Source organism: Rutidosis leptorrhynchoides, chromosome 5 (assembly GCF_046630445.1).
Source record: "Rutidosis leptorrhynchoides isolate AG116_Rl617_1_P2 chromosome 5, CSIRO_AGI_Rlap_v1, whole genome shotgun sequence".
Taxonomy (NCBI): domain Eukaryota; kingdom Viridiplantae; phylum Streptophyta; class Magnoliopsida; order Asterales; family Asteraceae; genus Rutidosis; species Rutidosis leptorrhynchoides.
In genome coordinates this window covers 84,471,142-84,759,499 of record NC_092337.1, presented here as the reverse complement: position 1 = coordinate 84,759,499, position 288,358 = coordinate 84,471,142, and the positions used below count along the sequence as shown (strand labels likewise).

Here is a 288,358-nt window from a genome sequence, read left to right as displayed (position 1 = left end):
GTTAAATGTTGTTGTTCTTTTATGTTGAAGTGTATTGACTATTTTTGGTTGAACTGATTGGTGTATTGTTGTTGTTGGTTAAACTGATTGGTGTATTGTTGTTGTTGGTTGAACTCATTGTTGTAATGTTGTGGTTGGTTGAACTGATTGGTGTATTGTAGTTGTTGGTTGAACTCATTGTTGTATTGTTGTGGTTGGTTGAACTGATTGGTGTATTGTTGTTGTTGGTAAAACTGACTGGTGTATTGTGGTTGGTTAAACTGATTTTTGTATTGTTGTGGTTGGTTGAACTGATTGGTGTAATGTTGTTATTGGTAGAACTGACTGGTGTATTGTGGTTCATTGAAGTGATTGTTGTATTATTGTTGTTGGTTGAACTGATTGGTGTATTGTTGTTGTTCGTTGACGTTATTGGTAGATTGATGTTGATGGTTTAATTGATTGGTAGGATTAGTAAGGTTTTTACCAAAACATGCATCGAATTCGTAACATCTTCCAAATATATGTCAATTGGTTGATTTGAGATTGCGTAGGTCAAAAAATCACTAAGATCGTCTTCATCATCAGTGATATCCAACACACAATTATCCATTACATATTTCATGCAAAACTTTGATTCTTTTGCTACCTCGATCTTATTTAAAACATTTTTTTAACAAAATCCTACAATTAATTGGTTTGTTTGGTGCGATTGAAAGTTTCAAGGGTACCCGAGGACAGTTAAGAGGCATATAAACAGTATTATTGTTGATATTTTCAAACTGACCTCCAGAACAAATGTAAATCTTAAACTTACTCATTACAAAAAATTTAAAGATATAGAAGAATATGACTTACCAGAAAGTGTGTGATTTTCATTGGCTGATTTGTCATGAATATGGAAGTGGAGTGCTTATTTAAATGGAGTGCTTATTTGAAATGAATATGGTAAGACAATAATTTATATTGTAGTTATGGATAAGAATTGATATCCAAAAGAATCTATAAAGTTACATTTCTATCTGTATGCAATAAGGATAAGATAGGACAAAAGATAAGGCAGTCGACACCAATAATACATATCAGTCGATACCTACAACAAGGTAGTAGACAGTAACAACAAGGCAGTAGACAGTCGACTACCTTGTAATTGTCTGTCTACTGCTTTGTTCTCACTGTCTACTGCACCTGCATAAATTGGTACCAATTTTGTTCCAAAGTAACAATTTACAACTCACCTTCTGACCCAAAAGTACAACCCATTGCAACCTTGGCCACAATTTCAATACAATTACCAAAACTAACAATTACATGTTCTAAACATGGTTCAAAAAACAAGTACCAAAATACCATAATTTTCATGTTCAAAATACAATTAAAATCAGAACAACTTACTAGAATCTTGAACCTATTTCGGTCGCACGTTGAATCTTGATCTAAAAAAGGTCTTTCCCATCCTGTCTCTATAATCCCTTGCAACCTTAGCCGAATCAGGCTCAAATGGATATGTTAGTTCACATGTTATCCGCTCCATGTGTATGCAAACCCATACACCACAGTCGACCGTTCCACTCTGCTGGGGTGCATCCTCGATATAATCGAATGAAGATGGCGTTTGGACCTCGGGGGTAGGACTATAGTTAATAGCTCTCATGAACTCAAGAAGAAACTTACCCAACTCTTTAACCCAATAATCGGGGGCCCAACGATAGTTATGCTTTATGAAACTATCATAAACAACGACTTTGAAGTCGTTCAGATCAAGAACAATAAGCACCCAGTGTGTGGCATCTTGTAATAGTGTTAGGAATAGTACCTAGCATCAAAAAGTCCAAAGTATTATAAAACAAAAATAGTAGACAGTAAAAATAAGGAAGTAGACACTAACAAGGCAGTAGACAGCAATAACAAGGCAGTATACAGTAACAACAAGGCAATAGACAGTCGACTACTTTGTAAATGTCTGTCTAATACTTTGTTCTCACTGTCTACTATACCTGCAGAAACTGCTGATGTTAAAGCGAAGGGGTACAAAATAGTAGTATTTTTGCTACGAAATACTATTAAATACGATACAATTTTACACAAGTTATTTATTTATTTATAAAGTGGATATACCTAAACCTTGCTACAACACTTATAGGCAGTGTACCTAATCGTACAGTAGTGTAGTTTTTAGTAAGTCCGGTTCGTTCCACAGAGAGCTAGCCAAGTTTAACGCTATATTTTTAAAACTATATTTGTATAAATATATAAATATATAAATATATATATATAAGTAGTATTATTATTATAAAAGGGGTTTTTTACCGTTTAATGACCGGTTTGTCGATTTTAAAACTTAAGTAGCAGTTAAAACCTAATGTAAAATATTAAATATATAAAAGACTTAATTTAAAGTGTAAAGTAAATGACAATAATTAAAATGCGATAAATTAAAATGCGATAAATAAAATAACAATAAATAAAATTGCGATAATTAGAAAGTACGATAATTAAAATGACAATAAATTAAAGTGCGATAATTAAAAGTGCAATTAAATATGAAATAAAGGAATTATGCTTATTTAAACTTCCGTAATCATGATGTTTGACGTGTTGATTTTAGTTTTTTACCATGGGTTAATTGTCCTTTGTCCTGGATTATTCAATATATCCGTCTGGTTTTTGTCTACAACAGTCCATCAGTTATAAATATAAAGTGCGAGTGTCCTCGTCAAATTATTCTTATATCCGAAGTCAAATATTCCAACTAATTGGGGACTTAAACTATAATTACACCAATTTTCCTTGTATATAATTCACCCCTGTTTTAACAAGTCCATAGACTATTAATCCATTCCCGTGTCCGGTTAAATGAACGATTATTAGTACTTATAAATATCCTGCCCATCGTGTTCGATCGAGTGTATATGGTTATTTATAGGTACGTCCAATTGTAAATCTTTATATTAAATTAACAAACTATCATTTAATTAAACAAATATAAAGCCCATTAATAGCCCATAGTCTAATTTCCACAAGTGTCGTTCTTTTGTCCAAACCCCAATTATGGTACAAAGCCCAATTACCCAATTTTAATATTTAGCCCAACATCACGATTACTTCGGCTTAAATAAGCATAATAATAACTTAGCTACGAGACATTAATTTAAAAAGGTTGAACATAACTTACAATGATTAATAATAGCGTAGCATTACACGGACAGAATTTCGACTTACACACTTACAACATTCGCTAACATACCCTTATTATTAAAATTAAAATTAAAATTAAAATTAAAATTAAAATTAAAATTAAAATTATAATATATATATTTATTTTTACGTAAGAGGAAAGAAGAGAAAAAGATGTCTTTTTGTTCGACCAAAACTGCGAAATTTATAGGACTTGACCCTCAATTTGGGGCCATGCGATCGCATGGATTTTCTTCTTCCTGGCCATGCGATCGCATGGCCAGCTGGGATAGATCACATGTTGTTGTTTTCTTCTTGCCGACGGTTTTATTAAATATATATAATATATAAATAATTTTAAGAATTATTTATATATTATATTATATTTATGTGCATAGTTGACTTGTAATTTTCGCTCCGTTGCGTCGCGCGTTGAAAGTTGACTTTGGTCCCGGTTCCGAATTTTCGAACGTCCTTGCGTACAATTTAATATCTTGTATTTTGCGTATCACGTATTGTACTCTTGTAATTTTGAGACGTTTCTCATCAATATTTTGAGCCACTTTGATTGTACTTTGTACTTTTGAGCTTTTTGGTCGTTTGCGTCTTCAATTCATCGAATCTGTCTTTTATCTTCACCTTTTATTATTTAAACGAATATCACTTGTAAATAGAACAATTGCAACTAAAAGCTTATCTTTCTTGAGGGATAATGCTATGAAATATATGTTCGTTTTTAGCATTATCAAATATTCCCACACTTGCGCGTTGCTTGTCCTCAAGCAATATAGTCTTGAAATAAAAACATACTAGAATCACTTCTTTATTCTTCACACTTTGTACATCAGTGATTTCTATACGGTGGTATGAACAATGGTAGTAACGATGTGGTTTACAGTCCCACGTGACTACGAAAATTTAGATCCTTTTAGGAAATTGGATTTTTATGAAAACATTTGATATTTTGAAAATTCAATCTAGCTTTTACCCTAGATAAGTTTTCCGGAATAACCCTTCACCGGTGTTTGCAAATTGTTTTTGTGGGTTTGGTGGGTTTCAGATTTGAAAATTTTAGCTCAAAATTTGCGATTTTGTGTCACCCACTTGCTAACCTTGTATTAGGAAAGCAACACGTCCAGTATACTTGCTCCGTATATTACCTTTCGGTAAACTACCGTCCGGTTGTAAAGGAAAGCGTTGAACAAGCAACTGTTAAGGCAATGTCCCGTGACATGCTTTTAATTATGGTCCACATCGTGTCGGATGCAATTACTATCCTTTGTAGGAGAAATAGTAAAGATCACCCTATAATTTTTTGGTCTGGCACAAGGTCCTGTCTTCGACCATGCTATGCAACCACCGTTCTTACGGTTGACACCCGATTTGGTTCAGGTGACCTAATGAATTCTTAGGATTTTACGTTCAATGGTAATGAACGCATTAAAAATGGGTTTTCAGAAAATAAATCGGTTTGTAATTTGATCAAAATATTTTCTCGTTCAAGCTCGAGTTTAGATATCATCGAATTCCATGAGTTTGTAATTCTCAATCTTCAAAAATCAATCTCAAGGATTGAGTAATATCAGTCTTAAAAGCTGATTTTTGATCTTTAAGGAGATTATCCTTTCTGGGGATCTGATTCATCAGTCTTATCAAGCTAATTTGCACGGCGCCCTCCCCATTTTATGAGACAGATCCTCTCATGGTTAGGATAAGTCTGACCACTTGGCGACCCTGTTTGATGCTGAGGTCTGTGGATTTCCAGCTGATTTTCGAGAAAACTTTTCAAGGTTTTTCGTAGACTCTACAACTGGTCTGGACGACAACTTCCTGACCTAAATCAAGAAGCGCGTGTCTTTTTCTCGGAAGACTTTACTTTCCTTTTTAAATTCTATTACAATAAACTGAGTAAAACTTGATTAAAATCGTTCAAAACAAAAGTATCTTCAATTATTTGTACAAAAATATGTGACATATGTTCTAAATAACTTGGTAAATTTTTCCCACACTTGGCTTTTATTTTCCTTTCTTTGCTTTTTTATTTTCCTCTATTCCATTTTAAATGAATTCTAACATTTTAGGTTATTTCTCAATTTATGTCCTTTCTGAGGTAACAATAATTTCGGTGTTAACACCTAGTTTTATCGTTCATAAATTTGTATAAACATGATTTTGAGTTCATTTAATTGAAAATTTTGAAAATTTTTACTAGAATTGGGTAGTCAGTATATAAGACTAGGGCTGTTCTTTATTATCAGAGAGCACTAGATTCTAATACAACTACTGCGTTACTAGTATTTTTAATGGTAACCAAGTGTATAAGTCAAAAATTTTAAAAATCCGAAAGAATTTAACCCCTTCCCACACTTAAGATCTTGCAATGCCTTCATTTGCAAGAAATCAGTAACAATTTAAATTATTGAGGGAGATTAGTGTAGAAAAATGATTAAATTTTACCAAAGTTTCCAAACATATTAGCGTTTGTTTTAAAACCAAAGATTTTTGGGTTTTTTAAATGTTTTTGGCATACTTTAAATCAATAAAATTAAAAATAATGATAATAAAATTTCTCGTCCCGCCCTCTGGTAAAGCAATTTCGGTTCAACGACCTAGTTTTCAACTCACGACGAATTTTAAATATCAAATTTTTTCAACTTAATGAAATAAAGTAAATTTTTGTTTTTAAATTGACACCAAACTTGAATTTAAAATGTATAAAATTAAAAATTCAAATAAATATCATTAATATTTTTATACATTAATTTTACAAACTTATATTAAAAATATTAATTTTTAAAATATTTAAAAACTTAAATATATTGATTTTAAAAATTTACATTAATAATTTGATATTTATATATTAATTTTAAAAACAAGGTAAAAATTAAAATGAAAAATCTTTTTGGTCTTTTATCCCACTTTAATCAATCAAATATTATCAAAAATATACGCTTCTCTTTTGGGTAAAGTAATTTCGGCTTTATTACCTAGTTTTACTCCTGAAGAATTTCTGAAATATTTTTGGATTGATTGATTAAAGATATTTATACCTTAAGAATAAACGGTAAATTTTGCAGTGATGTAATAAATTTTTGTATGATATTAATAATTTCGGTTTCGCATACCTAATTTTATTGAATACCAATTTAATAATTATAGCAAACGATTCAGCGTTTATTATCAAAAGGTTAAAAGTAATAAAAATAAAAATAAAAACTGTACATACTTACATGTGAGATAGAATTCTCAGAGACCTGCTTTAACTGACTCATAAGAGAGTCGTGTAATTTAGTTCTCCATAACTACATAAGCGTAACCTCGATTCTTCAATATCTTTTCTTCTAAACATATGAACGGTCCTTCTCTGCATAGAGTAACAAATTTGGTATTTGAATATGTTTGATTGTTTGAACATTTACCTTCGTGTGACCATTTTCCGCATTTGTAACATCTTTCAAGATGTCGTGCTCTTCTTTTTGTTGCGGATTTTGATTTTCCTTTACCAAAATGTATCTTATGATGATCTTTTCTGAGTTCTTTTCTTACTCCGTCCATTTTGCCTCTTATGAATGATACCAGTTCACTCGGAAGTGTGTCATTATTACGTTTAGTAATCATAGCATGTAGCATTAGACCATAGTTCAGATCAAAGGAATTCTTCATCTCGTAAAACCTAAAAAAAATAAAAATTCAGAATGGGGGGGAGAAGACTAGTTCTTTAGGGTCTGCTAGGGAAAGACCATTCGGATTCCATTCTCGGAAACTACACGAAAACAGAATATCTAACTCTAACAGAAATACATATTACCCTAAAAAGATTCGATTCTCCCCACACTTAGTTAGCTGTGGTGCCGAAATTGTGATTAACTTCGTTGTCAACTTCCATTGGACCATGTATGTAATGTTTAACTCTGTGACCATTAACTTTAAATTCAATCCTATTTGAATTTATCAACTCTATTGTTCTATATGGGAAAACACTTTTGACTATGAATGGTCCAGACCATCTTGATTTCAATTTTCCAAGAAACAGCTTGAATCGTGAATTGAAAAGAAGAACTCTGTCTATTCTTTAAATTCTTTTGAACTTTTGATTCTTTTATCATGTCATTTCTTCGTTCTTTCTTTATAGATTAACGAATTTTCATATGCTTCATGTCTTAATTCTTCTAATTCGTTTAGTTGACTTAATCGTAAACGTCCGACTTCATGTAAATCAAGATTACATGTCTTCAAAGCCCAAAATGCTTTGTGCTCAATTTCTACTGAAAGATGACATGCTTTTTCGTAAACGAGTTTAAAAGGTGTGGTTCCAATTGGAGTTTTGTAGGCTGTTCTAAAAGCCCAGAGTGCATCCTCTAATTTCATGGACCATTCCTTCGGATTTGATCCTACGGGTTTCTCTAGAATACGTTTTAAATCTCGGTTGGTATTTTCAACTTGTCCACTTGTTTGTGGATGATAAGCGGTGGAGATTCTATGAGTTACTCCATATCTTTTAAGAATTTTCTCAAGTTGATTATTACAAAAATGAGTACCCCGATCACTTATTAAAGCTTTCGGTGTTCCGAACCTTGAAAAAAGACTTTTTAAAAAGTTGACTACAACTCATGCATCGTTAGTTGGAAGAGCTTGTGCTTCCGCCCATTTAGATACATAATCAATGGCAACGAGAATGTAGAGATTATTATGAGATTTTGAAAATGGACCCATAAAGTCAATACCCCAAATGTCAAATACTTCACATACTTGAATGACATTTTGTGGCATTTCATCACGTTGACTTATTTTTTCGGCCCTTTGACATGCATCACAGGATTTGCAAAGAAGGTGTGCGTCTTTGAAAATTGTAGGCCAATAGAACCCAGCATCGTAAACTTTTCTTGCTGTGAGTTGAGGCCCATAATGCCCTCCTGTTAGTCCTGTGTGACAATGGTTTAAGATTTGACTGGCTTCATCCCCGAATACACATCGGCGTATTATTCCATCGGGACAACTTTTAAACAAATGTGGATCTTTTCAGAAATAGTGTTTTATATCATTAAAGAATTTCTTTCGTTTTTGGTACGACAACCCTTTTTCAAGGAATCCACATACTAAGTAGTTTGCATAGTCTGCAAACCATGGAATTTCATTATAATCTATCTTCAATAGATATTCATCAGGAAAGTTATCTTGTATGGCCGATTCATTTAGAACTTCTAATTCGGGATTTTCAAGACGAGAAAGATGATCAGCGGCGAGATTTTCTGCTCCCTTTTTGTCTCGGATTTCAATATCAAACTCTTGTAAGAGTGAGATCCAACGGATTAATCTTGGTTTGGCATCTTGTTTCGAAAATAGGTATCTAAGAGCAGATTGGTCGGTATAGACCACCGTTTTAGCTAGAACGAGATATGAACGAAATTTGTCAAAAGCAAGGAGTTCTTTTTCAGTAGTTGTGTAATTTGTTTGTGCTCCTTGTAACGTCTTACTAGCATAATAAATAGGTTGAAATCATTTTTTAATCCTTTGTCCTAAAACGGCTCCCATTGCAAAATCACTTGCATCGCACATAAGTTCAAATGGTAGATTCCAATTTGGAGTTATCATGATCGGCGCATTAGTGAGTTTTTCTTTAAGAATATTAAAAGATTTGATACATTCATCTGAAAAGATGAATGGAGCATCCTTTTCTAGGAGTTTATTCATAGGAGTGGCAATTTTAGAAAAATCTTTTATGAAACGTCGGTAAAAATCGGCATGCCCTAAAAAACTCCTAACTCCTCTAACATTGGTGGGATGTGGAAGTTTAGCAATTACATCTACTTTAGCTCTATCTACTTCAATTCCTTCCTTCGAAATTTTATGACCAAGAACGATGCCTTCTTTAACCATGAAATGGCATTTCTCCCAATTAAGAACTAGATTTGATTGTTCGCATCTAATAAGCATTTGTTCAAGATTAACTAGACATGTTTCAAAAGTATCACCGAAGACTGAAAAGTCATCCATGGAAACTTCCATGCATTCTTCTATCATGTCGTGAAAAATCGCCATCATGCACCTTTGAAAGGTTGCAGGGGCGTTGCAAAGTCCAAATGGCATGCGTTTGTAAGCAAAAGTACCATAAGGGCACGTGAATGTGGCTTTCTATTGATTCTCAGGTGCTATTGGAATTTGAAAGTATCCGGAAAAACCATCAATAAAACAATAGTAACTATTTCCGGCTAATCTTTCCAACATTTGATCAATGAAAGGTAAGGGAAAGTGATCTTTTCTGGTGGCGTCATTTAATTTTCTATAATCAATACAAACACGCCATTCTGTTACAGTCCTTGTAGGAATAAGATCATTTTTCTTATTTGTGATGACAGTCATGCCACCCTTCTTAGGTACGCATTGAACTGGGCTTACCCATGGACTATCAGAGATTGGATAAATTAAACCTGCATCTAGCAGTTTAATAATTTCTTTCTTAACAACATCTTGCATATTAGGATTTAGTCTTCGTTGGCGTTGCACATACGTTTTATGACATTCTTCCATAAGGATTTTATGTGTGCAATACGAAGGACTTATGCCTTTAATATCATGAATCTTCCATGCAATAGCTGGTTTATGAGTTTTTAGCACAGAAATGAGTCGAGATTTTTCATTTTTCATAAGAGAAGACGATATTATTACAGGTAATTCAGATTCACCATGTAAATAAGCGTATTCCAAATGGTTTGGAAGTGGCTTTAACTCTAATGTCGGTGGTTCTTCTATCGATGATTTGTATCGATATCTGTCTTCTTCTTTTAGCATTTGAATTTCTTCTGTTGTTGGTTCATATCCATTAGCCATAAGTGTAGCTAACATTTCAGTTTCATCAATTGGTTCAGTTCCTTCTCCTAACGAACATTCTCCTGTTCCTTGTATTTCTGGAAATTCTTCTAACAATTCTGCATGTGAATCTATAGTTTGAATATAATAACATGTATCATTTGCAGATTGCGGTTGTTGCATGGCTCTATCAACAGAAAAGGTAACACTCTCGTCCTCTATACTTAGGGTCAGTTTCTTACCAAACACGTCTATTATTGCTTTAGCTGTGTTTAAGAATGGTCTTCCTAATATGAGAGGAACTCGAGAATCTTCGTCCATGTCCAGAATAACAAAATCTACTGAAAATACTAAAGTACCAACTTTAACTAGCATGTTCTCCATTATCCCTCTAGGATATTTTACTGATCGATCGGCTAGTTGTATGCTTATTCGTGTTGGTTTCAATTCTCCAAGGTCTAGTTTAGCGTATAATGAATACGACATTAAATTTATACAAGCACCTAAGTCTGCCAATGCTTCTATTGAACTAAGACTACCCAGAAAACATGGAATTGTGAAACTTCCTGGATCAGATAATTTTTCTGGTATCTTATTCAACAGCACTGCAGAATAATTTACATTCATAGTAACAGCCGAGAGTTCTTCCATTTTCTTTCTATTTGTGATTAGATCTTTCAGAAATTTAGCATATCTAGGCATTCCTGAAATCACATCAATGAAAGGAAGGTTGACATTTATTTGTTTAAACATATCCAAGAATTTGGATTGCTCGGCTTCAAGTCTTTCTTTTCTCATTTTACTTGGGTAAGGAAGTGGTGGTTGGTATGGTTTAACATAAGGTTTAACCTTAATTGTGTTATCTTCATTAACCTTTTCAACTACCGGTTCTGTTTCCTTATCTTGCTCAGGTTGTTGTTCTTGTGTAATAGGAATAGAGTCATCAGAAATTACAGGTATTTCAGGTGGTTTAAGTGTAATACCACTTTTTGTGGTAATGGCTTTAGCTGTTTCATTTCGGAGGTTAGCATTTGTATCGCTAGGTAGACTTCCCGGTTTTCTTTCACCTATTAACCTTGCTAGGTTGCTTACTTCTTGTTCCAGATTTTGAATAGAAGCTTGTTGATTTCTAAATGCTTGAGCATTTTGTTCATTGGTTTGTTTCTGAGATGTGAAAAACTGCGTTTGAGATTCAACTAGCTTCGAGATCATATCTTCTAAATTTGGCTTTTTATCATCGGTTTGTGGTGGTTTATTTTGAAAAATAGGTCTTTGCTGATTGTAAGTATTATTGGATACTTGTTGATTACTAGGACCTTGTTGGTTGTTGTATGGAACATTTCGGTTATAATTCTGGTTTTGATTGTAGATCGGTCTTGGCGGTTGATAATTGTTCTGATAATTATTTCCAGGCCTTTGGTTCATGTATGAAACATTCTCTCTTTGTTCCATTGTTTGTTCAATACCGAGACAATCTTTTGTCAAATGTGATCCTCCACACTGCTCACAACTAATTCGTATTGAGTGAATATCTTTAGTCATCTTTTCCATTCGTCTCTCGACAGCATCTATCTTTGCGAAAATGGAATCAAAGTCATGGCTAGAATCGGCTCTAGATGATTTAGATGATCTAACGATATCTTTTTCTTGGTGCCACTCATGTGAGTGGGAAGCAGTGTTATCAATAATTTTGTAAGCGTCAGTTGCGATTTTCTTCATAATGGAACCACCAGCTGCTATACCGATGTCTTTTCTTGTAGTGATGTCACATCCTTGGTAGAATATTTATACTATTTGATAAGTGTCTAAACCATGTTGCGGACATCCTCTTAACAACTTTCTAAATCTTGTCCACGCCTCATATAGAGTTTCATTTGGCTTTTGCGTGCACGTAACAATTTCTCCTTGAAGTCTCACGGCTTTAGATGCCGGAAAGAATTGTTTAAGAAATTTTTCAACTAAAACGTCCCATGTATCAATCGCCCCTTCAGGAAACGATTCTAACCAATCTTTGGCTTCTCCCTTTAAAGTCCAGGAAAATAACATGAGATATATCTGTTCATCCTCCACTTCTCTTATTTTAAATAGAGTACAGATCCTATTAAAGGTACGAAGATGTTCATTTGGATCTTCCTTTGGCGCACCACTAAATTGGCATTGATTAGTCACCATGTGTAGGATTTGTCCTTTGATTTCATAATCTGGCTCATTAATGTCTGGTTGAGTAATTGCGTGACCTTGGCCAGTGATTTTAGCTCTCATTCGGTCTTCCATACTTAGAGGTTCCAGATTCTCCATTATTGAATTTGTTGAATCTGAATCACTAGAGGATTCTGATTTAATGGTTTGTTCCTCGACAATCTCTGTTTGAATGATTGGTGGTTCCGGAGGAAAGATTAATGGTTCAGGATCTCTGAATTGTCCCTGAATATCCTCCGGATTCTCAATTGTGAGGTCTGGTTCAAAAAATGGATTATCAGAAATTTGAATTGGAGTACTTGGTTGACTGAATGACGATTCTAAAAAAAAAAAATCAACGGCGACAATATTGGCTAGATGTCTTGATCTGGTTACTGGTGGTGAATGTATAAAAGGTGGTGAACGTTTTGCTCGGTGCATTCACTGAATATTCTATTAGTTATAAAAGATAAAAATTATATAAGTTATCAAATTAATAGACTTTTCTGCTTTTGCCCACGTTTCGAATAGCCAAAAGATGTAGCAGGGAGCCAGAACCCTTTAAATCGGAAGCTCACAACTCAGCCACTAATAAATCCAACTATTACTACGAAGCAGAAAATTTTGATGCCTATCAATTTAACCACTTAAAATAATTTTTCGTTGAAATTTAAAGAAATTTTAGAGAAGAAATAGAAAATTCTATGTCCTAAAAAAAACTTGAGCGTCGAGAAATAAGAAAGAAAAAGAGCGCGTCGGAAAAACGTCGAAAAATAAATGGTCGAAAAATAATAAAAAGAACGTAGCGCGTCGAAACTTAAAAGTCTAAAAACTAAGAATTAAAAGTTGCGTCTAAAAGTATTAAAACTTAAAAGAAATTCTATATCCAAAACGGTAATAACTTAAAAAGTACTAAAAGCTAAAAACGGCGTCGCAAAATTCTAAAGCACCTAAATCTTAGTCTAAAGGAAAAGCACTTAAGGAATTTTACGGCAAAGCCTAAAAATCTAGAAATAAAAATAACTATGGCAAAAACTATGACTTAAAACTAAATACGAACGAAAAATACAAATATTACGCTAAAACAAATAAAAAGAAACAAAATATAAAAATAAACTTAAAGTTGTAAAAAGTACAATTTTTATAAAAATATTATTTTTATATTATTTATTTATAAAAGTATTAATTTTATATATTTAATAAAACTAATTTTAACTTAAAATACAAATTAATTAAAAAACTAAAACTAAATAATTAAATAAGTAACCCTAATTAGGGTTTTAATTAATAATAATAATAATTAATACTCTGTGATTAATGCAGAAGTGGGTCAACTCTGGCGTGTCAGATCCCTTCATGCGGTCGCATGAATTTTGGTCTACGGATCCATGCGGTCGCATGAATTAAAAAATCGGGCCAGATTATGGGCTGCAACAGTGTCGGGCCGAGTATAATTTTAATTTTTTTTTGTTTTTTGTTTTAATATTTATATAAAATATTTATATAAACTAAATAAAAACTTATATTTTTACAAACTAAAAATAGAAATAGAAATATTTTATAATTTATATATTTTGAATAATTTTTAAAAATATATATTTTTTGTTTTTCTTTTTTATATTTTTGTATCTTTAAAACGTATTTTTACAAAAGTAATTTTTTTTATTTTTATATATAGCGTTGCGCTTTCGGCGATGTTATGTCCCCGGCAGCGGCGCCAAAAATACTTGATGTTAAAGCGAAGGGGTAAAAAATAGTAGTATTTTTGCTACGAAATACTATTAAATACGATACAATTTTACACAAGTTATTTATTTATTTATAGAGTGGATATACCTAAACCTTGCTACAACACTTATATGTAGTGTACCTAATCGTACAGTAGTGTAGTTTTTAGTAAGTCCGGTTCGTTCCACAGGGAGCTAGCCAAGTTTAACGCTATATTTTTAAAACTATATTTGTATAAATATATAAATATATATATAAGTAGTATTATTATTATAAAAGGGAGTTTTTACCGTTTAATGACCGGTTTATCGATTTTAAAACTTAAGTCACAGTTAAAACCTAATGTAAAATATTAAATATATAAAAGACTTAATTTAAAGTGTAAAGTAAATGACAATAATTAAAATGCGATAAATTAAAATGCGTAAATAAAATGATAATAAATAAAATTGCGATAATTAGAAAGTACGATAATTAAAATGACAATAAATTAAAGTGCGATAATTAAAAGTGCAATTAAATATGAAATAAAGGAATTATGCTTATTTAAACTTCCGTAATCATGATATTTGACGTGTTGATTTTAGTTTATTACCATGGGTTAATTGTCATTTGTCCTGAATTATTCAATATGTCCGTCTGGTTTTTGTCCATAACAGTCCATCAGTCATAAATATAAAGTGCGAGTGTCCTCGTCAAATTATTCTTATATCCGAAGTCAAATATTCCAACTAATTGGGGACTTAAACTATAATTACACCAATTTTCCTTGTATATAATTCACCCCTATTTTAATAAGTCCATAGACTATTAATCCATTCCCGTGTCCGGTTAAATGAACGATTATTAGTACTTATAAATATCCCGCCCATCGTGTTCGATCGAGTGTATATGGTTATTTATAGGTACGTCCAATTGTAAATCTTTATATTAAATTAACAAACTATCATTTAATTAAACAAATATAAAGCCCATTAATAGCCCATAGTCTAATTTACACAAGTGTCGTTCTTTTATCCAAACCCCAATTATGGTACAAAGCCCAATTACCCAATTTTAATATTTAGCCCAACATCACGATTACTTCGGCTTAAATAAGCATAATAATAACTTAGCTACGAGACATTAATTTAAAAAGGTTGAACATAACTTACAATGATTAATAATAGCGTAGCGTTACACGTACAGAATTTCGACTTACACACTTACAACATTCGCTAACATACCCTTATTATTAAAATTAAAATTAAAATTAAAATTATAATATATATATTTATTTTTACGTAAGAGGAAAGAAGAGAAAAAGATGTCTTTTTGTTCGACCAAAACTGCGAAATTTATAGGACCTGACCCTCAATTTGGGGCCATGCGATCGCATGGATTTTCTTCTTCCTGGCCATGCGATCGCATGGCCAGCTGAGATAGCTCACATGTTGTTTTCTTCTTGCCGACGGTTTTATTAAATATATATAATATATAAATAATTTTAAGAATTATTTATATATTATATTATATTTATGTGCATAGTTGACTTGTAATTTTCGCTCCGTTGCGTCGCGCGTTGAAAGTTGACTTTGGTCCCGGTTCCAGATTTTCGAACGTCCTTGCGTACAATTTAATATCTTGTATTTTGCGTTTCACGTATTGTACTCTTGTAATTTTGAGACGTTTCTCATCAATATTTTGAACCACTTTGATTGTACTTTGTACTTTTGAGCTTTTTGGTCTTTTGCGTCTTCAATTCGTCGAATCTGTCTTTTGTCTTCACTTTTTATTATTTAAACGAATATCACTTGTAACTAAAACAATTGCAACTAAAAGCTTGTCTTTCTTGAGGGATAATGCTATGAAATATATGTTCGTTTTTAGCATTATCAACAGCCAATTTATAAATTTTGTACCAATTTTGTACCAAAGTAACAATTTACAACTCACCTTTTCACACTGAGACCAAGCTAGGAAAGGGACGTTTGTACCGTCAGCATAACATGTGATTCTTTTGTTGGTTTGATTTGGGTGCAGTACTAGTCGACACCAACAACAAGGTAGTAGACTGAAATTTACAAGGCAGTCTACAGTCGACTAACTAGCAAATGACAGTCGTGGGTGTCGACTGTTAGTGCAGATTCTGTTCAAACTTCTTTTAACAAAAACACTTACCGGGAGTCGCATCAACTCAACGTACTCAGGCCATGTCATACACTTCTTCTTCCTTCTCCAGTGGATGCCACGTGGGATGCCATCACTCTCCGGCTTGTAAGCGTGTGATTCTATCCGCCTATTGTATGCCTCCCATATCCACTTCTTCAAAAAAAAATGTCTATATATTTTAACCAATACTTATTAGTTTATATAATTTAAATTTTATATAAATAACTTGAAACTTTCTACCTTAAACGCCCAACAGAATCCGCTCAAATGGTATGTCATAATGCTCTTCCGGTTCTTGTCTTCTATACGGTCTTTATGATTTAATAATACGTGATGCAAGGAATTATAAGTTATGCTCCATATGTAGGAACCCCACGGATACTGCTTCATCAAATCAAAGTCCTCTAACAAGAGAAGAAAATTGTCATCGTCTACATTTTCCCGCATCATTTTACCCCGAAAAAATAAGCAGACCATCAATAAAATCGCGACTATGACCGTATCCTTGTCACTTCCTTTCAATTCTTTGTTTATAAACCCGTTGTAATAACCTGAAAGAGGTCTGGGACCAATATAACGTTTAGAAAATACACGATTTGAAACTGAATGATCAAAATATGACTTGTCGCTACAAATCCAATCTCTAAACGGTTTAACCGGTCCAAACCGCATTCCAATAACCAAACAAAACTCACGTCTACCAAATCTAATCGGGTGATCTCTAGTAGCTTGAAACCATAGCTCTTCTGGCTCCTCAATCAATTCGCGACCATCACAAATGGGGTGGTCGGGACGGTTAATTTGATTCATTAAAAGGCAATGGATGTATCCAGGGTCATTTTTATCACACAAAATATCTAACCAATGACCAAAACACGTTTGTCTGAATATCTTTTTCTGAGCCGGAGTGAGCGTTTTGTTAATTTCACTAGTAATACCCATCCTGCCCCGAATAGTTACCTTGGCCTCGAACCAAACCTGTCAACATACAATAAAAAGGATAAAACACTTTGTTTGTTTAACAAGCTAACCATACAAAACGATACATACATTCACATTGACCAGAATAAAAGAAAGTTAAAAACTTATCACAAAACAACATAAAATTAATTTTTGGATCATACTACTTTGATTTCTTCCCCACATTAAAACAACATGATTGTAGAACTACAAAACTGAATAAGCATACCAAATATAGATATACATATTACTTTTAGACTTCACAAATAATTCAAAATGTTCAAAGATGCAACATGTAGTAATCATTTTTCAATTTTTCCTTCTGTGTTTACACATATAGTTATAGTTTTCTTGCAACAAGAAACAAAGACTAATCAATTCTTAGTTCTGCAATTATTTACATCTACAAATACACCAACAATGGTGTATATAGATTACTAGTACAAACTACAAAGCATCAACATATTGAAGTTGGCCTTTAAACAAAAACCAAATTCATACTGTTCTTCTTACATCAAGATTACAAACTAAGAATTGAAGGTTACCTCAACATCTGTCATCTTTATGAAATTACAAACAAAGAATTGAAGGATCTTCTTTTTTATACAATAACAGATCGGAGGTGAGAATCAGTGAGTTCGGAGCGGAGGTAGGAGGTGAGAATCACGAGGTGAAGATGGAGCATCGAATTAGGGTTATTCAGATAGTGCTGTTTCAGATAGTGAGGTCTAGGGTTTATCAGAGAAAAGGGTAAAGTTTGAAGTGAGGAGGGAATGAAGTCGGTTTCCAGTGTATCAGATACGGTCGACGGGTTTTAGGTCGTCCGTGCCTCTTTTCGGTCGACTACCTTGTTAAAACTAGAAGTCGACGACAGATAATGGTGGTAGACAAAATTCCCGTCTACTGAATGGTGTAAAAAGACAATTTTTTTAAAAAAGTGTATTTTGTTTAAAGGCATTAAAAAGTGTATTTTGATCAATTTTCCTTTAAAGATGTTGGTATAGATTTTAGGTCCAATAAGGTTTCCGTGGGCCCATGACTGTGAATGGAGTTCCTCTAGATAGATCTAACTCGGTGGTTCATTGTCGAAAGTATAATTTAGACCATCAATTAAACATGACTTTATAAATTTGGTACAAGGGAAAAATATTTAAAGAGTAAAACTTGTGGTGATGAACGTATTAGAATTAAAAGGTTTATTCTCGATGATCTAATTAAGAACTCGGATGAGGTCGATGAGGATGTCGGTGATTATTCATTCTCGGACTCGGACTCATAGTAGTCATTGATTTGGTTTTCGTCTCACCTGGTTGGCGTTGCGGGAGTCATAATTTCCCTAGTCGTGTTTGTTATTTTGTGGTTGTTTGTTATAGTTATTCGGTCGTGTTTTTGCCTTAAATTTCGTGGTCTTTAGATTAGGTTGAATAGTCTCGTATGTGAAACTTTTCGTTGATTCGTTCATTTTTTTCTCGTAATTTGTTTCTTTTAGTTAATAAAAATCTTGTCTATATGAATTAATATAAGCATGTTGCCAAATGCCATTTGATTTACGTTTATCTTGTGTTCATTGTTAATCTATACTAAAATTATATTTTTATATTTCTTATTAATACACATATAATACATAGCTTTCCAATATAGAAAATTCTCCATAGTTTTACAACACTGAAGTTCTTGATTATCACAGTTCAAAGATACAAAATTGATCATTAAAAAGATAGGATAAAAATATATGCCAAGAACGGCACAAACACAAAAATTATAGAAATTGAAAACTTGTTTGAGTTGCTTCCATATGATTGAATGTGCTCAGCAACATTGAAATCACCTACAAACCACCATAAAAAACCAAACCAAGTTAAAAGATTACACATAAACAATATTTACTTAAGTAAAAACCGCTTTTAACAAACTCATTACAAGGATGGATTAGTATTAATCACGTTATCTTAATTACCTCTTGTAGGTCCATAACTACATCCACCCTTGATTGTGTTCTTCACATCTCTTACAGTTGCGCGATTATAAAAGGCGAAATTTGACATCACATCACTTATGCAATTAAGTACAAGATTAGTCTCTTTGAGACACGCGCCATTGCAGAATTGATCTGTATAGTCAGGCGGCACGGTAAGATCACCACTTTGTGTCAATCTATATGACTCACCACATTCGTTGTAAATCTGTCGTTAACAAAGACATTTAGTATAAGGTCTTAGCGCGATAATTTATAGGTTAATGTCACTTGTAAAGGCATATTGTACCTTGTCACTGAGACACACAAGTGCTCTTGAAATAGTTCCACCACCAATTCCGCCAAACCCACCACCACTCCCGAATCCTGTTCCACTACCAAATTCACCACCACTAACGCCACTACCTGGTTGAGGTAGATATCCTGTCCCACTTCCTACAATTCCTGTTTGCGCACTTCCTATAAAAAAATCACACATTACTTCATTTCGTAACCTATAATGTAACTAAAAGAGTCAAATATGGTGTAACTTTGGTCATATATCCTCACATGAGGTCTCAGGCCAAATCTCATTAGCAGCATATCTTGAGGTGTCAAGGAAAAGGGTTGGATGGGATAAGCCAGTTAAGCCGCGTATACTTGAGTAAAAATAATCCCCTTTCCGTGTAGTCCGAACAACAAAACCTTTAGGTGACATTTGGTTCGAGCATTTGAGATCCCATGATTTGTAATCCTATCATGTGTTTGGTTCATGGATTTGAAATCTCGGAATTTGTAAAGCGTAAATGCAAAACTTAAAATGTTTAAATATAGTTATTTAGGACATGGTTTAAATGTAAAAGATGCTCAATCCTTTTATAGTGACCTATTTACATTCAAAAGGTGAAGTACAACGATTTAAAACATAAATCAAATTTTCCTTGAGAAAAAATTAAAATCAAAACATACCTAGCCCGAATCCATAAAGAGAGATATAAAGCAGCATTACTGGTAAGAGCAGGTGCTCCTTGAAGATTAAGAAAGCCATATTGATCAGTCTAATAAGTATAACTTGCTGTATAAACTTGATACTGGAGTTTTAGCTCTCCATTTACTAATATCTGAATGAATGCTGGACGAATAATGCATGTACGCTTAGTTTACACACGTTTATAAAGAACAACACGTATGAATATAGTTGGTCTAAGTACATGCATATATACACATAGGCAAATTAGAAAGGGATGTTATAGTTATACAAATGGAATAATGTGGGCAGTTGGTTGGGAAAAGGAAGACTAAAAAACAGGACAGCTGAAGGGAGCCACCAACTGTTTAAATCTTGTTAAATTTCTTCTAAATCAAACCTAATTAATACTTTTTAGTTTTTACCACTTACATTATACTTAAATGTATGCTTAGGGACACAAGTGTTAGATAAATATGGAGTTGGTAAAACAGAATTGACTGATTAGGAGAACAAAAAAAAATAAAAAAAAAAATACTCATGTTCTTTTATTTAGATAATCACAAAAAGTAAATCGACTGTTAAGATTGAAGTAAATTACATCAAGAAGTACATACAGAATAGTTACACTATTAAGTTTTTTATGTTATAATTTAGGAGTTTATGACTACCTTGAGTGGCTATTAACTACTTAAATGTGTAACAATACATAAGAACAAAGAGAGAAGAACTATTGATATTGATATTTCAAGAGAAATGGTACACCATTAAATGCCTACCATACATGCCTATTTATAGTGTAAAATATTACTATACAAGCTATACAAAGTTGACTATAAAATTTATCATCCATATCTCCATATGACTTTTTGTACGTTCATATTATAACACTCCCCCTTGGATGATCAATTTTGTTTCACTAGAGATCAACTACAAGTTACTGTCTCGTTAAAAACCTTGCTAAAGAAAAATCCAGTGGGATAAAAACTTTAGCCAAGGGAAAAAGAGTGCAGCATAGAGTTGACTCCCCCTCAAGTAGACATCGCTGAGTCGTCACATCTTTTGATCTTGCCTCATGCCAATATTGTGAACATGTGTTCTGAAAACAGTAGCTGACAGTGTTTTGGTATAAAGATCTGCATAGTTGTTGATTGAACGTATCTTATTTTAATCTGGTTGTCTTTTATAAGATCTTGAGTATATAAGAAGAATCTAGGAGGTATGTGTTTTGTTCAGTCACTTTTGATATATCCTTCTTTCGTCTGTGCTATGCAAGCTGTATTATCTTCATAGATAGTTGTTGAACTTTTATCGCGTTCTAGTTCACAAGAATCAATAATGAGTTGTGTCATTGATCTTAACCAAAAACATTCTCGAGTGGCTTCATGTAATGTAATCACTTCGGCATAATTTGATGATGTTGCAACAAGTGTTTGTTTTTGAGAACGCCATGATTTTGTGGTACCTCTATTTAGGAATACATATCGAGTTTGAGATTTATCTTTATGAGGATTTGATGAATGACCTACATATATATAATCAACCAAATCTTGTTTTGAAGCGTTAGAATAAAATAATTTTAAATCGGTAGTTTCTCAAGGGTATCAAAATATGTGTTTGATCCCGTTCCATTGTCATTTGGTAGAAGTTGAGCTGAATCTTGCCAACAAATTAACTGCAAGAGAAATGTCAGGTCTTGTACAATTTATAAGATACATAAGAACCTCAATTGCACTAAAATATGAAACTTCCGATCTGTTAAGATTTTCATGATCTTCGCAGGGATGAAATAGATCAGTGTCAATATTGAGTGATCTAACAACAATGAGTTTGTCTTTAAAAAAAAATGTTTTAAAATCTTTTCGGTATAAGTTGTTTGATGTACAAGTAAACCATTAGGCATATGCTCAATTTGCAATCCAAGGTAATACTTGGTTTTTTCAAGATCTTTCATTTCAAAATAATTCTTTAGAAGTTGAATGATTTCATAGATCTTTTTATTTGTTCATATGATGTTAAGAACATTGACATAAATAACTACGATATATATCCGATCATTGTTTTTCATAATAAAAACACATGTGCAAATAAGTTTATATGTATACACTTTTCTTATCAAGTAATCACTTAATCAGTTATACCACATACGTCCCGATTGTATAGACCCATATAAAAATCTTTGTGATTTAATAGAATACATTTCCTTGGATTTTGCATTAGATGCTTATGATACCTTAAACCCTTTAGGTATATTCATGTATGTCACTATCAAGTGATCCATACAGATAAGTAGTTACAACATCCATGAGATACATTTAAGTAACTACAAGGTTGATTAAGTATCTAATAAGTAATTGTATCCATTACAGAAGGATAAATTTTCCTCATAATTCATTTCCGGTCTTTGTGGGAAATCTTGAGTTACAAGTCTAGTTTTGCCTTGTAACTTCATTTGCACATTTCTTTTTCGGATAAAAATTCATTTGTATCTCATACGTTTCACATCTTTAAAAGTGATAACGATTGATCCGAAAACTTTTCTTTTATTTAGCGATTCTAATTCAGCTCGTATTGCTCCTTTCCATTGAGCTCAATCATGTCTATTTTGATATTCAATGACAGATTTTGATTCTAGATCATCATCTTTATTCATGATGTCATTGTAATATTATATGAAAATATCTTATCAAGATTTTTCATTTCATTTCGGTTCCATAATATTGCATAATTTATCGCAATTTATGTATTTACATTTATCAATATCCTCTGCAGAAGGAATATTGATTTATGGTTCTTCTTGAACACTTTCTTTTACCTCATTATCAGCTGATTTTCCTTTTCGAGGATTTTTATCTTTGGAACCAATTGGTCTTCCACGTTTCAGACGTGGCAAATACTCATGAGTGACATTATTGCCAGCTTTTGGAATTTCAATTCGAGCTGGTGCATTTCCTGCTATTATATATTATTTAGTCACTCTTTTTGTATCTTTAAATGCATAAAGTAATTAATTTGCAAGTTCTTGCATATGCATTATTTTTAACTTTCGTTTCGCATTCTTTTGTGCGAGTTCTATATAGCTTAATTGATGTTCACATCATGAAGCATCTTTTTCTTTATTTTTCATTTCTCCCTCTAATATAGGGAATAATTTTTAAAATAACAATCAGCAAAACGTGCTGTAAAAACATCACCCGTCATGAGTTCAATATATCTTATAATTGAAGATGTTTCATATTCAATATATATATCCTCATCCTCATTTGAGGACCCATTTTAGTGCGTTGTGGTTGTGCAACTAGAACATATATTATACAAACAAATGTTCTAATGGAAAATATTTGGCTCTCGGCCAAAATCAAGTTGTAGGGGAGAATATTTATGATTTGCATTTTATCTAATATGAAATAATGTCGCAGCATGCAAATTTGCATGTCCCTATATAAATTCTGAGAGTTGTGTACTCATTATCAATGGTATAGCTATTAGTTGCAATCGTTTAATTAATGATTCAGCTAAACCAATTTTTGTATGCACATGAGCAACAAGATGTTCAACAACAATCCCTATAGGCACATGCCACATTTCGACTTGATAACACACAAACATGAGACCATCCGCTAGATGCGTATATTAGAACCATGAAATATCAAAATGGTCCACATGATGGATGAATTGGTCCATATATATAACCTTGAATTCTTTCAAGAAACATTGGTGATTGTTTCTCAAAATTTTTTTCATTAATCACCATATGTGCTTTTTCATTAATCACCATATGTGCTTTTCATTAATCACCATATGTGCTTTTTCATTAATCACCATATGTGCTTTTCATTAATCACCATATGTGCTTTTTCATTATATGTATTTCTCATTTCCGGTTATCATTGACTGATAATCATATCCATTATGACTACCTTGAGTGGCTATTAACTACTTAAATGTGTAACAATACATAAGAACAAAGAGAGAAGAACTATTGATACTGATATTTCAAGAGAAATGGTACACCATTAAATGGCTACCATACATGTCTATTTATAGTGTAAAATATTACTATACAAGCTATACAAAGTTGACTATAAAATTTATCATCCATATCTACATATGAATTTTGTACGTTCATATTATAACATTTTAATCATAATAAACATTTTTTTAGCAATAATTGTATAGCTCCTTAAATGAATTATGTCATCAAAACATTATTCCATAGTTCCATACATATAACAGAACTTTGAACATTACGGAGTATTAGTTTGTACAATGATTTCAAGAACAGAAAATTATCTAAATGATGGAACAGTGAATTATAACAGAAGATACTTATTTTTTATCTCAGTTCTCAAATGTTACTCACAATTTTAGCGCCAAACAACATGCTTAATTTGTGAACATAAACAACTATGGACAACAAATGCTTTTGTAGTCTCCTCTTTCGCGTTTCAACATATCTTTAATCTGCCTGAATATCAATAAACTGATGAATCAGTTTGAGCAGTAACAAGAATAAAGACAGACTAGAAAATGAAATAAGAAAGAAAATATTCATAAGATTTAGAAACTTACATAACTATCTTGCCTTGAAACACACGCAGGTTGCCTAGGTGGCAAACGTTCACGAGGGGTTTTCTGTAATTCAGGTTAAACCGCTTAACATGTACGACAATGTGCATATTTTTGAAATAAACTAACGAAAAAATCATGTCATTATGTAACTAATTAACCAAAACTAGACCGGGCAATTGTGACCCATACATTCAAATTCGGGTCAAATGGGTCAAGCTTTCAGGTCAATTGGGTCTTGAGAAAAATCAAGCTTAACAATGTAAATCAAAATTTAAAAAAAGATCCAAATGGATTTCTCTCCGACCTATTGAGTCCTATAAAAAAAATGAACGGGTCTAATGGGTATCAATACTCAAAGATCAATAAATAGAAATGGGTCAAATGAGTTTTGTGAATGGGCCAAGCACAAAAAGTCTCATCTATCAAAAAATTATGAAAGCATTCATGGTTATATCATTTATTATGTATATTAATAGTTCTTATGTATATATAATAAATAAATATATCTAAAATAATGTAATAAATGTAAAATAAGCGACATAACTCATTTGACCCATTTGACCCAACTGACCTGTGACCCGTTTCGACCCGTTACCCAAACCAACCCAACTTGACCCATTTTGACCCATTTAAAAAATTGACCCGTTTGACCTATGACCCATTTCAACCCAAAACTATTTTGACCCGTTACCCAAACCGACCCAACCTTACCTGTTTGCTAGGCATAGCCAAAACATATGACACTACTACAAATATCTCTCATTAATACAATTTATTTTATTTGCATTATTTTACCTGCAATTTTGGCTGCAGGGTCTCAATGACTCTAGCTGATTTCTCATTCACTCCTGCACCTTGCTGTTTATTTGAACATTGAAAATATAATATATAATATAATATATAATATATATAATATACTACTAATTAGAAGGCCATATATTTGGGTACATGTATTTAAGCCTTCTGAACCCCATTAATTTGGGTCTAATAAGCCCAATAGTGAAAAGATGGTCCAAAACTAAAGTTAAGCCCATATTTATATCAAAAACTATACTAGAGTTATGAGCTAAACCTTGCACAAAGCCCAATCTGCTGAATCGAAGAAAGCACGTTCGTGATCCTGGTGGTACAATCGCATAAAATTAATTTTTCAAAATCTCATGAGCAATAAATAATATATTCGTTGATAAATATTTTTTTTGACCTTTGTATTTTTTATTCCTAACAATTTTTAGACTAGCTATCTTTTTAAGGTAGAGCCCACATGAATTGGCATCTTTTGAAGAAAAGTATATTTCATAACTATAACATGTATGTATTTCAAATTCAAAGTTTTAGCCAAAATGTAGGTTTAATGGGAAAACTTAATTGCATTAGATACGTATGTATGTATTTTTGACATGCCTTTGAGATCAAAGGTTTCTTCTTTGGTGCTAATCCTCCATACTTTTGGCATGGTATAGTTCCCTAGTAAAAAGATGCATAAACACGAATTAAATTAAATCATAAGAATATTATTGTACACAACCAATTTTGTAAAAAAAAAAAAATCGAGTGTATATTCCAATAAAAAGGTTTACCGACAATTAAGTTATAAAAAATAAATATAAACACGTGTTTGTTCTCATGAATAAGTCGTTTTCTTTGAAAGGGGCATTTTCACATGACTCTTACCATTCCAACTAACTCTACAAATCTCTATCATTCATCAAATATCTATGTTATTCATTGAACTTCAATCAATCTATTCTATAAATAAAAAATAAATAAAGTACATATAAAAAGACCTTAATAATAATTGGTTAACCAACATGGCACATGTCCGTAGACTACAATACATAGTTTCATATTTCACCCTGCCAAACTCCAAAAATATCATATTTCTCAAAAAAAACACATTAACCTCGTGTAGTATAGACATTTCATTAAGATAGTGTTTAGCATTGCGGTTCGAACAGATTATTATTTGATTATTGCATTAGTAAAACGTAAATTAGCAAAAAGTGTGAGAGGAAACACAATTTTGAAAAAGTAAGTTGTTATCAATATTATCCTTTTCAAAACACCATTTTGAGTGTTCAAAAGCTACTTTGAAAATGCATAGTAAAAAACCCTCTACATCTCTAACTCGAGCATATAGAGGTGATCATTCGGAGTTCCACTGTTGATTGTTATTTGCCTTATACCATTTATGTGTGTGCAGTAATACGCAAATCATCATAAGCAACATTGTAATTCTATTATTATTGGACGTATATAACATATATATCATGTTGCTCGTATACCATTTTCATGTAACATAATACTCGATACATTGTAATAAATATGCGAAAAATGAAAAGCAACATTAATTAAAAACCGGTGGTAATACCTCATTGCCATGATCATTGCTAGAGTTTATTCCCTCGTACTCTGCCATTACACCTGTTCCACAAAAACATTACTATAATTCTAACTCAAAAGTGTAAGAAACAAACAAATATATACATGAAAAATACTCTTGTTTCACAACAATTAAAGAAGTCATAATTTGAATTCGAGTATCACCAAAAAGTAATTGTTGACTGAAAAAGAACAAGAAACGTGTGAAAACTTGGATGGTTAGGAAGAAATAAGGAGACCAAACTCTAAGACCTTATTTATAGACATACTATACATACATGGCAAAAAAAAAAAAAAAAAAAAAAAAGAAAAAAAAAAAAAGAAAAAGAAAAAAAGTTGATGTTGTTTAATATTAAAATACAATAGCTTATACTTTAATAAACAAATATTGCTTAAAGGGGGAATATATGTGGACGTAAACGGATGAGGTTTTTGTAACCTTTTTTAGGTTACAAGGATATGAGAGTGTATATTTACTTTTTACGCATTAATAAGCTCGTGATGTGTTGCTAGTGAAATTTGAAACTGACTTTTTTACGAGGATATCAAGACGTTAATCACTAAATCATCTTCTATGTATGTATATGCTGTAGAGAGAGAGAGAGAGAGAGAGAGAGAGAGAGAGAGAGAGAGAGAGAGAGAGGTTACCTTGAAACAGAGGAATGAAGGGAAGCAAGCAAAGTAAAAGAAGAAAGAAGAGATAAAAAGAGATGGGAAATGAATGTTAAAAGGAGGGTGGTGATGGTGGGGTTAGGAGGTAGGAGGTAGGGAAGTTATGAGTTAAATAGTTGGACATGAATATATGCAAAACCAATTCTTTTTAAAATATTTTTTAATATGTTTGTATGTGTGATAAGCAGTGTTTTAAAAAAACTCGATTACTCGCCGATTAATCTTCGATTAATCATTTTTAAGGGCAATTCGTTCCGATTTTCAAAAATTCGTTTAATTAAATGGTTAACATCAATTAATTGGTCAAAATCGAATTTGGTAATCAAATTCGGTCAAAGTCATAAATGATTAACATTTAAAAATGAATTTACACTGGAACTTTATAGTTTTTGAGTAAAATGAATATTTTTAGACAATTATGTTAAAGTTTATTTTTATATTTATGATTTTTTTTCCATATTTATACATATAATTTTTGAAATTTAATATTTAAATGTATACAGTACAATTCGATTAATCCCCGATTAATCTCCGAATTACCGATTAATCCTTTTAAAGTTCCGGCCGATTAATCTCCAAATAGCGAATTTTGCAACCTTGGTGATAAGTCCTTAATATATTTATATTAAATTAAAATTTATATAATGAATATATAAACATAGTTGGCGTGTGGAAAAATGGCAGCTACCAAAACAAGAGTGTTTGGTGTGGTATTAAGTGGATCAGAATAGAGTCTTCTAGCTCACAATGATTCAATAACAACACCAACCGATAGATATAAACATTTGTGTAACTGCAATTAACATGTGTGCAAGTGTATATATAGATAGGGGAAAATGAATATGGTGCTGTTGTACATATAAGCCTATATGACAAACACCTTCAAATCACTTAATTTTGATGTTTTTCGTGTAAAATATTATTCATTTCGACTCTTGTGTAACATTTTGCAAGACTAAACTTTGATTTGAAACAACAAAATTCAAGTTTATCCATGTTGTACATCATTTTTTCGCGAACCTTATTAGTAAATAATGTTTCACTATAAATAAGATGTCATTCTTAGGTGTAAGCTTTACGAATCAAACTTCAAAAGAAGATTGGTTTTGCTTTGTTTATGATTCACTAACGTATTACAAAACTTATTTTACACAAAAAACATCAAAACAAAGTGATTTGAAAGTGTTTGTCATATAAGCTTATATGTATAACAGCACCATATTCACTTTCTCCATATAGATATTATCCATTAAATTATCCTCATTTTCCCATTGCAACAATTTATACGTACTCCATATATATAGACATACAGTCGTTCCTCTAATATCGAGGTCTCGGGTTAAAAAATTCAGTATCAATATATCTTAAGAATCAAAGTAAATTACCCACCTTCCAGATAGTCTAAAACATGATAAACATTATCTATTGATATAGATGACAAATCGTTATCCTTCTATTGACCTCCGTCCATATTAATAGTAAAAAGTAAGTACTGTATTTAGATATGTTTTACTAACCAACTTCTCTAATTGGTTTTTACCAACTTGTAGGACTTGTTGATTGTCAAATTCTCGTGGAGTTGGCCAAACATGTAATGTAAGCATAAGATTGATAAGATGTGAAATTCCTCATCTCACACATTATCGCCATTACAATATTAATTTGATAAAATGCGAAAATAAAAGGAATTTGCATAAGATTGATGAGCTTCAACATGCAAGTGGTAAAGGACTTTTTTGACGAGCTAAGACACATGTTTATTGGCTTGATGAATGAACATACAAGTGAACTCATTTTCATAATTAAGGAGGCCGCTAGGTGAGCTGGATTGATTTTGTGATAAATCTAGATCAAAATTCAAAAAATCAAAATTTGAAACATATTTAGTGCCAAAAATCCCGATTTATACATATTTAGTGCAAAAAAACCGGATTTATACTTATTATATGGGATCGCATGACCCCACTAAAACCCCCTAGAACCGCCAGGGGGCAGTGGACTGATCTTTCATGCGTCTAAGGCGGTCCGGCATGAGTCGGTTGAGGTTATAGATGCACAAACCGGATAAAAAACCGGATTCGGACAAAAAAAAAACCGGATTTTTTTGTCCGGATTTTTCGGAACCGGTTCCGGATCCGGTTCCGGTTCTCGGCGTCGGATATTTTTCGGATTTTTTTCCGGAACCGGTTCTTTTTCGGATCTCGATAGGATTTTTTCGGATTTTTCTTGGACTAGGATTCGATTTTGCGAATTATATTTTTACCAGTTCTATTTTTTTTTAACGTTTGACAACAATAATATAATCGGTATAAAGAAAAGTTATAATGCTCAACAAAATAGATAATATAAATAACAATATTCGAACAATACAATTATAAAAATAACACTTTTATTCGAACGATACAATAATAAAAATAACACTTTTATTCGAACAATACAATTATAATTAATACATTTCGAGCTTCGGCATGACCATCACCCAATAATGTATTAAGACTGAAGTATATCGAGCTTCGGCATTGCCATCACCCGTTATACTTTAGTCATCAAATGACCCAAATGTGTTATCTTGTTGAGCGCGTTGAGGACGGTGCCTTCGATCGTAGTCTTCAAAAGCGGGGTCATCAACTAGAGAAAGGTAAGCTTGTTGGTAAACCGATACATTCATTTCGGTTTGGTCCATATCAAACGCTTCATAGTCACCTTCATCCACTTCGTTTAGTTCATTGTCAGAATTCTCTTCGGTTGTTGTAGGTGATAATCCCGCTAAATTTTCTTCATACTCTATACATTCTTCAATGTCGTTATATAACGGACCTTCTAATGAAGTTTGATCTTGTATCCTATCTACCCCATCCAAATAATCTTTCAAACATACACATATTTTCACGGCTTGGGGGGTAAGTCTTGACCTTCTTTCCGATATAATTCGACCACTCAAAGAAAAGGCCGATTCGGAAGCTACGGTTGAAGCTTGAACGGCAAATAAGTCACGAGCCATAATGCTTGTGTCTTGTTTTGTTTTCCACCATTTTAAAATGTCAAGGTTGTTAAATTGTTCTTCACTCATGTTTAGTGCAAAGTTTGCCATCTTATAATTTTCCAACTCGCTTGTGGGTGCCGATGTTCGTGCACGTTTGGAAGCGTCTTCACGTACCAAGTATTTTAAAATCGATAACACGTTTCATTAAAAGCCAAGAATCGGGATTAAACCAATGAGCGGTAACGGCTAAATAAGAATTTGTCGTTCCATGTGGTGCGCTCCAAACATCACAAGTTATAGAAACCCTATGTTTATATGTTCGAAAACCTTCAATTATTTCAGTTTTAGCTTTTTTCCATAATTTAAAGGCGTCACGTCTTAAGGTAGAACGACTTACATTGCTATATCGCGGTTGTAGTCGATTCCGAATTAGCTCCGTAAGCCTTAGATTGTCGAAGTGGTTGAAAGGAAGCGCTTGTTGAATGACAAACCTTGACAAATCTTGCAGAAGAGCTTCGGCATCGTATTCAAAAATCGAACCATCGGCCCGCATTGTTTGTTGTCTCGGGTCTTGCCTTGCACTATAACTTTTGTCAAGATGTTTTCTTAACGTTGTATTACCCGAAACACCCATGAACTTCATACATTGTGTACAACGAGCTTTTTCCGCACCATCCTTCATTACACACAACTCGAATTTGGACCAAACGTCCCCTTTTCGCTTGGTTTCTTTTTTGTAATCAATATCGGCCGAAGTGTAGCCTTGTGAAGATGTTCCAACGGAAGCGGAAGCTTGTGAATTATCCATATGGGATAAGTAAGTAGATATTAGAGAATAATTAGTGATTTAGAAAAAAAAATATGAGAATGTTTGTTGGTGCATTTTCAACCAAGGCATTACCATGTATTTATAATGAACTTTGTGGGGTTAAAATGGTCAAAAAAAACTCAAAAAACGGCAAAAAAAAAGGCTGAAACTGCAAAAAAAAAAAAAAAAAAACGGCTATTTTTTTGAAAAACCGGATCTGATCCGAATCCGGATCCAAACCGGATCGGATAAAATCCGATTTATATCCGGAAAAAATCCGGTGGTCTTGAAAATCTGGATCCGGTTGGAACCGGATCGGATCTCGGATCCGGATCCGGATTTCTGCGTGTCCGGTTCTGGTTCTGTCCGGTTCCGGATCGGGTCACCGGATCGGATCTGGATCCAGTTTTTTTGCCCATCTCTAGTTGAGGTTGTTAATATTTTTCAATAGTTCTTTGAGCGATTGAGTATAGCTTAAATCTGCTTAAATATAGTAAACAAGTCATTCTAAACCACTATTACTATTTTAATATCTTTTGTCATTTTATCTTGCATAATAGATAGAAATCTCAAAATCTACAGCTCTTGATATTCAACTGAGAATAAGAAATTCAATCACTTTATATCATCATCCAAAAGCAATGGTTCGAGTATCACAAATTAACATACAAATTGGATTGTAAATTTGGTTTGATCTTAAAGTGTGAAGTTCGTTTCAATTTACAAAAATATCAAACCAAAATGCTTTCATTTAAGGGATGAGCATTAAAAGGTTCGTGGCACTCGAGCTTGGCTGGTCATATTTGAGCTTGATTATACTGCTACTGGCTTGCGGTTATCTAAATTGACCTGATATTCAAGTGGCACACAGTTTAAAACTATTTGTTTATCCAAATGATTCTTTTGGTTGTGTTTAGAAACTTAATGAGAGTTTGGTTACATATCAGTAACAGTGTAAAAATAGTGCTTTAAAGGTTCGTTTTCTTGGGTGGTCTTACACATAAAGAGCATATTTGGATGAAGTTTTTAAATCTACATGGAATATAGCATATTTCATATTGTTAAAAATTTGTTGCAAATTTGTGACATGCGGAAGAAATGTATCAAAAATGAGATGCTCACCTGGGCTGACTTAAAAAGTTCATCTAGGACTTCAGATAGGGTGGGATGTGCATGAACAGCAAACTTTATGTCCTGCAAATATAATAGAGGTTGCATTCTCGACCAATTTACTTTTGGATAGATGGATATGGATTATGCTTTATTTCTAATGGGTCATATAAGTAATATAAGTCAGCTATAAGGAAACTAGCTAAACATGTCAAGAGTTGCCTGAGGCGTATTTTTAATGAATTCAAGCCAATTGGGACCTGTAATAAAGGTTCCTAGTCTGGACCCAGTGACACATTAATCAACCCATTCATTTTATAACCTTAAAAATAAATATATATAAAACATAACAGTAACTTTACTCATTACAAATGACAAGTAATATACCAAAGAAATGAAGTCGAAAAGTGCACCTGAATCTTAATTCCTAATGCCATGGCATTTGAAGCTTCATGGATAAGATCAGCAGCATGTAGGCCCAAGATATGCACGCCAAGAATCTCCCCGGTATCGGGCCTATATATCAACTGCACAAGACAAAAGCAAAATGGGCAGGCTGAGTAGCAGATCAAGTTGGGTTCAAGTCAAACAGAACATGGTATGTTTAACTAGTAATTTAGATTTTATAAAAACCTTTTGACCCATTTGACCCGTTTGCTTCTAAACTATCGCTCCACCAGTTTGACCCATAAAATTTCAAACATGCAACCCGTTCTTAAGTAAATGGGTTGGCATTTCCACCTCTAATCCCTAAGTGTTGTGATTATTAACAAATAACGAAGTTGTGGAAGAAGACCTTGGCAACACCCTCTCCTTCATTTTCTGCCAACGCTTTTGTGTTGGCCTTGAAACTTGTCTTTGCAATACTTATCTTGAATTTCTTCTTTTTAGCTTTCTCCTTAGCTTGAGGCTGCAAAAATCAGTTGTCTTAAATATCCTTAACTAAATTATAATAAAGGTTATCGTTTGTGCTTAGATCAACATCATCAATCTTGTGCAACGCTTATAACAGGAAAATAGGTAATATAATAAAAACTCATTTAACCATTAACTATTAATAAATGCTCACATAGTTTCATCTCTTTAATATGAAAATTTGTGTACTTTAGTCATGATTTTGTAAGTGGACAACTAAGATTGCAATTTTTACCTCTGTCAATCCAACCATGCTGATTTCAGGATGGGTGAAGCAAGCTGCCGGGACACTTAAATGGTTGAGAACATGATCTTTTCCACTGACTTGTTCCACAACTATTTCAAACAACTCATATTAACATATTTGGATTAGTTGGTATACTGAATGTAAACCACATAAGGATGGTACTATAGAGAGGTGGCAAAATGGACTGGTTAGGAGCGTTGGGTCATGAAGATAAATAATAATTATCTAGCGTGGGTCAAAATGAGTAGGTTCAGGTCGGGCCAACCCACAAACAATTTGTTTCCCATTTTTAAAGATTTTAGAACAGTTAATGTGCTAAAGATGATTAAGAATGCGACGTTACATAATATAGTCTAATCTTATTAAATGAGCAATAATAATGGAGGTTTTATATATTACGGATAATTTTCAACCCATTTGAAACGTTTCCTTTTAAGTTTCCTTTTAAGTTTATACCTTCACCTTGACCCATTCAAGTCAAACAAAACCTAAATTGACTCATTTTAGGGTAGATCAGTCAACAATTGCCACCTCCAGAAGTACTATCACTTACCAGAAATTCCTTGTGCACTAGCAGCATGAGCAAGCATCAATTTGCCATTTGCATCACCAATGCAATATAAGTGAGGAACCTAATTAATAATATAAATTCATCACTAGATATTAATCAATGAGATAACTTTTGCATATAAACTCAGAATGGCACTTGCAACCAACCGTTTTTCCTTTCGCATCAATTACTCGCATACGCTCATCAACAGGAACAAAACCTCGTTGAGTCTCGACACCAATCTGAATCCATTATACAAGCAGAATCATACATTTAATGATAATGATATATTATTTCCATTGTTACTAATTCAATTCTTATTAACATACATTTTCCAACCCAAGACCTTTTGTAAATGGAGCTCTTCCAGTGGCAATTAATGCTGCATCTACCTACAGAAGTAGCCAAAAAAAACATATGAAAGATGAGTATTTGCCTATTTTAGTGCTAGTACATAATAGTTTTTAGAACCTTTTATAGTCCTCTAAATACTCAAATTATTATTGAGACTAAATTGTGAGTATCGTGCATGTTTCCTAAACAGTCATACTATTCGATATCAATTGTATTACCTCTAGCATCTCTTTTAGTTCTTTTGTCTTAGCATTGATGAGTTCAATCATAACTGGCTTCCCATCCTTCGCTGGAGTAATCTGTTAAAATAGTCAGACAAAACCGATGCGACTTTACCTTACTCGAATTTCAAATTTAAGTAAGCTACATAAATATAGAATATATTACCTTGCTAGCAAATACTCCAGTATGATAGTCGATTTTTCTTGGATTTATAAGAACCCTTTGAGCTAACTTGCTAATCTCGGGATCAAATCCAGGCATAAGTTGATCAAGAGCTTCAATAAATGTGACCTGTACATGTATTCATCATCATTTGGTGACTAACAGAAAACTTTGTGTTCCCAACATATCAGGGAAAATTAAAATATTGACAAGCAGAAATGATAAACAATCAGTCAATCACTATAATGCTGCCTTACATGAATAATAATATGATGATAGTATGATACCGAAGTATAATGCATCCTTGAGTCTCAAGTCTTATTATACTAGGATATGAATTAAAAGCTTAGTAATGACACAGAGATAATTTTTATTACTATTTTTTGAAGTTATAACAAGCAACCGTTTGGTTGTAAACAAAGTATTTTACCTTTATGGGCTTCTTCCAGGCAATATTTCAGCTTCTGAGGGAACATTAGATGCATGTACATAAACTATGCCTTAATGCATGTATTGTTAGATAATAGTTCGATATGACAATTTTGACCCACTTAGGGAACAGGTTGATTTGGGCTTAATATTATATCTTAAATGAATCAGATGAGTAAAACTCAAAGATCGGATAAAATAAAAACGAGTCAACTTGAAAGTACCCGACCTATTTTAATGCACCCACATATACTTGTTTTTTATGCAATTTCCCTGATCCGCCCATTTTTCCATCTATAAAAATACGGTTTTATTGCATATATATTTGAACAACCATATTTTCTTATAAGGAGATGAATGTGAAACACTGGTTCTTCAAATCCAGACAACATAAAATTTAGTAAAGTAATGGATCTTGCTAAAAAAAAACACATGCAAGATCTAAATTTAGGTTTACATTACTTAATTTACTGATACTGAAGCTTGCAGACTGGAAGCCCCACCTCACTACCCAGTGCTGTGTACACATCACTGAATTCAAGGCCAATATAACCACTCCCTACAATGGCTATCCAATCAGGAACAAACTCCAGTTTTAAAGCATGATCACTAGTAACAACAGTCTTCCCTGCAAAAAGATTAATTGCATTTTGAAATTATAAAGCCATAGAAAAAAAAAAATGCAAATTCACATGATAAATGATGCAGATCATTGGAATAACAATACAACCTTATAATAGATAAAATCATCTTAAAAATTTATATACCGTCAACTTCAATGCCTTTAGGGACGAAAGGGACTGATCCAGTAGCAATTATTATATCCTTTGCGGTAATCACGTTATCCAGTCCATATTTCACCTTTTGAGGACCCTGATACATACAATCTCTTAAACAATAATATATGAGAATTTAAAAGGAGAAACGATAATAATGTTAAAGCTATCTATGGCTAATTAGAAATGATCATTGCTTGGTATGCATCAGTTGAATCCAAAAACAAAAATGGCATACCAGTATCGACCCAAAACCGGTTAATATGTCCACACCAAGTGCAGTCAATGAATTTGTCAAATTGTTACGAATTTTTGTAGCAAGATTACTTGCATGATCAGCTACCGCCTGTCTGTCATAACCGGCTCCTGAAACCTATTAAACTTGAAAAGTGCCAAAACATAAGTTCAAATGTGTTCATCATACAAACAAATTTCTTAAAAATATTAGCTTACGACTAATAATTTAAATTTATGTATAATGACTAATGAGAGAGTTATATCACTTGTATGCCTAAAGCCTTCATGTGATGATCATTTTGAAGTTCCCTCATGCGACCACTAACAGCAAGAAGAGCTTTAGAAGGAACACAACCTCTATTTACGCACGTTCCCCCAATCACATCACCTTCAATAATGGCTGTTTTTAGACCCTATTATAACATAAACTTTACTTAACAAAATTGACAAGCAAAAAGACAATCACAACAATAAAGAGGCATGATAATATTACTCGAGATCGTATATTTAGAATCGCATAACAATTTCTACATTTATGTAACTAGATAACGCTACACTGGTGTTACATTCATTATTTAATCAACAAAATAACAAAATCATTATGCAATAAGCAGTATGTACAAATTTAAAAGGTGAAAATAAAGAGGTAAACAGATTTATATAATAAATGTAAAATTAGGTCAAATTTATATGTACCTAATTATATTATAAATTGATAACAATTACTGCAATTACTTATAGTTTGACGTTACAACCTTTTCAACAGCATGCAATGCAGCACCATGACCACCAACACCAGCTCCAATTATCACCAAATCATAATCAAATTTATTAGGAGGACTTCCGTTGCTATTCGTTGCAGCTGCAGATACAATATTGTATTTCTTATTTGATGTATTACAACTGATGACTAGTTTATGTTTGAGGCTAGATAACTGTAAAACCTCTCGTTTGAGACCGCAAAAATAGAGATTGAACGGCAACCGAGAAGATCGATGGACCGTGATTCGATGATTTGATGGGAAAATTGGTGATGTGGAGATTAGGGAATCCATTTTTATGGAATGGAATGAAATGGAATGGTGGAAGTTTGGAAAAAAGGGGATTGATTGTATGAGTGAGGGAGAGTGGTGGTAGTCACTTACCCACTACCCTTGAACTTCACTGGGGCAAGTCACCCTATGTCAGTTGCCATGCCACGAGGTTTTCTTTTTTTTTTTACTTTTCTTTTTGAAAGGAATAATGTATTAAATATAATAATTATAATTATTATTTTAACACACTAACTGACATATTATGTTACCACTCCCTACTTTTTTTGATTCTGCAAGTCACGCCTGACATGTCAAGTGACCTCAGTCATCACAATTGGATAGAGTGAGTGACTGTGTGGGGATATATCATATCATATCAGATGCTGATTTGTCTCCAATTATTGGATTCAACAATTTAAACCTTTTACCGTAAGATATTTTATAGAGTAGAATATTTCAGGTTTATCCACCATCCAATTTATTCGTTCCACCATAAACTGTATAATAATTAGTTGTATTGTACAACGAAATAATGCATATGTTTAGCGGAAGAAATAATTTGGATGGTGGAAATATCATTTTCCATTTGTTACAGTGTATAAACTAGTGTAGTGGTCACGTTGCGGCGGCATTTTGCAACAAATGTTAGTTTTCGTAGGTAGTGTGTTGCTAATATTCGACATGCGATTTCAAGGCGCGTTTTTCGATGCGCATTTTTCGAAGCGCGTTTTCGACTCCCGTTTTCAGCGCGTGTATTCGGCGCGCATATTCAGTTTGACGCCCGGTTTCGAGGCGCTTTTTCGACGCCCTGTTACGACTGGCCGTTTAGACCCGCTTTTCGACAGATGTTTTCGATGTGCGTTTCAGCGCCCGGTATCGACCCGCGGTTTCGGCGCGCGTTTTCGGGCACGGTTTCGCGCGCGTGTTTTAGGTGTCTGTTTTCGACGCGCGTTTTCGACCCTGGTTTCGAGGCGCGTTTTCGACGCCCGTTTTCGACGAGCATTTTCGATGCCCGGTTACGACCGTCTGTTCGACCCGCTTTTTCGACGCGCGTTTCGCACCCGGTTTTGACCCGCGTTTTCGACGCGCGTTTTTGGCGCCCGTGATTGGCGTCCGGTTTCGGTGCGCGTTTTCGGCGCCCGGTTTCGACCCCCGTTTTCTGCGCCCTTTTTTGGCGTTCATTTTCGACGCGCGTTTTCGGCACCCACTTTCGGTGCCAGTTTTCGACGTCCGTTTTCGGTGTCTGGTTTCGGCGCGCGTTTTCAACGCCCGGTTTAAAGGCGCGTTTTTGAAGCCCGTTTTCGAGGCGCATTTTCGACGCCCGTTTTCGACTAGCCGTTTCGAACCGCTTTTTCGACACGCTTTTTCAGCACGCGTTTTCAGCGGGCGTTTCTGATTTGCGTTTTTAGCGTCCGGTTTCAGCGCGTGCTTTCGACCCCTGGTTTTCGACGCGCGTTTTCCGACGCCTGGTTTTTTCTCCCGGTCTCGACGCACGTTTTTGATGCACGGTTTCAACGCCCAGTTTTGGCGTGCGTTTTCGGTCCCTTTTTTCATGTCGCGTTTTCGGCGCCCGTTTTCTGCTCCTGGTTTCGAGGCACGTTTTCGGCGCCCGATTTCGACGCGCTTTTTCGACATGCGTTTTTGTTTAATGTTTTTACGCGCGTTTTCGACCCGCATATTTCTACGCGCCTTTTTTGAGGCGCGTGTTCAGAAGAGATACATCAAAAAATACAAATAAGAAAAATGTTACTACTCGACCCAGGTCTCGACCCAATCCGTTCGATCCGTTTTAATTTCAACCCATTTTGACCCATGACACGTTTCAACCCAAACGCATTTTATCTTTGACCCAGTCCGACCCATATCGACCCGTTTGCCAGGTATAGATGCTATATTTTGTTGTACATATTGAATGACTTGATGTTTGCTACTGAGACCACCATTAACCCTGCTTATGACGTCACATGTAAATGGTGTACTTTTTGGTCAAAAAGTGAAATCTGTCTTTGACATGGCAATGTCAAAATTTGACCCCCTTAACCCTTGTGTCAAATTTTTGTGTCAAATTTAAGTAGGGTCCACCAGTTTTTTTATTTTTACATTTTATTATATAAAATTAATACATTATTTAATAAAAATTAGTAATTTAAAATAATAGTTTTGTAAATTTAAATAATTATTAAATTAAAGTTTCTTATATTATTAACCTCTATTGTAAAAGACCCCGTCTCGAGCCGTTGCGACGCCCGTTGCGACGGTTTGGTGGCTAGCTCGTCCCGTCTCGAAGAAAACCGTCTAATATAACAGTTAACGGTCAAAATTCGGGTAAAAGTTAAAAAAAAATTGGGTCAAAGTCTGTCAAAATTCGAAAAAGCCAGAAAGTCGGTAAAATCGGTCAAATTTGTCGTATTTTAGTTTGAATTTTTTGTTTAAAATTAACGGTGTTAGCGATTATGGGTATAATTTAGCCAATTAAAGATTTTGACTTTAAAATATGCATACATATATACATTTATATACTTATATATATTTAAAAGTCAACTTTGATCAACGTCCGTCTCGACCTTTTTTAGGACCCGACCGTCTCTCTCACGTCTTTTGCAACCTTATTATTAAATTAAAATAATGTGGGGAAAAAATTGAGCCAATACGTATTATCCAAAGTGGAGAAAAAAATTTGGGCCATTGTAGAGAAAATATTGGGCCAATATGTTTCTCCTTTTTAAAACTAAAAATATATTTAGAGTGGCCCCATCTTGCTGCTTCTTCTTCTTCATTAGTTAGAGCATCCACCATTTTTAGGAGAAGCAACAATAGCAACAAAAAAAAGAATAAGGGTAATGATACGCATAACGATCTGTCTTGGAAAGGCACAATACTAATAATACTCTGACTAGAGTATAGCCGGCATGAACCACCCCGGGCAAGGAACATCTCCCCGTTCCACTTTAGTAGCCTGATCATAAGATTACTCACGGGGGCATCCGGGCACAAACGCACCGAATAAAGGGCTAGCCGGGACACAGCATAAAACTTATCTTACTCGGACATGTGTGCAGGCTACCGGCATCACCCAGTCGGGTGTAAAAGCATTGAGAAGCCAAGAACCATATCACATGAAGAAGGCAGGCTGGACCATGAACGTCGGGCACCCGACAACTTTTACAAAGTTACCCACAAACCGATCACAATCTTACCCGGTCACAACACTACCATGAAGAAACACTTGAAATAAACATCAAATGAAACCCCTTTTGTCTGGGCGAGAGGAAGACATTCATCCGTTGCACTCTAGCTGGATCTACCACACTCTCGGGATTACCACGTCTTTCCAACCCAGGTGTCTAGTCCTGGGACAAGCACTTTGTCCCGGGATAAGCATACAGTCCCGGAACAAGCACATAATCCCGGAACAAGCACATGATCCTGGAACAAAGATACAAATGGGCCGCACGCCACGTCAGTCACAAATCTAGGAAAGTTTGATAGGATCTGTTTGTTATTCCTATGAAAGGGACAGGCGCCACGTCAACCCTCGGGATTAGCGAAGTTTGTTATAACCATGAAAGAGACATGTGCCACGTCACCATCCCCTCATAACACCTATAAATACACAAGCAAGATCATTCATTCAGGAGGCTGGATGCATTAACGTTACTCTGCCCGGATCTACTGCGATAACGTTTCTCCAGTTGCTTAAACTCTACTTCGATAAAGATTTCGATCGATATCGAGGTTCATCATCATTCTAAGATATTAACTTATTCGATCTCAGTCGAATAAGCTTAATTACATTGATTGTTTTATACCCTTGAAATCCAGATTTCAAATCGGGGTTTGCACAGTTATTGGAGTTAAAACATTCGATTCACTATTTTCCACTTATTTAGCACTCAAATCCGAAATCTAGACTACACTAAACGATTTTGGTTTGATCAAATGGTGCTATCTAAAGGTACGAAATTAATCACTTCTCACCCTCACGAGCTAAACGATAAAAAATTAAGCCTAAGCAACACAACGAAGGCTGACGTATGCATGATCCACTCATGGGTTGCTGGGCAGCGACGGAAAGCTGGAGTATTAGATAAGTAGAAGCATGAACCCATCATCTTCCCATCATTATTTAACATTAAACCTTCTTCTGAACCGGTTATCATTCGGGCGCACATCTCCAATCGTCAAATTGGGCGAATATACACTGACACCGGCGCAGGAGCAGAGGTCATGTTCGAACACTGCTTTTTGTAGCTACCAGAAAGCATTCGCCGACCAAAGAAAGTTGCAGCTTCACAACTGGCGGGATTCAATAGTGCTGCAACCTGGCCGGTAGGCTCCATCACGTTGGAAGTTGTTCTAGAAACATTACCCTTCCAAAGCACTGCCGACATCGAATTCTCTATTGTCAAAACAGACTCACGATACAACGTTATCCTAGGACGTCATGCCATGCAGAAATTCGAAGCAATTACATCAACGGTGCATGGTATGTTGAAGTTTCCGACTCCAGCCGAAATAGCAACAATCCGGACGCAGGAGTTGGAACCGATTGAGTGTTTACAAATGATCAAAGGCACTAATAATGTAGTGACCCGAACTTTTCCATGTTTATATATATATTAAATGAAATTGTTATTTACATGATTAAGTGTTTCCAACATGTTAAGCAATCAAACTTGTTAAGACTTGATTAATTGAAATAGGTTTCATATAGACAATTGACCACCCAAGTTGACCGGTGATTCACGAACGTTAAAACTTGTAAAAACTATATGATGACATATATATGGATATATATATATATATATATATATATATATATATATATATATATATATATATATATATATATATATATATATATATATATATATATATATATATATATATAGTTAACATGATATTATGATAAGTAAACATATCATTAAGTATATTAACAATGAACTACATATGTAAAAGCAAGACTACTAACTTAATGATTTTGAAACGAGACATATATGTAACGATTATTGTTGTAACGACATTTAATGTATATATATCATATTAAGAGATATTCATACATCATATTATCATGATAATATAATAATTTAAAATCTCATTTGATATTATAAACATTGGGTTAACAACATTTAACAAGATCGTTAACCTAAAGGTTTCAAAACAACACTTACATGTAACGACTAACGATGACTTAACGACTCAGTTAAAATGTATATACATGTAGTGTTTTAATATGTATTTATACACTTTTGAAAGACTTTAAGACACTTATCAAAATACTTCTACTTAACAAAAATGCTTACAATTACATCCTCGTTCAGTTTCATCAACAATTCTACTCGTATGCACTCGTATGCTTAAAAGTTAAAATAAGCAAAAGTAGTTTGTATTTTTATTAAAAGTAAATCTTAAAAGTTAAAATAAGAAAAAGTAGTTTGTATTTTTATTAAAAGTAAAATCTTAAAAGTTAAAATAAGAAAAAGTATTTTGTATTTTTATTAAAATTAAATCTTAAAAGTTAAAATAGGAAAAAGTAGTTTGTATTTTTATTAAAAGTAAATCTTAAAAGTTAAAATAAGAAAAAGTAGTTTGTATTTTTATTAAAAGTAAATCTTAAAAGTTAAAATAAGAAAAAGTAGTTTGTATTTTTATTAAAAGTAAATCTTAAAAGAAAAGTAGTTTGTATTTTTATTAAAAGTAAATCTTAAAAGAAAAAGTAGTTTGTATTTTTGTATTTATTTATTAAAAGTAGATATAGTTTTGATTTTTTTTTTTGTATAAAATTCTAAAAAAACAAAAATTTGTTTAATATATTTCTAAGAACATTTAACATTTTATTTCTATATTTGTTTAATTATTAAATACGAATTTTATATAAAAATTATTATTATATTTAGTTTTTATAAAAATTAAAATTTATGATTATTAATTTATAGTTTTTATTAGTTTTATAAATGTTATAATATTATGTATTATTTAGTTAATTATATATTCTATTAACTAAATAACAAAAGTAATATAAATATTATATATATATTCATTGATGTAATTATGTTATATTATATATCATAATCTTATTTATAATATTTATAATTATATTATTTATTTTAAGCGTACGTTTATTCGGTCAACGTTAAATTTATTCGTATATAACAACTCTAGGTATTTTAGTAAAATCGGAAGTCGAAAAGTGAGGGTTGTTATAGTACCTACCCGTTAAAAGAAATTTCGTCCCGAAATTTAGTTTTTGCCATCAATCGACGTTGTTCGTACCTAGACGAGGATATTTACATTTTATCTGGTCTTCACGTTCCCAGGTAGGTTCGGGGCCTTTCGTGAATTCCAACGGATAGAATATTGTTCTGTTTCATGCATTTAAATTATACGAACCCTAATTTCTTACAGGTTCTTCTATAAAGTGCATTTTATCATTAATGCGGAGGTTATCTAAAGGATTAATAAGCGTGTCATTTGACTAGGTTATCCTCAAAAGGGATGATGGTGTTATACGAGCATTTTAGTAAACTGAACACATGAAATGTGTTATGAATAGTATTGAGCTTATTTAAAACTTTGAGTGTTTATGTCACAATATTAGGGTAGACAAAACAGAGAGTAGTTCATGAAAATTATAGTCATGAAGTTTGATAGAGATCATCATTGTTTACAACAAGAATATTGTAATGATGAATATAAGTTGAAAAAATAAAGTTTTATCACTACTGAATAATATGGATAAAACAATTTGATTATAGGAAGCGTATAAACGAAGCTATTGTAAAAGAGTGAATGAGAAATTAAATGTTCGCCTTAACTTTTGACGTAGTCACGATTGATTTTCGGAATTCAAGGGATTAAAGGAAATCTTCGTAATCCATAAGATTTGATTCTCCGGTAATTAAGGAATTTGAAATTTTCTTTGATTAAATGAGGTGAATTGCTTCAATTGCTGTGTTTGGAATTTTGCTATAAATTAGCTTCTTCCATTTCATTATCTTCACCACTTCTATACTTTCTTCCTCAATTCATACTTCCAAAGATTGTGAGAATGCTCCATCCAGTTCTTATCCTGGATATTTTTCTGACTATCATTTCAGTCATTCTTCTTTTTCATTTACCACTAGAGGAATTTGTTTTCTTCTACTATTACCTTGGGGTTATATTGTTTTTAATTCTCCCATGTATTTACGTTGCAATACGTATTGATATACACGGTTTGTAATTTCGGTATCGTTATCGGGCTACATATTTTCCCTTATATGTCGGAGCTCTTTGCCTTTTTATTCTCCTCTCGACTCTAAGTAAAGCGAGTAATGGTCCAGAATTTGTAGGTATGAAGTTTCGAATGGACCTACTGTTCTAAGCGTAATATCACGATTTGATTTGGTAAATTACCAGAATTACTGAGGATAGAACTATCAAGAATATATTTTCTTGATATGTTCAGAGATTAAGTAGAATGTAAGAGTCGTGTAACATGGCAAATGATGATTATAAAGTCTATGAATCATCATCTTCCATTAAAAATTTAGCATGACTTACTGTAATATAATCACGTTGGCCTGACGTCATTATATTATACTAACTCATGCTTCAATTCTCAACACTACTTCAAATCATTCAAAATTTGAATTTAAATTTTACGGAATATAGAAACTTAAACAGTTTTCCTTTATGATGTAATAAAGATATTGCAAAGAGATAATTAATTGCGGACAAGAATCGTTATGAAGATATCTTTAGAAATATCGAGGATATTTATAACGAAAGATACGATGATATTTTAGAATTTCTAAAATCGATGGATAATGAAGAAATTCTTCTGTAAGGATTTAGAATGCGTAAAAAGATCTTCTGTGATTTCCTTCAGAAATCGAATCATCTAGATTCTTTGGTTATAGGTTTAGTCCTTGGGATTTGTCCTTGGTCTCCTTCATGTTTTGCTCAATCCGTCTTTCAATACCATATATTCTTTTGAGCTTTTCCAACACACAATTCTTTATTATCAAGCTTCTGGTCATTAAGGCCATCTACAGCTTTTGCTGCTTCATCAGCATTCTCAAGGTTAACTGATCTGAATCATTGATTATCAATCCGATATGTTTTCAAGGATTTTGAAGAATGTACAATGTAATATATTAATGTGAATGTTAGATATTTCTTGGGTATTACCTACCCGTTAAAATATTTTCACAATCAACAGTTTGTACAAAAGAATTTTTAAATACAATCTTTATGAAAATATACATACATATATATTTTCTTCAGATGTAATTATGGATTTAATAAGTTAATATAATATTAAACTCATTTGATTTACGGTTGAAATGAGAATAAATAATCTCCAAAACTTTAGAGATTACATAATCGTCGCTTATGTCGCGGAATATTTCTTTAATGAAGTTATGAATCAATACTTCATCGTTCATTGTTATTAATATACCTCAGTAAATGATGTTGATGCTCGTGGATTTCTTGTGAAATTCATAAGGCACAAATGATGTTTTCGAGAAATTTTCGAGTACATCGAAAAATAGGAGTGTAAAATCACACATGCATTTGAATAATACACTTAGTTTATTATGAAATGGAGTTTATTGTACTGAAGCAGTGATTAATGATTGTTAAGTCATTAATGAAGGATGTACATCATAGCGTATTAGTGATATGAATTAACCAAGTAGTACATACTAGTTAAGATTCACACGTAATAGTTTAGTACGAAAAGATTTATTATTGTTCCAAACCATATATATATAAAGTATACATATATAATTCTTCAGGAAGAATGAGTCAATACATCTTAACTCATTATTACTAATATTCCTTAGTATCTATGGGCGTATGATGTCGATGTTTGAGGTACCGATTATGATGTTGAGACGTGGGATGCTGATGTTGTTGTTGGTGAAGCTGATGCTGTTGGTGGTGATGCTGATAGTACTGGTGGTGCTGGTGCTGGTGCTGGTGCTGCTGTTGGTGCTGCTTGTGGTACTTGGTTAGTAAGTGTGAGCCTAGCTACCAAATCGCGCACTATTTCCTCCAGGGTTTCTACTTTACGCTCGAGTCTATGGATTTGTTCTACCCATTCCTCTGTAAGGTTTGTCAATTCTTGATATTTAGTTCGAAGTCTTCTAACTTCTTCTAATAACCCTTTCTGGTTAGAATTCGAGAGTAGAGGACGAATATTGTCGTTGGTTACATCGAGTCGACCTTCGAGGCGGAAAATCCTTGCGAAAAGAGTGAAAACGGTATTGCGAACAGGATCGCCAGTAAGAGGATCGAGTACTCCGACGTTTGGTGGTAAGTTTGGCTCGTGATAAGGAGTACCTTCTTCATTTCTCCATAGGGTGAGTATTTCGCGAACCCATCCCCATTTTCTAAAGAAATCACGGTAATTGATCGGTGGGTGTGCTCCTGTCACGCTATCTTTGGAGCTAGAAGAACTTGAGGAATTAGGTGAGAAATCCATATTATGTGTTTGGAATAGGGTTTGATATGAAATGGGTGTTGAATATTGAATGATATATTCATCTCCTTGAATACGTATATATAGCAGAAAGATTTCTGTAATTTACGGAGGAAATTTAGGAAAAGTGTTAGACAAGGTCTATTGGGAATAGATATGCTAAGATATGATTTGTCTATACTCTAATAATGGCAGTATGACGTGTCGAGATTATAAAATGATAAGTATGTAATCTAATAATCTTTCGATTAAAGACTTTCAATTCGTATAATGTGATAACCCAATGACATTTCCCGGTTCGCAAACCGATGCATAAAGGCATAAGGCATATAGGTTCGTGATATAACAGGGAGTTATATACGTTTGAGTATGAATTATAGGAGTTTCAAAAATCTTGGATAATATTTCATGTAATACATATGTAATACACAAAACCAGGATAGATGACTAGGTGAGTTGTTCTTAATAAGTTCACCACTTATTAAGTGCGTAAGTGAATAAGTGTTGTATGATCACTATAGTCAGGTTTGATATTGTGCACCATACCCAAACATCTATGCCACCGCCGAGTCACTTGAATGATCAATTGTTACCGGTTGGCCCAGGAATTCTCGACCAAAATCTAAGTTTGGCATTCGAAATCCACAAGCGTCCCATAGTGGTACCAAGGATCACCCTAGGCCTTAAGTAGCGTTGACGTTCGAGTAATTTCACATTATCGTGTATGTTATAATCTTAAGATTTAAGTATAGTTTCTAAGGTATAGTGTAGCATTTATCAATTAAAGGCAACAATTAAAGGCACTATGGTCAAGGAAAGTTGTAGTCCTACATTGCTAAGGTACCTAATTGTATAAGGCACACATAAAATGCAATCCTGGTTCTCTACAACAACCTACTCTGATACCAATCTGTCACACCCCCAAATTAGGGCCTAGGGTATTTGTGACTAATTATATCAAATCACAGTTGTATAAATGAGAACGACTCTATATGAGACGTTTTGAATAAAACATTTATTAATAAAACAGCGGAAGCATTAAAAGTTTTACATCAAATTTAAACTGAAATAATAATAATAGTCTTAATGAAAAGTAAATGTAATGAAATGAAGACTCCATGTAGCAGCATTCAATTCATCAGGTAGCAATCATGGCAATCATCTTATTCGTCACCTGAGACAAAACATGCTTAAAGTGTCAACCAAAAAGGTTGGTGAGTTCATTAGTTTATCAAGCTAAGGGTATATTTCTGGTTTAAACCCACATAGAATTAGTTTTAGTACTTGTGCCTATTTCGTAAAACATTTATAAATCAGCGCATGTATTCTCAGCCCAAAAATATATATAAAAAGGGAGCAGATGAAACTCACCTTAAATAGCAGTTGAAGTATTCCACGCAAGAAAGGAAAGTAAAACAAGTAAGTGACCGAGATATCAACTAGAAGTAGTTCTTTAAGAGAAAAATGAGAGATTAAGGTGTAAGTTTGAAATGAGAAATGTATGTGGTATTTATAGTTGAAAATGTTAGGTAAAAAAAAATTAAAATAAAATAAGTAAATCTTAAAAGTTAAAATAAGAAAAATTATTTTGTATTTTTATTAAAAGTAAATCTTAAAAGTTAAAATAAGAAAAAGTAGTTTGTATTTTTATTAAAAGTAAAATCTTAAAAGTTAAAATAAGAAAAAGTAGTTTGTATTTTTATTAAAAGTAAAATCTTAAAAGTTAAAATAAGAAAAAGTATTTTGTATTTTTATTAAAAGTAAATCTTAAAAGTTAAAATAAGAAAAAGTAGTTTGTATTTTTATTAAAAGTAAAATCTTAAAAGTTAAAATAAGAAAAAGTAGTTTGTATTTTTATTAAAAGTAAAATCTTAAAAGTTAAAATAAGAAAAAGTATTTTGTATTTTTATTAAAAGTAAATCTTAAAAGTTAAAATAAGAAAAAGTAGTTTGTATTTTTATTAAAAGTAAAATCTTAAAAGTTAAAATAAGAAAAAGTATTTTGTATTTTTATTAAAATTAAATCTTAAAAGTTAAAATAGGAAAAAGTAGTTTGTATTTTTATTAAAAGTAAATCTTAAAAGTTAAAATAAGAAAAAGTAGTTTGTATTTTTATTAAAAGTAAATCTTAAAAGTTAAAATAAGAAAAAGTAGTTTGTATATTTATTAAAAGTAAATCTTAAAAGAAAAGTAGTTTGTATTTTTATTAAAAGTAAATCTTAAAAGAAAAAGTAGTTTGTATTTTTGTATTTATTTATTAAAAGTAGATATAGTTTTGATTTTTTTTTTGTATAAAATTCTAAAAAAAAAAAATTTATTTAATATATTTCTAAGAACATTTAACATTTTATTTCTATATTTGTTTAATTATTAAATACGAATTTTATATAAAAATTATTATTATATTTAGTTTTTATAAAAATTAAAATTTATGATTATTAATTTATAGTTTTTATTAGTTTTATAAATGTTATAATATTATGTATTATTTAGTTAATTATATATTCTATTAACTAAATAACAAAAGTAATATAAATATTATATATATATATTCATTGATGTAATTATGTTATATTATATATCATAATCTTATTTATAATATTTATAATTATATTATTTATTTTAAGCGTACGTTTATTCGGTCAACGTTAAATTTATTTGTATATAACAACTCTAGGTATTTTAGTAAAATCGAAAGTTGAAAAGTGAGGGTTGTTATATATATACACTCCAATGATCAGCTCTTAGCAGCCCATGTGAGTCACCTAACATATGTGGGAACCATCATTTGGTAACTAGCATGAAATATCTCATAAAATTACAAAAATATGAGTAATCATTCATGACTTATTTACATGAAAACAAAATTACATATCCTTTATATCTAATCCATACACCAACGACCAAAAACACCTACAAACAATTTCATTCTTCAATTTTCTTCATCTAATTGATCTCTCTCAAGTTATATCTTCAAGTTCTAAGTGTTCTTCATAAATTCTACAAGTTCTAGTTTCATAAAATCAAGAATACTTCCAAGTTTGCTAGCTTACTTCCAATCTTGTAGAGTGATCATCCAACCTTAAGAAATCTTTCTTATTTACAGTAAGATATCTTTCTAATACAAGGTAATACTCATATTCAAACTTTGATTCAATTTCTATAACTATAACAATCTTATTTCGAGTGGAAATCTCACTTGAACTTGTTTTTCGTGTCATGATTCTGCTTCAAGAACTTTCGAGCCATCCAAGGATCCTTTGAAGCTAGATCCATTTTTATCATTTCCAGTAGCTTTTTCCAGAAAACTTGAGGTAGTAATGATGTTCATAACATCATTCAATTCATACATATAAAGCTATCTTATTCGAAGGTTTAAACTTGTAATCACTAGAACATAGTTTAGTTAATTCTAAACTTGTTCGCAAACAAAAGTTAATCCTTCTAACTTGACTTTTAAAATCAACTAAACACATGTTCTATATCTATATTATATGCTAACTTAATGATTTAAAACCTGGAAACACGAAGAACACTGTAAAACCGGACATACGCCGTCGTAGTAACACCGCAGGCTGTTTTGGGTTAGTTAATTAAAAACTATGATAAACTTTGATTTAAAAGTTATTCTTCTAGAAAAATGATTTTTCTTATGAACATGAAACTATATCCAAAAATCATGGTTAAACTCAAAGTGGAAGTATGTTTTCTAAAATGGTCATCTAGACGTCGTTCTTTCGACTGAAATGACTACCTTTAAAAAAATGACTTGTAACTTATATTTTTGACTATAAACCTATACTTTTTCTGTTTAGATTCATAAAATAGAGTTCAATATAAAACCATAGCAATTTGATTCACTCAAAACGGATTTAAAATGAAGAAGTTATGGGTAAAACAAGATTGGATAATTTTTCTTGTTGTAGCAACGTGAAAATTGGTAACAAATCTATATTAATCATATCCTAGCTAACTTATATTGTATTATATATGTATTCTAATATATTATGTAATCTTGGGATACCATAGACACGTATACAAATTTTTTGATATATCATATCGACCCATGTGTATATATTATTTGGAACAACCATAGACACTCTATATGCAGTAATGAGGGAGTTAGCTATACATGGTTGAGGTTGATTCCAAAAATATATATACTTTGAGTTGTGATCTAGCCTGAGACGTGTATACACTGGGTCGTGGATTGATTCAAGATAATATATATCAATTTTTTTTTCTGTACATCTAACGTTGGACAACTAGTTGTAGGTTACTAACGAGGACAGCTGACTTAATAAACTTAAAACATCAAAATATATTAAAAGTGTTGTAAATATATTTTGAATATACTTTGATATATATGTACATATTTGTTATAGGTTCGTGAATCGACCAGTGGCCAAGTCTTACTTCCCGACGAAGTAAAAATCTGTGAAAGTGAGTTATAGTCCCACTTTTAAAATCTAATATTTTTGGGATGAGAATACATGCAGGTTTTATAAATTATTTACAAAATAGACACAAGTACGTGAAACTACATTCTATGGTTGAATTATCGAAATCGAATATGCCCCCTTTTTATTAAGTCTGGTAATCTAAGAATTAGGGAACAGACACCCTAATTGACGCGAATCCTAAAGATAGATCTATTGGGCCTAACAAACCCCATCCAAAGTACCAGATGCTTTATTACTTCGAAATTTATATCATATCCGAAGGGTGTCCCGGAATGATGGGGATATTCTTATATATGCATCTTGTTAATGTCGGTTACCAGGTGTTCACCATATGAATGATTTTTATCTCTGTGTATGGGATGCGTATTGAAATATGAAATCTTGTGGTCTATTGTTACGATTTGATATATATATAGGTTAAACCTATAACTCACCAATATTTTTGTTGACGTTTAAAGCATGTTTATTCTCAGGTGAATACTAAGAGCTTCTGCTGTTGCATACTAAAATAAGGACAAGATTTGGAGTCCATGTTTGTATGATATTGTGTAAAAACTGCATTCAAGAAACATATGTCAATGTAATATATTTCTATTGTAAACCATTATGTAATGGTCGTGTGTAAACAGTATATTTTAGATTATCATTATTTGATAATCTACGTAATGCTCTTGAAACCTTTATTGATAAAATAAAGGTTATGGTTGTTTTAAAAATGAATGCAGTCTTTGAAAAACGTCTCATATAGAGGTCAAAACCTCGCAACGAAGTCAATTAATATGGAACGTTTATAATCAATATGAACGGGACATTTCAAATAACACCATAATGCATAACTATGGCTATGTATCACCAAATCCTACTGGAACAACGAATCCAGACTGGAGCTACTCTGAGAACTAGCGCACAAGAAACGCTATGTAAACTGCTAGCAGCAAGTATCGACGTTTTCGCTTGGGAGCCATCCGACATGACTGGCGTCCCCCGAGAGACGGCACAACACCGACTAAATGTGAACCCAAACATCACGCCTGTTGTTCAAAAGAAACGAGCAATGGCGTTAGAACGAAGCAAATTTCTAGACGGCAAGGTGCACCAACTTGTTGATGCCGGAATAATGAAGGAAGTAAAATACCAAACATGGGTAGCTAACCATGTAATGGTAAGAAAGGCAGACGGCTCTTGGCGCATGTGCGTCGACTACAAAGACATCAATAAAGCTTGCCCAAAAGACAACTACCCCTTGTCGGAGATCGACTGGAAAGTCGAATCCCTCGTGGGTTACAGGTTTAAAAGCTTCCTGGATGCGTACAGAGGCTACCAACAAATACCAATGGCAGAAATTGATGAAGAAAAAACCGCGTTCTTCACAAAAAAGGCATCTTTTGCTATACCAAGATGCCATTTCGTTTAAAAAATGCAGGAGCAACATACCTAAAAGTAATCGACAAGGCATTCTAGAATCAGATTGGACGAAACATTGAAGCATACGTGGACGACATCGTCATCAAAAGTGACTTAGAAGAACAGGTGATTTTAGATGTCATCGAAACATTTGAGTCAGTACAAAAAATCAATATGAAGCTAAACCCGTCAAAATGTTGTGGCGACCCGACAAAATCGTCATTTGACGGCGCCGTCCACTTAGGTCCCGTTACGTGGTCATAAGTCTTTAAAACTATGTTTGACCAAAATATGTCGCATCCATTTCAAATGTAAAGATGTTTTAGAGTTTACAAAGTAGATCAACAACTAGCTACGTTACAACATTTTAAAGTACAAATGAAACCTATGCGACAAAATTTAAGATAAAGTCAAAAGATGCTCCGTGTATGCATGTATACTCGACATCTAAGCAAGTATCAAAAATAGAGTGCGGAAGCATGTATCACTTAGCGTTCAAGGACCTGAGAAAACATATAGAAAACTGTCAATGAAAAATGTTGGTGAAATCATAGGCGTATTAGTAAACGCTGTTTTTGAACCACAAGATTTTGTATAAGTTGATTATCCAAATCGTTTGAATTCCAAAGATGTTGTTTGTTTGTGGAGCACCCAATTATCAAGACTTAACCGTAAACGAACCCCGTTATCATAGTGTTAGAACCTATACTATACACGAAAATATATTTCATCCGCTAACGGTAGCGAACCGTCCGAATGAGGGCTCGTCAAGCCCGTATGGATCCACACAACATGAGTTCACGTTTACACCCTGCAAGTGTAACTAATGATAATTGAATTGAGGCTTTTTATTCTAACTCGCACGTGGAATGTTCATTTTCGTACTTGTGTTCAAAGCATAAAAGTATGAAACGTATATGTTTCTCATCCCATGATTTAAAGCGTAAAAGTTGTTGAAAAGGTGGGACTATGATCTCACCTCGAGTGCACGAGTATAAAGGTACTTTACAAAGTAAATGTGTGCAAGAACGAATGCTAGTCTTGACCTAAACAATAGGTTGTATTAATACCGGTAAAATACAAGGTCGGTCAAAGTTATTCAATTAGTCCTATGGCTCGTTACGACTCGATTATATAGTATGTGAATCAAGTTGTCACGTTTCATGCAAGATATAAGTACAAGAGAGAGGTTATAACGATTAAACAAAGTATTGGTTAAGTTTGAATAAAAGTCAACTTTGGTCAAGTCAAAGTCAACGAAAAAGTCAACACATTCGGGTCGGGTCTCGGACAATTTTTCTGAGTTATATATTCATATATGAGCATGTTAGAATAAGTTACATGTTAATTGGAGGTGCGTAGCATAGTTAGAATTAAACGTGAAAATGCAAAGTTGAATAACCCTTTTTCCAGGCAAACGCCGCGCCGCACCAAGGGTTGGCCGCGCCGCGGCAATGCACGTGATCTGATCCCTGGGCTGTTTCAAGTGTTCAAGTCTCGAACCAAACTTCATTTTAACGCAACTAATGAACCGTAAACACTCAAAACACATACCATACATCGTTGGAAAGGTATTTTAACGAGGAATACAACTAAATACATTTCATCAATCAAATCCAACATTTACATTAACCAAATCCTCATCAAATGATCATTAAAAGTTCATCATTAAAGTTTCAAGTTCATAAAATGCATTTCATGATTCGGGAACTTACCACACACATATAATATGCCGTTTCATAGGTAATTACACATACATTACAACTAAACACTCACCAATAACATCTCATAGCGTTCAATGCATCGAAAGTTCGTATTTAAGTCTATCAAACCCTAACCAAAAATCACAAAATCCTTAATCATGTTAATGAGGCTTTTCCAAGTCAACCTACATACCAAAATGTAGCTAATGATGCTAGTAACACATTTAGTAAATGAACTTTAACATAACAACAACATTTAATCAACCAAAACTCAAGATTAAACACACCCATTTTCAAATTCATGCTAGTTACTCAAAATAACAAGGTCGAGCAAATAAATCACATATTCATGTTAGACTTGAGCCATAGACACTAATTAACACACTTTTAAGTCAAAAACACTAAGAACAAGAAATCTAGAGTTTTAGAAAAGCTTACCCCAAGTTATGAAATTGGTATCAAAATAAAGGCTCTTGATTAGTAGATCACAAATATGCAATTTGTTTTGATGAAAGCTTGCTAGATCGAATTTAGATGATGATTTATGTTGAGTGGGTTTGAGAGAAGAAAATGGAAGTACCAAAAGTGGAGGTGAATGAATGAGTGGAGGAGGAGGGTTTGACTAGTTGACCTAGTTAACTAGTTTAATCCATTGGCAAGTTTAGTCCCTCGAGTTTAAAAGCGGGTGCATGAATTAACTAAACGAATTATTTTAAATACGCAAATTTAACGGGAGATGTTATAATTAAAAAATGGACTTTAAAATAAATAAATGGAAAGTAAACGGAAAAAGACGGGTTGTTACATTACCTACTCCTTAAAAGAAATTTTGTCCTGAAATTTAAGTAGACGTGGTGGTTGTTGTTTCTTCCTCGGGACCTTGCGTTGCCAATTCTACGAATAAGTGAGGGTACTTTCTTTTCATTTGATCTTGTCTTTCCCATGTAAACTCGGGCCCTCTTTTGGCATTCCAACGGACTTTGACAATCTGGATTTTACTTTGTTTTAGCGTCTTGACGGAGAGGTCCACAATTTCAACTGGTTCTTCCGCGAAATGAAGTTTGTCATCAATAGTAAGCTCCTCGATAGGGATGAAGAGTTCTGGTTCGGCAAGGCACTTCTTCAAGTTTGATACATGGAAAGTAGGATGAACAGAGCTCAATTGGGTCGGAAGATCTAAACGGTAAGCAACGGGTCCAGTACGCTCCAAGATTTCAAAAGGACCAATATATCACGGATTTAGTTTTCCACGTTTTCCGGAACGGATTACACCTTTCCAAGGTGCGACTTTTAACATTACGCAGTCACCCATTTGGAATTCGAGATCTTTATGTCTAACGTCGGTATAGCTCTTTTGACAACTACGGGCCATCTTGAGCCTTTCTTGGATTTGGACGATCTTCTCTGTTGTTTCGTGGATGAGTTCGGGTCCGGTGTTTTGCTTGTCACCTACTTCGGCCCAACAAATAGGAGAACAACATTTACGGCCATATAACACTTTGAAAGGTGCGGCGTTAATATTCGCGTGATAACTATTGTTGTAAGAGAATTCGGCTAGAGGCAAGTGCTTTTCCTAAGCTTTTTCGAAATTGATAACACAAGCTCGTAACATGTATTCCAAGGTTTGAATTGTGCGTTCGCTTTGTCTGTCGGTTTGCGGATGGTATGCGAAACTCATGTCTAAACATGTTCCCAACGCTTCTTGTAAGGCACCCCAAAATCTAGAAATAAAACGACCATCTCGGTCAGAAATAATCGATAAGGGTACACCGTGACGGGATACAATCTCCTTTATGAATAGTTGTGCAAGTTTTTCCATTTTGTCGGTTTCCTTCATGGATAGGAAGTGAGCGGATTTGGTGAGACGGTCAACAATAACCCAAATGGTATCATAACCGCCCACCGTTTTTGGTAGTTTTGTGATAAAATCCATCGTTATTCTTTCTCACTTCCATTGTGGGATTTCGGGTTGTTGAAGTAACCCGGATGGCCTTTGACGTTCGGCTTTGACTTTGGAGCAAGTTAAACACCTTCCGACATAAGTAGCAACGTCCCTTTTAATGTTCGGCCACCAATATTATTCTTTGAGATCGTGGTACATCTTACCGGCTTTGGGATGAATCGAATACCTTGACTTATGGGCTTCATCTAGAATAAGGCTTCGTAATTCCCCATAACTAGGCACCCAAATTCTTTCAGCAAAATATCAGAGTTCGGTCTCCTTAACTTCGAATCGAGAGGCGAGAACGTTCAAGCGTTTGAGAGAAATATTTTCATCTTTGAGAGCCTCATATTGGGCTACACGGATTTGGCTATTGAGATTGGTGTGGATGGTGATGTTTAAAGCTCGAACACGAAGAGGCACCATTCTTTCCTTTCGACTTAAGGCATCGGCTACTACATTTGCCTTCCCGGGATGGGAACGAAGCTCATAATCATAATCGTTCAAAGTTTCAATTCACTGTCATTGTCTCATGTTTAGTTGTTTTTGATCGAAGATGTGTTGGAGGCTTTTGTGATCGGTGAAGATAGTACTTTTGGTTCCATAAAGATAGTGTCTCCACATTTTGAGTGCAAAGACAACGGCTCCAAGTTCAAGATCATGTGTCGTGTAGTTTCGTTCGTGGATTTTCAATTGATGGGAGGCATAAGCAATAACTTTATTTCGTTGCATCAATACACACCCAAAATCATGTTTCGAGGCATTGCAATATACAACAAAATCATCATTGCCTTCGGGAAGAGATAAGATAGGAGCGGTGATTAACTTTTTCTTCAAGATTTGAAATGCGGACACTTGTTCGGTTGCCCAAACGAATTTCTTTCCCTTGTTAGTTAACGCGGTTAAAGGAAGAGCAATCAAGGATAAATCTTCGATGAATCTACGATAATATCCGGCGAGGCCCAAGAATTGACGAATGTGAGTAGGAGTAGTAGGGGTTTCCCATTTACTAATAGCTTCGATTTTCGCGGGATCAACTTTAATAACTTGAACGCTTACAACATGACCAAGAAATTGAACTTCCTTTAACCAAAATTCACACTTGGAGAATTTAGCATAGAGTCGTGTGACGACCCGAAAATTTCCGACCAAATTTAAACTTTAATCTTTATATGTTCCGATATGATAAGCAAAGTTTGTTAAGTTAAATCTCAAGAATTTTAAACTGTGTTCATACATTCATTTAAACCTCGACCAAATTCCAACGATTCACAAACCATTATATGAACGGATATGATTGTATATGTATATGTGTATATATTATAACTTGGAAACGTTAACAAAGTATTAGACGTATAATACTTGACATGAACGTATTTTTTTTCAATATGGTTATCGATGGAATTAGACGATAATATCAAATGATTGATTTATCAGATACATTGTATAATTACGAGTCTCTGTTGAGAGGTCCACTTTGATTTAGGAAAGCTTTCTTTTTAACGGTATTCGGAAAATGGTAAAGCAATTTGCATATAAGAACAACGTATCACTTAACGAGAGATAGTCAAAAGTTGTGGAGATTCCCGTTTAATTTTCAAAAGCATGCTTTACAATGATTGACTCGTGTCCCTTGGTAAATTAATTATTTAGTTTTCATATGATTAAAAACATTAATTGATATAACAACTTCTATTATTTAAATAATTTTGAAATATATAAAAACAACTTTAAGATATAGATAGTTGGAAAAACTAAATATTATATTAAATACATATTCCAATTATATATATAAGTTATATTTCTAAATGAAGATATATATATATATATATATATATATATATATATATATATATTTGGCAAAGTAATATTAATATAGCTATAAACGTTTTGATTTAAAAATACTATTTTATATATATATATATCGAAATGACGATTTACAGAAGCAAATGACCAAAACACTCAAATGATTAAATTACATTTGAGTAATATAGTTTATTGATAATCTAAATCTATATTTTTGACAAAGGTACGAGTAAACAAACGTTTTGTGCTAGTTTTCTAAGCATACGAAAATGTGTTCGAGAAACCGAAACCGGATCATAAGTCGAGTGATAACGTACGAGTCATCGGAACGAAAATTACATTTTTATCATGCACATAAATATAATATAATATATAATTAATTATATAAATTAAATATATTATATATATATATTGAAAGGACCCGTCCTAATCCATCCGGACAAAGTCCTCATCGACTATAAATGATTCACAACAGTTGATTACATCGCGAGGTACTTGACCTCTATATGATACATTTTACAAACATTGCATTCATTTTTGAAAAGACAATCTTTCATTACATCTACGGTTGACGTCATGTATACCATTTCATAATATATCTTACTATAATTGACTTAATAATAATCTTAATGAACTCAATGACTCGAATGCAACGTCTTTTGAAATATGTCATGAATGACTCCAATTAATATCTCTAAGATGAGCAAAAGCACAGCGGAAGATTTCTTTCATACCTGAGAATAAACATGCTTTAAAGTGTCAACCAAAAGGTTGGTGAGTTCATTAGTTTAACATAAATAATTATTTCATAATTTTAATAGACCACAAGATTTTCATTTCCAGTTCTCATAAATATACGTCCCATGCATAGAGACAAAAATATCATTCATATGGATTGAACACCTGGTAACCGACATTAACAATATGCATATTAGAATATCCCCATCATTCCGGGATCCTCCTTCGGACATGATATAAATTTTGAAGTACTAAAGCATCCGGTACTTTGGATGGGGTTTGTTGGGCCCGATAGATCTATCTTTAGAGTTCGCGTCAATTAGGGTGTCTGTTCCCTAATTCTTAGATTACCAGACTTAATAAAAAGGGGCATATTCGGTTTAATAAGCCAACCATAGAATGAAGTTTCATTTACTCGTGTCTATTTCGTAAAATAGTTATAAAAATTTTGCATGTATTCTCAGCCCAAAAATATAAAGAGTAAAAGGGATCATATGAAACTCACGCATATAATTATTGTAAAACAGTTAATAAAACATTTGCATGTATTCTCAGCCCTAAAAATGTAAAGAGTAAAAGGGGAATCAAATGAAACTCACCTAATGTATTTTGTAGTAAAAATACATAGAACGACCTTGAACAAGTATATGGTTGGCCTCGGATTCATGAACCTATATCATTTGTATATATATTATCACACATAATTGAAATCAAGTAACTTTATATATTATTATTAGTGATGTACTTGTTATATTTAATAATTTATAAATTCTATATATTTCCATTTTATATATAGCATTATTAAATTAGTTAGGTTATGTAATATAAATATATTTTTATATCTAATCTTTATTTTAATACTTATAATCTTAACAACGTCGTTTGAAGCCTTTACTTTCATAAACACTACTGTCTTAATACTAATGATATAGGTAATACTTGATAGTAATGATAATAATAATAATAATAATAATAATAATAATAATAATAATAATAATAATAATAATAATAATAATAATAATAATAATAGTTGTAATCATATTAATAATAATAATAGTTACATTAGTAGAAAAGTGTTAAAGCTATATTTTAAATGGTATTAATAAATACATTAACAATAATGATATTCAAATTTGTATCTATAAATGGATTTCCATCATAGTACATGTATGTGTAATAATACTAATCTTAATAATTGTAATACTAATAAGTATAATAATGATAATAAAAATAATAATCATTTTATTCATAATACTTAAAAAAAATATTAACAATTACAATACTTATTAATATCAATAATAATAATAATAATAATAATAATAATAATAATAATAATAATAATAATAATAATAATAATAATAATAATAATAATAATAATAATAGAAATGGAAATGGAATTAAAAGAAAATATACCCTTTCAAAACTTTCTCTAAAAAAGAAAAGCCCAAGACGTGGTTTGAACCCACGACCTCCCGCTCCCGCACTAACACCCATAACCAATACTCTGCTATTGTTTCTCTGTATTAAACCCGAAATAAAATCATATATCGATGCTTATTCTGGCCCAACAACAACCTTAATCTAGCCTTTGGCCCAACTGCAAAACAAACACAGTCCAACATACTCCTCAGCCCAACAGCATCATTTAATACTTCGCTGGTAATCAGAAAAATTCGAGTATGCTATACAGTACACGATAGAACTACTTTGTTCACCCAAAACATGAAAGTAGAAACAGAAACAATATCATAAAGCAAAGATTCGATGAGTGGGTGGGGATACTCGTCGGTTTAAACAGAAAGAAAACAATACAGCAGCATCGAAAACTTCTTCTTCTTTTGGGTTTGATTTCTGTTGGTCATCACATCGACAAGCAAGGTTATAGCAGCGAACCACAACTTCGTTATCATCATGTATCTTCACAGAAACGTTGTTATTATCACCATCATTAAGGTCATCATCTTCATCTACCCTAATTATTATATCAAAATCATTATTCGAGTCACGTTCATCATCACTTCGATCTTCATCATCCTAATTATCAACATACACCGTATATTATCATCATCGAGCTATTAATATCGACATATATCATCATCACCATACTATCATAATAACCGTCATCGTATGTACATCATCATCAATAACACGATCTTCAAATCATCTCACCATTCATCGTCATCATCTACTTATTATCTTAATCATCATCATGACCTCGTCCTCCCGTCATTATACTCTTCACGTATCATTAGCTTTATCATTCACTATAGCTTACATCATCAACGTATGTGGGTGTGTGTGCGTGGATTAGACTGAACAGAAAAACAAAGCGTTACAGCGGTGGTGTTTTAAAGGTGGTGGTTCTTGGACGGAAAGAGAAGAGGGAGAGATAGAGGATGAGAGAGAAAACGATGGTGGGGTTGAAGAGGGTGATCCCGGTGGTGTTTGGGTGTTTATAAGGAAGAACAAGAAAGAAAAAAAAAATGGTTGTTTGTTCTTGATGAGTGATGATTGAAAGTGGTTGTTATGGTGATGGTGGCTGTGGTGGCCGACTGTGGTGGTGGCGGCGGTGGACAGTAGCAGCCGGTGTAGGCTATAGGTTGTAATGGTGAATATGGAGAAGAAGCTAGTGTTTTGATGTTGAATATCTAAGGCTATGTGTACATATAATATTACATGGGTTTCATGAACTACCAATTATAATAAAACGTGTTTACAGCTAATAAATATGGATAACTGACTGCCAACACTCACCACTGATATTATAACGTGTCCCTTGCTAAACAGTTACGGATAAATTTAATTCAGAAAAATACCAAATTTTTAAATTAAGTTCGTTTAATTATTTCAGTCATTAACTGTTTGAAACCTAATCAAAATTTTTCGATGAATATTTATTTTCTGTTCTAATTAATATATACGGAGTACTAATATTTAAATTAAAAAGGTAAAAATATTTTTATCAAACCTAAAATCTTCGTAATCCATTTACAGTTCAATTTTTATATTCAAACTTATTAAACACGTATTAGAACTATATGAACACTGACGAAATGCCAACTGAGTTTTACTGACATTTACTATTTAAGCTCGAAATCATATTCTCAATATACTATATGTGTATATATATATATGTAAATACATTTTAGTAACATGTTTTACATAAATAAATATATTGAATATATGTATATATTTAAATAAATAAATTTAAAACATAATCTTATATATTTACAAGTAATATTCATATATATATATATATATATATATATATATATATATATATATATATATATATATATATATATATATATATATATATATATATATATATATATACGTATTTAAATAAATATGTATCTTTTTACAAATAATTGTTCGTGAATCATCGAGAACGGTAGAAAGTCAAATGCATATATGAAACAGTTCGAAATTTTTGAGATTCAACATTACAGACTTTGCTTATCGTGTCAAAATTATATAAAGATTGAGTTTAAATTTGGTCGGAAATTCCCGGGTCGTCAAATATATATAATAATATTATACGAGTGTCGGCAAGGAAAAACAAACGAACCAGGCTGGTGACCGTTGGCCATGCAATCGCATGGCCATATGCCCTCCAAACCATGCGATCGCATGGCAAGAGGGGGAGGGTCAAGTGCTATAAAGCTCGATCTCGTTCAGTTCTTCCTCATTTCATTTTACTCCGTATCATTTAAATTATTTATATTATTATTATTATTATTATTATTATTATTATTATTATTATTATTATTATTATTATTATTATTATTATTATTATTATTATTATTATTGTTATTATTATTATTATTATTATTATTATTATTATTATTATTATTATTATTATTATTATTATTATTATATTATCATTATTATTAAGATTAATGTTATTATTAATCTTATTAATAAAAATGGTATTATTACCATTTATACATAGAATACTACGACGGAGTGTTGTCCGAGTTATTTTCAAAACTAGTTTTCGAGTAGGACATGGTTAAGGAAATTACGGGTTATAGCTATGGAGGTGATGGATAATGTTCGGGGGTATGCTCGTAAGGTCAATCTAGTGTTTATCATCTCCGTTGCGTTTACGTACCTTTCCTGCAATATTAAATCTCAATATTGATACGTGATCACTCATAACTTAACTTTTATATATTAATAGTGTATCCCTGACTAGTGCTCGTGTATATTTAATTGTGCATGCTTGTATATTTAATTTTGTCGTTAGATAGCTTATGATAACTTATGAATTTATTACATATGCGACTGAGATAAGGTATATGATATGCATGTCGTTGAAAAGCTATCGAAAAATTATTAACTTTTCATTTAGAAAGTATATGATTTCGATGAACGGATTAAAAGATATCGTCAATTGAATTATCTATAATTTTAAAGTATTATTGTTAAAATGATTATCGTTATCGTTATCGGTATCGTTATCTTTATCGTCGTTATTATCGTTATTATTATTATCTATTATTATTATTATTATTATTATTATTATTATTATTATTATTATTATTATTATTATTATTATTATTATTATTATTATTATTATTATTATTATTATTATTATGATTATTATTATTATTATTATTAATATTTTTAAAATAATTAATATTTTTATCAAAACTATCATTTTATTATTTTTATCGTCGTTATTATTGTTATTAAAAGTATCATTAATATTAAAACCATCATTTTTATTAAAATTATCATTTTTAATAGACATATCATTATTATTATAAAATATCATTATTATTATTATTTTAGTATTATCATTATCAAAAAAATTTATCATTTTTAAATAGAATTATTACTTTTATAAAATATTATTATTATTACAGTTAATAGTAAAAAGTATCGTTATTATTATTAAGATTATCATGATTAGAATTACCATTTTATCATAATTAATATCATCATTAGTAAATATAAATATTGTTATTATTATTATTATTATTTTATTATTATTAAAAATAATTAATATTATTATTATAAAATAATGCAACTTTACTTATTATTATCATCAATATTATTTTATCAAATAAATATGTGATACAAAGATTTTTTACTACATGTAATATAGTTACATTTATAATGCCTATCATTATATTTTTATGATATTAAATGAACTTTATAAATTTTATTACTTAAGATATATAAAAGTATACTTTTATTATATAAATTTTAATATATATAATTTTATTTATTAATAAATGAATTATATTATTTACTTTAATAAAACATGTTAAAAATATTTAAATATATAAAAGGACTATATTTAAGTTATATAATAATCGTGTATAAATTTTGGAAGTCATTTTGGTCAAGTTGACTTTTGTTGACTTTTACATATTAGTCTCGAGCATTAGGATTGTGATACACTATGACTTGACCTAATTTGTTAGACAGTTATTGACCAACATATAAATATATATAATTAATATAGGTTCATGAATCTGAGGCCAATCTTGCACTTGTTCAATGCTATCATATGCATAATTACTACGAAATACAGTATTGTGAGTTCATTTGATTCCCTATACTCTTTACATTTTTGAGACTGAGAATACATGCGCTGTTTTTATAAATGTTTTATTAAATGCTTTTGAGATATATTTTGAACTGAGAATACATGAACTGTTTTTATAAATGATTGACGAAATAGACACAAGTATTCACAACTACATTCTATGATAGAATTATTTAGAATCAGAGGTTCGATTTCTATAAAGATTGTATTATCGACTATCGGTGAGATGATTTTGTCATTGCACGCACGCATTAGCTCCCGAAATGGTTCGATTTTGTAGTTAGTAACGGAGAGATGATTTTGTCATTGCACGCACGCATTAGCTCTCATTTTAGCTACCATCGGCGAGATGATTTTGCATTGCACGCACGCATTAGCTCTCGATGTATTGTATTGTATTGTATTCGATTTTGTAGTTAGTAACGGAGAGATGATTTTGTCATTGCACGCACGCATTAGCTCCCGATTTAGCTACCCTCGGAGAGATGATTTTGCATTGCACGCACGCATTAGCTCTCGTTGTAAAATTATATTAACTACCACGGTTTGATGATTTTGGATTGCATGCACGCATTAGCTACCATTGGCGAGTTGTTTTGAAAGGTTCCGGTGTTCTTCATATGAATGATTTTACAACAGGAGTAGACCTGCACAGATTGTTTTCTAAATATGAGTACCTTGTGGTCTATTATACTATTAGAAATGATTATTTATGATAAACTAATAAACTCACTAACCTTTTGGTTGACACTTTAAAGCATGTTTATTCTCAGGTATTGAGGAAATCTTCCGCTGTGCATTTGCTCAATTTAAAAATATTACTTGGAGTCATTCATGACATATTTCAAAATACGTTGCATTCGAGTCATTAAGTTCATTAAGATTGATAAGAAGTCATTGATAGATTGATATATTAGGAAATGGTATGCATGCCTGCTTAACTTTCGATGAAATGAAAGTTTGTCTTTTAAAAACGAATGCAATGTTTGTAAAATGTATCATTTAGAGGTCAAATACCTCGCGATGTAATCAACTATTGTGAATCGTTTATAATGTATATGAACGGGTTCTTTCAGTTGGTATCAGAACGGTGGTCTTAGCGAACCAGTTGGTATCAAAAGTTTTGCTTATCATTTCTAGTCGAAAATTATCTGCTTATCATCCTTAGAAAATTACATGCTTATCATTCTTAGTCTAGACATATCTTATTGCATTGATTGCATGAATAGTGTATAGACAAAATTCATATCTTAGCGTATCTGCTAATTCATATCTTATCGTATCAGTTACTGTAAACTTTGCCTGACATATCCCGTAAATTCCTCCGTAATCTACGAAATCTTTTGCTCTATATATATAGATATTCTATGTAATTAGAATACCACTCGATAGCCGGAAAATCATTTCATATCGAAAAATCCTTTATTTAATTGTACGAAATGGAATTCGTCATTAGTTCAAGTCCCTCGGATTCCGAAATGGAATCCCACTCAAGATTCGAAAGCAGTGTGACTGGAATGGATCAACCAGTCAGCCATCATCTATTCTGGATGAATTAGGGATGGGTTCGTAGCCTCCTCAATCATTGGAGACAAGAAGAAGGTGATCCTTTCCATCCACCACATTGCCCTCTTGGTGAAGAACCTGAATCACTTACCGGCGAACCTGTCCGAGACACCATTTTCTCTCTCATTTCTAGAGTATCTCGTCACGATTATATACTACATCAAATTATAGATTTTATTTACCCGCTCGTCCGAACCGACAATCACCCCGGTGTAATAGAAGAAGTGAATGAGCTTCGCGCTCGGGTAGTGGCTTTGGAGAATATGGTGCAAAGGTTACAAACACCAGCAGCAGCACCAGCAGCATAACCAGTACCACCATCATCAACGCCAACAGTACCATTACCAACCCCAACCACAACCGCGTCGTAAACCTCAACTTTACAATCTATCCCACGAACACCAATGTCATACGCTCTGTAGATACCGAAGAATACCAAGAACAACAAACGATGAAGTGTTGATTCAAAACTTCATTGGAGAAACATTCTGCGACAATTATGTAGTCTCTAAAGTCTTAGAGATTATCTATTCTAGCCCTAACCATAAATCAGTTGAGTGAATCAAAATGATAGAAGGAAGAGTAGAAACCCTGACAAGAATGGTGTGTGATTTACAAGCTAGGCTTGTTTTACCAACATCATCAACAGTACCGTAGCATCACCATCACAGTCAGTGCCGTCAGTATCATCAGAATCAGCAGCACCTATAACATTACAAACTCCGCAAGTTCAAGAATCACCGTGGACATCATTACAAATCAACAACAAGTATGTCATATCAACGAGTTATGAAGTATTAACTCATTTCCACTGAAGGATTATATGTATATCTTATATATATAAATTTTTAAACCATAATAAAACTTTCCGTACTAAGCTATTATGTGTGAATCTTAACTACTCAGTTAATTCATATTACTAATATGCAATGAGGTACATCCTTCGTCCGCAACTTAACCATCGTTAGCTACAATTTCTGTCTAAATTCAATAAATTCCAACTCATAATAAACCAAGTGTATTATTCAAATATATGTTTGATTTTACACTTTCATCATCGATGTACTCGAAACTTTTCAAATAACATCATTCGTACCTTGCGAAGTTCACAAGAATTCCACGAACACCAACATCATGCATCAACAAATAACAAAGTATTGATTCATAATTTCAATATCATTGAAGAAATACTTATGTGATTTCTAAAGTTTTAGAGATTACTCAATTCTAGTTTCAACCATAAATTAAATGAATTTAATTTGATATTAACTCATTAAATCTATGTTACATCTGAAGAAAATATGCACATATATATTTTCATAAAGACTGTAATAAAATTCTTTTGTACAAAATATTAATTGTGAATTTTTTTTTAACGGGTAGGTAATACCCGAGAGATATATAAATTCACAATTAATATATTACATTCTTCGAATTTGATTCAGCAATCATCAACTATACTCATCCAAATTTGTTTACATATTCTGATTTTGACAAATCAAAATCCACGCCAAGATTTAACAGAAAACATCACTTTTAGATTCTTACATCTTTCAAGCTATACTTTGACTTTAAAACTGTATTAGAACATCATTCTATTCATAGAACCCAGAAAAGTATTTGTATCATTCAAAATCCTAGAACATCATATGAATATTAACGATTACAATCTATGTTCAAATCCCTCGAAATTCCTGAAGATACTTCAAATAATGAACAATCGAGATGATGATCCAACCACATGTTACCCACAGTTATGCATCTGAAAAACTCTCGAAACCTAAGTAAAAGTTTAACACGTAGCCGCGTCAGATCCTTTGGCATTTATTAGCAAAAATAACTTTGCGACCCCTTTTCAAAGTAGCCAATTTTGTCACAGCTTCAGCAAGTCAACTTTGACTTTTCATTCGAAGTAGCCTTACTATAATCCTGATATATACGATTACCCTTTTATTACCGGAGAACCTTTTATATTCCCCGACATTATCAACATATGTACCAGCAACTTCGTTACCCTTTGGCGTAAGTCTCTCCGAAAAATCATTATATTTACTCATTGAAACCCCAGCATCTACTCATCTACATCCTGTAACCATAATGGTCATATCAACTATCGGAAATCATCAGTCATAAATCTCGAATCTCGCAGCGTTTTTGCTTCAACAGTCATATATATACATATAACGTCTATCTCCTAAACTTACATACGTCGAATGTGAAGTTTCTGAAAAACACCCTGAACTGCGAACTAGTTCTCAAAATGCTGATGAAGTAGCAAAAACTATAAACGACCTTAACAGTAAAAACTTTGATGATAAAGAATAGTGTGTTGGCAAAGCTCAGAAAAAAGAAAAGATTTGGTACTGAAAAACGGATTGAGCAAACCATGAAGGAGGCTGTGGACAAATCACAAAGACTAAATCTGCCTTCAAAGAATCCAAATGATTCAGTGTCTGCTGAAGTCATTAACAAATACCTTGCTCCTGACTCTAAACCCTTGCGGACAATATTCTTCATCATCCTCTGATATTAGAAATTCTAAAATATCATCATATCTTTCATTATAAATATCCTCGATATTTCTGAAGATATTTTCATAACTATTCCTATCTGAAATCATTTACCTCTTCGCGCTATCTGTGTTACATCATAAAAGAAACTATTTTAGTTTCTAAATTCTGAAACCTTCGAGTTTAAAATATGAATGTTTTGAAGTAGTGTTGGGAACTGAAGCACGAGTTAGTATAATATAATGACACTTGATCAACGTGATTATATTACAGTAAGTCATGCTAAGTTTTTAAATGGAACATGATGATTCACAGATCATAACGTCATCATGTGCCATGATACACGACTCTTGTATTCTATTTAATCTATAAAAATATCAAGAAAATATTTTCATGATGATTCGATTTTTTTTCCTGAGGTATTCTGGTAATTTGACAAATCAAGATCATTCCATTACAATTTTCTTCTTAGAACATTAACTATGTTCATTTCAAAATCCATACCTACAAATTCTGGACCATTATTCGCTTGACTTGAAGTTGGGAAGAGGAGACAAAAGTATGGAACTCTTGAATATAATAGAAAATATAAAGCTCGACAACAACACATAAATTACAAACCGTACATATCAATACGTACTACTACGTAAAGGTACGGGAGAATTAAAATTACTATAACCCCAAGGTAATAGTAGAAATAAATAAAATCCTCAGGTGGTAGATGAAAAAGAAGAATGACAGAGATGAAAGTTAAGAGTATATCCAGGATCAGTACTGGATGGAGCATACTGATGAATGCTTTAAATTATGAGTTGAGGGAGAAAGAATAGAAAGTATGAATTGTGGAAATAAGGAAGCGAAGGGGGTGGATTTATAGTGAAATATCTGACAGAGTAATCGAAGCAAATTATCGCATTTAATCGAAGGAGATTCTAATTTCCTTAATTACCGATGAATCAAATCTTATCATAAAGATTTTCTCTAAATTCGTTGAACTCCGGAAACCAATCCTATCTATGTCAAAAGATATGACGAATCTACATTTATTCATTTCACTCTTTTGTGATAACTTCACTCGTACTCTTCACAAAATCGAATTATTTTATCTATATTACTCAATGATGATAAAACTCAAATTTTCAGCTCGTATGCATCATAAAAACATAATTATTGTCTGCCATGACCATCCTGATCAAATTTCGGAGATGAAATTTCTTTAACGGGTAGGTACTGTGACGACCCGGAAATTTTCGACCAAATTCAAACTTTAATCTTTATATGTTCCGATACGATAAGCAAAGTTTGTTAAGTTAAATCTCAAGAATTTTAAACTGTGTTCATACATTCATTTAAACCTCGACCAAATTTCAACGATTCACGAACCATTATATGAACGGATATGATTATATATGTATATGTGTATATATTATAACTTGGAAACATTAATAAAGTATTAGACGTATAATACTTGACATGAATGTATTTGTTTCAATATAGTTATCGATGGAATTAGAAGATAATATCAAATGATTGATTTATCAGATACATTGTATAATTACGAGTCTCTGTTGAGAGGTCCACTTTGATTTAGGAAACCTTTCTTTTTAACGGTATTCGGAAAATGGTAAAGCAGTTTGCATATAAGAACAACGTATCACTTAACGAGATATAGTCAAAAGTTGTGGAGATTCCCGTTTAATTTTCAAAAGCATGCTTTACAATGATTGACTCGTGTCCCTTGGTAAATTGATTATTTAGTTTTCATACGATTAAAAACATTAATTGATATAACAGCTTCTATTATTTAAATAATTTTGAAATATATAAAAACAACTTTAAGATATAGATAGTTAGAAAAACTAAATATTATATTAAATACATATTCCAATTATATATATAAGTTATATTTCTAAATGAAGATATATATATATATATATATATATATATATATATATATATATATTTGGCAAAGTAATATTAATATAGCTATAAACGTTTTGATTTAAAAATACTATTATATATATATATATATATATATATATATATATATATATATATATATATATATATATATATATATATATATATATATATATATCAAAATGACGATTTACAGAAGCAAATGACCAAAACACTCAAATGATTAATTTACATTTGAGTAATATAATTTATTGATAATCTAAATCTATATTTTTGACAAAGGTACGAGTCATGAAACGTATTGTGCTAGTTTTTCTAAGCGTACGAAAATGTGTTCGAGAAACCGAAACCGGATCATAAGTCGAGTGACAACGTATGAGTCATCAGAATGAAAATTACATTTTTATCATGCACATAAATATAATATAATATATAATTAATTATATAAATTAAATATATTATATATATAATAATATTATACGAGTGTCGGCAAGGAAAAACAAATGAACCAGGCTGGTGACAGTTGGCCTTGCGATCGCATGGCCATATGCCCTCCAAACCATGTGATCGCATGGCAAGAGGGGGAGGGTCAAGTGCTATAAAGCTCGACCTCGTTCAGTTCTTCCTCATTTCATTTTACTCCGTATCATTTAAATTATTTATATTATTATTATTATTATTATTATTATTATTATTATTATCATTATTATTAAGATTAACGTTATTATTAATCTTATTAATAAAAATGGTATTATTACCATTTATACATAGAATACTACGACAGAGTGTTGTCCGAGTTATTTTCAAAACTGGTTTTCGAGTAGGATAGGGTTAAGGAAATTATAGGTTATAGCTATGGAGGTGATGGATAATGTTCGGGGGTATACTCGTAAGGTCAATCTAGTGTTTATCATCTCCGTTGTGTTTACGTACTTTCCTGCAATATTGAATCTCAATATTGATACGTGAGCACTCATAACTTAACTTTTATATATTAATAGTGTATCCCTGACTAGTGCTCGAGTATATTTGATTGTGCATGCTTGTATATTTAATTTTGTCGTTATATAGCTTATGATAACTTATGAATTTATTACATATGCGACTGAGATAAGGTATATGATATGCATGTCGTTGAAAAGCTGTCGAAAAATTATTAACTTTTCATTTAGAAAGTGTATGATTTCGATGAACGGATTAAAAGATATCGTCAATTGAATTATCTATAATTTTAAAGTATTATTGTTAAAATGATTATCGTTATCGTTATCGTTATCATCGTTATTATCGTTATTATTATTATCTAATAATCAATAATAATAATATTATTATTATTATTATGATTATGATTATTATTATTATTATTATTATTATTATTATTATTATTATTTTTAAAATAATTAATATTTTTCTCAAAACTATCATTTTATTATTTTTATCGTCATTATTATTGTTATTAAAAGTATCATTAATATTAAAACTATGATTTTTATTAAAATTATCATTTTAATAGAAATATCATTATTATTATAAAATATCATTATTATTATTATCATTTTAGTATTATCATTATTAAAAAAATTATCATTTTTAAATAGAATGATTACTTTTATAAAATATTATTATTATTATTACAGTTAATAGTAAAAAGTATCATTATTATTATTAAGATTATCATGATTAGAATTACCATTTTATCATAATTAATATCATCATTAGTAAATATAAATATTGTTATTATTATTATTATTATTATTATTATTATTATTATTATTATTATTAAAAATAATTAATATTATTATTATAAAATAATGCAACTTTACTTATTATTATTATTAATATTATTTTATCAAATAAATATGTGATACAAAGATATTTTACTACATGTAATATAGTTACATTTATAATGCCTATCATTATATTTTTATGATATTAAATAAACTTTATAAATTTTATTACTTAAGATATATAAAAGTATATTTTTATTATATAAATTTTAATATAAAATTTTATTTATTAATAAATGAATTATATTATTTACTTTAATAAAATCTGTTAAAAATATTTAAATATATAAAACGACTATATTTAAGTTATATAATAATCGTGTATAAATTTTGGAAGTCATTTTGATCAAGTTGACTTTTGTTGACTTTTACATATTAGTCTCGAGCTCTGTTGCAAAACACCCCGTCTCGAGCCGTTGCGACGCCCGTCTCGATAGTTTGGTGACTAGTCCGTCCCGTCTCGTAGAAAACCGTCTAATATGACAGTCAACGGTCAAAATTCAGGTCAAAGTTGAAAAAAATCGGGTCAAAGTCGGTCAAAATTCAGAAAAGTCAGAAAATCGGTAAAATCGGTGAAATATATCGTATTTTAGTTTGAATATTTTGTATTAAATTAATGATGATAGCAATTATGGGTACAAATTAATCAATTAAAGTTTTTAGTTGTAAAATATATGTACATATATGCATTTTTATACTTATATATTTAAAAGTCAACTTTGGTCAACGTCCGTCTCGACCCCCGTCTCGACCCCCGTCTCGACCCCGTCTTGAACGTCTCGACCTTTTTAGGACCGGACCGTCTCGACCCCGTCTCACGTCTTTTGCAACCTTGGTCTCGAGCATTAGGATACTTGACCTAATTTGTTAGACAGTTATTGACCAACATATAAATATATATAATTAATATAAGTTCACGAATCCGAGGCCAACCTTGCACTTGTTCAATGCTATCATATGCATAATTACTACGAAATAAAGTATTGTGAGTTCATTTGATTCTCTTTTACTCTTTACATTTTTGGAACTGAGAATACATGCGCTGTTTTTATAAATGTTTTATTAAATGCTTTTGAGATATATTTTGAACTGAGAATACATGAACTGTTTTTATAAATGATTGACGAAATAGACACGAGTATTCACAACTACATTCTATGATAGAATTATTTAGATTCAGAGGTTCAATTTCTATAAAGATTGTATTATCGACTATCGGTGAGATGATTTTGTCATTGCACGCACGCATTAGCTCTCGAAATGGTTCGATTTTGTAGTTAGTAACGGAGAGATGATTTTGTCATTGTACGCATGCATTAGCTCTCGTTTTAGCTACCATCGGCGAGATGATTTTGCATTGCACGCACGCATTAGCTCCCGATGTATTGTATTGTATTCGATTTTGTAGTTAGTAACGGAGAGATGATTTTGTCATTGCACGCACGCATTAGCTCCCGTTTTAGCTACCCATGGAGAGATGATTTTGCATTGCACGCACGCTGATGTGCTGAAACGTAACCTTTATTTATGAACGGATTTGAGTTATTTTGTTACACGAATTGCTTTATTGTATATGTGATATTTTAATGAATTCAGGTTGATTTCACACATATATAGGCAACTAGTCCTATCCGCGTAGTTTAGTTTTATAGGTAAATCCGATTCGTTCCACAGGGAGATGGAGTGTTTAATGATTTTTAATAGTCTTTGAAGTTAAACTTATTTAAAGGGGGTTTTGGATTAGGAATTTATATTTAGCATAATAATAATAAAATATAACTTAATCTTAATTTAATTTAACAACTTATTAATTAAAATTACAAGATTACATGATTTATAATTATTAACTTAAAAGTGAACTAATTGAAACTATATTATTTGTGATAGAAATATTTTATTAAATGGTAATAAGTATAACAATAATTTTTTTTAAAAAACTAAATGATTAAGAATTTATTTTAAACAATAAAATAAAATACAATTTAACTTAAATTAACTAAATAATAAGTTTTAATTAAATTAAAGGTGGATTAAAGATAATTATAATAATCAAACTAATTGTAATTTAATTACTTTAAAATAATAATAAAAGATTTAATTTAAACTTTGGAATATAATTAAAATTCGTAACAGTGTTATTTCTATACTTATGTGTTTCGCGTATTTATATACGTGTTCCGCGTATATTTTTGAAGCTACGCATTTCGTGTGGAAATGTACACGATCCACGTATGCTTTATACGATGTGACAAACTGGTACTGGTTCAACTGAAGTATTTTGATTTATATTTTAAGTTTTTGCTGTATAATAATACGTAAATAATAATAATAATAATAATTATTTTTACAATATATAAATGGGAGTGTTCACTTAAATGTTTCACCTCTAGATCCATGGATTGTTTTAAGTTTAAGCTCTATTAAAATGTTTAGTATAAAAATTTATATTTTTCTTTCGAATAAATAAAGTTTCAACTAGCTAAATTAAGTCTAATTTTCATTTGATCTTATTTAGATAGTTACTATTCCTCAAGTATTTAAATTGGGACCTAATCCAGTTTTGACTTTCGCCAATACCCAAATCATAACGGTTTCTCTTTTTACAATTTCACTATTATATACCTAATGATATCACCCAAACCACCGAACTTTATTTCTAAATTAGTGTTAATAACTTATTCATAAGTTCATCTAAATCACTTTTAATGTTGAAGCTTAATTTATATAAATAAAAATAACTTTCGTTATTTGAATCTAATAAATTAAGTGACAAGGGTTAAATATCCAAATACATAATAATGGTTCTTTTAATTAGGCTCAATGTTAAAAATACTTAAGTTACATTTTAATTTTTACAAATGATAACAATCCATTTCACTAGAGGCTCTACATCTAAGCAAACACTAGGGAAATTTAGCTACTCATTATACTAGGGTAAACATAAAAATATAAATATACAAACATAATAATAACGATAAAATTGATAACGATAATTTTAATAGGATAAACTTACGAAAATCTTCACTTTCATTAACTTCAAACGGTAGAAAAATTACAATAACAATACCCTTGCACTCGCACAATAATACCCTTAATCACGAATAATACACCCTTAATATTGAAACTATCCTAAAAATAGAACCTTGGAAATTAATATGGAACAATAAAATGGTACGAATACTTGAAGGAAATAAAATAAATTCTCTCTGCTCTACTCTCTCTATATTTTTCTGTATGTGTGTTGTTGGATGTTGTGTACTCTGTATCGTATATCCCTTGCACTAGTACTCCGTATTATATTTATCTGAGAGTTGAAGAGTTGATCAAAAGTGCCCTTGAACTGTAATATTCTTGTGTATCTGTAAAGCTGAAAAGGTAGTAATACTATACTCAAAAAGCAACCGTCCCATGTGAAATTGAATCTGAATCTGGTCTCGACATTACGCGTTTTGCGTAAGGCTTCACGCGATCCGCGTAAGAGTAAGAACTGTACGCGTTCCGCGTACTTCTGTACGCGATCCGCGTAAGAGTAAACGTCATTTTTTTTATTTTTAATTTTATGTTTGATCTTTGTTCACCCAGTGTTGACGTATATTGACTTGGAACTTTCATTTGAACTCTTTTTCTTCGATCATCTTGGACTTTGTTTCGGATAAACGTTATCTCGATATATATTTGGTTACAACCCGTCGTTTATTATCATTTCTTCAAACTTCAAGCTCGCGTTTACTTTTGCCCTTTTTTCTCATGAATTATGCATTTAAATGTCTTCGTTTCGGTAAAAGCCGATGAAATATAAATGATATTGCGTCGAAATATATGTATGTTTAAAGCAATATCACACGCATTAGCTCCCATTGTAAAATTATATTAACTACCATGGTTTGATGATTTTGCATTGCACGCGCGCATTAGCTACCGTTGGTGAGTTGTTTTGAAAGGTTCCGGTATTCTTCATATGAATGATTTTACAGCAGGAGTAGACCTGCACAGATTGTTTTCTAAATATGAGTACCTTATGGTCTATTATACTATTGGAAATGATTATTTATGATAAACTAATGAACTCACCAACCTTTTGGTTGACACTTTAAAGCATGTTTATTCTCAGGTATTAAAGAAATCTTCCGCTGTGCATTTGCTCAATTTAAAGATATTACTTGGAGTCATTCATGACATATTTCAAAAGACGTTACATTCGAGTCATTAAGTTCATCAAGATTGATAAGAAGTCATTGATAGATTGATATATTAGGAAATGGTATGCATGCCTTCTTAACTTTCGATGAAATGAAAGTTTGTCTTTTAAAAACGAATGCAATGTTTGTAAAATGTATCATTTAGAGGTCAAATACCTCGCGATGTAATCAACTATTGTGAATCGTTTATAATGTATATGAACGGGCTCTTTCAAGTCGTTCTTGTCTCAAGAGTTCAAGCACGAGTCGGAGGTGTTGTTCGTGTTCTTCTTCGCTTTTAGAATAGACCAAGATATCATCTATGAATACGATAACGAATTTGTCAAGATACGGTTTGCACACGCGGTTCATAAGGTCCATGAACACTGCCGGTGCATTAGTTAACCCGAATGGCATTACAAGAAACTCATAACTACCATAACGAGTCCGGAAAGCGGTTTTGGAGACATATTCCCCCTTAACCCTTATTTGATGATAACCCGAGCGGAGATCAATTTTTGAATATACACAAGACCCTTGTAGTTGATCAAAGAGGTCATCGATGCGAGGAAGAGGATATCAGTTCTTAACCGTCAATTTATTTAATTCACGATAATCGATGCACATTCGTAGGGATCCATCTTTCTTCTTAACGAATAAAATCGGAGCGCCCCATGGTGAATGACTAGGTTGGATAAAACCACGGTCAAGTAGTTCTTGAATTTGACTTTGTAATTATTGCATCTCGGATGGAACAAGTCTATATGGTGAGCGTGCTACGGGTGCGGCTCCCGGGATAAGATCGATTGGGAATTCAACCGGTCGATGAGGTGGAAGACCCGGCAATTCTTCGGGAAATACATCAGAAAAGTCACTAACAATTGGCACATCATTGATATTATTCTCATCGGTCTCGACTTTCTTAACGTTGGCTAGGATCGCAAAACAACCTTTACGGAGATATTTTTCAACTTTAAGGCACGAAACGAGGTTGATTCCGGTGCAACTCTTATCGCCATAGACAATCAAGGGTTCACCATTCTCGATAGGAATTTGAATCGCTTTAAGATCACAAAGGATGTGAGATTTTGTTTTGGCTAACCAATCCATACCGATTATTACATCGAAGCTCCCTAGTTCTATAGGTATCAAGTCAATTTCAAACTCTTTACCCAATAAGTTTAACATACACCCCCGATAAAATTTGTCGGCACTCAATAGTTTCCCGTTGGCCACTTCAATGGCGTAAGTAGTATCTAGTGGAAGTGGTGGAGTGCAAAAAGATTGAGTCAAGGTCTTGGATACAAAACTCTTATCGGCACCCGAGTTGAATAAGCAAGAAACATAAGAGTTGTTGAGAAGAAACGTACCCATGACTAGTTCATTGTCATCTCGGGCCTCCTTAGTGTTAATGTTGAAAGCTCGGCTGCGTGCATTGGGTTTAGCTTTATTCTTTGGGCATGCATTTCTAAATTGACCCGGTTGGCCACATTCGTAACAAACACCCGGTTTTGGTGCATTGGGCCCCTTTTGAGCGACGAGGGCGGTACTTCTACAATCGTTGGCCACATGACCACTTATTTGACACCTGTGGCAAAATGACTTGCCACATTCACCAAAGTGATGCTTGTGGCATTTGTTGCAAAAAGGTTGATTTCTGGCATAACTCTTCTTGTCATTGGAGGTGAATGACTTCTTGGTGAAGTTGTTGTTGTTGTAGTTGCTTGATAGGGAGGCTTCCTATTTTCTTTTGTTGCCACCCGATTTATCCTCGGCCTTTGGTGCCGGCACTTCAATTTCATCCATCGTTTCTATCAATTGACGGGCCATCTTTAAAGCCTCTTGTAGGTTAGCGGGTTTGAATGACATTACCCCGAGTTTAATGCTTTTAGGGAGGCCATCCATGTAAAGTTCAACTCTTAGGGACTCGGGAGTCACGAGGGCAAGACACATTAAGGCTAGCTCGGCAAACCGTTGATTATAAGCTTTGAGGTCATTTCAGATTGCTTTTAAACTTCTTAGCTCGTTTTCGAGCCTTCGAGTCTCTTCACGTGGGAAGTATTCGGTGATCATATTTTCCCTTAAATCGGCCTAAGAGAGTGTGTGGGCTTCATCGGTACCCATCGATTGCACATACGTGTTTCACCATGTGAGAGCGATACCGGCGAACGTGTGGGTGGAATACTTGACCTTGTCTTGGTCCCGGCAACCGCTTATGCTAAAAACGGCTTCCGTTGGCTCAAACCAAAGGGTGAGAGTAACTGGTCCCCCGGTTCCATCGAAAGTATGAGGTTTGCACCCCATGAAAGTTTTGTAGGAGCACCCCTCATTGGAATTATTGGCTCCGTGGTTGTTGTCATCGTTATTGTTGTTAGAGGAGTGACCGGCCAAGGCCGCATCCATGGCGGTGGCTATCATTCGTTGAAGAGCTTGTTCGGGAGTTTCGGGAGGAGTATTACGTTGACCTCGGCGAGCCATGGTTCCTTGAAAACACAAGAATATCGTTGATTAGTATCCTCAATAATACTAATCGTGATATGGAATAAAGATAGAGAGAAAATTTTCCTTGACCCGCCCTCAATTCTTTATGTTATAATGTCGGAATGTTCATGTTAGTGAGTCACCGTAATATAATCCCGGCAATTATATTACCCTAATTCACATGTGCATTTAACAATACCTCATAAGGTCAAGATGGCTTGTCAATCAAATTAGACAACGTGAGATTAAGATGAAATAAGAGTTAGATACGAATAAAAGAGTTCAAGTATAAATGTACAAGTAGTCAAACAAGTCCTACTTCAAGTCTATATGCCGGTTGTAGTCTAGACTCACTAATGCACCCTATGACTCGGGGTTGACACCAATGAACTCTAAATCCCTATAACCAACGCTCTGATACCATCTGTGGCGACCCTACAAAATCTTCATTTGATGGCGCCGTCCACTTAGGTCCCGTTACATGGTCATAAGTCTTTAAAACTACGTTTGACCAAAATATGTCGCATCCATTTCAAATGTAAATATGTTTCAGAGTTTATAAAGTAGATCAACAACTAGCTACGTTACAACATTTTAAAGTACAAATGAAACCTATGCGACACAATTTAAGATAAAGTCAAAAGACGTTCCATGTATGCATGTATACTCGACATCCAAGCAAGTATCAAAAATAGAGTTCGGAAGTGTTGGGAAGTTATCCCACATCGGTCATGGACAAAAACAAATGTATGCATATAAGTCAAAGGGGAAGTCCCTCTATCACCAATTGGTTTTAGAAAAGGATGGACTCTTGGAGTTACGTGTTGTGCATGTTATTAGACTATACGATTTATTAATTCTGTCATGGTATCAGAGCTCAGGTAAATGGTTTTACAAAGCGAGTTCGAGTCTGGCCCCCATGTGTGTGCCGCCGTTGCTACAAGGAGATTGAGTCAGGCCTTCTTCTTGCCTCCATCTCTACAGCCGTTGTACGCCTCGATGTGAGGGGGCGTGTTGGGAAGTTATCCCACATCGGTCATGGACAAAAACAAATGTATGCATATAAGTCAAAGGGAAAGTCCCTCTATCACCAATTGGTTTAGAAAAGGATGGACTCTTGGACTTATGTGTCGTGTAAGTTGTTAGACTATACGATTTATTAATTCGGTCAGGATGCATGTATCACTTAGCGTTCAAGGACCTGAGAAAACATATAGAAAACTGTCAACGAAAAACGTTGGTGAAATCATAGGTGTATTAGTAAACGTTGTTTTTAAACCACAAGATTTTGTATAAGTTGATTATCCAAATCGTTTGCATTCCAAAGATGTTGTTTGTTTGTGGAGCACCCAATTATCAAGACTTAACTGTATACAAACCCCGTTATCATAGTGTTAGAACCTACACTATAACCGAAAATATATTTCTTCCGATAACGGTAGCGAACCGTCCGAATGAGGGCTCGTTAAGCCCGTATGGATCCACACAACATCAGTTCACATTTACACACTGCAAGTGTAACTAATGATAATTGAATTGAGGCTTTTTGTTCTAACTCGCACGTGGAATGTTCATTTTCGTACTTGTGTTCAAAGCATAAAAGTATGATACGTATATGTTTCTCATCCCATGATTTAAAGCGTAAAAGTTGTTGAAAAGGTGGGACTATGATCTCACCTTGAGTGCACGAGTATAAAGGTACTTCACAAAGTAAATGTGTGCAAGAACGATGATATAGCCAAAATGGACGGTTTTATTTGTGTGGTGTCTTTAGGTCGCAACACGTCAGTTTTAACTACCAAGAGAGAGTAATGGTTTTATTATTTATATTTAGCTGGGGTTTCCTAGCTATAACTCACCTACTTCTCTTCCTTTTAACGAGTAAGTGGTAAATATAACTTAGGTTCGTATTTTTGTATGTTTGCTCAGTAATGTGGGACAAAAGTGCCCGAATAGTTAACCCTAGTGACAAGTGGTGATAGATTAAGATTAACTACGAATATATTAGTATAACTATAAAGATAAAGATAGATAGGTGTGAAGGATAGAACTCTGATGAGGAATCTTCACGATAGTCTAACTTCCTAGAATAAACACTAAACCTTAATCAACCGGGCTTTGAACCTCACTGATTTGTCACTACGAGTTTAGGCCTAGAAGATTCTGGCTAAGACGGATATCCCTACTCCCAACGTTAACCTGGAGGGTTTAAACGAACTTATGGATAGAATCCTAGGTACATGAACAAAGTGGTATATCCCTAAAGGAAAGTCTCAGCTTTTCTTAATCCTAGTTGGTCTAACTAAAGTAATATTCCACCATTTAATACTATGCTATGCCTTAACATTAACAGACGTGCAATCTTAGATATTCTAAGGTACTGCTAATTGGATTAGAGGTCTCTCCTTTGCGATCACTTATTCAACCCCGGATCATCTTACAACATCTCAAGAACGTTGCTTCTGACGCGAATCATGCTTCTAAGCAGACCAGTGTTCTCTAAACTATATATTGTCTACTCTAATCACAACCTAAATGGGCAGCTCTTCTTTGACGAATAAATGATTATTCGTACGTAGGTACTATATCCCTATTGTGACGTTAAGCACACATAACTACTTACCCGTATCCTAGGGTTGATCAAGTCCTAATACTAGGTTATAACCACGTGAATAAGCGGAAAGGGTGATCCGTAAATTAAACTTCTAAACCGTCAAGGTTTCAGCATAACAATAGCATAAGTTTCAGATATATTATTCAATCATATAATAAAAATTTACAATGGATAGATAAGCATGCAAGATGAAAGCAACTTAAGATAATTTCATTAAGGAAAGCGTTCACCGTTTACAGACGAGATCCGGACCATTACAAGTGCTGACATCCTCTAGATCGCTCCTATTACAATCTTCAGCGTTCGCCTCTGGGTACTTAATTTCCCACGCAGAGGTTAGAAGGCCTTGAAAGCTCTAGTGAGAGAAAGTGTATTGTAGTGAAAGAGTGAGGAGAGGTGTGTTGAATTTGGATGACAAAAAGCCTTTAAATAGAATTGAATTTTGCCTGCAAATGGCTGGCAGGCCGTTTGCCAAGGCCGTTTGCCAGGCCAGCCCGTTTGCAGAGCCCGTTTGCTGAGGCCGTTTGGCATGCCATTTTTGAACCAGGCAAGCCATTTGGCAGGCCATTTGGCTTGCCTGGTCAGCTGATTTTCCTGGTTCGTAACTTGATTTCTTGTCTTTCACCATTTTCGCTCTAGAATCTTCGTTTTAGCTCCGATTTTCTCGATTCTTCTTGCATCGTCTTTGTAATTACTTTACCTACAAATCTAACCGAAAAAGCGATTATTTTGCTAACAAAGCTTTGAAATTTATGCTTTCGGGACTCAATATCGGGGGTAAAAACATGACTTTTTAGCCGATATCAAACGAATGCTAGTCTTGACCTAAACAATAGGTTTTATCAATACCGGTAAAATACGAGGTCGGACAAAGTTGTTCAATTAGTCCTATGGCTCGTTACGACTCGATTATATAGCATGTGAATTAAGTTGTCACGTTTCATGCAAGGTATAAGTACAAGAGAGAGGTTATAACGATTAAACAAAGTATTGGTTAAGTTTAAATAAAAGTCAACTTCGGTCAAGTCAAAGTCAACAAAAAAGTCAACACATTCAGGTCGGGTCTCGAACAATTTTTCTGAGTTATATATTCATATATGAGCATGTTAGAACAAGTTATATGTTAATTGGAGGTGCGTAGCATAGTTAGAATTAAACGTGAAAATGCAAAGTTGAACATCCATTTTTCCAGACAAACGCCGCGCCGCGCCAAGGGTTGGCCGCACCGCGGCAATGCACGTGAGCTGATCCCTGGGCTGTTTCAAGTGCTCAAGTCTCGAACCAAACTTCATTTTAACGCAACTAATGAACCGTAAACACTCAAAACGCATACCATACATTGTTGGAAAGGCATTTTAACGAGGAATACAACTAAATACATTTCATCAATCAAATCCAACATTTACATTAACCAAATCCTCGTCGAATGATCGTTAAAAGTTCATCATTAATGTTTCAAGTTCATAAAATGCATTTCATGATTCGGGAACTTATCACATACATATAATATGACGTTTTGTAGGTAATTACACATACATTGCAACTAAACACTCACCAATAACATCTCATAGCGTTCAATGCATCAAAAGTTCGTATTTAAGTCTATCAAACCTTAACCAAAAATCACAAAATCCTTAATCATGTTAATGAGGCTTTTCCAAGTCAACCTACATACCAAAATGTAGCTAATGATGCTAGTAACACATTTAGTACATGAACTTTAACATAACAACAACATTTAATCAACCAAAACTCAAGATTAAACACACCCATTTTCAAGTTCATGCTAGTTACTTAAAATAACAAGGTCGAGCAAATAAATCACATATTCATGTTAGACTTGAGCCATAGACACTAATTAACACACTTTTAAGTCAAAAACACTAAGAACAAGAAATCTAGAGTTTTAGAAAAGCTTACCCAAAGTTATGAAATTAGTACCAAAATAAAGCTCTTGATTAGTAGATCACAAATATGCAATTTGTTTTGATGAAAGCTTGCTAGATCAAATTTAGATGATGAATTTATGTTGAGTGGGTTTGAGAGAAGAAAATGGAAGTATCAAAAGTGGAGGTGAATGAATGAGTGGTGGAGGAGGGGTTGACTAGTTGACCTAGTTAACTAGTTTGATCCCTTGGCAAGTTTAGTCCCTCGAGTTTAAAAGCGGGTGCGTGAATTAACTAAACGAATTATTTTAAATACGCAAATTTAACAAGAGATGTTATAATTAAACAACGGACTTTTAAATAAATAAACAAAAAGTAAACGGAAAAAGACGGGTTGTTACAAATGTTCCTTTGGAATGGAAGAGGGCCGATTCTTGGGGTTTATGGTTACCCCGAGAAGAATTTAAGGCGAAACCCAAAGAAAATTCAAGCAATCGAAGACATGCAATCACCTAAAAGTAAAAAAGACGTACAAAGTCTAAACGGGAAGTTAGTGGCACTAACGAGATTCTTGTCAAGGGCTGCAGACAGATCTCTACCCTTCTTCCACACATTAAAGGGGTGTCTGAACAAAAAAGACTTCGTTTGGAAAAAAGACGCCGAGAAGGCCTTCCAGGATGTGAAAGCATTTCTAAAAGAGTTACCCACTCTAATGGCACCAATTCCGGGAGAAACCCTAATGGTATACCTTGCCACTTCCTCCGAAGCAATTAGCTCAGTACTAATCGCTGACAGGGTTAAAGTCCAAATGCCGGTATACTTCGTAAGAAAAGTATTACAAAATGGAGAGGTGAATTACCCGGCAATGGAAAAACTGATTTATGCCCTTGTGCACGTCAAGACAATTACGACGATACTTCCAAGCTCACCCGATACAGGTCCTCACGGACCAACCAATCAAACACACTTGACAAGGCCGGAGATATCCGGGAGGATGGTCAAATGGGCAATCGAACTCGGCGAGCATGAAATTAATTTTCTCCCAAGAAATTCAGTCAAAGGCCAAGTGATATCAGACTTCCTGGTAGAGCTCCCTTCCGACATGATTAAACAAGGTGAAACTCCTATTGCAAGAAGGGATGAAGATGAAGTCTGGGAACTTTATACAGATGGGGCATCAAGTGAGGAAGGATCCTGCATAGGTTTGCTCCTACTATCCCCAAATGGAGAAGAAAAAACTTACACCATCCGGCTAAAATTCACCGCCTCAAACAATGAGGCTGAGTACGAAGCCCTGTTAGCTGGATTACGCTTGGCAAAAAGCATCGATGTGCAACGATTCACAGCTTACATCGACTCACAGCTGGTGGCAAGTCAACTAAACGGTAGTTTTAAAGCACGCGACATATCGATGCAAAAATATCTAAAGCTGGCAAAAGTGCTAGTCATAAAATTTGCGGCATTTGAGATTAAGAAAATACCCCACAACCGTAACAAGAAAGCAGACGCCTTAAGCAAGCTTGCCTCCCTGCTATACGATCATCACTAAAAAGATCATGGTGGAGGTATTAGAAAGAAAATCCACCGAAGAAGATACCCTCATGTCAACAATAACAGAAGAGGAAGATTGCTGGATGACACCTTTCATACAATACCTCAATGAAGGTACCCTCCCGGATGACAAGTTAGAGGCTCGAAGGATACGAATGCGAGCACCAATATACCACTTCCAAGATGGAATCCTGTATAGGAAATTGTTCACAGAACCGTATTTGAGATGCGTCGGACCAACACAAGCTAAAGAAATCATACAAGAAATGCACGAAGGAGCCTGCTCGACGCACTCCGGATGCCGAACGATAGTTAGCAGAAACAAAAGAATGGGTTATTTATGGCCACACATGTACCGGGACACATATGACTTGATCTTAAACTGCGAGGCGTGTCAGATACACGCTCCCGTTAACAGATCTCCCCGGCGTAACATGATCTCAATACACGCTACTTGGCCATTCTGCAAGTGGGGAATCGATATTGTCGGTCCATTCTCAAGAGGTGTCAGAAACGTTAAGTTCCTAGTCGTTGCAATTGATTAATTTACAAAATGGGTTGAGGCAAGACCGTTAAGCACGATCACTGAAAGAAAAATCTTAACCTTCGTATGGGAGGATATCATTTGTCATTTCAGATTACCACGCGAAATAGTTAGCGATAATGGAACACAATTCGCACATAATCCATTTAAAAACTGGTGCATAAACATGAACATTCAACAATCATTTACCTCTGTGGCATACCCACAGGCCAACGGGCAGGTCGAGGTCACTAACAGGGATATTATTGCCGGAATAGATGCCAGACTAGGTAAACATCGACAAGGATGGGTAGATGAAATCTAACACGTGCTATGGGCACACCGGACAACACCAAAAGATAGTACCAATGAAACCCCATTCAGCCTGGTATATGGCACTGAAGCGGTCATCCCGGCTGACGTGCTTGTCCAAACAAAACGTATTGCAGCATTCGATGAACAACGAAACGAGGCACCATCTCAATACTAGAATGATAACTGTTGTTGTAGGAAAATTCTGCTAATGGTAGGTGTCAATCCCAACTATTTTCGAAATCAATAACACATGCTCGTAGCATGTCTTCAAGCGTTTGTATCGTCCTTTTGCTCTGTCCATCAGTTTGTGGATGATAGGCAGTACTCATGTCTAGACGAGTCCCCAATGCTTGTTGCAACGTCTGCCAGAACCGTGAAACAAATCTACCATCCCTATCAGAGATAATAGAGACGGGTATTCCATGTCTGGAGACAACCTCCTTCAAATACAATCGCGACAACTTCTCCATTTTGTCATCTTCTCTCATTGGCAGGAAGTGTACTGACTTGGTGAGACGATCAACTATTAACCAAATAGTATCATAACCACTTGCAGTCCTTGGAAATTTAGTATTGAAATCCATGGTAATGTTTTCCCATTTCCATTCCGGGATTTCAGGTTGTTGTAGTAGACCTGATAGTTTCTGATGTTTAGCTTTGACCTTAGAACAAATCAAACATTCTCCTACATATTTAGCAATATCGGCTTTCATACCCGGCCACCAAAAGTGTTTCTTGAGATCTTTATACATCTTTCCCGCTCCGGGATGTATTGAATATCTGGTTTTATGTGCTTCTTTAAGTACCATTTCTCTCACATCTCCAAACCTTGGTACCCAAATTCTATCAGCCCTATATCGGGTTCCATCTTCCCGAATATTAAGATGTTTCTCTGATCCTTTGGGTATCTCATTCTTCAACTTTCCTTCTTTTACAACCCCCTGTTTCGCCTCCTTTATTTGGGTAGTAAGGTTAGTACAAATAATTATATTCATAGTGAAATGTCCCGTTCTTATTGATTAAAAACGTTCCATATTAATTGATTTCGTTGTGAGGTTTTGACCTCTATATGAGACATTTTTCAAAGACTGCATTCATTTTAAAACAAACCATAACCTTTATTTCATCAATAAAGGTTTAAAAAGCTTTACGTAGATTATCAAATAATGATAATCTAAAATATCCTGTTTACACACGACCATTACATAATGGTTTACAATACAAATATGTTACAAACAAATAAGTTTCTTGAATGCAGTTTTTACACAATATCATACAAGCATGGACTCCAAATCTCGTCCTTATTTAAGTATGCGATAGCGGAAGCTCTTAATAATCACCTGAGAATAAACATGCTTAAAACGTCAACAAAAATGTTGGTGAGTTATAGGTTTAACCTATATATATATATATTAAATCATAATAATAGACCACAAGATTTCATATTTCAATACACATCCCATACATAGAGATAAAAATCATTCATATGGTGAACACCTGGTAACCGACATTAACAAGATGCATATATAAGAATATCCCCATCATTCCGGGACACCCTTCGGATATGATATAAATTTCGAAGTACTAAAGCATCCGGTACTTTGGATGGGGTTTGTTAGGCCCAATAGATCTATCTTTAGGATTCGCGTCAATTAGGGTGTCTGTTCCCTAATTCTTAGATTACCAGACTTAATAAAAAGGGGCATATTCGATTTCAATAATTCAACCATAGAATGTAGTTTCACGTACTTGTGTCTATTTTGTAAATCATTTATAAAACCTGCATGTATTCTCATCCCAAAAATATTAGATTTTAAAAGTGGGACTATAACTCACTTTCACAGATTTTTACTTCGTCGGGAAGTAAGACTTGGCCACTGGTTGATTCACGAACCTATAACAATATATACATATATATCAAAGTATGTTCAAAATATGTTTACAACACTTTTAATATATTTTGATGTTTTAAGTTTATTAAGTCAGCTGTCCTCGTTAGTAACCTACAACTAGTTGTCCACAGTTAGATGTACAGAAATAAAGAAATAAATATTATCTTGAATCAATCCACGACCCAGTGTATACGTATCTCAGTATTGATCACAACTCAAACTATATATATTTTGGAATCAACCTCAACCCTGTATAGCTAACTCCAACATTCACATATAGAGTGTCTATGGTTGTTCCGAAATATATATAGATGTGTCGACATGATAGGTCGAAACATTGTATACGTGTCTATGGTATCTCAAGATTACATAATATACAATACAAGTTGATTAAGTTATGGTTGGAATAGATTTGTTACCAATTTTCACGTAGCTAAAATGAGAAAAATTATCCAATCTTGTTTTACCCATAACTTCTTCATTTTAAATCCGTTTTGAGTGAATCAAATTGCTATGGTTTCATATTGAACTCTATATTATGAATCTAAACAGAAAATATATAGGTTTATAGTCGGAAAATTAAGTTACAAGTCGTTTTCGTAAAGGTAGTCATTTCAGTCGAAAGAACGACGTCTAGATGACCATTTTAGAAAACATACTTCCACTTTGAGTTTAACCATAATTTTTGGATATAGTTTCATGTTCATAATAAAAATCATTTTCTCAGAATAACAACTTTTAAATCAAAGTTTATCATAGTTTTTAATTAACTAACCCAAAACAGCCCGCGGTGTTACTACGACGGCGTAAATCCGGTTTTACGGTGTTTTTCGTGTTTCCAGGTTTTAAATCATTAAGTTAGCATATGATATAGATATAGAACATGTGTTTAGTTGATTTTAAAAGTCAAGTTAGAAGGATTAACTTTTGTTTGCGAACAAGTTTAGAATTAACTAAACTATGTTCTAGTGATTGCAAGTTTAAACCTTCGAATAAGATAGCTTTATATGTATGAATCGAATGATGTTATGAACATCATTACTACCTTAAGTTCCTTGGATAAACCTACTAGAAAAGAGAAAAATAGATCTAGCTTCAACGGATCCTTGGATGGCTCGAAGTTCTTGAAGCAGAATCATGACACGAAAACAAGTTCAAGTAAGATCATCACTTGAAATAAGATTGTTATAGTTATAGAAATTGAAACAAAGTTTGAATATGATTATTACCTTGTATTAGAATGATAACCTACTGTAAGAAAAAAAGATTTCTTGAGGTTGGATGATCACCTTACAAGATTGGAAGTGAGCTAGCAAACTTGAAAGTATTCTTGATTTTATGTAACTAGAACTTGTAGAATATATGAAGAACACTTAGAACTTGAAGATAGAACTTGAGAGAGATCAATTAGATGAAGAAAATTGAAGAATTAAAGTGATTGTAGGTGTTTTTGGTCGTTGGTGTATGGATTAGATATAAAGGATATGTAATTTTGTTTTCATGTAAATAAGTCATGAATGATTACTCATATTTTTGTAATTTTATGAGATATTTCATGCTAGTTGCCAAATGATGGTTCCCACATGTGTTAGGTGACTCACATGGGCTGCTAAGAGCTAATCATTGGAGTGTATATACCAATATTACATACATCTAAAAGCTGTGTATTGTACGAGTACGAAATACGGGTGCATACTAGTAGAATTGTTGATGAAACTGAACGAGGATGTAATTGTAAGCATTTTTGTTAAGTAGAAGTATTTTGATAAGTGTATTGAAGTCTTTCAAAAGTGTATAAATACATATTAAAACACTACATTGTGAAGACCCATCCTAATCCATCCGGACGAAGTCCATATCGATTATAAACGATTCACAACAGTTGATTACATCGCGAGGTACTTGACCTCTATATGATACATTTTACAAACATTGCATTCGTTTTTGAAAAGACAAACTTTCATTACATCGAAAGTTGACAGGCATGCATACCATTTCATAATATATCCAACTATAATTGACTTGATAATAATCTTGATGAACTCGACGACTCGAATGCAACGTCTTTTGAAATATGCCATGAATGACTCCAAGTAATATCTATAAAATGAGCAAATACACAGCGGAAGATTTCTTTCGTACCTGAGAATAAACATGCTTTAAAGTGTCAACCAAAAGGTTGGTGAGTTCATTAGTTTAACTTAAACAATCGTTTCCATCATTTTAATAGACCACAAGATTTCAGATTTCCATTTCTCATAAACATACGTCCCATGCATAGAGACAAAAATATCATTCATATGGATTGAACACCTGGTAACCGACATTAACAATATGCATATATAAGAATATCCCCATCATTCCGGGATCCTCCTTCGGACATGATATAAATTTCGAAGTACTAAAACATCCGGTACTTTGGATGGGGCTTGTTGGGCCCGATAGATCTATCTTTAGGATTCGCGTCAATTAGGGTGTCTGTTCCCTAATTCTTAGATTACCAGACTTAATAAAAAGGGGCATATTCGACTTCGATAATCCAACCATAGAATGTAGTTTCACGTACTTGTGTCAATTTCGTAAAACAGTTATAAAAGTTGCGCATGTATTCTCAGCCCAAAAATATAAAGGGTAAAAAGGCAAATGAAACTCACGATACTGTATTTTGTAGTAAAAATACATATGACGTCATTGAACAATGCAGGGTTGGCCTCGGATTCACGAACCTATATCAATTGTGTATATATTAATACGTATAATGTAAGTTACAAAATTTCATTTATTAATATGTATTATTTATATATTATAGTTTTGTAGAATTTATTCTAACCTTTATTTTAAAACGTATACTTATATTATATTTTAAGTTATATTTTATATATATATTTCGATTTTATGTATATATCTATAATGATTTACGTTTATATAAATAGTGACATTAATATATTTATATACATATATTTGTGGTTAGTATTGTATTTATGAAATTTTATTAGTTTGTTATGTGAATTATTAATACAATCCTAGTATATACCATAAGTATATATATAGTGTACAAAAGATTTATTTGTTAAAATAATAATTTAGATAATAATGATTTACTAATAATAATAATAATTTTATTAATAATGATAATACTAATAGCAAAAAAAATGAAAATGATAACTGTTAATGATACTAATAATAATAACTCTAAAATAATATTAATACTAATACCATACTTATGTTAATAATAAGGGTTCTAATATTTATAAAATGATAAATGATAATCATAATAATACTAGTAAATATTAATGATGATACTGATAAATATGATATTATTAATTGTAAATGTACTGATGATACTATTATTTATAAACCGGTACAAATTCTAATATTGATGATAATAATATATTTTTATTTCCTTCATAATAATAATAATGATAATCATAATCATAATCCTAATGATGATAAAATACTAAAATGATAAGTTTATTACTAATAATAATATTATTAATACCTATCATAATAATAATAGTAATGTCTATAATACTTTCAAATATGATAACAAGTATGATACTAATAATAACAATAACAATAACAATCAAAACAATCACAATAATAATAATAATACTAATAATAATTAATATATAATAACAATAAAAAAATTAGAATAGAAAACTACCTCACATGAAAAGAGTTTCAAAAAAAAAAAAGAAACTACCGTCCTCTGGACTCGATCTCGTGACCACATGCTCACACGCAAACACTCTCGACCATCCCACCAATTCTGATTCTCTGTACTAATATCGAATTTAAATTTTATATATAAACTGTTTTTCTTTTATTCCTCTTCTTCTCCACAAGTCTCATGGATTCAACAAAACATCAATAACCAAAAAAAAATAAAAAATCGGGGTTCCCTTTAAAGCTTCAAAACATTACAGAAAAAAAAATAATTTGGGTTCTAAAATAAAAAAAAAAAAAACACTAAGGCCTACTGCAGCGTCGGTTCTTGGAACAAAACAAAAAAAATTGATTTCGTAATAGATAACATTATAGATAATGTTTATAACACGAAATAGTTTTCTAAACATGTATAAAAACTACTGGAATCGTCAATTTGATCAGAAACATATACACGAACGCGAATTTGTCTCAAGAACAATTGTTGACTTTTTTTAAACTAAACTTTGACTTCAAAATTCAAGATCGATATAAAGATTTGAGAGTTGAGATTTTGCAGATAGATTCAAAGAAAGATTTCTAACCTTTCTGCATTTTTAGATTTTGAAACTTTATTCGAAATTGAATTAAGAGAAAAAAAAATTGGAGCGTGCAGAGAAGAAGAAAACAAAAATATCGCTGTGCTCTTTAATCCCATTGGATTTCCTTTTTATTTGATTTGCAATTATACATAATCATGTTGTAATAATAGAGATCGGTTGATAAAAAATGGAGAAAATGTCAACACAGGTTCACGAGTTGGGAGCAGGAAAGAAACAAAAAAAAAAATAATAATAGAGATAAAGGATACAGAGGTCAAGCGTATAATATAGATCCCTACTGCTTTTTTTTAATTAATAATAATAATATATAATAACAATACTATTAATATCTAATAATATTAATAAAATTAATAATAATGATAAATATAATATTAATGATAATAATAATTGTAAAAATGATAATAATAATAATAATAATAATACCATACTAATTATGATAATATTAATATTTTATCGATAATAATAATATTAGTAATAATAATCTAATTTATACATCCAATTTCATCTTTATATGATATAAAGTGATATTATGAATACAAATATTGATATTTGACGATACAAATAACATTACTACAACAACTATATTTGTATTTAAATTTAATTTATTAATATCATCTATTATTATGTAATATTTAATAATTATGTAATATGTATTGTAACATATACTGAATATTATATATTTATGCATTTTAATATAAATATATTATAATATTTATTTACATACTAATTATATTATACTTATGTATGTAATTATGAAAAATATAAATGTTTTATATATGTAAGTATTATATATATTTATTAAAATAGTACATTATTTCATCATAGATATATTATAAATTTCTACATATACATAATATAATAATTATGTATAAAATCATATATATATATATATATATATATATATATATATATATATATATATATATATATATATATATATATATAGTTATATTTATGTATATATGTATACTACCATATATATAAAATCATGTTTTAAATGTTGAGTAGATGATTAATTATGTATATTAAACAATTAACTACAAAGTATAACATTGTACATTTAATATTTTGATAACGTTGGTAAAATATGTTTGAATCATTTATATACAATATACTATATATATTCAAAATGAAAATCTTTAGTTATTAAATGTTATCTTTTATAATAACAAAATTACTTAATAGTTCATTAATACTAATATAATTAGTTTTATATATAATTATTTATATTTACATTCTTAGTTACAATTAAAGGTTCGTGAATCGTCGGAAATAGTTAAAGGTCAAATGTTATCATGAAATAGTTCAAACATAATGAGACTCGGTTTAATAGACTTTGCTTATCGAGTCGAATCATATAAGATTATGTTTAAATTTGGTCGGAAATTCCCGGGTCATCACAGTACCTACCCGTTAAAGAAATTTCGTCCCGAAATTTGAGTGAGGTCGTCATAGCTAACAATAAATATGTTTTCCTGACGAATATGAGTTGATAACTTGAGTTTTATCATCATTGAGTAATATGGATAAAAATAATTCGATTATTCGAAGAGTGCGAATGAAGCTATTCACAAAAGGATGAAATGAGAAACAAAGATTTGTTTTTAACTTTTGACGTAGTCAGGTTTGAATTTAGAAAATAAGGCGCGTCTTAACTTTTGACATTGCCTTGGTTGAATTCCGGAATTTAAGGAATTTAAAGAAAATCTTGAAGATCTATAAAATCTGATTCTTCGGGATTTATGGAAATTAAGATCTCTTTAATTAAATACGGTGATCTGCCCCGATTACTACGTCTGATATTTCCAGTATAAATTAAGCTCTTCCTTTCCATTATTCTCACCATTCTTATACTTTCTTTCTTAGTTCATACATCCAAAAGATTCTGAAAATGATTAATCCAGTTTTGATCCTTGTCCTCATCCTTACTATCGCAACAATCATTCTCCTTTTCCAACTTCCACCAGAGGAATCTGCTTTCTTCTACTTCGCCCTCGGGATTATAATGTTTTTAATTCTCCCGTGTCTTTATGTTGCGATAAACATTGATATACACGGTTTGTAATTTATGTGTTGTTATCGGACTTTATATTCTCCCTTATATTTCAAAGCTCTATGCTTTTGTTTTCTCTTCCCGACTTCAAGTCAAGCGAATAATGGTCCAGAATTTATAGATATAGAGTTTCGAATGATTATAATGTTCTAAGCATGAAGGAACGTGATAGCACGATTTGATTTTCAAATTTATCAACATCACGGAAGATAGAACCATCAAGAATACATTTTCTTGATTTGTTACGGAGTTAAGTAGGATGAAAGAGTTATGTAACATGGCACATGATGACGTTATGATCTGTGAATCATCACGTTTCATTTAGAAACTCAGCATGACTTACTGTAATATAATCACGTTGATCAAGTGTCATTATATTATACTAACTCATGCATTAGTTCCCATCATTACTACAATAACATTCATATTTTAAGCTTGAAAATTTACAGAATATAGAAACTAACAGTTTCTATATGATGTAATACTGATAGCACGAAAAGATTAATGATTTCAGATAAGAATAGTTATAAAAATATCTCCAGAAATATGGAGGATATTTATAATGAAAGGTACGATAATATCTCAGAATATCTAAGATCATAGGATGATAGAAACTATTGTCTGCAAGGGTTTAGAGTAAGGAGCAAGTTATTCACTATAGACTTTAGCAGACATTGAATTATTTGGATTCTTTGAAGTCAAACTTATTCTTTGTGATTTATCCACGGCTTTCTTCATAGTTTCGCATAATCTGCTTTTCGGCACTATATTTTCTATTGAATGTTTCCAATATATTGATACACAGGAAGCACGAAGAGGTATATAATTTCGGACGAGAATATTTATGAAAATATCCTCAGAAATATCAAAGATATTGATGATGATATTTTGGAATTTCTAAGTTCGACGGTTGATGGAGAAAGATTTTCCGCAAGATTTTAACATGACTTCGGAGCAAGATATTCTCTAAAGATTTCAACGGATCCAGAATTACCTGAATCCTTTGAATATAGGATTTGGTCCTTGTATTTGTCCTTGGTCTCCTTCATGGGTAACTCAATCTGTTTTTCAATACCCAATTTTCTATCGAGCGTTCCTAACACTCCTTTCTTTATCATCAAACTTTTGTCCGTTTAGACCATCTACCATTTTTCTGTTTCCTCTGCATTTAATGCTATGATATCTGAATCATCGGTTATTAATCCGAGGTGGTTTCAGGAGAATTGTGTTTTTAGATGATTAAACGCTGATGGTAATATGATGGAATATGAAAGGTTACCTGGTAACAATAAAAGAGCACGCGTATATATAAACGTTATAATAAGGTTGTTTCGTACGAAAAGTCGAAGTTGACTTGTTGGAGCTGTGACAAAATTGGCTAATTTTGAAAAGGGATCGCAAAGTTGTTTTTGTTAATAAATGCCAAAGGATCTGACGCGGCTACGTGTTGAACTTTTACACAATTGCCGAGAGTTTCTCAGGTGCATAACTATATGCATAAATCTTTCCTTCCGTAGATAAAGTGCGGTTGATTCATCCTATCGATTGAGGTGTTTTCAAGAATCATGAAAGGTTTGAACGCAGAATGTAATCGTGAAGATACAAATGAGGTTTAAGACGAAATCAAGTGGCAAACTTGAAGAATTGTTTAGTTTCATATGTTATATTCAATATTTTAATTCATTTTAATTGTCCAATGTTATTAGTCCACAGTCGATAGTCCACAGTTGACAGTGCAATCATTCATATATAGTTTAATATATAATATTTGAATTAATTAATACGTATCGTGACCCGTGTACATGTCTCAGACTCGATCACAACTCAAAGTATATATATTATTATAGAATCAACCTCAACCCTGTATAGAGAACTCGATCATTACTGCATATAGAGTGTCTATGGTGATTCCAAATAATATATATAGATGTGTCGATATGATATGTCAAAACCTTGTATACGTGTCCCGATATTTAAAGTGCGTAAAATAAATAACAGAAATTAAATGACGATAAATAAAGTGCGTAAAGTAAATAACAGAAATTAAATGACAATAAATAAAATTGCGAGAATATAAATTGCGATAAAATAAATTGCGATAAATAAATTGCGATAAATAAATTGCGATAAATAAAATGTAATACGGAATTAATAGTTAGCTAGGAACAGTTAGCTAGGATTTTGTTAGCGTGGTTTCTTAATAAAATTCAATATTGTTAATTAGTCTGTTTCTAATCAATTTTTATTGTGTCCATTATTTCTTCATTATGCCACTTGTTGGATTCTGATAGGTCAAAATTCAAATATGAAATTGAATTTGAATAAAAATAGTTATTCTTTGGTGAACGGATAAGTATCCCGGTGGTTGTAAATAGGATAGTGAATAACTGTTGAATCAGATTCGAAGAATATACAGTGTAACTTATTAATGTGAAATTTAAATATTCCTCGGGTATTACCTACCCGTTAAAATATTTTTATTATTAACAGTTTGTACAAAAGAATTTTTAATTACAATCTTTATGAAAACATATATACATATATATTTTCTTCAGATGTAATCATGAATTTAATGAGTTAACATGATATTAAACTCATTTAGTTTTCAGTTGGAACTAGAATAAATAATCTCTAAAACATTAGAGATTACATAATCACCATGTCGAACGAAGATAACTGATGTAGAATGTCATGTAGAATGATGATTATACTCGAGGTATAGATTGAGATGTTGAGGCATGTGATATTGAAATTTGGGTTGTTGGTGGTACTGTTGGTGCCGGTGATTTGGATGAAGCTGGTACGTTTTGCACCATATTTTCCAAGACTACAACTTATGCGCGAAGTTCGTTAACTTCTTCTATTACACCGGGATGATTGTCGGTTCGGACGAGCGGATGAATGAGGTTTAGAATCTGAGATAGTATATGATCGTGATGAGATACTTTGGAAATGAGAGAGAAAATGGTGTCTCGAACAGGTTCGCCGGTAAACGTTTTAGGTTCATTGTCAAGAGGTGAATTTGGTTAGTGGAAATGATCGCCTTCTTCGCGTTTCCATTGATTAAGTCGACTACGAACCCATCTCCAATTCATTCAGAATAGATGATGGCTAATTGATCGATTCATTCCGGTTACTCTGCTTTCGGAGCTCGAGTGGAAATCCATATCGAAATAGCTGTCGGAATAACTATCGAAATAGCTATCGAAATCTGATGGACTCGAACTGGTTGAGGGATTCATCTCGTACGATCAGATGAAGGATTTTCGATAAGAAATAGATTATAGGATGTAGATTAGTACCCTGCAATACATAATTTACATAAGCATATATAATACTAAAATCCCATAAGCTATGGAGGAATCTACGGAAGCTGTCAGGCAAAGGTAACAATAACAGATACGCTAAGATATGAATTTAACTATACACTGTCTATGCAATAAAGGCAGTAAGACGTGTCTTAGACTTTAAGGATGATAAGCAAATAATTTTTTGACACTAAATGATAAGCAAAACTTTTGACATGCAAACACGGTCGAAGTCCAGACTCATTAATGCATTCTAACGACTATCAGTTAGACTCACTAATGCAAGACCTGGTTCGCTAAGACCACCGCTCTGATACCAACTGTGAAGACCCATCCTAATCCATCCGGACGAAGTCCATATCGATTATAAACGATTCACAACAGTTGATTACATCGCGAGGTACTTGACCTCTATATGATACATTTTACAAACATTGCATTCGTTTTTGAAAAGACAAACTTTCATTACATCGAAAGTTGACAGGCATGCATACCATTTCATAATATATCCAACTATAATTGACTTGATAATAATCTTGATGAACTCGACGACTCGAATGCAACGTCTTTTGAAATATGCCATGAATGACTCCAAGTAATATCTATAAAATGAGCAAATACACAGCGGAAGATTTCTTTCGTACCTGAGAATAAACATGCTTTAAAGTGTCAACCAAAAGGTTGGTGAGTTCATTAGTTTAACTTAAACAATCGTTTCCATCATTTTAATAGACCACAAGATTTCAGATTTCCATTTCTCATAAACATACGTCCCATGCATAGAGACAAAAATATCATTCATATGGATTGAACACCTGGTAACCGACATTAACAATATGCATATATAAGAATATCCCCATCATTCCGGGATCCTCCTTCGGACATGATATAAATTTCGAAGTACTAAAACATCCGGTACTTTGGATGGGGCTTGTTGGGCCCGATAGATCTATCTTTAGGATTCGCGTCAATTAGGGTGTCTGTTCCCTAATTCTTAGATTACCAGACTTAATAAAAAGGGGCATATTCGACTTCGATAATCCAACCATAGAATGTAGTTTCACGTACTTGTGTCAATTTCGTAAAACAGTTATAAAAGTTGCGCATGTATTCTCAGCCCAAAAATATAAAGGGTAAAAAGGCAAATGAAACTCACGATACTGTATTTTGTAGTAAAAATACATATGACGTCATTGAACAATGCAGGGTTGGCCTCGGATTCACGAACCTATATCAATTGTGTATATATTAATACGTATAATGTAAGTTACAAAATTTCATTTATTAATATGTATTATTTATATATTATAGTTTTGTAGAATTTATTCTAACCTTTATTTTAAAACGTATACTTATATTATATTTTAAGTTATATTTTATATATATATTTCGATTTTATGTATATATCTATAATGATTTACGTTTATATAAATAGTGACATTAATATATTTATATACATATATTTGTGGTTAGTATTGTATTTATGAAATTTTATTAGTTTGTTATGTGAATTATTAATACAATCCTAGTATATACCATAAGTATATATATAGTGTACAAAAGATTTATTTGTTAAAATAATAATTTAGATAATAATGATTTACTAATAATAATAATAATTTTATTAATAATGATAATACTAATAGCAAAAAAAATGAAAATGATAACTGTTAATGATACTAATAATAATAACTCTAAAATAATATTAATACTAATACCATACTTATGTTAATAATAAGGGTTCTAATATTTATAAAATGATAAATGATAATCATAATAATACTAGTAAATATTAATGATGATACTGATAAATATGATATTATTAATTGTAAATGTACTGATGATACTATTATTTATAAACCGGTACAAATTCTAATATTGATGATAATAATATATTTTTATTTCCTTCATAATAATAATAATGATAATCATAATCATAATCCTAATGATGATAAAATACTAAAATGATAAGTTTATTACTAATAATAATATTATTAATACCTATCATAATAATAATAGTAATGTCTATAATACTTTCAAATATGATAACAAGTATGATACTAATAATAACAATAACAATAACAATCAAAACAATCACAATAATAATAATAATACTAATAATAATTAATATATAATAACAATAAAAAAATTAGAATAGAAAACTACCTCACATGAAAAGAGTTTCAAAAAAAAAAAAAGAAACTACCGTCCTCTGGACTCGATCTCGTGACCACATGCTCACACGCAAACACTCTCGACCATCCCACCAATTCTGATTCTCTGTACTAATATCGAATTTAAATTTTATATATAAACTGTTTTTCTTTTATTCCTCTTCTTCTCCACAAGTCTCATGGATTCAACAAAACATCAATAACCAAAAAAAAAATAAAAAATCGGGGTTCCCTTTAAAGCTTCAAAACATTACAGAAAAAAAAATAATTTGGGTTCTAAAATAAAAAAAAAAAAAACACTAAGGCCTACTGCAGCGTCGGTTCTTGGAACAAAACAAAAAAAATTGATTTCGTAATAGATAACATTATAGATAATGTTTATAACACGAAATAGTTTTCTAAACATGTATAAAAACTACTGGAATCGTCAATTTGATCAGAAACATATACACGAACGCGAATTTGTCTCAAGAACAATTGTTGACTTTTTTTAAACTAAACTTTGACTTCAAAATTCAAGATCGATATAAAGATTTGAGAGTTGAGATTTTGCAGATAGATTCAAAGAAAGATTTCTAACCTTTCTGCATTTTTAGATTTTGAAACTTTATTCGAAATTGAATTAAGAGAAAAAAAAATTGGAGCGTGCAGAGAAGAAGAAAACAAAAATATCGCTGTGCTCTTTAATCCCATTGGATTTCCTTTTTATTTGATTTGCAATTATACATAATCATGTTGTAATAATAGAGATCGGTTGATAAAAAATGGAGAAAATGTCAACACAGGTTCACGAGTTGGGAGCAGGAAAGAAACAAAAAAAAAAATAATAATAGAGATAAAGGATACAGAGGTCAAGCGTATAATATAGATCCCTACTGTTTTTTTTTAATTAATAATAATAATATATAATAACAATACTATTAATATCTAATAATATTAATAAAATTAATAATAATGATAAATATAATATTAATGATAATAATAATTGTAAAAATGATAATAATAATAATAATAATAATACCATACTAATTATGATAATATTAATATTTTATCGATAATAATAATATTAGTAATAATAATCTAATTTATACATCCAATTTCATCTTTATATGATATAAAGTGATATTATGAATACAAATATTGATATTTGACGATACAAATAACATTACTACAACAACTATATTTGTATTTAAATTTAATTTATTAATATCATCTATTATTATGTAATATTTAATAATTATGTAATATGTATTGTAACATATACTGAATATTATATATTTATGCATTTTAATATAAATATATTATAATATTTATTTACATACTAATTATATTATACTTATGTATGTAATTATGAAAAATATAAATGTTTTATATATGTAAGTATTATATATATTTATTAAAATAGTACATTATTTCATCATAGATATATTATAAATTTCTACATATACATAATATAATAATTATGTATAAAATCATATATATATATATATATATATATATATATATATATATATATATATATATATATATATATATATATATATATATATAGTTATATTTATGTATATATGTATACTACCATATATATAAAATCATGTTTTAAATGTTGAGTAGATGATTAATTATGTATATTAAACAATTAACTACAAAGTATAACATTGTACATTTAATATTTTGATAACGTTGGTAAAATATGTTTGAATCATTTATATACAATATACTATATATATTCAAAATGAAAATCTTTAGTTATTAAATGTTATCTTTTATAATAACAAAATTACTTAATAGTTCATTAATACTAATATAATTAGTTTTATATATAATTATTTATATTTACATTCTTAGTTACAATTAAAGGTTCGTGAATCGTCGGAAATAGTTAAAGGTCAAATGTTATCATGAAATAGTTCAAACATAATGAGACTCGGTTTAATAGACTTTGCTTATCGAGTCGAATCATATAAGATTATGTTTAAATTTGGTCGGAAATTCCCGGGTCATCACATACATGTATATACATTTTAACTGAGTCGTTAAGTCATCGTTAGTCGTTACATGTAAGTGTTGTTTTGAAACCTTTAGGTTAACGATCTTGTTAAATGTTGTTAACCCAATGTTTATAATATCAAATGAGATTTTAAATTATTATATTATCATGATATTATCATGTATGAATATCTCTTAATATGATATATATACATTAAATGTCTTTACAACGATAATCGTTACATATATGTCTCGTTTAAAAATCATTAAGTTAGTAGTCTTGTTTTTACATATGTAGTTCATTGTTAATATACTTAATGATATGTTTACTTATCATAGTATCATGTTACCTATATATATATCCATATATATGTCATCATATAGTTTTTACAAGTTTTAACGTTCGTGAATCACCGGTCAACTTGGGTGGTCAATTGTCTATATGAAACATATTTCAATTAATCAAGTCTTAACAAGTTTGATTGCTTAACATGTTGGAAACATTTAATCATGTAAATATCAATCTCAATTAATATATATAAACATGGAAAAGTTCGGGTCACTACAGTACCTACCCGTTAAATAAATTTCGTCCCGAAATTTTAAGCTGTTGAAGGTGTTGACGAATCTTCTGGAAATAGATGCGGGTATTTCTTCTTCATTTGATCTTCACGCTCCCAGGTGAACTCGGGTCCTCTACGAGCATTCCATCGAACCTTAACAATTGGTATCTTGTTTTGCTTAAGTCTTTTAACCTCACGATCCATTATTTCGACGGGTTCTTCGATGAATTGGAGTTTTTCGTTGATTTGGATTTCATCTAACGGAATAGTGAGATCTTCTTTAGCAAAACATTTCTTCAAATTCAAGACGTGGAAAGTGTTATGTACAGCCGCGAGTTGTTGAGGTAACTCAAGTCGGTAAGCTACTGGTCCGACACGATCAATAATCTTGAATGGTCCAATATACCTTGGATTTAATTTCCCTCGTTTACCAAATCGAACAACGCCTTTCCAAGGTGCAAATTTAAGAATGACCATCTCTCCAATTTCAAATTCTATATCTTTTCTTTTAATGTCAGCGTAGCTCTTTTGTCGACTTTGGACGGTTTTCAACCGTTGTTGAATTTGGATGATCTTCTCGGTAGTTTCTTGTATAATCTCCGGACCCGTAATCTGTCTATCCCCCACTTCACTCCAACAAATCAGAGACCTGCACTTTCTACCATAAAGTGCTTCAAACGGCGCCATCTCAATGCTTGAATGGTTGCTGTTGTTGTAGGAAAATTCTGCTAACGGTAGATGTCGATCCCAACTGTTTTCGAAATCAATAACACATGCTCGTAGCATGTCTTCAAGCGTTTGTATCGTCCTTTCGCTCTGCCCATCAGTTTGTGGATGATAGGCAGTACTCATGTCTAGACGAGTTCCTAATGCTTGCTGTAATGTCTGCCAGAATCTTGAAATAAATCTGCCATCCCTATCAGAGATAATAGAGATTGGTATTCCATGTCTGGAGACGACTTCCTTCAAATACAGTCGTGCTAACTTCTCCATCTTGTCATCTTCTCTTATTGGCAGGAAGTGTGCTGATTTGGTGAGACGATCAACTATTACCCAAATAGTATCAAAACCACTTGCAGTCCTTGGCAATTTAGTGATGAAATCCATGGTAATGTTTTCCCATTTCCATTCCGGGATTTCGGGTTGTTGAAGTAGACCTGATGGTTTCTGATGCTCAGCTTTGACCTTAGAACACGTCAAACATTCTCCTACGTATTTAGCAACATCGACTTTCATACCCGGCCACCAAAAATGTTTCTTGAGATCCTTGTACATCTTCCCCGTTCCAGGATGTATTGAGTATCTGGTTTTATGAGCTTCTCTAAGTACCATTTCTCTCATATCTCCAAATTTTGGTACCCAAATCCTTTCAGCCCTATACCGGGTTCCGTCTTCCCGAATATTAAGATGCTTCTCCGATCCTTTGGGTATTTCGTCCTTTAAATTTCCCTCTTTTAAAACTCCTTGTTGCGCCTCCTTTATTTGAGTAGTAAGGTTACTATGAATCATTATATTCATAGATTTTACTCGAATGGGTTCTCTGTCCTTCCTGCTCAAGGCATCGGCTACCACATTTGCCTTCCCCGGGTGGTAACGAATCTCAAAGTCGTAATCATTCAATAATTCAATCCTCCTACACTGCCTCATATTCAGTTGTTTCTGATTAAATATGTGTTGAAGACTTTTGTGGTCGGTATATATAATACTTTTGACCCCATATAAGTAGTGCCTCCAAGTCTTTAATGCAAAAACAACCGCGCCTAATTCCAAATCATGCGTCGTATAATTTTGTCCGTGAATCTTCAATTGTCTAGACGCATAAGCAATCACCTTCGTTCGTTGCATTAATACACAACCGAGACCTTGCTTTGATGCGTCACAATAAATCACAAAATCATCATTCCCTTCAGGCAATGACAATATAGGTGCCGTAGTTAGCTTTTTCTTCAATAACTGAAACGCTTTCTCTTGTTCATCATTCCATTCAAATTTCTTCCCTTTATGCGTTAATGCAGTCAAGGGTTTTGCTATTCTGGAAAAGTCTTGGATGAACCTTCTGTAGTAACCAGCTAGTCCTAAAAACTGGCGTATGTGTTTCGGAGTTTTCAGGGTTTCCCACTTTTCAACAGTTTCTATCTTTGCCGGATCCACCTTAATACCTTCTTTGTTCACTATGTGACCGAGGAATTGAACTTCTTCCAACCAAAATGCACACTTTGAAAACTTAGCGTACAATTCTTCCTTCCTCAATACTTCTAACACCTTTCTCAAATGTTCACCGTGTTCTTGGTCATTCTTTGAGTAAATAAGTATGTCATCAATGAAAACAATGACAAACTTGTCAAGGTATGGTCCACACACTCGGTTCATAAGGTCCATGAACACAGCTGGTGCATTAGTTAAACCAAACGGCATGACCATAAACTCGTAATGACCGTAACGTGTTCTGAAAGCAGTCTTTGGAATATCATCTTCTTTCACCCGCATTTGATGATACCCGGAACGTAAGTCAATCTTTGAATAAACAGACGAGCCTTGTAGTTGATCAAATAAGTCGTCGATTCTCGGTAGTGGGTAGCGGTTCTTGATGGTAAGTTTGTTCAACTCTCGGTAGTCGATACACAACCTGAATGTACCATCTTTCTTCTTGAAAAACAAAACAGGAGCTCCCCACGGTGATGTGCTTGGTCGAATGAAACCACGCTCTAAAAGTTCTTGTAATTGGCTTTGCAGTTCTTTCATCTCACTGGGTGCGAGTCTGTAAGGAGCACGAGCTATTGGTGCAGCTCCTGGTACAAGATCTATTTGAAATTCAACGGATCGATGTGGGGGTAATCCCGGTAATTCTTTCGGAAATACATCGGGAAATTCTTTTGCAATGGGAACATCATTGATGCTCTTTTCTTCAGTTTGTACTTTCTCGACGTGTGCTAGAACAGCATAGCAACCTTTTCTTATTAGTTTTTGTGCCTTCAAATTACTAATAAGATGTAGCTTCGTGTTGCCCTTTTCTCCGTACACCATTAAGGGTTTTCCTTTTTCTCGTATAATGCGAATTGCATTTTTGTAACAAACGATCTCTGCTTTCACCTCTTTCAACCAGTCCATACCGATTATGTGACACCGCTGATTTTTTTTTTTTTTTTATAAATACGTGGCGGAAGCATTAACGTTAATTAAACCATTATAATAATATAAACATATCATAATTACATAACCAAAACAGTTGACAGCTAGCATTTAACTAATACATATGGTGTCACGTGACGTTTCAACAAAAGTTTAGTTTTTTAGGAAAAGACACATCAGAGTTGGCTCCTGTCAAACATAACATCAGCATACCCCGTCTTCTCCCCAAAAGCATCATCTCTACAAAAGCTAATAACCTGCAGGGAGGAGATGGAGGGGAATCAGCACGAAGCTAAGTGAGTACGACTAACCACAGGCAATAGTATACAGAACAGTTATACTAATCATGTCACAAAGAGCTAACACACAAACATCACCCAAGTGCCGTCTACAGAGACTCTGGCGGCTCGGCCAAACCATTAACCACCAGTTGATCGGGCTGGGGCTTACCAGAAGTTCCTCCACCACCGTATGTATATACATAATCCACACGCGACGGACGCGTCATTCACATATATATACACCACGGCTGTCTAGGCTACCACAGAGGAACCCAACCCGCAGGTTGATCTCTCCTACCGAGGCTACCACACAATAGGGACGCACTGGGCTCCAGCAGACAAGCATCAACTAACATGCAGTCATCACAATAAACTAACTAACTGTATCAATAAGTACAACTAACTAGCATGGCAGTCATAATATAACATGCTACTCTATACTAAATTCCACAGTTAGTCCCACTCACCGATTACCAGCAAATGAGAAGGTGTTCAGCTATCTAATCACTGAACCTTCTCTGTCTCCTTTTCTCCTGAGAAATACATATACACGAGTTAGTTTATGTCCATAAACATCAAATAACACAAATATAGAAATTTTGTCAGAAAATCTGTCCGCTAAAATTTTTCTCCTTAACACTTAAACGGACAGCATAACGGCTAGAAATCAACACTTAGTAAAAATTTCACTGTCTAAGACCATCGGTCGATCGTCAGAGACTATCGGCCGATCGTCACTACTCCATCGGCCGGTGGACTACACCATCGGTCGATCGTTAAATTTTCAACCGTTCGTCGAAGGACTTCCACCATCGGTCGATCGTCTAGTCCGTCGACCGATCGTCTCACTCCATCGGTCGATGGTCAGAGTCCATCGGTCGATGGTCAGAGACCATCGGCCGAGGGTAGTTCATCTTCAGTAGCAGCTACCAAAGTGACGGGTTTCAACCAAATTCATCCAATTCTCGATCTAGAGCTCGTTTTTAACCTCAAAACTTACCAAATCTGATACACTAATCATTTAGAAACACAAACCCACAAGATTTTGACACTAACAACACCAAATCAACTCATTTTGACCCAATTTATACTTTTAATAAAAACTAACACAAAAGCTTCAATTTCTCAAAGATTAGATCAAGAAATGATACAAACCTTACCATAAAAGAATCAGTAAATCGTAGAGAACACAAAGCTATGAACGATTTGAGCTCTAGTACAAGAATTTGGAATTACGGTTTGATAGGTGGAGAAGGTGAAGTACGGGTTATTTTGGGAAGGATCTGGAAATGAGAAGAGAGAGACATCACACTAGTCACTTAATGGGTTTAATTCCCACACTGTGTGGCACACGGGTATTTATCAGTTATCTAATATCTTTCGTACATCATTTGGCAAACCAAACGAAGTCCAAATTAAATAAACAAACCTGTTCTGTGACCCTTGTCACAAACTGGTCCTAACCTCATCATTTATTAATAATAAACATTAAATAAAAATAAAAGCATATAATAACACTACACTAACTTAAGGGCAATTTAGTAATCTTACGTCTAGGCCCTATTGAGAATGTTACAAATCTACCCCCTTAAGAAGATTCCGTCCTCGGAATCTGGTCAAGGTCAAACAACTGGGGATAGCGCGCCCTCATTAACTCCTCGGTTTCCCACGTCAGGTTGGAACCTAAACTGTGCCGCCACTCTACTAACACCATTGGAATCAGCTTCCTTCTTAACTTGGTGACTTTCTTGTCCACTATCTTAATTGGCTCTTCCACTAATTTCTTGGTTAAGTCAACTTTCAAATCTTTCAACGGAAGAATTTGACTTTCATCCTCTACTTTACATTTCCTTAAATAACACACATTGAAGGTGTTATGAATCCCTGCTAACTCTGAAGGAAGATCCAAAACAACGGTCTGATCATTTAAAATCTCTTTGATTGGAAATGGTCCAATAAATCTCGGCGCTAACTTACCACGTTTACCAAATCTGATAACCCCTTTCCATGGCGAAACCTTCAAGTATACACGATCACCTACATCAAATGTTACCGGACGCCTGCGCGGATCAGCATACATCTTTTGTCGGTCTCTGGCTGCTTTTAACTTCTCTCGTGCAATTTCAACCTTTTCTGCGGTTATCTGAACAATTTCGGGACCTGCAAATTGTTTCTCACCTGCTTCTAACCAACATGTAGGAGTTCTGCATTTTCGACCATACAACATTTCATACGGCGGCATACCGATACTCGAATGATATGAATTGTTGTAAGCAAACTCTATCAAAAGAAGATGCGAATCCCAAGAACCACCATATTCTAAGACACACGCTCTCAACATGTCTTCTAATGTCTGAATTGTTCGCTCACTCTGACCATCTGTCTGAGGATGATAAGCTGTACTAAGATTCACACGCGTACCCAGATTCTGCTGCAAACTGTTCCAGAAGTTCGATACAAACCTAGTATCTCTGTCGGAAACTATAGACAACGGCACACCATGTCGGCTAACAATCTCTTTCAAGTACAATTCTGCTAAATCACTCAACGAAGCTGTTTCACGAGTAGCTAAAAAGTGAGCACTCTTTGTCAGACGATCCACTATCACCCAAATCATGTCATGTCCTTTCTGGGTTCGGGGTAACTTGGTTACAAAATCCATCGTTATGTGATCCCATTTCCACTGAGGAATTTCTAACTGTCGTAAAGACCCATACGGTTTCTGATGTTCTGCTTTAACTTGTGCACAAATATGACATTTTTCGACGAATCTTGCAACATCTGTCTTCATTGTCGGCCACCAATACAACGTTTTCAAGTCTCTATACATCTTTGTACTACCTGGATGAACGATCAATCGAGATTTATGCGCTTCAGTAAGGATTAAATCCCTCAAATCTCCAAGCATAGGCACCCAAATTCGGTCTTTATAGGTCTTTAATCCTCTAGAATCATTGCATAGGTCAAATTTTCTTTTCTTCATTAGCTCAGTCTTTAGGTTTTCATCATTTAATGCTACTAACTGAACGGTTTTCAAACGATCGATCAAGTCTGAAACTAGCTCAATTCTCATAAATCTGACATTTTCGACTGTTTTCTTGCGACTCAGAGCATCTGCAACCACATTTGCTTTACCCGGATGGTATTTAATCTCACAATCATAGTCTTTAATCAATTCTAAACCTCGTAGTTGACGCATATTGACTTCCTTCTGCGAAAAGAGATATTGAAGGCTGTGATGATCTGTATAAATTTCACAATGTGTACCATACAAATAGTGTCTCCAAAGCTTCAAAGCAAACACAACTGCAGTTAACTCTAAATCATGAGTAGGGTAGTTTCGTTCATGATTCTTTAACTGTCGTGAAGCATACGCTATAACTTTATTTCTTTGCATCAAAACACATCCCAGACCTGCACGTGACGCATCGCAATAGACTACAAAATCTTCTGTTCCTTCTGGTAAAGCTAAAACTGGCGCTTGACATAACAACTGTTTGAGAGTCTGAAAAGCCTTTTCTTGTTCATCAGTCCATCGAAAGGCTACATCTTTTCTGGTTAACTTAGTCAACGGACCTGCTATTTTAGAAAAGTCTTTGATAAATCTGCGGTAATAACCTGCTAAACCCAGAAAACTCTTAATTTCTGTTGGCGTTTTCGGCGAGTTCCAATTCATTACAGCTTCTATTTTTGACTGATCTACTTTGATACCCTGCTCACAAATCACATGACCCAGAAACTGTACTTCTCGTAACCAAAATTCACACTTGGAGAACTTAGCGTACAATTGTTCCTGTTTCAAAAGCTCTAATACTAACCTCAGATGCGTAGCATGATCTTTCTCGGTTTTCGAATATATCAAGATATCATCTATGAAGACAATCACAAATTTGTCAAGATACTGACGACACACCCTGTTCATTAAATCCATAAACACTGCTGGCACATTTGTTAACCCGAATGGCATAACTAAAAACTCATAATGACCATATCTAGTTCTGAACGCTGTTTTCGGTATATCGTTCTCTGCAACACGTACCTGATGATACCCTGAACGTAGATCAATATTTGAAAAGTAGGAAGCACCCTGTAACTGATCAAATAAATCATCTATTCTCGGTATCGGATACTTATTCTTTATCGTTCTCTTATTCAAATCACGATAATCTATACACATACGAAGCGACCCATCTTTCTTTTTCACAAACAACACAGGAGCACCCCATGGTGAAGAACTTGGTCGGATAAACCCCTTATCTAACAGTTCCTGAATCTGAGACATCATTTCTCAGATTTCTGACGGAGCTAATCTGTAAGGAGCTTTTGCAACTGGCGTAGCACCTGGAACCAAATCGATTTTATACTCTACTTCACGTACTGGAGGTAACCCGGGTAGATCATCTGGAAACACTTCGGGAAATTCTGACACAACGGGAATATCGGTCACCTGTTTCTTTTCTTTCTTAACATCAATCACATAAGCTAAAAACGTATCACACCCTTTCGATATCGCCTTCTGAGCTTTCATTAAGGAAACCATAGGGAAGTTAAATCCACTGCGCTCTCCCCTAGCTATCACTCGGGATCCGTCGGCCAAACGAAAAGAAAGCATCTTCTTATCACACTTAATATTAGCCCTATTAGCTCTTAACCAATTCATGCCTATGACTACATCAAAGCTAGGTATAGGCATCAACAAACAGGTTAAAGGAAAAGAATGGCCGTCAATCTCGATGGTAAGTCCAGACACAGATGATGTGCATGGAACCCTCTTACCATCAGCTACTTCTATTCCCAAAGGTTCATCTAACTTCCTAACAGGCAACTTCAACTTATCACAGAAGCCTAAGGACATAAAAGAACGATTCGCTCCTGAATCAAACAACACACGAGCTGGCAAGGAGTTAACCAAGAACATACCGGTAATGACGTCATCGGTAGCGGTTGCAGCGTCTACCGTCATCTGAAACGCCCTCGCCTCTGCTGTTGGAGGATTCTTTCTCTTCTGCCCGGCAGTAGAAGCAGAAGATCCCCCAGAAGTAGCCGACCTCGCCCCTGACCCTGCCCCAGAACCGGATCTTGACGCAGTTGGACAATTTGCTGATCTATGCCCCTCTTGATGGCAACTCCAACAAACATTTGACTTAAAGGAACAAGCTGTTGATTCATGACCTAACACTCCGCATTTTAAACACCTTCTAGTCATTGGAGAACACGGGCATGTATGGGTTGACTTACAAACATTGCACCAACCAGACTGAGTAGAACCCGATCCACTCATACCAGATTTACTTTTCTGTTTAAACCCACCTGACTTTTTACCACGAAAACCAGATTGTTTACTTGATTGTTGAACAGACTGACCACCTGATTGACTTTCTGATTTTCCCCCAATAGATCTACTTTGTGAACTTTCTCTTCTTGCTGCCATTACATCACCTTCCGTAACCTTAGCCATTTCATGAGCCTGTGCCAAGGTTGTTGCAAATCTCGCAACTGTTCTATATTCTGGTTTAATTACCCGCATGAAATGCTGAATCTTATCCTTCTCAGTTGGTACCCATTGCTGAACAAACCTTAACTTAGATGTGAAGTCTCTGAAAACTTCATCAATCGTCATACTTTCTGTCATCCTCATATTCAAAAACTCAGTTTTCAACCTTTCCATTTCATACTCAGAACAATACTGCTCACGAACTTTAGCAGCAAATTGTTCCCAGGTAATCTGACTGATCTGTTCCCTAGGCAAGTATGCTGTAATAGAATCCCACCACTCCATTGCTTCACCCTTGAGAAGTCTACTTGCTAACAGTACCATAGATTCAGGTTCACAGAAACACGCTTCTAATGCTCTTTCTACTTCTCTTAGCCAATTAAGTGTCACGGTAGGGTTTGTGTGACCATGATATTCTGGAGGTTTGCAATCAATAAACTGTTTATAAGTACACTTCTTTCTTGTTTCAGGAACTTGGAATGGGTACATCATTTGGTTTGGAAATGCCTGGTTAAACGGGAATGGCATTTGGAGATTTTGGTAAGTGTTTTGTGGAAACTGGGATTGGGAACTACCACCAGCTTGGTTATAATAGTTTGGAGGAAAAGTTGTGTTTAATGCAGTGGTATTAGGGTTCCATTGCGCCCGTTCTTGTTCTAGTTCCTTTATTTTCTCCTGAGCTTCTAATAGTTGACTCTGTAGGTTTATAACTTCTTGGGAGGTTTCTTCCTCTGATGAAACGTGCCCATCTTCGTCAGGGGCTCTGAATGTACCAGTTCCGGGGGCGGTAGGGCCAGTAGCGTTAGCTTCATTATCTGCCATTACTGCACTACCACAACACTCACACCAAAGCTTAGTATAAACTCGGTTAGTACTACCAACTAACACACAGCCTGTCCTAGTACTCACTTAACCCATCCCCGGCATGTTATGTTTGACATGACTTTACTAAGTTTGGGAACATGACATTCAGATCACAATGCACATGCTGCCAAACTCAGCTCTGATACCAACTTGTGACACCGCTGATTTTTTTTTATTTATAAATACGTGGCGGAAGCATTAACGTTAATTAAACCATTATAATAATATAAACATATCATAATTACATAACCAAAACAGTTGACAGCTAGCATTTAACTAATACTTATGGTATCAGAGCTGGGGCCCGCATCGATGTGCACTGCGGGGACGCAGTGTCCCGAAGGGGGGGAGAGTTGTAACAGACTCGTCCCACATCGGTGGGAGAGGAAAACAAAGCACTCCTTATAAGGGTGTGGATACCTCTTCTGGTATGACGCGTTTTGAGGGTGTTTACCCGAGAAGTAAATCCGTGAGGTAGAAGTGCGATCCGGGGTTGTACTCGTGCGCGGGTAGCCCGTCGGTGATCGGCTTGTGTCCAAAGCGGACAATATCATACTACGGGCTGATGGTGATGTTACTGATTATCACATCAAAACTCCCTAACTCTACTGGTATCAAATCAATCTTAAATGTTTCGCTAACCAGTTTAATTTCTCGATTCCTACATATATTATCTGCTGAAATTAATTTACCATTTGCTAATTCGAGTAAAAATTTACTATCCAAAGGCGTCAATGGACAACTTAATTTAGCACAAAAATCTCTACTCATATAGCTTCTATCCGCACCCGAATCAAATAAAACGTAAGCAGATTTATTGTCAATAAGAAACGTACCCGTAACAAGCTCCGGGTCTTCCTGTGCCTCTGCCGCATTAATATTGAAAACTCTTCCGCGGCCTTATCCATTCGTGTTCTCCTGGTTCGGGCAATTTCTAATAATGTGGCCCGATTTTCCACATTTATAACAAACTACATTGGCATAACTTGCTCCGACACTACTTGCTCCGCCATTACACGTTCCGACACCATTTGTTCCTTTCGGTCTATTAACCCCTGGTCCGTAGACCTCACACTTCGCCGTGCTATGACCATTTCTTTTACACTTGTTGCAAAATTTGGTGCAGAACCCCGAGTGATACTTTTCACACCTTTGGCATAGCTGCTTCTGATTGTTGTTGTTGTTGTTGCAGTTATTATTGTTGTTGGGATGATTGTTGTAGTTGCTGTTGTTGTTGTTGTTGTTGTTGTTGTTGGGCCGTTTGTTGTAGTTGCGATTAATGTTGCGATTGTTGGGATAATTGTTGCGATTATTGTTGTAATTGCTGTTGTTATTGTATTGGTGATTCTTATCACCGTTTTCCTCCCACTTTCTTTTGACTTGCTTCACATTGGCCTCTTCAGCAGTCTGTTCTTTAATTCTTTCTTCAATCTGGTTCACTAGTTTGTGAGCCATTCTACATGCCTGTTGTATGGAGGCGGGCTCGTGTGAACTTATATCTTCTTGGATTCTTTCCGGTAATCCTTTCACAAACGCGTCGATCTTCTCTTCCTCATCTTCGAATGCTCCCGGACACAATAGGCACAATTCTGTGAATCGTCTTTCGTACGTGGTAATATCAAATCGTTGGGTTCGTAACCCTCTAAGTTCTGTCTTGAGCTTATTGACCTCGGTTCTGGGACGGTACTTCTCGTTCATCAAGTGCTTGAATGCTGACCACGGTAGTGCGTACGCATCGTCTTGTCCCACTTGCTCTAGATAGGTATTCCACCATGTTAACGCAGAACCTGTGAAGGTATGCGTAGCGTACTTCACTTTGTCCTCTTCAGTACACTTACTTATGGCAAACACCGATTCAACCTTCTCGGTCCACCGTTTCAATCCGATCGGTCCTTCGGTTCCATCAAATTCCAAAGGTTTGCAGGTAGTGAATTCTTTGTAGGTGCATCCTACACGATTTCCTGTACTGCTAGATCCAAGGTTATTGTTGGTATGTAGCGCAGCCTGTACTGCGGCTATGTTTGAAGCTAGAAAAGTACGGAATTCCTCTTCATTCATATTCACGGTGTGTCGAGTAGTCGGTGCCATTTCCTTCAAAATAGTCAAATGGAACAAGTTAATCATACAGAATATTAAGAGTAGTTAATAGTATTTCGTAGCATAATATGAACTCATTTATAAAAGCTTTTTCTTCATATTAGCGTTTTATAAGTTTAAATTCGGGTAGTACCTACCCGTTAAGTTCATACTTAGTAGCTAATATACAATTCAACTACTACAATTTTATATGAAAAACTGATTATAATAATATTTCGCGTTCAAACTTTTACACAAAATTTTACAAACTTACAATACCGCTTATTTTACATATAGCATGAAATATAACACACAATAAATTTGATACAAGATGGTTGTGAAGATAATTCTAGCTAGTACACAAGTCGTTCAGCAAAGGCAATAAAGACACGTAATTCATACGTCCAGAAACAAGTCATGCATTCTGGTTTTACTAGGATTACTTCCCATCCTTGGTCTTGTGGAACATAACCGTTATGGCCGTTGATAAGACAGCGTATTGTAACGTCGTCAAAGGGACGAGGGTTACGTAATGTCCAACAGTCCCGTAACAATCTAAAAACCTCATTTCTTACCCCAATTACCGACTCCGTCACTTGTGGGAACGTTTTGTTTAATAGTTGTAGCCCGATGTTCTTGTTCTCAATTTGGTGAGAAGCGAACATTACTAATCCGTAAGCATAACATGCTTCTTTATGTTGCATGTTAGCCGCTTTTTCTAAATCACGAAGTCCAATATTCGGATATATTGAGTCAAAATAATTTCTTAACCCATTGCGTAAAATAGCATTTGGGTTCCCCGCAATATATGCGTCAAAGTAAACACATCGTAACTTATGGATTTCCCAATGTGATATCCCCCATCTTTCGAACGAAAGCCTTTTATAAACCAAGGCATTCTTGGAACGTTCTTCAAATGTCTTACAAACTGATCTCGCCTTAAATAGTTGTGCCGAAGAATTCTGACCAACTCTAGACAAGATTTCATCAATCATGTCTCCGGGTAGGTCTCTTAAAATATTGGGTTGTCTATCCATTTTGTGTTTTTATACTGTAAAATAGACAAGAGTTACATTCAAAAAAAAAAAAAATACTTATTAATACAAGCAATTTTTACATATATCATAAAGCATAAGCACACTATATTACATATATTACACCACACGAATACAACTATCTTATTCCGACTCGCTTGTTTCTTCTTCTTCGGTTTTGGTTTGTTTTGCCAAGTTTCTAAGGATATATGATGTTTCCCTAATACGAACCGTCGTTTTCCACATTGGTTTAGAAAAACCTGGTGGTTTAGAGATTCCCGGGTCATTGTTACAACTTAAGGACTTCGGGGGTTGACGATACATATAAAGTTCATCGGGGTTGGAATTAAATTTCTCTATTTTTATGCCCTTTCCCTTATTATTTTCTTTTGCCTTTTTAAATTCAGTTGGGGTAATTTCTATAACATCATCGGAATTCTCGTCGGAATCCGATTTATCGGAGAATTGGTAATCCTCCCAATATTTTGCTTCCTTGGCGGAAACACCATTGACCATAATTAACCTTGGTCGGTTGGTTGAGGATTTTCTTTTACTTAACTGTTTTATTATTTCCCCCACCGGTTCTATTTCTTCATCCGGTTCCGATTCTTCTTCCGGTTTCGATTCTTCTTCCGGTTCCGACTCTTCTTCCGGTTCCTCTTCGGGAACTTGTGAATCAGTCCACGAATCATTCCAATTTACATTTGACTCTTCATTATTATTAGGTGAGTCAATGGGACTTGTTCTAGAGGTAGACATCTATCACATAATATCAAACGCGTTAAGAGATTAATATATCACATAATATTCACATGTTAAAAATATATAGTTTCTAACAAAATTTGTTAAGCAATCGTTTTTCAAGTAAACACGGTCGAAGTCCAGACTCACTAATGCATCCTAACAAACTCGATAAGACACACTAATGCAAAATTCTGGTTCTCTAAGACCAACGCTCGGATACCAACTGAAATGTCCCGTTCTTATTGATTAAAAACGTTCCATATTAATTGATTTCGTTGCGAGGTTTTGACCTCTATATGAGACATTTTTCAAAGACTGCATTCATTTTAAAACAAACCATAACCTTTATTTCATCAATAAAGGTTTAAAAAGCTTTACGTAGATTATCAAATAATGATAATCTAAAATATCCTGTTTACACACGACCATTACATAATGGTTTACAATACAAATATGTTACAAACAAATAAGTTTCTTGAATGTAGTTTTTACACAATATCATACAAGCATGGACTCCAAATCTCGTCCTTATTTAAGTATGCGACAGCGGAAGCTCTTAATAATCACCGGGAGAATAAACATGCTTAAAACGTCAACAAAAATGTTGGTGAGTTATAGGTTTAACCTATATATATATATATCAAATCATAATAATAGACCACAAGATTTCATATTTCAATACACATCCCATACATAGAGATAAAAATCATTCATATGGTGAACACCTGGTAACCGACATTAACAAGATGCATATATAAGAATATCCCCATCATTCCGGGACACCCTTCGGATATGATATAAATTTCGAAGTACTAAAGCATCCGGTACTTTGGATGGGGTTTGTTAGGCCCAATAGATCTATCTTTAGGATTCGCGTCAATTAGGGTGTCTGTTCCCTAATTCTTAGATTACCAGACTTAATAAAAAGGGGCAAATTCGATTTCAATAATTCAACCATAGAATGTAGTTTCACGTACTTGTGTCTATTTTGTAAATCATTTATAAAACCTGCATGTATTCTCATCCCAAAAATATTAGATTTTAAAAGTGGGACTATAACTCACTTTCACAGATTTTTACTTCGTCGGGAAGTAAGACTTGGCCACTGGTTGATTCACGAACCTATAACAATATATACATATATATCAAAGTATGTTCAAAATATGTTTACAACACTTTTAATATATTTTGATGTTTTAAGTTTATTAAGTCAGCTGTCCTCGTTAGTAACCTACAACTAGTTGTCCACAGTTAGATGTACAGAAATAAAGAAATAAATATTATCTTGAATCAATCCACGACCCAGTGTATACGTATCTCAGTATTGATCACAACTCAAACTATATATATTTTGGAATCAACCTCAACCCTGTATAGCTAACTCCAACATTCACATATAGAGTGTCTATGGTTGTTCCGAAATATATATAGATGTGTCGACATGATAGGTCGAAACATTGTATACGTGTCTATGGTATCTCAAGATTACATAATATACAATACAAGTTGATTAAGTTATGGTTGGAATAGATTTGTTACCAATTTTCACGTAGCTAAAATGAGAAAAATTATCCAATCTTGTTTTACCCATAACTTCTTCATTTTAAATCCGTTTTGAGTGAATCAAATTGCTATGGTTTCATATTGAACTCTATATTATGAATCTAAACAGAAAATATATAGGTTTATAGTCGGAAAATTAAGTTACAAGTCGTTTTCGTAAAGGTAGTCATTTCAGTCGAAAGAACGACGTCTAGATGACCATTTTAGAAAACATACTTCCACTTTGAGTTTAACCATAATTTTTGGATATAGTTTCATGTTCATAATAAAAATCATTTTCTCAGAATAACAACTTTTAAATCAAAGTTTATCATAGTTTTTAATTAACTAACCCAAAACAGCCCGCGGTGTTACTACGACGGCGTAAATCCAGTTTTACGGTGTTTTTCGTGTTTCCAGGTTTTAAATCATTAAGTTAGCATATCATATAGATATAGAACATGTGTTTAGTTAATTTTAAAAGTCAAGTTAGAAGGATTAACTTTTGTTTGCGAACAAGTTTAGAATTAACTAAACTATGTTCTAGTGATTACGAGTTTAAACCTTCGAATAAGATAGTTTTATATATATGAATCGAATGATGTTATGAACATCATTACTACCTTAAGTTCCTTGGATAAACCTACTAGAAAATAGAAAAATGGATCTAGCTTCAACGGATCCTTGGATGGCTCGAAGTTCTTGAAGCAGAATCATGACACGAAAACAAGTTCAAGTAAGATCATCACTTGAAATAAGATTGTTATAGTTATAGAAATTGAACCAAAGTTTGAATATGATTATTACCTTGTATTAGAATGATTACCTACTGTAATAAAAAAATATTTCTTGAGGTTGGATGATCACCTTACAAGATTGGAAGTGAGCTAGCAAACTTGAAAGTATTCTTGATTTTATGTAACTAGAACTTGTAGAATATATGAAGAACACTTAGAACTTGAAGATAGAACTTGAGAGAGATCAATTAGATGAAGAAAATTGAAGAATGAAAGTGTTTGTAGGTGTTTTTGGTCGTTGGTGTATGGATTAGATATAAAGGATATGTAATTTTGTTTTCATGTAAATAAGTCATGAATGATTACTCATATTTTTGTAATTTTATGAGATATTTCATGCTAGTTGCCAAATGATGGTTCCCACATGTGTTAGGTGACTCACATGGGCTCCTAAGAGCTAATCATTGGAGTGTATATACCAATAGTACATACATCTAAAAGCTGTGTATTGTACGAGTACGAAATACGGGTGCATACTAGTAGAATTGTTGATGAAACTGAACGAGGATGTAATTGTAAGCATTTTTGTTAAGTAGAAGTATTTTGATAAGTGTATTGAAGTCTTTCAAAAGTGTATAAATACATATTAAAACACTACATGTATATACATTTTAACTGAGTCATTAAGTCATCGTTAGTCGTTACATGTAAGTGTTGTTTTGAAACCTTTAGGTTAACGATCTTGTTAAATGTTGTTAACCCAATGTTTATAATATAAAATGAGATTTTAAATTATTATATTATCATGATATTATCATGTATGAATATCTCTTAATATGATATATATACATTAAATGTCTTTACAACGATAATCGTTACATATATGTCTCGTTTAAAAATCATTAAGTTAGTAGTCTTGTTTTTACATATGTAGTTCATTGTTAATATACTTAATGATATGTTTACTTATCATAGTATCATGTTAACTATATATATATCCATATATATGTCATCATATAGTTTTTACAAGTTTTAACGTTCGTGAATCACCGGTCAACTTGGGTGGTCAATTGTCTATATGAAACATATTTCAATTAATCAAGTCTTAACAAGTTCGATTGCTTAACATGTTGGAAACATTTAATCATGTAAATATCAATCTCAATTAATATATATAAACATGGAAAAGTTCGGGTCACTACACATAGCTTTTACCCGTATAGGTTCTCTGTCCTTTCTACTTAAAGCGTCAGCAACCACATTCGCCTTCTGATAATGCTAAAAACGAACATATATTTTATAGCATTATTCCTCGAGACAGACAAGCTTTTAGTTGCAATTGTCCTATTTACAAGTGATATTCGGCTAAATAATAAAAGGTGAAGACAAAAGATAGATTCGACGAATTGAAGACGCAAACGACCAAAAAGCTCAAAATTACAAAGAGGTTCCAATTATTGATAAGAAACATCTCAGAATTACAAGAGTACAAGATTCAAAACGCAAAGTACAAGATATTAAATTGTACGCAAGGACGTTCAAAAATCCGGAACTGGGACCAGAGTCTACTCTCAACGCTCGACGCAACGGACTAAAAATTATAAGTTAACTATGTATATAAATATAATATAATATATAATTAATTATATAAATTATATATATATTATATTTATATATTAAAACCGTCGGCAGACTAGGATCCAAACTTGTGTGAGCTGGAAACCACTGCTTCGCACTCGCGGAGCCTATAAAGGCAAAAACCTCCGCACTCGCGGAGGTCTGAACAGTAAACGTGGGCCTATAAAATGCCGAGCATTCGGTCGAATTTTACACATCTTTTTCTTTCCATCCTACGTAAACTTATATATATATATATATATATATATATATATATATATATATATATATATATATATATATATATATATATATATATATATATATATTTTAATTTTAATTTTAATTTTAAATCCTAATAATAAGGGTATGTTAGCGAATGTTGTAAGGGTGTAAGTCGAAATTCTGTCCGTGTAACGCTACGCTATTTTTAATCATTGTAAGTTATGTTCAACCTTTTTAAATTAATGTCTCGTAGCTAAGTTATTATTATGCTTATTTAAAACGAAGTAATCATGATGTTGGGCTAATTACTAAAATTGGGTAATTGGGCTTTGTACCATAATTGGGGTTTGGACAAAAGAACGACACTTGTGGAAATTAGACTATGGGCTATTAATGGGCTTTATATTTGTTTAACTGAATGATAGTTTGTTAATTTTAATATAAAGATTTACAATTGGACGTCCCTATAAATAACCATATACACTCGATCGGACACGATGGGCGGGGTATTTATATGTACGAATAATCGTTCATTTAACCGGACACGGGAATGGATTAATAGTCTATGGAATTATTAAAACAGGGGTAAAATTATGTACAAGGACACTTGGCATAATTGATAACAAAGTAATAAAACCTTGTTACAGTTTAAGTCCCCAATTAGTGGGAATATTTAACTTCGGGTATAAGGATAATTTGACGAGGACACTCGCACTTTATATTTATGACTGATGGACTGTTATGGACAAAAACCAGACGGACATATTAAATAATCCAGGACAAAGGACAATTAACCCATGGGCATAAAACTAAAATCAACACGTCAAACATCATGATTACGGAAGTTTAAATAAGTATAAATATTTTATTTCATATTTAATTTCCTTTATTTTATATTTAATTGCACTTCTAATTGTCGCACTTTTATTTATTGTCATTGTATTTAATTGCACTTTTAATTATCGTATTTTTAATTATCGCAATTTTATTTTATCGCACTTTTATTTATCGCAATTTCATTATCATTATTTACTTTACGCTTTAAATTAAGTCTTTTATTTATTTAATATTTTACATTAGGTTTTAACTGCGACTAAAATTTTAAAAATCGACAAACCGGTCATTAAACGGTAAAAACCCCCCTTTATAATAATAATATTACTTATATATATATTTGTATTTTTATAAATTAAAACTAATATAGCGTTAAGTTTTGTTTAAAAGATTCCCTGTGGACGAACCGGACTTACTAAAAACTACACTACTGTACGATTAGGTACACTGCCTATAAGTGTTGTAGCAAGGTTTAGGTATATCCATTCTATAAATAAATAAATATCTTGTGTAAAATTGTATCATATTTAATAGTTTTTCCTAGTAAAATATAAAGCTATTTCATATACACCTCGCAGAACATCAAGTATTTTTGGCGCCGCTGCCGGGGAACTTAAACGCCGAAAGCGCAACGCTAATGATATAAAAAATAATAATATAATTTTGTAAAAGTTTTTATTAAGTCCTTCGTATAAAAATATAAGTTTTAAAAATATAAAAATACAAAAAGAGTTTGTTAAAAAAAGCATATAAATTTAAAAAGTATTTTTATTTTTGAGTTTAAATATAAGTATTTTATTGTTTTATAGAAATATTTATTTATATATATATATATATATATATTTTATATTTTAGAAAAACATAAAAAAATAAATAAATAAAAATAATAATAAAAACTGAACCTGTGCAAAATCGACCCCTTTCTCAGCTGAAATTTAACCCTCCGCGACTCGCGGAGGTTTTGAACTGGGACCAACCGCACTCGCGGAGGTCCACTGACAGGCTAGGGTTTGAGTCTGCAAACTGTAATAATTACGGAGTATTATTAATTATTACTATTAAACCTAATCAGGTTATTAATTATTTATTATTTAGTTTAGTTTTAATTATTTAATTTGTATTTTTAAGTTTTAATTAATTTTATAAATATATAAAAATTAATACTTTTATAAAATAAATAATATAAAAATAATATTTTTATAAAAATTGTACTTTTTACAACTTTTAGTATATTTTTATATTTTGTCTCTTTTCATTTGTTTTTAGCGTAATTTTTGTATTTTTCGCTCATTTTTACTTTTAAGATATAGTTTTTACCATAGTTATTTTTATTTCTAGATTTTTAGGCTTTGCCGTAAAATCCCTTAAGTGCTTTTTCTTTAGACTAAGATTTAGGTGCTTTAGAATTTTGCGACTTTTTTTTAGTTTTTAGTACATTTTTAAGTTATTGCCATTTGGGATATAGTATTTCTTTTAAGCTTTAATATTTTTAGACGCAACTTTTAATTTTTTAGTTTTTAGTTCCTTTTTAAGTTTTAACGCGCTACTTTCTTATTTTTATTTTTCGACGCCTTTTACCTATGTATCAATTATCACTCCAATTAGTAATCTCAATTTGCAATTTTAATTTTAAGTTAGTAATAATAATAAGGTTGGTTTAGTCGAGTGTTTTAAAGTTTTATAGTCACTCTTTTTCTTTCTTATTTTTCGACGCCTTTTATTTTTCAACCCTTTTCTTTTTCGACCTATTTCGATGCGCTCTTTCTTTTTCTTTCTTATTTCTCGCCATTCTAGTTTTTAGGACATAGAATTTTTTTCTACTTCTTCTCTAAATTTCTTAAAATTACAAAAATTTATTTTAAGTGGTTAAATTGATAGACATCAAAATTTTCTGGTTCGTAGTAATAGTTGGATTTGTACGTGGACCAGGTTATTGGAGCCAAACAGTACTCAATTATATTGAGACCAAACGAATCCTGCCCCTCTGCTGCATCTTTTGGCTATTCGAAACGTGGGCAAAATCAGAAAAGTCTATTAATTGGATAACTTATATAATTTTTCTTTCCTTTTAAAAACTAATAGGATATTCAGTGAATGCAACGAGCAAGACGTTCACCACCTTTTTTACGTTCACCACCTGCAACCAGATCAAGACATCTAGCTAATATTGTCGCCGTTGATTTTTCTTTAGAATCGTCATCCAGTCGACCAAGTACTCCAATTCAAATTTTCGATAATCCATTTTTTGAACCCGACCTCACATTTGAGAATCCGGAGAATATTCAGGGACGATTCATAGATCCTGAATCATTAATTTTTCCTCCGGAATCACCAATCATTCAAACAGAGATTGTTGAGGAACGAACCATTAAATCAGAATCCTCTAGTGATTCAGATTCAACAAATTCAATCATGGAGAATCTGGAACCTTTAAGTATGGAATACCGAATGAGAGCTAAACGCACTGGCCAAGGTCACGCAATTACTCATCCAGACATTAATGCGCCAGATTATGAAATCAAAGGACAAATTCTACACATGGTGACTAATCAATGCCAATTTAGTGGTGCGCCGAAGGAAGATCCAAATGAACATCTTCGTACCTTTAATAGGATCTGCACACTATTTAAAATCCGAGAAGTTGAGGATGAACAGATATATCTCATGTTATTTCCCCGGACTTTAAAGGGAGAAGCCAAAGATTGGTTGGAATCGTTACCTGAAGGGGCGATTGATACATGGGACGTTTTAGTTGAAAATTTTCTTAAACAATTCTTTCCGGCATCTAAAGCCGTAAGACTTCAAGGAGAAATTGTTACGTTCACACAGAAACCAAATGAAACTCTATATGAGGCGTGGACAAGATTTGGAAAGTTATTAAGAGGATGTCCGCAACATGGTTTAGACACTTGTCAAATAGTACAAATATTCTACCAAGGATGCGACATCACTACAAGGAAAGACATCGATATAGTAGCTGGTGGTTCTATTATGAAGAAAACAGAAACTAATGCTTACAAAATTATTGATAACACTGCTTCCCACTCACATGAGTGGCACCAAGAAAAAGATATCGTTAGATCATCTAAAGCAGCTAGAGCCGATTCTAGCCATGACTTAGATTCCATTTCTGCAAAGATAGATGCTGTTGAGAGACGAATGAAAAAGATGACTAAGGATATACACTCAATACGAATTAGTTGTGAGTAATGTGGAGGACCACATTTGACAAAAGATTGTCTCAGTATTGAATTAATAATGGAAAAAAGAGAGAAAATGTTTCATACATAAACCAAAGGCCTGGAAATAATTATCAAAATAATTATCAACCGCCAAGACCAATTTACAATCAAAACCAGAATTATAACCGAAATGTTCCATACAACAATCAACAAGGTCCTAGCAATCAACAAGTATCCAATAATACTTACAATCAGCAAAGACCTAATTTTCAAAACAAACCACCACAAACCGATGATAAAAAGCCGAATTTAGAAGATATGATGACGAAGCTAGTTGAATCTCAAACGCAGTTTTTCACATCTCAGAAACAAACTAATGAACAAAATGATCAAGAATTTAGAAATCAACAAGCTTCTATTCAAAATCTGGAACAAGAAGTAAGTAACCTAGCAAGGTTAATAGGAGAAAGAAAATCGGGAAGTTTACCTAGTGATACAAATGCTAACCCCCGGAATGAAACAGCTAAAGCCATTACCACAAGAAGTGGTATTACACTTAAACCACCTGAAATACCTATAATTTCTGATGAAGCTATTCCTACTCCACAAGAAGCACAACCTGAACAAGATAAGGAAAAAGAACCGGTAGTTGAAAAGGTTAATGAAGATAACACGGTTAAGACTAAACCTTATGTTAAACCATACCAACCACCACTTCCTTACCCGAGTAAGATGAAAAAAGAGAGACTTGAAGCAGAGCAATCCAAATTCTTGGATATGTTTAAACAGATAAATGTAAATCTTCCTTTCATTGATGTAATTTCAGGAATGCCTAGATATGCTAAATTTCTGAAAGATCTAATATCGAATAGAAAGAAAATGGAAGAACTCTCGGCTGTTACTATGAATGCTAATTGTTCAGCAGTGCTGTTGAATAAGATACCAGAAAAATTATCAGATCCAAGAAGTTTCACAATTCCATGTTTTCTGGGTAGTCTTAGTTCAATAGAAGCATTGGCAGATTTAGGTGCTAGTATAAATTTAATGCCGTATTCACTATACACTAAACTAGACCTTGGAGAATTGAAACCAACAAGAATAAGCATACAACTAGCCGATCGATCAATAAAATATCCTAGAGGGATAATGGAAAACATGCTAGTTAAAGTTGGTACTTTAGTATTTCCAGTAGATTTTGTTGTTCTGAACATGGAAGAAGATTCTCAAGTTCCTCTCATATTAGGAAGACCATTCTTAAACATGGCTAAAGCAATGATAGACGTGTTTGGTAAGAAACTGACCCTAAGTATAGAGGACGAGAGTGTTACCTTTTCAGTTGATAGAGCAATGCAACAACCGCAATTTGTAGATGATACATGTTATTATATTCAAACTATAGAATTACATACAGAATTGTTAGAAGAATTTCCAGAATTACAAGGAATAGGAGAATGTTCTTTAGGAGAAGGAACTGAACCAATTGATGAAACTGAAATGTTAGCTACACTAATAGCTAATGGATATGAACCAACAACAGAAGAAATTCAAATGCTAAAAGAAGAAGACAGATATCGATATAAATCATCGATAGAAGAACCTCCGACATTAGAGTTAAAGCCACTTCTAAACCATTTGGAATACGCTTATTTACATGGTGAATCTGAATTACCTGTAATAATATCGTCTTCTCTTACTGAAAATGAAAAATCTCAACTCATTTCTGTGTTGAAAGCTCATAAACCAGCTATTGCATGGAAGATTCATGATATTAAAGGAATAAGTCCTTCGTATTGCACACATAAAATCCTTATGGAAGAAGGTCATAAAACATATGTGCAACGCCAACGAAGACTAAATCCTAATATGCAAGATGTTATTAAGAAAGAAATTATTAAACTACTTGATGCAGGTTTAATTTATCCAATTTCTGATAGTCCATGGGTAAGCCCAGTTCAATGCGTGCCTAAGAAGGGTGACATGACTGTCATCACAAATGAGAAAAATGAGCTTATTCCTACTAGGACTGTAACAGGATGGCGTGTTTGTATTGATTATAGAAAATTAAATGACGCCACCAGAAAAGATCACTTTCCCTTACCTTTTATTGATTAAATGTTGGAAAGATTAGCCGGAAACAGTTACTATTGTTTTCTAGATGGTTTTTCCGGATATTTTCAAATTCCAATAGCACCCGAAGACCAAGAGAAAACCACATTCACGTGCCCTTATGGTACTTTTGCTTACAAACGCATGCCATTTGGACTTTGCGACGCCCCTGCAACCTTTCAAAGGTGCATGATGGCGATTTTTCACGACATGATAGAAGAATGCATGGAAGTTTTCATGGATGACTTTTCAGTCTTCGGTGATACTTTTGAAACATGTCTAGCTAATCTTGAACGAATGCTTATTAGATGCAAACAATCAAATCTAGTACTTAATTGGGAGAAATGTCATTTCATGGTTAAAGAAGGCATCGTTCTTGGACATAAAATCTCAAAGGAAGGAATTGAAGTGGATAGAGCTAAAGTAGATGTAATTGCTAAACTTCCACATCCCACCAATGTTAGAGGAGTTAGGAGTTTTCTAGGGCATGCCGGTTTTTACCGACGTTTCATAAAAGATTTTTCTAAAATTGCCACTCCTATGAATAAACTCATAGAAAAGGATGCTCCATTCATCTTTTTAGATGAATGTATCAAATCTTTTAATATTCTTAAAGAGAAACTCACTAATGTGCCGATCATGATAACACCAAATTGGAATCTACCGTTTGAACTAATGTGCGATGCAAGTGATTTTGCAATGGGAGCCGTTTTAGGACAAAGGATTGAAAAATGATTTCAACCTATTTATTATGCTAGTAAGATGTTACAAGGAGCACAAACAAATTATACAACTACTGAAAAAGAACTCCTTGCTATTGTCTTTGCTTTTGACGAATTTCGTTTATATCTCGTTCTAGCTAAAACGGTGGTCTATACCGACCATTCTGCTCTTAGATACCTATTTTCGAAACAAGATGCTAAACCAAGATTAATCTGTTGGATCTTACTATTACAAGAGTTTGATATTGAAATCCGAGATAAAAAGGGAGCAGAAAATCTCGCAGTCGATCATCTTTCTCGTCTTGAAAATCCTGAATTAGAAGTTCTAAATGAATCGGCCATACAAGACAACTTTCCTGATGAATATCTATTGAAGATAGATTATAATGAAATACCATGGTTTGAAGACTATGCAAACTACTTAGTATGTGGATTCCTTGAAAAAGGATTATCGTACCAAAAACGAAAGAAATTCTTTAGTGATATAAAACACTATTTCTGGAAAGATCCACATTTGTTTAAAAGTTGTCCAGATGGAATAACACGCCGATGTGTATTCGGAGATGAAGCCAATCAAATCTTAAACCATTGTCACACAGGACCAACAGGAGGGCATTATGGGCCTCAACTAACAGCAAGAAAAGTTTATGATGTTGGATTCTATTGGCCTACAATTTACAAAGACGCACAACTTCTTTGCAAATCCTGTGATGCTTGTCAAAGGGCCGGAAAAATAAGTCAACGTGATGAAATGCCACAAAATGTCATTCAAGTATGCGAAGTATTTGACATTTGGGGTATTGACTTTATGGGTCCATTTCCAAAATCTCATAATAATTTATACATTCTCGTAGCCATTGATTATGTATCTAAATGGGCAGAAGCACAAGCTCTCTTAACTAACGATGCACGAGTTGTAGTCAACTTTTTAAAACGTCTTTTTGCAAGGTTTGGAACACCGAAAGCTTTAATAAGTGATCGGGGAACTCATTTCTGTAACAATCAACTTGAGAAAGTTCTTAAAAGATATGGAGTAACTCATAAAATCTCCACTGCTTATCATCCACAAACAAGTAGACAAGTTGAAAATACCAACCAAGCTTTAAAATGTATTCTAGAAAAAACTGTAGGATCAAATCCGAAGGAATGGTCCATTAAATTGGAGGATGCACTCTGGGCTTTTAGAACAGCTTACAAAACTCCAATTGGAACCACACCTTTTAAACTCGTTTATGGGCATTGAAGACATGTAATCTTAATTTACATGAAGCCGGACGTCTACGGTTAAATCAACTAAATGAATTAGAAGAATTAAGACATGAAGCATATGAAAATTCGTTAATATATAAGGAAAGAACGAAGAAATGGCATGATAAAAGAATCAGAAGTTCAAAAGAATTTAAAAAAGGAGACAGAGTTCTTCTTTTCAATTCACGATTCAAGCTATTTCCTGGAAAATTGAAATCAAGATGGTCTGGACCATTCATAGTCAAAAGAGTTTTCCCATATGGAACAGTAGAATTAATAAATTCAAATGGAATTGAATTTAAAGTTAATGGTCACAGAGTTAAACATTACATAGATAGTCCAATGGAAGTTGACAACGAAGTTAATCACAATTTCGATACCACAGCTTACTAAGTGTGGGGAGAATCAAGTCTTTAAAGGATAATATGTATTTCTGTTAGAGTTAGATTTTCTGTTTTCGTGTAGTTCTCGAAAATGGAACCCGAATGGTCTTTCCCTAGCAGACCCTAAAGAACTAGTCTTCTCCCCCCATTCTGAATTTTTATTTTTTTAGGTTTTTACGAAATGAAGACTTCCTGTGAACTAAACCATGGTCTAATGCTACACGCTTTGATCACTAAACGTAATAATGACACACTTCCGAGTGAACTGGTATCAGTAATCAGAGAAAATTTGGACGGAGTAAGAAAAGAATCCATATGCGAAGATAATAAGTTACAATTTGGTAAAGGAAAATCAAAATCCGCAGCGAAACGAAGAGCACGACACCTTGAAAGATGTCACAAATGCGGAAAATGGTCAAACGAAGGTAAATGTTCAAATAATCAAACCTATTCAAACACCGAATTTGTTACTTTATGCATAGATGGACCGTTCATATGTTTAGAAGAAAAAACGTTCAATGCTCGAGGTTACGCCTATGTTGCCATGGAAAACCAATTAGTCCGACTATCTTATGAGTGGGCTAGAGCATATCACTAAGAAATCTATTCACAGGTAAGTTTGTACAGTTTTCATTTTTTATTTTTATTTTTAACCTTTTGATAATAAACGATAATTTGTTCGCTATAAAGTATTAAATTGGTATTCGATAAAATTAGGTCTTGCGACCGAAATTATTGATATCATTCAAAAATTTATTACATCACTGCGAAATTTACTGTTTATTCTTAAGGTATAAATATCTTTAATCAATCAAACCAAAATATTTCAAAAATTCGTCATGAGTTAAATTAGGTCATGGAACCGAAATTACTTTACCGAAAAGAGGGGCGCATATTTTTGATAATATTTGATTGATTAAAGTGGGATAAAAGCCAAAAAAAATTTAATTTTATTTTTACCATGTTTTTAAAATTAATATATAAATATTAAATTAATATTGTAAACTTCTTTAAAATTGTAAATATTTGAAAAATTAATATTTTTAATATAAGTTTGTATGTATAAAAACATAAATATAATATAAGTTTGATATAAAATTTTATTAATATGAATTTTTAATTTTATGCATTTTAAATTTAAGTTTGGTGTGAATTTATAATATGAATTTTTAATTAAGTTTGGTGTGAATTTAAAAACGAAAATTTACTTTATTTCGTTAAGTTAAAAATATGATTTTTAAAATTCGTCATGAGTTGAAGACTAGGTCATTGAACCGAAATTGCTTTACCCGAGGGAGGGACGAGAACTTTTATTATCATTATTTTTAATCTCATTGAATTAAAGTATGCCAAAAACATTAAAAACCCCAAAAATCTTTGCTTTTAAAACTGCGCTTAAAAATGACAAATTTCAAAATTTTGTCGAGGGACGGACTAGGAAATCGATCCGAAACGCCCTCATCCTAAAAAGAAACAAAATTTTAAATTTTGAATTAATTTTATGTTTTATAAAGTTATAAGATTTTTAATTTAAAAAAAAAAAAAAAACCATCGCGACTCGCGGTGATTTAAACTGGCCCACCACCGCACTCGCGGAGGTCACAAAACCCAGATGGTTATCTGGTCGAACAGACCAGTTTCAATACACACACACACACACACATATTTTTACCCGAAGAACCCACAAAAATTCATCACAAATTCGCCATTTTTCATCATTTTTCATCAAATCTTTCATAAAATTGCAATGAGGAGACTATTATCAAGGAATTACTCAAGGAAATCGGTAAATTTCTACACCTAAACACCTTTAAATCCGAATTTTAGTGTTCTTGAACAATTTCATACATAATTCGATTTTGATGCTTTCTAGTGTAATAATGCTTCAATTGTTTGTGTATTATGCTTGTATAACCTAGATTGATGCTATTTAACATGATTAGAAGCTTTGAACTTCAATTTTTGAATAATCTAGGGTTTGTGTTCTTGAGCAATTTGGGGCTTTTTGATATAAACAGGTTATGGCCGATTTTTGTCATGAATTATTGCTAAATTAAGTAGTGTAACATGTTTAGGTAGTTAAATGATCCAAACTTTGAGCCTAAACATGATTTTTGAGAATTAAAGTGGACTTTTTCAAGTCTAAAATTCATGAACTTGATTTTTGAGAGATAATGCCATTTGAAACTTGTTTAATTACTAATAATGATTATTTTGACATGTTATTTGAGTTGAATGCTTATGAACTTGGCGAACATTTTCGTATATGCTTATTTGAAAAAGTGTAGATTTGATAAAAATATGAAAATGAGCATAAGTTTGATATAAATTGAACATGTCATTGTAATTATTTTGATTGATGATTTTGCTGACACTAATGCATATTTGGATGCACAAAAATTGTGTTTGATGCGTTTTGCAGACTGAAAGGGGTGAATCTTCATCCCAAGCTCGCATTGCTCCTCCTGAGAATGCGAAACAACAGGATGTTGATAACTATTACAAAAAAGATATACCTCATCCAGTTATGACATTTTCAGATATGCACGTGAAAGATTTGCACCCGAACTTGAGATTAGACAGACGTTGGATAAATTATCCAAAATACCAAATGGGCTTGCACACTCTTCATTCTAAAGCTGTTGAAGTACCTAGGGTAATAGAATGGGAACCGTTAGAAGCTGTAGGATTGGGCGAACGGATTAGAGAATTACTTACACAGAGGTATGGTAATTCTACTTTTAACGATTGGGTACGATTATTCAACATGCGTAGACCTGTATATAAAGTATGGTGTGAAGAATTATTGTGTAGTATAGAAATAAATGATCGGGTAGCTACTTTAACCGATCGAACTTTTATTAGATTTTTGTTAGGAGGTTCGATGCGCCACATGTCTCTACTAGACATGGCTCAGGCCTTACGTATATATACGCCTGAGGAGCTAGCATCTGCCGATTGTCAAGGGTTGATATTAAATGATAGGAAGATTGATGAAAATTTTGATACGCATGGTGTATGGAGTCAAATGACTAGCCATCACCGATTTAAAGGGGGAAATTGCTCTTATTTGGATATAGATAGAGCTGAGTTAAGAGTAATTCACAGGTTTCTAGCGAACTCGATTACACAGCGAGGTAAAAATAAGGAAAAGGTAAATGAGCAAGATTTATTTTACCACATGTGTATTCGAGACCCACAAAGCGCTGTAAGTATACCTTATTGTGTGGGTTATTATTTATCGGCTATGGTTAGGGGGATGAGACCGCACAGTATAATAGGAGGTGGTATACTTATTACATTAATTGCTGAGTATCTCGATGTGGATATAAGTCGGGGGGATTATTAATCGAAGAACCAGAACCCGACGATACAATTGGTTTAAATATATATCATGGTGCTAAGGTTTTGAAGAGGCGAAATAACGCCGCAGTACAATATAATGGAAGACATCTACAGGTTGAAAGAAATCAACAGCTAGGTAATGTGGGAGGGGGAAATGAAATGACAGAAATGCAAAGGTTTATAGCTTCACAAGAGTATGAAAATGCTAGACATCGAGCATTTGAAGATTGGCAAGTTCATCAAAACCACATCATAGCTCATTGCCAACATGTAGGTAGAAACTATATTCCTACTCCAAAGCTCGTATTTCCTCCCTGGTGTATAGAGATCCAACCACCGTATCCTACTTATAACCCAGCTGAAGCATTTTATAACACATACGGTTATGCATGAAACCCCTACTGGTATCAGTATCAACCCTAGTTTATTTAGTTTTATTTATTTTATTTTTGTAATGTTACTACATTTAACACTTTTGTTGATATTGTAATAGTTTTTATAATTTTCTAACTTTTATTATTAGATTTTAATAATTTTTGAATGTGGGGTAATATACCAAACTTCAAAAATATGTATATATGTTTGCAGTTTATCTTATGTACACAACAGGGTAAAACAACGCATTTTCAAAGACTGGCATTAAGTTCAGCAAAAGCAACTAATTTTGACGACAAGATGAAAAATAAATGTGATGTAACAACAAGACGGAATGAACAAATGATATGCACCATTTATCATTCAGCAAACAAACGCCAATATGTTTGGAAACTTTGGTAAAATTTGATCATTTTTCTACGCTAATCACCCTCAATAATTTAAATTGTTACTGATTTCTTGCAAATGAGGGCATTGCAAGATCTTAAGTGTGGGAAGGGGTTAAATTCTTTCGGATTTAAAAATTTTGAAAGGACCCGTCCTAATCCATCCGGACAATGTCCACATCGATTACAAACGATTCACAATAGTTGGTTACATCGCGAGGTACTTGACCTCTATATGATACATTTTACAAACATTGCATTCGTTTTGAAAAGACAAACTTCCTTACATCGAAAATTGACGATATGCATACCATTTCATAGTATATCTAATTATAATTATCTTAATAATAATCTTGATGAACTCGACGACTCGAATGCAACGTCTTTTGAAATATGTCATGAATGACTCCAAGTAATATCTTTAAAGTGAGCAAATGCACAGCGGAAGATTTCTTTCATACCTGAGAATAAACATGCTTTAAAGTGTCAACCAAAAGGTTGGTGAGTTCATTAGTTTAACATCAATAATCATTTCCATCATTTTAATAGACCACAAGATTTTCATTTCTCATAAACATACGTCCCATGCATAGAGACAAAAATATCATTCATATGGATTGAACACCTGGTAACCGACATTCACAATATATATAAGAATATCCCCATCATTCCGGGATCCTCCTTCGGACATGATATAAATTTCGAAGTACTAAAGCATCCGGTACTTTGGATGGGGCTTGTTGGGCCCGATAGATCTATCTTTAGAGTTCGCGTCAATTAGGGTGTCTGTTCCCTAATTCTTAGATTACCAGACTAAAAAGGGGCATATTCGGTTTAATAATCCAGCCATAGAATGTAGTTTTCAGTACTTGTGTCTATTTCGTAAAGCATTTATAAAAGCGCATGTATTCTCAGTCACAAAAATATATATTGCAAAAGCATTTAAAAAGGGAGCAAATGAAACTCACGCATATAATTATTGTAAAACAGTTAATAAAGCATTTGCATGTATTCTCAGCCCAAAACGTAAAGAGTAAAAGGGGAGTAAATGAAACTCACCTATTGTATTTTGTAGTAAAAATACATATAACGATACAGAACAATGCAGGGTTGACCTCGGATTCACGAACCTATATTAATTGCATTTCTATTAAAACATATAATTGTAATCGAATAAATATATTTATTATTTTTAATGATATACTTGTTAAATTATTTATTATATAGATATAGATATATTTAATTTATATATTTTATTTAACTAGTGTTTATCTTTCATTATAACATATTAATAATAATAATAATTTATATTAGGGTTTATATATGATAAAATATATATGTACCTATTAATTTGATATATTTTATATATAACTTAGTTACTATTTTGTTAATAATAAAATCATAGTGATATGTGGTATTAATATTCTTATAATGTATTTTTATATAAGAATATCTATTGGTAGTAATACTAATAATAATAATTATGAATATAACAATTTTACTACTAATGATAATAATGATAATAATAATAATAATAATAATAAAGATAATAAAAATAATACCTAAAAATAATAATGATTAAGTTTTATGATTTAACTTATAGCATCCATATATATCCTGTCCACATAATAATAACGTTGTTTTAAATACTTAATATCTTAATTATAGCATTAAGCGTAATCGCATCCATATTACTCTTATATATAACATAAACGTTTTCATGAACACAACAAGTTTATATCTAATCTTATCAATATCATATGTAATTACATTATATACTTTTATCGTATCCTAATTACTCATAAACCTATCTCTTCTTTTATTATACATAATACATAATCTCTAATTATAATACATAATCATCACCATATTTACTATCATATTAATAGTTCTAAATCTATATTTTCTTTTACATCATATTAGTTAATAATCATGATAATAATAATAATAATTGTGATAATAATAATAAAGGTCATACTCTTCATAATACTTACAATATGAACAATTAATAACATTAATACTTGATAACAACAATAATATTAATATTCATAATAATATAAATGTTAATAGAAATAAATTTTAATAAGGAAACTACCTTTAAAACTTGTTCTAAAAAGAAGGCCCAAACCGGGCTCGAACCCCCGACCTCTCGTACACAGCAAACACCCTATACCAATCGTCCAATCTCGTTTTTCTGATTATAAACCCATTTAAATGTATAAAACCCCTTCTTTCTATATCCTATGTTCTCCTCCTTCTTCTTCACAAACACAGGATCAACCATGGCTCAAAACCATTAATTAACGAATTACAAAACAAGATTTAGGATCTTTCAACAACATATAAACAATCCCTCTATGTCACAGATTTATTATAAACCGAAAAGTAAAAAAAAATAAAAATAAAAAAAAAACCGCTGTACAGCAGCCACGGTTTGGTTTTTAAAAAAAAAATTTAGTTTTTGTATTAGAGTATGTATTAGATTATGGTTTCAACATAACATAGTTTGTAAATCATATATAGAATTGATTGGAATCATCAATTGGACGTAACACGTAAAAATGAATTCGAATTTAACTCAAGAACAATTGTTGACTTTTTCATTTAAAACTTTGACTCTCGAAATTCGAACTCGGTAGATTAAATTGGTTCTTGAAACTTTGCAGATAGTTTAGACAAGAGATTAATAACTAAACTGCATTTTCAGATTTTTAAAATTGTCAAGAATTCTATGAATTGCATAAAATGTACACGTACAGAGGTGAAACTGTGTTCTTCGACTTTCTGTTAAATTTGATTATCTGTCAGCTGTTAAGGGTGTTTATAATTGATACATGATAGTGATAATTGAGAGAACTGAGTGAAATCCCTGATAACCCGAAACAATTGGACTGATTTATAATGAAATAGGTCGACCATTATGTTAAAGCAGGTAAAAAAAAATAAATAAAATAAAAAAAAATCACGATAACAACTGAATTTGGATTATTGTGATCAAATCTAGATTCGTACGATTTGTAAAGACAGAAAACAAAAAAATACTATAGAGAGATGGATACTTGCAACTGAATTAGATTAATGTTCCTGATTTTTTATAACTCAAATAATTAATAATAATAATTATATTAATTAACAATAAGTAATAATATTATAGATTATATACAGTATCTGTATAAATATATATTATATATACTTATATCTGATATTTTATTTTATTTTTCAGTATTTATATATATCTATATTCTATATGTCTATATATATATATCGGTATTTACATATTACTCTTATTAATTAATAAACATAACAATAATAATAATACTCTTAATAATAATAAAAATTTATAATAATATTCCAGTAATCATAATAATATGAATATAAAATTCATAACAATATTATTAAAAGTATAAATACTAGTTATAATAATACTCATATTATTAATAAAAACAATAATTCTATTAACTTTAATAATTTATACATAATGAATTTTTATTTATATATTTTAATTAACCTTATTAACATTGCTAACATTGAAAGTAATGGAAATATTATTATAATAACTTTATTCTTGTATTATATACATGTTTTATCACTTAGGTAAAATATACTATCTTATAATTATAATAATAAATTTTATTGTATATTTATTATTTATACATTTTATATATATTACATAACAATAGAATTTATATGTATATTTACGTATAGCTTCATAATAACTTTTTATCTTGCGTATTTTTTATATAACTAACTTAATTAATTAAGTTAATTTTATTTATTCAAATTATTACATATACTTATATTTATATTTACACGTATTTGTTTACACACAATTGTTCGTGAATCGTCGGGAATAGTCAAAGGTCAAATGCATTCATGTAAATTGTTCAAAAATTTTGAGACTCAACTTTATAGACTTTGCTTATCGTGTCGAAACCATAAAAAGATTAAGTTTAAATTTGGTCGGAAATTCCCGGGTCATCACAAATTTTACTTTATACACTTGGTTACCATTAGAAATACTAGTAAAGCAGTAGTTGTATTAGAATCTAGTGCTCTCTGATAATAAAGAACAGCCCTAGTCTTATATACTGACTACCCAATTCTAGTAAAAAAAATTCAAAATTTTCAATTAAATGAACTCAAAATCATGTTTATACATATTTATGAACGATAAAACTAGGTGTTAACACCGAAATTATTGTTACCTCGGAAAGGACATAAATTGAGAAACAAACCAAAATGTTAGAATTCATTTAAAATGGAATAGAGGACAATAAAAAGGAAAATAAAAGCCAAGTGTGAGAAAATTTACCAAGTTATTTTAAACATATGTCACATATTTCTGTAACAAATAACTGAAAATACTTTTGCTTTAGACTAAACTAAAAAGTTTTACTCGATTTACTGTAAGAAAGATGGATCTACACGATGAATCAATTCCATCATTAAAAGGAAGTAAAGTCTTCCGAAAAAGAAACGCGCTTCTTGATTTAGGTCATGAAGTTGTCGTCCAGACCAGCTGTAGGTTGACGAAAAACCTAGAAAAGTCATCACTAAAATCAGCAGAAAATCCACGGACCTCAGCATCAAACAGGGTCGCCAAGTGGTCAGACTTATCCTAACCATGAGAGGATCTGTCTCGTAAAATGGGGAGGGCGCCGTGCAAATTAGCTTGATAAGACTAATGAATCAGACCTCCAGAAAGTATAATCTCCTTAAAGATTAAAAATCAGCATTTAAGCCTTATATTACTCAATCCTTGAGATTGACTTTAAAGATTGAGAATTACAAACTCATGGAATTCGATGATATCTAAACTCGAGCTTGAACGAGAAAATATTTTGATCAAAAATTAAAACCGATTTGTTTTCTAAAAACCCATTTTCAATGCGTTCATTACCATTGAACGTAAAATCCTAGGAATTCACCTGGAATTCATTAGGTCACCTGAACCAAATCGGGTGTCAACCGTAAGAACGGTGGTTGCATAGCATGGTCAAAGACAGGACCTTGTGCCAGACCGAAAAATTATAAGGGTGAGCTTTACTATTGCTCCTACAAAGGATAGTAATTGCTTCCGATACATTATAGACCATAATTAAAAGCATGTCAGGGGACATTGCCTTAACAGTTGCTTGTTCAACGCTTTCCTTTACAACCGGACGGTAGTTTACCGAAAAGTAATATACGGAGCAAGTAAACTGGACGTGTTGCTTTCCCAATACAAGGTTAGCAAGTGGGTGACACAAAACCACAAGTTTTGAGCTAAAGTTTTCAAATCTGAAACCCACCAAACCCACAAAAAGAATTTGCAAATACCGGTGAAGGGTTATTCCGGAAAACTTATCTAGGGCAAAAGCTAGATTTAATTTTCAAAAGATCAAATGTTTTCATAAAGATCCAATTTCCTTAAAGGATCTAAATTTTTATAGTCATGTGAGACTGTAAACCACATCGTTACTACCATTGTTTATACCGCCGTATAGAAATCACTGATGTACAAAGTGTGAAGAATAAAGAAGTGATTCTAGTATATTTCAAGACTATATTGCTTGAGGACAAGCAACGCTCAAGTGTGGGAATATTTGATAATGCTAGAAACGAACATATATTTCATAGCATTATTCCTCAAGAAAGACAAGCTTTTAGTTGCAATTGTCCTATTTACAAGTGATATTCGGTTAAATAATAAAAGGTGAAGACAAAAGATAGATTCGACGAATTGAAGACGCAAACGACCAAAAAGCTCAAAAGTACAAAATACAATCAAAGAGGTTCCAATTATTGATAAGAAACGTCTCAGAATTACAAGAGTACAAGATTCAAAACGCAAAGTACAAGATATTAAATTGTACGCAAGGACGTTCGAAAATCCGGAACCGGGACCAGAGTCAACTCTCAATGCTCGACGCAACGGACTAAAAATTACAAGTTAACTATGTATATAAATATAATATAATATATAATTAATTATATAAATTATATATATATATATTATATTTATATATTAAAACCGTCGGTAGACTAGGATCCAAACTTGTGTGACCTGGAAACCACTGCTCCGCACTCGCGGAGCCTATAAAGGCAAAAACCTCCGCACTCACGGAGGTCTGAACAGTAAACGTGGGCCTATAAAAGGCCGAGCATTCGGCCGAATTTTACACATCTTTTTCTTTCCATCCTACGTAAACTTATATATATATATATATATATATATATATATATATATATATATATATATATATATATATATATATATATATATATATATATATATATATATATATATATATATATATATATATTTTAATTTTAATTTTAATTTTAAATTCTAATAATAAGGGTATGTTAGCAAATGTTGTAAGGGTGTAAGTCGAAATTCTGTCCGTGTAACGCTACGCTATTTTTAATCATTGTAAGTTATGTTCAACCTTTTTAATTTAATGTCTCGTAGCTAAGTTATTATTATGCTTATTTAAAACGAAGTAATCATGATGTTGGGCTAATTACTAAAATTGGGTAATTGGGCTTTGTACCATAATTGGGGTTTGGACAAAAGAACGACACTTGTGGAAATTAGACTATGGGCTATTAATGGGCTTTATATTTGTTTAACTAAATGATAGTTTGTTAATTTTAATATAAATATTTACAATTGGACGTCCCTATAAATAACCATATACACTTGATCAGACACGATGGGCGGGGTATTTATATGTACGAATAATCGTTCATTTAACCGGACATGGGAATGGATTAATAGTCTATGGAATTATTAAAACAGGGGTAAAATTATGTACAAGGACACTTGGCATAATTAATAACAAAGTAATAAAACCTTGTTACAGTTTAAGTCCCCAATTAGTTGGAATATTTAATTTCGGGTATAAGGATAATTTGACGAGGACACTCGCACTTTATATTTATGACTGATGGACTGTTATGGACAAAAACCAGACGGACATATTAAATAATCCAAGACAAAGGAAAATTAACCCATGGGCATAAAACTAAAATCAACACGTCAAACATCATGATTACGGAAGTTTAAATAAGCATAATTATTTTATTTCATATTTAATTTCCTTTATTTTATATTTAATTGCACTTCTAATTATCGTACTTTTATTTATTGTCATTGTATTTAATTGCAATTTTAATTATCGTATTTTTAATTATCGCAATTTTATTTTATCGCACTTTTATTTATCGCAATTTCATTATCGTTATTTACTTTACGCTTTAAATTAAGTCTTTTATTTATTTAATATATTACATTAGGTTTTAACTGCGACTAAAGTTTTAAAAATCAACAAACCGGTCATTAAACGGTAAAAACCCCCTTTATAATAATAATATTACTTATATATATATATTTGTATTTTTATAAATTAAAACTAATATAGCGTTAAGCTTTGTTTAAAAAATTCCCTGTGGACGAACCGGAATTACTAAAAACTACACTACTGTACGCTTAGGTACACTGCCTATAAGTGTTGTAGCAAGGTTTAGGTATATCAATTCTATAATTAAATAAATATCTTGTGTAAAATTGTATCATATTTAATAGTTTTTCCTAGTAAAATATAAAGCTATTTCATATACACCTCGCAGAACATCACCTTCCCCGGGTGGTATCGAATCTCAAAATCATAATCATTCAACAGTTCAATCCACCTGCGTTGTCTCATATTCAGTTGCTTCTGATTAAATATGTGTTGGAGACTTTTGTGGTCGGTATATATAATACTTTTGACCCCATATAAATAATGCCTCCAAGTCTTTAATGCAAAAACAACAGCACCCAATTCCAAATCGTGAGTTGTATAATTTTGCACGTGAATCTTCAATTGTCTAGACGCATAAGCAATCACCTTCGTTCGTTGCATTAATACACAACCGAGACCTTGCTTTAATGTGTCACAATAAATCACAAAATCATCATTACCTTCAGGCAATGACAATATAGGTGCCGTAGTTAGCTTTTTCTTCAATAACTGAAACGCCTTCTCTTGTTCATCCTTCCATTCAAATTTCTTCCCTTTATGTGTTAATGCAGTCAAGGGTTTTGCTATTTTGGAGAAATCTTGGATGAATCTTCTGTAGTAACCAGCCAATCCTAAAAATTGACGTATATGCTTCGGAGTTTTTAGGGTTTCCCACTTTTCAACAGTTTCTATCTTTTCCGGATCCACCTTAATACCTTCTTTGTTCACTATGTGACCGAGGAATTGAACTTCTTCCAACCAAAATGCACACTTTGAAAACTTAGCGTACAGTTTTTTTTCCTCAATACTTCTAGCACTTTTCTCAAATGTTCTTCGTGCTCTTGATCATTCTTTGAGTAAATAAGTATGTCATCGATGAAAACAATGACAAACTTATCAAGATATGGCCCACACACTCGGTTCATAAGGTCCATGAACACAGCTGGTGCGTTAGTCAATCCAAACGGCATAACCATAAACTCGTAATGACCATAACGTGTCCTAAAAGCAGTTTTGGAATATCATCCTCCTTTACTCGCATTTGATGATATCCAGAACGTAAATTGATTTTTGAATAAACCGAGGAGCCTTGTAGTTGATCAAATAAGTCGTCAATTCTCGGCAGTGGATAACGGTTTTTGATGGTAAGTTTATTCAACTCTATGTAGTCAATACACAACCTAAATGTACCATCCTTCTTCTTGACAAACAAAACAGGAGCTCCCCATGGTGATGTGCTTGGTCGAATGAAACCACGTTCTAATAGTTCTTGCAGTTGGCTTTGCAGTTCTTTCATCTCGCTGGGTGCGAGTCTGTAAGGAGCACGAGCTATTGGTGCAGCTCCTGGTACAAGATCTATTTGAAATTCAACGGATCGATGTGGAGGTAGTCCCGGTAATTCTTTCAGAAATACATCGGGAAATTCTTTTGTGACGGGAACATCATTGATGCTCTTTTTTTCAGTTTGTACTTTCTCGACGTGTGCTAGAACAGCATAGCAACCTTTTCTTATTAGTTTTTGTGCCTTCAAATTACTAATAAGATGTAGCTTCGTGTTGCCCTTTTCTCCGTACACCATTAAGGGTTCTCCTTCTTCTCGTACAATGCGAATTGCATTTTTGTAACATACGATCTCTGCTTTCATCTCCTTCAGCCAGTCCATGCCAACTATTACATCAAAACTCCCTAACTCTACTGGTATCAAATCAATCTTAAATATTTCGCTACCCAGTTTAATTTCTCGATTCCGGCATATATAATCTACTGAAATTAATTTACCGTTTGCTAATTCGAGTAAAAATTTACTATCCAACAGCGTCAATAGACAACTTAATTTAGCACAAAAATCTCTACTCATATAGCTTCTATCCGTACCCGAATCAAATAAAACGTAAGCAGAATTATTTTCAATAAGAAACGTACCCGTAACAAGCTCCGGGTCTTCCTGTGCCTCTGCCGCATTAATATTGAAAACTCTTCCGCGGCCTTGTCCATTCGTGTTCTCCTGGTTCTGGCAATTTCTAATAATGTGGCCCGGTTTTCCACATTTATAACAAACTACATTGGCATAACTTGCTCCGACACTACTTGCTCCGCCATTACTCGTTCCGACACCATTTGTTCCTTTCGTTCTGTTAACCCCTGGTCCGTAGACCTCACACTTCGCCGCGCTATGACCATTTCTTTTACACTTGTTGCAAAATTTGGTGCAGAACCCCGAGTGATACTTTTCACACCTTTGGCATAGATGCTTCTGATTTTTGTTGTTGTTGTTGCGGTTGTTATTGTTATTGGGATGATTGTTGTAGTTGTTGTTATTGTTGTTGTGCCATTTGTTGTAGTTGCGATTGATGTTGCGATTGTTGAGATAGTTGTTGTTGTTTTGGTGACTCTTATCACCGTTTTCCTCCCACTTTCTTTTGACTAACTTCACGTTGGCCTCTTCGGCCGCCTGTTCTTTAATTCTTCCCTCAATCTGGTTCACTAGTTTGTGAGCCATTCTACATGGCTTTTGTATGGAGGCAGGTTCGTGTGAACTTATATCTTCTTGGATTCTCTCCGGTAACCCTTTCACAAACGCGTCGATCTTCTCTTCCTCATCTTCTAACGATGTCGGACACAATAGGCACAATTCTATGAATCATCTTTCGTACGAAGTAATTTCGAATCCCTGTGTTCGTAACCCTCTAAGTTCTGACTTGAGCTTATTGACCTCGGTTCTGGGACGGTACTTCTCGTTCATCAAGTGCTTGAATGCTGACCACGGTAGCGCGTAAGCAGCATCTTGTCCCACTTGCTCTAGAAAGGTATTCCACCATGTTAACGCAATACCTGTAAAGGTATGCGTAGCGTACTTCACTTTGTCTCCTTCAATACACTTACTTATGGCAAACACCGATTCAACTTTCTCGGTCCACCGTTTCAATCCGATTGGTCCTTCGGTCCCATCAAATTCTGAAGGTTTGCAGGCAGTGAATTCCTTGTAGGAGCATCCTACACGATTTCTTACGCCGTTAGCTGTATTGCTAGATTCAGAGTTATTGTTGGTATGTAGCGAGGCCTGTACTGTGGCTATGTTTGAAGCAAGAAAGGCACAAAATTCCTCTTCGCTCATATTCAAGGTGTGTCGAGTAGTCGGTGCCATTTCCTTCAAAATAGTCAAATGAAACAATTTAATCATACAGAATATTAAGAGTAGTCAATAATATCTCGTAGCATAATATGAACTCATTTATAAAAGCTTTTTCTTCATATTAGCGTTTTATAAGTTTAAATTCGGGTACTACCTACCCGTTAAGTTCATACTTAGTAGCTAATATACAATTCAACTACTAAAATTCCATATGAAAAACTGATTATAATAATATATCACATACAAATATTCTTCAAACTTACAACTTCGCTATATTACATATAACATGAAATATAGTACACTATGATACAGGACAGTTTTGAAGATAAATCTAGTTAATACGCAAGTTGTTCAGCAAAGGAAATAAAGACACGTAATTCATAAGTCCATAAACAAGTCATGCATTCTGGTTTTACTAAGACGACTTCCCATCCTTGGTCTTGTGAAAAATAACCGTTATGACCATTAGCTAGGCAGCATGTTGTAATGCCGTCAAAAGGATGAGGGTTTCGTAATGTCCAACAGCCCCGTAATAATCTAAAAACCTTGTTAATCACCCCAACTACTGAATCCGTCACTTGTGGGAAAGTTTTATTTAAAAGCTGCAATCCGATGTTCTTTTTCTCACTTTGGTAAGAAGCGAACATCACTAACCCGTAAGCATAACATACTTCTTTATGTTGCATGTTAGAAGCTCTTTCTAATTCACGAAATCCTATGTTGAGATATGTTGAGTCAAAATAGGTTCTTAACCCGTAGCGTAAAATTGCATTTGGGTTCCCCGCATTTAACGCTTTAAAGAAAACACGGCGTAACTTAAAGCCTCCACAATGTGATATACCCCACCTATCAAAGGAAAACCTTTTATAAACTAAGGCATTTCTGGAAAGTCTTTCAAATGTTTGACAAGTTAATTTCGCCATAACTAAATGTGCTGATGAATTCTGACCGACTCTAGACAAGATTTCCTCAATCATATCCTTTGGTAGGTCTTCTAAAATATTCGGTTGTCTACCCTTAACGTCCATTTTGTTTTTTATACTGTAAAATAGACAAGGATTAGATTCGTAATAACAAACAATACAAGCAATTTTTACATAGAACATAAAAGTACAAGCACACTACAATACATTTATTACACAACATGCTCACACCCCTCTAATCTGAATCACTGGTTTCTTCTTCTTCGGACTTGGTTCTTTTTCCTAATCTTCTAGGGATATATGATGTTCCTCTAATACGAGTCATCATTTTCCACATTGGTTTAGAAAAACCTGGTGGTTTAGAGGTTCCCGGGTTATTGTCACGATATTGAAAATACGGGTGTTGACGGTACATATAAAGTTCATCGGGGTCGGAATCAGATTTCTCTATTTTGATGCCTTTTCCCTTATTATTTTCTTTTGCCTCATTAAATTGGGTCGGGGTAATTTCTATAACATCATCGGAATCCTCATCAGGATCCGATTCATCGGAAAATTGGTAATTTTTCCAATATTTTGCTTCCTTAGCGGAAACACCATTGACCATTATTAACTTTGGTCCATTGGTTGAGGATTTTCTTTTATTTGACCGGTTTTCTGTGGTTCCTACTATTCCCCCCTCCGGAACCTCTTCTTCTTCCAGTTCCTCTTCTTCCGTTTCCTCTTCTTCCGGTTCCTCTTCTTCCGATTCCGTTTCCTCTTCTTCCGGTTCCTCTTCTTCCGATTCCGTTTCCTCTTCTTCCGGTTCTTCGGGAACTTGTGAATCTTGCCAATATATATTCGACTCTTCGTTATTATTAGGTGAGTCAATGGGATTTGTGCTAGAGGTAGACATCTATCACACAATATCAAACATGTTAAGAGATTAATATATCACATAATATTTACATGTTAATAATATATAGTTTCCAACAAAAATATTAAGCAATCATTTTTAAAGAAAACACGGTCGAAGTCCAGACTCACTAATGCATCCTAACAAACTCGATAAGACACACTAATGCAAATTTTCTGGTTCTCTAAGACCAACGCTCGGATACCAACTGAAATGACCCGTTCTTATTGATTAAAAATGTTCCATATTAATTGATTTCGTTGCGAGGTTTTGACCTCTATATGAGACGTTTTTCAAAGACTGCATTCATTTTAAAATAAACCATAACCTTTATTTCATCAATAAAGGTTTAAAAAGCTTTACGTAGATTATCAAATAATGATAATCTAAAATATCCTGTTTACACACGACTATTACATAATGGTTTACAATACAAATATGTTACAACGAAATAAGTTTCTTGAATACAGTTTTTACACAATATCATACAAGCATGGACTCCAAATCTTGTCCTTATTTAAGTATGCGACATCGGAAGCTCTTAATAATCACCTGAGAATAAACATGCTTAAAACGTCAATAAAAAATGTTGATGAGTTATAGCCTTATAGGTTTAACCTATATATATCAAATCGTAACAATAGATCACAAGATTTCATATTTCAATATACATCCCATACATAGAGATAAAAATCATTCATATGGTGAACACCTGGTAACCGACATTAACAAGATGCATATATAAGAATATCCCCATCATTCTGGGACACCCTTAGGATATGATATAAATTTCGAAGTACTAAAGCATCCGGTACTTTGGATGGGGTTTGTTAGGCCCAATAGATCTATCTTTAGGATTCGCGTCAATTAGGGTGTCTGTTCCCTAATTCTTAGATTACCAGACTTAATAAAAAGGGGCATATTCGATTTCAATAATTCAACCATAGAATGTAGTTTCACGTACTTGTGTCTATTTTGTAAATCATTTATAAAACCTGCATGTATTCTCATCCCAAAAATATTAGATTTTAAAAGTGGGACTATAACTCACTTTCATAGATATTTCCTTCCTCGAAAATAAGACTTGGCCACGGATCGATTCACGAACCTATATCAAATATGTACATATATATCAAAGTATGTTCAAAATATATTTACAACACTTTTAATACATTTTGATATTTTAAGTTTATTAAGTCAGCTGTCCTCGTTAGTAACCTACAACTAGTTGTCCACAGTTAGATGTACAGAAATAAATTGATATATATTATCTTGAATCAATCCACGACCCAGTGTATACACGTCTCAGACTAGATCACAACTCAAAGTATATATATTTTTGGAATCAACCTCAACCCTGTATAGCTAACTCCAACATTACTGCATATAGAGTGTCTATGGTTGTTCCAAATAATATATATACATGGGTTGATATGATATGTCAAAACATTTACATACGTGTCTATGGTATCCCAAGATTACATAATATATTATAATACATGTATAATATAATATAAGTTAGCTAGGATATGATTTTTATAGATTTGTTAAACATTTTCCGTAGCTAAAATAATCAAAAAATATCCAATCTTGTTTTACCCATAACTTCTTCATTTTAAATCCGTTTTGAGTGAATCCAATTGCTATGGTTTCATATTGAACTTAAGTTTATGAATATATACAGAAAAAGTATAAGTTTATAGTCGGAATTATAGGTTACAAGTCATTTTTGTAAAGGTAGTCATTTCAGTCGAAAGAACGACGTCTAGATGACCATTTTGGAAAACATACTTCCACTTTGAGTTTAACCATGATTTTTGGATATAGTTTCATGTTCATAAGAAAAATCATTTTCCCAGAAGAACAACTTTTAAATCAAAGTTTATCATAGTTTTTAATTAACTAACCCAAAACAGCCCGCGGTGTTACTACAACGGCGTATATCCGGTTTTACTGTGTTTTTCGTGTTTTCCAATTTTAAATCATTAAGTTAGCATATCATATAGATATAGAACATGTGTTTAGTTGATTTTAAAAGTCAAGTTAGAAGGATTAACTTTTGTTTGCGAACAAGTTTAGAATTAACTAAACTATGTTCTAGTGATTACAAGTTTAAACCTTCGAATAAGATAGCTTTATATGTATGAATCGAATAATGTTATGAACATCATTACTACCTCAAGTTTTCTGGATAAAGCTACTGGAAATGAGAAAAATGGATCTAGCTTCAAAGGATCCTTGGATGGCTTGAAAGTTCTTGAAGCAGAATCATGACACGAAAACAAGTTCAAGTAAGATTTTCACTCGAAATAAGATTGTTATAGTTGTAGAAATTGAATCAAAGTTTGAATATGAATATTACCTTGAATTAGAAAGATAACCTACTGTAAATAACAAAGGTTCCTTGATCTTAGATAATTACCTGGAATGGATTAGAAAGCTTGGAAGTAAACTTGCAAACTTGGTAGTATTCTTGATTTTTATGAAACTATACTTATGGAATTTATGAAGAACACTTAGAACTTGAAGATGGAACTTGAGAGAGATCAATTAGATGAAGAAAATTGAAGAATTAAAGTGTTTGTAGGTGTTTTTGGTAGTTGGTATATGGATTAGATATAAAGGATATGTAATTTTGTTTTCATGTAAATAAGTCATGAATGATTACTAATATTTTTGTAATTTTATGAGATATTTCATACTAGTTGTCAAATGATGGTTCCCACATGTGTTAGTTGACTCACATGGGCTACTAAGAGCTGATCATTGGAGTATATATACCAATAGTACATACATCTAAAAGTTGTGTATTGTACGAGTACGAATACGGGTGCATACGAGTAGCATTGTTGATGAAACTGAACGAGGTTGTAATTGTAAGCATTTTTGTTAAGTAGAAGTATTTTGATAAGTGTATTGAAGTCTTTCAAAAGTGTATGAATACATATTAAAACACTACATGTATATACATTTTAACTGAGTCGTTAAGTCATCTTTAGTCGTTACATGTAAGTGTTGTTTTGAAACCTTTAGGTTAATGATCTTGTTAAATGTTGTTAACCCAATATTTATAATATCAAATGAGATTTTAAATTATTATATTATCATGATATTATGATGTACGAATATCTCTTAATATGATATATATATATATACATTAAATGTCGTTACAACGATAATCGTTACATATATGTCTCATTTCAAAATCATTAAGTTAGTAGTCTTGTTTTTACATATGTAGTTCACTGTTAATATACTTAATGATATGTTTACTTATCATAATATCATGTTAACTATATATATAACCATATATATGTCATCATATAGTTTTTACAAGTTTTAACGTTCGTGAATCACCGGTCAACTTGGGTGGTCAATTGTCTATATGAAACCTATTTCAATTAATCAAGTCTTAACAAGTTTGATTGCTTAACATGTTGGAAACATTTAATCATGTAAATAATAATTTCATTTAATATATATATAAACATGGAAAAGTTTGGGTCACTACATTTTGTTTCTTGCACTTTCTTATTCTTCTTCTTTTTTCCTAAGGTATCACAAATTTTATTACCTATCATTTGCTCATACTCAACTCCTTTTCTTGGAAACGGGATGGGTGGTCTGTATGGTGCCACCACTGGATTTACATACTCGGGTGGTGGTGGTGGTGGTGGTGGTGTAACTTCTTCCTTGTTACTCACATCTAAAACCTTCCCATCTTCTGGTGCTGGTTTTTCAGAATTTGTTAAAACCATATTAACATTCTCATTTCGAGGATTTACTTCAGTATCACTCGGTAGCTTTCCTTGTTCCCTTTCACTCATCATGCTAGCAAGAGTACCTACGTGTTTTTCTAGATTCAAAATGGAAGCTGGTTGAGTTCTAAATGACTGATCAAACCTCTCATTCGTTTGGGTTTGAGTTGCAATAAATTATGTTTGAGATTCAACTAGCTTTTGTACCATTTCTTCCAGATTTGACTTTTTCTCTTCGGTTTGTTGTGGTGGTTTATACAAGCTAGGTCTTTGTTGATAGAAAGTGTTGTTTTGAGTTGATTGGTTATTCGGACCTTGTTGGTTGTACGAGTTATTGTTGGGTCCATTTGGACTGTAAAGAATGTTTTGATTTCGATTGAAGTTTGGCCTTGGCGGTTGATAATTATTTACCGGCCTTTGGTTCATGTAGGAAACATTCTCACATTGTTCCATGGTTTGTTCAATGTGACAATCTTTCGTTAAGTGTGGTCCTCCGCATTGCTCACAACTGATTCGTATTGCGTGAATATCTTTATTCATCTTTTCCATTCGTCTCTCGAAAGCATCTATTTTTGCGGAAATAGAATCAAAGTCATGGCTAGAATCGGCTCTAGCCGCTTTAGATGAATGAAATATATCTTTTTCCTGATGCCACTCATGAGAGTGGGAGGCTGTATTATCAATAATTTTGTGAGCTTCGGTTGCGGTTTTCTTCATAATGGAACCACCAGCTGCTGTGTCGACGTCTTTTCGTGTAGCGACGTCAACACCTTTGTAAAATATTTGCACTATTTGATAAGTATCTAGACCATGTTGAGGACATCCTCTCAACATTTTTCCGAATCTTGTCCATGCCTCATATAACGTTTCATTTGGCTTTTGCATGAACGTGGCAATTTCTCCTTGAAGTCTCACGGCTTTAGATGCCGGAAAGAATCTTTTAAGAAATTTCTCAACTAAAACATCTCATGTATCAATCGCCCCTTCAGGTAACGATTCTAACCAATATTTGGCTTCTCCTTTTAAAGTCCATGGGAACAACATAAGATAAATAGTTTCATCTTCAACTTCTCAGATTTTAAATAGATTACAAATCCTATTAAAAGTTCGAAGATGTTCGTTTGGATCTTCTTTTGCTGTACCACCGAATTGGCATTGATTAGTGACCATGTGTAGGATTTGTCCTTTGATTTAAAAATCTGTCGCATTAACATCTGGCTTAATAATGGCGTGACCTTGGCCCGTGCGTGTGGCTCTCATTCGGTCTTCCATACTTTGAGGTTCTGTTTCTGCCACATCTAAATTTGTTGAATCCGAATCACTAGAAGATTCTAATTTAACGGTTTGTGGTTCAGGAGGAATGATTAGTGGTTCAGGATCTTGGAATTGTCCTTGAATATCCTCCGGGTTCTTAATTGTGAAGTCGGGTTTAAAAAATGGATTATCGGAAATTTGAGTTGGAGTACTTGTTCGACTAGATGATGATTCTAAAGAAAAATCAATGGCGATAATATTGGCTAGATGTCTTGATCGAGTTACAGGTGGTGAACGTATGAAAGGTGGTGAACGTTTTGCTCGGTGCATTCACAGAATATCCTATTAGTTATAAATATAAAAATGATATAAGTTATCAGATTAATAGACTTTTCTGATTTTTTTCACGTTTCGAATAGCCAATAGATGCAGCAGGTAGCCAGGACCCTTTAAATCGGAAGCCCACAACTCGCCACTAACAAATCCAACTATTACTACGAACCAGAAAATTTTGATGTCTATCAATTTAATTGCTTACAATAATTTTTCGTCGAAATTTAAAGAAAATAAAGAAAATTCTATGTCTTAAAAACTAGAGCGTAGAAATGAGAAAAAAAAAGAGTGCGTCGAAAAACGTCAAAAAATAAAAATAAGAAAGAAAAACGTGTATACTTAAAAGTCTAAAAATTAAATATAAAAAGTTGCACCTAAAGGTATTAAAGCTTAAAAGGAATTCTACATCCAAAACGGCAATAACTTAATTAGGCACTAAAATCTAAAAAGGGCGTCGCAAAATTCTAAAGCGTCTAAATTCTAAATCTAAAGAAAAAGCACTTAAGGGATTTTACGGCAAAGTCTTAAAAATCTAGAAGTATAAAAATAACTACGTCAAAAAATAAGTTTAAAACTTATTACGAACGATAAATATACAAACTATGAAATAAACGATTAAAATATACAATTTATAAAAAGAGACAAAAAATGATAAAATTACTTATTTTTATAAAAATATTATTTTTATATTATTATTTTATAAAAGTATTAATTTATAAAACTAATTAAAACTTAATATTACAAATTAAATATTAACACTAGAATTAAAAATTATTTAAATAACTAAAACCCTAATTAATAATTAATTAATAATAATAATTAATTACCTAACCCTAATCCGTACGTCCAATAATCAGAGCTGTCACCTCAGCTCATGCAATCGCATGAGTTGAGGGTTTTATAGCCATGCGGTCGCATGGCCTGTAATTCCAGAAATGGTTTTGGGCTTCGACGGGTTCGGCCCAGTTTCAGTTTTAATTATTATTATTTTTTATTTATTTTTTATTTTTTATTACAAAATATTTATATAAATTTATATTTTTTAAAATCTAAAAATTAAAATAAAATCTTTTATATATATATATATATATATATATATATATATATATATATATATATATATATATATATATATATATATATATATATATAGCGTTTCGCTTTCAGCTCCCCGGTAGCGGCGCCAAAAACTTGATGTTTTGCGAGGTGTAGTAAGAAATACTATTATACAATTTTACACAAGTTATTTTATTTATTTATATAGATGGATATACCTAAACTTTGCTACAACACTTATAGGCAGTGTACCTAATCATAGAGTAGTGTAGTTTTTAGTAAGTCCGGTTCGTTTCACAGGGAGCTAGCTGAGTTTAACGCTATATTTTAACAACTATATTTATATAAAATATATATAATTATATATAGTAATATTATTATAAAAGGGGGGTTTTACCGTTTAATGACCGGTTTGTCGATTTTAAATAAAGCGTAAAGATAAATGACGATAATATAAATGACCAAATTTAAATTGCGATAAAGTAAATTGCAATAATTAAAATGACAGTAAATAAAGGTACGATGAAATATGAAATAAAAGTATTATGCTTATTTAAACTTCCGTAATCATGATGTTTGACGTTTTGATTTTAATTTATTACCATGGGTTGATTGTCCTTTGTCCTGGATTATTCGATATGTCCATCTGGTTTTTGTCCAGAACAGTCCATCGGTCATAAATATAAAGTGCGAGTGTAGTGACCCGAACTTTTCCATGTTTATATATATTAATTGAGATTGATATTTACATGATTAAATGTTTCCAACATGTTAAGTAATCAAACTTGTTAAGACTTGATTAATTGAAATATGTTTCATATAGACAATTGACCACCCAAGTTGACCGGTGATTCACGAACGTTAAAACTTGTAAAAACTATATGATGACATATATATATGGATATATATATATAGTTAACATGATACTATGATAAGTAAACATATCATTAAGTATATTAACAATGAACTACATATGTAAAAACAAGACTACTAACTTAATAATTTTTAAACGAGACATATATGTAACGATTATCGTTGTAAAGACATTTAATGTATATATATCATATTAAGAGATATTCATACATGATAATATCATGATAATATAATAATTTAAAATCTCATTTGATATTATAAACATTGGGTTAACAACATTTAACAAGATCGTTAACCTAAAGGTTTCAAAACAACACTTACATGTAACGACTAACGATGACTTAACGACTCATTTAAAATGTATATACATGTAGTGTTTTAATATGTATTTATACACTTTTGAAAGACTTCAATACACTTATCAAAATACTTCTACTTAACAAAAATGCTTACAATTACATCCTCGTTCAGTTTCATCAACAATTCTACTCGTATGCACCCGTATTCGTACTCGTACAATACACAGCTTTTAGATGTATATACTATTGGTATATACACTCCAATGATCAGCTCTTAGCAGCCCATGTGAGTCACCTAACACATGTGGGAACCATCATTTGGCAACTAGCATGAAATATCTCATAAAATTACAAAAATATGAGTAATCATTCATGACTTATTTACATGAAAACAAAATTACATATCCTTTATATCTAATCCATACACCAACGACCAAAAACACCTACAAACACTTTCATTCTTCAATTTTCTTCATCTAATTGATCTCTCTCAAGTTCTATCTTCAAGTTCTAAGTGTTCTTCATATATTCTACAAGTTCTAGTTACATAAAATCAAGAATACTTTCAAGTTTGCTAGCTCACTTCCAATCTTGTAAGGTGATCATCCAACCTCAAGAAATATTTTTTTCTTACAGTAGGTAATCATTCTAATACAAGGTAATAATCATATTCAAACTTTGGTTCAATTTCTATAACTATAACAATCTTATTTCAAGTGATGATCTTACTTGAACTTGTTTTCGTGTCATGATTCTGCTTCAAGAACTTCGAGCCATCCAAGGATCCGTTGAAGCTAGATCCATTTTTCTATTTTCTAGTAGGTTTATCCAAGGAACTTAAGGTAGTAATGATGTTCATAACATCATTCGATTCATATATATAAAACTATCTTATTCGAAGGTTTAAACTCGTAATCACTAGAACATAGTTTAGTTAATTCTAAACTTGTTCGCAAACAAAAGTTAATCCTTCTAACTTGACTTTTAAAATTAACTAAACACATGTTCTATATCTATATGATATGCTAACTTAATGATTTAAAACCTGGAAACACGAAAAACACCGTAAAACTGGATTTACGCCGTCGTAGTAACACCACGGGCTGTTTTGGGTTAGTTAATTAAAAACTATGATAAACTTTGATTTAAAAGTTGTAATTCTGAGAAAATAATTTTTATTATGAACATGAAACTATATCCAAAAATTATGGTTAAACTCAAAGTGGAAGTATGTTTTCTAAAATGGTCATCTAGACGTCGTTCTTTCGACTGAAATGACTACCTTTACAAAAAGGACTTGTAACTTATTTTTCCGACTATAAATCTATACTTTTCTGTTTAGATTCATAAAATAGAGTTCAATATGAAACCATAGCAATTTGATTCACTCAAAACGGATTTAAAATGAAGAAGTTATGGGTAAAACAAGATTGGATAATTTTTCTCATTTTAGCTACGTGAAAATTGGTAACAAATCTATTCCAACCATAACTTAATCAACTTGTATTGTATATTATGTAATCTTGAGATACCATAGACACGTATACAATGTTTCGACCTATCATGTCGACACATCTATATATATTTCGGAACAACCATAGACACTCTATATGTGAATGTTGGAGTTAGCTATATAGGGTTGAGGTTGATTCCAAAATATATATAGTTTGAGTTGTGATCAATACTGAGATACGTATACACTGGGTCGTGGATTGATTCAAGATAATATTTATCGACTTATTTCTGTACATCTAACTGTGGACAACTAGTTATAGGTTACTAACGAGGACAGCTGACTTAATAAACTTAAAACATCAAAATATATTAAAAGTGTTGTAAATATATTTTGAACATACTTTAATATATATGTATATATTGTTATAGGTTCGTGAATCAACCAGTGGCCAAGTCTTACTTCCCGACGAAGTAAAAATCTGTGAAAGTGAGTTATAGTCCCACTTTTAAAATCTAATATTTTTGGGATGAGAATACATGCAGGTTTTATAAATGATTTACAAAATAGACACAAGTACGTGAAACTACATTCTATGGTTGAATTATCGAAATCGAATATGCCCCTTTTTATTAAGTCTGGTAATCTAAGAATTAGGGAACAGACACCCTAATTGACGCGAATCCTAAAGATAGATCTATCGGGCCCAACAAGCCCCATCCAAAGTACCGGATGCTTTAGTACTTCGAAATTTATATCATATCCGAAGGGTGTCCCGGAATGATGGGGATATTCTTATATATGCATCTTGTTAATGTCGGTTACCAGGTGTTCACCATATGAATGATTTTTATCTCTATGTATGGGATGTGTATTGAAATATGAAATCTTGTGGTCTATTGTTACGATTTAATATATATAGGTTAAACCTATAACTCACCAACATTTTTGTTGACGTTTAAAGCATGTTTATTCTCAGGTGAATACTAAGAGCTTCCGCTGTTGCATACTAAAATAAGGACAAGATTTGGAGTCCATGTTTGTATGATATTGTGTAAAAACTGCATTCAAGAAACTGATTTCGATGTAACATATTTGTATTGTAAACCATTATGTAATGGTCGTGTGTAAACAGGATATTTTAGATTATCATTATTTGATAATCTACGTAAAGCTTTTTAAACCTTTATTTATGAAATAAAGGTTATGGTTTGTTTTAAAAATGAATGCAGTCTTTGAAAAACGTCTCATATAGAGGTCAAAACCTCGCAACGAAATCAATTAATATGGAACGTTTTTAATCAATAAGAACGGGACATTTCAGCGAGTGTCCTCGTCAAATTACTCTTATACACGAAGTCAAATATTCCAACTAATTAAAGATTTAAACTGTGACACAGTTATCACTTCTATCAAAAATTACATCAGTTATCACTGTATGTAATCCACCCCTGTTTTGATTAGATATGAATATTAATTTACCCACTTGATCAGAATGAATAATCAATTACCCAACCCGAATAATTAATTAAATGATTATAATAGATTTCGTATGAATGTCACTAAATAGGACAACCATAATCATTATTAATTATTAAGTTAATTAATTTGAAGATAGGTTTGACAGGTTCCAATGAGTTGTCATTCAAGTAGACAATACCCCCTACCTATTAATAGTTAATAGTTCAATGTTCACAAGTGTCGGTTTTTTGTCCAAACCTTAATTATGGTACACAATCCAATACCCCCATCTTAATATTTAGTCTAACATCACGATTACTTCGGCTCAAATAAGCATAATAATAACTTAGTTACGATACATTAATTTAAAAAGGGAAGAACATAGCTTACAGTGATTATTTATCGTGTAGCGTTACCCGGACAGAGTTTCGACTTTAAAACCCGTAAAACATTTCTTACAATAACTCAACTAAACCATAACTTTATTATTAAAATTAACTTAAATTAAAATTATAATATATATATATATATATTAAGTTTACAGAGGAAGAAAGAAAAAATGGTGTGTTTCTCTCGTTCAGAATTCGTGCAATTTATAGACCTGGCCAACTTTCCTTAGCCATGCGATCGCATGGAATTAGTGCTTCATGGCCATGCGATCGCATGGCCGCCTGTGACAGCTAACATCTTTTGTTTTCTTCTTTGTCGACGTAATTTTTTAATATATATATATATATATATATAATATATAATTTATATTAATTATATATATATATATATATATATATATATATATATTATATTCTTGTGCATAGTTTACTCATAATTTTAGGACCGTTGACTCGCGCGTTGATGCTCGGTTTATGTCTCGGTTCCGGATTTTCGAATGTCCTTTCGTACGCGTAGATATCATGTACTTTGCGTTTCGCGATTTGTAATTTGCACAAAAAATTATTTTCCTTAACTCCCAAAATCCGCGCAAGTCTTTTAACTCACTTTTTAGGACGCTTTTGAGTGCACTATGGCTTTAAGGACCCTTTTCCAGTTTTAGTGGCAATTTTTCTTCAATTCTTTAATCTTCGTGCTTCGTCTTAGCATTTATTTATTTAAACGATTACAACTTAAAAATAGAATAATTACAACTAAAAATATTACATATTGAAACGATATTGCGCCTAAATATATGTTCATTTAGAGCACTATCTTGTCCCGATATTTAAAATGCGTAAATAACAGTATTTAAATAACGATAAATAAAGTGCGTAAAATAAATAAGAGAAATTAAATGACGATAAATAAAATTGTGAGAATTAAGATTGCGATAAATAAAATGTAATAAGGAATTAACAGTTAGCTAGGAACAGTTAGCTAGGATTTTGTTAGCGTGGTTTCTTAACAGAATTTCTCATAGTTAATTTGTTTGTTTCTAACAAATTTTATTTTGTCTAATGTTTTCTTCATTATGCCACTTGTTGGATTCTGATAGATCAAAATCCAAATATGAAATTGAATGAAAATGGTTATTCTGTGGTGAACGGATTCGTATATCTGTGGATGTAAGTAGGGTAGTAAATGACTGTTGAATCAGATTCGAAGAATGTACAGTGTAACTTATTAATGTGAAATCTAAATATTCCTCGGGTATTACCTACCCGTTAAAATATTCTCATCATTAACAGAGTTATTTTATTATTAGTGATTCAATTATTATTTTATTATTAATGTGAAATCTAAATATTCCTCGGATATATATATATTAAAACATATACTTGTAGTCGAACAAATATATATATTATTATTAGTGATTCAATTGTTATTTTAATGTGTTATGAGTTCCATTAGTAACTTAAATATATTTATTTTATATATCTTGAATAATAAATAATAATAGAGTTATGTTATATGTATTAGATATGGTTTTATATAACTAATTTTTATTGTAATAATAATAGTAATATTAATAGTAGTATTGATAATAATAATACAGTTAAGTTATGTATATTTTTTATATAAATCATCTTTATTTGATATATTACTAATACTGATCATAATAACAATAATAATAATAATAATAATAATAATAATAATAATAATAATAATAATAATAATAGTAATAATAATAATAATAATAATAATAATAATAATAATGATGATGATGATGATGATGATGATGATGATGATGATGATGATAAAATAATACTAATTTTGATAAACTCATGATAATTCTTAATAATGATAGTAACAATAATTTAAATAGTAAATTGATATTTTTTATAAAAATGTTAATTTTAATGGTAATACAAATTTTAACAAAAATTGTAACTTTAAAAAAAATAATGATACATTTAGTAATAATAATAATAATAATAATAATAATAATAATAATAGTAATAATAATAATAATAATAATAATAATAATATCTATAATAATAATATCTATAATACTAATACTTTTAATAATAATAATACTAGTGATAAAAGCAGTGATAATAATAATAATACTAATAATTATAATTGATACTAATATTAATATTAATGATAATAATAATTTGCATTATGATAGTAATAATAATACTAATAATACTTAGTGATAGCAATAATGATAACAATATTACTCATAGTAATAATCATGTTACTAAGGTTAGTAGTAGTAGTAGTAGTAATAATAATAATAATAATAATAATAATAATAATAATAATAAAAGAAAATGAGACTACCTTTGAAGGAGCTAAGAAAAAATAACTGTCCAGGCCTAGAATTGAACCCGAGACCACTCGCTAACCCGAAACACACTTAACCATCGAGCTGCTGCTTATAATTTGTTTTAATTCATATCCTAATTTATTTAAACCTCTTTTTCTGTTTTCCTTGTTTTTCTTTATAAAACTAAATCGATCAGTGAATTTAAAAATCATCACAACCAAATCAAATTTTGGTTTTAGAGTTCTAAACTGAAACATAAATGTTTGAACATATTTTTGGGATTAATCATAAAATAAAATAAAATAAAAAACTGAAGAACACGTTTGATATAAAAATCAAATTCAAATTTAAAGGCTGTTATAGACCATAATTCCTTCATGAAAAAGGTTTGAAATCTTTCATGTAAACTATCTGATTCATCAATTTAATCTAAAACATCAAAACAAATTCGAATTTACCCATGAACAAATTCTTTGACTTTTTAGGATCTAACTTTGACTCCAAAATTATCACTCAATTTGAAGAATTGAAAACTAAAATTTTACAGAAAGTTAGTTCATAAGATTCCTAACATAACCACAATTACACATTTTAAAAATTCACTCGATTTCAAGTTGATGTTAATCCCAGTCAAGAACACTTATGAACTTCGAATCGAATTTTGACTTTAAGACTGTTATAGCTTTCGAATTCATCATGAATTATATTGCAAATGACTCCTAGAAACTATCTGGGTCGTTAATTGATCCTACAACATCAATTTGATTCCGAATTTTACCAAAAACACTTCAGTTGACTTTTTGATTCAAAACTTTGACTCAAAAATTCGAATTCAATTCGATGAATTGAATTATGAAACTTTCCAGATAGTTTAATTAAACGATTTCTAGCAACATTGCATTTCTATTTTTTGAAAATCATTACGAAATTGAGTTGTTTGAAAAATGAAAGTAATAACAGAGTATTCGACAATTTGCTTATATTCTTCTATAAAAATCAAATAATTAAAATAAATAAAGGTGATGATTGATCATAGCTTTGAAGGAAAGAATGAGTTTTGTAATAAAAAAACACAGAGTAAACTTTGATTTATATAGGATTGAATTTTTGAGCAGAATAATTAAATAAAAAAAAATTAAAAAGAAGAAAACGATTGCAAACTGATTTTGGTTTCATGTGATAATTCCATTTCGATTGCTAATCTATTTACAGACAGAATCCAAAATTTGCTACAGATTGAAAGTAACATGAAACATATTATGATTCTGATTTCTTATATATATATATATTTATATAAATAATATTAATAATTAATAATTATAATTATGATAATCCAAATTCCAATAAGAATAATATTAATAATTTAATAACAGTAATAATAATAAGGGTAATAATAATATGATGGTATTAATAATTACAATAATAATGATCTTAATAAGTTTAGTAAAAAAATATGATAATAATGATACTAATAATAAATAAAGGAAATAATATTATCTAATAATAATACAAGTATTAGTCATAATTATGATTTTACTACTAGTTAACAAAACAAATGTATCAATTTCATGTTATAATTGTTAATATTAATAATAATACTGATATTAATAATAGTAGTGAATGTAATAATAATATAACAACTAAAATTAAACTTGCAACAGCATTTAATATATTAATCTTACCTTTCATTAATTATGTAATACTTATTTTATATAATAACATATTTGAATATTTAAATATTTATATATTATATATATATTACAATATATATAATCATCAATGATGTATAGAAGTCATATATATATATATATATATATATATATAAATTTTATTTTAATAACAACTTTTTATCTTCTGAATATATTTTTACATATTTATCTCTAATGATTAAATTACATTTTATTATTTCAATTTATTATGTAAACATATATATATATATATATATATATATATATATATATATATATATATATATATATATATATATATATATATATATATATATATATATATATATATATATATATTCATTTTAAATAACAACTTTATTATATCGTTACTATTTTACAATTAAATCATATATCATTTTATATTTCAAATTGATATGTATATTTATATATATTTATATTTATAAATGTATCTATTTACAATTAGTTGTTCGTGAATCGTCGAGAATAGCCAAAGGTTAATTGAATGTATAACAACCGTTCAAAATTTTTGAGACTCAACTTTGTAGACTTTGCTTATCGTGTCGAAAGCATATTAGATTAAGTTTAAATTTGGTCGGAAATTTTCGGGTCGTCACAGTTTAACACTTAGTAAAATTTGAGTTTGCATCAGTTCAGGTCCAAAAGCGCCGCTCCTAAGGTCAGAAGCGTCGCTCTTGGGCAGCAGTTTGTAGTCCTCTTGATCAGACAGCAAAAGCGCCGCTTTTGCCTATAGAAGCGCCGCTTTTGGGTAACAAAAGCGCCGCTTTTGGGTAAATTAAAAAAAAAATTATTCGGGTTGAATACGGGTTGGGTCGTTACAAAGCTTTATGCTTACCCCTCTCGTTGTTTACCTTTTTATAGGTATCGTTGATGTGGAGTTACCTAGTTGCTAAACTAGGGTTGATAGACGTTGCTTAAGCTTGGAGGATTAGCTTTTGGATATTTGAACACGGATTGGGGATTTGGTAGTCCCCGGGATTATGCTCTTGGTATTGGGTTGGGTTATTGTGTATTAACCCGTATTTCGTGTGATTGGGTCATTGTTACAAATGCTTTTGTAATGTATAATTTGTGTACCAAGGGTCATTATAAATTGTTAAACGTATCAGTACGGTATTTTGTTTTTGGTTAAAACAGAGTTAGAGGTGTTATGTATTATGAACGTTTTAATGGGACCTAACCCTTGAAAAAAAATAATTTGCCCCATTTTTGGTAAACGGATTTGGGGTCGTTACATACATGAATAAGATTGTTTGATCATAAATTAAACATGGTAGGTTGTAAGTTTGTTAAAAGATGACAATGCCTGTATCAAGGAGTTGTTTAGCATGCTAAAATCAGCTTCTGCAGGCCATGAATCCAAAACAAATATGGTAAAGAAGGTTTCTCATGCTTATTATTTCATTTGTGAATGCTAAGATTCGGGCTTGTATTTTCTCTAATGGGTGTAAGATAACAATCAAAGAAAAACTAAACGGGTCAAAATATACCTATAAACGTATTGCTAGCGCCCCCTAATTCATTTTACACGAAATAAAAACTTTCAATCATACTTGAGAGTTGAGACACTTATTATATGTACAAGTATTTGAAAATTTGGAAACTTTACATTAGGTCAAGGCAACTTAACTTGCCATGTTGTGATATAGGTATTTTTCTTGCAAGAGTTTTGTAGTCTAAGCAAGAGCTTGCATATGGTCCAACAACTTCGGCTCTTAAGGTACACTGTTTAAAACTCAACTTCATTTATGTATTCTGTAAACATAACTAAGATCTGCATTCTTTAACGATGTAGGGATCTTGTAACTGAAGGCATGTTCGATGTTATTGTTGATATTTTGAAGTCTCGAGATAAGAAGATCATTCTCACTGGGTAAAAGTGTGATGGATGCAGGACAGATATATCCTGATGCTTTTTGTGAGCCAAGATCCGACCTTGTTGCGATCGTATGTTAGTCGGCCTGAAGGCGTGTTGTTATTTGGGTTGTTCGTATGTAAGACATTATCTATGCAATGATTGTGTTTCTGATTATTTGATGATGTAATAATGAAATAATCTTGTGTTTTTGATAAAAGGTGAAAAGGATGTTTAATAATTTTGGGGATGACATGCATTGTCAATTTCTTGAGATAATTCGTAGTCTTTTGGATGTCTATTATCCACCTGTACAGGTTAGGCTACTCTTTACTTTTTCTTAAGCATGTTTACTCATATTTCATATTACTAGTCAAAGACCTGTGATATCACGGGATTGTAAAGAAAAATTAGTGAATGATATATTATAGTTGATAAATGTTATTTAACTAAAATGTGAATCTTATATAACCAACATGTAGATAAAATAACAACGAAACGGGAGATGATCGCAACGAGTGGTCAAACTCTCCTCGGGTGATCCCAATCGCTGTTCAAAAAAATAAAATTACTTCATCAAGTTCAACAAAATAGAAAAGAACAATGTTTTAGCTAATAATCAAAACAACCACAATCAAAAAGTACAATGAAAACCATTATCTCAAAATACAAAACCTTAACAAACGAAAGAACTTGAGCGATCAATTATTCAGAAATAACAATAATACACATTTACAACTCTTAAAGATGGTTCTATTGAAGGATTTGAAATGTTAGAATCGAAATCTCCACTCACCTAAAATAAACATTGACATGGTTTTGTCTTGTTATGTTATATGTCTCGGCACATAAATTACTACACACTCTCATTTCAAAGTTATTGTAAACATCCATATGCCAGATTTGTTCATGCCATCAATGATAGCATCATGTGATATCCCAACGTGTTTATAACGACCGTATTTATAAAGATGAAAAGTGTGTAGTAATAACTTACATTGAAATTGGTCTCTTCATCATCATCTTTTGTCACGTTTGCAAGTCAAAAAAGTAACTATTAAACCAAATAAAATGGAAATCTTCAAATTTAAACATAACTTTTCAACAAAAAGTAGAAAAAAAATGTTAACCATTTCATCAAACACTTGATCTGCATAATGGTGTTACCTGTATGGTAAACATAACCATTTCAACTATCCACCAACTAACTATCAAATGTGATTGAAAATTTGGGATAGCTACTGGAGTATAATAAAAAGATGGGACTTAAATTTTGTCGTCATTATTTTCAAAATTAACACCAAATTCATAAAAATGGAACGTTAATTTTGAATGTTCGTACAACTACATATGAACAACAACAATTTTAATTATACATTCATATGCACACAACAATCAACTACATATGAACAACAACAATTTTAATTATACATTCATATGCACACAACAATCATAAGTACTACGTCATTATTTTCAACAAAATTAAAAGGAAAATTAATAAGAATGCAACCTTTATATGATCATGTTGACTACTGTGATGCATATACACATGCTTTTTATCGAATCTATGCAGAAGTTGTAATAGATATAGAGTTTAATAAAAAAAGGTGATTCAGATTCATATGAAAAAGAAGAGGTGTGCTTGAGGATGAAAGAAGAGGCCTGCTTTTTTAGATATCAACAAAACCCTAATTTGGAACGGATATAGATATGGAGTATAATTATGTAACTTTGTGTTTAATTATTTTAAATTAAAGTAATTAATTTTTATGACATCATCAATATGTTCCCAAATTTTTTTTTTTTTCTTTTTGATTTTTTTCTTATAAAGAAGAATAGTTTAATAATACATCATCATTTTAAGATTTTAATAGAATCTATAGATAGATTGACAAGCTTGTTTAAAGAAAATGATTATTGAAATAAATGTAAAATCACTTGCTACTATTGATAAAATTAGCGCCTGATTCTATGTTTATCTAAGTCAAATAATTATTTAAAGAATATCTGTTCAATGAAGCTGAGGGCGGTGACATAAAAATGCTGTATACTTTTTCTTCACAAATATAGTCAACTGTTAAACGGTTTGACCATTATAAGAACAAGTATATTTGGTAAAACTCTGTAACTTGTAATAAAACCTTTATCAAATTTCAAAATTACATATAAATTGACTGTAAGCATTCTGTCACAAAAGCTTTAGGATGAAATGTTGTAGACTCAACAATCTTTCATTCATTCCCGTTCCTTTTACATTCTGCACAACGATTTATTTTCATGTTATAGAAGGTTAGAGGTGGAAAGTGTGCATGTCAGGCGAGTTGGGTAACGGGTTTGGGTCAAGACGGGTTTGGTTGGGCTGGGCCGACCCACAAGCACTACCTTATCCATCTTCTAGCTTGTAGATAATAAATGTACTTCCTATGATTGAAAAAAAGTATGCTTTAAATCAGTTTAGGAGATTTAATACATATAATTATGTTCTGGATAGACTCGTTACAAATCAAACATAACCCAAATTGACCTGTTTATAGGTAAAATGACAGTTTTCACGTGGAAGCTATTATCTTCTACTTGAACATCTCTTTTTCTCATCGTTAATGCTTTGCATCTAACTGTAAATTTGGATTCTGTCTTGATTACTAAAAGACTATGACACAGAGGAAGGGAATTCAAACGATTGATTTTAATTGATTCAATTTACACTATTGAATTGGTACATAATATATAGCAAAAATAAAACAACAAACTATTGAGATAATACAACATAATAGGAGAGTAAATAGTTGACTCCTGAATATATGGAATTGTGGTTGTAGCACATGGGCATAACATGTGCATATCATGTATCCGTAATACACCCCCTCAAGATGGAGGTACCATCGGTGACTCCAATCTTGGATTGAAAATGAATAAACGGTTGTTTGGGAAGCAGCTTGGTCAATGTATCAGCTAGTTGATCTTTATTGCTTATGTGTTGAACTTGAAGTGTGCCATTCTGAATGTGTTCACGAACAAAGTGATAATCAAGTGCGATATGCTTCATTCGGCTATGAAATACCGGGTTGGCACACAAGTATGTTGCACCGATGTTGTCACATAATAAGGAGGGAACATGTGACTGTTGAATGCCCAATTCAGTGAGCAGGTTTCGTATCCAAAGAATCTCTGCAGTTGCATTGGCTATGGCTTTATATTCGGCCTCGGTAGACAAGCGAGAAACTGATTTTTGACGGGCTGACTTCCATGAGATAATGTTACCACCTAAATAAATGAGATAACCCGTCGTTGATCTCCCGAATTCATTTGTTTCAACCCAATCTGAGTCACTAAATGCTTGTAAAGAGAGCGGTTGTCCTCTGCGTAAAAACAGACCATGATATATGGTTCCCTTGAGATACCGAAGTAGTCGTTTGAGGGCATTCCAATGCGCATATAATGGGCTATGCATATACTAAGAAAGTTTGTTTGTGGCATATGCAATGTCAGGCCGAGTAACAACTAAGTATTGAAGCTGACCCACGACCCGTGACCCACGACCCGTCTGAATGTGGTAGAATCATTAGAAGTGGTGATGTCTGGTGGAGGAATAACCGTGGGGTTTGCCATAAGAGTCGTGACTTCTTTCGCACCATGCATGTCTTGTGCAACAAGGATATCACGGATGTGCTTGTGTTGGGACATGAAGAGGCCACTGTTGGTAGATATAACTTCGACACCAAGAAAAATGGTGTAATTCGTCAAGATCTTTTAAAGCGTATTTCTCGTTTAGTTGATGAACCAGCCTGTCAATAACTTGTGCATTGTCCCCTGTAATAAATATGTCGTCAAGTATGATTAGGAAAGTTAGGGTTAACAAATCTCGGAGGTTGAATCATATAGACATCCTCATGAAGAGTACCGTTGAGAAACGCATTGTTGATGTCTAGTTGCCAAATTTTCTAGTTTTTGGCGAGAGCTAGACATAGAATTACACGAATTGTAACCGGCTTTACTTATTTTCAAGAGATGCAAAGCATTGCAGATGAGCTTTCTCTTGCTGATTCACCGATGGATGACGATGATGTAATCCTTCACATTTTACATCGTCTAAACACTGACTACAAGGAGATATGTGTTGCAGTCCGTACTAGAGAGAAAGCTATAACCTTTGATGAGCTCCATGATCTGCTAGTTGATTTTGAAACCCAACAAAAGAATACCCCCAAAGACGTAGCCCCTGTCATACCCACTGCAAACTATACTCAAAGGGGTCAGCGACCTACACGCTCGACTCCCACATCCCTACCACCGACTGCTTCTAACCACACCCCACATCCCATTACCTCGAATCGAGCTAACAATGCAAATCCTACTAAATCAAACTGGAAACCGAAAAATACCACTTCGAGTCCAGCCTACAATAGTGATGCAACATGCAATTTTTGCTCACGCATCGGCCATTATGCAAAGGATTGTCGCACTCTAGCACGTTTTCTGCGTGAGAATAAAGTCGCTCCATACATCAACTTCACCAATGGATCATCATCTCCCTCTCAAAACTGGATCTTTGACACCGGTGCATCACACCATGTCACCTGTGACACGAGTCAACTTCACTCATTCTCTGACTATGGAGGTCCAGAAGAGATCATCTTAGGGGATGGCACAGGTTTAACAATTACTCACCTTGGTCACTCATCGTTATACTCTAATAAACGCTCTTTTTCATTAAATAGCATTTTGTGTGTACCTTCATGTCGTCGTAATCTTATTTCTGTCTCTAAATTTGCCAAAGCTAACAAGGTTTCTCTTGAATTTTTTCCCTCTTATTTCACTGTCAAGGATTTGAAAACGCAAGCGGTGCTTCTTCAAGGGGGAAATTACAATGATCTCTACGTCTTCCATTCAACGAGCTCTCCACAAATAAACTCTGTCTCCACAAATAAAGCCGACACATGGCATCATAGGCTTGGTCATCCGTTATTGAATTTTTACAAATTTATTATCAGTTCATCTAGTTTACAATGTAATTCTCGTGCTTTAAGTTATTGTAACTCATGTCATTGCAATAAAAATGAAAATCTAGTTTTTGGTGAATCATCTTTATCAACTACCAAACCACTTCAGATTATCTTCTCTGATATGTGGGAACCTACACACATATCTCATGACAATTTTAAATACTATGTGTCCTTTATTGACCATTACTCCAAGTATATTTAGTTATATCCAATGAAACACAAAAGTGATGTAGCTACTCTATTTCCTCAGTACAAAACGATGGTTGAAAACCATTTCCAGCTTCCCATCATCACCTTATACTCAGACAATGGGGGAGAATATCAAGGCCTTGCAAAATATCTTGCGGCAAATGGCATCTCACATTTAACCACCCCACCTCATACACCGGAACACAATGGTATGGCGGAACGTCGCCATCAAAATCTCATCTCTACCACCCTTGCTCTACTCCAACACGCAGTCCTACCGGTATCATTCTGGTCCTACGCGGTTACCACAGCCGCTTATTTAATTAATAGACTACCAACACCCACACTTCAAAACCGCGGTCTACTTGAGGTGCTATTTAACCGGAAACCAAATTACAATCGTCGCAAAATGTTCGGCTGCTTGTGCTACCCGTGGCTACGACCATACAACACATCCAAACTACAACCACGCTCCATTCCGTGTGTCTTCATTGGCTACTCCCTTTTACAATCCGCCTACATATGCTACGATCCCACTTCTCATAAAATTTATATTTCTCGCCACACCCGATTCATTGAAACTGAATTTGCACTTAAACAGCCCAAAGTTGATTACACTAAATATCCTGTGGTCACAACACCAGATCCAATTACCATTCATGAAGAAGAAACACTTCACACTCCTACTGTCCACTCACCCACTACTCAAACCATCACAAATCCTATCACCACTCCATGTGAACTAACTTCAGTTGACACAAATGACCCACCTAATGAGCAGTTCACAACCACGAACACAAATGAACCACCCGGTGAGCAGCACACAACAACGGACAATGCCTTACCTATGTCAACACCCGACACACAGCCCATCTTATACCCACACCTGCCACCACCGCCACCGCCACCAATGCATCCACCAATACCTCCTCTCGCACCTCTCGCCAACGTACCAAAAACCCCAAATAATATGGTCCATCATTCATCAATAATACTACAGCTCACCCATTATTGGCGATATTGAAAATATTAAGAGATAAGATTTAATATAAAGAGATAAGATTTGTTAGTTATTGAATATCTCTTAACTATGGTAATTGTATATTGTATTCAAATGTAATTCTCTATATATATCAATATAATCCAAGACCATAATTTGTGGCTTGCAATTCTTACATGGTATCAGCCTAAATACCGATCTCTTTCTTTTCATCTAAATTTGTCTCCTCCATCTTTTCTTTGGTGACCTTTCTGTTCGTTTGACTTCGCCAATTTCTCGATAAAAATAAGTGATTCAATTACTTCTTGATTCAATCAAATACACCTCTTCATATTTGGTTCCACCTATTCTAAATAAATTAATCTGTGACACGATTACTTTATTAGTTCCAAGATTCAATTATTTTTTGATTTAATTCCTACATGAACTAAATCTCTTATACATGTTGATAGTTATACATGTATTCAAAATCTGAATTTGTGAGCATATTTACGGTCTTTATAACCTTTGTGCAAATGCAATTTTCTCATAAACTCAAGGTATTTCAAAGTGATGGTGGGATTGAATTTCTCAACCATAGTGTTCGGCTATTACTCTCTCAGAATGGCACTCATCATCGTATATCTTGCCCATACACACCTCAACAAAATGGTCGAGCTGAACGAAAACATCGACACATTACAGAAACTGGCTTAGCTATGTTGTTCAACTCTCATGCTCCGGTTTCTCTCTGGGTTGATGCATTCATTTCTGCAGTTTACATTATTAATCGTTTGTCATCACGTGTTATCGAGTTTAAGTCTCCATTTGAACTACTATACTTCACACAGCCGAATTATGGGAATTTTTGCACCTTTGGGTGTTGCGTTTATCCATATTTACGCGATTATGCTCTACACAAGTTAGCTCCTCGCAGCACGGCATGGGTCTTTATTGGTTATAGTACACAATATAAAGGCTATCGTTGTCTCGATATCACCTTGGGTCGTGTGTTTATTACACGCCATGCTCACTTTGATGAAGCTCAGTTTCCGTATTTAGGAAAGTTACCTCCGGTGGATCTAGCCTCACTTCTTTTTTCTTCATATGATGATTATATATCACTCGCTCCTTCGGCTCAAGATGGGAATGTCTCTTCCACTTCGTCACATGATAGATCTCAACCACATGCAGACTCCACCACACCTCATCCGTGTGTAATGTGTGATGAGCCTGAACATAATACTATGGATACTGCTCCTACTTCATCTACATCAACCTCACCACCTGCTCCTATGGTTACTACTTCCAGTGCACCTACGACTTCCATTCTAAGTATATCAAGTCATCCCATGATAACTCAATCTAAGACAGGTATATTTAAACCGCGACACCGACTTGATCTTGTATTTCTTCAACCTACCAAATTACATCAGGCTCTTCTTGCTTCTCGTGAACCACGTGGTTTTAAAACTGCAGCTAAAGATCCTACTTGGTTTCAAGCAATGAAAGATGAAATGCATGCTTTGAAGGTTAATAATACGTGGGAACTTGTCCCACGTCCTCCTCACACAAATGTTGTCGGCTCAAAATGGGTGTTTCATATGAAATATCTTTCTGATGGTTCCATAGATCGCTACAAAGTGCGACTTATTGCCCAAGGTTTAACTCAGATACCGGGACTAGACTATTCTTTTACCTTTAGTCCGGTAGTCAAGGCTTCAACGGTTCGTATTGTTCTTTCACTTGTTATTCCTAATAAATGGTCGTTGCATCAACTTGACGTAAAGAATGCCTTTCTTAATGGTCATTTAAATGAAATCGTCGATATGGAGCAACCTCCTGGGTTCGTCGATCCGAAACATCCAACTCATATGTACAGGCTCAAACGTGCCTTATACGGTCTTAAACAAGCTCCACGTGCTTGGTTCCAACGTCTTAGCACGTTTCTCACACAATTGGGATTTATATGTAGCCGTGCCGATCCTTCTCTTTTTGTCTACAAGCGCAACAATTGCTTGATTTATCTTCTTGTGTATGTGGATGATATCATCCTCACAGGAAATCATTCGGATACTATTACTCGCTTTATTTCTCGACTTAACAGAGAGTTTGCTATCAAGGATCTTGGTCGACTTAACTATTTTTTGGGACTAGAAGTTACGTATACTACTACAGGCTTGTTCCTTAGCTAAACAAAGTACGCACATGATATATTAATGTGTGCTGGCTTACGTGACTCGAAACCTGCAGGTACACCTCTTGCTACTGCCGAACTGTTTACTTCTAAGGGTGCTCCATTTGCGGACCAGACACAGTATCGTTCTCTTGTTGGTGCACTGCAATATCTTACTATTACTCGGCCAGATATATCCTATGCAGTAAATCAAGTAAGTCAGTTTCTCTAGTCACCTACGGTTGATCATTTTCAAGTAGTTAAGAGGATTTTGCGATATTTCAAAGGTGCTGTTAACTATGGGCTTTCTTTCTTTCATTCGACTGTACCTACAATTCTTGGATACTCTGATGCCGAATGGGCTCGCTGTATTGAGACACGTTGCTCTACTTACGGGTATTCTATCTTTCTTGGGGGAAATCTTGTGTCTTGGAGTGCGAAGAAACAACCTACTATTGCCCGCTCAAGTTGTGAGTCTGAATATCGTGCCTTGGCTAACACCGACGCTGAAATCGTCTGGATCACTCATCTTTTGCGTGAGCTTTACGTTCTCCCTCCATCTCGACCAACTATTTTGTGTGATAACAAAAGTGCTATCTTCTTGAGTCAGAATCCCGTCTCACACAAACGGGCCAAACACATTGATATTGATTATCATTTTGTTCGTGAACTTGTTTCATCGGGGAAGTTAATAACCAAGTTCGTGCCCACTACTCTTCAGCTTGCCGACATCTTTACTAAGAGCCTTTCTAAGCCGATATTTGACTCTTTTCGTGCCAAGCTTCGGGTCGGCCCACCTCCCATTCACTTGAGGGGGGGTATTGGCGATATTGAAATATTAAGAGATAAGATTTAATATAAAGAGATAAGATTTGTTAGTTATTGAATATCTCTTAACTATGGTAATTGTATATTGTATTCAAATGTAATTCTCTATATATCAATATAATCCAAGACCACAATTTGTGGCTTGCAATTCTTACACCCATTACCTAATGATATTGAACCCACCTGTTATACTCAAGCACTTAAACAACAACAATGGTGTGCTGCCATGTCCGAGGAACTTAACGCATTAATATCCAATCACACATAGGAACTTGTACCGAAGACAACTCAAAATTTGATTGGTAATAAGTGGGTCTGTCGGGTCAAGGGATTGCCTGATGGAACAATTCAAAAGTTCAAAGCCCGCCTCATTGCAAAAGGTTTCCACCAACGACCGGGCATTGACTGCTCTGATACCATAAAAGAATATGACACAGAGGAAGGGAATTCAAACGATTGATTTAATTGATTCAATTTACACTATTGAATTGGTACCGAATATATAGCAAAAATAAAACAATAAACTATTGAGATTGAGATAATACAACATAATAGGAGAGTAAATAGTTGACTCCTGAATTTATGGAATTGTGGTTGTAGCACATGGGTGTAACACGTGCATATCATGTATCCGTAATAATTACTTTTGGCAGAGAGATGCTATCGTTGATATTTTCTATGAGAGGCATTTTGATGATATGCTTGATGTCATTGCATCATCATCCTGCCATGCATGTGTTCACGAGCCTACAAGCTCCAATGCAAGTTTTGAGAAACAAATTGGTGCTAAGCCCGAAATTTTTGAACATATATGACCTTTTATGATTTTGTGTTTTGCAACATCCTTGTAAGATAAAGTAAAGTACTGTTAACTCTATGTGGATTATAGATTTGGCTCAGAAATTGGGAATGTAATTTCACACATTGTTTCTTGTTTTCAGGTCCAAATTTTTGCTTAGTGGTGTAGTAGATAAAGTTTTAAGTTTGACATGTAGAAAAGAAAAGTATCTCGTGGTTGCTGCTATCCGCTTCATTTTGACGCTATTATCAGTTAAAGTAAGTAAATTTTTTCTGGGTCAAAATTGATTGTTACAATTTGAGCCTTATTAAGATTTTCTTTTGGTTTAAAGCCATGTTATTGAAAACGATTCTATCATTTTTACTTGCTATTAGAGGTGTCAAGATTTGTGGGAAGGTTGGGTAACGTGTCAAAATATAGCTTCATGTTGAAATAAATATCTTTTAGTATGGTTGAAATGGGCAGGTCAGATTGACATGCAAACACACTTTTGTCCATATATATAAATATAGTGTAAATAACTATGCGCAATTCATGATTACAAAACTATTCTTACAATAATAATCTTCATCTGTGAATATCTCAATCTTGTAGGTCATATGTAACTAATGTACTAAAAAAAGACTTCGTCTGACTTTCAATTTGGTAACCTTTTGTGATACTTTTACAGGATGGGCAACTCATGAATCATATTGCAAAGTACAATTTGTTTAAACCAATAATAGATGTTTTTGTTAGTAATGGAAGTCGCTATAATCTATTGAACTCTGCAGTTTTGGAGCTCTTCGAGTATATTCGTAAGGTACTATATTGCTGATACCCTACATATGACGTATGGTTGGTATTATTTGTTCAGATGACGTGGCAAACCTTTTACAGGAGAATATGAAGATACTACTCAAGAATCTAATCGAAACATTTTGGGACCAGCTGGTTGAATTTGATGCTTTGCCTTCCATATAGTTGCTTAAAGTTAGATATGATCAGGTATATCTATTGATTGTTTTGACTTTTGAGTTGTCAATAATTCATTTTTAGAGGCGGCAGTTTAAACCCCTACTAAATAGAAATGTGTTGATTTGAGTTATTCGATTGACAATGGTTCTAATTGGTTAAGATTTTAAATATAAACTAATTAGGAAACGTGTCAAATGGCCAAATGGGTCGAGTGTTTGAACTTTTTAGCATTATTGTAATAGTTATTACAATTACTATGTTTTATATAGTACTCTTGCTTTTTTTTTTTTTTATTACATTTATGTTATATAGAGTACTACTGTTTGTGGGACCCAACCTATTTTAATTAATTACCCAGCCTGTCTGGCCTTCATAAAAAACCACCCATATGCATGCATATTTAAAGACTAGTAGGTGGTCCAGTAGCCCACTTCGTTGGGCCTGAACAAAAAAGGCTTTGAGACCATGATAATAACTACTTATCAATCTATGATTAAATAATACGGAGTAATGTGAAAAATGTTACATTGGACTGCTACTTTATGTTCTACAGCAACTCAAACTCCCTTTTCATTTCTCTCTCATCTTATTTCTCTTCTTAACCCAACCTTTCATTCTACTCCGTACATTAACCATCGCCGCCGCCACCACACAACCATCCTCAGGCCGCCGGTGACCACCACAAAACGTCCCATTTTTCTCTTCTTTTCCTTATTCCACTGTTGATCACCAAAAACATTTGCAAATCCTAAGGTGTAGAAAGTTTCTATACTTTGGTTTGGTCTACTTTTTTCAGTTTCTTTATTTTTTCGGTAGTCGTCGTCATCGATCTGCTTTCAGGCAAAAATGACAACCAACAAAATAACGGTTGTATGCTCTTTTTGCTGTGCACTATTTGTATATATATTTTTGTATATAGTTTTGCGGTGTGTGTATGGTTTTGTTTGAAACCGCTGGCGGCTCACTACAGTGGCCGGTGGTTACCTATTTTCCGGCAAAAGTCACCAACATATCTATTAAATATCAGATCTGACCAATGTACAACCTTTTAAGCAAGATGTACAACTTTTTCCGCATGTACAATTTTTTTTGGCACAATGTACAAACAGAAAGTTAATAACCAATTTGAAAAAATGAACAAAAAAATAAATAAATAAACCAATGATGGCATAGAGTGGCTTGAACGATGGAGGAGTGGCCAACCAATTTTTCTAAGGGGAAAAAGGTGACGTCAGCATGACGTGATGATGACATCAGCATGACGTCACCGAAAACACTGTTTCCACCGACCATTACTTTCAAAACGACAGTGCAAGGGGGAAAAAGCCGAAAAAATTGAACAGAAAACGGCAACCAGCTGTTGGGCTGATATACTTATTATAAATGTTTGCTTTTTAAAATTCGTGTCTATAGACAATGGAGCAGGCAACCAACCAAACTGGCCCATATGTGATGACCACAAGAGGACGTATCGATGAGCGTGCTCTTGAGAAAGAAGAAGAGGATTACTTCAACGAAGACAGGTTTGTTGTATTTAATTACGTCTCCCAAAATAAATTCAACGTCTGAATTTGGAACAATTGTTATAAAGTGTTATACCGAATACCAATAAAGCCTAGAAATGGCCATAATGTTATCCCGAAATAAGGCCGTTTAGTATGTAATTATTTTCTGTTACCAGATATTTGTCAAATGCTAACTGAACATGAAGAGTTCATACAAACTTGAATCTTGTAAACCATGAAGATGACGATGATTATCTTTTATACTTATCCTTTGTTGATTATCTTTTTGTAGTCCTGGGCCTGGTGGGCTTGTTGACTATGAAGATGACGATGACGATGAGGATTACATGCAAGCCACCACTAAGAAACAAACCTGAAAAATCTGAAGAAGATGAAGGAGCTCTAGAGTTCAGATTAAAAAGGAAGTTTTTAGCTTTCAAACAAGAACCTGAATTATTTAAGAAACAACGTTTGGGAGGGGAAAAACCCGAAGTCAACTAAGAATGTGTTTGCTACTATACATTGTGTTCTACTCTAAGTCAAGCCGTAATACCTATAAAGAAAACAATAATTGCCACAGATGGCCCTAGTTCTCGAGAAATCAATGAAAAGAGTCGCGAAGTTAAAGGTGATACTTGTCCAAATGAGGAAAAAGAAGCAGATAAAGAATGTGTAAAAGCTATTCCAGAAATGTTTGCTGTAAACGGTTAATGAGTTCAGTCCGGGCCCACTCGGTTGTGTTTCAATTGCGTTTGGCAGAAAGCAGTTATCCTGAACGAAGAGATCCGATTGGTGGATTATAGCAAAACATTTGTTAGTAATATTGTAACATCCCGCCTTTTTCCGTCAACTTTTCCGTTTAACTATTTAAGTTCCGTTAGATGTTTATAACACATCTCGTTAATATGCGTTTGAATTATCTTGTTAGGTAATTTCCGCACCCGATTTAAGTTGAGGGACCAATCTTGCCAAATGTTGAAACTTGTGACTAGGTCAAAGAGTCAAACTCTCATTCTATCCATTCATTCATCTCTTCCAATTTCTTAATACTCCAACTTTTCCTCTCAACTTCAAGAACAAAGATTCATCATCCAAAACCGAGCTAGTGATCTTCTTGCCAAACAAAATACATATTTGAACTCCTCGTGATCTCCTCTTCGTTTCCATACCGAATTCATCAATTTTGGGTAACTTTCTAAAATCACTAATTCTTGTGTTCTTGAGATTTTTAAGTTATAAGGTTGTTAATTAGTGTCTATGGCTCGAGTCTAGTTTGTTTATGTGATTTGTATGCTCGTTTTTGATATTTTGATGTAACTAGTTCATATTGAAAGAATGCTTGCTTAATCTTGAGTTTTAGGTGTTCATATGTTGTTGAATGATGAAAGTTCATGTTTTAATTGTGTTCCTAACATCACTAGCTTCAAATTGGTATGTAGGTTGACATGGATTAGTTTCATATGCAAGATTGTTGAATTTGTGATTTTGGATTAGGGTTTGATGAGCTTTACATGAACTTTTGATGCGTCAAATGCTATGAGATATTGTTGTTAAGTGTTTTGTTGCAATGTGTGTTTGATTACCTTCGAAACGGCATATCATTCATGTAAATTGGTTGCCCGAATCATAAAATGCGTTTTTGGAACTTGAACTTTGATTATGAACGTTTAATTACGGTTTTTGGTTGTTGTAAGTGGAAGTTTGATTGATGAAATGTACTTAGTTGTATTCCTCGTCAAAATACCTTTCCAACGATATATAATAGGCATTATAAGTGTTTGCGGGTCAAGAGTTGGGTTGGAAAAGGTTTTGGCTCGTGCATACTTGGGGAAAACAGAAACAGACCTGCACAGAGGGTGGCGCGGCGCGCCCCTACCCCGCGCGGCGCGCCAAATGGCCTGGCCAGAATTCTGTCCAAATTGGTCAATTTTTGAATAATGTTTGGCATGCTACGCACCTCCGATTAACATGTAACTTGGCCAACATGCTCATATATGATTTCTAAGATTAGAAAAATAGTTCGGAACCCGACCCGAACGTGTTGACTTTCGTTGACTTTGACCGACCAAAGTTTGACTTTTTGTCAAACTTAACCAAATGATTATGCAACCTTCCTAACTTATTTATATACTTGTATCTTGCATGAAACTTGGCAATTTGATTTCACATGCTAAATAATCGAGTCGTAACGAGCCATAGGACTAATTGAACATCTTTGACCTATCGTGTTTACCGTTATTGATACAACCTATTGTTTAGGTCAAGACTAGCATTGTTCTTTGCACACGTTTACTTGTCGAAGTACTTTACTACTCGTGCACTCAAGGTGAGATCATAGTCCCACTTTTACTCTTTTTGAACTTACATTTGGGATGAGAAAACATAAACGATTCTTTTGAACTAAGTGAACACAAGAACGGGAAAACAAACATTCTACATACGAGTTTAGAACAAAATCCTCAATTCGATTATCATTAGTTACACTTGCCGGGTGTAAGCGAGAACTTATGTTATATGGCCATATGGGTTGACAACCCTCATCCTTGACGGTTCGCTACCGTCTACGGATGAAATATATTTTCGAGAATCAGTGTTTGTTCTAGCACTAAGTGATGGGGTATACAATGGAAGGAATGTTAAGCTTTGATAATTGGGTGCTCGTGAAACAAACTTTTGGAATGTCCTTGAACGATACATGATACATGCTTCCGCTCATTATTTGATACTTGCATTGGATGTCGAGTATATGTGCATTTCATGGAGCGTCTTTTGACTTTACTTTAAACCGTGTCGCCTAGATTTCATTCGTATTATAACGTTGTAACTTAACTATTGGTTGAACAATTCTTGTAAACTTTGAAACAATCTTTATTTTGAAATGAAGGCGACATATCTTTGGTCAAACGTTGTTTTAAAGACTTATGACCACGTAACGGGACCTAAGTAGACGACGCCGTCAATGACGATTTGGTCGGGTCGCTACAGATGGTATCAGAGCGTTGGTTGTAGGGATTTAGAGTTCATTAGTGTCAACCCCGAGTCATAGGGTACATTGGTGAGTCTAGACTACAACCGGCATATAGACTTGAAGTAGGAATTACTTGACTACTTGTGCATTTATACTCGAACGTTTCTACTCATATCTACTCTTAGTTCATCTTAATCTCACGTTGTTTAATTTGATTGACACGCCACCTTGACTATATGAAATGATGTCGAATGCACATATGAATCAGGGTAATATAATTTCCGGGATTATATTACGGTGACTCGTATGAACGTTCCGACATTATGACATAAAGAATTTAAGGCGAGTCGAGAAAAAAAAAAAAAAAAAAAAAAAAAAAAAAAAAAAAAAACTTCTCTTTATCTTTATTCTATATCACGGTTAGTATTATTGAGAATACTAATCAATGATATTCTTGTGTCTTGAAGGAACAATGGCTCCTCGTCGTGTACGCCGCAATGAAACTCCCGAACAAGCTCTCGAACGGATGATAGCTACCGCCGTAGATGCGGCCATGGCCGGTCACTCATCCAACAACAATAATAATAACAACCACAACAACAACAACAATAACAACAACAATGGAGCCGGAAACTCAAACGAGGGATGCTCCTATAAAGCTTTCATGGGGTGCAAACCTCACACTTTTGATGGAACCGGGGGACCGGTCGTGCTCACCCGATGGTTTGAGCAAACGGAAGCCGTCTTTAGCATAAGCGGTTGTCGGGACCAAGACAAGGTCAAATACTCCACTCACACTTTCTCCGGAATTGCTCTAACATGGTGGAACACCTATGTTCAATCGGTGGGTACCGATGAAGCTCATGCCCTCTCTTGGGCCGATCTAAAGGAAAAGATGATTGTTGAATATTTTCCGCGCGAAGAAACCCGAAAGCTTGAGGAAGAACTAAGAGCTTTGAAAGCGGTCGGAAACGACCTTAAAGTTTATAATCAACGCTTCGCCGAACTATCCTTGATGTGTCCTAATCTTGTTAACCCCGAATCTCAAAGGATTGAGCTCTACATGCTCGGTCTTCCAAAAAGCATCAAACAAGGGGTGATGTCCTCCAAACCCACTACTCATCAAGCCGCTATGAACATGGCTCGCCAACTAATCGAAACGGTTGACGAAATCGTAGTTCCGGCACCTAAGGCCGAGGATAAATCGGGCGGCAACAAAAGAAAGTGGGAACCCTCCCAATCAAGCAACAACAACTTTGCTAAGAAGCCTTACACCTCCGACGGCAAGAAAGGTTATGCCGGGAACCTACCTCTTTGCAACAAATGCAACAAACATCACTTTGGCGAATGTAGTAAGATAATTTGCCACCGGTGCCAAGGAGTTGGTCATAAGGCCAACGATTGTAAAAGTGCCACTCCCGTCGCTCGAAAGTGGCCCAATGCACCAAAGACGGGCACTTGTTACGAATGTGGCCAAACGGGTCATTATAGAAATGCATGCCCGAAAAGGAAAGATAACACCAATACGCGCGGCCGAGCTTTCAACATCAACACCGAGGAAGCCCGGGATGACACTGAACTAGTCACGGGTACGTTTCTTCTCAACAATTCTTATGTCTCTTGCTTATTCGATTCGGGTGCCGATAAATGCTTTGTATCCAAGACTTTGACTCATTCTTTTAGCACTCCACCTCTTCCATTAGATACCACTTATACCATTGAAGTAGCTAACGGAAAACTATTGAGTGCCGACACATATTACCGGGGGTGTACGTTAAACATTTTGGGTAAGGAATTTGAAATTGACTTGATACCCACGGAACTAGGAAGCTTTGATGTAATAATCGGTATGAATTGGTTAGTCAAAACGAAATCTCACATTCTTTGTGATCTTAACGCAATCCGAATTCCTATCGAGAATGGTGAACCTTTGATTGTTTATGGCGATAAGAGTTGCACCAGACTCAACCTCGTTTCGTGCCTTAAAGTTAGAAAACTACTCCGTAAGGGTTGTTTTGCGATCCTTGCCCACGTTAAAAAAGTCGAGTCCGATGAGAAGCACATCGATGATGTGCCAATTGTTAGTGACTATTCCGATGTATTTCCCGATGAATTGCCGGGTCTTCCGCCTCATCGACCGGTTGAATTCCAAATCGATCTTATTCCGGGAGCTGCACCCGTAGCGCGTGCACCATATAGACTCGCTCCATCTGAAATGCAAGAATTGCAAAGTCAAATCCAAGAACTACTTGATCGTGGTTTTATCCAACCTAGCCATTCACCTTGGGGCGCTCCGATTTTGTTTGTTAAAAAGAAAGACGGATCCCTACGAATGTGCATTGATTATCGCGAACTAAATAAATTGACGGTTAAGAACCGATATCCTCTTCCTCGCATCGATGACCTCTTTGATCAACTACAAGGGTCTTGTGTATATTCGAAAATCGATCTCCGCTCGGGTTATCATCAATTGAGGGTTAAGGGGGAAGATGTCTCCAAAACCGCTTTCCGAACTCGTTATGGTAGTTATGAATTCCTTGTCATGCCATTTGGTCTCACTAACGCACCGGCGGTGTTCATGGATCTTATGAACCGCGTGTGCAAACCGTATCTCGATAAATTCGTTATTGTGTTCATCGATGACATATTGATCTATTCTAAAAATGAAAAAGAGCACGAACAACATCTCCGACTTGTGCTTGAACTTTTAAGACAAGAACAACTCTATGCCAAATTCTCCAAGTGTGAATTTTGGTTAAAGGAAGTTCAATTTCTTGGTCATGTTGTAAGTGACCAAGGTATTAAAGTCGATCCATCGAAAATCGAAGCCATTAGCAAATGGGAGACTCCTACTACTCCTACTCACATTCGTCAATTTTTGGGTCTCGCCGGGTACTATCGTAGATTCATCGAAAATTTCTCTTTGGTTGCACGTCCTCTAACCGCCTTGACTCACAAGGGAAAGAAATTCATTTGGGCGACCGAACATGAATCCGCATTCCAAATCTTGAAAACGAAGCTAACCACCGCTCCTATCTTGTCACTTCCCGAAGGCAATGATGACTTTGTTGTATATTGCGATGCCTCAAAACATGGTTTTGGGTGTGTATTGATGCAACGAACGAAAGTCATTGCTTATGCTTCTCGACAACTCAAAATTCATGAACGAAACTATACGACACATGATCTCGAACTCGGAGCCGTTGTCTTTGCACTTAAAATGTGGAGACACTATCTTTATGGAACCAAGAGTACTATCTTTACCGACCACAAAAGTCTCCAACACATTTTCGATCAAAAGCAACTAAACATGAGACAACGACGGTGGATTGAAACTTTGAACGATTACGATTGCGAGCTTCGTTACCATCCCGGGAAGGCAAATGTAGTAGCCGATGCCTTAAGTCGAAAAGAAAGAGTGGTGCCTCTCCGTGTCCGAGCTTTAAACATCACCATTCACACCAACCTTAATAGCCAAATTCGGGTAGCCCAAGATGAGGCTCTTAAGGATGAAAACATCTCTCTCGAACACTTGAACGTCCTCACCTCTCGATTCGAAGTTAAAGAAACCGGACTCCGATATTTCGCCGGAAGAATTTGGGTGCCTAGTTATGGGGACCTACGAAGCCTTATTTTAGATGAAGCCCATAAGTCACGATACTCGATTCACCCCGGTGCCAATAAGATGTACCACGACCTTAAACAGCTATATTGGTGGCCGAATATCAAAAGGGAAGTAGCTACTTATGTTTCCAAGTGTTTGACATGTTCCAAAGTCAAAGCCGAACACCAAAGACCGTCCGGACTACTTCGACAACCCGAGATCCCGCAATGGAAGTGGGAAGGGATAACGATGGATTTTATCACCAAACTACCAAAAACGACGGGCGGTTATGATACCATTTGGGTTATTGTTGACCGTCTCACCAAATCCGCACACTTCCTTGCCATGAAAGAAACGGACAAAATGGAGAAACTTGCACAACTTTACATTAAGGAGATCGTAGCCCGACACGGTGTACCTTTATCGATTATCTCCGACCGAGATGGCCGTTTCGTTTCTAGATTTTGGCGTACATTGCAAGAAGCGTTGGGAACGCGTTTAGACATGAGCACCGCATATCATCCTCAAACCGATGGACAAAGCGAACGTACAATTCAAACCTTAGAGGACATGTTACGAGCTTGCGTGGTTGATTTCGGAAAAGCTTGGGACAAGCACTTACCTCTCGCCGAGTTCTCTTACAACAATAGTTATCACGCGAGTATTAAAGCCGCACCTTTTGAAGCGCTATATGGCCGCAAATGTCGTTCACCTCTTTGTTGGGCCGAGGTAGGCGACGTGCAAATCACCGGACCCGAACTCATTCACGAAACCACCGAGAAAATCGTTCAAATCCGAGATAGGCTTAGGACGGCCCGAAGTCGTCAAAAGAGCTATACCGATAAACGACGCAACGATCTTGAATTTCAAGTCGGTGACCGAGTAATGTTAAAAGTCGCACCTTGGAAGGGTGTAATCCGTTTTGGGAAACGCGGGAAGCTAAATCCGCGGTATATTGGTCCTTTCGAAATCTTGGAGCGTATTGGAACCGTTGCTTATCGTTTGGATCTTCCGCCTCAATTGAGCTCCGTTCATCCTACTTTCCATGTATCTAACTTGAAAAAGTGTCTTGCCGAACCCGATATCGTCATTCCTCTCGAAGAGCTTACCATTGATGACAAACTTCATTTTGTGGAGGAACCGGTTGAAATTGTGGACACCTCCGTCAAGACATTGAAACAAAGCCGAATCCCGATTGTTAAAGTCCGTTGGAACGCCAAAAGGGGACCCGAGTTTACTTGGGAAAGACAAGATCAAATGCAAAGGAAGTACCCTCATCTATTCGTGAATTCGGAAACGCAAGATCTCGAGGAAGAAACAACGACTACTGCGCCTACTTAAATTTCGGGACGAAATTTCTTTTAAGGTGTAGGTAATGTAACATCCCGCCTTTTTCCGTCAACTTTTCCGTTTAACTATTTAAGTTCCGTTAGATGTTTATAACACATCTCGTTAATATGCGTTTGAATTATCTTGTTAGGTAATTTCCGCACCCGATTTAAGTTGAGGGACCAATCTTGCCAAATGTTGAAACTTGTGACTAGGTCAAAGAGTCAAACTCTCATTCTATCCATTCATTCATCTCTTCCAATTTCTTAATACTCCAACTTTTCCTCTCAACTTCAAGAACAAAGATTCATCATCCAAAACCGAGCTAGTGATCTTCTTGCCAAACAAAATACATATTTGAACTCCTCGTGATCTCCTCTTCGTTTCCATACCGAATTCATCAATTTTGGGTAACTTTCTAAAATCACTAATTCTTGTGTTCTTGAGATTTTTAAGTTATAAGGTTGTTAATTAGTGTCTATGGCTCGAGTCTAGTTTGTTTATGTGATTTGTATGCTCGTTTTTGATATTTTGATGTAACTAGTTCATATTGAAAGAATGCTTGCTTAATCTTGAGTTTTAGGTGTTCATATGTTGTTGAATGATGAAAGTTCATGTTTTAATTGTGTTCCTAACATCACTAGCTTCAAATTGGTATGTAGGTTGACATGGATTAGTTTCATATGCAAGATTGTTGAATTTGTGATTTTGGATTAGGGTTTGATGAGCTTTACATGAACTTTTGATGCGTCAAATGCTATGAGATATTGTTGTTAAGTGTTTTGTTGCAATGTGTGTTTGATTACCTTCGAAACGGCATATCATTCATGTAAATTGGTTGCCCGAATCATAAAATGCGTTTTTGGAACTTGAACTTTGATTATGAACGTTTAATTACGGTTTTTGGTTGTTGTAAGTGGAAGTTTGATTGATGAAATGTACTTAGTTGTATTCCTCGTCAAAATACCTTTCCAACGATATATAATAGGCATTATAAGTGTTTGCGGGTCAAGAGTTGGGTTGGAAAAGGTTTTGGCTCGTGCATACTTGGGGAAAACAGAAACAGACCTGCACAGAGGGTGGCGCGGCGCGCCCCTACCCCGCGCGGCGCGCCAAATGGCCTGGCCAGAATTCTGTCCAAATTGGTCAATTTTTGAATAATGTTTGGCATGCTACGCACCTCCGATTAACATGTAACTTGGCCAACATGCTCATATATGATTTCTAAGATTAGAAAAATAGTTCGGAACCCGACCCGAACGTGTTGACTTTCGTTGACTTTGACCGACCAAAGTTTGACTTTTTGTCAAACTTAACCAAATGATTATGCAACCTTCCTAACTTATTTATATACTTGTATCTTGCATGAAACTTGGCAATTTGATTTCACATGCTAAATAATCGAGTCGTAACGAGCCATAGGACTAATTGAACATCTTTGACCTATCGTGTTTACCGTTATTGATACAACCTATTGTTTAGGTCAAGACTAGCATTGTTCTTTGCACACGTTTACTTGTCGAAGTACTTTACTACTCGTGCACTCAAGGTGAGATCATAGTCCCACTTTTACTCTTTTTGAACTTACATTTGGGATGAGAAAACATAAACGATTCTTTTGAACTAAGTGAACACAAGAACGGGAAAACAAACATTCTACATACGAGTTTAGAACAAAATCCTCAATTCGATTATCATTAGTTACACTTGCCGGGTGTAAGCGAGAACTTATGTTATATGGCCATATGGGTTGACAACCCTCATCCTTGACGGTTCGCTACCGTCTACGGATGAAATATATTTTCGAGAATCAGTGTTTGTTCTAGCACTAAGTGATGGGGTATACAATGGAAGGAATGTTAAGCTTTGATAATTGGGTGCTCGTGAAACAAACTTTTGGAATGTCCTTGAACGATACATGATACATGCTTCCGCTCATTATTTGATACTTGCATTGGATGTCGAGTATATGTGCATTTCATGGAGCGTCTTTTGACTTTACTTTAAACCGTGTCGCCTAGATTTCATTCGTATTATAACGTTGTAACTTAACTATTGGTTGAACAATTCTTGTAAACTTTGAAACAATCTTTATTTTGAAATGAAGGCGACATATCTTTGGTCAAACGTTGTTTTAAAGACTTATGACCACGTAACGGGACCTAAGTAGACGACGCCGTCAATGACGATTTGGTCGGGTCGCTACAAATATTCCCCAGTAATGATGGGAAAAGGATACTGTACAGTACCATTGCAAAGGCGGTGGTGATGGTTGTGGCGATACTACCATAGTTTTCGGTAAGGTAATAAGTCTTGATGCCCGTTATTTAATGTATAATAACATTATACTCTTTAAGGGCCGTCCTTTAGGGGTGTAAGTGGGGCGATCATACATGATATTCATTTAATATTATGATTGATTGATGTTAGTATTTTTGAGCTGGAAAGAAGTTTTTGTTCTATGTTTATTATGTTTGACGAAACTATTGGTTATCACGCAATTTGATAATTCATTGATATTATCATAACGTCACAAAACTATTGGTTGTCACCAAGGTTTAAAAAAACGGAAAAGATCCTCGAGGCGTTTCTCCTTTGGAACGTACGTTTTTGGAAAATCTCGTTTTGGAACGTACGCCTTGATGAGAATGCCGAAGGAAGAAAAAGGCCAAATATACATATGCACAGTTTGTGACGATTATGATAATATCAAGATCCGCCACTGATCCCACTTGGATATGATTTGAGGACATAAGACCTGCTATGAGAATTCAAATTTGAAGCTTTGTGGTATTAGTTACAAACATAATGAGCACATCAGATTTTTGACACGCAATAGAAATTCGACACCTCATTTGAACCTTTTTTGTTTAATTTTTTTCCATTAAACTTCCAACTATATTTTACCACATTACACCCTTTCACTCATAATTAACACTAAAGATTTGACGCCCACCATAGAACATCTTCATAATTTGACATTATCGCAATTTTTGATTAGTCAAAAAATATCAAGGTATCCATAGCACTTAAAAGTCATGAATGTTACGTGGAGCATGAAGACCTATAGCTCAACTCATTTGGGCTTTGAGCTTAACATGTTTACTTAATATTTAAATATTTAAATATTGTATGGAGTATGGACCATGAAGACCTATATGCCAAATCATGTGGGCCTAGCATTTTCGTGCGGTTTCAAAAATAAAAAGTCAATGTTGAGGTGTATAAAACTCAAAGGTCCATAACTTAAGGGACCGAATTTGCATAATATTTAAAGTTGAGGTATGCAACAAAGCCCATTTGCTTATCCGATTGACCTTAGACCGACCCGATTGTACAAATAAACCCGATTTTCATTGACCAAACCCTGCAGCGGTCAAGTACATTAGGGTTTACAAACACCAAATCCTGATTGTATTAATTTTCCCCTTTCTGCAACTTTCCTCTCGTATTACAAACGGTATGCATCTCTCCTATTATTTTCAAATTCATCTTCTGAATTCGCTTTGATTACTTACGTCGTTATGTGTTTATGCTATGATTATACTGGATCGGATTGTATCATCATTTTCAGATTCCACGTGTTTTAAGTATATAGATAAATAGATATATGTATGTACGTATGTATATACCTTAGGGCTTTTTCGACATCATGTATGTTTTTAGGGGTTAGGGTTACTTTTGCTATCAGTTAGCTAATGATAAATGTCATGGCTTACTTCATGTGTATATAAAGATTCTCTATTTATTTTTATTGTAATATTGTAAATTGTAAATCATAATATGAAGATTAAAATCAGTACAAACATTAGACTCCCTTTTGTTAAGAGAAGTTGTTAATCTATAATTTTTTTTTTTTTTAAATCTGAAAGGTGAAAAGGTGATTTGTGGATATGAGCGATAACATTTAGGTAATTTAATAACAGTTATGTCCTGTGTATTGAGTGAATCCAGATTGGTCTTTTTGTTGCTTCGTAGATAATTGTAATACCATGACTTCGGATGCAAAAGTCTACAAACTTGTTCGCCCTTTTTATCGTTTTGTGTGAGTAAATATGTTTTATCTTTCCAACTTACCCTCACCTGCTTCACTTTTGTGTATCTCTCTAACCATGATTAATAGTGTTAACACCCAAATTTATGTTTTTTTTTTCTTTTCTGTGATGCATGAAGATGGTGTTATGTGACACAATGCTATCATATACTTCATCCTATAAGGATGGACTATTATCCAGTTGGTATAATTTATTTGAATATCCAGTCCAGCTACTCTTGAATCCGTGTAACTTAATAACAAATTACATACTTCAAAAACTTCTATTGTTAAATACAATATGGCATCGATCACCAACTTTGTTGTAGATTAGTGTTAATGTATCAAGTAGTCAAGTTATATGGCGGCTGTTCTACTTTATATATTTGTTTTACTCTTGGTGTGTTCAACCCATGCACTCTTGCCTGTTTTACAAACACTATTTTGTACTGATCAGGATTTTTTATATTTTGTTTCAGCATTTGGAATTCAGTATAATATCAGAGGCCATGTCTGGTAAAGAAGAAAAAGGTGGGGCCCAGGACGCAGCCGAAAGAATCAAGGCTGCAACCCTTTCAGCTGCTAAAGGTCTTAGCCGTTCACAAGCCGAACGTGCAGCAGCAGCTGCAGTACGAAACGTAAACGCTTATGGTCAAAAAGAAGAAGGCCCAAGTAGATGGCAAGAACGAAAAGAAGCAAAACGACAAATGTATTTAATGAGTACCGAAAAACAAGTTAGACTTGGTGAACGAAAAGACCAGAAAACATCAATGTCAACCGCCATGCATTGTCAAAAGTGTTTCCAACCGGGCCACTGGACTTATGAATGTAACAACGAACGGGTTTACATTTCCCGACCCTCACGAACACAGCAGTTAAAAAACCCGAAAATGAGAACGCGGGGTACTGTTTCGTATGATTTGGATAACCCTGATATTGAAAAAGAGGGTAAAGATGCTAAAGTTGATAAGAATGATAAGAAGAAGGGTAGTACTAGTAGTAGTAAAGGTAAAAATAACAAAAGGAAGCATAGGTCGAAGTCGGAATCGGATTCGGGTAGTGATAGTGAAGCTTCGGTTTTTGAATCCGGGTCGGAATCCGGGTCGGGTTCTGATTCTTCTGAAGAGAGTGATTCCAGTTACACTTCAGATTCTGATTCTGGGGACGAGAGGAAAAAGAAAAGTAAGAAGAACAAGAAGGTGAAAGGGCAACGGAAACGGAAACACAGTCGACATAGTTCGAGTTCTGAGTCGGAATCGGAATCAGAGTCGGAATCAGAATCAGAATCGGAATCTGATTCTGATGATAGCAGAAGCAGGAAGAAGAGCAAAAGGCATAGCCGAAGACGTTGAAAATCGGAAACTGGCAAAGTGAGGTGATAAGGTGTCTACTTTCTTGTTTTAGTATATGCTTTTGTCATGTTTATTAGTGTTGTTTGTTATGAAGTGATTGTGTGTACCTGCTTGAACAACAAATTTGTTTTCCTCATGATACTTATTACCATGATATTGATTGTTTGATCTTTCGAACCACCGTGTTTGGCTTTTATAACCAATCATTGTTCTTGCAAAAACGAGATTGAATAAATGTTATGGTTTTCATTTTGCTCGAGTGATCATGATTCGTTATGTTCCCATAAGTTTCAACTCCCTTTTAGAGTCAAACTGTTGGGTGGAAGGGTAAAGTTATCGTTCCAAAGAATAAAGATATAAACCTTTCGAAATTTTATGTTCGGCTTAGAAAGGGGTGATGTTGTATAAGCAAGATATAGGCAAAAAGAAGAAAATTTAGGGCGGCAAGCTGAAACAGTTCGAAACGGCTTAGGTTCATGGCAGATGTATGAAAAAGGGATGCACATGGAGTTGACTGATGAAATGTTGGATCCTAACAAATATGAAGAACATGTTTTGTTTTGTTTTTTTCTTTTTAATATGAACATGTGATGAGGATCATAGAGATTGCTTTAATGTGCACTCAATCGCCTGTTATTTTACGACCAACGATGTCACAAGTTGTTTTAATGTTGTCTAGTGTGCCATCATCAGGACCAAAACGAATAAGCAAGCCTACCTTCGTCGATTCTGGTATGAGGATAATGTAAGTATTTTATATAGTAATTAGTAAGAAAATACTTATTAGCTATGTATGTGTCAACTCTCTTTAGACAGAGGACCTAGAGCAGAGTTTCATATTTTGTAATGCACCGTGGAATAAATGTAGTGACATTGCACCTGGACAAATAAACCAAATGGGTACTAGTTGAAGATATTTGAACAATGAGCTGGATTAAGACATAATTGTGGTGCAAACACACTTGTAAAGGGCTAATTTAATTTATAATATCTACCAGTGATTCAAATTAAGTTATTGTTCAAGATAAAAGCAAATAACATATTACCAGATCGTTTCAATCTTTGTTAAAGATCGTACGATCCTACAAGAATGTTCGCTAGTATGCCTCTCTCGACGAATATAGTTTCCTTGAGCGTTCCAGACTACATTTTGTTTTTAATTCTATCATTACTATTACTATTACTATTAATATTACTATTATATAGCGATACATAGCGATTTAAAGTGCTAAGCATGGTTTAATACTTAATTTTCATTTAGTTGTTTAAGTTAAAACCTCCGTCCCATGTTCATTGAATGAGAGGTAAACTCAACTAAGCTAGCGATTCGCTGATGATGTGATCTACCTTCACCAGACTAACTTTTCAAAATATAAAAACACATCTTGCATTAATAAAACTTATAAGTATATTAGATCAGTGATGGAACAATATGCGCACTTACAAAGAACAATATGCATTTTTTTACTCTCAGTTACGCTCCGTTTCCCTATTTTTCAAAGGTTTGGTTATTAACACCAACCCATTTGATAAAAAGCCAAGTTAAATATTATTTCCCGAGCTCATATTAATAGACAAAAAACACACAGTTTAAGGATATATCATAAAAGTACTGTATTTTCTATTTACTTTTCAGTTTTCCCCTTACATTTTTCTTTCCCCTTTAATCTTATCCTTATACGTTAAGAGAATAATAGAACTTCTTATTATTTTTTATTTATGAAATTAAACAATTAATTGAATAATCTCCAAATTATACTGGACTATTAATATGACGGAGAGAGTATAAATGTCGCTCGGTTTTGATTCGTAATATCAAGCTCAAAACTTTCCTTTGAGCCACAAACCTCAAGTTTTGTCACGGATTACATTCTTATGTATGGGAGCAAAACCCATATTGTTATGTTACTAGTTTAGCTCTTAGACTTTCAAATTTCTTTCTTGTTATCTATGTTGACCGAGTTTGATTCCGTCGTTGTAACTTGCAAGTGTTACTGAATCTTCATTGATTGATGAAAATCTATTATCAATACAATTCTTTTTTTTTGCCAAAAAAATAAAATAAAATAAAAATAAATATGTAATGTAATTTCATTTCCCCCTCTACACTTTTTCCTCTCCGTAGTTGACTAAACATTTTCCACAACCCTAACCCTAAAAACCTCCCACTCTCTCTCTCTCTCTTTTATTTCTGCCGCCGCCCTCTATTCAGTCGCAGCCGTCGTTTTCCGACAACCACGGTCACCGGCACCACCTAAGTTGACATCCTCTCGTTTTCTACTCTAAACCTCTCGTTTTCTACTCCAACAACCACAATCTGCCAGCACCAAAATTATTAAATTGCTCTTTGTTTGTTCTAAAACATCAACGTTGCCGACCGCCACTTTTCTTAGTTTAAACCGCCGTCGCTTGATCTGGTGATATTTTAGAGTCGAAAACCAGATCTGGTGATTTTTTTTAATGATCAGTCCGTTACCTTTTTTAGATCTGGTGTCATTTGTTTCAGATCTGGAGATCTGGTGTCATTTGTTTCAGATATGGATTATTTTTCAGATTTGGTGGTGTTTGGTAGTTTTTGCGGCGGCGACGATTGATTCCGTCAGTGCTAAAGTTTTCCGGTTGTGAAATTGGTTAAGAAAATGAAACAAAAAGCATTTGTGTTTAGTACAAAAAAATAAAGGGGGTAGTGATCAAATCATGGTTTCGTTTTAATACACGCAAATCAACGTGTCATAAACTCAAATAACATACGTCCGTTAAAAGGCTAGCGCTCTAGCTCGGACGGGGATGTCAAGCCCTATGGATCCATATACAATTATTCGCGCCCACCAGTCCATATCCTATGTACTGGCAGCTACTAGTTACCAAAGCTAAGGGATTTTCGGTTTAACTCAATGTAGAATTTAGTATGTACTTGTGTCTTATTGCGTTTAAAATAAATTGCATGTATTCTCAGCCCAAAAATATTTAAAGTATTTAAAAAGGGAGACTATAAACTCACAGTTCAATATTGCGATTCAATATTGTAGGTAAATTGGGTAGACGTAATGATGGTAGACGACTGTATGGTTGGCCTTGGATTCAAGAACAATACCCCGAACAATACCCAATATTTCCTTAGCTTAAAACGGTTTGAAACCCGAATTAAAACACCCTCGTATATACCTTATTATTATTAAACTTAAATTAAAATTTTAATTATAATTATAAATATAACTTAGATCACAGAAAATAAAAAGAAGGTGTATTTCATTTCGTCGAGCAAACTGCCTTTTTATAGGCATATTTCCTGATTTTGATCCCCATGCGATCGCATGGGTTTTCAGTGCTTTTGCCATGCGATCGCATGGCTAGGCTGGACAGCTCATTTCTGCCTTGTTTTCTAGTTCGGCGACATCAAATAGTGTACTGTAGCAAATAGTGTTACTGTAGCAAACAGTGTTCAATGTAGCAAAGTCGTTTTCACTGTAGTAATTCACTGTAGCAAATACGTTTTTCACTGTAGCTACTGCAGCAAAGTCGTTTTCACTGTAGCAAATAGTGTTTTACTGCAGCAAAGTCGTTTTTACTGTAGCAAATAGTGTTTTACTGTAGCAAAGTCGTTTTTACGGTAGCAATTAGTGTTTTACTTGTACATCTTATAATATATATATATATATATATATATATATATATATACCGGTTTACATAATATTAAATCATATAGAGAATTGGTTTAAATTAGTCGAAATTTTCCGGGTCATCACAATTATACAATATACAATACAATGTTATAAACAAGCAGGCGGCCAACCGCGCATTGCGGCGGCCACTGCTCGGAAATGTAGATAAAGATTTTTGTAATGAAAATATTTTAACGTTAAAAAACTTAAAATAATTTAAGGCGCAATAATTTGTTTTAACATACCAAACATCTCTTATAGTTGTAGATTAAAACGTACAATAGTTTAACTTTTTTCTTTTGATTATAAACTAACTAATTATATATTCGATATTGTATGAGTGAAGAAATTAGAAAATATATATTAGTTGAAAAAAACGTTGTAAAAACAACTCGCATACTTTCATGGTTGATAAAGTTGATATAAAGTTGCTTAATCGGTTGTGTAATCAATAATCTATAAGAGAGCTATTTGAAAAAAAGGTTCACTAAAAATGTAATATGATTATTTGTGGGTTTTAAATGATACAATATATGAATTAAATAAATATTTTTAATTTAATTCCGAAAAAAGCACTAAAGGACGAAAAAATTACTATTCATAAATAGTAACCAAAATTTGATCGTATACAGTAGTAAAGTAATATAAAGTATATTTACACATATCAACACTTAAATAAATAATTAAATTAAGTAGATATATTATATATATCTCTACCATGGTGATAGTAAGAAAATATACAGAAAATTATATCCACTTTTTTACTCTTCGTTACACTCCCTTTCCTTATTTTTCAAAGGTTTGGTTATCGTTATTAACACCAACCCATTTAATAAAAATCTAGTTAAATATTATAAATATATATTAGGATTAAAACTAAAAATAGACTATATATTTTTTTAAATGTTCCGATGTAAGCTATATACCTATTTTTGTCTCGCTGTCAGCTATATACTTTCAAAAAGTGTAATAATATAAACGATTATGATGACGTGTAATCATATTTATAGTTTACATTGGTAAAAAAAATTATATAGCCTACATTGGAATAAAAGAGAAACTATATTTAGTCCACGTCACCTTAAAAAACAAAAAATTACACATAATTATCATGACCGGTTGTACCGTTAACTGGTAACCAATTGTTGACATGAGAACACTTTTTGAAAGTATATAGCCAACAGTGAAACGAAAATGAGTATATATACCCCTACTCAGGATATTTAAAAAAGTATATAGCCTATTAGTTACTTTTAACACAATATATTATATATATTACTCTCTCCGTCTCAAAAAAGCTATTCACCTTTCTATTTTGTTTGTCTAAAAAATATTGTCTTTTTCTCTAAATAACCATCAAATATCATTAAAGTTCTAATTACGTCTATTTTAATTTTAAAAATTTATCTTCAAATATTTTAATTAAATTATTATTATGTACTCTTTATAACTACATTAAATGAAAAATAAATTAGACAATTTGTCATTAATTAACCATTACCCCTACATACTAATAGTCATGTGGATTTTTGTCGTTTAACCCCCAATCCCACCCAAAAAATGGTCAAAACGACAATTGACCAAACTTCACCCCAAAAAATGCACAAAATCCCCTTCAACTATCCACACCTTACATAAACTACCCTGAACTCCAGGGGGGTAAAACGTCAATTTACTTAATTAATATAAAAAACTCCCCCAACCCCTATGACAGCCCGTATCTTCCTCCTCGCTCCGAGTTAAATTCCACCGACCACATTGTTAAACTCGAAATATTTCTGTGAACAAAACGAAACTAAGTACGTTCGAAACGGACACTTTTTAAAAAACACAAACCACAACGACAGCCCGTATCTTCCCGCCCGCCGCGAGTTAAATTTTTTCGAAAGCAGCGTCGTACTCGAAATAATTTTATGAACAAAACGATAAAAGGTATGTTCGAAACGGATACCTTTTAAAAAACGCTAAACACAACGACAGCCCGTATCTTCCCGCTCGCCACGAGTTAAAATTTTTCGACAGTAGCGTCTTACTCGAAATAATTTTATGAACAAGACGATAAGAATTACGTTTGAAACGGACACTTTTTAAAAAACGCTAAACACAATGACAACCCATATCTTCCTCTAGCACCGTTAGACTCAAAATAATTTTATCAACGAAACGAAACTAACTACGTTCAAACTGAATAGATTTTCTGACAACGACACTTAACACACGTGCCATTTTCCCTATATGAATGTTTACATTATGTGTATTAACATAAGACCCACGTATCCTAAATAGTTTCAAACATAATAAGCACAAACAGAGCACCCACATTATGACCCGAACGCCACCGCCGCAACGCGCGGTCAGTAACTTTCTAGTACATACTAATAGCCACCAAACTTTTTGTAGTTTCAGTGTATTTGAGATGTAGTTTTGCGTTTGCGTGACCCTCACCTTTGCCTCAATTTACACAACGACCCCTCAAATTTACATTTTCTCGGGGGTAAAAAGTGTAAATATACAATTTTATTAAAATAAAAAAAACTAACTCCACCCAACTTTTTAGCGGGCTCTATCTTCTCGCTCGGTGCGAGTTAAATTTTTACGAGCCCACCGTTCAACTAAAAAAAATCCTACGAACACAACGAGACTAACTATACGCGAAACGGACACTTAAAAAAAACGCTCAATACCTCGAACTATATTCAATACACATACACACCTATAACACGCTCCATTAACTATGAATACGCAACCCAAAGGTCCCGCGTCATCGCGCAGACTCATTTTTCTAGTTATATATTAAATCTAATAAAAAATCAAATGTTTTTTTGGCACCGTTTTTTTCAGAACCGGAGAGTGTGTAATGTAATTTTTAATGTTATTGTATTTCAACTGCACTTTTTCCTCTCCATATAAAAGTTGTCTAAAACATTTTCCACAACCCTAACCCTAAAAAACTCCCTCTCTCTCTTTTATTTCTGCCGCCGCCCTCTATTCAGTCGCAGCCGCCTTTTTCCGACAACCACGGTCACCGGCACCACCTAAGTTGACATCCTCTCGTTTTCTACTCCAACAACCACAATCTGCCCGCACCAAAATTATTAAATTGCTCTTTGTTTATTCTAAAACATCAACGTTTCCGACCGCCACTTTTCTTGGTTTAAACCGCCGTCGCTTGATCTGGTGATATTTTAGAGTCGAAAACCAGATCTAGTGATTTTTTTTAATGATCAGTCCGTTACCTTTTTTAGATCTGGTGTCATTTGTTTCAGATCTGGAGATCTGGTGTCATTTGTTTCAGATCTGGATTATTTTTCAGATTTGGTGGTGTATGGTAGTTTTTGCGGCGGCGACGATTGATTCCGTCAGTGCTAAAGTTTTCCGGTTGTGAAATTGGTTAAGAAAATGAAACAAAAAGCATTTGTGTTTAGTACAAAAAAATAAAGGGGGTAGTGATCAAATCATGGTTTCGTTTGGAATCTCACTTGAACAACCCAGACTTTAAAAAAAATTTAGTGTATATGTGGTGACCGAGTGGTATATTAAATTGAAGTTAAATGATTAATTAAATTTAAATAGACTATTAAATTGTTTGCTAAATAGACTATTAAGAAAGCAATGAAGAGCTGACAAAATATAAGTAAAAAAAAAGGTTGAACAAGTGAAATTAAAAAATTGTTAAAAATTTTACAAACTAGAGTTAAAAACTAATGGAAAGTTAGATCTTGTCAAATAAACTAAGTCCATTGGTTTTCGCTCCTCTCTTTGTGGTCGATGAGAGTGGATATGACTTAGGGTTTTCTTTTGTTTTTGCTTTGTCTCGTCGGGTTTTGTTTTTGCGTTTTCTGGTCATTTTTCTTTGCGCCTTAGTCCGCCATTAAGTTGTTCCCTTTTTTAGAGCCTCTCCTCAACCTGTCGGAGTCGCTCAACTGTAGCGGCTACTTATTGGAGTCCAAGCCGCCCGTTGGAGCTCAACCTGCTATAGATGCTGCTCAACACGCTTTATTTGTTTGAGCTCAACATGCTCACCAGAGGCGAAGCCAGGATTATAAGATAAGGGTGGCTTACACGAAAATGAATCAACGATAACCATTAAAATATGGAACAACGATAATCCTATTAAATATAATAAACATATGAGCTATAGTTATACTATGTACATAAGTTTTATGAAACTCATATTCAAGAAAATAGACTAATTTATATCACCCCATTTCACTTTCTTATTAAATAATCTATCAAACGTAATTGAATAGTTAGATCAACTATATATAAGTAAAATTCAAAAAATTAATCAACTGTATAAGTGAAATTCAAAAAATTAATAATCTATAAATCAACTCTAGTAAATTCAAAAAATTATACCTAACTTAGAAGGCTAGAATCAAGTTTGCATATAATCGCAAACTTTTAGCCTAGATACTTATTAGTTGCATAACGGTACTTAGGTACTTATGTTAAGGGTAGTGATATATTCACTATTTTTTTTTATTACATTCGGTATAAATTATACATTATAATGTTGTAATGTACAATTCGTTAATGCATATTTATAGTGGATGCACTAAAAAAATATATGGTGGGTATATCAGTGTCCTACTAGGACAAAACTTTTATTAGTTATACCTTAATGCATTAATGAGAGATGTATCAACGTATCTCCACAACATTTGGGTGAAATATCTGCATTTCACAATTATATATATATATATATATATATATATATATATATATATATATATATATATATATATATATATATATATATATATATAACCTGTGGTAAAAGACAGAAATCATAATTTAAATAAATTTATATATTTTTAAACATTGAAATTTCTATACATATACAAATACTGTAGTTTCTTAGGCATAAGATTTTTTAATTTTAGTGAGGTGTCAACCAATTTGTGAGATACTCCCTAATACTTACTCCTATTATTGACCCATATAGAGGTCTACTTGCTACTCTGTACGAGTTTGATAGACATACTCAAAGTTGAAGGGTTATAACAAAGTATATAACATTAGTTGAGGGGGTGTAAGTGGAAACATGACAAGAAATCACCTTCTTCCCCGAATCAACCTGCAACCACAACATACCCACGAACTGCAGCTCGATAATACCCAACTTAAAACTCCAAAAATTCATCAATATAATACAATCAAATACCAAGTATCAAGCCACAGTTGGGGGAGGCTGAGCACCACCAAGCCCCCCTACTAGCTCCGCCTCTGATGCTCACCCTCAACACGCTCAACTTGTTGAGCGTGTTGTGGTGGAGCTAGTTGTGCTCCAACAGTTGAGCAGCGGCTACAACAGTTTGAGCGACTCCAACAGGTGATGTAGTGGATGTGTTCTGACTTTTAGAATTTCTTTATCCGATGCCTCTAACGAAGAAAATCTTCCAAAATTCACGAATACATGGTGCTTAAATAGATTGTTCTATTATGAATTTTCATCTAAGTTTATGTTATAGTCTATTTCTCTCCACGATTTGTAATATTTGTGATTTGTAATATAGTGCAAGTTATATTAACAAATGTTTATTTTTCTAGGTTCACCCATGACAACATTGTTAGATGTTCACCCATGGCAGTGCAATAATTTGGGTTCCAAAATCACGTAGATCTCATGTGAGCCATTTCACATACAATTCTTTATTCTTGTTCTTTGTAGTTATTACATCACGTTTAATTTCAGTGAGCTCTCTGCAATTAGTGTTTTCCAAAGCTAGTAACTTTGACCCACCTAATTATGAATGTACATATTTGGTTATATTATATATCAAGCGGGTCAATTAAAAAACTTATTTTTAGGTGAACGGGTCAAATGTACGAAACAAGTCAAATGAGTTGAAAGTTCATAAATTTGTGTTTTCCTGGATTTTTAGGGAAGAGTTGGTAGATGGACACGAGCATATCCTACTCCACGTGGTGTTAACATGATTATGTCGAGTCTTGACAATTGTTTTGTACTTGCTGTAATCATGGGTAAGTAGAAGACAAAAATTTAATATTATTCGGGTCCAAATTGTTTCCGACTTCAAGTTATTCGTATGCATAGTTGCTTGCGTAAAGTTATGTTTTTTGGAATAAACAAGTTTCGAATGAGTTTGTTCTCATGTACATTGCAGAATATGTGTCTGGAATGCTGTTGATGGCAGCTTAAGTGAATTTGCTTTTAAGTTTGTAACAATTCATTTTTTTAAACATTAATTCAGGTGACATTCACATTGATGGGATACCGATTTTACTTTCTAATGGGGTCGGTCAATTATACATTGAGCAAGTGGCCAAGGAGAGGCACAAAATAATGCCAAGTAGTATCAGGTAAATTCGAAATTAGAAAATGCTTTCTTTAATGAAACATTACTATTTAACCATAAGTCATGCAAATATGTAACATCGGTTTTTGATGATCGATAAGCTTGGCGACAGTTCTTTCTTGGAGATTACAGGCCGCACGTTCAAGATGCACACGGGATTATTCTTGACCAAGTTCGTTATTTCCATTAGTCTTGTTTTATAGATGTCTTCTCTTTATATTAAATAGAAGTTTATATTGCTTCTGTAGTTTAGAATGTACACTTTACATGTTGCTAAAATCCCCTCATTTAATCGGTCAATGCGAGTCGAAAACATTTTAGTTGGTCGAAGTCGGATTTAATTAGTCAAAATTGGTCAACATTTTAATTTGAGCTTAAATTTGGAGTATTTGAACAATTGAACAATTACGTTTATGTTTCAAGACGATTATGTTAAAATTATGTTTATGTTAATTGTTTTTTTTTTTTTTTTCTTCCTATATTTAACCGGATAATTTTGGAATTTCTTTCTTAAATGTTTAAAGTCTAATCTGATTAATCCTCGATTTGGCAATCAATCCATACGAGGTTCTGACCGATTTGCGATTTTAAAAACTGGGGAATATGATATAAACATGAATATAAGCAGATCTTTACATGATAGACTGATAGTGCTCCTGTACCTTAGGCCAAACGATAAAGATATATGGTTAAGTCATGGAAAAAAAGCACGTAGGTGGGGTTGGATTCAATGGGTCGGATTAGGGAATATGAAGTGAATGGTAGATGCCGATCTTTTTATCTAATAGAAAGCCAATGATAACTTTATATTTTAGTATGTTGTTTAATAGGGTGTAAACAAATAACATCTTAGATATTTGAAGTTCATATTTATCGTTATCTACATATAAATTATCATAGGTATTTGAACATAGTAAGTCGTTTCACTGTATATTTATTTAAAACATACACTTGCAATACCAGTGCAATCTCGGTTTGGAGATATATTTTTGTCAATTTGTGTCACTTTGTACTTTTCTCAAATAAACATTGGATGAAAAATAAATAGTAAAAAAGCATACATCTATATCTAGCTCCACTCGAATAAAAAACTAATATAAATCATGTCCTAGACAACATGTTAATTTAGTAAAGGGTTAAGGCTACTCAAGTTTCATATACTTTTCATTTTGTCCCGATGTAGTCCATATACTCAAAAAATACTATTATAGTCCATAAACTTTTAAAAAGTGTATCGATGTAGTCCATTGACCTGATAAATAGGTTGATCGATTTTAAACCGTTGATCTTCAAAAAAGTATACATTTTTTTTGTCCCGATATAGTCCATATACCCAAAAAAAAAGTACTAATATAGTTCACATACTTTCAAAAAGTGTATCGATGTAGACCATAAACTTTCAAAAGTGTATCGATGTAAACAAAATGTGACCTGTAAAACCGGTAACAGGTTACCTATGGACTACATCGATACACTTTTTAAAAGTTTATGGACTATAATAGTATTTTTTTTTGGATATATGGACTACATCGGGACAAAATGAAAAGTATATGAACCTTGAGTAGCCTTAACCCTTTAGTAAATAGCATGTACATAAACTTTAGGAAACAAGCACAATTTAGGAACGAACTCTAACAACAAATAGTCAATCCTAGCTATGATAGCCATCGGACACACACAAACACAAGAAAAACACATAAATAGTCAAGCCCAGGATGACCATGACTTCACAAATAAAACACCAAAACATACAAAAACACATAAATAGTCAAGCCCAAGGATGACCATGACTTCACAAATAAAACACCAAAACATACGGCAACAACGAATCCCCCTAAATAAGCAGCTCTTGCGATCCATGTTGTAGTTGACCTGAAAATTATGGACGTTACCTACGCTAACAAATTTAATCATATTACTTTAAACATAAATTACTTTAAATTAAATTTTTTTAAAGTATTTTGTTTAAGCTCATTTGATTAATTTCTTTGAGTTAGCTAACTTTCATAATTTTTAGGTCGATTAAGGGCATGAATAGCACGAGTTTCTTATCTAGGAGAATTTGTTGATGTCGTATGTTTTGATATTTTATTTGTGAAGCCGTCATTTATGAACTCTTGTCACCTTTTTTTCTTTTTACAAAGCTAACTTATATTAAAAGCTCAATACAGAGCAACAAGAAGAGGTACTTCATCATCATTTCACTATATATGAATGAAAAGTTACACTTGAAATACCACTGCCATCTCGGCTTTGTCATCTTTATTAAAGTAACTCGTGCCAGAGATAACAAAAATGTAGAACCGGAATGAAAAACAAGAATTAGCAGGGGTGTGAAATGAGATGAACCTTGTATAAGTTTAATTGCATAAATTTTATCTCGGACACACACACAATCGAAAATCTTATTTGTAATGGTGTGTGGGTTATTTCATTAGGTAGATTCTAGTTTTTGTTTCATTGTTTAGGTTTTTTCTATGTTGTGCCTGGGATCACATCCTTCGTTTTGTTTCGGTTAGGCTTGCTCGTAGATAGCGTGTGCTTGGTGATTTTAATTTTTAGTTTTGCTTTCTAGGTGCGAGCCTTTCTGAGCCGTTTAGCCCCGTTTGTACTCAATTAGTTTCGTTTTTCTCATCTTTCGATGAAAAATCCCTGGTTATAAAGTCTTTGTTATTTTTGCCAAAAAAAAAAAAAAATCATTTTTAAATATTAAGTTTTCACATTTTGGTATTATTGTCCAAAATCAGTAATTCATTAAAACTTGTTTATAATGTATTTTGGCATTTTGATAGTTATTTCATTTTTTTTTTCCGGATAGTTATTTCATATCTCTGTGTTGTTGTAGGATCATTATGGTGTTCCAAAATTGAAACAAGTTTCGCAATCATCAATATTTATCAACAGGTATTGCTTTTGTTACTACTTACACTTCACATCTTGATTTTCAGTTCAGTTACATTAAATTTACCTAATAATTTTTATTCAATGTATGTGTGGTCCTAGGGTCATTTCAATCAGATGTGACCTAGAATGTATACTATTTGGCTCCTATTATTGCACTGATTTGTGTCTAATTTTCTTGATAAGTGTTACAAACCAAGTATTATTTAACGTTGTAGGTTTCCGGTGCTTTTGACACTTGAAGTAATCCAATGTTAGACTAGAGAACAACTATTACACAAGATTTGCAGCAATTAAACATGATGTTCAAGTGTTGATAGAGAATGCTGAAATTTACTTTGGGAAAAAGAAACGTTTATCGGACTGGTTTACGAGGACACTTGCCTCTTTGTAGGCTCTCCGACAACAGATAAAAAGGAACAGTTTTGTAGAAATCTCAAAAAAGTCGCTGAGAATGAGTATAATTGCCTCTTGTTATTTTCGTTTTGTAGATAATTCATTACTTGCAGCGTCTTTATCAATGGCGGAGGTAGTAGGGTGGCTTGGGGGTGTTGAGCCACCTTCAAGTGGACCACCGACACCATATGCCATATGTTAAATTTTGTGAAATAAATTATGAGCATCCCTTAAGGGGCGGATTTCTGGGGTGGCCAGGGGCGGATCCACGTTAAGATGATTTACAATGATGTATTTATGTATAGATAACTCAAAATTAATTTTAACAAAGGTATTACAGAGTCTGCAAATTCTCGGTGAAGAAGACAAAAGAAAAGAGGGGTTGGTGGCCTGGTGGGGATAGTTTCACTTTCGTTACATCTTTACACCTACACCCCTAGAAATTCTTTTACATGTCATAATAAACCCCTAAATTTCTTACTTCTCTTTGTTTAGCTCTAGTTTTACAATACTAAAATATTGCTATAAAATTTAAGAACAAGTTAAAGATACATTTACAACAAATTAAGTGGTACAAGTATTACAAATTGAAAATGGTTAACACGGACTTTAAATATTTGATAAATTATAACTTCGCAAGCTTCTTTTTTATTCGTAATGACTAACCTTTTTAACTCAACGTTTCTTTTCAAACTTTCTTTAGTTCATTAAATCTTTTGCCCCCAAACCATCAAATTTTGCCCAAAATTCTCTAAATTTTGCCCCAGGTGGATTTTTTTGCCCCAAAACCTACATATTTTGCACAAAAACCATTAAATTTTGTCCTAAATTCTTCAAATTTTGTCCCAAAACCTCCATAATTTGCCTAAGAACCTTCATTTTCCCCCTCAAAACCTCCATATTTTGCAAAAAAAAATTGCCACATTTTTTTTTCCCCGCTGAAAAAAATCCTGCTTCCGCCACTGTTCGTAAGCATCCCCTATTCTGTATTCCTGGCTTCGCCTCTGGTCTTTATCGTATTTTTTCTTAAACATGGTAAATGTATAGGTTTAAACAAAGGTATCTCCATAAAAGATGCTTTTGCAGGTTGAGTTAGCGTTTTAGGAAACTCATTCTTGTATAGACTATAGACAGATATAAACTTGAAACAATCCGTTTTCATTTAGCATTTTGATGACAAACAAGCATAATCGTAAAACGAACACAATATTCCAAGTCGAGCTTTGATTGGTGAATAAACTTGGTGGATTAACAAATTGTATTACAGGATTAGGGGTTTAAATGAGCCGAGCCGAGCTCGACTAGGCTCAAGCTCGTTTAAAATCAGACATCATCGAGCTTAATGTACTAAGGTCGAGTTCGGCTCGTTTGACATTATACAAGTTCGTATGCATGCGGGGTACGGTTTTGTATGATTTGGATAACCCTGATATTGAAAAAAGAGGGTAAAGATGCTATAGTTGATATGAATGATAAGAAGGGTAGCAGCAATAAAGGTAAAAATAACAAAAGGAAGCATAAGTCGTAGTCGGAATCGGGTAGTGATAGTGAAGCTTCGGTTTTTGAATCTGGTAGTGAATCCGGGCCGTGTTTTGATTCTTCTGAAGAGAGTGATTCGAGTTACAGTTCGGATTCTGATTCTGGGGACGATAGGAAAAGGGGAAGTAAGAAGAACAAGAACAAGAAGAAGGAGGTGAAAGAGCAACGGAAACGGAAACACAGTCAACATAGTTCGACTTTGGAGTCGGAGTCGGAGTCGGAATCTGATTCTGATGACAGCATAAGCAGGAAGAAGAGCAAAAGGCATAGCCGAAGACGTTGAAAACAGATTCGATTCCTTGCTAGTCTGTACTTTGTAATTTTGTTTTTGTGCTCTAATATAATTTGCTGCTGTCCAAAAAAAAAAAAAAAAAAAAAAAAAAAACTAGTCTTGTACCTTGCAAGATACAATTATTATGCGTACCTTCTTGAACAACAGATTGGATTTCTACATGATACTTTTTACCATGATATTTGATTATTTGATCTTTTGTGTTTGTCTTTTTTAACCAACTATTGTTCTTTGCAATAACGATAAAAGATTGAATAAAGATTATGGTTTGCATTTTGCACAAGTGATCATAATTTATGAAGTTCCCATAAGTTTCAAGTTTCAACCTCCTTTAAGGGTCATACTGGTAATTCTTTCTGTTAATTCATTACAAACGCTAGCATCATTTTTGTTTAAATATTTATTTGACTTGATTTGTTATGTGTGGGAGATGATATAAAGACCATACAGTTTTCAATTTGTGACTTTGTTTATCAGACGTGCATCATTTGAAAAGATCTAACCCTGTTATACCTATATATCTAAAAGCCGGTATAAAAGCTATTCTTGAAATGAATAGTTAACTTCTAAAACTTCACAAATGCACACCAATTTTTTACTTTTTTATAATTCAACCAACAAACCATTTACTTTTTTATAATTTAACTACACATCTATAATAATTAACTTTATAACTTTTATAAACTTACCACAAACTTTTCACATTTCATAAATTCACCATTACACTTCTCATCCATTATAAATCGACCACATACTTTTTACTATCTAATAACTATTCATTATTTTTGTTATTAGTACTACTATTATTTATACATATATACATATACTAATAGACAAAACTCTATTTCATTATTCACCAATAGTAACCAAAGGTATTTTCGTCATTTACCATATATTTTTTTGGTCCCCAACGATAAAATAAGCAACTTTCGTAAAAGAACCAACCCTTCAATGTTACCAAAAGATGTCGAAAAAAATACCTTTTTACAAAAAAATCAACTAACTTTTTTTTTCCTCTCTTTTCTTCCTCAACGATAAAAGAGGCAACTTTCATAAAATGAACAACACTTCAATGCTACCAAAAGATGTCAAAAAACATTTTTTTTTTATAATTTTTTTTTGTCCCCAACGATAAAATAAGCAACTTTCGTAAAAGAACCAACCCTTCAATGTTACCAAAAGATGTCGAAAAAATTACTTTTTTACAAAAAAATCAACTAACTTTTTTTTTCTCTTTTCTTCCTCAACGATAAAAGAAGCAACTTTCACAAAAGGAACAACCCTTCAATATTAGATGTCGAATTATTTTTTTTTATACAAAATAGATCTAGACTTTTTTTTTTTAACTCGCATTCAAAATGGAGCCCCCGGCGCGAAGCGAGGACTCCACTAACTAGTTACAACCAATTTACATTGAGACTAATTAACGGGAGATGATACTCACACATCAAAGAATTAATCCATACACACTTTTTAGTACAAAATTTACAATTATATTACTAAGTTTGTCTAGAAAGTTGAACATCCGTAATTATAAATTAAGGGTATAATAGTAAGTTTGTGTGTATGGATAAATTTTTGGTGCGTGAGTATCAGCTCCGTTAACTAATACACCCATACACAATACGCAAAGCGATACTACTAAAAAAATGAACGATGCATACCTAGTGATCAAAACCAACATTAGAAGCACGCCCTACTCGAGAACCTATACATGGACGAAGCTTATATAGGGCTGGGGTGGCCACCCATAAAGTTTTGGACTTTTTAGTAAATTCTTAACATTCAAAGATGAAATATTGTAATTTTTTGTTGTTGGCTCCGTTAACTTAGGGAGTGTTTGTCTTATCGATTAGAATCAGATTATTTGATTATCACGATTACAAAATGCAAATAATTGTTTTTTAGTGTTTGGCAAATAGTTGGTGAAAAATGATTTTCTACGTTTTATGGGCTTTAAAACGCGGATTTCAAGAAGTGACTCCCAGTTAGAAAACGTGATTCTCGATAAAGCCTCTTTCTATTTTACTTTGCCAAGAATACCCCCACAATTACCCTCTTTTATGCGAACACTCGTATATTTATTTGCATTATGCTATAGCTACTCTTTTGCTCCCTCAGTCTGTGATGACCCGAAAATTTCCGACCAAATTTAAACTTAATCTTTATATGATTTCGACACGATAAGCAAAGTCTGTAATGTTGAGTCTTGAAAATTTTGGAACTATGTTCATATATTCAATTACCCTTCGACTATAACGACCCGTCCTAATCCACCTGGACGAATACATAATAATTGATTTCATTGCGAGGTATTTGACCTCTATATGATACAGTTTACAAACATTGCATTCGTTTTTAAAAGACAAACTTTCATTACATCGAAAGTTGACAGGCATGCATACCATTTCATAATATATCAAACTATCAATGACTTAATAATAATCTTGTTGAACTCAACGACTCGAATGCAACGTCTTTTGAAATATGTCATGAATGACTCCAAATAATATCTCTAAAATGAGCAAATGCACAGCGGAAGATTTCTTTAATACCTGAGAATAAACATGCTTTAAAGTGTCAACCAAAAGGTTGGTGAGTTCATAAGTTTATCATAAAACAATAAAATTCTGAAATTTTGATAGACCACAAGATTTAAATACTGCATGATACAAATGGGCCCGAATCCTATACCCACCTGTAATGTACATGCGATTTCTTTTAAATACAGTACACATATCTCGTGTACAAAACCACTTTTCAGCAATTCTTTATAACCGTACACATATCTCGTGTACAAAATATCATACACATAACCTGTGTATAAAAATCAGTCTATCGATATATAACATTCGCTTTGCTTTGCTTGCTTGCTTGGTAACCGACCTTAACATTTAATGCGCATCATAAATATCCCCAAAATAAACAGAACTTTCAGTCTGTAATAATATATAAACCTCGAAGTACTAAACACCACGCCCACTAGCCCTTCCGTCTAGTGAACATTCTGGGTGGGGGTGTTAAACCCGGTAGCTACCTTTAGGATTCGCGTGAATTAGGGCCATAGCAGTTTCCTAATTCTTAGGTTACCAAGCTATAATAATCAGGGGGAAATATTCACATCAATTAGTGGCAATTATAACGTCCAACTAATTCAGATTTAATAATCAACAGAACCTCTCGCCTGTATAATAATTCATTCGAGGAATGTTTTGCTTGTGTCTATCTCGTCAAACATTTATAAAATCATTTCATGTATTCTCAGTTCAAAAATATAGATTGCAAAAGCATTTAATAAAACAATTATAAAAACAGTGCATGTATTCTCAATCCCAAAAATGTAAAGAGTAAAAGGGAATCAAATGAACTCACGATCCAATATTTTGTAGTAAAAATATTCACACGACGAAACTGAACAATGCAGGGTTGGCCTCAGATTCACGAACCTATATCATTTGTATATATATTAATACACATAATTGTAATCAAATAAATTTATATATATATATAAATTTATTAGTTTTATCATTTATATATATATATATATATATATATATATATATATATATATATATTCATTTTGTATATATAAAAATATTAATTTTGTTGTGTTTTCTGTATTAAATATGTTTATATATATATATATATATATATATATATATATATATATATATATATATATATATATATATATATATCATTTATTAAAAAAATAAATTATAATAATACTAAAATAATATTAAATATGGTAAAATGATAATAATTATAATAATTAGTATTTCTAATAAAGGTAATAATGTTAATAATTCTATTAGTGATAATAAAATGATATTAATAATAATAACTATAAAAATATTAATTTTTTTATTAATGATAGTTATGATAATGATTTTAGTAATTACATAATAATAATACGCATGATAATAATAATAATACTTATAATAATATTAGTGGTACTAATATTAATAATCTTAATATCAATATTAATGATGATAATAATACTCATTTTAATGATAATAATATGTAATTGCATTATTATAGTAATACTAATAATTAACTTAACCATAATAATGATGATAACCATATTGATAATGATAATCATTTTAATAATTATAATTGTAATATTAATAATAACACTTATAATAATAATAATAATGATAGTAATGATAATAACAATTGTAAATATGATGATAATACTAATATTTAATGATAATAATAATAAATTATAGTATGATAGCTATAATAATACTTAATAATAATAATAATAATATTCATTTTTGTAATTATAATCATAATAATAATAAAAATAATATTTACTACTTGTATTAGTAATAATAATAAAAATAATACTAATCATAATAACAATAACTAATAATAACAATAATAATAACAATATTAATAATAATAATAATAATAATAATAATAATAATAATAATAATAATAATAATAGTAATAATAATAATAATAATAATAGAAATAAAATAAAAGTGTATACTCTTATAAAAGCTTCTCTAAAAAGAAATGCCCCAGACCAGGTTCGAACCCGAGACCTCACGCTAACCCGCAACATCCCATAGCCATCAGCTCTAAATCATTTTTCTGATTTAAAATGGATTCTGTTTTAATTTAACCCAAAATACAGTCTGTTCTTCTTCTTCAACAATTCAAATCGACCAAGGTATTAATTTTCATTAACTACGAATTACTTGTTAATTTTAATTCGTTTAATATGAAACAAAAGTAACCACGATGTGGTTGGATTGAATATCATAACAGAAAAATAAAAATTTTAAAATTACTGCAGTCGTGAAGAACACCTAGAACTCAACTCTTGATTTTGATTTTAAGATCGTTTTAGACAAAAATTATAACATGAAATAGGTAGTAAAACGTTCCTAGAAACTTTCTGGACATTCAATTTAATCTGAAACATCGAAACAAACTCTAATTTCTTGATGAACAAAACGTTTGACTTTTAAATTTTAACTTTGACTTCAAAATTGAAATTCGATTTAGCGAGTTGAGACTTGAAAATTTGCAGATAGATTGTGACGACCCGGAAAATTTCGACTAATTTTAAATCAAACTCTCGATACTATTTAATATATTTGACACGATAAGAAAAGTCTGTTAGGTTGAGTCTCAAAAATTTTGAACTGTTTTCATATATGCAATTACCTTTCGACCATTTCCGACAATTCACGAACAATAGATATGTATATATAAATAATTAGATATAAATAATTATATATAATAATACATTATTAAATTATTAATTATTGTAATTAAGAATATAAAATAATAGACAATATAATAAAGTTTATTATTAAAATGAATCTATATATATAGTATATTGAATATAAATGATTTCGAGCTTAAATAAGTAAACAATTGTGATACTCGGTTGACATTTCGTTAGTGTTCATGTAGATCTAATACGAGTTTGTGAAAGATTAAAATAAAAGTTGGACTGTAAATTGATTACGAAGATTTTAGGTTTCATAAAAATATCCTTACCTTTTCAGTTTAAATTTTAGTACTCCGTACATGTTATTTGGAAAAGAAAATAAATAATTAACGAACCTTTTTGATCAGGTTTCATACAGTTAGTGATTAGAATAAATAAATGGACTTAATTTAAAAATTGGGGATTTGTAGGAACACTTTTATATATTAACTGTTTAGCAATGGACACGATGTATATTCGAGTTAAAAGTGTCGGCACAATGATTCAAAAGTGAGGCGGCTAATATCTAAATCATTGAGATATTACTGTGTTGTGATTCATATCCTCACCACTTGACATATATATTTATATTATGCATATGATATATATGTACATACACCTTAATCAATCAACACACTTTCTTCATCACTTCCCTTTCACCCCGCCTGCCATCACTCCATCGCCTTCCACCACCACATTGTTTTCTTCCTCACCGATCACCACTACAACCATTAACATGAGTGCTTCTGTCTTCAAAACCACCTAAGAACCAAAACTCAACAAAAACCATTTATTGTTTCGGTACAAAAAGCAACAACAAAAACCCCCCATATTCTATCACTACCACTGCCGTAATCTACCTGCTGCTGCTAACCGTATGTTTCTACTTCTATTTTTGATTGACCACTACAATCATCAAATACCATCACCACACTTATAATCCTTCTTCACCTCATCGCCACACCCTTCTTCTTCCTCTTGCTTCTGTCTTTCGAACCCTCACCACCGGAGACCACTCTCGACCAACACCTTCTGTCATTACAACCATCTTGGAACACCACCATCACATGTATGCTTTACCGATTCGATGTTGCTGTACAAAAACAGCAGTCCAAAACAAGACTTGGCTGCTGTATCATTGCTACTTTTTCTTCTGTTTAACCGTAAGCAAACCACCACTCGAAGAACACCACCACAAACGATTGCTATAGAGTACTATTGCTATTAACCGATACCACCAAGAACATTAATACAAAAGCATCACTATTATTTAAATACATACAAACCGAAAGCCATGGTTAATTGATGCTGCTACACGTCTGTTTCTAATTCTGTTTCTCTTTCGTGACACAACAAACCGGAACAGTGAGATAAAGATGATGATTGATGAAGACGTGATGCTAGATGATAAAGTGATGATGAGGTGGTCTCGATAATCTCTTTTAGTTTACAGTAGGGACGACGGCTACACCAACATTCCACTAACTTTATAATAAAAAAAAAAAACAAAGTCTGTTGTTCTCAACTTCCAGCGATATTTTTTTCTGTTGTTCCTGCTCAACGAACAGCCTTAATCATTGGGTAGGCTTTTAAATCTTGCAACTTGGATCAATTAGCCTGTTACTGGATTGGGCTTCTTTTTTTCCGTTGGGCTTCGGTTTTCTTTTGTTGCTAGGCCGTGAGCCATTTTTTGTTTTCCTGTTGGGTCGTGATCCAAACTATCGGTTGGGCTGTTTTGGTGGGCTGCCGTGTTCAGGCTTTTCTGTTGGGCCGATATATCTTCTGTTGGGCCAATAACTTTCCCGTTGGACTGAAAATGATAACAAATAATATGGGACGTGATAAATGATGTTAGATGATTATGATGATAAGTGATACATAAAATATAGTGATGATAAATGTTAGATGATACGAGTTCGATGATGATGACAATACGAGTTCGATGATGATGATAGAGATGATGAACGGGTTATGTTATGATAAGCATGATGCTGTCGTGGTGATGTTACACATGATGATATATGATATATAATATATGATATATGATAATGAATAATGATACTCGAAATAATAAGTTAATGATGACGATGATCGGTTAAGATATTGATGATCATTATTGATGATCGTGAGGTTATGATTTATGATGAAAACCGAAGACGTTTAGGTTGTTATCGGGTTAGCGGGACGTCGCGGGTTCAAACCCGGACTTGGGCATTTTTTTAGGACTACTTCTTTGAGGTAGTTTGCTTATTATTATTATTATTATTATTATTATTATTATTATTATTATTATTATTATTATTATTATTATTATTATTATTATTATTATTATTATTATTATTATTGTTGTTGTTGTTGTTGTTGTTGTTATTATCATTAATATTAAAATTAATATTTTAATTGAAATTATAACTATCATTATTATCATTATTACTATTATTATTATTATTATTATTATTATTTTCATTAACATGATTTTTATATATAATTTTATTTATATTATTTTATTATCACTATTATTATCATTAGTATTATTATTATTATTACAGTATTATTATTTTTACTACAAACATAATAACATTATTATATAAATATTGCATATAACAAATTACTGATTTTTGATATAATACCAACTACAAATATATATATATATATATATATATATATATATATATATATATATATATATATATATATATATATATATATATATATATATATATATATATATATATATATTGTAATATAACTATATATATGAATATTGATTACTTACAAAATAACTATATATAAAATATAAGTGAAGATATAAAATATAAATAAAGTATATACATATTTATATAACTACAACACTTAATATATAATTATTATGTAGGAGGAATTATGTGATTATATATGTTAATATATACACTTGATATAGGTTCGTGAATCCGAGGTCAACCCTGCATTGTTCAATTCCGTCGTATGCATATTTTTATCTACAAAATATCGTATTGTGAGTTTCATTTGCTCCCTTTTTAAATGCTTTTGCAATATATATTTTTGGGACTGAGAATACATGCGCTGCTTTTATAACTGTTTTATGAAATAGACACAATTACTTGAAACTACATTCTATGGTTGGATTATTATACCGGATATCACCCTTTTAGCTTGGTAGCCTAAGAATTAGGGAACAGACCCCCTAATTGACGCGAATCCTGAAGAAAGATCTATGGGCCTAACAAACCCCATCTAGGTTATGGATGCTTTAGTACTTCGATTTTATATACAGATGAGTGTACCTGTATATTTAGGGATATTCTAGATGCATTTGTTAATGTCGGTTACCAGGTGTTCACCATATGAATGAATTTTAATTCGCAGGTTATGCGTACTATTTTATTACACAGGTTATGTGTAATATGAAAATGAAATCTTGTGGTCTATTAAAATTATGGAAACAATTGATTATGATAAACTAATGAACTCACCAACCTTTTGGTTGACACTTTTAAGCATGTTTATTCTCAGGTATGAAAGAAATCTTCCGCTGTGCATTTGCTCATTTTAGCAATATTACTTGGAGTCATTCATGGCATATTTCAAAAGATGTTGCATTCAAGTCATTTAGTTCAATAAGATTGCTATAAAAGATTAGTCATTCATATTAGGAGAATCATACATAATTTGTATCGAAAGGTTATATTTTGAAATGAGTTGTCTTTCAACGAATGCAATGTTTGTAAAACGTATCATATAGAGGTCAATACCTCGCAATGAAATCAATTGAGATGAATCATTTATAATCGATATGAACGGGTTCTTTCAGTTGGTATTAGAGTGGTGGTCTTAGCGAACCAGGTCTTGCATTAGTGTGTCTAACTGATAGTTGTTTAAATGCATTAGTGAGTCTGGACTTCGACCGTGTCTGCATGTCAAAAGTTTTGCTTATCATTTCGTGTCGAAAATTACTTACTTATCATCCTTAGGAAATTACCTGCTTATCATTCTTAGTCTAGACACATCTTACTGCATTGATTGCATGGATAGTGTATAGAAAAAATTCATATCTTAGCGTATCTGCTAATTCATATCTTAGCGTATCTGTTACTGTAAGCTATGCCTAGTATATTCTGTAAATTCCTCCGTAATCTACGAAATATATATATATATATATATATATATATATATATATATATATATATATATATACACTCTATGTAATTAGAATACCATCCGATAGCCGGAAATCATTTCATATCGAAAAATTCTTTATTCAATCGTACGAAATGGAACTCGCCACTAGTTCAAGTCCATCGGATTCCGATATGGATTTTCACTCTAACTCCGAAAGCAGCATTACCGGAATGGATCAACCAATTAGCCATCATCTATTCTGGATGAATTGGGGATGGATTCGTAGCCTACTTAATTATTGGAGACAAGAAGAAGGTGATCCCTTCCATCCACCATATTGCCCTCTTGGCAAAGAACCTGAAACACTTACCTGCGAACCTATCTGAAACACCATTTTTAGCCTCATTTCCAGGGTAGCTCATCACGATTATATTCTATCCACAATTCTAGACCTTATTCATTCGCTCGTTCATACCGACAATCATTCCGGAGTAATAAGTCAACGAGCTTCGCACTCGAGTAATCAATTTGGAAAATGTGGTGCAAAACCTACCAGCTCCAGCAACAGCACCGACAACACCAGTACCACCAACAACAACATCCACAGCACAAGCCTCAACACTACACGCCTCAAACTCACAGTCTGTACCTCCAGCATAATCATCATACTACGTGATGTCCTACATCGATTATCTTAGTCCTACATGACGTTCTACATCATTTATCTTCGTTCGGCATGGCGATTATGTAATCTCTAATGTTTTAGAGATTATATATTCTGTTCTAACGGTAAATCAAATGAGTTTAATATCATATTGACTCATTAAATCCATGATTATATCTGAAGAAAATATATATGTATATATGTTTTCATAAAGATTATAATTAAAAATTCTTTTGTACAAACTGTTAATGGTGAAAATATTTTAACGGGTAGGTAATACTCGAGGAATATTTAGATTTCACATTAATAAGTTACACTGTACATTCTTCGAATCTGATTCAACAGTCATTTACTATCCTACGTACATCCACAGATATACGTATCCGTTCACCACTGAATAACCATTTTCATTCAATTTCATATTTGGATTTTGACCTATCAGAATCCAACAAGTGGCATAATGAAGAAAACATTGAACAAAAAATAAAATTTGTTAGAAACAAACAAATTAATTATGAGAAATTCTGTTAAGAATCCACGCTAACAAAATCCTAGCTAACTGTTCCTAGCTAACTGTTAATTCCTTATTACATTTTATTTATCGCAATTTATTTATCGCAATTTATTTATCGCAAATTTAATTCTCGCAATTTTATTTATCCTCATTTAATTTCTGTTATTTATTTTACGCACTTTAAATATCGGGACACATATACAATGTTTTGACATATCATATCGACGTCATCTATATATATTATTTGGAATAACCATAGACACTCTATATGCAGTAATGCTCGAGTTAGCTATACAGGGTTGAGGTTGATTCTAAAATAATATATATACCTTGAGTTGTGATGGAGTCTGAGACATGTATACAAATGGGTCACGATACGTATTAGTTAATTCGAATATAATATATTAAACTATATATGAATTATTGAACTACTAACTGAGGACTATTAACTGTGAACTACTAACATTGGACAATTAAAATGAATTAAAATATTGATTATAACATATGAAACTAAACATTCCTTCAAGTTTGCCACTTGATTTCATCTTAAACCTCATTTGTATCTTGACAATTACAATCTGCGTTCAAACCTTTCATGATTTTTGAAAACACCTTAATCCAGAGGATGAACCAACCGTACTTCATCTACGGAAGAGAAGATTTATACATATAGTTATGCACCCGAAAAGACTCAGAACCTGAGTAAACGTTTAACACGTAGCTGTGCTAATTCCTTTAGCGTTGTTATTACCGAAAATAACTTTACAATCCCTTTCCAAAGTAGCCAATTTTGTCACAGCTTCAACAAATCAATTTTGACTTTTCATTCGAATAAACCTTATTATAACTTTTATATATAAGTTGCCTTTCATCATTGTTACCGGGAAACCTTTTATATTCTGCAATATTACCAACAGATGTACCAGCAACCTCATTACTCCTTGGCTTCAATCTCTCCGACCAATCACTATATTTATCTATTGAAATCTTATCATGAACTCATTGGCATCTTGTAACGATAATTACCATACCAAATACCGGGAGGCATCAATCGATAATCTCGAATTTCTCAGCGATTCTACGACAACAATTATATATATATATATCTAAATATATATAACTTCTATCTTCTAGATTTACGAACTTCAATTCTAAATTTCTGAAAAGCGCTTTAGCCTATGAATCAGTTTTTTGAGTTTTGAGAAAGCTGATGAAGCAGTGAGAACTGAAGACTGCCTTAACAGTCAAAAGTTTGATGATAAAGAATGGAGTGTTGAAAAAGCTCAAAGATTTTGATACTGAAAAATGAATTGAGCAAACCATGAAGGAGACTCTGAACAAATCACAAGGACTAAACTTGTACATAAAGAATCCTGATGATTCTGTTCTGATGAAATCTTCAGCGAATACCTTGCTCCTTAATTATTCTAAATCATTGTGGATTAATTTATTCATCACAATTTGATTCTAAAATCATAAGATATCATCGTATCCTTGATTATAAATATCCTCAATATTTTTGAATATATCTTCATAAATATTTTTGTCTGATATTATTTATCTCTCTGCGTTATCTGAAATTGTTAATTTCTAAATTTCTGAAAAAAAATTCGAGTTTGAATTATGAATGTTTTGAAGTAGTGTTGAAAATTGATGCATGAGTTAGTATAATATAACGACACTTGACCAACATGATTATATTACAGTAAGTCATGCTGAGTTTCTAATGGAACGTGACGATTCACAGATCATAACGTCATCATGTGCCATGTTACACGACTCTTATGTTCAATCTGATCTATAAACATATCAAGAACATATTTCCTTGATATTTCTATCTTTCCGTGATTCTGGTAATTTAACTAATCAAATTGTGCTATTACCTTTCCTTCCTGCTTAATATATTATGATCATTCGAAACTTCATACCTACGAATTCTGAACCATTACTTGCTTCACTTGAAGTTGAGAAGAGAAAACAAAAGCATGGAACCTTGAAATGTAAATGAAAATATAAGCACGATAACAACATGGAAATTACAAACCGTATATATCAATGCTTATAGCAATATAAAGACACGGGAGAATGATAAATACAACAATCCCAAGAGTGAAGTAGAAGTAAAAAGATTCCTCCGGTGGGAGTTGAAAAAGAAGAATGATTGTTACGATAGCCAGGAAAATATCAATGATCAGAACTGAATTAAGCATTTTCACAATCTTTTGGAAGTATGAATTTAAAAAGAAAATATAGGAGGGGTGAAAATAATGGAACGAAGGAGATGGATTTATAATAAAATATCAGGCATAGCAATCGAGGCAGATTACCACATTTAATCAAAGAGGATCATAATTTCCTTAATTACTAAAAAATCAAATCTTTTATAGATTTCGAAGATTATCTCTAAATTCCTTGAATTCCGGAAATCCACCGTGAATACGTCAAAAGTTAAATCTCTATCTCAATCTTTTGTGACAGCTACACTCGTACGCTTCACATAATCGAATCGTTTTATCTATATTAATCAATAATGACAAAACTCAATTTATCAACTCATATTCGTCATAAAAACATTTTTATCGTTAGCCATGATGACCTCGATCAAATTTTAGGACGAAATTTCTTTAACGGGTAAGTACTGTGACGACCCGGAAAATTTCGACTAATTTTAAATCAAACTCTCGATACGATTTAATATTTTTGACACGATAAGAAAAGTCTGTTAGGTTGAGTCTCAAAAATTTTGAACTGTTTTCATATATGCAATTACCTTTCGACCATTTTCGACGATTCACGAACAATAGATATGTATATATAAATAATTAGATATAAATAATTAGATATAATAATACATTATTAAATTATTAATTGTTGTAATTAAGAATATAAAATAATAGACAATATAATAAAGTTTATTATTAAAATGAATCTATATATATATAGAGTATATTGAATATAAATGATTTCGAGCTTAAATAAGTAAACAATTGTGATACTCGATTGACATTTCGTTAGTGTTCATGTAGATCTAATATGAGTTTGTGAAAGATTAAAATAAAAGTTGGACTGTAAATTGATTACGAGGATTTTAGGTTTGATAAAAATATTCTTACCTTTTTAGTTTAAATTTTAGTACTCCGTACATGTTATTTGGAACAGAAAATAAATAATTAACGAACCTTTTTGATCATATTTCATATAGTTAGTGACCAGAATAAATAAATAGACTTAATTTAAAAATTGGGGATTTGTAGGAACACTTTTATATATTAACTGTTTAGCAATGGACACGATGTATATTCGAGCTAAAAGTGTCGGCACAATGATTCAAAAGTGAGGCGGCTAATATCTAAATCATTGAGATATTACTGTGTTGTGATTCATATCCTCACCACTTAATATATATATTTATATTATGCATATGATATATATGTACATTGATGTGTCAAGACGTAACCTTTAAAATGTAGACAATATGCTTAATAATTAACACATAATACAGGCAACTAAAACCCGATCATGTAGTAACTAGCAAGTAAATTGACCAGTTCGATCCACAGGGAGAAGTTTGTTTTAAGGACTTTAAACGACTAATTATTCTAAAGAGGGAGTTTTAATTGTAGAATTGTTAAGTAACAAATGGGAAATAAAATGAGATAAATAACAAGGATGAGAAGGCATTGTTTACTTCAATGCTTGATAAATGATAGGGATTGTTCTTTTATAGTTAAACCCGTTATTATGTAGTTACAAGTAAATGTAAATGGCTCATATCAATCTCACAATATGTATAAACCGAGAACTATAAACTTAGTAAATTCACATAAACCTTGTCATTAGTTCTTCTTTACCTATGTTTAATCAATAAGACTCTTTCTTAGTTGAATTCACATAAAATCTAGTTTATTAAGATCACTCTAAATAAACTACACTATTGTGAAATATAGTTACCATTCAATTACCATCCTACACTCACATGTAGATGTCTAAATCACTAAGTGTTGAAGTACAAGCCATGAACATTGATAAACTCACATAAACCAATTCATAACTTGTATAATTGAACTAGAGTAAATGGATACTTACAATAATGGATCTATGAAAGAACATAATTGATTTAGATTGATTAGATTAATTAAACCCAACCAGGTTAAACTCACGTAAAACCTAAATTACAACAATCACTTGAGGTAAATTCATGACTATGTAGTTCTAGTACCTAATCAATTATCGATCTAAACATATAGCAAAGTCGTCAATTAAGTATATGTTTACCCGTCTAGATTACTAAAAGTATTGAAGCATAGATTGTGTTCCTAGTGTAACATGTAGTTATCAATCTATGTAATTGAAGGAAAGTACCGAACTAGCATAACTATGGTTCTTTGGGATGGATATGGTAATTTAATCAATCAAACATCATAGTAACTTAAATAACATTAAAAGATAGAACAATCCCAAACCATAAATCTTACATTAATGTAAACACACAAGGCTTTAGCCAATCATAATAATGAAGGTTACAACAATACAATCAAAACAATAGGAATTCATAATCTTATCACTAAAATAAATGAAACCGAAAGTACCTATCGTAGCGTATGATTCCTTCTTCAATCTTGATGCTCAAAAGGGTGGAGAACCCTTTAGAATGGCTCGGGAAACCCCCTTCTCCGACTACTACTGATCTATATTGTGGTGTATATTTAGAATGAGTTTAGACCCTTTAAATAGCAAGAAAAGTAGGTATTTCAGCCTCCGATGCGCCGCATCTCTTTGTGATGCGCCGCATCACCTTCTCACCTACCACCCAGCTCACGTACAGGTCATTTATAGCTTATTTTTGACGTTTTATGCCCAGATGCGCCGCATCTAAAAGAGATGCGCCTCATCTGACCTTACTGATGCGCCATATGCCTCTGAAATGCCGCATTTAATACTTTCAAACAAGAAAACTACACAGATGCGCCGCATCTGACCTTACGGATGCGCCATATGCCTCTGAAATGCCGCATTTAATACTTTCGAACAAGAAAACTACACAGATGCGCCGCATCCCTTTCATATGTGCCGCATCCCTTGAGTAAAATGACGAAATGTCTAAATGAAAGTTGTAGTGCTCTGAGTTAGGGACGTCTGGGCTCCAGATTCACCTTTTTTCGAGTTCGTATGACCAAGCTATGGCCAAAACGGTGCAGGTGCGCAGAATCTTCTAAAATCAGCAATGTTTTCGATAAATCTTCGCTTCAACACTCGCAACGGATTATACACACATTTTAACTTATTACAATACAAAAGTACAACAATTACATACAAAATGATACAAAATCGAATCGAAATAATGACAACAAATATGTATAATTTGGCGTTATCAAATCCCCATACTTAAACCTTGCTTGTCCTCAAGCAAGACTTACAAGAAATTGCAATATATTACAATGAACACACACATTTCTGATAACACGCACGAATCACACTCACAATTTTTATTTATTTCACAACGTAACACAAGCACGCGTTTTGAGAGTACACATGCCTTTGGAGTACACACGCGAATTGAAATCACACCAAAGTCGAAAGGTGGGTTTTAAAGTCCACATTTCTTGAAAATTTGGATCCTTAGGGAAATTAGGATCTTTGCGGAAAACCTTTGATATTTTGAAAAATAGTCATGTTAGTTTTTACACTAATCAAGTTTTCCGGTTTTAACCTCAAAGTCCAGTTGAGGGTAACTGAAAACCGAAGCCTCAGTCGGCGCTTAGCAAGCTACTCGCCCCCATGATTGTAGTATCATGGAACTTTTAACCGAATGTCCTATATCAAAAATAGTTTTACACAATATAGTTCATAAAATAGCATAAGTTTAGAAGAAACTATATCATGTTCAAATATCATCGGTGAACCATAAGTTTGCACATCTCAATTTGTTATGGCATATGTATGTTGACCGCGGTCAACATAGATGCGGTTGATCTTTACGGAGATCATCCATCTGAGGATTAGATTCATTAGTCTTAAAAGCTAATTTGCACTGTGTCCCCCATTGTACGAGACAGATCCATCTCATGGTTAGGATAAGTCTGACCACTAAAAACCCTGTTTGATGTTGAGGTGAGGTGGATTTCCAGCTGATGATAGAGATGATTTTTCAAGATTTTTTGTCAACCTGCAGCTGTTCTGGACTACATCTTCTAATATAAGTTAGCAAGTGCGTCATTTTGGAAGACTTGACTTCCTTAATTCAATGAGTATTGGATTTGATTTTCGATTCAACAAAGTACCATAGAATCCTGCGAAGTATGTGATATAGCGTGTTGATCATTTCCTTAGTTGGCTATTTCTTGAGTCTTTTATACAAAATAAATTCATGCAAATGAATTTATAAAGTTAAAAATTTTCACATTTTAAGCCATTTTAAGCCATTTTAAACCATGTTTTTGTAAAACCCACATTTTAAGCCATTTTAAACCATGTTTTTTGTAAAACCAGAAAGAATTTACTCCTTCCACACACTTAAGATCATGTAATGCCCTCATTACATGAAATCAGAAAAATTGTAAAATTCGAGAGGCCAGATAGTATGAAAGAGATTTAATACTTTCTAGGCTTTAAGTCGAAGATCACAGGATGATGGCGCTGAATTGGCTGTCACGATAAGAACATCATCCATTCCTTAAACGCTATCACAAACCAATCATCATGCAAGTATTTTGCTGAACTTCATGCCAGTCTTTGAAAATTGCAGCACATAGCACAATACTCATTTTATATGGTGCATATTTATTAATGATTTGTGCACCCAACTTTACCCCTTCTTTTAATACCTAATGGGGTCATTCTTCCCCACACTTATCGGACGACATGTAAAATCAGTGGAAAAAGTTCCACGAATAAGTAACGTGAGCCAGTCATTAACCCCTCGGGTGGTATATAATATATCATATAATTCCTTTTTCAATTTTTTGAAAAAGGAATACCTAACCCGAGAGTCAACACATGACTCTCTCCTAAGTGCGGCTTGCAACAAAAATTTTATTCTTTCAGGTGGATCATGTCCAAACGGATCATCTTTTAATATATTCCAAGTGCTAACCTCGTGAGGATATACAAATTTCACATGAGAAGGTGACTCCTCAAATGGTTCCACTATATTAGACTCCTCATCGTCGATGATCTTTGATGACTCCATTTCTTCAACCTCGGTAGTTAAAACGTCATCATCATCACTATCCCATGAATACCAACCTATCGCCCGCAATTCCCCCTCATCAATTCCTGGATTAAGCATTGCAAACATGGACATAACTGGGGTGGTAGGTGGTATAATAATGGTAGGATCAACACTCTCCACCTCGGGTATCTGTTTATTACCCCTCGAATCAGCTAGTGAATTAGTCGAAAAAGTGTCCGGCTCCCTTTCTTCAATTTGCTGGAGTAGACAGCTCATGGTCCTCTGTAAGCTCTCAATGGATTCTTGTTGGCCTGTTAGTGTTTCTTGTAAATTTTGGCTCCATTCAGTCTCATTTCTCATGAAGTCTAAAATTACATCTTCTAAATTCGACTGACTCTCCTCTCCTTGTTAAATTTGAAAGTGTTGTTGAGATGAATCCCAGGATGAGTTACCATTTTCATAATAATCCCATGGTTGGTCCATAGGGGCATAATGATACATAAGACTATCATCACACTCCTCGGGCATATAGTAACCTCCATAAGTCTCACAAACACCTCTTGGTTCAACCCTAGCTTCCCAAGAACCCATATACCAATCATCATTCATACCCATGAAAACCGATGATTCACCCGATTGTTGGACATCATACATGGCTTCCGAAATCATATAATCATACCCAGCCGTATTATACCTGTAACCTAGCTGCAATCACACCACAAAAGAAAAACAAAACAAACAAAAGCAAAAATAAAGCAGATAACTTTCGTAAAAATAACTTCCCACGAAAGGATCGAAGTCTGTTAAAATCTTTTAAACAAAACCGCTCCCCGGCAGCGGCGCCAAAAAGTTGATGTGTCAAGACGTAACCTTTAAAATGTAGACAATATGCTTAATAATTAACACATAATACAGGCAACTAAAACTCGATCATGCAGTAACTAGCAAGTAAATTGACCAGTTCGATCCACAGGGAGAAGTTTGTTTTAAGGACTTTAAATGATTAATTATTCTAAAGAGGGAGTTTTAATTGTAGAATTGTTAAGTAACAAACGGGAAATAAAATGAGATAAATAACAAGGATGAGAAGGCAGTATTTACTTCAATGCTTGATAAATGATAGGGATTGTTCTTTTATAGTTAAACCCGTTATTATGTAGTTACAAGTAAATGTAAATGGCTCATATCAATCTCACAATATCTATAAACCGAGAACTATAAACTTAGTAAATTCACATAAACCTTGTCATTAGTTCTTCTTTACCTATGTTTAATCAATAAGACTCTTCCTTGGTTGAATTCACATAAAACGTAGTTTATTAAGATCACTCTAAATAAACTACACTATTGTGAAATCTAGTTACCATTCAATTACCATCCTACACTCACATGTAGATGTTTAAATCACTAAGTGTTGAAGTACAAGCCATGAACATTGATAAACTCACATAAACCAATTCATAACTTGTATAATTAAACTAGAGTAAATGGATACTTACAACAATGGATCTATGAAAGAACATAATTGATTTAGATTGATTAGATTAATTAAACCCAACCCGATTAAACTCACGTAAAACCTAAATTACAACAATCACTTGAGGTAAATTCATGACTATGTAGTTCTAGTACCTAATCAATTACCAATCTAAACATATAGCAAAGTCGTCAATTAAGTATATGTTTACCCGTCTAGATTACTAAAAGTATTAAAGCATAGATTGTGTTCCTAGTGTAACATGTAGTTATCAATCTATGTAATTGAAGGAAAGTACCAAACTAGCATAACTATAGTTCTTTGGGATGGATATGGTAATTTAATCAATCAAACATCATAGTAACTTAAATAACATTAAAAGATAGAACAATCTCAAACCATAAATCTTACATTAATGTAAACACACAAGGCATTAGCCAATCATAATAATGAAGGTTACAACAATACAATCGAAACAATAGGAATTCATAATCTTATCACTAAAATAAATGAAACCGAAAGTACGTATCGTAGCATATGATTCCTTCTTCAATCTTGATGCTCAAAAGGGTGGAGAACCCTTTAGAATGGCTGGGGAAACCCCCTTCTCGGACTACTACTGATCTATATTGTGGTGTATGTTTAGAATGAGTTTAGACCCTTTAAATAGCAAGAAAAGTTGGTATTTCAGCCTCCGATGCGCCGCATCTCTTTGTGATGCGCCTCATCACCTTCTCACCTACCACCCATCTCACGTACAGGTCATTTACAGCTCATTTTTGATGTTTTATGCCCAGATGCACTGCATCTAAAAGAGATGCGCCGCATCTAACCTTACTGATGCGCCGTATGCCTTTGAAACGCCGCATTTAATACTTTCGAACAAGAAAACTGCACAGATGCGCCGCAACCCTTTCAGATATGACGCATCCCTTGAGTAAAATGAGGAAATGTCTAAATGAAAGTTGTAGTGCTCTGTGTTAGGGACGTCTGGGCTTCGGATTCATCTTTTTTTGAGTTCGTATGACTAAGTTATGGCCAAAACGGTGCAGGTGCGCAGAATCTTCTAAAATCAGCAATGTTTTCGATAAATCTTCGCTTCAACACTCGCAAGGGATTATAAACACATTTTAACTTATTACAATACACAAGTACAACAATTACATACAAAATGATACAAAATCGGATTGAAATAATGACAACAAATATGTATAATTTTGGCGTTATCATACATACACCTTAATCAATCAACACACTTTCTTCATCACTTCCCTTTCACCCCGCCTGCCATCACTACATCGCCTTCCACCACCACATTTTTTTATTCCTCGCCGATCACCACTACAACCATTAACATGAGTGCTTCTGTCTTCGAAACCACCTAAGAACCAAAACTCAACAAAAACCATTTATTGTTTCGGTACAAAAAGCAACAACAAAAACCCCCATATTCTATCACTACCACTGCCTTAATCTACCTGCTGCTGCTAACCGTATGTTTCTACTTAAGAACCAAAACTCAATAAAAACCATTTATTGTTTCGGTACAAAAAGCAACAACAAAAACCCCCATATTCTATCACTACCACTGCCTTAATCTACCTGGTGATGGTATTTGTTGATTGACCACTACAATCAACAAATACCATCACCACACTTATAATCCTTCTTCACCTCATCGCTACACCCTTCTTCTTCCTCTTGCTTCTGTCTTTCGAACCCTCACCACCGGAGACCACTCTCGACAAACACATTCTGTCATTACAACCATCTTGGAACACCACCATCACATGTATGCTTTACGGATTCGATGTTGCTGTACAAAAACAGCAGTCCAAAACAAGACTTGGCTGTGGTATCGTTGCTACTTTTTCTTCTGTTTAACCGTAAGCAAACCACCACTCGAAGAACACCACCACAAACGATTGCTATAGAGTACTATTGCTATTAACCGATACCACCAAGAACATTAATACAAAACCATCACCATTATTTAAATACATAAAAACCGAAAGCCATGGTTAATTGATGCTGCTACACGTCTGTTTCTAATTCTGTTTCTCTTTCGTGACACAACAAACTGGAACAGTGAGATAAAGATGATGATTGATGAAGACGTGATGCAAGATGATAAAGTGATGATGAGGTGGTCCCGATAATCTCTTTTAGTTTATAGTAGGGACAACATCTACACCAACATTCTACTAACTTTATATATATAAAAAAAACGAAGTCTGTTGTTCTCAACTTCCAGCGATATTTTTTTTTTCTGTTGTTCCTGCTCAACGAACAGCCTTAATCATTGGGTAGGCTTTTATATCTTGCAACTTGGATCAATTAGCCTGTTACTGGATTGGGCTTCTTTTTTTCTGTTAGGCTTCAGTTTTCTTTTGTTGCTAGGTCGTGAGCCATTTTTTGTTTTCCTGTTGGGCCGTGATCCAAACTATCGGTTGGGCTGTTTTGGTGGGTTGCCGTGTTCAGGCTTTTCTGTTGGGCCGATATATCTTCTGTTGGGCCAATAATTTTCCTGTTGGACTGAAAATGATAACAAATAACATGGGATGTGATAAATGATGTTAGATGATTATTGTGACGACCCGGAAATTTTCGACCAAATTTAAACTTAATTTGTATTTGATTTCGACACGATGAGAAAAGTCAGTAATGTTGAGTAACAAAGTTGTAAACTATATTCATAATATCATTTGACCTTTAACTACTCCCGAATGATTCACGAACAACTAATTTGTAAATAGATATATATAATTTTATTTGAAATATTATTTGAAATAATATATGATTTAATTATTGGAAATAAATATATAAAAATAATATCAGTATATTTAATATTATTAATTTAATATATAATATATAGATATGCATATAATTAAATATATATATATATATATATATATAAATATATATGTATATTATAAAAAGAAATATTATATATTGTAATTGTTATAATCAATGTTGAAAAATAATAATAATATATAGTAATTATTATTTAATGAGTATATATATTATATAAATAAAGTATATAGAATATATATTTTGTGATTTCAAAGTTATTTAATAAACAACGGTAACGCTCAATTGTCATTCGATAGATAGTAAATGAGTTAAAAAGGAACTTATGTGATTTTTTAAATAAATGGTGATTCGAAAATGGGTTTATAAATTATAGGCTTAGTAAAAATGTATTTAGGAGCTATTTATTAAATTTTAAAACTTTTTATATACTTTACTTGGGATTGGGAGTGAATAATTAATGTAATTTTTATTTAATAGTCAATGATCGAATTTTATACCATAATGACCAAAATAAATAAAACTATTTAATTTAAAAATTTGGAATTTTTCTGAAAACTTTTGTCCGCCACTGATTTCAAATAGTAGACGATACACAGTCCGTGAAAACTGTCGGTAGAGTAATCCAAATAACACGACTGTTAATTATTGTTACTATGTGCATGATTGTGGACATTGTTTTTAGCATCTCCCCCACTTGCTCAACTTTTTATGTTACGTTCCCACTCCAATTAACTTCACGAGAATGGATTCAGTTTACCATTTCCTTTTAATTCATACTGAGTGATTATAAAGTAGTATTACTATATTAATATTATTATTAATTATTATTATTATTATATTATTTATATCATTTATATTACTTATATATATACATACTTTCATTTCATGAGGAACATCACAACATCCACTTGATTGTCATTATTGTACCCACTTTTTGTTTTCCATCTATATCAACCGTCCCACCATGAACATCCCTTTTCTATTTCCTTTTCAATCCTCATTCTCACATGTTGATATTTAATTTTATTATTATAATATAATTATAATTATAATATAATTATAATTTTAATTGTAGAATTGTTAAGTAACAAACGGGAAATAAAATGAGATAAATAACAAGGATGAGAAGGCAGTGTTTACTTCAATGCTTGATAAATGATAGGGATTGTTCTTTTATAGTTAAACCCGTTATTATTTAGTTACAAGTAAATGTAAATGGCTCATATCAATCTCACAATATCTATAAACCGAGAACTATAAACTTAGTAAATTAACATAAACCTTGTCATTAGTTCTTCTTTACCTATGTTTAATCAATAAGACTCTTCCTTGGTTGAATACTTATAAAACCTAGTTTATTAAGATCACTCTAAATAAACTACACTATTGTGAAATCTAGTTACCATTCAATTACCATCCTACACTCACACGTAGATGTCTAAATCACTAAGTGCTGAAGTACAAGCCATGAACATTGATAAACTCACATAAACTAATTCATAACTTGTATAATTGAACTAGAGTAAATGGATACTTACAACAATGGATCTATGAAAGAACATAATTGATTTAGATTGATTAGATTAATTAAACCCAACCCGGTTAAACTTACGTAAAACTTAAATTACAACAATCACTTAAGGTAAATTCATGACTATGTAGTTCTAGTACCTAATCAATTACCGATCTAAACATATAGCAAAGTCGTCAATTAAGTATATGTTTACCCATCTAGATTACTAAAAGTATTGAAGCATAGATTGTGTTCCTAGTGTAACATGTAGTTATCAATCTATGTAATTGAAGGAAAGTACCAAACTAGCATAACTATGGTTCTTTGGGATGGATATGGTAATTTAATCAATTAAACATCATAGTAACTTAAATAACATTAAAAGATAGAACAATTTCAAACCATAAATCTTACATTAATGTAAACACACAAGGCATTAGCCAATCATAATAATGAAGGTTACAACAATACAATCGAAACAATAGGAATTCATAATCTTATCACTAAAATAAATGAAACCGAAAGTACCTACGTAGCGTATGATTCCTTCTTCAATCTTGATGCTCAAAAGGGTGGAGAATGAAATGTCCCGTTCTTATTGATTAAAAACGTTCCATATTAATTGATTTCGTTGCGAGGTTTTGACCTCTATATGAGACATTTTTCAAAGACTGCATTCATTTTAAAACAAACCATAACCTTTATTTCATCAATAAAGGTTTAAAAAGCTTTACGTAGATTATCAAATAATGATAATCTAAAATATCCTGTTTACACACGACTATTGCATAATGGTTTACAATACAAATATGTTACAACGAAATAAGTTTCTTGAATACAGTTTTTACACAATATCATACAAGCATGGACTCCAAATCTTGTCCTTATTTAAGTATGCGACAGCGGAAGCTCTTAATAATCACCTGAGAATAAACATGCTTAAAACGTCAACAAAAATGTTGGTGAGTTATAGGTTAACCTATATATATCAAATCGTAACAATAGACCACAAGATTTCATATTTCAATATACATCCCATACATAGAGATAAAAATCATTCATATGGTGAACACCTGATAACCGACATTAACAAGATGCATATATAAGAATATCCCCATCATTCCGGGACACCCTTCGGATATGATATAAATTTCGAAGTACTAAAGCATCCGGTACTTTGAATGGGGTTTGTTAGGCCCAATAGATCTATCTTTAGGATTCGCGTTAATTAGGGTGTCTGTTCCCTAATTCTTAGATTACCAGACTTAATAAAAAGGGGCATATTCGATTTCGATAATTCGACCATAGAATGTAGTTTCACGTACTTGTGTTTATTTTGTAAATCATTTATAAAACCTGCATGTATTCTCATCCCAAAAATATTAGATTTTAAAAGTGGGACTATAACTCACTTTCACAGATTTTTACTTCGTCGGGAAGTAAGACTTGGCCACTGGTCGATTCACGAACCTATAACAAATATGTACATATATATCAAAGTATGTTCAAAATATATTTACAACACTTTTAATACATTTTGATGTTTTAAGTTTATTAAGTCAGCTGTCCTCGTTAGTAACCTACAACTAGTTGTCCACAGTTAGATGTACATAAATAAATTGATATATGTTATCTTGAATTAATCCACGACCCAGTGTATACACATCTCAGGCTAGATCACAACTCAAAGTATATATATTTTTGGAATCAACCTCAACCCTGTATAGCTAACTCCAACATTACTGCATATAGAGTGTCTATGGTTGTTCCAAATAATATATATACATGGGTCGATATGATATGTCAAAACATTTGCATACGTGTCTATGGTATCCCAAGATTACATAATATATTAGAATACATGTATAATACAATATAAGTTAGCTAGGATATGATTTGTATAGAATTGTTAATATTTCCCGTAGCTACAAAAATAAAAAATATCCAATCTTGTTTTACCCATAACTTCTTCATTTTAAATCCGTTTTGAGTGAATCAAATTGCTATGGTTTCATATTGAATTCTATTTTATGAATCTAAACATAAAAAGTATAGGTTTATAGTCAGAAATAAAAGTTACAAGTCATTTTTGTAAGAGGTAGTCATTTCAGTCGAAAGAACGACGTCTTGATGACCATTTTGAAAAACATACTTCCACTTTGAGTTTAACCATGATTTTTGGATATAGTTTCATGTTCATAAGAAAAATCATTTTCTCAGAAGAACAAATTTTAAATCAAAGTTTATCATAGGTTTTAATTATCAAACCCAAAACAGCCCGCGGTGTTACTACGACGGCGTATGTCCAGTTTTTACGGTGTTTTTCGTGTTTCCAGGTTTTAAATCATTAAGCTAGCATATCATATAGATATAGAACATGTGTTTAATTGATTTTAAAAGTCAAGTTAGAAGGATTAACTTTTGTTTGCGAACAAGTTTAGAATTAACTAAACTATGTTCTAGTGATTTCAAGTTTAAACCTTCGAATAAGATAGCTTTATATGTCTGAATTGAATGATGTTATGAACATCATTACTACCTAAATTTTTGTGGATAAACCTACTGGAAAAGAGACAAATGGATCTAGCTTCAAAGGATCTTGGATGGCTTGAAAGTTCTTGAAGTAGAATCATGACACGAAAACAAGTTCAAGTAATATTTTCACTCGAAATAAGATTGTTATAGTTATAGAAATTGAATCAAAGTTTGAATATGAGTATTACCTTATATTAGAAAGATATCATACTATAAATAAAAAAGATTTCTTGAGGTTGGATGATCACTCTACAAGATTGGAAGTAAGCTAGCAAACTTGGAAGTATTCTTGATTTTATGAAACTAGAACTTGTAGAATTTATGAAGAACACTTAGAACTTGAAGATAGAACTTGAGAGAGATTAATTAGATGAAGAAAATTGAATAATTAAAGTGTTTGTAGGTGTTTTTGGTCGTTGGTGTATGGATTAGATATAAAGGATATGTAATTTTGTTTTCATGTAAATAAGTCATGAATGATTACTCATATTTTTGTAATTTTATGAGATATTTCATGCTTGTTGCCAAATGATGGTTTCCACATATGTTAGGTGACTCACATGGGCTGCTAAGAGCTAATCATTGGAGTGTATATACTAATAGTACATACATCTAAAAGCTGTGTATTGTACGAGTACGAATACGGGTGCATACGAGTAGAATTGTTGATGAAACTGAACGAGGATGTAATTGTAAGCATTTTTGTTAAGTAGAAGTATTTTGATAAGTGTCTTGAAGTTTTTCAAAAGTATATGAATACATATTAAAACACTACATGTATATACATTTTAACTGAGTCGTTAAGTCATCATTAGTCGTTACATGTAAATGTTGATTTGAAACCTTTAAGTTAACGATCTTGTTAAATGTTGTTAACTCAATGTTTATTATATCTAATGAGATGTTAAATTATTATATTATCATGATATTATGATATATTAATATATCTTAATATGATATATATACATTTAAATGTCGTTACAACGATAATCGTTACATATATATCTCGTTTCAAAATCATTAAGTTAGTAGTCTTGTTTTTACAAATGAAGTTCATTGTTAATATACTTAATGATATGTTTACTTATCATAATATCATGTTAACTATATATATAACCATATATATGTCATCATATAGTTTTTACAAGTTTTAACGTTCGTGAATCACAGGTCAACTTGGATGGTCAATTGTCTATATGAAACCTATTTCAATTAATCAAGTCTTAACAAGTTTGATTGCTTAACATGTTGGAAACACTTAATCATAACAATTTCATTTAATATATATATAAACATGGAAAAGTTTGGGTCACTACAGTACCTACCCGTTAAATAAATTTCGTCCCGAAATTTTAAGCAGTTGGAGGTGTTGACGTATCTTCTGGAAATAAATGCGGGTATTTCTTCTTCATCTGATCTTCTCGTTCCCAGGTGAACTCGGGTCCTCTACGAGCATTCCATCGAACCTTAACAATTGGTATCTTGTTTTGCTTAAGTCTTTTAACCTCACGATCCATTATTTCGAGGGGTTCTTCGATGAATTGAAGTTTTTCGTTGATTTGGATTTCATCTTACGGAATAGTGAGATCTTTTTTAGCAAAACATTTCTTCAAATTCGAGAGATGGAAAGTGTTATGTACAGCCGCGAGTTGTTGAGGTAACTCAAGTCGGTAAGCTACTGGTCCGACACGATCAATAATCTTGAATGGTCCAATATACCTTGGATTTAATTTCCTTCGTTTACCAAATCGAACAACGCCTTTCCAAGGTGCAACTTTAAGCATGACCATCTCTCCAATTTCAAATTATATATCTTTTCTTTTAATGTCTGCGTAGCTCTTTTGTCGACTTTGGGCGATTTTCAACCGTTGTTGAATTTGGATGATCTTCTCGGTAGTTTCTTGTATTATTTCCGGACCCGTAATCTGTCTATCCCCCACTTCACTCCAATAAATCGGAGACCTGCACTTTCTACCATAAAGTGCTTCAAACAGCGCCATCTCAATGCTTGAATGGTAGCTGTTGTTGTAGGAAAATTCTGCTAACGGTAGATGTCGATCCCAACTGTTTCCGAAATCAATAACACATGCTCGTAGCATGTCTTCAAGCGTTTGTATCGTTCTTTTGCTCTACCCATCAGTTTGTGGATGATAGGTAGTACTCATGTCTAGACGAGTTCCTAATGCTTGCTGTAATGTCTGCCATAATCTTGAAATAAATCTGCCATCCCTATCAGAGATAATAGAGATTGGTATTCCATGTCTGGAGACGACTTCCTTCAAATACAGTCGTACTAACTTCTTCATCTTGTCATCTTCTCTTATTGGCAGGAAGTGTGCTGATTTGGTGAGATGATCAACTATTACCCAAATAGTATCAAAACCACTTGCAGTCCTTGGCAATTTAGTGATGAAATCCATGGTAATATTTTCCCATTTCCATTCCGGGATTTCGGGTTGTTGAAGTAGACCTGATGGTTTCTGATGCTCAGCTTTGACCTTAGAACACGTCAAACATTCTCCTACGTATTTAGCAACATCGGCTTTCATACCCGGCCACCAAAAATGTTTCTTGAGATCCTTGTACATCTTCCCCGTTCCAGGATGTATTGAGTATCTGGTTTTATGAGCTTCTCTAAGTACCATTTCTCTCATATCTCCAAATTTTGGTACCCAAATCCTTTCAGCCCTATACCGGGTTCCGTCTTCCCGAATATTAAGATGCTTCTCCGATCCTTTGGGTATTTCATCCTTTAAATTTCCCTCTTTTAAAACTCGTTGTTGCGCCTCCTTTATTTGAGTAGTAAGGTTATTGTGAATCATTATATTCATAGATTTTACTCGAATGGGTTCTCTGTCCTTCCTGCTCAAGGCGTCGGCTATCACATTTGCCTTCCCCGGGTGGTAACGAATCTCAAAGTCGTAATCATTTAACAATTCAATCCACCTACGCTACCTCATATTTAGTTGTTTCTGATTAAATATGTGTTGAAGACTTTTGTGGTCGGTATATATAATACTTTTGACCCCATATAAGTAGTGCCTCCAAGTCTTTAATGCAAAAACAACTGTGCCTAATTCCAAATCATGTGTCGTATAATTTTGTTCGTGAATCTTCAATTGTCTAGACGCATAAGCAATCACCTTCGTTCGTTGCATTAATACACAACCGAGACCTTGCTTTGATGCGTCACAATAAATCACAAAATCATCATTCCCTTCAGGCAATGACAATATAGGTACCGTAGTTAGCTTTTGTAGTGACCCGAACTTTTCCATGTTTATATATATTAATTGAGATTGATATTTACATGATTAAATGTTTCTAACATGTTAAGCAATCAAACTTGTTAAGACTTGATTAATTGAAATATGTTTCATATAGACAATTGACCACCCAAGTTGACCGGTGATTCACGAACGTTAAAACTTGTAAAAACTATATGATGACATATATATGGATATATTTATAGTTAACATGATACTATGATAAGTAAACATATCATTAAGTATATTAACAATGAACTACATATGTAAAAACAAGACTACTAACTTAATGATTTTTAAACGAGACATATATGTAACGATTATCGTTGTAAAGACATTTAATGTATATATATCATATTAAGAGATATTCATACATGATAATATCATGATAATATAATAATTTAAAATCTCATTTGATATTATAAACATTGGGTTAACAACATTTAACAAGATCGTTAACCTAAAGGTTTCAAAACAACACTTACATGTAACGACTAACGATGACTTAACGACTCAGTTAAAATATATATACATGTAGTGTTTTAATATGTATTTATACACTTTTGAAAGACTTCAATACACTTATCAAAATACTTCTACTTAACAAAAATGCTTACAATTACATCCTCGTTCAGTTTCATCAACAATTCTACTCGTATGCACCCGTATTCGTACTCGTACAATACACAGCTTTTAGATGTATGTACTATTGGTATATACACTCCAATGATCAGCTCTTAGCAGCCCATGTGAGTCACCTAACACATGTGGGAACCATCATTTGGCAACTAGCATGAAATATCTCATAAAATTACAAAAATATGAGTAATCATTCATGACTTATTTACATGAAAACAAAATTACATATCCTTTATATCTAATCCATACACCAACGACCAAAAACACCTACAAACACTTTCATTCTTCAATTTTCTTCATCTAATTGATCTCTCTCAAGTTCTATCTTCAAGTTCTAAGTGTTCTTCATAAATTCCAAAAGTTCTAGTTTCATAAAATCAAGAATACTTTCAAGTTTGCTAGCTCACTTCCAATCTTGTAAGGTGATCATCCAACCTCAAGAAATCTTTGTTTCTTACAGTAGGTTATCATTCTAATACAAGGTAATAATCATATTCAAACTTTGGTTCAATTTCTATAACTATAACAATCTTATTTCAAGTGATGATCTTACTTGAACTTGTTTTCGTGTCATGATTCTGCTTCAAGAACTTCGAGCCATCCAAGGATCCATTGAAGCTAGATCCATTTTTCTCTTTTCCAGTAGGTTTATCCAAGGAACTTAAGGTAGTAATGATGTTCATAACATCATTCGATTCATACATATAAAGCTATCTTATTCGAAGGTTTAAACTTGTAATAACTAGAACATAGTTTAGTTAATTCTAAACTTGTTAGCAAACAAAAGTTAATCCTTCTAACTTGACTTTTAAAATCAACTAAACACATGTTCTATATCTATATGATATGCTAACTTAATGATTTAAAACCTGGAAACACGAAAAACACCGTAAAACCGGATTTACGCCGTCGTAGTAACACCGCGGGCTGTTTTGGGTTAGTTAATTAAAAACTATGATAAACTTTGATTTTAAAGTTGTTATTCTGAGAAAATGATTTTTATTATGAACATGAAACTATATCCAAAAATTATGATTAAACTCAAAGTGGAAGTATGTTTTCTAAAATGGTCATCTAGACGTCGTTCTTTCGACTGAAATGACTACCTTTACAAAAACGACTTGTAACTTATTTTTCCGACTATAAACCTATACTTTTCTTTTTAGATTCATAAAATAGAGTTCAATATGAAACCATAGCAATTTGATTCACTCAAAACGGATTTAAAATGAAGAAGTTATGGGTAAAACAAGATTGGATAATTTTTCTCATTTTAGCTACGTGAAAATTGGTAACAAATCTATTCCAACCATAACTTAATCAACTTGTATTGTATATTATGTAATCTTGAGATACCATAGACACGTATACAATGTTTCGACCTATCATGTCGACACATCTATATATATTTCGGAACAACCATAGACACTCTATATGTGAATGTTGGAGTTAGCTATACAGGGTTGAGGTTGATTCCAAAATATATATAGTTTGAGTTGTGATCAATACTGAGATACGTATACACTGGGTCGTGGATTGATTCAAGATAATATTTATCGATTTATTTCTGTACATCTAACTGTGGACAACTAGTTGTAGGTTACTAACGAGGACAGCTGACTTAATAAACTTAAAACATCAAAATATATTAAAAGTGTTGTAAATATATTTTGAACATACTTTGATATATATGTATATATTGTTATAGGTTCGTGAATCAACCAGTGGCCAAGTCTTACTTCCCGACGAAGTAAAAATCTGTGAAAGTGAGTTATAGTCCCACTTTTAAAATCTAATATTTTTGGGATGAGAATACATGCAGGTTTTATAAATGATTTACAAAATAGACACAAGTACGTGAAACTACATTCTATGGTTGAATTATCGAAATCGAATATGCCCCTTTTTATTAAGTCTGGTAATCTAAGAATTAGGGAACAGACACCCTAATTGACGCGAATCCTAAAGATAGATCTATTGGGCCTAACAAACCCCATCCAAAGTACCGGATGCTTTAGTACTTCGAAATTTATATCATATCCGAAGGGTGTCCTGGAATGATGGGGATATTCTTATATATGCATCTTGTTAATGTCGGTTACCAGGTGTTCACCATATGAATGATTTTTATCTCTATGTATGGGATGTGTATTGAAATATGAAATCTTGTGGTCTATTGTTACGATTTGATATATATAGGTTAAACCTATAACTCACCAACATTTTTGTTGACGTTTAAAGCATGTTTATTCTCAGGTGAATATTAAGAGCTTCCACTGTTGCATACTAAAATAAGGACAAGATTTGGAGTCCATGTTTGTATGATATTGTGTAAAAACTGCATTCAAGAAACTGATTTCGATGTAACATATTTGTATTGTAAACCATTATGTAATGGTCGTGTGTAAACAGGATATTTTAGATTATCATTATTTGATAATCTACGTAAAGCTTTTTAAACCTTTATTTATGAAATAAAGGTTATGGTTTGTTTTAAAAATGAATGCAGTCTTTGAAAAACGTCTCATATAGAGGTCAAAACCTCGCAACGAAATCAATTAATATGGAACGTTTTTAATCAATAAGAACGGGACATTTCAGTTGGTATCCGAGCGTTGGTCTTAGAGAACCAGAATTTTTCATTAGTGTGTCTTATCGAGTTTGTTAGGATGCATTAGTGAGTCTGGACTTCGACCGTGTTTACTTGAAAAATGATTGCTTAACAAATTTTGTTGGAAACTATATATTTTTAACATGTGAATATTATGTGATATATTAATCTCTTAACGCGTTTGATATTATGTGATAGATGTCTACCTCTAGAAGAAGTCCCATTGACTCACCTAATAATAATGAAGAGTCAAATGTAAATTGGAATGATTCGTGGACTGATTCACAAGTTCCCGAAGAGGAACCGGAAGAAGAGTCGGAACCGGAAGAAGAGTCGGAACCGGAAGAAGAATCGGAACCGGAAGAAGAATCGGAACCGGATGAAGAAATAGAACCGGTGGGGGAAATAATAAAACGGTTAAGTAAAAGAAAATCCTCAACCAACCGACCAAGGTTAATTATGGTCAATGGTGTTTCCGCCAAGGAAGCAAAATATTGGGAGGATTACCAATTCTCCGATGAATCGGATTCCGACGAGAATTCCGATGATGTTATAGAAATTACCCCAACTGAATTTAAAAAGGCAAAAGAAAATAATAAGGGAAAGGGCATAAAAATAGAGAAATCTAATTCCAACCCCGATGAACTTTATATGTATCGTCAACGCCCGAAGTCCTTAAGTTGTAACAATGACCCGGGAACCTCTAAACCACCAGGTTTTTCTAAACCAATGTGGACAACGACGGCTCGTATTAGGGGAACATCATATATCCCTAGAAACTTGGCAAAACGAACCAAAACTGAAGAAGAAGAAACGAGCGAGTCGGAATAAGATAGTTGTATTCGTGTGGTGTAATATATGTAATATAGTGTTCTTATGCTTTATGATATATGTAAAAATTGCTTGTATTAATAAGTATTTTTTTATGAATCTAACTCTTGTCTATTTTACAGTTTAAAAACACAAAATGGATAGACAACCCAATATTTTAAGAGACCTACCCGGAGACATGATTGATGAAATCTTGTCTAGAGTCGGCCAGAATTCCTCGGCACAACTATTTAAGGCGAGATCAGTTTGTAAGACATTCGAAGAATGTTCCAAGAATGTCTTGGTTTATAAGAGACTTTCGTTTGAAAGATGGGGGATATCACATTGGGAAACCCATAAGTTACGATGTGTTTACTTTGACGCATATATTGCGGGGAACCCAAATGCTATTTTACGCAACGGGTTAAGAAATTATTTTGACTCAATATATCCGAATATTGGACTTCGTGATTTAGAAAAAGCGGCTAACATGCAACATAAAGAAGCATGTTATGCTTACGGATTAGTAATGTTCGCTTCTCACCAAAGTGAGAACAAGAACATCGGGCTACAACTATTAAACAAAACGTTTCCACAAGTGACGGAGTCGGTAATTGGGGTAAGAAATGAGGTTTTTAGATTATTACGGGACTGTTGGACATTACGTAACCCTCGTCCCTTTGACGACGTTACAACACGCTGTCTTATCAACGGCCATAACGGTTATGTTGCACAAGACCAAGGATGGGAAGTAGTCCTAGTAAAACCAGAATGCATGACTTGTTTCTGGACGTATGAATTACGTGTCTTTATTGCCTTTGCTGAACGACTTGTGTACTAGCTAGAATTATCTTCACAACTATCTTGTATCAAAGTTATTGTGTGCTATATTTCATGCTTTATGTAAAATAAGCGGTATTGTAAGTTTGTAAAATATTGTATAAAAGTTTGAACGCGAAATATTATTATAATCAGTTTTTCATATAGAATTGTAGTAGTTGAATTGTATATTAGCTACTAAGTATGAACTTAACGGGTAGGTACTACCCGAATTTAAACTTATAAAACGCTAATATGAAGAAAAAGCTTTTATAAATGAGTTCATATTATGCTACGAAATACTATTAACTACTCTTAATATTCTGTATGATTAACTTGTTCCATTTAACTATTTTGAAGGAAATGGCACCGACTACTCGACACACCGTGAATATGAATGAAGAGGAATTCCGTACTTTTCTAGCTTCAAACATAGCCGCAGTACAGGCTGCGCTACATACTAACAATAACCTTGGATCTAGCAGTACAGGAAATCGTGTAGGATGCACCTACAAAGAATTCACTGCCTGCAAACCTTTAGAATTTGATGGAACCGAAGGACCGATCGGATTGAAACGGTGGACCGAGAAGGTCGAATCGGTGTTTGCCATAAGTAAGTGTACTAAAGAGGACAAAGTAAAGTACGCTACGCATACCTTCACAGGTTCTGCGTTAACATGGTGGAATACCTATCTAGAGCAAGTGGGACAAGACGATGCGTACGCACTACCGTGGTCAGCATTCAAGCACTTGATGAACGAGAAGTACCGTCCCAGAACCGAGGTCAATAAGCTCAAGACAGAACTTAGAGGGTTACGAACCCAAGGATTTGATATTACCACGTACGAAAGACGATTCACAGAATTGTGCCTATTGTGTCCGGGAGCATTCGAAGATGAGGAAGAGAAGATCGACGCGTTTGTGAAAGGATTACCGGAAAGAATCCAAGAATATATAAGTTCACACGAGCCCGCCTCCATACAACAGGCATGTAGAATGGTGATGTCGAACGAGGTGTATATAAAATAGCTTATATTTTACTAGGAAAAACTATTAAATACGATACAATTTTACACAAGATATTTATTTATTTATAGAATGGATATACTTAAACCTTGCTACAACACTTATAGGCAGTGTACCTAATCGTACAGTAGTGTAGTTTTTAGTAAGTCCGGTTCGTTCCACAGGGAAATCTTTAAACAAAGCTCAACGCTATATTAGTTTACTTTTATAAAAATACAAATATATATAAGTAATATTATTATTATAAAGGGGGGTTTTTACCGTTTAATGACCGGTTTGTCGATTTTAAGACTTTAGTCGCAGTTAAAACCTAATGTAAAATAAATATAAGACTTTAAATTAAAGCGTAAAGTAAATAACGATAATGAAATTGCGAATAATAAAAATGCGATAAAATTAAATTGCGATAATTAAAAGTACGATAATTAAAAGTGCGATTAAATAAAATAACAATAAATAAAAGTGCGATAATTAGAAGTGCAATTAAATATAAAATAAAGGAAATTAAATATGAAATAAAAGAATTATGCTTATTTAAACTTCCGTAATCATGATGTTTGACGTGTTGATTTTAGTTTTATGCCCATGGGTTAATTGTCCTTTGTCCTGGATTATTCAATATGTCCGTCTGGTTTTTGTCCATAACAGTCCATCAGTCATAAATATAAATTGCAAGTGTCCTTGACAAATTATTATTATACCCGAAGTTAAATATTCCAACTAATTGGGGATTCGAATTGTAACAAGGTTTTAATACTTTGTTTAATGAATACACCAGGTTATCGACTGCGTGTAAACCAAGGTTTTACTACTTTGTTAACAATTACACCAATTACCCTTGAATGTAATTTCACCCCTGTTTTGATTATTCTAGTGGCTATTAATCCATTCCCGTGTCCGGTTAAATGAACGATTATTCGTACATATAAATACCCCGCCCATCGTGTCCGATTGAGTGTATATGGTAGTTTATAGGGACGCCCAATTGTAAATCTTTATATTAACATTAACAAACTTTCATTTAGTTAAACAAATATAAAGCCCATTAATAGCCCATAGTCTAGTTTCCACAAGTGTCGTTCTTTTATCCAAACCCCAATTATGGTACAAAGCCCAATTACCCAATTTTAGTAATTAGCCCAACATCATGATTACTTCGTTTTAAATAAGCATAATAATAACTTAGCTACGAGACATTAATATAAAAAGGTTGAACATAACTTACAATGATTAAAAATAGCGTAGCGTTACACGGACAGAATTTCGACTTACACCCTTACAACATTCGCTAACATACCCTTATTATTAAAATTATAATTAAAATTAAAATATAAATTATAAATATATTTATGTATGAAGAGGAAGAGAAAAAAGGATGTGTAAAACTCGGCAGAAAACTGGCTTTTTATAGGACCTGACCAGCAATCTCACACCATGCGACTCGCATGATTTTGTGCTTCTGGCCATGCGAGTCGCATGGCCACCCTGGATTCAGCCAACTACTTTGTTTTCTTCTTGCCGACGTAATATAATAATAATAATATATATAATATATAATTATATATAATTATATATATATTATATTATATTCTTGTGCATAGTAGACTAGATATTTTTGGTCCGTTGCGTCGGGCGTTTCTTCTTGGCTCAGGTCCCGGTTCCGGATTTTCGGACGTCTTCGCGTATTATTTTATATCGTGTACTTTGCGTTTTGTAACTTGTACTCTTGTCATTTTGAGACGTTCCTCATCAATATTTTGAACCTTTTTAATTGTATCTTGTACTTTTTAGCTCTTTGGACCTTTTTGTCTTCAATTTGTCGAATCTGCCTTTTGTCTTCACTTTTTAATATTTAAACGAATATTGCTTGTAAATCGAACAATACCAACTAAAATCTTGTCTTTCTTGGGGAATAATGCTATGAAATATATGTTCGTTTTTAGCATTATCAAATATTCCCACACTTGAGCGTTGCTTGTCCTCAAGCAATATTGTCTTGAAATACTAGAATCACTTCTTTATTCTTCACACTTTGTACATCAGTGATTTCTATACGGCGGTATAAACAATAGAAGTAACGATATGGTTTACAGTCCCACATGACTATAAAAATTTAGATCCATTAAGGAAATTGGATCTTTATGAAAACATTTTATCTTTCGAAATCTAGTTTTTACCCTAGATAAGTTTTCCGGAATAACCCTTTACCGGTGTTTTGCAAAATATTTTTGTGGGTTTGGTGGGTTTCAGATTTGAAAATTTTAGCTCAAAACTTGCGGTTTTGTGTCACCCACTTGCTAACCTTGTATTTGGAAAGCAACACGTCCAGTTTACTTGTCCCGTATATTACCTTTCGGTAAACTACTGTCCGGTTGTAAAGGAAAGCGTTGAACAAGCAACTGTTAAGGCAATGTCCCGTGACATGCTTTTGATTATGGTCTATAACTTGTCGGACGCAATTACTATCCTTGGTAGGAGCAATAGTAAAGCTCACCCTTATAATTTTTCGGTCTGGCACAAGGTCCTGTCTTTGACCATGCTATGCAACCACCGTTCTTATGGTTGACACCCGATTTAGTTCAGGTGACCTAGTGAATTCATGGTGAATTCCTAGGATTTTACGTTCAATGGAAATGAACGCATTGAAAATTGGGTTTTCAGAAAACAAATCGGTTTGTATTTTTGATCAAAATATTTTCTCGTTCAAGCTCGAGTTTAGATATCATCGAATTCCATGAGTTTGTAATTCTCAATCTTTAAGGTCAATCTCTAGGATTGAGTAATATCAGTCTTAAAAGCTGATTTTTAATCTTTAAGGAGATTATCCTTTCTGGGGATCTGATTCATTAGTCTTATCCAGCTAATTTGCATGGTGCCTCCCCATTGTACGAGATAAATCCTTCTCATGGTTAGGATAAATCTGACCACTTGACGACCCTGTTTAATGCTGAGGTCCGTGGATTTCCTGCTGATTTTAGTGATGACTTTTCTAGATTTTTCGTCAACCTACAGCTGGTCTGAACGACAACTTCATGACCTAAATCAAGAAGCGCGTGTCTTTTTCGGAAGACTTTACTTCCTTTTAATGATGGAATTGATTCATCGTGTAGATCCATCTCTTCTTTTCTTTCATTGGGTAAAACAGTTTAGTTTAGTCCAAAGCAAAAGTATTTTCAGTTATTTGTTACAAATATATGTGGCATATGTTTAAAATAACTTGGTAAATTTTCCCACACTTGGTTTTTTTATTTTTCTTTTTATCGTCCTCTATTCCATTTTAAATGAATTTTAACATTTTAGTTTGTTTCTCAATTTATGTCCTTTCCGAGGTAACAATAATTTCGGTGTTAAAACCTAGTTTTATCGTTCATAAATATGTATAAACATGATTTTGAATTTATTTAATTGAAAATTTTGAAAAATTTTACTAGAATTGGGTAGTCAGTATATAAGACTAGGGCTGTTCTTTTTTTATCAGAGAGCACTAGATTCTAATACAACTACTGCTTTACTAGTATTTTTAATGGTAACCAAGTGTATAAAGTAAAAATTTTAAAATCCGAAAGAATTTAACCCCTTCCCACACTTAAGATCTTGCAATGCCCTCATTTGCAAGAAACCAGTAACAATTTAAATTATTGAGGGTGATTTGTGTGAAAATGATTAAATTTTTACCAAAGTTTCCAAATATATTGGCGTTTGTTTGCTGAATGATAAATGGTGCACGTCATTTGTTCATTCCGTCTTGTTGTTATTTCACATACATTTTGCATCATTGTCGTCAAAATTACTTGCTTTTGCTGAACTTAATGCCAGTCTTTGAAAACGCGTTGTTTTACCCTGTTTTGTGCATAAAAGAGAATACATACAATACAAATATAATCATACATGCAATTTGAAATGGAACTTTGGCATCCCACTTTCAAACTATAAGAAAAATATTAGTACACAATAATAATAAGAATATCAAACATTACATAAACGTAATAAAATGTTAAGTGTTTAAAATAAAAATAAAAATTACCAACTTATCTCTACTGATCAGGAGGTGGGTTAGGAGGAAAATTAGGATATGGATCCCAATTCATGTTCGCGTCCGGGTTCCATGGCTGATTATAGGTGAACTGGTATGCTGCGTCATAATCATATGAATCATAGGGTGGTCTCATTTCTGGCTGATGTGCGGGATAGTATGCGGGTCGGGTCGGATAATACATCTCGCCAGGCTGCAACTGGCTTATAATTTGGCGCTGATGATAATCCCATCGGCCATGCTCTCGTTGCCGGGAATGCTCGTAGTCATTCCGACGTTGCCATGCCTCGTACTGCATATGCCTATCATAGTTCGTCATGTATTCATCCTCAATACGAACGCCTAAATCAAGAGCAGTCTCCCGAACAACTCCTATAATGTTGTTCGCATCCTCCATCTCGTCATCCGAACCTCTTTCTACCTGTCGCTGAGGTCCCTCATATCGATATACCCGACCACGTCTCATCAATAATACCCTTGCACCGTGATAAAGGTTTGAACTTATAGTTTCACCTCCGTCCTCTATTTCGTTCATTGGACCCCCTTGGTGCTTATCTACACCTAAATACTCTCCAATGAGAGTAATGAAAATACCACCACCTATAATACTCCCCGATTTCATCCCCGAAACTACATTAGCGAGATAATAACCAACACAATAGGGAATGTTAACGAAACTCCTCGGGTCTCTAATACACTTGAGGTAGAACAAATCGTTTACGGTCAATTTCTCCTTATTCCTACCCCTTTGTGTAATTGTGTTTGCTAAGAATCTATGAATCACCCGGAGTTCAGCTCTGTCTATATCTAAGTATGTATGATTTCCACTGGCGTGAAATTCATTAAAGTGGGACATACGCCTCCAGACAGCGTTAACATCAAATTCCCTATCTACCCTTTCTCCTTGGCAATCAGGCTATTACAGTCGGGGCTCAAAAGTTCAGCAGGGGTATAAATCTGTAAGGCCCTGGCTAAATCTATCATGGACATTCTGTACATTCGTCCACCTAACAGAAATCTAATAAAGCTTCTATCATCTATCCTCCTAACATCACTGTTTAACTTAATAGTACTAAGTAATTCTATACACCATTCCCTATATATGGTTCTACGAATGGAAAATAGGCGCATCCAATCGTTAAACTGAGAATTACCATACCTTTGCACCAATAATTCCCGAATCGGTTCGGCAAGGTCAACTGTTTCCAAAGGTACCCAGTCAATTGCCCTTGGCATTTCAACAACCTTAAAGTAGAGAATGTGCATGTTCTTTTGATAATCTGGATACTCTATCCAACATCGATCAAATCTCAGATTTGGGTGTAACTGATCTTCATTAATGTCTAAACTCAGAATCCTTTGATGTGGAGCGAATTGACGAAACTGATTCATGAATAATTGATCTTGATCGTGATATGGAATATGTTGTTCCTCCTGTTCTTCTTCTTCTTCTTGTTGCATATGTTGTTCTTGTTCATGAAACATTTCCGGTTCGGGCTCTGGTTGCCTGGATGATGATGCTCCTGAACCTCCAGTATCGGCTCTCTGCAAAACACATTAAACACAAAATTTGTGCATCCAAATATGCATTAGTGTTAGCAAAATAATAACTTGAAACAATTATGATGACATGTTCAATTCATAACACATTTTATACACATTTTCTTAACAATAACAATTCTACATTTTTACATACGAAAATGTATACAATGTTTTATCACATTTAAACTCTTAAACATGTCAACAATAATCATTATAGCAATTAAACACTTGTTACATGGCATTCAAATCAAACTAGTGCTCATTTTCATATTTTTGTCAAGTCTACACTTTGTCAAATAAGCATATACGAAAAATGTACATCAAGTTCATAAGCATTTATCTCAAATAACATGCCAAAATAATCACTACTAGCAATGAAACAAGTTTCAAATGGCCTTTATATCAAATTATCCAAGTTCATGAATTTTTGGACTTAAAAAGTCCACTTTAATTCTCAAAAACATGTTTAGGCTCAAAGTTTGGATCAATTAACTACCTAGACATGTTACACTACTCAATTTAGCAACAATTCATGACAAAAATCGGCCATAACCTGTTTATATCAAAAAGCCCCAAATTGCTCAAGAACACAAACCCTAGATTCTTAAAAATTTGAAGTTTTTAGCTTCAATTCATGTTAAATAGCTTCTATCTAGGATATACATGCATAATATAACAACAATTTAGCTCTAATTACACCTAAATTTAACAAAATCAAAATATTAAATTTCTAGCTCAAGAACACAAAAATTCGAATTTAAAGAGATTAGGGGTGAAATCTTTACCTTTCTCCTGAAGGGGTTGAGACTACTGAATCTAGGCATAATTGTTGTGAAGTTTTGCAAGAAATTTGGTGAAAAATGGCGGATTTTTGAGAGGATTTGGGAGAGTTTTCGTGTATATGTGTGTGTGTTTGTGAAAAAGAGCAGCTCGGCTGGAATTTTGTTCCTGTCCAGTTTTTAACAGCCATGCGACTCGCATGGATTTGTGCATACCCCCATGCGAGTCGCATGGGGTGAAAATCCAGGATTTAAATTTTTGTTTTTTTTTTTTTTTTTTTTTATTTTTTTTTTATAAAACCTTATACTTTTAAAACATAGAATTAATAAAATTTTAAAAATTTTGTTTCTTTTTAAGACGAGGTCGTTTCGGGACGATGCCCTAGTCCGTCCCTCGACAAAATTTTAAAATTTTGTCATTTTCAAGCGATTGTTTTAAAAGCTTAGATTTTTGGGTTTTTTTTAATGTTTTTGGCATACTTTAAATCAATAAGATTAAAAATAATGATAATAAAAGTTCTCGTCCCTCCCTCGGGTAAAGCAATTTCGGTTCAAAGACCTAGTCTTCAACTTACGACGAATTTTAAAAATCATATTTTTAACTTAATGAGATAAAGTAAATTTTTGTTTTTAAATTCACACAATTCAAAATTAATACTAAAAAAAAATCACACCAAACTTAAAAATTTGAAATGCATAAAATTAAAATTTCATATTTTAAAAATTAAAAATTCACACCAAACTTAATTTAAAAATTCATATTATAAATTTATACCAAACTTATATTAATTTTTCAAATATTTACAATTTTAAATATATTATTTTTACAAAATTTACAATATTAATTTAAGATTTAAATATTAATTTTAAAAACATGGTAAAAATAAAATTAAAAATCTTTTTTTTTTCTTTTTATCCCACTTTAATCAATCAAATATTATCAAAAATATGCGCCCCTCTTTTCGGTAAAGTAATTTCGGTTCCAAGACCTAATTTAACTCATGACGAATTTTTGAAATATTTTGGGTTGATTGATTAAAGATATTTATACCTTAGGAATAAACGTTAAATTTCGCAGTGATGTAATAAATTTTTGAATGATATCAATAATTTCGGTCGCCAAACCTAATTTTATTCAATACCAATTTAATACTTTTTAGCGAACAAATTAGCGTTTATTATCAAAAGGTTAAAAATAAATAAAAATAAAAACTGTACAGACATACCTGTGAAATAGATTTCTTAGTTATATGATCTATTATATTCATAAGATAGTCGGTTTAATTGGTTTTCCATGGCTGCATAGGCGTAACCTCGAGCATTCATTGTTTTTTCTTCTAAACATATGAACGGTCCGTCTCTGCATAAAGTAACAAATTCGGTATTTGAATAGGTTTGATTATTTGAACATTTACCTCCATGTGACCATTTTCCGCATTTGTGACATCGTTCTAGGTGTCGTGCTCTTCTTTTCGCTGCGGATTTTGATTTTCCTTTACCAAATTGTAACTTATTATCTTCGCATCTGGATCCTTTTCTAACTCCGTCCATTCTTTCTCTGATTACTGATACTAATTCACTCGGTAGTATGTCATTATTACGTTTAGTGATCAAAGCGTGTAGCATTAGACCATGGTTTAGTTCACAGGCAGTCTTCATTTCGTAAAAACCTAAAAAAAATAAAAATTCAGAATGGGGGGAGAAGACTAGTTCTTTAGGGTCTGCTAGGGAAAGACCATACGTGTTCCATTTTCGAGAACTACACGAAAACAGACAATCTAACTCTAACAGAAATACATATTATCCTTTAAAGACTTGATTCTCCCCACACTTAGTTAGCTGTGGTGTCGAAATTGTGATTAACTTCGTTGTCGACTTCCATCGGACCATGTATGTAATGTTTAACTCTGTGACCATTAACTTTAAATTCAATCCCATTTGAATTTATTAATTCTATCGTTCCGTATGGGAAAACTCTTTTGACTATGAATGGTCCAGACCATCTTGATTTCAATTTTCCAGGAAATAGCTTGAATCGTGAATTGAAAAGAAGAACTCTGTCTCCTTCTTTAAATTCTTTTGAACTTCTGATTCTTTTATCATGCCATTTCTTCGTTCTTTCTTTATAGATTAACGAATTCTCGTATGCTTCATGTCTTAATTCTTCTAATTCGTTTAGTTGACTTAATCGTAGACGTCCGGCTTCATGTAAATCAAGATTACATGTCTTCAAAGCCCAAAATGCTTTGTGTTCAATTTCTACTGGAAGATGACATGCTTTTCCATAAACAAGTCTAAAAGGTGTGGTTCCAATTGGAGTTTTGTAGGCTGTTCTAAAAGCCCAGAGTGCATCCTCCAATTTAATGGACCATTCCTTCGGATTTGATCCTACGGTTTTCTCTAGAATACGTTTTAAAGCTCGGTTTGTATTTTCAACTTGTCCACTTGTTTGTGGATGATATGCGGTGGAGATTTTATGAGTTACTCCATATCTTTTAAGAACTTTCTCAAGTTGATTATTACAGAAATGAGTACCCCGATCACTTATTAAAGCTTTCGGTGTTCCAAACCTTGCAAAAAGACGTTTTAAAAAGTTGACTACAACTCGTGCATCGTTAGTTGGGAGAGCTTGTGCTTCCGCCCATTTAGATACATAATCAATGGCTACGAGTATATATAGATTATTATGAGATTTTGGAAATGGACCCATAAAGTCAATACCCCAAATGTCAAATACTTCACATACTTGGATGACATTTTGTGGCATTTCATCACGTTGACTTATTTTTCCGGCCCTTTGACATGCATCACAGGATTTGCAAAGAAGGTGTGCGTCTTTGTAAATTGTAGGCCAATAGAATCCAGCTTCATAAACTTTTCTTGCTGTTAGTTGAGGCCCATAATGCCCTCCTGTTGGTCCTGTGTGACAATGGTTTAAAATTTTACTAGCTTCATCTCCAAATACACATCGGCGTATTATTCCATCGGGACAACTTTTAAACAGATGTGGATCTTCCCAGAAATAGTGTTTTATATCACTGAAGAATTTCTTTCGTCTTTGGTACGATAATCCTTTTTCAAGGAATCCACAAACTAAGTAGTTTGCATAGTCTGCAAACCATGGGATTTCTTTAAAATCTATCTTCAATAGATATTCATCAGGAAAGTTGTCTTGTATGGCCGATTCATTCAGAACTTCTAATTCGGGATTTTCAAGACGAGAAAGATGATCAGCGGCGAGATTTTCTGCTCCCTTTTTATCTCGGATTTCAATATCAAACTCTTGTAAGAGTAAGATCCAATGGATTAATCTTGGTTTAGCATCTTGTTTTGAAAATAGGTATCTAAGAGCAGAATGGTCGGTATAGACCACCGTTTTTGCTAGAACGAGATATGATCGAAATTTGTCAAAAGCAAAGACAATAGCAAGGAGTTCTTTTTCAGTAGTTGTATAGTTCGTTTGTGCTCCTTGTAATGTCTTACTAGCATAATATATAGGTTGAAATCGTTTTTCAATCCTTTGTCCTAAAACGGCTCCCATTGCAAAATCACTTGCATCGCACATTAGTTCAAATGGTAGATTCCAATTTGGTGTTATCATGATCGGTGCATTAGTGAGTTTCTCTTTAAGAATATTAAAAGATTTGATACACTCATCTGAAAAGATGAATGGCGCATCCTTTTCTAGGAGTTTATTCATAGGAGTGGCAATTTTAGAAAAATCTTTTATGAAACGTCGGTAAAAACCGGCATGCCCTAGAAAACTCCTAACTCCTCTAACATTGGTGGGATGTGGAAGTTTAGCAATTACATCTACTTTAGCTCTATCCACTTCAATTCCTTCTTTTGAAATTTTATGTCCAAGAACGATGCCTTCTTTAACCATGAAATGGCATTTCTCCCAATTAAGTACTAGATTTGATTTTTCGCATCTAATTAGCATTCGTTCCAGATTAACTAGACATGATTTAAATGTATCACCGAAGACTGAAAAATCATCCATGAATACTTCCATGCATTCTTCTATCATGTCATGAAAAATCGCCATCATACATCTTTGAAAGGTTGCAGGGGCGTTACAAAGTCCAAATGGCATGCGTTTGTAAGCAAAAGTACCATAAGGGCACGTGAATGTGGTTTTCTCTTGATCTTCGGGTGCTATTGGAATTTGAAAATATCCGGAAAATCCATCTAGAAAACAATAGTAACTATTTCCGGCTAATCTTTCCAACATTTGATCTATGAAAGGTAAGGGAAAGTGATCTTTTCTGGTGGCGTCATTTAATTTTCTATAATCAATACATACACGCCATCCTGTTACAGTCCTAGTAGGAATAAGCTCATTTTTCTCATTTGTGATGACAGTCATGCCTCCCTTCTTAGGCACGCATTGAACTGGGCTTACCCATGGACTATCAGAGATTGGATATATCAAACCTGCATCTAGCAGTTTAATAATCTCTTTCTTAACTACATCTTGCATATTAGGATTTAGTCTTCGTTGGCGTTGCACATACGTTTTATGACCTTCTTCCATAAGGATTTTATGTGTGCAATACGAAGGACTTATTCCTTTAATATCATGAATCTTCCATGCAATGGCTGGTTTATGAGCTTTCAACACAGAAATGAGTTGTGATTTCTCATTTTCAGTAAGAGAAGACGATATTATTACAGGTAATTCAGATTCACCATGTAAATAAGCGTATTCCAAATGGTTTGGAAGTGGCTTTAACTCTAATTTCGGAGGTTCTTCTATCGATGATTTATATCGATATCTGTCTTCTTCTTTTAGCATTTGAATTTCTTCTGTTGTTGGTTCATATCCATTAGCTATAAGTGTAGCTAACATTTCAGCTTCATCAATTGGTTCATTACTTTCTCCTAAAGAACATTCTCCTGTTCCTTGTAATTCTGGAAATTCTTCTAATAATTCTTCATGTGCATCTATAGTTTGAATATAATAACATGTATCATCTGCAGATTGTGGTTGTTGCATTGCTCTATCAACTGAAAAGGTAACACTCTCATCCTCTATACTTAGGGTCAGTTTCTTACCGAACACGTCTATCATTGCTTTAGCCGTGTTTAAGAATGGTCTTCCTAATATGAGAGGAACTTGAGAATCTTCTTCCATGTCCAAAACAACAAAATCTACTGGAAATACTAAAGTACCAACTTTAACTAGCATGTTTTCCATTATCCCTCTAGGATATTTTATTGATCTATCGGCTAGTTGTATGCTTATTCTGGTTGGTTTCAATTCTCCAAGGTCTAGTTTAGCGTATAGTGAATACGGCATTAGATTTATACTAGCACCTAAATCTGCTAATGCTTCTATTGAACTAAGACTACCCAGAAAACATGGAATTGTGAAACTTCCTGGATCAGATAGTTTTTCTGGTATCTTATTCAACAGCACTGCTGAACAATTTGCATTCATAGTGACAGCCGAGAGTTCTTCCATTTTCTTTCTATTCGTGATTAGATCTTTCAAGAATTTAGCATACCTTGGCATTCCTGAAATCACATCAATGAAAGGAAGATTTACATTTATCTGTTTAAACATATCCAAGAATTTGGATTGCTCGGCTTCAAGTTTCTCTTTCTTCATTTTACTCGGATAAGGAAGTGGTGGTTGGTATGGTTTAACATAAGGTTTATCCTTAACTGTGTTATCTTCATTAACCTTTTCAACTACCGGTTCTTTTTCCTTATCTTGATCAGGTTGTGGTTCTTGTTGAGTAGGAATAGTTTCATCAGAAGTTACAGGTATTTCAGGTGGTTTAAGTGTTGTACCACTTCTTGTGGTAATAGCTTTAGCTGTTTCATTCCGGGGGTTAGCATTTGTATCACTAGGTAAACTTCCCGGTTTTCTTTCACCTATTAACCTTGCTAGGTTACTTACTTCTTGTTCTAGATTTTGAATAGAAGCTTGTTGATTTCTAAATGCTTGAGCATTTTGTTCATTAGTTTGTTTTTGAGATGTGAAAAACTGCGTTTGAGTTTCAACTAGCTTCGTCATCATATCTTCTAAATTCGGCTTTTTATCATCGGTGTGTTGTGGTGGTTTGTTTTGAAAATTTGGTCTTTGCTGATTGTAAGTATTATTGGATACTTGTTGATTGCTAGGACCTTGTTGGTTGTTGTATGGAATATTTCGGTTATAATTCTGGTTTTGATTGTAAATCGGTCTTGGCGGTTGATAATTATTCTGATAATTATTTCCAGGCCTTTGGTTTATGTATGAAATATTCTCTCTTTGTTCCATTGTTAATTCAATACTGAGACAATCTTTTGTCAAATGTGGTCCTCCACACTGCTCACAACTAATTCGTATTGCATGAATATCTTTAGTCATCTTTTCCATTCGTCTCTCGAAAGCATCTATCTTTGCCGAAATGGAATCTAAGTCATGGCTAGAATCGGCTCTAGCTGCTTTAGATGATCTAATGATGTCTTTTTCTTGGTGCCACTCATGCGAGTGGGAAGCAGTGTTATCAATAATTTTGTAAGCATCAGTTTCGGTTTTCTTCATAATAGAACCACCAGCTGCTATATCTATGTCTTTTCTTGTAGTGATGTCGCATCCTCGGTAGAATATTTGTACTATTTGACAGGTGTCTAAACCATGTTGCGGACATCCTCTTAACAACTTTCCATATCTTGTCCACGCCTCATATAGAGTTTCATTTGGCTTCTGTGTGAACGTAACAATTTCTGCTTGAAGTCTTACGGCTTTAGATGCAGGAAAGAATTGTTTAAGAAATTTGTCAACTAAAACGTCCCATGTGTCAATCGCCCCTTCAGGTAATGATTCCAACCAATCTTTGGCTTCTCCCTTTAAAGTCCAGGGAAATAACATGAGATATATTTGTTCATCCTCCACTTCTCGGATTTTAAATAGTGTGCAGATCCTATTAAAGGTACGTAGATGTTCATTTGGATCTTCCTTCGGCGCACCACTAAATTGGCATTGATTAGTCACCATGTGTAGAATTTGTCCTTTGATTTCATAATCTGGCGCATTAATGTCTGGATGAGTAATTGCGTGACCTTGGCCAGTGCGTTTAGCTCTCATTCGGTCTTCCATACTTAAAGGTTCCAGATTCTCCATAATTGAATTTGTTGACTCGGTATCACTAGATGATTCTGATTTAATAGTTCGTTCCTCAACAATCTCTGTTTGAATGATTGGTGGTTCCGGAGGAAAGTTTAATGGTTCAGGATCTACGAACCGTTCCTGAATATTTTCTGGATTCTCAATTGTGAGTTTGGGTTCAAAAAATGGATTATCGGAAATTTGAACTGAAGTACTTGGTCGACTGGATGACGATTCTAAAGAAAAATCAATGGCGGTTATATTTGTTAAACGATGTCTTGATCGAGTTACAGGTGGTGAACGTACAAAAGGTGATGAACGTCTTGCTCGGTGCATTCACAGAATATCCTATTAGTTTTAAAAAGGAAAGAAAAATTATAATAAGTTATCCAATTAATAGACTTTTCTGATTTTGCCCACGTTTCGAATAGCCAAAAGATGCAGCAGAGGGGCAGGATTCGTTTGGTCTCAATATAATTGAGGACTGTTTGGCTCCAATAACCCGGTCCACGTACAAATCCAACTATTACTACGAACCAGAAAATTTTGATGTCTATCAATTTAACCACTTAAAATAAATTTTCGTAATTTTAAGAAATTTAGATAAGAAGTAGAAAAAATTCTAAGTCCTAAAAACTAGAATAGCGAGAAATAAGAGAGAAAAAGAGTTCGTCGAAAAAGGTCGAAAAAGAAAAAAAAAATATGGTTGAAAAATAAAAGGTGACGGAAAAATAAAAGAAACTTATAAAAACTTAAAAATACTTAACTAACCTAACCTTATTACTACAACTAACTTAAAATTATAATCGCAAATTGAAATTATTAATTGGAATGATAATTGATACATAGTAAAAGGTCTAAAAATATTAAAGCTTACAGGAAAAACTAAATCCCAAATGGAAATAACTTAAAAAGAAACTAAAACTTAAAAAGGCGTCGCAAAATTCTAAAGCACCTAAATCTTAGTCTAAAGGAAAAGCACTTAAGGAATTCTACGGCAAAGCCTAAAAATCTAGGAGTAAAAATAACTATAGCAAAAACTAATTTTAAAATTAAATATGAGCGAAAAATATAAATATTACGCTACAACGATTAAAAAGGGACAAAATATAAAAGTTATAAAAAGTTATAAAAATATTAGATTTTATAAAAATATTATTTTTATATTTTATATATTTTTGTATTAAATATTATATATAATAAAACTAGTTTTTAAGTTAATTTAAAATAAACTAAAAACTTAAATATAATAATAATAGATAATAGGGTTTAATTAATAATAATTAAATAATAACCGTAATAATTGCGAAATTAGGGTTTGGTTGTGACCCTGTCAGACCCCTCATGCGACTCGCATGGGGTTTAGTTGAAACATCATGCGACTCGCATGGTGTTCGGATCCAGGCCAAAAGTTGGGCTGCTACAGTACCTTGGCCCGATTACTTATTTTTTTTTTTTTTTTTTTTTTTCTATTTTTTAATTTTTCTGTTTTAAAATTTAATATAAAATATTTAAAAACTTATATTTTTATAAAACTAAAAATAGAAATAAAAAATCTTAAAAATATATATAAGTATATTTTTTTTTTTTTTCGGTTTTTAAAAGCTCTTTTTTTTTATATATTTTATAATTTTTTAAAAATATAAATTTTACCAAAACTAATTATAACTTAAAAATTAAAAATATGGCGTTTCGCTTCGGCGATTTCCCCGGCAGCGGCGCCAAAAATAACTTGATGTCGAACGAGGTGTATATAAAATAGCTTATATTTTACTAGGAAAAACTATTAAATACGATACAATTTTACACAAGATATTTATTTATTTATAGAATGGATATACTTAAACCTTGCTACAACACTTATAGGCAGTGTACCTAATCGTACAGTAGTGTAGTTTTTAGTAAGTCCGGTTCGTTCCACAGGGAAATCTTTAAACAAAGCTCAACGCTATATTAGTTTACTTTTATAAAAATACAAATATATATAAGTAATATTATTATTATAAAGGGGGGTTTTTACCGTTTAATGACCGGTTTGTCGATTTTAAGACTTTAGTCGCAGTTAAAACCTAATGTAAAATAAATACAAGACTTTAAATTAAAGCGTAAAGTAAATAACGATAATGAAATTGCGAATAATAAAAATGCGATAAAATTAAATTGCGATAATTAAAAGTACGATAATTAAAAGTGCGATTAAATAAAATAACAATAAATAAAAGTGCGATAATTAGAAGTGCAATTAAATATAAAATAAAGGAAATTAAATATGAAATAAAAGAATTATGCTTATTTAAACTTCCGTAATCATGATGTTTGACGTGTTGATTTTAGTTTTATGCCCATGGGTTAATTGTCCTTTGTCCTGGATTATTCAATATGTCCGTCTGGTTTTTGTCCATAACAGTCCATCAGTCATAAATATAAATTGCAAGTGTCCTTGACAAATTATTATTATACCCGAAGTTAAATATTCCAACTAATTGGGGATTCGAATTGTAACAAGGTTTTAATACTTTGTTTAATGAATACACCAGGTTATCGACTGCGTGTAAACCAAGGTTTTACTACTTTGTTAACAATTACACCAATTACCCTTGAATGTAATTTCACCCCTGTTTTGATTATTCTAGTGGCTATTAATCCATTCCCGTGTCCGGTTAAATGAACGATTATTCGTACATATAAATACCCCGCCCATCGTGTCCGATTGAGTGTATATGGTAGTTTATAGGGACGCCCAATTGTAAATCTTTATATTAACATTAACAAACTTTCATTTAGTTAAACAAATATAAAGCCCATTAATAGCCCATAGTCTAGTTTCCACAAGTGTCGTTCTTTTATCCAAACCCCAATTATGGTACAAAGCCCAATTACCCAATTTTAGTAATTAGCCCAACATCATGATTACTTCGTTTTAAATAAGCATAATAATAACTTAGCTACGAGACATTAATATAAAAGGTTGAACATAACTTACAATGATTAAAAATAGCGTAGCGTTACACGGACAGAATTTCGACTTACACCCTTACAACATTCGCTAACATACCCTTATTATTAAAATTATAATTAAAATTAAAATATAAATTATAAATATATTTATGTATGAAGAGGAAGAGAAAAAAGGATGTGTAAAACTCGGCAGAAAACTGGCTTTTTATAGGACCTGACCAGCAATCTCACACCATGCGACTCGCATGATTTTGTGCTTCTGGCCATGCGAGTCGCATGGCCACCCTGGATTCAGCCAACTACTTTGTTTTCTTCTTGCCGACGTAATATAATAATAATAATATATATAATATATAATTATATATAATTATATATATATTATATTATATTCTTGTGCATAGTAGACTAGATATTTTTGGTCCGTTGCGTCGGGCGTTTCTTCTTGGCTCAGGTCCCGGTTCCGGATTTTCGGACGTCTTCGCGTATTATTTTATATCGTGTACTTTGCGTTTTGTAACTTGTACTCTTGTCATTTTGAGACGTTCCTCATCAATATTTTGAACCTTTTTAATTGTATCTTGTACTTTTTAGCTCTTTGGACCTTTTTGTCTTCAATTTGTCGAATCTGCCTTTTGTCTTCACTTTTTAATATTTAAACGAATATTGCTTGTAAATCGAACAATACCAACTAAAATCTTGTCTTTCTTGGGGAATAATGCTATGAAATATATGTTCGTTTTTAGCATTATCAAATGGCTCACAAACTCGTGAACCAAATTGAAGAAAGAATTAAAGAACAGACTGCTGAAGAGGCCAATGTGAAGCAAGTCAAAAGAAAGTGGGAGGAAAACGGTGATAAGAATCACCAATACAACAACAACAGCAATTACAACAATAATCGCAACAATTATCCCAACAATCGCAACATCAATCGCAACTACAACAAACGGCCCAACAACAACAACAACAACAACAACAGCAACTACAACAATCATCCCAACAACAATAATAACCGCAACAATAACAACAATCAGAAGCAGCTATGCCAAAGGTGTGAAAAGAATCACTCGGGGTTCTGCACCAAATTTTGCAACAAGGGTAAAAGAAATGGTCATAGCGCGGCGAAGTGTGAGGTCTACGGACCAGGGGTTAATAGAACGAAAGGAACAAATGGTGTCGGAACGAGTAATGGCGGAGCAAGTAGTGTCGGAGCAAGTTATGCCAATGTAGTTTGTTATAAATGTGGAAAACCGGGCCACATTATTAGAAATTGCCCGAACCAGGAGAACACGAATGGACAAGGCCGTGGAAGAGTTTTCAATATTAATGCGGCAGAGGCACAGGAAGACCCGGAGCTTGTTACGGGTACGTTTCTTATTGACAATAAATCTGCTTACGTTTTATTTGATTCGGGTGCGGATAGAAGCTATATGAGTAGAGATTTTTGTGCTAAATTAAGTTGTCCATTGACGCCTTTGGATAGTAAATTTTTACTCGAATTAGCAAATGGTAAATTAATTTCAGCAGATAATATATGTCGGAATCGAGAAATTAAACTGGTTAGCGAAACATTTAAGATTGATTTGATACCAGTAAAGTTAGGGAGTTTTGATGTGATAATCGGTATGGACTGGTTGAAAGAAGTGAAAGCGGAGATCGTTTGTTACAAAAATGCAATTCGCATTATACGAGAAAAAGGAAAACCCTTAATGGTGTACGGAGAAAAGGGCAACATGAAGCTACATCTTATTAGTAATTTGAAGGCACAAAAACTAATAAGAAAAGGTTGCTATGCTGTTCTAGCACACGTCGAGAAAGTACAAACTGAAGAAAAGAGCATCAATGATGTTCCCGTCGCAAAAGAATTTCCTGATGTATTTCCGAAAGAATTACCGGGATTACCCCCACATCGATCCGTTGAATTTCAAATAGATCTTGTACCAGGAGCTGCACCAATAGCTCGTGCTCCTTACAGACTCGCACCCAGCGAGATGAAAGAACTACAAAGCCAATTACAAGAACTTTTAGAGCGTGGTTTCATTCGACCAAGCACATCACCGTGGGGAGCTCCTGTTTTGTTTGTCAAGAAGAAAGATGGTACATTCAGGTTGTGTATCGACTACCGAGAGTTGAAAAAACTTACCATCAAGAACCGCTACCCACTACCGAGAATCGATGACTTATTTGATTAACTACAAGGCTCGTCTGTTTATTCAAAGATTGACTTACGTTCCGGGTATCATCAAATGCGGGTGAAAGAAGATGATATTCCAAAGACTGCTTTCAGAACACGTTACGGTCATTACGAGTTTATGGTCATGCCGTTTGGTTTAACTAATGCACCAGCTGTGTTCATGGACCTTATGAACCGAGTGTGTGGACCATACCTTGACAAGTTTGTCATTGTTTTCATTGATGACATACTTATTTACTCAAAGAATGACCAAGAACACGGTGAACATTTGAGAAAGGTGTTAGAAGTATTGAGGAAGGAAGAATTGTACGCTAAGTTTTCAAAGTGTGCATTTTGGTTGGAAGAAGTTCAATTCCTCGGTCACATAGTGAACAAAGAAGGTATTAAGGTGGATCCGGCAAAGATAGAAACTGTTGAAAAGTGGGAAACCCCGAAAACTCCGAAACACATACGCCAGTTTTTAGGACTAGCTGGTTACTACAGAAGGTTCATCCAAGACTTTTCCAGAATAGCAAAACCCTTGACTGCATTAACGCATAAAGGGAAGAAATTTGAATGGAATGATGAACAAGAGAAAGCGTTTCAGTTATTGAAGAAAAAGCTAACTACGGCACCTATATTGTCATTGCCTGAAGGGAATGATGATTTTGTGATTTATTGTGATGCATTAAAGCAAGGTCTCGGTTGTGTATTAATGCAACGAACGAAGGTGATTGCTTATGCGTCTAGACAATTGAAGATTCACGAACAAAATTATACGACGCATGATTTGGAATTAGGCGCGGTTGTTTTTGCATTAAAGACTTGGAGGCACTACTTATATGGGGTCAAAAGTATTATATATACCGACCACAAAAGTCTTCAACACATATTTAATCAGAAACAACTGAATATGATGAAATGTCCCGTTCTTATTGATTAAAAACGTTCCATATTAATTGATTTCGTTGCGAGGTTTTGACCTCTATATGAGACGTTTTTCAAAGACTGCATTCATTTTTAAACAAACCATAACCTTTATTTCATCAATAAAGGTTTAAAAAAACTTTACGTAGATTATCAAATAATGATAATCTAAAATATCCTGTTTACACACGACCATTACATAATGGTTTACAATACAAATATGTTACAACAAAATAAGTTCCTTGAATGCAGTTTTTACACAATATCATACAAGCATGGACTCCAAATCTTGTCCTTATTTAAGTATGCGACAGCGGAAGCTCTTAATAATCACCTGAGAATAAACATGCTTAAAACGTCAACAAAAATGTTGGTGAGTTATAGGTTTAACCTATATATATCAAATCGTAACAATAGACCACAAGATTTCATATTTCAATACACATCCCATACATAGAGATAAAAATCATTCATATGGTGAACACCTGGTAACCGACAATAACAAGATGCATATATAAGAATATCCCCATCATTCCGGGACACCCTTCGGATATGATATAAATTTCGAAGTACTAAAGCATCCGGTACTTTGGATGGGGTTTGTTAGGCCCAATAGATCTATCTTTAGGATTCGCGTCAATTAGGGTGTCTGTTCCCTAATTCTTAGATTACCAGACTTAATAAAAAGGGGCATATTCGATTTCGATAATTCAACCATAGAATGTAGTTTCACGTACTTGTGTCTATTTTGTAAATCATTTATAAAACCTGCATGTATTCTCATCCCAAAAATATTAGATTTTAAAAGTGGGACTATAACTCACTTTCACAGATTTTTACTTCGTCGAGAAGTAAGACTTGGCCACTGGTTGATTCACGAACCTATAACAATATATACATATATATCAAAGTATGTTCAAAATATATTTACAACACTTTTAATATATTTTGATGTTTTAAGTTTATTAAGTCAGCTGTCCTCGTTAGTAACCTACAACTAGTTGTCCACAGTTAGATGTACAGAAATAAATCGATAAATATTATCTTGAATCAATCCACGACCCAGTGTATACGTATCTCAGTATTGATCACAACTCAAACTATATATATTTTGGAATCAACCTCAACCCTGTATAGCTAACTCCAACATTCACATATAGAGTGTCTATGGTTGTTCCGAAATATATATAGATGTGTCGACATGATAGGTCGAAACATTGTATACGTGTCTATGGTATCTCAAGATTACATAATATATAATACAAGTTGATTAAGTTATGGTTGGAATAGATTTGTTACCAATTTTCACGTAGCTAAAATGAGAAAAATTATCCAATCTTGTTTTACCCATAACTTCTTCATTTTAAATCCGTTTTGAGTGAATCAAATTGCTATGGTTTCATATTGAACTCTATTTTATGAATCTAAACAAAAAAAGTATAGGTTTCTAGTCGGAAAAATAAGTTACAAGTCGTTTTTGTAAAGGTAGTCATTTCAGTCGAAAGAACGACGTCTAGATGACCATTTTAGAAAACATACTTCCACTTTGAGTTTAACCATAATTTTTGGATATAGTTTCATGTTCATAATAAAAATCATTTTCTCAGAATAACAACTTTTAAATCAAAGTTTATCATAGTTTTTAATTAACTAACCCAAAACAGCCCGCGGTGTTACTACGACGGCGTAAATCCGGTTTTACGGTGTTTTTCGTGTTTCCAGGTTTTAAATCATTAAGTTAGCATATCATATAGATATAGAACATGTGTTTAGTTGATTTTAAAAGTCAAGTTAGAAGGATTAACTTTTGTTTGCGAACAAGTTTAGAATTAACTAAACTATGTTCTAGTGATTACAAGTTTAAACCTTCGAATAAGATAGCTTTATATGTATGAATCGAATGATGTTATGAACATCATTACTACCTTAAGTTCCTTGGATGAACCTACTGGAAAAGAGAAAAATGGATCTAGCTTCAATGGATCCTTGGATGGCTCAAAGTTCTTGAAGCAAAATCATGACACGAAAACAAGTTCAAGTAAGATCATCACTTGAAATAAGATTGTTATAGTTATAGAAATTGAACCAAAGTTTGAATATGATTATTACCTTGTATTAGAATGATAACCTACTGTAAGAAACAAAGATTTCTTGAGGTTGGATGATCACCTTACAAGATTGGAAGTGAGCTAGCAAACTTGAAAGTATTCTTGATTTTATGAAACTAGAACTTTTGGAATTTATGAAGAACACTTAGAACTTGAAGATAGAACTTGAGAGAGTTCAATTAGATGAAGAAAATTGAAGAATGAAAGTGTTTGTAGGTGTTTTTGGTCGTTGGTGTATGGATTAGATATAAAGGATATGTAATTTTGTTTTCATGTAAATAAGTCATGAATGATTACTCATATTTTTGTAATCTTATGAGATATTTCATGCTAGTTGCCAAATGATGGTTCCCACATGTGTTAGGTGACTCACATGGGCTGCTAAGAGCTGATCATTGGAGTGTATATACCAATAGTACATACATCTAAAAGCTGTGTATTGTACGAGTACGAATACGGGTGCATACGAGTAGAATTGTTGATGAAACTGAACGAGAATGTAATTGTAAGCATTTTTGTTAAGTAGAAGTATTTTGATAAGTGTATTTAAGTCTTTCAAAAGTGTATAAATACATATTAAAACACTACATGTATATACATTTTAACTGAGTCGTTAAGTCATCGTTAGTCGTTACATGTAAGTGTTGTTTTGAAACCTTTAGGTTAACGATCTTGTTAAATGTTGTTAACCCAATGTTTATAATATCAAAAGAGATTTTAAATTATTATATTATCATGATATTATGATGTATGAATATCTCTTAATATGATATATATACATTAAATGTCGTTACAACGATAAACGTTACATATATGTCTCGTTTCAAAATCATTAAGTTAGTAGTCTTGTTTTTACATATGTAGTTCATTGTTAATATAATTAATGATATGTTTACTTATCATAATATCATGTTAACTATACATATAACCATATATATGTCATCATATAGTTTTTTTACAAGTTTTAACGTTCGTGAATCACCGGTCAACTTGGGTGGTCAATTGTCTATATGAAACCTATTTCAATTAATCAAGTCTTAACAAGTTTGATTGCTTAACATGTTGGAAATATTTAATCATGTAAATATCAATCTCAATTAATATATATAAACATGGAAAAGTTCGGGTCACTACAGTACCTACCCGTTAAATAAATTTCGTCCCGAAATTTTAAGCTGTTGAAGGTGTTGACGAATCTTCTGGAAATAGATGCGGGTATTTCTTCTTTATCTGATCTTCACGCTCCCAGGTGAACTCGGGTCCTCTACGAGCATTCCATCGAACCTTAACAATTGGTATCTTGTTTTGCTTAAGTCTTTTAACCTCACGATCCATTATTTCGACGGGTTCTTCGATGAATTGGAGTTTTTCGTTGATTTGGATTTCATCTAACGGAATAGTGAGATCTTCTTTAGCAAAACATTTCTTCAAATTCGAGACGTGGAAAGTGTTATGTACAGCCGCGAGTTGTTGAGGTAACTCAAGTCGGTAAGCTACTGGTCCGACACGATCAATAATCTTGAATGGTCCAATATACCTTGGATTTAATTTCCCTCGTTTACCAAATCGAACAACGCCTTTCCAAGGTGAAACTTTAAGCATGACCATCTCTCCAATTTCAAATTCTATATCTTTTCTTTTAATGTCAGCGTAGCTCTTTTGTCGACTTTGGGCGGTTTTCAACCGTTGTTGAATTTGGATGATCTTCTCGGTAGTTTCTTGTATAATCTCCGGACCCGTAATCTGTCTATCCCCCACCTCACTCCAACAAATCGGAGACCTGCACTTTCTACCATAAAGTGCTTCAAACGGCGCCATCTCAATGCTTGAATGGTAGCTGTTGTTGTAGGAAAATTCTGCTAACGGTAGATGTCGATCCCAACTGTTTCCGAAATCAATAACACATGCTCGTAGCATGTCTTCAAGCGTTTGTATCGTCCTTTCGCTCTGCCCATCAGTTTGTGGATGATAGGCAGTACTCATGTCTAGACGAGTTCCTAATGCTTGCTGTAATGTCTGCCAGAATCTTGAAATAAATCTGCCATCCCTATCAGAGATAATAGAGATTGGTATTCCATGTCTGGAGACGACTTCCTTCAAATACAGTCGTGCTAACTTCTCCATCTTGTCATCTTCTCTTATTGGTAGGAAGTGTGCTGATTTGGTGAGACGATCAACTATTACCCAAATAGTATCAAAACCACTTGCAGTCCTTGGCAATTTAGTGATGAAATCCATGGTAATGTTTTCCCATTTCCATTCCGGGATTTCGGGTTGTTGAAGTAGACCTGATGGTTTCTGATGCTCAGCTTTGACCTTAGAACACGTCAAACATTCTCCTACGTATTTAGCAACATCGGCTTTCATACCCGGCCACCAAAAATGTTTCTTGAGATCCTTGTACATCTTCCCCGTTCCAGGATGTATTGAGTATCTGGTTTTATGAGCTTCTCTAAGTACCATTTCTCTCATATCTCCAAATTTTGGTACCCAAATCCTTTCAGCCCTATACCGGGTTCCGTCTTCCCGAATATTAAGATGCTTCTCCGATCCTTTGGGTATTTCATCCTTTAAATTTCCCTCTTTTAAAACTCCTTGTTGCGCCTCCTTTATTTGAGTAGTAATGTTATTATGAATCATTATATTCATAGATTTTACTCGAATGGGTTCTCTATCCTTCCTGCTCAAGGCATCGGCTACCACATTTGCCTTCCCCGGGTGGTAACGAATCTCAAAATCGTAATCATTCAATAATTCAATCCACCTACGCTGCCTCATATTCAGTTGTTTCTGATTAAATATGTGTTGAAGACTTTTGTGGTCGGTATATATAATACTTTTGACCCCATATAAGTAGTGCCTCCAAGTTTTTAATGCAAAAACAACCGCGCCTAATTCCAAATCATGCGTCGTATAATTTTGTTCATGAATCTTCAATTGTCTAGACGCATAAGCAATCACCTTCGTTCGTTGCATTAATACACAACCGAGACCTTGCTTTGATGCGTCACAATAAATCACAAAATCATCATTCCCTTCAGGCAATGACAATATAGGTGCCGTAGTTAGCTTTTTCTTCAATAACTGAAACGCTTTCTCTTGTTCATCATTCCATTCAAATTTCTTCCCTTTATGCGTTAATGCAGTCAAGGGTTTTGCTATTCTGGAAAAGTCTTGAATGAACCTTCTGTAGTAACCAGCTAGTCCTAAAAACTGGCGTATGTGTTTCGGAGTTTTCGGGGTTTCCCACTTTTCAACAGTTTCTATCTTTGCCGGATCCACCTTAATACCTTCTTTGTTCACTATGTGACCGAGGAATTGAACTTCTTCCAACCAAAATGCACACTTTGAAAACTTAGCGTACAATTCTTCCTTCCTCAATACTTCTAACACCTTTCTCAAATGTTCACCGTGTTCTTGGTCATTCTTTGAGTAAATAAGTATGTCATCAATGAAAACAATGACAAACTTGTCAAGGTATGGTCCACACACTCGGTTCATAAGGTCCATGAACACAGCTGGTGCATTAGTTAAACCAAACGGCATGACCATAAACTCGTAATGACCGTAACGTGTTCTGAAAGCAGTCTTTGGAATATCATCTTCTTTCACCCGCATTTGATGATACCCGGAACGTAAGTCAATCTTTGAATAAATAGACGAGCCTTGTAGTTGATCAAATAAGTCGTCGATTCTCGGTAGTGGGTAGCGGTTCTTGATGGTAAGTTTGTTCAACTCTCGGTAGTCGATACACAACCTGAATGTACCATCTTTCTTCTTGACAAACAAAACAGGAGCTCCCCACGGTGATGTGCTTGGTCGAATGAAACCACGCTCTAAAAGTTCTTGTAATTGGCTTTGCAGTTCTTTCATCTCGCTGGGTGCGAGTCTGTAAGGAGCACGAGCTATTGGTGCAGCTCCTGGTACAAGATCTATTTGAAATTCAACGGATCGATGTGGGGGTAATCCCGGTAATTCTTTCGGAAATACATCGGGAAATTCTTTTGCAATGGGAACATCATTGATGCTCTTTTCTTCAGTTTGTACTTTCTCGACGTGTGCTAGAACAGCATAGCAACCTTTTCTTATTAGTTTTTGTGCCTTCAAATTACTAATAAGATGTAGCTTCGTGTTGCCCTTTTCTCCGTACACCATTAAGGGTTTTCCTTTTTCTCGTATAATGCGAATTGCATTTTTGTAACAAACGATCTCCGCTTTCACTTCTTTCAACCAGTCCATACCGATTATCACATCAAAACTCCCTAACTCTACTGGTATCAAATCAATCTTAAATGTTTCGCTAACCAGTTTAATTTCTCGATTCCGACATATATTATCTGCTGAAATTAATTTACCATTTGCTAATTCGAGTAAAAATTTACTATCCAAAGGCGTCAATGGACAACTTAATTTAGCACAAAAATCTCTACTCATATAGCTTCTATCCGCACCCGAATCAAATAAAACGTAAGCAGATTTATTGTCAATAAGAAACGTACCCGTAACAAGCTCCGGGTCTTCCTGTGCCTCTACCGCATTAATATTGAAAACTCTTCCACGGCCTTGTCCATTCGTGTTCTCCTGGTTCGGGCAATTTCTAATAATGTGGCCTGGTTTTCCACATTTATAACAAACTACATTGGCATAACTTGCTCCGACACTACTTGCTCCGCCATTACTCGTTCCGACACCATTTGTTCCTTTCGTTCTATTAACCCCTGGTCCGTAGACCTCACACTTCGCCGCGCTATGACCATTTCTTTTACACTTGTTGCAAAATTTGGTGCAGAACCCCGAGTGATTCTTTTCACACCTTTGGCATAGTTGCTTCTGATTGTTGTTGTTGTTGCGGTTATTATTGTTGTTGGGATGATTGTTGTAGTTGCTGTTGTTGTTGTTGTTGTTGTTGTTGGGCCGTTTGTTGTAGTTGCGATTGATGTTGCGATTGTTGGGATAATTGTTGCGATTATTGTTGTAATTGCTGTTGTTGTTGTATTGGTGAGTCTTATCACCGTTTTCCTCCCACTTTCTTTTGACTTGCTTCACATTGGCCTCTTCAGCAGTCTGTTCTTTAATTCTTTCTTCAATCTGGTTCACTAGTTTGTGAGCCATTCTACATGCCTGTTGTATGGAGGCGGGCTCGTGTGAACTTATATCTTCTTGGATTCTTTCCGGTAATCCTTTCACAAACGCGTCGATCTTCTCTTCCTCATCTTCGAATGCTCCCGGACACAATAGGCACAATTCTGTGAATCGTCTTTCGTACGTGGTAATATCAAATCCTTGGGTTCGTAACCCTCTAAGTTCTGTCTTGAGCTTATTAACCTCGGTTCTGGGACGGTACTTCTCGTTCATCAAGTGCTTGAATGCTGACCACGGTAGTGCGTACGCATCATCTTGTCCCACTTGCTCTAGATAGGTATTCCACCATGTTAACGCAGAACCTGTGAAGGTATGCGTAGCGTACTTCACTTTGTCCTCTTCAGTACACTTACTTATGGCAAACACCGATTCAACCTTCTCGGTCCACCGTTTCAATCCGATCGGTCCTTCGGTTCCATCAAATTCCAAAGGTTTGCAGGCAGTGAATTCTTTGTAGGTGCATCCTACACGATTTCCTGTACTGCTAGATCCAAGGTTATTGTTGGTATGTAGCGCAGCCTGTACTGCGGCTATGTTTGAAGCTAGAAAAGTACGGAATTCCTCTTCATTCATATTCACGGTGTGTCGAGTAGTCGGTGCCATTTCCTTCAAAATAGTTAAATGGAACAAGTTAATCATACAGAATATTAAGAGTAGTTAATAGTATTTCGTAGCATAATATGAACTCATTTATAAAAGCTTTTTCTTCATATTAGCGTTTTATAAGTTTAAATTCGGGTAGTACCTACCCGTTAAGTTCATACTTAGTAGCTAATATACAATTCAACTACTACAATTCTATATGAAAAACTGATTATAATAATATTTCGCGTTCAAACTTTTATACAATATTTTACAAACTTACAATACCGCTTATTTTACATAAAGCATGAAATATAGCACACAATAACTTTGATACAAGATAGTTGTGAAGACAATTCTAGCTAGTACACAAGTCGTTCAGCAAAGGCAATAAAGACACGTAATTCATACGTCCAGAAACAAGTCATGCATTCTGGTTTTACTAGGACTACTTCCCATCCTTGGTCTTGTGCAACATAACCGTTATGGCCGTTGATAAGACAGCGTGTTGTAACGTCATCAAAGGGACGAGGGTTACGTAATGTCCAACAGTCCCGTAATAATCTAAAAACCTCATTTCTTACCCCAATTACCGACTCCGTCACTTGTGGAAACGTTTTGTTTAATAGTTGTAGCCCGATGTTCTTGTTCTCACTTTGGTGAGAAGCGAACATTACTAATCCGTAAGCATAACATGCTTCTTTATGTTGCATGTTAGCCGCTTTTTCTAAATCACGAAGTCCAATATTCGGATATATTGAGTCAAAATAATTTCTTAACCCGTTGCGTAAAATAGCATTTGGGTTCCCCGCAATATATGCGTCAAAGTAAACACATCGTAACTTATGGGTTTCCCAATGTGATATCCCCCATCTTTCAAACGAAAGTCTCTTATAAACCAAGACATTCTTGGAACGTTCTTCGAATGTCTTACAAACTGATCTCGCCTTAAATAGTTGTGCCGAAGAATTCTGGCCGACTCTAGACAAGATTTCATCAATCATGTCTCCGGGTAGGTCTCTTAAAATATTGGGTTGTCTATCCATTTTGTGTTTTTAAACTGTAAAATAGACAAGAGTTAGATTCATAAAAAAATACTTATTAATACAAGCAATTTTTACATATATCATAAAGCATAAGAACACTATATTCCATATATTACACCACACGAATACAACTATCTTATTCCGACTCGCTCGTTTCTTCTTCTTCGGTTTTGGTTCGTTTTGCCAAGTTTCTAGGGATATATGATGTTCCCCTAATACGAGCCGTCGTTGTCCACATTGGTTTAGAAAAACCTGGTGGTTTAGAGGTTCCCGGGTCATTGTTACAACTTAAGGACTTCGGGGGTTGACGATACATATAAAGTTCATCGGGGTTGGAATTAGATTTCTCTATTTTTATGCCCTTTCCCTTATTATTTTCTTTTGCCTTTTTAAATTCAGTTGGGGTAATTTCTATAACATCATCGGAATTCTCGTCGGAATCCGATTCATCGGAGAATTGGTAATCCTCCCAATATTTTGCTTCCTTGGCGGAAACACCATTGACCATAATTAACTTTGGTCGGTTGGTTGAGGATTTTCTTTTACTTAACCGTTTTATTATTTCCCCCACCGGTTCTATTTCTTCATCCGGTTCCGATTCTTCTTCTGGTTCCGATTCTTCTTCCGGTTCCGACTCTTCTTCCGGTTCCTCTTCGGGAACTTGTGAATCAGTCCACAAATCATTCCAATTTACATTTGACTCTTCATTATTATTAGGTGAGTCAATGGGACTTGTTCTAGAGGTAGACATCTATCACATAATATCAAACACGTTAAGAGATTAATATATCACATAATATTCATATGTTAAAAATATATAGTTTCCAACAAAAATGTTAAGCAATCATTTTTAAAGAAAACACGGTCGAAGTCCAGACTCACTAATGCATCCTAACAAACTCGATAAGACACACTAATGCAAATTTTCTGGTTCTCTAAGACCAACGCTCGGATACCAACTGAAATGTCCCGTTCTTATTGATTAAAAACGTTCCATATTAATTGATTTCGTTGCGAGGTTTTGACCTCTATATGAGATGTTTTTCAAAGACTGCATTCATTTTTAAACAAACCATAACCTTTATTTCATCAATAAAGGTTTAAAAAAACTTTACGTAGATTATCAAATAATGATAATCTAAAATATCCTGTTTACACACGACCATTACATAATGGTTTACAATACAAATATGTTACAACAAAATAAGTTCCTTGAATGCAGTTTTTACACAATATCATACAAGCATGGACTCCAAATCTTGTCCTTATTTAAGTATGCGACAGCGGAAGCTCTTAATAATCACCTGAGAATAAACATGCTTAAAACGTCAACAAAAATGTTGGTGAGTTATAGGTTTAACCTATATATATCAAATCGTAACAATAGACCACAAGATTTCATATTTCAATACACATCCCATACATAGAGATAAAAATCATTCATATGGTGAACACCTGGTAACCGACAATAACAAGATGCATATATAAGAATATCCCCATCATTCCGGGACACCCTTCGGATATGATATAAATTTCGAAGTACTAAAGCATCCGGTACTTTGGATGGGGTTTGTTAGGCCCAATAGATCTATCTTTAGGATTCGCGTCAATTAGGGTGTCTGTTCCCTAATTCTTAGATTACCAGACTTAATAAAAAGGGGCATATTCGATTTCGATAATTCAACCATAGAATGTAGTTTCACGTACTTGTGTCTATTTTGTAAATCATTTATAAAACCTGCATGTATTCTCATCCCAAAAATATTAGATTTTAAAAGTGGGACTATAACTCACTTTCACAGATTTTTACTTCGTCGGGAAGTAAGACTTGGCCACTGGTTGATTCACGAACCTATAACAATATATACATATATATCAAAGTATGTTCAAAATATATTTACAACACTTTTAATATATTTTGATGTTTTAAGTTTATTAAGTCAGCTGTCCTCGTTAGTAACCTACAACTAGTTGTCCACAGTTAGATGTACAGAAATAAATCGATAAATATTATCTTGAATCAATCCACGACCCAGTGTATACGTATCTCAGTATTGATCACAACTCAAACTATATATATTTTGGAATCAACCTCAACCCTGTATAGCTAACTCCAACATTCACATATAGAGTGTCTATGGTTGTTCCGAAATATATATAGATGTGTCGACATGATAGGTCGAAACATTGTATACGTGTCTATGGTATCTCAAGATTACATAATATATAATACAAGTTGATTAAGTTATGGTTGGAATAGATTTGTTACCAATTTTCACGTAGCTAAAATGAGAAAAATTATCCAATCTTGTTTTACCCATAACTTCTTCATTTTAAATCCGTTTTGAGTGAATCAAATTGCTATGGTTTCATATTGAACTCTATTTTATGAATCTAAACAAAAAAAGTATAGGTTTCTAGTCGGAAAAATAAGTTACAAGTCGTTTTTGTAAAGGTAGTCATTTCAGTCGAAAGAACGACGTCTAGATGACCATTTTAGAAAACATACTTCCACTTTGAGTTTAACCATAATTTTTGGATATAGTTTCATGTTCATAATAAAAATCATTTTCTCAGAATAACAACTTTTAAATCAAAGTTTATCATAGTTTTTAATTAACTAACCCAAAACAGCCCGCGGTGTTACTACGACGGCGTAAATCCGGTTTTACGGTGTTTTTCGTGTTTCCAGGTTTTAAATCATTAAGTTAGCATATCATATAGATATAGAACATGTGTTTAGTTGATTTTAAAAGTCAAGTTAGAAGGATTAACTTTTGTTTGCGAACAAGTTTAGAATTAACTAAACTATGTTCTAGTGATTACAAGTTTAAACCTTCGAATAAGATAGCTTTATATGTATGAATCGAATGATGTTATGAACATCATTACTACCTTAAGTTCCTTGGATGAACCTACTGGAAAAGAGAAAAATGGATCTAGCTTCAATGGATCCTTGGATGGCTCAAAGTTCTTGAAGCAAAATCATGACACGAAAACAAGTTCAAGTAAGATCATCACTTGAAATAAGATTGTTATAGTTATAGAAATTGAACCAAAGTTTGAATATGATTATTACCTTGTATTAGAATGATAACCTACTGTAAGAAACAAAGATTTCTTGAGGTTGGATGATCACCTTACAAGATTGGAAGTGAGCTAGCAAACTTGAAAGTATTCTTGATTTTATGAAACTAGAACTTTTGGAATTTATGAAGAACACTTAGAACTTGAAGATAGAACTTGAGAGAGTTCAATTAGATGAAGAAAATTGAAGAATGAAAGTGTTTGTAGGTGTTTTTGGTCGTTGGTGTATGGATTAGATATAAAGGATATGTAATTTTGTTTTCATGTAAATAAGTCATGAATGATTACTCATATTTTTGTAATCTTATGAGATATTTCATGCTAGTTGCCAAATGATGGTTCCCACATGTGTTAGGTGACTCACATGGGCTGCTAAGAGCTGATCATTGGAGTGTATATACCAATAGTACATACATCTAAAAGCTGTGTATTGTACGAGTACGAATACGGGTGCATACGAGTAGAATTGTTGATGAAACTGAATGAGAATGTAATTGTAAGCATTTTTGTTAAGTAGAAGTATTTTGATAAGTGTATTTAAGTCTTTCAAAAGTGTATAAATACATATTAAAACACTACATGTATATACATTTTAACTGAGTCGTTAAGTCATCGTTAGTCGTTACATGTAAGTGTTGTTTTGAAACCTTTAGGTTAACGATCTTGTTAAATGTTGTTAACCCAATGTTTATAATATCAAAAGAGATTTTAAATTATTATATTATCATGATATTATGATGTACGAATATCTCTTAATATGATATATATACATTAAATGTCGTTACAACGATAAACGTTACATATATGTCTCGTTTCAAAATCATTAAGTTAGTAGTCTTGTTTTTACATATGTAGTTCATTGTTAATATAATTAATGATATGTTTACTTATCATAATATCATGTTAACTATACATATAACCATATATATGTCATCATATAGTTTTTTTACAAGTTTTAACGTTCGTGAATCACCGGTCAACTTGGGTGGTCAATTGTCTATATGAAACCTATTTCAATTAATCAAGTCTTAACAAGTTTGATTGCTTAACATGTTGGAAATATTTAATCATGTAAATATCAATCTCAATTAATATATATAAACATGGAAAAGTTCGGGTCACTACATATGAGGCAGCGTAGGTGGATTGACTTATTGAATGATTACGACTTTGAGATTCGTTACCACCCGGGGAAGGCAAATGTGGTAGCCGATGCCTTGAGCAGGAAGGACAGAGAACCCATTCGAGTAAAATCTATGAATATAATGATTCATAATAACATTACTACTCAAATAAAGGAGGCGCAACAAGGAGTTTTAAAAGAGGGAAATTTAAAGGATGAAATACCCAAAGGATCGGAGAAGCATCTTAATATTCGGGAAGACGGAACCCGATATAGGGCTGAAAGGATTTGGGTACCAAAATTTGGAGATATGAGAGAAATGGTACTTAGAGAAGCTCATAAAACCAGATACTCAATACATCCTGGAACGGGGAAGATGTACAAGGATCTCAAGAAACATTTTTGGTGGCCGGGTATGAAAGCCGATGTTGCTAAATACGTAGGAGAATGTTTGACGTGTTCTAAGGTCAAAGCTGAGCATCAGAAACCATCAGGTCTACTTCAACAACCCAAAATCCCGGAATAGAAATGGGAAAACATTACCATGGATTTCATCACTAAATTGCCAAGGACTGCAAGTGGTTTTGATACTATTTGGGTAATAGTTGACCATCTCACCAAATCAGCACACTTCTTGCCAATAAGAGAAGATGACAAGATGGAGAAGTTAGCACGACTGTATTTGAAGGAAGTCATCTCCAGACATGGAATACCAATCTCTATTATCTCTGATAGGGATGGCAGATTTATTTCAAGATTCTGGCAGACATTACAGCAAGCATTAGGAACTCGTCTAGACATGAGTACTGCCTATCATCCACAAACTGATGGGCAGAGCGAAAGGACGATACAAACACTTGAAGACATGCTACGAGCATGTGTTATTGATTTCGGAAACATTTGGGATCGACATCTACCGTTAGCAGAATTTTCCTACAACAACAGCTACCATTCAAGCATTGAGATGGCGCCGTTTGAAGCACTTTATGGTAGAAAGTGCAGGTCTCCGATTTGTTGGAGTGAAGTGGGGGATAGACAGATTACGGGTCCGGAGATTATACAAGAAACTACCGAGAAGATCATCCAAATTCAACAACGGTTGAAAACCGCCCAAAGTCGACAAAAGAGCTACGCTGACATTAAAAGAAAAGATATAGAATTTGAAATTGGAGAGATGGTCATGCTTAAAGTTGCACCTTGGAAAGGCGTTGTTCGATTTGGTAAACGAGGGAAATTAAATCCAAGGTATATTGGACCATTCAAGATTATTGATCGTATCGGACCAGTAGCTTACCGACTAGAGTTACCTCAACAACTCGCAGCTGTACATAACACTTTCCACGTCTCGAATTTAAAGAAATGTTTTGCTAAAGAAGATCTCACTATTCCGTTAGATGAAATCCAAATCAACGAAAAACTTCAATTCATCGAAGAACCCGTCGAAATAATGGATCGTGAGGTTAAAAGACTTAAGCAAAACAAGATACCAATTGTTAAGGTTCGATGGAATGCTCGTAGAGGACCTGAGTTCACCTGGGAGCGTGAAGATCAGATGAAGAAGAAATACCCGCATCTATTTCCAGAAGATTCGTCAACACCTTCAACAGCTTAAAATTTCGGGACGAAATTTATTTAACGGGTAGGTACTGTAGTGACCCGAACTTTTCCATGTTTATATATATTAATCGAGATTGATATTTACATGATTAAATGTTTCTAACATGTTAAGCAATCAAACTTGTTAAGACTTGATTAATTGAAATATGTTTCATATAGACAATTGACCACCCAAGTTGACCGGTGATTCACGAACGTTAAAACTTGTAAAAACTATATGATGACATATATATGGATATATATATAGTTAACATGATACTATGATAAGTAAACATATCATTAAGTATATTAACAATGAACTACATATGTAAAAACAAGACTACTAACTTAATGATTTTTAAACGAGACATATATGTAACGATTATCGTTGTAAAGACATTTAATGTATATATATCATATTAAGAGATATTCATACATGATAATATCATGATAATATAATAATTTAAAATCTCATTTGATATTATAAACATTGGGTTAACAACATTTAACAAGATCGTTAACTTAAAGGTTTCAAAACAACACTTACATGTAACGACTAACGATGACTTAACGACTCAGTTAAAATATATATACATGTAGTGTTTTAATATGTATTTATACACTTTTGAAAGACTTCAATACACTTATCAAAATACTTCTACTTAACAAAAATGCTTACAATTACATCCTCGTTCAGTTTCATCAACAATTCTACTCGTATGCACCCGTATTCGTACTCGTACAATACACAGCTTTTAGATGTATGTACTATTGGTATATACACTCCAATGATCAGCTCTTAGCAGCCCATGTGAGTCACCTAACACATGTGGGAACCATCATTTGGCAACTAGCATGAAATATCTCATAAAATTACAAAAATATGAGTAATCATTCATGACTTATTTACATGAAAACAAAATTACATATCCTTTATATCTAATCCATACACCAACGACCAAAAACACCTACAAACACTTTCATTCTTCAATTTTCTTCATCTAATTGATCTCTCTCAAGTTCTATCTTCAAGTTCTAAGTGTTCTTCATAAATTCCAAAAGTTCTAGTTTCATAAAATCAAGAATACTTTCAAGTTTGCTAGCTCACTTCCAATCTTGTAAGGTGATCATCCAACCTCAAGAAATCTTTGTTTCTTACAGTAGGTTATCATTCTAATACAAGGTAATAATCATATTCAAACTTTGGTTCAATTTCTATAACTATAACAATCTTATTTCAAGTGATGATCTTACTTGAACTTGTTTTCGTGTCATGATTCTGCTTCAAGAACTTCGAGCCATCCAAGGATCCATTGAAGCTAGATCCATTTTTCTCTTTTCCAGTAGGTTTATCCAAGGAACTTAAGGTAGTAATGATGTTCATAACATCATTCGATTCATACATATAAAGCTATCTTATTCGAAGGTTTAAACTTGTAATCACTAGAACATAGTTTAGTTAATTCTAAACTTGTTCGCAAACAAAAGTTAATCCTTCTAACTTGACTTTTAAAATCAACTAAACACATGTTCTATATCTATATGATATGCTAACTTAATGATTTAAAACCTGGAAACACGAAAAACACCGTAAAACCGGATTTACGCCGTCGTAGTAACACCGCGGGCTGTTTTGGGTTAGTTAATTAAAAACTATGATAAACTTTGATTTTAAAGTTGTTATTCTGAGAAAATGATTTTTATTATGAACATGAAACTATATCCAAAAATTATGATTAAACTCAAAGTGGAAGTATGTTTTCTAAAATGGTCATCTAGACGTCGTTCTTTCGACTGAAATGACTACCTTTACAAAAACGACTTGTAACTTATTTTTCCGACTATAAACCTATACTTTTCTGTTTAGATTCATAAAATAGAGTTCAATATGAAACCATAGCAATTTGATTCACTCAAAACGGATTTAAAATGAAGAACTTATGGGTAAAACAAGATTGGATAATTTTTCTCATTTTAGCTACGTGAAAATTGGTAACAAATCTATTCCAACCATAACTTAATCAACTTGTATTGTATATTATGTAATCTTGAGATACCATAGACACGTATACAATGTTTCGACCTATCATGTCGACACATCTATATATATTTCGGAACAACCATAGACACTCTATATGTGAATGTTGGAGTTAGCTATACAGGGTTGAGGTTGATTCCAAAATATATATAGTTTGAGTTGTGATCAATACTGAGATACGTATACACTGGGTCGTGGATTGATTCAAGATAATATTTATCGATTTATTTCTGTACATCTAACTGTGGACAACTAGTTGTAGGTTACTAACGAGGACAGCTGACTTAATAAACTTAAAACATCAAAATATATTAAAAGTGTTGTAAATATATTTTGAACATACTTTGATATATATGTATATATTGTTATAGGTTCGTGAATCAACCAGTGGCCAAGTCTTACTTCCCGACGAAGTAAAAATCTGTGAAAGTGAGTTATAGTCCCACTTTTAAAATCTAATATTTTTGGGATGAGAATACATGCAGGTTTTATAAATGATTTACAAAATAGACACAAGTACGTGAAACTACATTCTATGGTTGAATTATCGAAATCGAATATGGCCCTTTTTATTAAGTCTGGTAATCTAAGAATTAGGGAACAAACACCCTAATTGACGCGAATCCTAAAGATAGATCTATTGGGCCTAACAAACCCCATCCAAAGTACCGGATGCTTTAGTACTTCGAAATTTATATCATATCCGAAGGGTGTCCCGGAATGATGGGGATATTCTTATATATGCATCTTGTTAATGTCGGTTACCAGGTGTTCACCATATGAATGATTTTTATCTCTATGTATGGGATGTGTATTGAAATATGAAATCTTGTGGTCTATTGTTACGATTTGATATATATAGGTTAAACCTATAACTCACCAACATTTTTGTTGACGTTTAAAGCATGTTTATTCTCAGGTGAATATTAAGAGCTTCCGCTGTTGCATACTAAAATAAGGACAAGATTTGGAGTCCATGTTTGTATGATATTGTGTAAAAATTGCATTCAAGAAACTGATTTCGATGTAACATATTTGTATTGTAAACCATTATGTAATGGTCGTGTGTAAACAGGATATTTTAGATTATCATTATTTGATAATCTACGTAAAGCTTTTTAAACCTTTATTTATGAAATAAAGGTTATGGTTTGTTTTAAAAATGAATGCAGTCTTTGAAAAACGTCTCATATAGAGGTCAAAACCTCGCAACGAAATCAATTAATATGGAACGTTTTTAATCAATAAGAACGGGACATTTCAGCTTTTTCTTCAATAATTGAAACGCTTTCTCTTGTTCATCCTTCCATTCAAATTTCTTCCCTTTATGCGTTAATGCAGTCAAGGGTTTTGCTATTCTGGAAAAGTCTTGGATGAACCTTCTAGTAACCAGCTAGTCCTAAAAACTGGCGTATGTGTTTCGGAGTTTTCGAGGTTTCCCACTTTTCAACAGTTTCTATCTTTGCCGGATCCACCTTAATACCTTCTTTGTTCACTATGTGACCGAGGAATTGAACTTCTTCCAACCAAAATGCACACTTTGAAAACTTAGCGTACAATTCTTCCTTCCTCAATACTTCTAAAACCTTTCTCAAATGTTCACCGTGTTCTTGGTCATTCTTTGAGTAAATAAGTATGTCATCAATGAAAACAATGACAAACTTGTGAAGGTATGGTCCACACACTCGGTTCATAAGGTCTATGAACACAGCTGGTGCATTAGTTAAACCAAACGGCATGACCATAAACTCGTAATGACCGTAACGTGTTCTGAAAGCAGTCTTTGGAATATCATCTTCTTTCACCCGCATTTGATGATACCCGGAACGTAAGTCAATCTTTGAATAAACAGACGAGCCTTGTAGTTGATCAAATAAGTCGTCAATTCTCGGTAGTAGGTAGCGGTTCTTAATGGTAAGTTTGTTCAACTCTCGGTAGTCGATACACAACCTGAATGTACCATCTTTCTTCTTGACAAACAAAACAGGAGCTCCCCACGGTGATGTGCTTGGTCGAATGAAACCACGCTCTAAAAGTTCTTGTAATTGGCTTTGCAGTTCTTTCATCTCGCTGGGTGCGAGTCTGTAAGGAGCACGAGCTATTGGTGCAGCTCCTGGTACAAGATCTATTTGAAATTCAACGGATCGATGTGGGGGTAATCCCGGTAATTCTTTCGGAAATACATCGGGAAATTCTTTTGCGACGGGAACATCATTAATGCTCTTTTCTTCAGTTTGTACTTTCTTGACGTGTGCTAGAACAACATAGCAACCTTTTCTTATTAGTTTTTGTGCCTTCAAATTACTAATAAGATGTAGTTTCATGTTGCCCTTTTCTCCGTACACCATTAAGGGTTTTCCTTTTTCTCGTATAATGCGAATTGCATTTTTGTAACAAACGATCTCTGCTTTCACTTCTTTCAACCAATCCATACCGATTATCACATCAAAACTTCCTAACTCTACCGGTATCAAGTCAATCTTAAATGTTTCGCTAACCAGTTTAATTTCTCGATTCCGACATATATTATCTGCTGAAATTAATTTACCATTTGCTAATTCGAGTAAAAATTTACTATCCAAAGGCGTCAATGGACAACTTAATTTAGCACAAAAATCTCTACTCATATAGCTTCTATCCGCACCCGAATCAAATAAAACGTAAGCAGATTTATTGTTAATAAGAAACGTACCCGTAACAAGCTCCGAGTCTTCCTGTGCCTCTGCCGCATTAATATTGAAAACTCTTTCGCGGCCTTGTCCATTCGTATTCTCCTGGTTCGGGCAATTTCTAATAATGTGGCCCGGTTTTCCACATTTATAACAAACTACATTGGCATAACTTGCTCCACCATTACTCGTTCCGACACCATTTGTTCCTTTCGTTCTGTTAACCCCTGGTCCGTAGACCTCACACTTCGTCGCGCTATGACAATTTCTTTTACACTTGTTGCAAAATTTGGTGCAGAACCCCGAGTGATACTTTTCACACCTTTGGCATAGCTGCTTCTGATTGTTGTTGTTGTTGCGGTTGTTATTGTTGTTGGAATGATTGTTGTAGTAGTTGTTGTTGTTGTTTTGCCGTTTGTTGTAGTTGCGATTGATGTTGCGATTGTTGGGATAGTTGTTGTTGTTTTGGTGACTCTTATCACCGTTTTCCTCCCACTTTCTTTTGACTAGCTTCACGTTGGCCTCTTCGGCTGCCTGTTCTTTAATTCTTCCCTCAATCTGGTTCACTAGTTTGTGAGCCATTCTACATGCCTTTTGTATGGAGGCAGGCTCGTGTGAACTTATATCTTCTTGGATTCTCTCCGGTAACCCTTTCACAAACGCGTCGATCATCTCTTCCTCATCTTCGAATGCTCTCGGACACAATAGGCACAATTATGTGAATCGTCTTTCGTACGAAGTAATATCGAATCCCTGTGTTCGTAACCCTCTAAGTTCTGACTTGAGCTTATTGACCTCGGTTCTAGGATGGTACTTCTTGTTCATCAAGTGCTTGAATGCTGACCACGGTAGCGCGTAAGAAGCATCTTATCCCACTTGCTCTAGATAGGTATTCCACCATGTTAACGCAATACCTGTGAAGGTATGCGTAGCGTACTTCACTTTGTCTCCTTCAGCACACTTACTTATGGAAAAGACCGATTCAACTTTCTCGGTCCACCGTTTCAATCCGATTGGTCCTTCGGTCCCATCAAATTCTGAAGGTTTGCAGGTAGTGAATTCCTTGTAGGAGCATCCTACACGATTTCTTGCGCCGTTAGTTGTATTGCTAGATTCAGAGTTATTGTTGGTATGTAGCGCGGCCTGTACTGCGGCTATGTTTGAAGAATGAAAGGCACGAAATTCCTCTTCGCTCATATTCAAGTTGTGTCGAGTAGTCGGTGCCATTTCCTTCAAAATAGTCAAATGAAACAAGTTAATCATATAGAATATCAAGAGTAGTCAATAGTATTTCGTAGCGTAATATGAACTTATTTATAAAAGCTCTTTCTTCATATTAGCGTTTTATACTCTTTAATTCGGGTAGTACCTACCCGTTAAGTTCATACTTAGTAGCTAACATACCATTTCAACTACTACAATTCTATATGAAAAACTAATCACAACAAAAAAAATATATCATATTCAAACCATTATACAATAACTTGCAAACTTACAATACCGCTATTTTACATATAGCATGAAATATAGCACATAAAACTTTGATACAAAGTAGTTGCGAAGATAATTCTAGTTAATAAATAAGGCGTTCAGCAAAGGCAATAAAGACACGTAATTCATACGTCCAGAAACAAGTCATGCATTCTGGTTTTACTAATACCACTTCCCATCCTTGGTTTTGTGGAACATAACCGTTGTGAGCGATAGTAAGAGAATGTGTTGTAACGTCATCAAAAGGATGAAGGTTACGTAATGACCAACAGTCTCGTAATAACCTAAAAACCTCATTTCTTACCCCAATTACCGACTCCGTCACTTGTGGGAACGTTTTGTTTAATAGTTGTAGCCCGATGTTCTTGTTCTCACTTTGGTGAGAAGCGAACATTACTAACCCGTAAGCATAACATGCTTCTTTATGTTGCATGTTAGCCACTTTTTCTAAATCACGAAGTCCTATATTCTGATATATTGAGTCAAAATAATTTCTTAACCCGTTGCGTAAAATAGCATTTGGGTTCCCCACAATATATGCGTCAAAGTAAACACATCGTAACTTATGGATTTCCCAATGTGATATCCCCCATCTTTCGAACGAAAGCCTTTTATAAACCAAGGCATTCTTGGAACGTTCTTCGAATGTCTTACAAACTGATCTCGCCTTAAATAGTTGTGCCGAGGAATTCTGACCGACTCTAGACAAGATTTCATCAATCATGTCTCCGGGTAGGTCTCTTAAAATATTGGGTTGTCTATCCATTTTGTGTTTTTATACTGTAAAATAGACAAGAGTTAGATTCATAAAAAAATACTTATTAAAACAAGCAATTTTTACATATATCATAAAGCATAAGCACACTATATTACATATATTACACCACACGGATACAACTATCTTATTCCGACTCGCTCGTTTCTTCTTCTTTGGTTTTGGTTTGTTTTGCCAAGTTTCTAGGGACATATGATGTTCCCCTAATACAATCCGTCGTTTTTCACATTGGTATAGAAAAACCTGGTGGTTTAGAGGTTCCCGGGTTATTGTCACAACTTAAGAAATACGGGTGTTGACGATACATATAAAGTTCATCGGGTTTGGAATCAAATTTCTCTATTTTTATGCCCTTTCCCTTATTGTTCTCTTTTGCCTTATTAAATTGTGTTGGGGTAATTTCTATAACATCATCGGTATCCTTGTCGGGATCCGATTCATCGGAGAATTGGTAATCCTCCCAATACTTTGCTTCCTTGGCGGAAACACCATTGACTATAATTAACTTTGGTCGGTTGGTTGAGGATTTTCTTCTACTTAACCGTTTTATTATTTCCCCCACTGGTTCTATTTCTTCTTCCGGTTCCGATTCTTCTTCCGGTTTCGATTCTTCTTCCGGTTCCGACTCTTCTTCCGGTTCCTCTTCGGGAACTTGTGAATCAGTTCACAAATCATTCCAATTTACATTTGACTCTTCATTATTATTAGGTGAGTCAATGGGACTTATTCTAGAGGTAGACATCTATCACATAATATCAAACACGTTAAGAGATTAATATATCACATAATATTCACATGTTAAAAATATATAGTTTTCAACAAAATTTGTTAAGCAATCATTTTTCAAGTAAACACGGTCGAAGTCCAAACTCACTAATGCATCCTAACAAACTCGATAAGACACACTAATGCAAAATTCTGGTTCTCTAAGACCAACGCTCGGATACCAACTGAAATGTCCCGTTCTTATTGATTAAAAACGTTCCATATTAATTGATTTTGTTGCGAGGTTTTGACCTCTATATGAGACGTTTTTCAAAGAATGCATTCATTTTAAAACAAACCATAACCTTTATTTCATCAATAAAGGTTTAAAAAGCTTTACGTAGATTATCAAATAATGATAATCTAAAATATCCTGTTTACACTTGACTATTACATAATGATTTACAATACAAATATGTTACAACGAAATAAGTTTCTTGAATGCAGTTTTTACACAATATCATACAAGCATGGACTCCAAATCTTGTCCTTATTTAAGTATGCGATAGCGGAAGCTCTTAATAATCACCTGAGAATAAACATACTTAAAACGTCAACAAAAATATTGGTGAGTTATAGGTTTAACCTATATATATCAAATCGTAACAATAGACCACAAGATTTCATATTTCAATATACATCCCATACATAGAGATAAAAATCATTCATATGGTGAACACCTGGTAACCGACATTAACAAGATGCATATATAAGAATATCCTCATCATTCCGGGACACCCTTCGGATATGATATAAATTTCGAAGTACTAAAGCATCCGGTACTTTAGATGGGGTTTGTTAGGCCCAATAGATCTATCTTTAGGATTCGTGTCAATTAGGGTGTCTGTTCCCTAATTCTTAGATTACCAGACTTAATAAAAAGGGGCATATTCGATTTCGATAATTCAACCATAGAATGTAGTTTCACGTACTTGTGTCTCTTTTGTAAATCATTTATAAAACCTGCATGTATTCTCATCCCAAAAATATTAGATTTTAAAAGTGGGACTATAACTCACTTTCACAGATTTTTACTTCGTCGGGAAGTAAGACTTGGCCACTGGTCGATTCACGAACCTATAACAAATATGTACATATATATCAAAGTATGTTCAAAATATATTTACAACACTTTTAATACATTTTGATGTTTTAAGTTTATTAAGTCAGCTGTCCTCGTTAGTAACCTACAACTAGTTGTCCACAGTTAGATGTACAGAAATAAATTGATATATATTATCTTGAATCAATCCACGACCCAGTGTATACACGTCTCAGGCTAGATTACAACTCAAAGTATATATATTTTTGGAATCAACCTCAACCCTGTATAGCTAACTCCAACATTACTGCATATAGAGTGTCTATGGTTGTTCTAAATAATATATATACATGGGTCGATATGATATGTCAAAACATTTGCATATGTGTCTATGGTATCCCATGATTACATAATATATTAGAATACATGTATAATACAATATAAGTTAGCTAGGATATGATTTGTATAGAATTGTTAATATTTCCCGTAGCTACAAAAATAAAAAATATCCAATCTTGTTTTACCCATAACTTCTTCATTTTAAATCCGTTTTGAGTGAATCAAATTGATATGGTTTCATACTGAAGTCTATTTTATGAATCTAAACGTAAAAAGTATAGGTTTATAGTCGGAAATATAAGTTACAAGTCGTTTTTGTAAGAGGTAGTCATTTTAGTCGAAAGAACGACGTCTTGATGACCATTTTGAAAAACATACTTCCACTTTGAGTTTAACCATGATTTTTGGATATAGTTTCATGTTTATAAGAAAAATAATTTTTCAGAAGAACAACTTTTAAATCAAAGTTTATCATAGTTTTTAATTATCAAACTCAAAACAACCCGCGGTGTTACTACGACGGCGTATGTCCAGTTTTTACGATGTTTTTCGTGTTTCCAGGTTTTAAATCATTAAGTTAGCATATCATATAGATATAGAACATGTGTTTAGTTGATTTTAAAAGTCAAGTTAGAAGGATTAACTTTTGTTTGCGAACAAGTTTAGAATTAACTAAACTATGTTCTAGTGATTTCAAGTTTAAACCTTCGAATAAGATAGCTTTATATGTCTGAATCGAATGATGTTATGAACATCATTACTACCTAAAGTTTTGTGGATAAACCTACTGGAAAATAGACAAATGGATCTAGCTTCAAAGGATCTTGGATGGCTTGAAAGTTCTTGAAGTAGAATCATGACACGAAAACAAGTTCAAGTAAGATTTCCACTCGAAATAAGATTGTTATAGTTGTAGAAATTGAATCAAAGTTTGAATATGAGTATTACCTTATATTAGAAAGATATCTTACTGTAAATAAGAAAGATTTCTTGAGGTTGGATGATCACTCTACAAGATTGGAAGTAAGCTAGCAAAATTTGAAGTATTCTTGATTTTATGGAACTAGAACTTGTAGAATTTATGAAGAACACTTAGAACTTGAAGATAGAACTTGAGAGAGATCAATTAGATGAAGAAAATTGAAGAATGAAAGTGTTTGTAGATATTTTTGGTCGTTGGTGTATGGATTAGATATAAAGGATATGTAATTTTGTTTTCATGTAAATAAGTCATGAATGATTACTCATATTTTTGTAATTTTATGAGATATTTCATGCTAGTTGCCAAATGATGGTTTCCACATGTGTTAGGTGACTCACATGGGCTGCTAAGAGCTGATCATTGGAGTGTATATACCAATAGTACATACATCTAAAAGCTGTGTGTTGTACGAGTACGAATATGGGTGCATACGAGTAGAATTGTTGATGAAACTGAACGAGGATGTAATTGTAAGCATTTTTGTTAAGTAGAAGTATTTTGATAAGTGTCTTGAAGTCTTTCAAAAGTGTATGAATACATATTAAAACACTACATGTATATATATTTTAACTGAGTCGTTAAGTCATCGTTAGTCGTTACATGTAAATGTTGATTTGAAACCTTTAAGTTAACGATCTTGTTAAATGTTGTTAACTCAATGTTTATTATATCTGATGAGATGTTAAATTATTATATTATCATGATATTATGATATATTAATATATCTTAATATGATATATATACATTTAAATGTCGTTACAACGATAATCGTTACATATATGTCTCGTTTCAAAATCATTAAGTTAGTAGTCTTGTTTTTTCAAATGAAGTTCATTGTTAATATACTTAATGATATCTTTACTTATCATAATATCATGTTAACTATATATATAACCATATATATGTCATCATATAGTTTTTACAAGTTTTAACGTTCGTGAATCACCGGTCAACTTGGGTGGTCAATTGTCTATATGAAACCTATTTCAATTAATCAAGTCTTAACAAGTTTGATTGCTTAACATGTTGGAAACACTTAATCATAAAAATTTCATTTAATATATATATAAACATGGAAAAGTTCGTGTCACTACAGAGAACCCTTTAGAATGGTTGGGGAAACCCCCTTCTCGGACTACTACTGATCTATATTGTGGTGTATGTTTAGAATGAGTTTAGACCCTTTAAATAGCAAGAAAAGTAGGTATTTCAGCCTCCGATGCGCCGCATCTCTTTGTGATGCTCCGCATCACCTTCTCACCTACCACCCAGCACACGTACAGGTCATTTACAACTCATTTTTGACGTTTTATGCCCAGATGCGCCGCATCTAAAAGAGATGCACCGCATCTGACCTTACTGATGCACCGTATGCCTCTGAAACGCCGCATTTAATACTTTCGAACAAGAAAACTGCACAGATGCGCCGCATCCCTTTCAGATGCGCTGCATCCCTTGAGTAAAATGAGGAAATGTCTAAATGAAAGTTGTAGTTCTATGAGTTAGGGATATCTGGGCTCCGGATTCACCTTTTTTCGAGTTCGTATGACCAAGTTATGGCTAAAACAGTGCAGGTGCATAGAATCTTCTAAAATCAGCAATGTTTTCGATAAATCTTCGCTTCAACACTCGCAACGGATTATACACACATTTTAACTTATTACAATACAAAAGTACAACAATTACATACAAAATGATACAAAATTGGATCGAAATAATGACAACAAATATGTATAATTTTGGCGTTATCATACATACACCTTAATCAATCAACACAATTTCTTCATCACTTCCCTTTCACCCCGCCTGCCATCACTCCATCGCCTTCCACCACCACCTTGTTTTCTTCCTCACCGATCACCACTAAAACCATTAACATGAGTGTTTCTGTCTTCGAAACCACCTAAGAACCAAAACTCAACAAAAACCATTTATTGTTTCGGTACAAAAAGCAACAACAAAAACCCCCATATTCTATCACTACCACTGCCGTAATCTACCTGCTGCTGCTAACCTTATGTTTCTACTTCTATTTTCGATTGACCACTACCATCAACAAATACCATCATCACACTTATAATCCTTCTTCACCTCATCGCCACACCCTTCTTCTTCCTCTTGCTTCTGTCTTTCGAACCCTCACCACCGGAGACCACTCTCGACCAACACCTTCTGTCTTTACAACCATCTTGGAACACCACCATCACATGTATACTTTATTTATTCGATGTTGCTGTACAAAAACAGCAGTCCAAAACAAGACTTGGCTGCTGTATCGTTGCTACTTTTTCTTCTGTTTAACCGTAAGCAAACCACCACTCGAAGAACACCACCACAAACGATTGCTATAGAGTACTATTGCTATTAACCGATACCACCAAGAACATTAATACAAAACCATCACCATTATTTAAATACATACAAACCGAAAGCCATGGTTAATTGATGCTGCTACACGTCTGTTTCTAATTCACGTTCTCTTTCGTGACACAACAAACTGGAACAGTGAGATAAAGATGATGATTAATGAAGACGTGATGCTAGATGATAAAGTGATGATGAGGTGGTCCCGATAATCTCTTTTAGTTTACAGTAGGGACGACGGCTACACCAACATTTCACTAACTTTATATATAAAAAAAAACGAAGTCTGTTGTTCTCAACTTCCAGCGATATTTTTTTTTCTGTTGTTCCTGCTCAACGAACAGCCTTAATCATTGGGTAGGCTTTTAAATCTTGCAACTTGGATCAATTAGCCTGTTACTGGATTGGGCTTCTTTTTTTCTGTTGGGCTTCGATTTTCTTTTGTTGCTAGGCCGTGAGCCATTTTTTGTTTTCCTGTTGGGTCGTGATCCAAACTATCGGTTGGGCTGTTTTGGTGGGCTACCGTGTTCAGGCTTTTTTGTTGGGCATAATATCATTTGACCTTTAACTACTCCCGAACGATTCACGAACAACTAATTTGTAAATTGATATATATAATTTTATTTGAAATATTATTTGAAATAATATATGATTTAATTATTGGAAATAAATATATAAAAATAATATCAGTATATTTAATATTATTAATTTAATATATAATATATAGATATGCATATAATTAAATATATATATATATATATATATATATATATATATATATATATATATAAATATATATGTATATTATAAAAAGAAATATTATAGATTGTAATTGTTATAATCAATGTTGAAAAATAATAATAATATATAATAATTATTATTTATTGAGTATATATATTATATAAATAAAGTATATAGAATATATATTTTGTGATTTCGAAGTTATTTAATAAACGACGGTAACGCTCAATTGTCATTCGATAGAAAGTAAATGAGTTAAAAAGGAACTTATGTGATTTTTAAAATAAACGATGATTCGAAAATGGGTTTTATAAATTATAGGCTTAGTAAAAATGTATTTAGGAGCTATTTATTAAATTTTAAAACTTTTTATACTTTACTTGGGATTGGGAGTGAATAATTAATGTAATTTTTATTTAATAGTTAATGATCGAATTTTATACCATAATGACTAAAATAAATAAAACTATTTAATTTAAAATTTTGGAATTTTTCTGAAAACTTTTATCCGCCACTGATTTCAAATAGTAGACGATACACAGTCCGTGAAAACTGTCGGTAGAGTAATCCAAATATAACGACTGTTAATTATTGTTACTATGTGCATGATTGTGGACATTGTTTTTAGCATCTCCCCCACTTGCTCAACTTTTTATGTTACGTTCCCACTCCAATTAACTTCACGAGAATGGATTTAGTTTACCATTTCCTTTCAATTCATACTGAGTGATTATAAAGTAGTATTATTATATCAATATTATTATTAATTTTTATTATTATATTATTTATATCATTTATATTACTTATATATATACATACTTTCACTTCATGAGGAACATCACAACATCCACTTGATTGTCATTATTGTACCCACTTTCTGTTTTCCATCTATATCAACCGTCCCACAATGAACATACCTTTTCTATTTCCTTTCCAATCCTCATTCTCACATGTTGATATTTAATTTTATTATTATAATATAATTATAATTATTAATTATTAACTAGTATTATATTTATATAAAAATGAATTATGTAGATGTATGTGTGCAATCATTCACCACATTTACCCAATCTTCATCAAACTATCGGCTACCATCTTCATCATATTCCCTCCACCACCACCTCTTGCAACCGGAGGTCACCTCCGCCATTGAATCAATCATCCACCACCACACCTCTTTCTCTCTCTCTCTCTCTCTCTCTCTCTCTCTCTCTCTCTCTCTCTCTCTCTCTCTCTTCTATTGTTAACCGGGAACCAACGATCACCACTTCCACCACCATTATCGCCACCATGTTTAACCACCTACAACCACCACCTCTTTTACTCTCTCTAAACCGTAAACCACCTAAGAACATCACCAAACCCACACCACTCAATCGACTACCGCTGCTGTATTTAATTTTCTTTACATTCCACAAACAGCCATTTCCTTTCATATGTTACTGTTGTGCGAAATTCTATTGCAACAATCTTATTTATGTTTCGTGGGTCTGCAAACAGGGAGGTAATCATAAAATAAAGAAGAGGATTCTACAGTAAATTCGTTTTCTATCTTCCTATTCAAAACCAGGCTGCTATAGCTATTTTATGTTCTTGTTACTACCTCGCGTTTTTTTTATAACTTCTGTTTTTTTTAATAACGCATGATGAGGATTTGAGGAAGACAATAAATAGTACGGCTATTATGGTTGTTGTACAAGAACCACGCATGAAGGAGATGATTTACACGATTAGTTGATAATGGTGATGCGATAATATTAGGAAGATGATATCGAAATAAAAATGATAACATAAAATGATGATAATATAAAATGATGATGATGTTTAGGATAAAAGATGATGATAATTATAAGGATTAGATAGACGAGAATGATGATGATGCTGTGATTATAATGAAGAAGATGATGAAATGATAAAATGGGTTTTGTTCTTGATTTAGAAGAAGAAGAAAAGAAACAGATAAATATACGGGTAATATACTTTAGTCGGAGATATAATTCAGAAATGAAACAAACAGATCGATGGTTGGAGTGTTAGCAGTTGAGCGAGAGGTCGCGGGTTCGAGCCCGACTCGGGGCATTTTTTTTAGGAAAGCTTATTTGAGGTAGTTTTTATTTTCTTTATTGTTGATTATTATTGTTATTATTAATTTTATTATTATTGTTATTATTATTAATTATGTTAATATTATTGTGTTATTATCACTAATATTAATGTTATGAGTATTATTATCATTAACAAAACTAATATTGTTATTATTATAATCGTTATTATTATTATGATAATGATAATTGTTATTACTCCTAATATTTAGAAATATCATTATTTTAATCAAATTAAGAGTATTATCAATTTCGTTAACATTAGTATAAGTATCATAATTACAATTAGAATTATTGTTATTATTATTATTATTATTATTATTATTATTATTATTATTATTATTATTATTATTATTATTATTATTATTATTATTGATATTATTAGTATTACACTTATTATTATTACAAATATCATAAATATATTTATAAGTATTAGAAACATTAATTATCATTAATATCAAAACCATCATTTTTAAACAAATAAATATAAATATTTTGTATATAAAACATACTTATTACATAAACTACAATCATATTAATAAGTCATATAACTATATATAAAACATATTAAAATTTATATACAACAAATTAGGTATTTTTCAGATATAGACATATTAATATAACTATATAAATAATAATCATTTTCAAATATATATAAAAACTAAATATATAATATATAAAGTTATAAGATATGAAATTGTTCGATTACGAGTATATATTTTAATATATATATATACGAATGATATAGGTTCGTGAATCCGAGGCCAACCCTGAATTGTTCAGTTGTTCAATGCTGTCATATGTATTTTTACTACAAAATACAGTATTGTGAGTTTCATTACTCCCTTTTTAAATGCTTTTGCAATATATATTTTTGGGACTGAGAATACATGCGCTGCTTTTATAAATGTTTTACGGAATAGACACAAGTAATCGAAACTACATTCTATGGTTGGATTATCGAAATCGAATATCACCCTTTTAGCTTGGTAACCTAAGAATTAGGGAACAGACACCTTAATTGACGCGAATCCTAAAGGTAGATCTACGGGCACTAACTCCCCCATACTAGAAAATGATATGCTTTAGTACTTCGAGTTTCTATTATACAGATGGATTTCTGTTTTGGGGATATTCTATATGCATGATGTTAATGTCGGTTACCAGGTGTTCAATCCATATGAATAATTTTTTAAACACTTGCGAGTGTATGATTATTGAATAAGGGAAATCTTGTGGTCTATTATATTATTAGAAATGATTGATTATGATA

At 33.2% G+C, this 288,358-nt stretch overlaps 5 protein-coding genes, 1 non-coding gene and 1 pseudogene across 9 annotated transcripts; 5 read left to right on the top strand and 2 right to left on the bottom strand.

The window, feature by feature from the left end:
- Nucleotides 1-24,104: 24,104 nt before the first annotated feature.
- Nucleotides 24,105-27,049, bottom strand: LOC139850387 (uncharacterized). Of its 4 annotated transcripts, none has more exons than XM_071839967.1 (7): nt 26,961-27,049; nt 26,845-26,897; nt 25,878-25,940; nt 25,546-25,593; nt 25,269-25,331; nt 24,474-24,507; nt 24,105-24,369 (listed from the first exon to the last, which is right to left on the bottom strand). In XM_071839967.1, exons 1-6 carry the CDS (start codon nt 26,998-27,000, stop codon nt 24,478-24,480), a joined length of 297 nt encoding a protein of 98 aa, XP_071696068.1. In that variant the 5' UTR covers nt 27,001-27,049; the 3' UTR covers nt 24,105-24,369; nt 24,474-24,477. The 4 variants fall into 4 exon arrangements, with proteins under 4 accessions (XP_071696068.1, XP_071696069.1, XP_071696066.1 ...); XM_071839968.1 differs by having other exon boundaries at nt 24,105-24,365; XM_071839965.1 differs by having other exon boundaries at nt 24,105-24,365; nt 24,474-24,536; nt 26,961-27,041.
- A 4,872-nt stretch (nt 27,050-31,921) lies between these two features.
- On the bottom strand, nt 31,922-37,499 carry LOC139846580 (dihydrolipoyl dehydrogenase 1, chloroplastic-like). Its single transcript, XM_071836056.1, has 15 exons — nt 37,076-37,499; nt 36,587-36,733; nt 36,322-36,456; nt 36,075-36,180; nt 35,811-35,935; nt 34,882-35,007; nt 34,713-34,793; nt 34,470-34,532; nt 34,308-34,382; nt 34,144-34,222; nt 33,579-33,679; nt 33,225-33,338; nt 32,842-32,955; nt 32,441-32,512; nt 31,922-32,167 (listed from the first exon to the last, which is right to left on the bottom strand). Exons 1-15 carry the CDS (start codon nt 37,373-37,375, stop codon nt 32,132-32,134), a joined length of 1,674 nt encoding a protein of 557 aa, XP_071692157.1. The 5' UTR covers nt 37,376-37,499; the 3' UTR covers nt 31,922-32,131.
- A 46,287-nt stretch (nt 37,500-83,786) lies between these two features.
- On the top strand, nt 83,787-84,932 carry LOC139848804 (uncharacterized). Its single transcript, XM_071838498.1, has one exon. The coding sequence runs from the start codon at nt 83,787-83,789 to the stop codon at nt 84,930-84,932; it is 1,146 nt and encodes a 381-aa protein (XP_071694599.1).
- A 7-nt stretch (nt 84,933-84,939) lies between these two features.
- On the top strand, nt 84,940-85,479 carry LOC139848803 (uncharacterized). Its single transcript, XM_071838497.1, has one exon. The coding sequence runs from the start codon at nt 84,940-84,942 to the stop codon at nt 85,477-85,479; it is 540 nt and encodes a 179-aa protein (XP_071694598.1).
- Nucleotides 85,480-85,644: 165 nt separating this feature from the next.
- LOC139848802 (uncharacterized) lies at nt 85,645-174,683 on the top strand (annotated as a pseudogene).
- Nucleotides 149,345-149,451, top strand: LOC139851081 (small nucleolar RNA R71). The gene has a single exon (XR_011760443.1). It is a non-coding gene; the product is annotated as a small nucleolar RNA R71 (small nucleolar RNA).
- Nucleotides 174,684-185,194: 10,511 nt separating the features above from the next.
- LOC139848159 (uncharacterized) lies at nt 185,195-187,502 on the top strand. Its single transcript, XM_071837893.1, has 2 exons — nt 185,195-185,333; nt 186,386-187,502. The coding sequence occupies exon 2, from the start codon at nt 186,416-186,418 to the stop codon at nt 187,256-187,258; it is 843 nt and encodes a 280-aa protein (XP_071693994.1). The 5' UTR covers nt 185,195-185,333; nt 186,386-186,415; the 3' UTR covers nt 187,259-187,502.
- Nucleotides 187,503-288,358: the final 100,856 nt, after the last annotated feature.

Coding starts and splice junctions, on each gene's coding strand:
- LOC139850387 (XM_071839965.1), bottom strand. CDS start 27,000: ATGACTTCTTTAATTGTTGTGAAACAAGAGTATTTTTCAT. Junction 25,594..25,877: donor AGAAACCTTTGATCTCAAAG/GCATGTCAAAAA, acceptor TTGTACCACCAG/GATCACGAACGTGCTTTCTT. Junction 24,366..24,473: donor TTTCAAGGCAAGATAGTTAT/GTAAGTTTCTAA, acceptor ATATTCAGGCAG/ATTAAAGATATGTTGAAACG.
- LOC139848803 (XM_071838497.1), top strand. CDS start 84,940: ATGGTGGAGGTATTAGAAAGAAAATCCACCGAAGAAGATACCCTCATG.
- LOC139848804 (XM_071838498.1), top strand. CDS start 83,787: ATGTTCCTTTGGAATGGAAGAGGGCCGATTCTTGGGGTTTATGGTTAC.
- LOC139848159 (XM_071837893.1), top strand. CDS start 186,416: ATGTCTGGTAAAGAAGAAAAAGGTGGGGCCCAGGACGCAGCCGAAAGA.
- LOC139846580 (XM_071836056.1), bottom strand. CDS start 37,375: ATGGATTCCCTAATCTCCACATCACCAATTTTCCCATCAAATCATCGA. Junction 36,457..36,586: donor TGAAGGCTTTAGGCATACAA/GTGATATAACTC, acceptor CAAGTTTAATAG/GTTTCAGGAGCCGGTTATGA. Junction 36,181..36,321: donor CCGGTTTTGGGTCGATACTG/GTATGCCATTTT, acceptor TGTATGTATCAG/GGTCCTCAAAAGGTGAAATA.